This window comes from Erinaceus europaeus, chromosome 4, assembly GCF_950295315.1.
Source record: "Erinaceus europaeus chromosome 4, mEriEur2.1, whole genome shotgun sequence".
Lineage (NCBI taxonomy): Eukaryota > Metazoa > Chordata > Mammalia > Eulipotyphla > Erinaceidae > Erinaceus > Erinaceus europaeus.
The window spans coordinates 124,705,391-124,944,269 of record NC_080165.1 but is presented as its reverse complement, the minus strand read 5'-3'; the positions used below and the strand labels follow the sequence as shown (position 1 = coordinate 124,944,269).

The window sequence follows — 238,879 nt, the reverse complement described above, 5'->3', positions numbered from 1 at the left end:
TTTGCGTGTATGAAAGTTAGTAAAAACAAGCAAATTAAAAAAAAAAACCTAAAAATAAAAATCATACCCAAGACGAGACAAAATCAAGGAGCATGGTTGACAAGTAAACTCCAAGAGTCATAACATTTTTTTAAAAAGTTTATATTTATTTATTTTCCCTTTTGTTTCCCTTGTTTTTTTATTGTTGTTGCAGTTATTGATGTTAGATAGGACAAAGAGAAGTGGAAAGAGATGGGGAAGACAGAGAGGGGAAGAGAAAGATGGACTCCTGCAGACCTGCTTCACAGCCTGTGAAGTGTCTCCCCTGAAGGTGGGGAGTTGGGGGATAGAACTGGGATCCTTACACAGGTCCTTGTGCTTCACGCCATGTGCGCTTAACCCACTGCACTACTGTCCAACTCCCTAGTCATAACTTTTTAAAAATAAGGAGCTGAGCACAGAAGAGGAAGTTAATCCAAAAGAGCTATAAAATGAGAAAGGAATGAGTATGGGACCTTAGAATATGATTTAGGAGGATATTGAAGAATGGATAGCAGCACTGGAGAGAATTTGGACTTGTAAGCATGAAGTCTTGAATTCCACCTCTGGCATTCTATCTACCAGAGTATGGCTTTGAAATTTCTCTATCTGACATGTATCTTGTTAGTCAATCTATCTGTTGCCTAGCTATATCACTAATGAGATAAATAAATCCTTTATTAAAAAATTATGTAGTGCTGAATGCAGAAAAATGCTTAGGTGAAAACAAATGGTATTGGTGCTTATAAATATTTATTAGTTGGGGGGCTGGACAGTGACACACCCAATTAAGCACACACATTACCATGTACAAGGACCCAGGCTGGAGGCCCAAGGGGGGATGCTTCACGAGCAGTGAAACAGGTCTACAGGAATCTATTTCTCTCTCTCTCTCTCTCTCTCTCTCTCTCTCTCTCTCTTTTCTCCTTCCCTCTCAGTTTCTTTCTGTCTATCAAAGCAAAACAGAAAGGTAGAAAAAAAAAGGAGGGGCTGGCCAACCAGGAGTAATGAATTTGTACTGCCAGCACTGAGCCCCAGTGATAACCCTGGTGTCAATAAAATAAATTTTTGAGTGTGAAATTTTTAACAACAGTGGTAAATTGGACATCTCAGTTCAAGTAAAGTGATTTGAACTACCAAATAATAATAGGACATCAAGGAACTAACCGGAAGTAAAGAAGTGGATGTAAAGAAAAAAAAAACACATTTTAAGAGTTTGAAGTATAGTAAAGAGAAAAAATACATTTTAAAGAATTTGAACTATAGTCAATGTGCTGAATATGCACAAGTCTTATGGCATAAGTTTACTATCTTTTTTTTTTTCCTCCAGGATTATATCTGAGGCTCAGTATCAGCACTACAAAGCCACCTCTCCTGGTGACCTTTTTTTTCTTTACATAATTTTATTTGATATAACAGAGAGAAATTGAGAGAGGAGGGTGAGCTAGAGAGAGAGAGAGAGAAAGATAAAGACCTGCAAACCTGCTTCACTGCTCTTGAAGTCCCCCCCCACACACACCCTGTAGGTGGGGAATGGGGGCTCAAATCTGGGTCCTTGAGCATGGTAATATATGCCCTTAACTGAATGTGTCCAGTCCTTTATCTCTTTAAATATCTTCAGTATGGATCATTTTTCCATGTCCCTCAATAAAAATAAAATTTCATGTGTCTTCTTTAAGCTAATAAAAATTCTTATAGACACCCTAAGTCACAATTCCAGTTTTATTTCATCAGTTAAAATTGTTCCCAAACTTAAGTTTTCAATGTTTGTTCATAGATAAACATTTTCCTCCTTTCTCATTAAGGAGACACATTTCAGTTAGGCACTTCATTTTGCCCCACTTTCCTTCCAAATCTCAACCACTTACTCATAATAGTCCCCTAAAACATCAACATTGTTGCATTTCTTCACTGAGTGTACACTTTTAGCCTTACTAGAACTGTCAACATTCAATAGAAACAACTCTGCAATTAAACACATCTAAATGAATTAGAAAACAGCCCAAATGCCGAATGACAGATTAATGGTCAAGAAAGTTATGGTTCATTACTTATCACCATGCATAAAAGTCAACTCCAAGTGGATCAAAGACACGGACGAATGGCCAGTAACTATCAAACACATAGAATAAAACACTGGCAAGACACTTCAAGACTTGTGGTTCAAAAAAAGTGCTCAAGGATTGAAATCCAACAGCAAAGAAAACAAAAGTGAAAATAAACCAAAGGGACTATGTCAAACTGAAGAGCTTCTGCTCTTCAGCAAAGGGTATCATCACCCAAGCAGAAAGACAACCTATGGCATAGGACTTCTTTTTTATTTTTTAAAAGTATTTACTTACTTGATAGAGACAGCCAGATATTGAGAGGAAAAAGAGAGACATAGAGGAGGAGAGGCAGAGAGACACCTGCAGCACTGCTTCACCACTTGCAAACTTTGCCTTTGCAGATGGGAACTGGGACTTCAAATCCAGGTCCTTAGGCATTGTAAAATGCACTCAAGCAGGTGCACAACACCTGGTTGAAGAAGATATTTATACAACACATATCAGACAAAGGACTGATAGCCAAAATACAAAAATATCTCAGTAAAATAAACACTAAAATAACAATCAACCCCATTAGAAAAAGGGGCCTGGACATAGAAATTTCACCAAGGAAGAGATCCAGAGGACCAACAGATAGAACATGCTCAAAGTCACAGATCATCAGAGAAATGCAAATTAAGATAATGAGGGGCGAGGGTGGTAGCACACTTACTTGAATGCACATGTTCCAGTGCACAAGGACTGAGGTTCGAGCCTGGTCCCCACCTACAGGGGGAAAGCTTTGCGCGTGGTGAAGTAGGTCTACAGATGTCTCTCTGCCTCTCCCCCTCGCCTCCCCACCTCCTCTCAATTTCTGGCTGTCTCTATCCAATAAATAAATAAAGACAATAATTTTTTTAAAAGACAACAGTGAGATACCACTTTATACCTGTGAAATATAATTTATCAAAAAGGATAGAAATGACAAATGTTGGAGAGGATGTGAGTAAAAACCGACACTTCTGCACTGCTGATGAGAGTGCAAAATGATTCAAATATTGTGGAAGACAATCTTTAGACTTATCAGGACACCAGAAATGGACCTAATATCCCAGCAATTCCTCTCTTGGAGATTTACCCAAAGGAAAAAGAAACACCTGTCAGAAGAGATCTATGTATACCTATGTCTATAAGAGCACACTTTGTAATCGCCAGAACCTGAAAACAACCCAGGTATCCAATATCAGATGAGTGGCTAAAAAAGCCGGCATATATACACAATGAAATATACAACTTGGATGTTTTAAACTTAAGATGATATTGTCTCCTTTGCATGTTCTTGGATGAAACTTGAGGACATCATACTGAGTGAGATAAACTAGAAAGAGAAGGACAAATACCAAATTATGCCTCTTATTAGTTGAACTTAATAAAGTAGGGGCAAAGAGGACAAGCACAGAGTGAAACATGAACTGGACATGGTATATTGCACCAAAACAAAGGACTCTGGGGAGGGAGGGGGACAGACAAGAGAAAGAGAAAGCTTTGGGGCTTGGAAATTGTATGCATATGCAGTGAATCCACTGTAAAGAATTAACCCCCTCAAAAAAATTCCTGGTGAATATACATAATGGAATAATATTCAGCTGTAAAAAAGAAAAGATGAAATTTCTTTTGCTGCTTTGTAGATGGACCTTGAAGCAATCATGTTAAAAGTGATAAACCAGAAGGAGAAAGAGGAATACTGGATAATTTCACTCACAGATGGAACTTGAAAATGACGAAACTTAGACTCTATTATACCAGAGCCAAGAACTCTAAAGAGAGAAGATGCAGAAGAGTAAAGAGGACATTAGAGACCCAATGCACAATGGAGGAGAAACATATCAGTTTGTGGTAGGTATGCTGTTTGGTCACCTATCATGGAGTGACAAGAAACTATACTCATGTAACAACTATTATCTTGTAGATCATTATCCCCCCTCCCCAATAAATATTAATAAACAACAGTATTGATATAGTGCACAGAAATTTTAAAAATGCTAAGTTTAAAAAAGAAGAAATCAGGCATTTATTTTCCCTTCACGGCCCAAGATATAGACTTAGGTCAACTTCCTGCTGATCTTTATTCTTTCATTATTATTTTTTTTGCAGAACTCAAACCTACTACATTTCACTGCTCTGGACTGTTTTGTTTGTTTGTTTGTTTGTTTGTTTGTTTGTTTTATCAGAGCCTGAACAATTCTGGTTCATGATGGTGCTAGGGACTGAACATGGGACCTTTGGCTCCTCAAGCATGAAGACATTTTTCATGACCACTATGCTATCTCCCCAGTACTGGACTGCTTTTTCGTTCAGATAGAAAAATGCACAGATGTTATAGCACAACAGCTTCCTCTCATGCTATGTAGCACATCTTCATGGTGCCAGGACTTGAACCTGAGTTACACATATGGTAAGGCCTGTTCCAGCCCAAACTAGGGAGTTATATCTTCAGCATGAAATTTTATACTGAACAAAGGCTAGGTAAACAGAAAGCAGTTTGCTGATTATTTTATAAACATCCTCCATCAGTTGAGCAGAAAGAATTCATCTAACCTACCCATTCCCAATGCCTTAATTTATTCACTATGAACTGAAGAGTTGTTGGCAGTGCAATGTGTCAAGGTAGATATTTAAGTTACAAGATTTCTTCTTCTTCTTCTTCTCCTTCTTCTTCTTCTCCTTCTTCTTCTTCTTCTTCTTCTTCTTCTTCTTCTTCTTCTTCTTCTTCTTCTTCTTCTTCTTCTTCTTCTTCTTCTTCTTCTTCTTCTTCTTCTCCTCCTTCTTATCAGCTCTAGGCAGAATGGGACCAAGGACAATCCCTATTTTGAAAGAAAGCATCTTTACCTATTTTTTTAGTTCATTAAGGGGACAGAAACTATACTATTTTCACTATAGTGCTCTTAGAATAGCTATTTTTTGTAGCAGAAGCCCAACGACCATGTTAACTACTTAACTAAACTCTACTGCATTCCTAGTATGTGCCCCTACTACTCTGTACAGGTCCATAACTAAAATTACCAGACACTGTTCATTGTTTTAAAAAGTCTCACAGTTAAATAGAAAGGACAAGGTTTCTTACTTAAGTTTATTAGGGAGTCATTAGAGAATAAACTTAGTGAGATAACAATGCAAGATGATAAGTATGTGGTTAGCTGTGAACAACTGCACTTAATAACAGGAGCAGACAGTGGTGTTACATTTCACAGACAGAAGCACCAAAACAGTTCTATTCCTCCTGTATCCAAAACAGAAGTGTCCATAATACACAGCTATGAGAAGAGTTAGGGCAATTTCAACCTTGAAGAAAAGATGACCTAGTTTCCGCTCAATTCCAGCATATTTCTTTGCTAAAGATGCTCAAAATCTTTCTTGATTGAGACTAACAGGTGCCAGAGTAGTTAGTTAATTACTGTTTACTTCATCTATGAGGTTAAACGCCTTCTATTACCTTTAATACTGACATAATATCTGATAATATTGGCACACTGGAAAATGATTCCATTGCCCTTGCATGATATGGGCAGAAATATACGAGTGACTATCAAGGTCTTTTTCAATAGGAAAAGAAAAAAGTTTCTACAAAGTTGAAAACATAGAAATTATTCCATTTTCATCAGAACTTTTATAAGATTTAAAAACATATGTATTTGAAATATGTCCAAGATACAAGTAATTAAAGTAAAATAAACACAGGCTAGAGCATGGAGAATATCATTTTTATACTCTGTGAAGTTGCTTTTCTCTCTGATATAATTTTCTTTAAAACCAAAGTAACTTCAAGATTTCCTATTGCTTAATCTAAATCAATTTTTTCCATAAAAGTCTACAGAGATATCTCAGGAACCACAAAAGTAATTTAAGAGAAATATAATTCTAAGCTTATCTTGACTATTTCAAAACTGTAAAAAATGAATAATACATTATATCACATATTTTAACAACTGAAGAAACTGTCATCTTTCTTTTAATTCCTAGTTTAACTAAATTTATAGATATTTTGATATAAATTCTTTTTTGTTACTTATATGTATATTTGCAATATTTACAAACTTGGGTGGGGGAGATAGCATAGTGGCTATGCAAATAGATTCTATTTTTTTAATTTTTAAATTATCTTTGGATAAAGACAGCCAGAAATCAAGAGGGAAGGGGGAGAAAGAGAGGGAAGGAGAGAGAGAGACCTGCAGCATTGCTTCACTACTCTCAAAGCTTTCCCCTTGTGGATAGGGACCAGGGCCGTGATCCTGAGTCCTTGCACACTGTAGCCTGCTCTCAACCAGGTGCGCCACCACCTGGCCCCTGCAAATAGATTTTTTTAATTAATTAATTTATTTATTTATTTATTCCCTTTTGTTGTCCTTGTTGTTTTATTGTTGTAGTTATTATTATTATTGGTTATCCATCGTTGGATAGGACAGAGAGAAATGGAGAATGGAGGGGAAGACAGACAGGGGGAGAGAAAGAGAGACACCTGCAGACCTGCTTCACCGCCTGTGAAGCGACTCCCCTGCAGGTGGGGAGCCAGGGCTCGAACCGGGATCTTTACTCGGGTCCTTGCGCTTTGCGCCACCTGCGCTTAACCCGCTGCGCTACAGCCCGACTCCCGCAAATAGATTTTTAATACCCTGAACCAACGTAAGCTAGAAAGCTGACCAGTGGTTTCCTAAAAAAACAAAAACAAAACACAACGAAACAACAAAAAGTGTAACATTCACTTGGAAGTTTACAGCTTTTCACTGGTTTTCATAAGTGTTCAGGCCTATCAATGTCCACTGATAAGTGGATGGAGTACTTAGAACATCCCAATTATTGACTTGATACTAGGAAAGATAAATTTATTTTGACTACAGGAAACATTTTTATTTTCTTTAAAATATTTTACATTTTAAAATGGTTACATTTTTTTCTTTTCTGCTTTCTGAATTTTATAACCTTAAAATTATGAAATAAACTAATATATTCACAGCATACAATGAACTTAAATCTATTAATTATATTGTTTATAAGATAAATTATTACTAGTAAAACACCAGTTCTAGTCTAGAAATTACTTTTGTGTGTGGTGAAATGTAGAGGTTCAATTTCTTTCTGCATGTTTTAACCCAATTTTCCCAACACCATTTGTTGAAAAGACTCTCCTTTTCCCAGTAAATAGTATGGGCACCTTTGTCAAAGATTAGATGTCCATAGGTGTGGGGAACTTATTTCTGGGCTCAATTCTACTCTACTGGTCAGTATGTCTATTTTTGTTCCAGTACCATGCAGTCTTTACTACAATGTCCCTATAATCTACTATGAGGTCTGGGAGTGTGATGCCTCCAGTTCTGTTCTTTTTAGTTAAGATTGCTTTTAGTAATTCTAGATATTTTCTAGTTCCAGATAAATATTTTTAGCTTTTGTCCTACTCTAAAAAAAAATGGGTGGAATCATGATGAGGATTGTATTAAATGTGTACATGACTCTGGATAGAATATTCATTTTGATAAATCCAATACATAAACATGGAATATCTGGGAGTCGGGAGGTGGCACAGTGCAAAGCGCAAGGACTGGCATAAGTATCCTGGTTCAAGCCCCCGGCTTCCCACCTGCAGGGGAGTCACTTCACGAGGGGTGAAGCAGGTCTGCAGGTGTCTATCTTTCTCTCCCTCCTCTGTCTTCCCCTCCTCTCTCCATTTCTCTCTGTCCTATCCAACAATGACTATATCAGTAACAACAATAATAACTACAAGAATAAAAAACAAGGGCAACAAAAGGAAATAAATATTTTAAAATCTTAAAAAACATGGAATATCTTTCCACTTTTTTGTGGCATTTTTTATTTCTTGGAATATTGACAAATAATTTTCAGTATACAACTCTTTCACTTCCTTTGTTAGGTTTAGCCCTAAATATTCTATTGATTTTGTTGCTGTAGTAAAAGTGACTGATCTCTGGATTTCTTCTTCTTCCAATTTACTATTTGCATAAAGGAACACCACCATTGACTTCTGTATGTTAATTTTGTAGCCTAACACCTTACTATATTGCCTGATAATTTCCAGGAGCTTCCTGCTGGATTATTTATGTTTTTCCATATATACTCTCATATCACCTGCAAGTAGTGAAATTTTAACTTATTCTCTTCCAATCTGCATCCCTCTAATTCCTTTTTCTTGACTGATTGCTGTGTCAAGAACTTCTAATAATGTGTTGAACAGTAATAGTGATAGTGGGCAGACCTGTCCAGTGTCTAATTTGAATGGGAATGCTTCTGTTTTTTCACAGCTGAGTATGATGTTGGTTATAGGTTTGCTGTAAATGGACTCCATTAGGTTAAGAAATTTTCTATCTATTCCCATTTTTTGTAGTTTTTTTTATCATGAATAGAGGTTGGATTTTGTCAAAGACTTCCTGTATCTATTTTATAGTCATGTGGTTTTTGAATTTTCTTCATTAAAGTGGTATATCACATTGATTGATTTATGTATACTGAACCAGCCTTGCATTCCTAGGATAAATCATACTTAGTCATAATGGTCGGTCTTTTTGATATACTGCTGTATCTGGTTGGCTAGAATTTTGTTTACTATTTTTGCATCTATTTTCATCAGAGATACTAGTCTGTAGTTTTCATTTTTGCTGTGTCTCTATCTGCTTTTAGTATCAGGGTGATGTTGGCTTCATAGTAGGCCGGAGGGAGTATTCCTTTATCTTCAATATTTTAGAAGACCTTTAAGAGTAGAGGTACTAACTCTACCTTGATTATTTTGTAGATTTATTTGTAAAACCATCTGGTTCAAAAATTTTACTGTTGGGAGTATTCTTGATAGATGCTTCAATTATTTGGTTGTGATTGACCTGTCTTCTAGTTCCCCTTTAGTTAATTTGGAATTTTGTATGTATCTAGGAACTGGTCCATTTCTTCCCATTTCTCTAGTTTGGTAGCGTGTAAATGTTCATAGGATACATGCATGCTTGTATGTATTTGGATACATTGGATTTCTTTTAATTACAACCCCATTAGTTTGAGTCTTCTTCCCCCTCCTCATTTTTATTTATTGAGTCAGAGCAAAGGTTTGTCAATTTTGTTTACCCTACTGAAGAACCAACACTTAGCTTTGTTGATTTTTTATAATGTTCTCTTATTATCAATGTTATTTATTTCTGCCCTAATCTTAGTTATTTCACTCCATCTAGTTGCTTCAGGGATTCTTTGTTCTTTTTCTTCTAAGTCCTTAAAGTGTGTAGTCAGGTTGTTTATTTTAGCTTTTTCTTGTTTCCTAATATGTGCCTGTATGGCTATGACTTTTCCTCTTAATACAGCCTTAGCTGTGTCACAAATATTTTGATAGCTCATGTCTTCATTTTCATTTGGTTCTTAAAATATCTTAATTTTTTCTTTAATTTTCTCTTTGACCCAGCAGCTGTTAAGTAGTGTACTGCTGAGTTTCCATATTTTGGGCACTTTTACTAGTTTTCTATTTGTTGGTATGAGACGATGCTTGGGATAATTTTGATAGTCTTGAATTGGCTCATACTATTCCAGTTTTTTGGAATGAATGACTCTGAAAATGTCCAATAGTTCTAGTTTATTTATCTATTCATTTAATTCCTTCATTTCTTTATTAATTCTTTGCCTAGATGATCTGTCAAGTTGAGAGTATGGGATGTTGAAGTCTCTTACTATTACTGTGTTGCTAGTGATATACTGCTGTAGCTTTTTGAGTAGCTGTTTAATGTGGTTAGATAGCCTCTCCATATATATATAATTGCTAAGTCCTCTTGGTTGACTGATCCTCTGAGAATTAAATAATATCCATACCTATCTTTTATTTCTAAATTTATTTTAAAATCTATTGAGTCAGATATGAGAATAGCTGCTTCTACATTTTTTGGTGGTCCATTAGCTTATATGATAGTTCTTCATCCTTTTACTTTGGATCTGTGTTTGTCCAGTTAAGTTAGGTGGGATTCCTGCAGACAAAATATAGTTGTGTTATGTTTTTCAATCCATCTTCTCTTTAATGGGTGAATTCAGGCCATTGACATTTATTGTTATTATATACTTAAGATATTTTAACACCATTATTCTTAACTTTTCAAGTGTTCTGATATGTGACATGCTTTTGGTGATGTTCTTATTGTCTATGAGACCTTTTAGAATTTCTTGCAGTACAAGCTTGGTGATAGTTTATTCCTTCAACTGTTGCTTGTCTGAGAAGGATTTTATACCTTCATCTAGTTTGACTTACAGGATACAATAGTCTTGGTTGAAAGCCTTTTTTTTCTTTTAATTAATTAATTTTTATTTATAAAAAGGAAACACTGAGAAAAGCCATAGGATAAGAGGGGTACAACTCCACACAATTCCCACCAGCAGAACTCTATATCCCATCCCCTCCCATGATAACTTTCCTATTCTTTAACCCTCTGGGACCCAGGGTCATTATGGGGTGCAGAAGGTGGAAAGTCTGGTTTCTATAATTACTTCCCCACTGAACATGGGCATTGGCAGGTCACTCCACACTCCCAGCCTGTCGGTCTCTTTCCTTAATGGGGTGGGGCTCGGGGAAGCAGGGCTCCAGGACACATTGGTGGTGTCCAAGGAATCTGTTTGGCATCATGGTAGCATCTGGAATCTGGTGGCTGAAAAGAGAGTTAACATATCCAGACAAGTTGTTGACTAATCATGAACCTAAAGGCTGGAATAGTGCAGATGAAGAGTTAGGGGAGTCTTCATTTTGTAAATAGCTAGTAGGCCTATTTTAGTTCTATTCCAAAGGGCCTGTGACTATACTAGTTGTTTTGTTTTTTTTTTTTCCCTGAGCCTTAAATCTGAAATGCAGATAGATTCAAGTTATTGTCTGGGGAGATGATGTCATGACTAGAAAAAGGACCAGAAAGCTGGATCAGGGAAGAGAGTAGCTCCCAAATATGGGAAAGGTGTATAAATTTTGCTGACTATAAATCCCATCAATTTAATCTGATCTGGAGTTCATATTCAGCTTAGGATCCTATGTGACCTCTGGATCCCTGTATATCTGGACTCAAATCCTGTGGTCATGTGTAGGAACATTCCAAGCTGCCCCAATTTCAGGATCTAGCTTCCTCAGGTGTAGTATAGAGTATGTTGTCCATCCTCCCGTCAGAGGATGGAACATTCTTTACCGTTGTTGATCCAAGTTGAGGGCAAGGTCCTATGGGGTCCCACAAAGGGGTCTATTGTGTTATACATGATAGATATGACTGGTAATATTGGGGAGAGAGATTTATTCGAGGTCTAGACCCCATCATGTCTGTTTGGGAATCTCAGGACTCCCCGAGTAGAACCCTGGCTGATGGTGTGGCCTGATAGTGACTAAAGAGTCACCATTAAAGTATGCCAGTCTCTTGCCCTTATTTAGCTTTTGCAGTCCTTGCTTTGATGTGGTTAGCTTTGGAGTGAGTGAGAGAACTGTAATAGGAAGTAGGTGAGGAGGGTATCTAAGTCTAGATAGACACTATTCATTATGAACTTTATACTGACTCACTGCAGACTGTTGTGTACTTTTGCTTTCAAGTATATATTTTGCTCTAGTTTATAGATACATGTGAACATATGCCCTATCTCATGGGATCTGGTCTGTATCTAGGTTTTGGGACTTTGTTAGGAAGTGAACCACCTGGAATGGAATTAGAGAATAGTATGAAAGGAAAGGTCTCACCCTAGGAATGAGGTTGAAGTGTTGACATTCCATCTCTAGACACAGTCTGAAGTGAAGCATGCTGGGATAGTATTCATTGCATTCATTAGGTTGGAATCAGTGGGTGCAATATCATTTGGTGTGAATTGAGAAAAGCATGCAGGAAAGTGAGGCCCTCCCTAGAGGTTCCAGGACTAGGGGAAATATAGGCTCCATAGAGGAAGCGGGAGGTCCCTGCTGTCTTGGGATTTAAGAAGGCAATTGATAGTTAGTGCTATCGTTATATTATTTGGCAATTGGATTAACTTTGAAAAATCCTTTAGGTAGGATTTGCTGTATCATATACAACATCACCATAATTTATGTCCTTTGACATTATTTGTATATAGCTGTGTCACCATTTGCTTCTGTTCTCCCTGGTCTAAGCTTTTAAGAGGGTCAACGTATCAAAGACTCAGGCTATGGTCTGTGCACTAAAAAGTTTGAGACAGTCAATTAATTTTCCCCTCTAATATTAACTAGTGATTTATATAACTACAAATTAATAGGAGTGTACATAAACACCATTCCCACCACCAAAAGCCTGTGTCTCATCCCATCCTACCCCTAGCCCCCACCCGCCCAGTGAAGTCAAATTTCCACCTTGGTTGAAAGACTTTCTTATTGAGCACTAAATATATATCTTGCCATTTCTTTCTGGCTTTTAGTGTTTGTGTAAAGAAATCTGCTGATAATCATGAGTTTTCCTCTGTATGTGACATTTTTTCTTTTAGCCTTCAGGATCCTTTTGTTATCCTTATTCCTTTTCATTCAAATATGACGTGTCTTGATGTGTTTAAGTCTGGGTCAATTCTGGTTGACTTCTTGAATCTCTGTGCCCTTTCAATTGTTTAAGTGGGAAAGTCTTATGCTATTATCTCCTTTAGAATGTTTTATTCCTCTTCCTCTAGCAAGCCAAAAATGCATATATTACTTCTTTTGAATTCACTCCATATGAGATATAGATTACTCTTTGTGGCCTTAGAGAATCTTATAAGCTAAGTTTACCAAGCTAGACTACATATATTCATATCCTGAAAGGAGTGGCCAATGCAGGCACCTCGAGCACACAGGAAAGCAGGGAGCTGGAAGAGTGGCGCACAGGAACAGAGAGTGAGAGAGAGACCCCAACTTCCACTAGAAGCAGACTTAAGTTAGGACACACCCACAATCCTTTGTGGGTTTGTGTAAGTTTGTACTGTGCTTGTAGCCTGTTAGCCATATGCTAATTATTTCCCTAAATCCATGTTGTGTCAAAACACCCTCTCAATTTTTCTCTGTCTCTATCCTAAAAGAAAAAAAATGAGTGGGGGAGGGCACTGGAAACAAAGGATTTGTTGTGCCGGCACTGAACCCCAGAAATAAAATACTGAACCCCCAAAATAAAATAAGAATATATTATCATAAGTAGAAAGAAAGAATAATTTGTTAGCTTATTTTTTTTACACAAGCTCTAGGTCTCAAATAAGTGTTTTCCCCTCAAAATGTCACAATATCTTCACATATTGCTGTGTGTAATAGACATTTCCCATTCTTAATAGTTAATACTTGTTATTGAGTGCCTCCCTTCCTATTAACAGTACAAATTTATTTTATTAATTAAGTAGCCCCTTATTTTGTAGGAATTTTCTAAAGAAAAAAACAGCAAATTAATTAATGGAATGCATGCACATATATATACATATAGACTCATTAATGATATATAGACAGGTAGTTGTAGAGACTGACAGAGAGAAAGACATAAGTAGGGCTATCCCTACTTACGCAGAGAAAGAATGTTTAATCTTAGAGAACTAACTTACTGTGCCAAGTGGGTAAGTTCAAAATCTGATGGAATAGGCCAGCAGACTGGAGACTTGGGGAAAAACTCAAATCCAAAGACATTCTGCTGACATAATTCCTTCTTGCTGGGAGGAGTTCAATTTTAGTCTTCAGTTGATTAAATACAACTCACATTTTGAAAGATAACCTGCTTCACTCAAAATCCATTGTTTATCTCATGAATAACACACACACACACACACATAAAAAGTTCTTCGAATGTCCAGAATGTTGATCAAAGGACCCAGGTGGTGGCAGACCCAGTAGAGCACACATGTTACAGTGCACAAGGACCTGGGTTCAAGCTGGTGGTTTCCAGATGCAAGGAGAAATTTCATGAAAGGTGAAGCAATGCTATAGGTTTCTCTCTCTCTCTCTCTGTCTCTCTCCCTCCTCTCTCTCCCTCCCTCCCTTCTCTATCACTATCTCCACTCCCCTCCCAATATCTCTCTGCATCTATCAATTTTAAAAAAAAAAAAACTGTGTTTTAAAAAGTACATTTGATCTAGGCACTGTGGATTAATCTATTAATAAAATTGGCCATTACAGAAGGCAAAAAGACTTGTTATTTCCAGAATAGACTAAGTTTTATAATCAAAATGCTATTTTCTTGGTTGTTAAATCTTAAATAGTCAAGGAAATGGTATCAGAGAAGTTTGGGTGGTATTCATCACAGAGACATCCTATCTCTATCTCTCTCCTTCTCCTCTCAGTTTCTCTGTCTAAACAAATAAATAAAATAAATTTTAAACAAATGAACATAAACTTTATATTGTCAGTTTTATTTAATATATATAGAGATAGAGAGAAGGAAAGAGAGAGAGAGAGAATGCAGAAGGAGTGAGGACAAGAGCCTTCCTATTTCATGACAACTGCTAATATTTCAACAGCCCATTCTTGTATAATTTCCTTTATTTCTTGTTGACAACCATGGCAATCTGTCTTCCCATAGAGTCTGAAGTATCTGGTCATATTTTCAGTAAAATGACTAGCATTATGGAGATTAACAAACTTTTATTGTGGTTTTTGGAACCAACTCATACCATGATATAGGGCTACTTGTGTACATGAATTGCTCTGATGATAAGTGGATGAAAACATATTGCACAAGTTACTACCGAAGTAAGGTGATCAGTGCACAATAATAATGTGTTTTATTCATATTTATTCATTTCTCATTTATTACCATAATAATTACTATTGAAATTTCTGTTTTCTAAACAAGAAACATGACCATGAAATGTTCTAGAAATGGTAGTATTAAGTTCAATTCAAAAACCTGTTTGACTCATATGTATTAACACTAAATTTTTGAGACTCCAAGTTACCTAAGTAGTTTATATAATAAGCTATCCAGTTCAGTGTTAACTCTCCTACATTTCACTACATACTTGAAATATTTTCATTATCTACAGAAAAGAAAATATTAATAGCCTAGAAATTAGAGTTAAAAAATATCAAAACTGGTTTTTCAAAACTACAAATGAAGCTTTATTCAAATTGGAAGGTAGAGTAAAGTTATTAATTGCCTGGAATTTTCCTCAATACATTTCACAAACGGAATAGTAATAGGTACAGTAATTTGAGGTGAATAAAATCTTCCAGATTTTTACAATCAATGGTTGTGCAATTTTGTGAATACACTAAGTATTATTCAAATTTTACACTTTAAAGGTATAAATTTTAAGGTAAAATAATTACCTATCAATAAAATATTTAAGAAATTGAATCATAAGGAAAGTAGGGAAAACACTAAGCAGAACTTGGACTGGAGTTGGTGTATTGCATGAAAGTAAAAGGTCTGGGGTGGGGGGGAAGGGTTCAGTCCTGGAACATGATGGCAGAGGAGGACCTAGTGGGGGTTGAATTGTTCTATGTAAAACTGAGAAATGTTACACATGTATAAACTATTGTACTTCACTGTTGACTGTAAAACATTAATCCTCCATTAAATAAATTTAATAAAATATTTAAAATTAAATCAGTGGTGTTTTAAAAGCTTAATTTGTTTTTCAAATTATAGATTTCCAATGTTTCAGAAGTATCTTCACTACTTATTGCACAGTCACTATCCTTGTATAACTGGAAGAAATTTCCAAATCACTATTGTGTACTTCTTGGGCAATTTTTACACTTGCCAACTTGTATACTCATTTTAAATGAAAGCTTATTCATTCAATTTTCAAGGGAGGTCTGACTGTGGAATTCAGTCATTGCTAATGGACACATATTTTTGTCATATCTTGATATTTATCTGGTTCCTACTTAGTAAAGTAAGGGGATGGGTTGATTCCAACAATATTTGAATATTGGCCCGGCATTGGGCCATAGCATTAAAAGCACATGAATAAATCAATGAAACCTTTCCATTTCTTTGTCCTAGCTAAAACTCTCAGGACTGTTCAGGAGTGGCAATAGTTAGACATATTTAATATGAAGCATTAATATTTCTTCTGTTTTACTTCTAAGCTCATAACTAAGTGAAAATAAAAGTTATGTGATATTGATACTGGTGACTATAAGTAATAATATTACCTATACTATCAGTATAATTTGCTTACATTACTTTGAGAAACAAAAAGGGGAGGGGAGGGGAGGAGAGGAGAGGAGAGGAGAGGAGAGGAGAGGAGAGGAGAGGAGAGGAGAGGAGAGGAGAGGAGAGGAGAGGAGAGGAGAGGAATAAAAATAGCTGTAAAAACATCAAGATAGGAGTAGTGAAACAGAACATTTGGGTAGGCACTGCATTTGGGTAGGCACTGCCTTCCTATGTGAGATACCCAGCTTCTAGCCTGTTCCCCATCATATTAAAGGAAGCTTCAGTGCTGTGTTGTCTTTCACTCTTTCTTTCTCCATCTCTCTCTCTCTCTCTCTCTCTCTCTCTCTGTGTGTGTGTGTGTGCGTGTGTCTGTCTGTCTGTCTCTCTATATATAATAAAACTGACAAGATAAAATTCATGTTCATTTTTTAAAATTTATTTTATTTATTTGTTTAGACAGAGAAACTGAGGGGAAAGGGAGAGAAATAGAGAGACACCTGCAGATATTATAGATATTATTCACCTCTTGTGCAGGTGGGGAGCAGGGGCTTGAACCCAGATCAGTCCTTGCTCATGGTAACGTGAACTCTACCAGGTACGTCACCACCAGCCCCCACACCATGTTCAATTTTTCATTGCACAAAATGGACTGACCTATTTTATCATGTGATCTTATTTCTATCTTTATCTCTGTTTCCTCTCTTCTCCCCTCTTGAGCAATTTACTTATCATTGTGCCCAGGCTTGATTAGATTTATAGTTTGTTTATCTGAGAGCTCAATGCTTTATTGCATCCAGAAGCCAAAATACGTGCACCTCCACAACCCAGCTGAATAAAACAAACTCATTTTGATCTTTGTGTACAAAGCCATCAGCACTGGTTCAAAGTGTAACACAGCCAGTTCTGGATGGCAGATGCAGAGTTCAGCTCTTCTCCAGGGCCCTTGGTTTCAATTAGGCTGTCTGCCAAGTAGCCCATGTGCCTCTGTGTGCTGAAACATTTCTTTGAGGCAGGTTTTTTAAATTAGGAAATAAAGACTTCCCATGTGATTTGCTATATATACAATTTATGACAATTGATTTTTATAGTTAAAATACGTACATTTTTAACATAGTTCTCTTTCTGTAAAATAGCAGCTTTCTACCAAGAAATGAAAATTAGCACAATGTAAATATTGCATTTCATTTACTTGACCTACTCTGAAATTTACTCAGACATACATTTGAATGATGAGAAAGACCACTGGGCTTCTAAAATAAGTGGATTCTTTGTCCTGATAGAAGGGAAAAAAAGATAGTAAGATATAAGCAAGCATTTTTAAATTTCTAGCAACTGTATCAAAAAAATATATATGAACTGAAAAGAAGACACATGTATTTGAGATTGGCCAGTGCCTCCACCAGGTTGGATGACATTTTATTTCCTTTGCTATCACTTGGGTCTTTTACCTCATGAACTTTCAAACACAACTTTGTGATCTGGCAATAGATACAACAGATTCCAAAAGCCAACCTCCAATGTCTAACTAATTCCTGTTAGAAGCGTGTGCTAAATGCACAGCAAATGTTTGTGCTTCAACAGCTCCAAAAGCACACATATGCATGTAAATATCATTCTCACCAAGGACAGCCTCTCGCGTGGCAAAAATCTAGAACTTATTGAAAGCAGTGATTTAGCTGCCCTAAGCTATTAATAATATCCACTCACTGCTACTTAGACAAAGAGACAACCAAGTCCTAAGAGGTTTGGATGGACAACATCCTATAGGAAAGTCAAATGCTGTGCAAAATTCAGACAAATAAGATAGCTTGCAACCTTTTGCAAATATTCAGGTCAGTTTTAACATACCCCCCACACACACACATTTACATACACATACACACTTATATTACCTAGTATAGTGTATACTGGGGCACTTGAACAAGAAAGATCTAGGCCCACAAATTGAGCCATTATTTAGCAGATGTTAACTGCTGCCAGAGCCAAGTTAAACTGAAAATAACTAGGCACCAACACCAGCAACTGAATGGTAACCAGCTGTTAGTGATGACTTCGAGCAGACTCACTATCATGCCAGACCATTCACATAGCAGGAACACATACGTCAGGCACATGTCTTCTTTTTTTTTTTTAAATTGAGAAGACATAATATTTATATAATCATTTCTTAATATACAGACTTGTCTATGGTCTTATTTTGTTGTGATAAAGAGAAAGATGAAAAAAGTCTATGCATGGTAATCCATTTTAGATAGAATAATTTCAATATAATAAAATGTCTGCTATAGATGAATATTCATAAATGTGGAACAGAGTCAGAAGTATTGTTGCTATGTATTGTGTGAGGAATGGTTTCATATCTTGGGGATAAACTTTGCAAAGCATCATTAAATATGGTAAAAAATGAATTTCCTAAGTGCAGTCATTTTTGAGTTGATAGAAAAAGATTAATACAAATTTCAAGAAGAGCTACAAAAATTTGTAATGCAACATCAGAGGAAAATCTCTGTGTCTGATGCATTGTTGATACCACTGAGAAGTCCTTGTCCAATTTTTTGGAGGGATAGTGAAAGAAGAGAGGAAGAGTAAATAACATAAGTAGAGAAAGGACACTACAGTAATGTTCCACCCTATAAACAGCAAAGCATGGGCCTCACTGGACAAGTTATCAACTAATCTGAAAACTAGACATTTTAATCTTTTATATAAAATATAATTCATATACAGCAGATATGCACACACAAATATCGATGAAATGGGAAAACTGACCTAGAATTTTTTTAAAAAATATAAAGTCCCATTAACCTGTGGTGCTATAAACATAGAAGATTTATTTATCTCTGTACTTTCAGCAAACATTATACCTTGGCTGATAACTATTCTGTCTCAAATAAATGTATTAGCTTTTTTAGAAATCAACTGAATTTTTTCTGAAGCTAGGAATTTGCACATGAATAATTTCGCCACTCCCAGATTATTTTTTAATTCAGATAGAGAGGAGACACCACAATACCAACATTTTCCTAAGTGGCCATAGCACTACTATGTGGTGTTAGAGCTTGGACCTGGGTCTTGATGAAGGATTCATGCTAATCATCTTGGTGTCAACCAATTTTATGTTTTCTTTCATAAGAGAAAAACATATTCAGTGGAATAACTCACTGATCAATATAAAGCAATACAGTGGCACTTAAGTAAATTAAATTATTTGAAATAAAAAACCTATAACATACAGGTCTATGGTTGATTTTTTCCAAATCATCTTATCCATGAAATAATGGTTGACAGGACAATTACTGATAAATGTGATGTTTCTTATCTCTCCCTGATAGGTTATTGTACACTGCTCCTACCATCATCTCAAACCTCTCTTCACTATCATGTCTTCGGTAACTGACAAACTTTCCCCCTCCAACCCACTCCATCAATTTACATATAGTCAAGAGTCTTTTGCTTTGCTACAATAGAACTCAACCAGTTCAAGTTTCACCCTGTATTTCCCTTTCTGAAGTGCTTGTCGTTACTTGACACCAAGAGATTAAACCTCTCAGAGAGGGTGACCATCAGTTGAATTTTAATGTATGTGCTGCTAAAGTAAGCACATCATGAGAAATTTAATCTAAGACAAAGCAAACACAGAATGTTCTATTCCATTCACCTCAGGCCTGCTTAGGATGGAATCACTCTCTAGTAAGAAGTCATGACCGTGTTTCTCCATAGTTATACTGGAAGAAGGTAGACAATTCCAACCAAGGCTCAACAAATTGAAAGTCTCTATCTCATAAAACAGATCCCTGCTCTGGACCCATCCATTTCCTCTTTTTTTGTTGTTGTTTTGTTTTGTTTTTGCTTGTTTTTGTTGTGTTTCATGACACCAGAGTTATCACTGGGGCTTTGTGCCTACATGACTTCACTACTCCTAGAAGTCATTTTAATTTTTTTCTTTGATCAAAGATGAAAGGCAGAGGGAGATGGAGAGAAGAGAGAGAGAAAGAGAAGGAGAAAGACCAGCAGCACTGTCTTACCACTCCTGACATTTTCCTCCTGTAGATGAGAAGCTGGGGCTTGAACTCACATCTTCAAGCATGGTAACATGTGCACACTATCAGGAGCACCACCATCCAGCCCTAGTCCATCCATTCTTTTGGCCTAAATGATTTGCCTGAGGCAGATTAGAAGCAACAGCCTAGTAGTGACCACCAACATTATGGTACTGCTGGCAATGTTAATGATGGAAATACTGAAGGCAAGTTTTTAGTGATTTTTGTAGGTATAAAGTAGAAAACATCATTACTGTGGGATATAATAATATTTACAATGGCAGGATCAGAGTTTCTAATCTCCTCTAGCTGTGTTATCCATAAAGAAATCTTGTAACTGAACAGAAAGAATTTCTTATTCCATAGAAAGTCTCTTCTGGGTGATTCTAAAGGAAAAAAATCAAAAGAAAAATAAAGAACAAAAGAGGTTATATATGACCACAACAAAATGAGTTATTGATGAAGCACATAAATTCACAGAGTAACATCAAGTTTTGACCTTTAAAAATTATCCCATGGAAAGAAACAATTACAGAAGCCAGACCTTCCTTCCACCTTCTGCACCCCATAATGATGCTGGGTCCATATTCCCAAAGAGATAAAGAATAGGAAAGCCTCCAGTGGAGGAGATTCGGGACATGGAACTCTAGTGATGGCAAATGTGTGGAATTTTACCCCTCTTACCCTACAGTTTTGTCGATATTTTCTATTATTTTGTTTTATAACTAAATTAAATAATAAAAACATTATCCCGTGAAAAAGAATTGGTTCAAATCCAGTAAAATTTACTTAGTTATAATTATTAAAAAGAGAATTGTATTAAATAAAATTATTTATGAAATAAATGAATGAAATGAAAAATAAACGTGCAACTTGGCTATGCAGGTCAAATACACATAACATAAATAAAAATAATTTTGGAGAACATCCTGGTGGCAATCTGTAAACTGGACTACATAGTAAAGTCTTTTGAGTACCCAGATGTTCCAGAAAATTATTTACTTTCATTTTCCAGGTAACTAAATTGCATTCTTTTCAGAATTCAAAAGTATTTAACTATTTTAATCATGATCCCTTCCAAATCATGTATGTGATTCTTTGACATGCTATCATCTTTAATTCATTTTTGCCTAGAAAATACTCAAAACTATCCTTCTACCTAACTAAAATGAAGTTACATTTTATAAGTGCATCAGAAGAGTAAAACAAAATTTCAGCTTTTTTCTTAGAGCTAAAAGTATACACTAGATCAGTTTTATCTTAAACAGACACATAGAGAAGATAATCTATCCTTGCCTATCAAATGAATAAACTGAGGCACACTGACCTCTATATTCTGTCACTGTCTTTTCAATTCTGTTGTTTCATCCCAACATTTATAAACATATATGCATTTTTACATAGTGGTGATCTATGTCTATGCATGATCTATGTCTATGTATTTCTGTGATTATGTACTCACTAACACTACTGACAGTCTATATATAAATGTATCTTGACATTGTTTAGATGATCATATAATATTTTATTGAGTTGGTGGACCATTTCCAGTAAACCTTTGTCCACTGTAGAATGCTTGGATTTACTAGTTGCTCTGTTATCACTTACATTTGTTTCAAATGTTTCTGTGTTGATTCTCATAAATTTTTTGACATCAATGATGGCAGTGTCTATTTGGGAAAAAAAAAAAACACCATTGTCCTTATTAGAGAAATATAACTAACTTATTCTTGAAAACTTAAGCCATTATTGTAAATTTTAACTATTTGTCTTCAATCTACAAAAATTCTATGTTAGAAATTAATGAAAGTTAGAGTCCTTTTATGGCTATATAAAGTGAATGCAGATATTGATTTTTAACTATTTCAGTTTTATGTAGACTCATATTTAATATTATTTTATAGAAAACTGAAAAGCCTCACTTCCGATTTAGGATAATGTACACTTACCTTAGTTGGAGTTTGTTGCAGATCTAATCTTACTATGTTATTTGTTAAGAAAAATTAACAGGTAGGATTTGAGAGATATTAATAGTGCCTTTGTAAATGAAAGACACTGATTTTTATCATACCTGTTATACCCACCACTAATTCTTTAATATACGTGCCTATTTATTCAAACAACATAAAAACATTAATTTAAAAGGACATATCACTCCAGTATTCATAGCTGCATTATTCACAGTAGCCAAATAGAGGAGGCAACTTGAATGTCCTTGACTCAAGAAGTTATGGGATATATACTCTATGGGATAATATTCTGCTATCAAAAAGGTAATACGTCTTGGGGTCAAAATGGATGGAACTAGAGGTGACTGTGCTTAGTGAAAGAAAACTATCATCTGGCTTTACTCTTATGTAGAATTCTGAAGACTGAAAGACATGAATTTGTAAAAAAAACTGTCTTGAAAAATTTGTGAAAATTATAATGGTTATATACATTTATTTTGCTTTTAAAAATCCAAATACTTTAGGGAATGCCCATATGATGCCATAATATAGAAAAATAGAACAATTCATAATTCTTGGAATGATTCTCCATTGCAAAAACTTGATATTATAATATATCTATTATGAATCGTATAGTTATATCTAAATTTGATTCAAAACTGTTATTTCAGGGACAGTAGATTCAGAAAGGAAATAAAGTGTGCACTTCCTTGTGCAGAAAGAAGAAAATCTTAGAAAAGTAAAAAAAAAAAAAAAGCAGCTCATAATTCTCAGGGATCCCAGCAGCTTGGTAAAGACTTGGTTTTGATGGATCACATTAGAATGTGGGAAGAGAAATACCATACATTGTTCTGCAGCATTTTTCTTTTAACTGACCCTTTTCCATTTATTTAATGTTTGTCTTATATTGATAGTGACTGATATGAAATAATCAACAGACTTGTACTAGATGTCCAAAGAGAAATTGCAAAGGATTTAAAGATTTGGTCTCATACATAATTCTACCAGATAAATGGAAAAGATCCAGAGAAATGGAATAGAATTAAAGGAACATTGCAGTTAAATTTTATTCATTGTATATTTATGTTTTACTGAATGAAATATGAAAACATACACAGAACTTTATAGCCAGCAGAATGAATTACTGAGAAGCAAAAAGAAACAGCATCAATTATTATAATATCATCATCACCCAGATTCATGTGTTAAGTTCACACATTTTCACTTATTAAATTGAATGTGTTAAAAGCAAATTAAATAGGCATTTCACCTATCCTATAAGAACTTGTTAATTATGACAGACCACATAATACTAGAGTTCTCAGTGTATAGCTTAACTACCATTTAATCCCACCAGAATTACATGGGGGAGGTACTGCTTTAATAGAAGTAGGAATTGATCTGAGAAAATTAAAAGATCAGGAAACTAGAGCATTTAAAATTTTCAATAAAAAATTAGGGCGCATTGCTTTGCCCACAGATTTTTGAATAGGGATTATGATTCCATATTTTAGCATAATGGAAAATCTCTGGACTATTTCAAAGAAAGAAGTAATGTAATGAAGATGATAGAGAGTAAAATATGATTTAATTTATAAAATAAATTTCAAATGGCATTTATTATCCCATTTGGGATTATTCTATTTATACATTATTGTTAATATCACAATTGAATTATGCTTTTTCTTTGAGTTTTATAATGGTTTTTGTCTAAAATCCATACTATTCTCATGTGACCGAAACAAAATTTTGTAAAAGACATTTTTAATAATTAAATCACATTTTAAATTACCCTAAAATTAGTTCCTTGTGTATTTAAAATGTCTTCAGTATTAGAGTACTGAATTTGTAAGGTACTGGTTTTCATGATTCAGTCTATTTGATTCAATTATTTAAAGATGAATAAAATAACAGCTCAGCCAATATGGTTCTTAGATAGTTTAACAATATAAAAGGCAGTTGTAGTAGTTGCACAATTTTATAATTTTAAGCACCCTTTGTGTTACTTAATATTTCTTGGTGAAACTCATTTCTATGTTGTTTATTTTTTAATTTGTTCTTCATTGCTGCTTTGTAATAGAACATGTGTTTGCAATTGTATTTAGCAAAATTCATGATCTGAACATTGTACACCAAAGTCAGTGTGCCTTCTTGGCATAAAACAGCCAGTATTCAAACACTTTTCTAATGTTTGGGGTTTCTGTCTCAATTGACAAAATTGAAAAATATGTATTAGCCAAGCAAAACCACTATCTAAAAGCTATGCTGAAAATCACTCCAACCTGTCAAAGCCAATTGAAATTCCCTTCCCAGACCAATTCCCAACTTTATTCTGTATATGAAATAGGAAAAGTTGAATCTGATTATAACCACATGCAGAATGAATCAAGAAATCACATATATCTTATATATCTAATACTACATTCAATTTCTTTTCAAAGAAACCATCATCTTCTATTTCTATCATTTCTTCTTAACTGTTCTAAATAAGTTGCTTCTTGTATTATTTGTACATGAGTAGTCTAATTATCAGCAAATTGTGCAATACATTTAAAAGTACTTACTGTACCATGTCATACTCACCTTGGAGACAGAAACCCTAAAGGGATAATGACAACTATTATTTGTCTTAATATAAGCCCAGTACTTTAGAGTGTTGCTCAGTGTCAGAATATTTTATGTTATTTAATATATTTATATGTCAGCTAAGCTACAATGATCTTCTAAAATGTGATGCCCATTGTTGTTAGTCCTATTCTAACAAACGAACATAATTCTGTTTTAAGTTCACTATGAAAGTAAGTTTCCTTCCTTAAAATAAAAATCAACTTAATTTCTAGAACAGAATAAATCTTGCTCTGGTAAGCAAAAGGATTAGCACAAGCTTCCACACGAAATGAGGAAGATGACTAAAATATTACCCTGCCCCAATCAAAGTTGAGCAATATAAGCAGCTTAAAATTAGAATCCATAAAATTGCTGGCAAAGTTTTATGAGGACAACAACAACAACAAAATGATGACAATCACTAGGAAAAATAAAGAGGGGTCACTTGGAATAAATAATATTTCCATCTGTAAAAATCACCGTAGGACCCATTGAATTTAACATGCGTGAGCACTACTTGAAGAGAAAGAAGGTTGTCTCCAAAATTTGTGAGGCAAATATAATGTATGTGTGACATTTCAGTTCATTTTCATTTATGGAGAAGATACTCTAGAATGTTCATTAAGGCTTTAATGTGCATATTTCTCATTTTAGTCAGGGAATTTGGTGGAGTAACTGATGCATTCAAGATTAGCCAGCACAATACTGTCAAATCATGAAATCAGAGAGTTAGATTTTGAGCACCAGAATGATTTGAAATTCTCAACTACTTTGAGTGAGTAAAATTTGGATCTCTGGTTTGAGATACTTTGGGTTTTTACCATTTACATATTTGTAAAGTAAAATATAAATTCAAGAATGAAAAAAAATGCCTCTGTGAATATACAAAATTCTTTCTCTCCCATTGCAGTAATCATGGAAGTTCTTGCTGTACAAGTGCCACATGATTGAGTTTTCCTGAAGTTCTGAGCTTCCACATGGAAGACAGCTGCCTTGGAAAGTTGCCTATACCCTCAACGGATCTTGCTAGAGCAAATAAACTGTTGCATATTAAGCCACTGGGATTTGATAACATTTGTTTTCAAATCATATTGTAAGCTGTTTTTGTAATATATAATCACTCTAAAGTGATTAATACATTTGTGTTTAGATTTTCTGTATTATTTTATACATATAGATATGTTTGAATCCTGTTACACCTGGTAGCTAATAAAATTTTCTTTAACAAACAACATATTATGACCATTTCCTAAGTTATTAACTATCTGTCACTGTGTTTAGTATATATGGAATATTTGATTAAAGTTGTACTGTATTTGATCTAACTTCTCACTTTTTATTAAACATTTTTTGCTATAAAATGGTGTACTGGCTCTTTCATATTCTTTGTGTGTATTTTATATCTTTCCTGAGAAAAGAGGCTGCCAAAATGGAAACGGCTCACCAAAAGTTATTCACATGTGAAGGTTTGTGTTACATTGTCAGATTATTCTTCACATATTTTATGCCAGCTTATAATTTCTCTAGAAATGTATAATGCAGTATCATTATACCCTCTATGATCTAGAGAACTGTATTCTTAAAACTGACAACTTGATATATGAAAGCTACTCCACTTATTATAATAAGCAGGTGATGTAACTAAGTCTCACCAGTTTCAAAGAGAAAATTAGAAAAGTCAAGCCTTTCTTTTCTCTTGAGGATATAAACTACGAAAATAAACACAGACATTCAAAAAGACTCAATCCTGAGACATCAAAGGTCCCAGATTCAGTCCTCAGCACTATCATAAGCCACCACCTTACATAAAAATAAACAATAATTATAATCAAATATCACATAATAGTGTATTTTTTAATTTTTTTAAATAGTCAAATGCATATCATTAAGTGTTTTTTCTCTTTAATGACCAGTGCTATTCAGCACCTAATGATATGTATTTGACTCTCTATTTTCTATCCATTTTAAGATATTATTATGTGATATTTGATTATAATTTTTTAAATAGAGACAGAGATACAAAGTAGAGGATGAAAGAGACCATAGTACCAAAGCTCCCTTCTGTCATTCGGCGCCACAGAGAAGAGAGAGAGGAGGTCCAGGCCGAAGATGGAACACAAATCTTTATTTGTGCTGGCACCTCAGAGTTGGGTGCGAGAGAAGCAGGTTGGGCCACATGGAGGTAGCTAAAATGGCTGCCTCACGCAGTAACCTTTCCTGCATCTAAGCACCGAAGTGGAGCACTGGCAAGACAGAAGTGAAGCGCTGGCAAGAGAACGAGGTGCGGAAGAAGAAGGGCTTTTATAGGAGTAGCTTTCGAGAGAATGGGAAGGGGGAGGCGTAACCATAGCACTCCAGGATAGGATAATAACTCCCGTGAGCATGGGAGGGGGGAGGAGTAACCAAAGCACTCTAAATATCGAGGGGATATAAACAATGTCCTGAGGGCACAACATGGGGGAACAGGCACTCCGAGAATGTTCCAACTCTCGCGGGAACTAGCAGTAGCCTGAGGGGACAATATGGCAGATGTGACTGCATCTGCACAATTTCTGAGCATCTCCCCCTTTCCTTTTATCTTATGGCCGGGGCAACAGTCTGTAAAGTCTATAAACTACTCAGGGTCAGTCTATGAAAAACCAGCAACGTGAAGGGAAGGAAGCTGCTGTAAAATTGTCTAAAGTGTCCAAAGGGTATACCAGCAAGTCCGATAGAAGTCTCAGTCCAAAGTAGGCGAGTAGGGGGAGAAATGGCAGGGGATGAAACGCTGCATGAGGAAGGTCAGCCTCTGGAATTCTGCTTTTCCGTAGAGAGTGAGCTGGAACCGCCAAAACGTGACAGGCAAAGCAGAAGCAAAAAAGGCAGACAGGCAGTAAAAAAAGTTCTGTCCTTGGAGTCTGTGAATCAGGTTCTTCAGATCACATCAGGGGACATCAAGGGTTTCCAGGGGGTGTGTCACTGTAGTCATGCCATCTAGTGGGTGATGTCAGGGTATGCAGGGGTCCAGATGTTTTTTTCCGGGATTCCTGTAGAAGAAACACAAACAATCTGCTTCTCGTGGTTAGCAGGGCATCTGATTTGAATTTTTTATAGAAAAAGAGGTTTGGTGCCTTAGCCAACTGAGTATTGGGGGATGTATATTTCCTATTTATTTATTATTATTATTATTTGTCATGGTAATCAGCCGTTATCTGGAAGGTCCTGGGTGATTCATGGGGAAAAAGAACTTATCTTTTAACAAAGACTCTAAGGTATAGGGAAACGGGAACTTATCTTTTTTTTTTTTTTAGTATTTATTTATTTATTGCCTTTTGTTGCCCTTGTTTTATTGTTGTAATTATTATTGTTGTTGTTACTGATGTTGTGGTTGTTGGATAGGACAGAGAGAAATGGAGAGAGGAGGGGAAGACAGAGAGGGGGAGAGAAGGAGACACACCTGCAGACCTGCTTCACCGATTGTGAAGAAACCCCCTTGCAAGTGGGGAGCCGGGGCTCGAACCGGGATCCTCATACCAGTGCTTGTGCTTTGTGCTGCCTGAGCTTAACCCACTGCACTACAGCCTGACTCCCAGGAACTTGTCTTTTAACAAAGACTCTATGGCCATGCCAATAGCAACCTTGAGGGCACATGTGGCTCCCCAATGTCCCCCTTTCTTATATCATGTTTTGATTTTTGAAGGACTTTGTTTTGTGGAAGGGTGGACTGTGCCTGTCTTAGGTTGGGGATCAACCTTCCGTCTTACCCATCATTGGAACACCTGGTCATTTTTTGCCCAGTAGTACCAGGTTCCCTGTCTTAGGTTGACTGGATAGCACTAATTTCCCCTTACCCGTCATTGGCTAGCCAGCCCTCTACATGGTGGATGTTCTGATGGAGGGGGGCAAATCATCCACAGCAACTCCATATTCTGCCATGTCCAGCCTATTATAGTGAGCTTATATAGGTTGCATCTTTATGATATCAATATGTTGCTGCAAAAAAGCATGAGCTTGTTAAGAATTATAGGACCTACTGTGAGCAGAAGAAGTAAAACAAGCAAGGGTCCCACAACTAAGGGTAGACAGGTAAGGAAGGGGGAATGTATCCATTGGTATGAAGAGGTGGGATCATATCTCAAGTCTAAGGGAAGCAGTCAGTGGATGTGATGTCCAGGGAAACAGACATTTGTCTTTGGGGGTAGTAAAGGATGTCTGTGGCATGGGTGATGTTATAAAGGGAAACATCTTTAAATTGTTGGCTGACAAAGGCAGGCTTATGGTGGCAACACAAGATACACCAGTTAAGTGTACAAGAATATGTGAATGTTGTTAATTAACATAGGTTGTATATGGAGGAACTTCTTATAGTTTAATACCTTACCGTATGAACAGATGATTCTTCATATGAAGATTTGATAGCTGTAATCACTTACTTGTGAGAAAAAATAAAACTTGTAACAAGTTAGAGGTTTACTATAATTGATACCTCGATGATTATAATTGGTTTAAATATCTTTATGATTTTTTTTGAAGGTCATCTAATGTTACCTCTCACAGCAGTCTCTACAGCAGGATCTTCAGACCAATTTTAGTTAAAATATATATTTTTGGTTTTTAACTATTTTTACTTTGGACTATAAACAGACTCAGGTTACTTAGAGAGTTAACACATGGTAGTGACAATGGTTTTAACATTTAGAGTATTCTGAGTAGATGGGTCATACAAAAATTTTTGGTCATTCAACACACTCACTCACAAAACACAACTGGCCAGTCATAACATAAGACATCCAGAGAAGGGGTAGGAGAGAGGGCTCTGTGAGCCAGATTTTCCAGATTCTGCCATGTCATATTATGGATCCTGGGATGTATCCTGCATCTAGTCCTCTTGTAGTATTTCTTGTACTTCAGGGATAGCAGTGCCATCATGAGGGTATTGTTGGACATGGCAGGCAGGAACCCAGACAGGTTTAGAGTAATTATGTGGGAAAATGCATGCAAAACCTCTTCCCATGGTCAATAGAGGATCAGGCCCTTTCCAAATTTTATCGAGTGGGTCTTTCCATTTGATCTTAATAGCTGGAAGAGTAGATGGTGTTTGCCAGTGAAGAATCATAGGAGGTAAGTCCGAGTTATTGTAAATATTAAAGAGATTTAATGTAGTTAAGGCTTTTGCTAGCTGGATATTGAGGGGGGTACATTTATCCTTTATCTTTGTTTAATTGAGCCTTAAGGGTTTGATGGGCCCTCTCGACAATGCCTTGTCCCTGTGGATTATAGGGAATGTCTGTGGTATAAGTAATGTTCCAGAGGGAACAAAAATCTTTAAATTGTTTGCTGGTAAACACAGTCATATTGTCAGTTTTCAGTTGAAGAGGTAAGCCCATCACAGCAAAACAGGAGAGCATATGGCTTATAAGCTTTTTAGAGCTTTCTCCCATCTGAGCTGTTGCCCACATAAATTTAGAAATGGTATCAATTGAGGAAAACACATATTTTTGTTTGCCAAAGTTTGGTATGTGGGTGACATCAATTTGCCAAAGAGCATTAGCTTTTAAGCCTCAGGGGTTAATCCCAAGAGTTTGAATAGCAGGTGTTTTTATGAGACTTGCACAGGAAGAGCATGTAGCAAGGATATGTTTCAACTGTGGTAAAGGAACACCAGGAAACTGAGCTCGAAGGCCTTTAAGATTAACATGGATTAGGGAATGAAAGTCAGCAGGATCAGAGACAGAGACTAGGAGAGTTCCTTTGGAGGCAAGGCGGTCAGCTGCAGCATTCCCTTTGGACAGGGAACCAGGAAGAGATCTGTGGGAACGAAGGTGTTGAATATACAGTGGTTGGGTTCGAGAACAGAGTGTAGAGGCAATTTGAATCAAGAGAGGGGAAAGTGGGTTATCATAAATTTTCACATAAGAATGAGCAAGCCATGGAAGTAAGTTAACAGTATACACACTGTCAGAAAAAAAGGTTGAAGGATTCTGGTACAGCTTTTAATGCAAGGAAAACAGCATAAAGTTCTTTGTATTGAGGGGAATTATCAGGAAGCTCAATAAAGAGAGGTTTAGGGGACTGTTTGTCTGGTTAATATATGAGAGCAGCAGCTCCCCTTTTTCCACCATCAGTGAAGACTGTAGGAGCAGAGGGAATGGGATCTCGAGAGAACAGTTTAGGTGCTAGGAGAGGCAAAAGAGGTAAAGAAGCTATCAATTTATTAGAAGGAAAATCGTTATCTATTTGTCCTGGAAACCCCACAAAGCTTGTGGCAAAGCAGGAATGATGGTGTATGAGCCACTCTGTATCTGTGAGAGAAAAGGGAAGAATAATTAAATCCGGTTCTTTCCTTAAGACCTACACAGACCTATTTCTTCCTTGGCAAACCATGAATGCTAATGCGTCTATCTCAGTGAGGAGTCCTGGAGCTCATCCAACTTCGTGTATATGGGGTCCCGGGAGGAGTTCCCAATTCTGGGGAACCTCTGCTTGCCTTAAAATCGTCTTTTCTGCCCCTGTGTCAATCAAACATTTAAAAGGAATATTGCCAATCCTTACTGTCATAGTAGGGTGACCTCATTCTAAAACAGGAGTGGTCCTCAAAATCTCAGGCCCCGACTTTGTACCATTCAGGGGCGTGCCATCCTTATGAAATTTGGACCAACAATCTCTCTTCCAATGAAAACCCTTCCGGCATCTTGGACAAAGTGTTCGTGGCTTCTGGCTCCCTGACTGAAGGCGGGGTTGCCCTGACTGGAGGTGTGGTTGCTCTAACTGGAGGCATGTTCGCACCTTATCTGGACATTGGTTACACCAATGCCCTTGGCAACCGCACAGAAAGCAGGCCCCATTTTGTTTACGTGGGGTAACTGCATAAACTTGTGTCATAGCGGGTGCCCCATAAAAGCCTGATGTAAGTTCCTGTGTCTCTAAAATCCAATTATCTGGGTGTAGGTGTTTAAGACTAAGGCATGCCTGACGGAATTGTGGTATCATGCCATCCCAGACAATAGAATGCAGGAGGAGAGAGCAGACTTCAGGATTATAAATCTTTCTCTCTAAGGTTGCCCTCACCCTTGAGATGAAGTTCACTAATGATTCATCAGTGCCTTGGCGAAGAGAGTTAATGGGAACTGATGACTCTAGTGTGGTTGGGGTTACCCTTTCCTATGCTTGTGTTGTGCAGATACGTACCTGTTCAAAATAATTGGTTGGAAACTTGGCTTCTGCCTGCTGAGTTCCAGTATCAAACTTTCCTACTCCAAACAATGCATCAAAATTCCATGCTATCTGTTTGTTACTATTTTTCTGCAATTGTCTAGAACATTCATCATGGAAGCATGCCTTCCATTGCAGGTAGAGGAGGTCTGGGAGTGCAGCACAAGCCAGGTCTTTCCAGTCCTGGGGAGTGTTAAGGTGCTGGTAAAAAATCCTTAAAATGGACTTGGTCCATGGAGCATGAATTCCGTCCTCCTTCACGGCATGTCTGAGTTCTCTGATCTCTTTAGAGGAGTATGGATGCCACACCTGAGGGTTTTGTCTATTGGGGGCCACATTTACTGGGAAGGTGTGGACTTGGTTTGATGATGCGGGGGAGAGAGCCACAGAAGTGGAAGCTGCCATAGTGGCCACAGGGGTATCTATATGTATCTATGGGGACAGAGCTCTTGGGGAAGACTGCAAATGGTTTAAGGTCTCTAAATGCTGAAAAGATATCCTTTAACTCTCGTATCTCAGCCACAAGGTCTCTTAATGATGAGGTATCAGCAGGGGGAGGAATTGAAGAAGCGGAAGCCACAAGGTCTCTTAATGATGAGGTATCAGCAGGGGGAGAAGTTGAGGAAGTGGAAGCCTCAGGGGAAGCTGAAACCGGGGCAGTGGGAGGAGGAATCAGAGAAGTGGAAGCCTCAGGGGAAGCCGAAACCGGGGCAGCGGGAGGAGGAGTCAGAGAAGCGGCTTCAGGGACAACTGCAGGCAGGGTCAAAGGAGGCACAGCTGAACACGTGTCGGTGGGGACAGAAGTTTTGGGGCTAACTGCAGACCGCTTAGGGCATTTAAGCTTTGAGCACATATGCTTTAACTCTCGTATCTCAGCCTCAAGGTCACTTAACCTTGTGGCAGAACACCTTGTACATATCTTGTAAGTAGCAAATATAGCCATGAGAACCCATGGTGTAGAGAAAATTAAAGCATCTCTGAGAGCGAGAACCTGTCCCAGGAGAGAAGGATATAATGTCTGGGACACCTCCTCATAAAACGGAAAAAATTCCATGGTGGGGGGAAATGCGGGGCCACAGAGTTGGGCGGATGCCACTTACCTGTGTCTGGGCGACTTTTGGGGACCTCAGGCTGGGCCACCCAGCGGGGCATGAGTGTGGGACACGATGGGCGCCAGGTGTCGTTCAGCACCGCAGAGAAGAGAGAGAGGAGGTCCGGGGCAAAGAGGAAACACAAATCTTTATTTGCGCTGGCACCTCAGAGTTAGGTGCGAGAGAAGCAGGTTGGGCCACATGGAGGTAGCGAAAATGGCTGCCTCACGCAGTGACCTTTCCTGCTTCTAAGCACCGAAGTGGAGCGCGGACAAAAGAGAAGTGAAGCGCTGGCAAGAGAGAAGTGAAGCGCTGGCAAGAGAGAAGTGAGGCGCTGGCAAGAGAGTGAGGTGCGGAAGAAGAAGGGCTTTTATAGGAGTAGCTTTCGAGAGAATGGGAAGGGGGAGGAGTAACCATAGCACTCCAGGATAGGATAATAACTCCCATGAGAATGGGAGGGGGGAGGAGTAACCAAAGCACTCCAAATATCGTGGGGATATAGACAATGCCCTGAGGGCACAACATGGAGGAACAGGCACTCCGAGAATGTCCCAACTCTTGCGGGAACTAGCAGTAGCCTGAGGGGACAAGATGGCAGATGTGACTGTATCTGCACAATTTCCCAGCACCCTTCAATTCAAGGTTTCCAAGGTCAACTGACAAGTGAATTAAATGGGAGTTAGATTATACTGAAAATACCTGTACTCCATTCTTTGAGGTTGCGAAGGTGCAAGCGATGGTCTATGTATTGTTTTCGCTCTTGCTGCAAGAAAGAAGACAAAAAAACACCGACATCATTGCAGTGGACAGTCCCTAATTTCAGATACACTTGAAGTAGAATCATCTAGTCTACTGATGCATGAAAGACAGGTACAGTGGTATGTGTTTAAATTAGACAATTCAGGTGGTTTTCACCAGAAGATCCACTTTCCAGAAGTAACAGCAACATGCACAGCTACTTAGCACTGGAATTCATGCAATCACTCCTGGGGAGGATGATCCCCCCTGATTACTCCTTCTCCCTTTCCAACCATTTTTCATGAACTAAGTTATTGGTGTCAAATGTCTTTTGCTTAACAGCTAGAGCAGTCTCTATATCCTATAATTAAACCAGTGACTGACATAACACTTAAGACATATCCCTAGTGGGACAATTTTTTTAAAAAATTATTATTAAATCACTAAGAAAAAGAAAAATATATTCCTTCAAGATGCCTGGCACACACAATTCCATGCACAAAGACCTGGGTTCTAGACTCTGCTCTCTAGAAAAGAAGAAAAGATAAAAAGGTGGGAATGACTGTCAGAAGCAGTGGATTTATCATGTAGGCACCGAGCCCCAGCAACAACCCAGATGGAAAAAAAACACCTTTTATAGATGTTGATTTTATAACTTTCCTTCATAATTCATAGCTTTTTCTCCTTTCATCAATTCCAATGTAGGCTTTATGAAGATTTCACTTAGGTAAAGGACAATTATTGTCTCTTTGATTATTAGAATCATCAAACAAGTAAATGTTGAATAACTGGAGTCTAAGACCTCTTTAAAATCCTAGGTCTATTTCCTCCCTAACTTGAGGCCAGAATCCATAAACCCAATACTGATCTAAATACAAGAAATGACACTCGTTGCTTTAACAACAGGGAGAAAGTCTAAGCTTATCAGATAAAGAAACGACTACAAAAGCTGGATAAGGGCAAGAGATGGGCTCAGTTAATGATGGAATTTTGGGGCACTATCAGGCCACCCCATAACCCAGGGTTCTAGACAGGGAATCCTTGGATTCCCATATAGATACAATGGTCCCAGACCTCTAATAGAGCCCTCTCTTTACAACCACTGATCACATCCATTGGGAAAGTCATAATAAGCCCCTTTTGTGTACTTCTTCAAGACTTGTCACTCTGAACTAGCAGTCATCGGGATTGTTCTGCTCTCTGAAGAGAGGCTGGGTCATCCTACTCTGTTACTCAAGAAAGACTGGTTCTAAAATAAGTGCAGCCTAGAATGTTCCCAGTTGTGACCATGGACTGTGAGCTCAGTTAGACAGGGATTTGGTGTTTGTACATGCTCCTACTCTAAATAATGGTAGATATGGGCCCCAGATTTGATCATTGTGGTAAAGTTTATTACATTTATATATTTTCTTCAAGTTTGCAAGCAACTCTCTGCCCTAATAGTGCTCCCTAGTTCTATTCACAGTTCTGACACCATCATCCCAGACAATATTGCTAGTCCCATGTTAATTATCAAGCTCAAGCAAAGATTACTAAGACATAGGCTCTTAGGAATATACCTAAAATAGACTTTCTAGCCTCCTTCCACCTTAAGGTCCCTAATCTCATCTGCTTTATTCCTATTTTTTTGCTTCCTGGTGATTAAACAGTTTGTCCTGCTTTCAATATTACTGCCTTTTGGCCACCAAGTTGTAGCAGCTATTATGATTCCAACCTGACTTCCCTGGGCACAGGAACTCACCAGTTTGTCCTGGAATTTCACCTCTCCAGAGTACTATCCTACTAGGATAAGATAGACTAGGGGTATGGATTGAACTGCCAATGCCCAGGTCCAGCAGAGAAGCGGTTACAAAGCCAGACCTTCTATTTTCTGCACCCCATAAACTATTTTGATCCATGTTTCCATAGGGATAAAGGTTAGGGGAGTTTCCAATGGAAGGGATGAGACACGGAACTCTGACGATGGGAACTGTATGACATTATACTTCTATTATCTTACAACTTTGCAAATCAATATTAAATCACTAATAAAAATACATTTTACAAATACATCTTACAATTTTGCAAATCAATATTAAATCACACTAATAAAAATACATTTAAAAAAATATTTTGATGTATTAAAATGTCATTGTAAGAGTTGGAAATTCAGTTAATCTGGGAGGGTGACCATGGGCTTGAAGTAGGTTTTAACCCAGTCCCCACTATACTGGGAGAAATGGATTCTAGGATGTTTTCTTTTTTTTTTTTTTAATATTTATTTTATTTATTTATTCCCTTTTGTTGCCCTTGTTGTTTTTTATTGTTGTAGTTATTATTGTTATTGTCGTTGTTGGATAGGACAGAGAGAAATGGAGAGAGGATGGGAAGACAGAGAGGAGGAGAGAAAGATAGACACCTGCAGACCTGCTTCACCGCCTGTGAAGCGACTCCCCTGCAGGTGGGGAGCCGGGGTTCGAACCGGGATCCTTATGCCTGTCCTTGTGCTTTGCACCACCTGCGCTTAACCCGCTGCACTACAGCCCGACTCCCTCTAGGATGTTTTCTCTCTCTCCTTCTGTTTCTCCATCCCTTTCTCTTTCTAATATTTTTACCAAAATATTTCTTTTTGAGAGAGGTACAGAGAGAAAGAGAAAGGAAGAAAGAGAAAAGGAGAGGCTGAATCTAGAGCACTACTCAGCTCTGGTTTAAGGTAGGTGGTGCTGAGACTCAGACTCAGGACCTCAGAGCCTTCAATGTGATCATCTTTTATATAACCATTGTGCCATTTATCCAGTCCTGTCTTTATCCATCTAAAAACAAAGCCAATAAAAAACAATGAATTGTCAGTGACAACCAAAAAATAAGAGGTTAAATTTTCATTATGTTAAGGACCCTTCATCTACAAAATATAACAGCTTTTGCTCTGTTCATTGACTTCTTGTTATTCAAATTTCTTCTAATCTGAAAATAATACTTCACAGGCGGTGAAGCAGGTCTGCAGATGTCTATCTTTCTCCTCCCTCTCTGTCTTTCACTCCTCTCTGCATTTCTCTCTGTCTTACCCAACAATGATGACATCAGTAACAACAGCAATAATAACAACAATAAAACAAGGGCAACCAAAGGAAAAACAAATAACACATACTTTATGAAAACCATTTCAATCAACAAGTTGGATATATATATCATCTATAAAGCAATAGCTTGTACAACTCTAAGGCAAATAATTCAAATGAACTGACAATTTTATAAACATAGAATACCTACATGCTAAACTCACACAAGTGCAGGCAAGGATAGTTGCAAAACATTTCAGCCCTTTGCCTTCAGGGAGAAAATTGCTTTTAGTATCTGTTTCAGTTATTGCATCTCAATTTTATAAAGTAATATGAGAAAACATAATATAAGCAAGAAAATAATACAATTAGCACATGTCATAAAATTAGTTATCTTAAAACACTGCTTTATTTGCATTATTAATTCTTGGAAACAAAGAATTCTTCCAGGAGTTTTTAAAGATATCTATCTGAACTAAAAAAAACAAATCCAGGTATAAATGTGCAAGTGGCAGAGATAAAGCAGCAGCTCCAGAATGTTATGTATCTTACTAAACTTCAAGTCAGTCTCAGTTCATCATGTTTTCATTATAATTATAGTATTGTTACCTTTTTGTGACTAATTATGTGAAGCCTTCTTTTTCTGTTAAATTATCTTCAGCAGAAGAGAAGTCCACAACTTCAGTATCATTTTGAAAATCACTTTGTAAGGGGAATATTAACTTATAAGACTATTGTTGTCATACGTGTAGAGTTTTATATCTTCCCCTGATAGGTATTAGTCCATCATACCTTCCCACAAGTTGCCATCTTCCTCCACCACAGACACTGGGCCCCCAACTCATTTCAGTCACCTTCCAACTCCCTTCTAGAGTCCTTGGATCTGCTGAATTAGACCATAGTTAATTGAAGTTTCACCCTGCAATTTTCCTTTTTTTTCTTCAAGTCCTACCTGTGAGTGAGACTTTCCAGTATCAAATTTAGTGTTTCCAAAAACATCATTTAGGGCCAACTGGTGGTATAACTGGTAAAGAGTGAAAGTTACTATGTGCAATAATCCAGACTGAATCCTCTCATCCCCATCGGCAGGAGGGAAGCTTCAAAAATGGGGGAGCAGCACTGCAGGTGTCTCTCTTTTTCCAACATTCTCTCCCTATTTCTGTCTATTTCTGTCTCTATCATAATAAACACTAAAAAAAAAAAAAGAATCACGTAAATGTCCATGTACCATTTCACAGTATCTATAGGTCAAAAGTCCAGAGATAGTGCAACTGTGTTCTTTATACTGGGTCTTATATGAATGTAACCAAGATGTTTGTTGAGGCTCCATTTTTACCTGAGATAAAGTATCATTTGAGCTCATTGAGGTGGTTGCCAAAATTTAGTTTCTTACTGTGGTCTCATTTTCTTGTTGAATGATGCCTGGAACTCACTCATAACTTCTGAAAGGTGACCATAAAATGTCAAGCCACCACAATGCAGATTATTATTTTTTTTTGAAAGTTCATGTGTTTCAATTCCACACACATGAGCAAAACCATCTGGGCATTGTTTTTCATTTCCTTACTTACTTTATGAAGTATAATCACTTCTAATTCATCCATTTTGTCCCAAAGAAAATAGTATCATCTTTTTTAAAAAAATTAAAAAATAGTATTGCATTGAATATATGTCCCATAATTTCCTCATCCTGTATCATATAGCCCTTATTGCTTTTAAACCTATTTTATTTGATAGTAGAATAACTATTTCTATTTTTTTTAATTTTTATTTCTATTTTTTTCAGCATTATTATCTTAGAACACCTTGCTTCAGTTAGTCACTTTGAGGCTTTGTCTTTCCTTTGGAAGTGGGTCTCCTGGAGACATAGAATAGATGTGTCTTCTTCTATAATTGTTCAGTCTCTCTGCATCTTTCTTTTTTCATTTTTCATTTTTGACTAATAATGGGTTACAATATTATATGATTACAAGATATAGTTTCTCACTGCATCCACCACCAAAGTTCTGTCTCCACCTTCCAAAGATAGCCATGATAGTTCTCAGAAAGTATTAGAAACTGTTTGCTTCGGTTTTGCATGTTGGTGAATATCAGATGTCTAGATTCTGCATATGACTGAAACTATCTGGTAGTTTTCTTTCATCTCTTTATTTATTTTGCTAAGCATAATCATCTCTAGTTGCATCCATTTTGTTCCAAAGGACACAATATAGTCTTTTTTGATTGCAGAGTAGTTTTCCTTAGACTATATACCTCATGATTTCTCTAGCTAGTCTTGCTGAGCATTTAGTTTGTTTTCGTTCTATGGTGTTGTAAATAATGAAAATAGGGTCACATATCATTTTGAATTAATGTTTGTGTGTTATTTGGACAAGTTCCTGAGAGTGGCATTGCTGGACCCTTAGGTATTATGATTCCATTTTTATTTATCTCCATACAGTTTTTCAAAGAAGCTGTACCAGTTTGCATTTCTACCAGAAATGTAGCAGAGCTCCTATTTCTCTAAAATCTCACTAACACCTTATCATTTCCTGTTTTGTCTATTTAAGCCATTCTCACAGGTGTATGATGGAATCTCAGCATAGTTTTAATTTGCATTTCTCTGATAAGTTTACTGGAGCAGTTCTTCTTATGTTGTGGTCCAGGTGCATCTCTTCTTTAGAAAACTGTCTATTTAAGGACCAGATAGTGGTGCACCTGGTTAAGTGCACACACTATAGTGTGTAAGGACCTGGTTCAAGCCCGAGGTCCCTGCAGGGGGAAAGCTTCATGAATGATGAAGCAGAATTGCAGCTCTCTTTCTCTTTCTATCTCCCTCTCCCCTATCAATTTCTCTATCCAATAAGAAATAAATAAAAATATTGAGAGAAAAAAGCAATAAAGAGAGAGAGAGAGAGGAAGAAAGAAAGAAATGAAACTATCTAGTTATTTAGCCCACTTTTTACTGAATTCTTATTTTTTGTTGGTGGTGAACTGTGCCAGTTCTTTATAAATGTTTAATATCAGTCACTTGTGCAGATATCTTCTCCTATTTACTAGGTTGTTAAATTATCCTTGAGTAGTTTGATGTAGTCCTATTTATTTACTATTGTTTTTATTTCCCATGCCAAATGGATTAGGACTCCAAAGATATCTTTGATGTAAAGACTCTGCAATGTTTCACTGATGTGATGCTTTCTTCTATATATTTTCTGGTCTAATGTCCAGGTCTTTGTTCCATTTTGTTTTAATTTTGGTGTATGGTATTAAGTGGTAGCCTACTTTCATTTTTTTTCCTACATGTGACTGTCCTGTTTTCCCAAAGTCATTTGTTGAAGAGACCATCTTCACAGCATTGAGTTCTTTTGGTCAGTTTGTGATATATGTGGCTGTATATGTGTGAGCTCATTTCTGGGTTCTTGATTCTGTTATATTGATCCAAGTGTCCATTTTTAAAACCAAAATAGTTAAAGCACTTCTGAGAAAAAAGAAAACATAAAGAAGTATCATGCTCCCCGACTTTAGTATATACTACACAGCAACAGTAATGTCTGAATCTTTTGATAGATAAATGTAGGCCATTTACATTTAATGTGATTACTGATATATCTAGTTTACTTATAGTCAATCTAATTTTTGATTTGAGATTGTATTATATTTCTGTTATTTATTTTTCTATTTTTTGGTCATTTTATGTGGGTAGTTTTCTATAATGGTTTACTTATTGGCTTCACTTGTATTCTATAGGCTCCTATTCTATATTTTCTATTGTTTCTATGAGTGTCTTGTCTAACTTACTGAAGTTGTTTTTAAAAGAGTCTTTCAAAAATCATTTGAATTATATTAACCTGTCCATTTTCCCTTCCCTTTCCTATTGCATTATTCTTTTCTGTTGTTGTTTATGTTGATAGTTTTATCCCATTGCTATTTACTTTGTTCAAAGTATGTGTTGCTCTTTTCTCTTGTTTTTGGATTTTTTTTTTTAATACCAGAGCACTATTCAGCTCTGGCTTGTAATGATGCAGAAGACTGAATCTAGGACTTTGGAGGTTCAAGTATGAAGGTCTCTGCATAACCATTATGCATAACCACTGTATTCATTTTATCCTGTATTTTTGATGTCCTCTCCTCTGTCTCATTGACTCTACTTTATAAACTTGTCATTTGAATCTAATTTGCATTCAAAGTATTTATTCTTCATACCTTTTAATTCTGTTTGAAATTTTCTTTTATGTTTTCTTTTGATTTCCTGAAAGATTTGCTCAAATCCTGAATATATTTTTAGTCTTACATTGAGATTATTTAGTTTCCCTCACAATTAAATTTTCAGAATTCTTTCTCTGACAAGTTCTTCTGCATCTATTTTTTCTGCATAATTAATCTTAGTAAAATTTTGTTTTGTTTTTTTAATTTTTATTACCTTTATTTATTGGATAGAGACTATCAGAAATCTAGAGGGAAAGGGTTGATAGAAAGGGAGAGAGAGACAGAGAAACACCTGCAACACTGCTTTACCACTTGCAAAGCTTTCCCCCTGCAGGTGGGGACTGGGGGCTTGAACCTGGGTCCTTGAGCTTTCTAACATGTGCACTCAACCAGATGCACCACCACCTGACCCCTTAGTACAATTTTGAAGTTTTGATATTTCCCTGTGTGCATATTTTGCATGTCTGCTATTGTTGAGCCTGAAAGTGGTAATGTAGCTACAGTGCAGTATTTCCCTTCTATTTGTAATTTGAGAAGATGCAGAAGTGGAAATATCACCAGTGAAGTAATTTGACTGTATTGATAGCTGAGAGATGTGGAACCTTTACCCAAATATTGGTGAACAAGCCACATTAGAAGCTGTTTTCCTGTTTTGGTTTAATTTTTTCCCCTATATCCATGAAAGAGCACAATTCACTTTTCCAGACACTGCCAAATAACTTAATTCAGTGTTTAATAAATACCTTTTGACAGAACAAAGACCTCACACATATATGACTCAACTGCTTCTAAAATTGACTTAAAAAATGAATTAAAGAGAGAGAGGGAGAAAGATGCAGAAAGGCAGAGAAAAGGGAGAGACACCGCAGCTCTAGAGCTTCCTTTATTACAAAGGAAACTCCCATATGGTGCCAGCTTTAAACCTTGGCTTTGCTTATGACAGGGCAGGTATCTTACCCAGTGAGATTTCTCTTAGACCCTCTACAAATAGCTTCAGGTAGATAACTTTAAACACTCACCTAAATAAGATGATTATTGCATAAACTTAATTTACCTACTGCATTCTATTTTTTTTTTCTTGTTTTAAAGTATAGTATAGATTTCCTTCATTTCCTGAAAATAAAAATTCTAACTTAGTTAATGGGCCTAGACCTCTAATGGATAACTCTCTCTACCATCACTAGTCACTTCCATGAGGAACATCATCATAATTCTTCTTGCGGGCCTCTCCAGGGCCTTGCCTTCACTATAAAATAGCAATGGTAGGGACTGCCCCACTCAGAGGAAGGGACACTGGGTCATCCTTACCTGCTACTCGAGGAACACTGATCCTGAAATGAGTGCAACCTATTATATTCCTAGCTGTGACCATGGAAAGTGAGTTCAGACTGACAGGTTACACAGACTCTTATGCTAAATGTGAATAGAATATATATTCACACCGATACATATATATTGGTTCAGGAAAATGAGGTAAGCAGTTGATCTTTTCTGCATAATTAATCTCCAGTGGAGAAAAAATTACAGAAGCTAGAACTCCCACCTTTTGCACCCCCAAAATAATTTTAGTCCATACTCCCAGTGGGGCAGAAATGATAGGAGGAAGATGACCAGAGGGATCTTAACTCCAGACAGAAAAGAGAGAAAAAGGAAGGATATTTGGATGTAGTAATAGGTGTATGTGTGACCTGGAAAGGAAGAGAAAATGGAACCATAGGAAAAAAAAAAGGGGGGGCAAATATATACAAATATAGACAGATGGTTGTAGAAATAATAGTTAATTCATATCTGCAACCTTAAAAGAACTACTGTAATGGATGGATTACTACTTATAATGGATGGATTAGGGACCTAGAGCTCTGGTGATAGGAATGGTGTGAAATTATATTGTTACCTTGTAATTTTGTAAATCAACTTTAAATCACTAATAAAATTTAAAAAGAATAAATTCCAATTTAGTATGAGTTAATAATTTATTTTGGGCATCTAAGAACAATATTTTATTAGTTTATTTGGAAAATGTGAGTGTTCACACAACAAAAATAATAAATCAAGTCATAACAAATAGAACCACTACACTTTCAGATAGTGGGAAAAACTTGTGCAAAAAAATTTTTTATTCTGATTCCTAAGTCACTGCAAAGCATTTTTTCAAATATGCAAAAATTAAGAAACATGTTGTCTATTAATCTATTCTGCATCCAACCCCTTCTGAATCACTCAATATCCTTAATAACCCATTTTAGATGAAATTTGAGTAGTCAAAAGAGTCTTTTACTGAACTCAAGATATTCAGAAATGTGTTATGGAATATTTGTCTTTCCATATTCTCTATTTTCAAAGGCCATATTGTTAAAATATTTTTAAAAGTTGTTTGTGACGGCTTAGTGTTAGTATATCAAATAACTTTTGCTTTTATTGAAAAAGAAACTAAGATATTGAAATAGAAATGATATAAAATGGAACATATACATTACAACTCCAATAGAAAATATATAAAACAAAATGTTAAGTCTGAATTATAATACAGTGTGTCACGCTTGAGTTTCTATAGAAACTGTGTGGTAGATGTTACCAAAGATATTACTGCTAAATATAAGGTAGTGTAAAACAAACAGGGGGCCAGGCAGTGACTCACCCTGTTAAACCCACATCACCATGAGCAGGTTTGAACCTACTCTTCACCTGGAAGGGGAAAGCTCTTTGAGCAGTGAAGTAGGTCTTCAGGTACTTACCTATCTACTTCTCTATCTCTCCTCCTCTCTCGATTTCTCTCTGTCCTATTCTATCTAATAAAGTAGAAAGAAAGAAAGAAAGAAAGAAAGAAAGAAAGAAAGAAAGAAAGAAAGAAAGAAAGGAGAAAAAAAAGATAGGAAAAATGGCAGCCAAGAGTGGTGGATTTATAGTGTTAACATTGATCCCCAGTGATAACCCTGGTGGCAATGAAAAAAAAAAACATATAAAGATAAAACAAAGTTGTGCATATTTTCGATTAGTGACTAACCTTCTTCTTCTTCTAGTGTTTGCCAGTGACTAACCTTATACACAGAGAATCATAGAGACTAGTGGGAGAAAGAACATAAATGGTTATACAAAAAGTTTTACTGCCTGAGGCTCTGCAGTCTTAGATTCAATCCCCAATACCACCATAAGCCAAAGCTGAGCAGTACGCTTCCTATAAAGAGAGAGAGAGAGAGAGAGAGAGAGAGAGAGAGATGGGATAATGATTATGATAATGATAATGATGTTAATGATAATGATAAAAATGGGAGTAGGGATGGGGTAGGGGAAGGGATAGGTATAGACAAAAAAAGGAAGTATGAAATTGACATCTTTCTCATTAAACATAAATAAATAGTGGCTGGGTAGTTGAACACACAAGCTACCATGTACAAAGACTTGATCTTGCAGTGGGGAAGCTTCACAAGTAGCGGAGCAGTGCAGCAAATGTGTCTCTTTATCTCTTCCTCTCTTTCTTCCCCTCCCCTTTCAATGTCTCTCTGTCCTATCAAATAAAAAATAATTATTATTACTAATTAAAATAATTTTAAAGGAACTATAAAACTAAGCCACAATACATTACTGAACTTAACACAGAAAAGATTGCAATATATCTAAGTGATTTATAATGTATCTTAACTAAGATACGTATCAGGGATGAATTGTTCAAATATCTAATTGTATAGCTTCTTCTAATGACACTAGTAAGTGGAATAGGAAAGTCTGATGAAATATAATGCTGTCAATGTATTTTGATCAGTGTAGTTTTGTTAAGACTTTTTATGAGTGCAGCATAATATTATGAAGCCTTTCCTTAAAAATTAATCGGACAGGAGTCGGGCTGTAGCGCAGCGGGTTAAGTGCAGGTGGTGCAAAGCACAAGGACCGGCATAAGGATCCTGGTTCGAACCCCGGCTCCCCACCTGCAGGGGAGTCGCTTCACAGGCGGTGAAGCAGGTCTGCAGGTGTCTATCTTTCTCTCCTCCTCTCTGTCTTCCCCTCCTCTCTCCATTTCTCTCTTTCCTATCCAACAACGACAACAACAATAATAACTACAACAATAAAACAACAGGGGCAACAAAAGGGAATAAATAAATAAAATAAATATTAAAAAAAATTAATTGGACTTCATTTGCTATCACAAAACAGAAATCAATTCTGAAATGCATCATGTAAAAAGGAATCTTTCCAGGGGCCAGGTGGTGGCTCACCTGGTCGAGCGCACATGTTACAATACCCAAAAGCCCAGGTTCGAAACCCTGGTCCCCACCTGCAGGGGGAAAGCTTCACGGAGTGGTGAAGCAGGGCTGCAGATTTTCTCTGTCTCTCTTCCTTTCTATCCACTCATCTCCTGTCAATTTCTGACTATCTCTATCCTATAAATAAATAAATTAATTAATTAATTAATTAAAAAATTAAATAAATTTATAAAAAAGGAGTCTTTTCATAACTAGAAAATCCAAAGATGAGCTTATCTTCAGGCTTCTCTTCCATTCACTTTTAAACATTAATTTTCACTAGTCTACATATATAACTCAAGTTCTTGAATGACCCCCCAAATGAAAAAACAACAATGAAATTTTAGGTTGTATATGAATTGTGTTATGAATACCAGTGATATGAATATCAGTGCCACTTATCATGGTTATCATTCATAGTTACTTGAAACTTTTTTCTTTTCAAATAGAGAGATGAAGACAGTCAGAGAGAGAGGGAATAAGACTCCAACCTAGGTTACACACATGGCAGGCTGTCTTGTGCACATTCAAGTGAGTTATTTTGCAAGCTCAAATTGCAAAATTCCTCCGTATGCTTAGGTAACAAGTGACAAATTGTTTTTTCTTTATTGTTCAAAATATTCAGATTATTTGATACCTTTGAAAATATCCTATAAATATTTTCCTTTCTATATCTGTTTATTTAATTCAATTAATGTATTTTTTGAATAGGCAAGATACAGAGAAAGAACAGAGTACTGCTCAGCTGTACTCTGAAACTTTGTTGTTAGTTTACCATTTTTAATATTTATTTATTATTGGATGGAGACAGAAAGAAATGAAGGGCTGACAGAGAAGAGAAGAGACAGAGAGACACCTGTAGCCCATTTCCTGTGCACATGGGGACCAGGAGCTTGAATCTTGGTCCTTGTGCAATGTAATGTGTGCATTTAACCAGGTGCACCACCACATGGCCCAGTTTTTCTTTTAACATTCTATTTATTTTAATAAGAGAGGTGCCAAGTGATGGTGCACCTGCTTAAGAGCACACACTACAGTGAGCAAGGACCTGGGTTCAAACCCCTGGTTCCCCCCCCCCCCCACAGTGGGAAAGCTTTACAAGTGGTGAAGCTGGGCTGCAGGTGTCTCTCTGTCTCTTTTTCTCTCTATCTTCCCCTTCCTCTCAATTTCTGGCTGTCTATCCAAAAAATAAAGATAATAAAAATATTTTAATAAGAGAAGTATACAGAGAGAGAGAGAGGTTAAGTGCCAGAACACAGTTTAGCTCTGGTGTGGGGGATTAAACCTGGAACTTTTGAACCTCAAGCATCAAAGTCCTCTGCCTACCATTATGCTAATTTCCCAGCCTAAGCATTTGGCATAGTCATTGTTAGTTATTTCCAAAGCCCAAGAGAGGAGTTTGCATTGCTAATGTCTACAATTCAGTGGCTCCAGGCTAAATCTGTTTAGTGATCACTTCCTCCAACCATAGTAGTTAGACATTGCAGATAGGCATCACTTATAGCAAGTCTTATACTTCAGATGATTTGGAGAAATCAGGTAGAAATACTTATAGTGTTGCTAAGAAAAAGTTGCCAGTACAATTAACTCCTATATCCTAAAAGCTGGGTACATTTCAAAAGTATCATTTACATGTTGACCAAAGGCCAGGATAGAATAACACTGCTGTAGAACACTGCCCCATTATCCTGAACCATTAACCTCACAGAGAAGGCCAATATCATGAAAATGACATTAAAAATTCCACAGGGGGAGGGGGGTACACCAGGTTAGGAGCACATAATGCAAAGTGCAAAGATCCTGGCTCAGAGCAGCAGGCTCCCCACCTTCATGGAGGTTGCTTCACAAGCAATGAAGCAGGTCTGCAGGTGTCTGTCTCTCCCCCTCTCTGTCTTCCCCTCCTCTCTCAATTTCTCTTTGACCTATCCAACAACAACAACAGTGGGAATCCAGGAGCAGTGGATTCGTAGTACAAGCATCAAGTCCCAGCTATCCTATGAAGAGGAAATAATATGCACAATACCTCATGAAACAGACTTAATAAACCAAATATTAAATAAAAATATAATATATGATAGGTATAAAATAATATAATAATATAATGTACAACTGCGTCAATAAGCTTGAAAATATTCCTCCCTCCCTCCCCTTGTTTTACTGATTGCTTATTTTCTAGCATTTATGAATGTTATAAAGTGATTGCAAAAGGAATGGAAAAAAATATTTCCATTTCCCAAATAGATATACTTAATGATTTGAGCATCTAACAATTCTTCTTAGAGAAAGATCTTGTAGTCACTGTATAATAAAAAAAATCTTCATATAGTTTAGTTATATAATGCTCAATTCCTACAAAAATATTATTACCAAGATTGTACTAGATGATGAAATAGTAAAACAGTGCAGTTTGTGATATGAGCCACAGAAACATGGCTGTCTAAAGTTATTTAGCATAAGGGAATAGGCCAGACAGGATATTTTAAAAATATTTTATTGAATAAATATTTTACAATCCTGTTGTCTCAGGGGATACAGATTCAAGCCTGACCTAAAGATGTGTTAGCTCAACTCATCTTCCGCCAAAAGCTCATCTTTCTCATCCTCTACCCTCCCCTCTCAAGGACCTCAGCTGTGTAGACATAGGTGTCTGAAAAGAGAGTTAATATACAAAGCCAAATAAATTATTGAACAATTATGGACCTAAAGGTTGGAATAGTGCACATGAAGTGTTGGGGGGCACTCACTGCAGACTATTGTCTACTTTTGCCTTCAGGTATATATTTTGCCCTAGTTTATGGATATGTGTGAACATATGCTCTATCTCAGGGGACCAGACTATATCTATGTTTTGGGACTTTGTTAGGAAGTGAACCACCTCGAATGAAATTAGAGAATACTATAAAAGGAAAGGTCTCACTCAGGTAAGGAAGCTGAAGGGTTGTCATTCCACACCTGAAGTCTCTGGACACAGTCTGAAGTGAGCATGCTGGGGTGGCACTCGCATTGACTGAGTTGGGATCAGCGGATGCAATATAATTTGGTACAAATTGAGAGAAGCTTGCAGGCAAGTGTGCCCCACCCTAAGGTTCCAAGACTGGGGGAAATATAGGCTCTATATTGGAAATGTGAGGTTCCTGCTGTCTTAGGGTTCAAGAAGACAATAGACAGTTATTGTTATCACATTCTTTGGTAATTGGGTTAACTTTGAAAAGTCCCTTTGTTAGGATTTGCTGTATAATACCCAACATCTTGTATATAGCTGTTCCACCAGTTCCTTCTGTTCTCCCTGGTCTAGGCTTTTGAGAGAGTCAACATATCAAAGACTCAGCCTATGTATTAAAAAGATTCAGTTTATGCTTTAAAAAGTTTGAGACATACAATTTTTCCCCTCTCATATTACTTAGTGATTTATATGTCTACAATTTAATAGGAGTATACATAAACACCATTCCCACCACCAAAAGACTGTGTTCCATCCTACCCCCCACACCCACCCCCCACCACCCCGGGAAGCTGAATGTCCACCCTCACCCTCACCCGAGTTTTTACTTTGGTGCCCTACTCCAATGATGACTTTTTTTTTGTCTGTTTGTAATATGGTAAATTACCTTGGTCCAAAATCATCAAAACCTCAGGCAATTTTTTATTTTTTGATGGAGATTTCAAATCTCATAATGGTTTAAATTTAGATTACTATCTCCTTTCACTTTACTTGGGGTGTTTAAAGACATTTTTTTACAATTTATTTTGAAACTGTCAAGGTGACAGTGGCAAGGAGTCTATGGAAGACAGTAAATAGCTCAACCAGTAGGAAGCACGTGTTACAATATGTGGGACTTGGATCCCCATATACAGGGTAGAAGCAAGGAACCAATGATGTGGGTGTCTCTTCTGTCTGTCCAATACCCAAAGCCAAGAATACTGTGAGTTGTACTATCAATGTTTTCTTATGTTTACTTCTTGGTTCTGTAGCTTGACATGAATTTATTGTTGTATAATTATTCTGTGTATTTTGGGGTCATATTCTCTCTCTCTCCTCTCTCTCTCTCTCTCTCTCTCTCTCTCTCTACTTTTTAGTGAAAGAAAGTAGATGTGAAAAAAAAAACAAGACTATCACTCTGGTACATGTGATCTGGGCATCAAATTTGGGACCTCATGCTCATAAGTGCAGCAGTTTTCCCACTGTGCTACCTCCCAGACCCATTTTCTCTCCCTCTCTATTGCTCTCTTCATCTCCACCTCTATCAGAAAAATGGCTGCCTTCAACAGAGTCCTGGAAGTGCTAAGCCCTAGTGATAACCTCAGTGGGGAAATAAAAAAGAAATGATAAAGGATGATGGCTCTGTATCAAGTCTTATTTTATGCTTTAACGAACTGGTATATTATGAAACCAACATCCATAAGGATGAGATAGACAATTAAGTTTGTGAATAGACAAAATAATTGAAGTAGCACCATATATGATATGCTTAACCTCGTCAACATGGTATAGAATCATGTGTCAAAGTTTGGGGCAGAGGGTAGGTAACATAATGGTTATGCAAACAAGCTCTTATGCCTGAGACTCCAAAGTTTGGTTTCTCTGAAATGGTTAAATGTCTCTGATGCTGAATATAAAAGGTCTTTTAAAGGGATGATCAGAGAGAACAAACTGTTTTATGAGTAAATTAGTTTTTCTGATGTGGTCTTTAGCAGTAAGTTGACTATATGTTGAAAATATGAAACAAATCATCTTCTAGAATGGAAACTCATGCAACAGATATTTTTGATAGAGTAAATAAAATATAAAATTAATATATACTTTAAATCCACAAAAAGTCAGCTGAACTATCAAGTATAATGTGACAAAAAATTTTTTAGTTAAAGCTGTATAATTTATGCAGCCTAATAATTATGCCTTAAAGCATCCCCTGAAATTAAATTTTGTTTTGCTGTTATATTTTTGTGGGGCTTTTAATGAAGTCTTTGTACAATGTTGATGACCGAACATAACAGCAATAGGCTGAGCTCTTCTTTCTTTCACACACAGAAAAATAGACAATCTCTCAGCCTATGCTACTCAGATTTTGTCAATCATTTTTCATATAAAATTATGCTCTTTATATCCAAACCTCTTCAAAATCTACTATGGAGCTACCTTTTTCATATTGCTATGCTTTTCCAACTAATAACTCAACATTATAGTCAAATTGTAATAGTTACTGCATCTTTTGAAAGTCTCACAGATGAGGATTGGTGAGTTTCTTTAGTAATACATTTGATTTACATTTGTGAGGTTCTGGGTTTAGTCTCTATCCAATGTCATATATATATATAAAATGTTCTCTTGGTATATTTGATCCTGCTTCTCTTTTTCTGGAAAGCATTTACTCTCTCATTTTATCTCCAAGTCTTTCTAGGTTGAAGTTAGCATCTTCCTAATTGCACAAGAAAATTCCAGCTTCCTTTCATTTTGAGGATAGATTTCCAGAAGTGAAATCTATACAATATTCAGTAATTTTATTTTTTCAGTGTGTGTGTGTGTGTGTGTGTGTGATTTGCATACTATTTAATAAAATGGCTACACCAATTTATATTCCTGCCAACACTGTAGGGAGATACCTTTTTCTCCACAACCTTGCCAACAATTGCTGTTTCTAATATGTTTGATGCAAGTCACTTTCAAAAGTGTAAGATTACATCTCACTATGGTTTTGATTTTCACTTCCCTAATAGTAGTGATGAGCATTTCTTCATGTCTGTTGAATTTATTTTTGTTTTCATTTCTCATGTCATAGGGGTTAAGTACCCAAAACCAAGGATGGCATGAACTGTATTGTTTGTTTTCTTATGTGTATTTTATGGGATCCTTAATCTGCCATAAATGTATAGTTGTATATTTATTTTGTGTATCATAAAGGCTTCACTGCTCTAAGACCACATTTTTAGATAAAGACAGAGAAAAAGAAAACACAACACCAAAAATTCCCCCAATGAACTTGAGACCAGTTTCAAAACTGGGCAGCACTTGTGGCAAAGATACCTGATACCCACATAGTGGACTGTCTTGCTCACTTGATGCATAAAGCCTTTTTAATTTAAATTAGTTCCATTTGTTTATATTTTATTTAGCTTTCTTTTCAATGAGGCTGAACATTCATGTACATCCTTAATGTTAAGGTTCTGAAGTATTTCATATATGTTCTTATCTATGTATTTTACAATTTCAGATATAATAACCAAATCTTTCATCAATTTCAAGCTAAACTTATTAGAGAATATTAAGTGATGTTCTAGATTAATTTTTTTACATGTGATTGTCCAGTTTTCCCAAGATCACATATTGAAGAGATTTATCCTCCTGACAGAATGGTTGACCCCTTGTTACATGTTAGATGTTCATATATGTATTTTTTAATTTCTTTATTGAGGGATAAATGGTCTACAGTCAATAGTAAAATATAATAGTTTGTACATGTATAACATTTCCACATAACAATACAAACCCCAATAAGTCCTCCTCTGCCATCATGTTCCAGGACCTGAACCCTCCCCATCCCTAAACCCCAGAGACTTTTACTTTGGTGCAGTACACCAACTCCTGTCCAAGTTCTGCTTAGTGTTTTCCCTTCTGAATTTGTTTTTCAACTTCTGTCTATGAGTGATATCATCCATCTCATATTCATTCTTTTGTTTCTGACTTATCTCACTTAACACAGTATCTTCAAGCTCCATTCAAGATAGGGTAAAAAGGGTGAGTTCACCATATTTAATGGCTGAATAGTATTCCATTGTGTATGTATACTCATATATGTATTCATTTACTTCTAGATTCTATTCCATTCTACTGGTCTGAATGCCTGGTTTTTGTTCCAGTACCACACTGTTTATATTACTATTGCTTGCAGTATATTTTTAAGTCAAGAAGTATGATATCATCATATTTTTTCCTGTCTTTCATTATTGTTTTGACTATGCATGTCTTTTTGTGGTTCCACACAAAGTTTAGGGTTGTTTATTCAACTCCCCTGAAAAAAATGCCATTGAGATTTCAATAGAGTTTGTACTGAATCTATCAATATAAGTTGTCCTAAGACCAATATAACAACACCTAATCTTCTGACCAGAGAAAATAGATATCCTTCTATTTCTTTATGTCTCACTTTATTTTTAAATGATGCCCTATAGTTATAATTGTAAAGGTCTTTATCCTCTTTTTGTTAGATCTACTTCAAGGAATTTTTATCTTTTTGGTCAAGATGTAAGTGGAATCATTTAATTTTCTTCTGACTCACCAGATATATATTTCTATTAAGTTTTTGGTAGTCTTTACGGTTTCTATGTATATTGTTATACATCTACAAAAAGTAATAGCACTATTTCTCCCTTTCCAATTTAGATCCTTTTAATACCTTTTTCTTGTTTGGTTGCTTTGGCAAGAATATCAGAGAATATGCTGAACAACAGTGATGAGACTGGGCATCTTATTCTGTCTTATTCTGGAGTTTGTTAGACATAGGTTTGTGAGATATGGTCTTTATTATGTTGAGATATGTTCTTTTTGTTGCAAATTTATTAAAATTTTTATCATAAATGGGTTTTGAATCCTGTCAAATGCTTTGTCATTATCTAGTGATATAACTATATAATCATGTGGTTTTTATCTTTGTTTGAGTTGCTGTATTGTTTTGTGTTTATTGATTTCAGTATGTTGAATCATCTCTGCTCCCCTGGGACAAATCTCCTGTAGCCTTACTCTTGTTTTTCTTTTAATATAAGTTTTCCAAGATTTTTTTGAGGAATTTTGCAACAGTATTCATATAAAATATCACTTTTTATTTTCTATTTTTGCACTGTCTTTCCCTTCTTGGAGAATCAAAGTGATTGACCAACTGTGTAGAATGTGTGTGGGACTATTCATCCTCTACTTTCAAATTCTGGAAAGAGTTTGAGCAGCATGGGTATTAGGGTTTTTTGTTTGTTTATTTGTTTTTATTATTTTATTTTATTATTATTATTTTATAATCAGAGCACTGCTCAGCTTTGGTTTATGGTGGTGCAGGGGATTGAACCTGGGACTTTGAGGCCTCAGGCATGAGAGTCTCTCTGCAGAACCATTATGCTATTTACCCTCTCCCAGTATTAGGGTTTTTTTTTCTTTTTTATTTAAGAAACGATTAATTAACAAAACCATAGGATAGGAGGGATACAACTACACACAATTCCCACCACCCAATCTCCATATCTCACCCCCTCCCCTGATAGCTTTCCCATTCTCTATCCCTCTGGGAGCATGGACCCAGGGTCATTGTGGGTTGCAGAAGGTAGAAGGTCTGGCTTCTGTAATTGCTTCCCCGCTGAACATGGGCGTTGACTGGTCGGTCCATACTCCCAGTCTGCCTCTCTCTTTCCCTAGTAGGGTGGGTCTCTGGGGAAGCTGAGCTCCAGGACACATTGGTGGGGTCTTCAGTCCAGAGAAGCCTAGCTGGCATCCTGATGACATCTGGAACCTGGTGACTGAAAAGAGAGTTAACATACAAAGCCAAACAAATTGTTGAGCAATCATGGACCCAAAGCTTGGAATAGTGGAGAGGAAGTGTTAGGGGGATACTCACTGCAAACTCTAGTGTACTTCTGCTTTCAGGTATATATTTTGCAGTAGTTTACAGATACGTGTGAACATATGCTCTCTCTCACAGAAACTGGTGTATATCTAGGTTTGGGGACTTTGTTAGAAAGTGAACCACCTGAGATGGAATTAGAGTAAACTATAAAAGGAAAGGTCTCACCCGAGTAATGAAGCTGAAGGGTTGTCATTCCACACCTGAAGTCTCTGGACACAGTCTGAAGTGAAGCATGTTGAGGTGGCAATCATTGTGTTGGTTAGGTTGTGATCGGCAGATGCAATATTATTTGATATGGATTGGGAGAGGCATACGGGAAAGTGGGCCCTATCCAAGGATTCCAGGACTGGGGGAAGTAGAGGCTCTCTAGTGGAGATGTGAGGTTCCTGCTGTCTTAGGGTTCAAAAAGACAATCGATAGTTAATGTTATCATCACATTAATTGGTAGTTGGGTTAACTTTGAAAAGTCCTTTTGTTAGTGTTTTCTGTACAGTACCCAGTATCTTGTATATAGCTGTGCTATTGGTTGCTTCTGATCTACTTGGTCTAGGCTTTTGAGAGAGTCTGCATATCAATTACACAGCCTATATATTAAAAAGATTCAGTTTGTGTTTTGAAAAACTTTGAGACATACAATTAATTTTCCCACTCTCATATTAATTAACTAGTGATTTGTATGACTACATTTTACTAGGAGTGTACATAAACACCATTCCCACCACCAAAAGACAGTATTCGTTTTTTGAGTGTGTTATAGAATATACTAGTAAAGTCATTTGGACCTAGACTTTTGTTCTTAGCAAGACTTTTGATACTTATTTCATTTCTTCACTAATCATGGGCTTTCTAGGTGTTAGTTTCTTCCCCCCAGTTAATTCTTGGGATCCATATGAGTCTCTGTCCATTTTACCTAGATTGTCCAATATATTTGCATGTAAATGACTATAATATTCTCTTCTGATCCTTGATATCTTTTCTGTAGCAGTTATAATTTTGCTTGCCCATGTCCAGTTCTTTTCATCATTATATATTAGCACCATTCCTGCCACCAAAGGTCTGTATCCTTATCCCCAACTCACTACAGTGGAGTTGAAAATCTACCCCGCACCCTCAGAGTTTTAATTGATTAATTAATTAATTAGTTTTTTAATTTATTTTTATTTTGTTTTTTACTTTGGTGCAATACTCCAAACTTAGTCAAATTCTACTTTACATTTCCCTTTCTGCTCTTGTTTCTCAACTTTGTTTGTGAGTGGGGTCATTTCACGCTCTTCTTTCTCTTTCTGGTTTAATCTCACTTAACATAATTCTTTCTAGCTCCATCCAAGATGAATCAAAGAAAGTTGATTCATTATTTTTAATAGCTGAGTAGTATTCCACTATATGTTTATACCTACCTGACCTGCCACATCATCACACTTCTGTACTTTGACACCCTAGGAAGTTCCCTGAGCCCATGACCTAAGAATCCACTGTGTTAACAATCATAACAATTGGAGAATACTTAACCTTTATCCTTAATATGGCCACTCATAGTCCCTTCTACTAACCACTGTCCACATGTTTCCTGACTTCTGAAAATGGAATGTCTTCCATACTAAGTTAATTGTTCACTGATTTGACTTTTGGAGTTTTTGTTCATTATATATTGAGTTGTTAGAAAGGTCATGATGCATTTGTGCATAGAAAAATATGCCAGGAGGGTCCGGGCAACAGCTCAACGGGTTAAGCACACACAGTGCAAAGTGCAAGCATCCTGGCTAGAGAACCCAGCTCTCTACCTGCGTGGGGGTGGGGGGTGTCTCTTCACAAACAGTGAAGCATGTAGGTAGGTGTATATCTTTCTCTCCCCTTCTCTGTCTTCCCTTCCTCTTTTAATTTCTCTCTGTCCTATCCAGCGATAACAACAACAACAAGAAAAAGATGGCTTCCAGGTGCAGTGGATTTGTAGTGCAGGCAGCCAGCCCCAGCGATAAACCTTGAGACAAAAAAAGAAAAGAAAAATATACCATGACTTTTCTCTTTTTTTTAAAGAACTTATTTATTTATTCATGAGAAAGATAGAAAGGTGTCCATTAAAGCATTAGCTAGGCTTAGTCCTGCACTCTTAAGTAATGCAAATTAGCTTCACAAATCCATGCAAGATTTTGTCTTTCACAATTTAAGCTAAAGAAGAGGTCTTTGTCTTCTCCCTAAGCAATCAAACATTTAGGGACCTACATTTTCTTTTTCTTTTTAGAGAGGTAGAGAGATAAAGAGTGAGAGAGACCAAGCACCAAAGCTATTATGGAAGTTGGATTCAAACCTGGGTTTCACAAATGGCAAAAAAGCACATATTATTAGTGATTACTTCTTTTTTTCATAATTAATATAGTTTTTTCTTTATGGGGGATTAATGTTTTATAGTCAACAATAAAATACAGTAGTTTGTACACGTGTAACACTTCTCAGTTTTCCACAGAACAGTTGAATCCCCACTGGGTCCTCCTTTGCCATCATGTTCCAGGACTTGAATCCCCCACCTACCCCAGACTATTACTTACTAATGAGTATATCTACCAGTCCTAGCCTACATTTTCTTTGAGAATTTCTTTTTTTCATTTTTCTCCACTACAGGTGATACAAAGACTTCTTTAAAGCAGTATACAGATAAGAACAGCATTTCCTAATTTTACTGTAAGTTATGAAAAATGAGAATACTATTGATTATTAAACAATTTGTTCTGCTATATATTTTATATTTTTATATTTAATGCCTTTCAGCCACCAAGTTTCAGGTGCTACCATGAGTCCAACCCAACTTCCCTGGGCAGACAACCTCACCAATGTGTCCTAGAACCCAACCTCCCCAGAGCCCTACCCCACTAGGGAAAGACAGAAACAGGCTAGGGGTATGGATCAACCTGTCAATGCCCATGTCTAGCAGAGAAGCAATTACAGAAGCCAAACCTTCCACCTTCTGCACCCCATATGTATCTTTGGTTCATACTCCCAGAAGGATAAAGAAGAGGGAAACTTCCAATGAAGGGGGAGGGATATGGAACTCTAGTAGTGGAAATTGTATGGAATTGAGCACCTTTTATCCCACAATCTTGTCAATCATTGTTAAATCACTAATAAGACAAATAAGTAAAATTGAGTCAAAATTCTGTTAACATGGTTAATCTTTAAAGATCTTGAAAATGTTCATTAATTCATTGTAAAGTTCACCTCAACTTGCTATTTTGTAACTCATTTAACTAAATTATGCTGCTTTTCAGTAAACTATGGAGATGTTGAGAGCTGGTGGTAGCACAGCGGGTTAAGTACAAGTGGCGCAAAGTAGAAGGACCAGCATAAGCATCCTGGTCCAAGCTCCTGGCTAACTACCTGCAGAGGAGACACTTCACAAATGGTGAAGCAAATCTGCAGGTGCCTTTCTCTTCCCCTCTCTGTCTTCCCCTCCTCTTTCCATTTCTCTCTGTCCTATCCAACAACAAAGACATCAATAATAACTACAACAATAAAATAAATAAGGCAACACAAGGGAATAAATAAATATTTAAAGAAAAAATTATCTGAGAGGTATTTTAAAGCATGCTCATACTTAATTTTATTGTGAAAATTGAAAATATATTCTATAAATTTTTATACCCAAAGCATATGTTTTATTATATGAAATGAGCATCTGTGCCAATTCTGTAATAATGTAGGTAAAGATTTTAAGGTAGATGACTCATTTCAAAGTTAGGGATAGACTATAAGAAAAATAAACAAGAAAAATGATTCAAATTATTCAAGCTTCATTCTAACTGGCATCTTTTATTATCTAACCTTATTTAGTAATTTCATCTTTGTTTTACTTTTTTCACCTCTCTGATCAAACTACTATGCTTTGAAATTTAGAATGATAAGTGCAGCACAGTCAGTTACTTTTCACTCAGATTCCATAGAACATTTTTTTAAATATATTAGTGATGATGGTCTTTTCATTTATTTATTCCCTTTTGTTGCCCTTATTGTTTTATTATTGTTGTTATTAATATCGTCGTTGTTGGATAAGACAGAGAGAAATAGAGAGAGAAGGGGAAGACAGAGAGGGGGAGAGAAGGATAGACACCTGCAGACCTGCTTCACCACTTGTGAAGCAACACCTCTGCAGGTGGGGAACCGGGTCGAACTGGATCCTTATGCTGTCCTTAGGCTTTGCGCCACATGTGCTTAACCCGCTGTGCTACCGCCCTACTCCCTGATGATGGTCTTTTCTTTTTCGGTAGGGTGTTCACAATACATTGGGCAGTGAAAACATTATAGGTGGTAACATTAGACGTCTCAGATGTCCCAGTAACTGGTCATATTTCCATAGTTTGCTGTCCTCATTCTCATGTAAATTACAGTTAACTTACATGATTTGCATAACTTATGTTATTTGTTCTTATATATTTGGTTGATTGATAATTGCAGAAGTCCAAACTGGATTTCTCATTCAGTTGGTTTCATTCTCAAACTAAACATTCTTATTGAAATCACAGACCGGAATCTAAAAAGATGTAAGATAGACATGAGTCTGATTTTCTCTAGATTTTATTTTATTGTGGTTTGCTTGTCTTTCTTTGGTTCCCTGACAAGAGGTTACAAAACCAAATACATGGCAATCAAGTCATAGTCCTGCCCAGATTATGATGCAGTCTCCATTGACTCATGGCTCTTATTTTTAATGTACTATGGAGCTGAATAGCACAAATTTGCTTTGTGATTATAAACAGTTTATTAAAGTCATGTAAGAAATTTCCAGTGCTGTGACTAGAGTCCTTCTATTTCATATACACAAAGGCTATCAGAAAATGGTTTCGTTTTTGTTGTGTTTGATCTTTTTCAATTGTCTGAACTTTGTAAACAAGGTAACAATGTAAAGTAAAGAAATAAAATTTAAGAAACTATGGACAGTGAATTCTTTTGAGTTGCTTTGCACTAAGTTCTTCAAAGTTTTACCATGCTCAATTACTTCACTACATGTAAAGTGAAATTTTTAATCATTTTCTTTTCTACAATAACAAAAGGAAATGAGTACACTTATCTGAAAACTTCTCACTATTGAGAAGGATCACTATTAAAATTGTTTTATAGAAATTTAAATTCCTACATATACAATATGAGTTTTTTTTTCTAAAAGTCAAATCATAAAAGACCCCTGCCCCACTAGGAAAAGAGAAACAGGATAGGAGCATAGATCAACCTGCCAATGCCCATATTCAGTGGGGAAGTAATTACAGAGCCAGACCTTTCACCTTCTGCACCCCATAATGATCCTGAGCCCATACTACCAGAGGGATAAAGAAAAGGAAAGCTATCAATGGAAGGGATTGGATACAGAGTTCTGGCTATGGGAATTGTGTGGAATGGTACCCTTCTTATCCTATACTCCTGTCAATATTTCCAATTTTATAAATAATTTAAAAAATAATGTAACTCTTACTTTCTCTCTCTCATCTTTTATCCTCTATCTTGAAGAAAGAAAAACCATGGTTGTTAGCAGTGATGAAATTATTCCTTCACTGAGACCAGCAATAACCTTTTTCAGTAAGAAAAAAAATTATCATAAAAATCTGTGTACCTGGATAAAGTCCATGTCTATGGCTTATTAATACAGGAACTGTCTTTCCATAGTTTAACAAAGGTTAATTGTATAAAAGGGAAATCATATATATTTAGGTCATCATATAAATTATTTCTATAAAATGCTGCCTTTCCATGCTTAAATTCTTGGGGATAAGTATGTTCTTCAGGATTTGTCAAAAAGAAGCACAGTATTTCTTTTTATATTATTATTCAAGATGAGACCCTTCCTTTTGTTGTTGTTGTTGTTGGGTAGGACAGAGAGAAATCGAGAGAGGAGGGGAGACAAAGGGGGAGAGAAAGACACCTGCAGACCTGCTTCACTGCTTGTGAAGCAACTTCCCTGCAGGTGGGGAGAAACTTCCTTCTTTAATATTGTTTAAGTTATTGTAATAGAGAGAGAAAAAAGAGATAGAGAGACAGAGAGAGAAAAACTAGAACTCTTCTCAGCTCTGGCTTATGATGGTTCTGAGCATTTAACCCAGGACCTCAGGCATGAGAGTCTTTTGCAGAACCATTATGCTATCTCCCCAGCCTGGAACATAATATTTATACTTTATCACTTTATTGGAGGATTAAAGGCTTACAGTACAGTTGATGATACGTGAATACAGTTTCTCATCTCTCTGTGATAGGTGTGTGCAAAATACTCTCATCTCCAATTTATGTCCTTTTCCACTTCTTCTTCTTCTTCTTCTAGCGTTTGCCCTTCTTCCGTAGCCAGTCAACAGCGTCAGGTTGAGCCTGATGTAAAGTTTCGAGACCTCCTTTGAATCTGGAGAGGTGGCAGTCATTGACTATGTGGGTCATAGTCTGTCTGGAGCCGCAGTTCGGGTCGTCTCTGGCTCCCCAGCGATGGAACATAGCGGCGCACCCGCCACGGCCTGTTGGATAGCGATTGAGGAGAGCCCAATCATAACGTGCCAGGTCAAAGCCGAGTTGACGCTTGCAGGGGTCTGTGATGAGGTGTTTGTTCTTTACCTCAGCTGACTGCCAACTCTGTTTCCAAGAGCCTGGAACAGAGAAGTTCAGTGTAGGCATAGGATACCAGATTGGGTGACGAGACGTAATCCACTGATGGTGAATCGAGCAGCTTCATCGACTGCTCCAAGACCCAAAGCCCCCTCCACATATTCCTTTCATCTCATTCCCCAGAGTCCTTTGCTTTGGTGCAGTATACAGCTGGTCCAAGTTTTATTTTCTTTTTTTCCCTTATTTCTTAAGTTTCATCTATAAGTGAGCTCATTCAGTATTTGTCCTTCTCTTTTTGGTCTATCTCACTTAGTATGATTTCCACAAGTGGAACATAGCATTTCTAACACATATACCATTAACACTCACACACGGGGAAAAAAATACTGGACATTTGGAAGTTAAAAAAGTGAAAAGCAAACCTATTGCTTTCCCTTATGTTATTTATTTTTCACTGTTTTATCTCGAATTAATGATATATCAGTTATAAACAAGGAAAATGACTCTCAGAGAATCTAAATAGGGAGTCAGGCAGTAACGCAGTGGGTTAAGCGCAGGTGGCGCAAAGCACAAGGACTGGAGTAAGGATCTCAGTTCTAACCCCTGGCTCCCCAACTGCAAGGGGAGTCGCTTCACAAGCGATTAAGCAGGTCTGCAGGTGTCTTTCTTTCCCCTTCTCTGTCTTCCCCTTCTTTCTCCATTTCTCTCTGTCCTATCCAACAATGACTACAACAATAAAACAAAGGCAACAAAAGGGAATAAATAAATAAATAAAATCTAAATAATTTCTTCAGTCACAAATATTACTAGAGGCAAAATGGTACTTGGACATAAGGTTGTCTCTGTCCAAATTCAGCATTTAAACTTCCTGAGGTGTGATAATCTTATAAAAATGTTGAAGAGATTAAAATTAAAAAGGGAAACTATATAACTGATGCACAAAAATCAAGGTTTGATTGTGTTACAGTCTAGTGAAATATAATTTAATTTTGGACTCCATTTTCTCACTGAACCATACCATAACTAATAAGCAATATTCTTCTGTGAATCAGAGCCTCAGCATTTGTGTTTTCTTGTGGTTACATTATAAGAAATAGTGTGCAATGTTTTGATTTCTTTGTACCCACAATCTAAGCTATTCAAAAACAACAAAATTCCACAAAGGAGAAGGAAAAAATAAATCTTAGAGAATTTTGGAAAGAACAGTATCAACTTTTTATAGTAATCATAAGAAAATCATCTACATTTGTATCAAATATCAGATTTCCAGCACAGGAAAAGAAAACTGCAGTACCTGCCATTTTAAATTACTCCCTGTCATGTTTTTATTCCTCTTCTTCCCCTGGGATGCTGATGTCTTGAAGAAATATGTGTGCACTCTTAAAATATTTCCTGAAGTCAGTGGATTCCATATGTTCCTAGGGAAACACATTATTCACTCTGTGGGTCATTCCTGGCGACATTCAGATCTTCTAATCAGTGCATTTAGGCCCTATGTACTTTGTATTTTCAGAGCTTTCATATGTAGACCTATACAGAACTCTAGAAGTAGTTTCATTGACTCAAAGCTTTCCTTGACTTAAAAACAGACACACACACACACACACACACACACACACACACACACACACACACAGAAGCAGATTTATATTTTCTTTACTATACATATATACAGACAAATGTATATTCATTATATTGGGAATTGATTTTAAAAATTAAGATATTTAATCAAATATAATAAGTGGTAGCCTTAAGTTCAAGGAAAAATAGAAATGAGCCAGAAAATGTACTCAATGTCTTTAGTTCATGAAGAGTTGTCCAAAAAGAGTAAGTCAAAAATAATAAATGATTGGGGATAGTTTTGTTTGTCTTCTTTTTGCTTGATGTGTAGATTTTTTGGCCTACATTTTGCAAAAATAAAGATTAAGAAATAGAGTGTGTTTTTTTACATTTCTTTGAACCATAAAAAGTATATCTCCTTAAATACTTTCTGAATATGATTTCAGACACTGCCCAATTCTTTTTCATTACTATTTTTTATTTTTTGATAATGCTCATATTAAAATATTACAAGATTACAGGGTAGGGTACATTTGCACACCACACCCACCACCAAAGTTCTGTATCTCTACTATCCTACCTCCCAAAGATGACACCATAGTTCTCACAAGTCTTAGAAACAGCTTATTTACTTCTGTTGTTCTATCTCACTTTATCTCTCTCTCTTACACTCTTGCTCTCTCTTACCTATTGCAAATTCGTGTGTATCAGTGTTCTAGATTCCAAATATGAGTGAAACCATGTGTAGTTGTCTTTCACCTCATTTTGCTTAGTATAATCACCTCCAATTCTACCCATTTTGTCCAAAAGTAAACAATACCATCTTTTTTGATTGCAGAATAGTATTATCTTAGAATAGAGTATATATGACATAAGTTTATCCAGTCTTCAGTACGTGAGTATTTTGGCTGCTTCTGCTCTTTGACTATTGTGAATAATGCGGCTATGAACACAACAGTGCATTCATCTCTTTGAATGAGTAACTACATGTCCTTTGGATAAAAGCCTGAGTGATAAAAGCTGGACCATAATGTAACACTATCTTTATTTGTTTAAAGACGCTCCATACAATCTTCCAAAGAGGTTGCACCAGTTTTTATTCCCACCAGCAATGTAACACTGTCCCATTTTTCCCACAACCCGGCCAACACCTGTCATTTCCTGTTTTGTTGATGTAGACCATTCTCATAGGTGTGAGGTGTAATCTCCATGTAGTTTTTATTTACATTTATCTAATGATAAGTAGGGGGAACACTTCATCATATGTCTGTGGGTTATGTGTATCTAGTTTTTAAAAAATTGCATATTTACTTCTTTGGCCCATTTTTTTTTAAATTTCCTTTAACTTTTTATTTATATATATAAAAAAAGAGGGAACATTGACAAAACCGTAGGATAAGAGGGGTACAGTTTCACACAATTCCCACCACCTGACCTCAGTATGCCAACCCCTCCCCTGATAGATTTCCTACTTTTTCACCCTCTGGGAGTATGGACCCAAGATCGTTGTGGGATGTCTCGAAGTTTTTCAAAACACAAACTAAATCTTTTTAATATATAGGCTGTGTATTTGATATGCGGACTCTCTCAAAAGCCTAGACCAAGTAGATCAGAAGCATCCAATAGCACAGCTATATACAAGATACTGGGTACTATACAGCAAACCATAACAAAAGGACTTTTCAAAGTTAACCCAATTACCAATTAATGTGATGATAACATTAACTATCGATTGTCTTTTTGAACCCTAAGACAGCAGGAACCTCACATCTCCACTATAGAGCCCCTACTTCCCCCAGTCCTGGAACCCTTGGATAGGGCACACTTTCCTGTATGCCTTTCCCAATCCATATCAAATAATATTGTATCCGCCGATCACAACCTAACCAACGCAATGATTGCCACCTCAACATGCTTCACTTCAGACTGTGTCCAGAGACTTCACGTGTGGAATGACAACCCTTCAGCTTCATTACTCGGTCACCAGGTTCCAGATGCCACCAGGATGCTGGCCAGGCTTCCCTGGATTGAAGACCCTACCAATGTGCCCTGGAGCTCAGCTTCCCCAAAGACACACCTTACTAGTGAAAGAGAGAGGCAGACTGGGAGTATGGACTGACCAGTCAACACCCATGTTCAACGGGGAAGCAATTACAGAAGCCAGACCTTCTACCTTCTGCAACCCACAATGACCCTGGGTCCATGCTCTCAGAGGGACAGAGAATGGGAAAGCTATCAGGGGAGGGGGTAGGATATGGAGATTGGGTGGTGGGAATTGTGTGGAGTTGTACCCCTCCTACCCTATGGTTTTGTTAATTAATCCTTTCTTAAATAAAAAAATAAAATAAAATAAATAAAAATAAAAAAATTAAAAATTAAAAATTGCATATTTACTTCTTTGGCCCATTTTTTAAAATTTTCTTTAACTTTTTACTTATATAAAAAAAGAGGGAACATTGACAAAACCGTAGGATAAGAGGGGTACAGCTTCACACAGTTCCCACCACCTGACCTCTGTATGCCAACCCCTCCCCTGATAGATTTCCTACTTTTTAACCCTCTGGGAGTATGGACCCAAGATCACTGTGGGATGCAGAAAGTTGAAGGTCTGGCTTCTGTAATTGTTTCCCCGCTGAACATGGGAGTTAACAGATCAATCCATACTCCCATCCTCTCTCTCTCTTTCCTTAGTGGGGAAGGGCTCTGGGGAAGCAGAGCTCCAAGGCACATTGGTGGTGTTCTCTGTCCAGGGAAGTCTGGTCAGCATCCTGCTAGCATCTGGAACCTGGTGATGGAAAAGAGAGTTAATATACAAAGCCAAATTGTTGGACAATCATGGACCTAAAGGCTGGAATAGAGCAGGTGAAGCATTGGGGGGGTCCTCCATTTTGTAGATAGCTAGTAGGCATATTTTAGTTATATTTCAAAGGGCCTGTAGCTCTACTAGTGTTTTGTTGTTGTTGTTGTTTGGTTGGTTGTTTTTTTTTTTTTTTTTTTTTGCCTGAGCCTGAAAATCTGGTATTCAGGTGAATCCTAATTATTGTCTGGGGAGATGATGTCATCGCTGGGAAAAGGACCAGAAAGCTGGATCAGAGAAGAGAGTAGCTCCCTAATATGGGAAAGGGGTATAAATATTACTGTAAACCCCATCGATTTGATGTGATCTGGGGCTTAGGAGCCTGTGTGACCTCTACATCTCAGCTCACATTCTGTGGTCATGAGTAGGAATATTCCATGCTGCCCCAGTATAGATCCATCTTCCTCAGGTGGAGCATAGAGTATGTTGTCCAGGCTCCCTTTGGAGGATGGTACATTCTCTACCATTGTTGATCCAGGTTGAGGGCAAGGTCCTATGGGGGCCTACAAAGGGGTCTATTTTGTTGTTCCTGATAGAGATGAGTGGAAACAATAGAGAGGGGATTTATTTGAGGCCTAGGCCCATCATGTCTGTTTGGGAGACTCAGGACTCCCCGATTAGGGCCCCAGCTGGTGGGATGGCCTGATAGTGACTAAAGAGTCATCATTAAAGTATGCCAGTCTCTTGCCCTTATTCAGCTTTTGCAGTCCTTGATTTGATAAGGCTAGCTTTGGAGTGAGTGAGAGAACTGTAACCAGAAGTAGGTGAGGAGGGTATCTAAGTGGACACTATTTCATTATGAACTTGATACTGACTCACTGAAGACTATTGTGTATTTTTGCTTTCAGGTATATATTTTGCCCTAATTTATAGACACTTGTGAACATATGCTCTATCTTATGGGACCTGGCCTATATCTAGGTTTGGGGACTTTGTTAGGAAATGAACCTCCTGGAATGGAATTAGAGCACACCATGAAAGGAAAGTTCTCACCCGAGTGATGAGGATGAAGGGTTGGTAATCCATGCCTGATGTCTCTGTACACAGTCTGAGGTGAAGCATGCTAAGACGGTGCTTGTTGCATTGATTAGGTTGGAATCAGCATATGCAACATCATTTGGCCTGACTTGAGAGAAGCATGCAGGGAATTGAGCCCCACCCCAGAGCTTCCAGGATTGGGAGAAACATAGGCTCTATAAAGTAAGTGGGAGATACCTGTTGTCTTAGGGTTTAAGAAGAAAATAGATAGTTGTTGCAATAATCAGATTGTTTGGCTATTTGGGTTAACTTTGAAGAATCCCTTTGTTAGGATTTGCTGTATAATACAGACACTCACCATATTTTATGTCCTTTGACATTGTTTGCATATAGCTATGCCATCAGTTGCTTTTGTTCTCCTTGGACTAAGCTTTTAAGAGTCAACATAAGAAAGACTCAGCCTATGTATTAAAAAGACTCAGTCTGTGCTTTAAAAAGTTTGAGATATTCAATCAATTTTTCCCCTCTCATATTAATTAAATAGTGATTTATATGACTACAAATTGATAGGAGTGTACATAAACACCATTCCCACCACCAAAAGACTTTGTTCCATCCCTTCCCCCCACCACCTCCCCATGAAGCTGAACATTCACCCTCACCCTCCACCCAGCGTTTTTTCTTTGGTGCCCTACTTTAATTGTTTTATATTTATTTATTTTCCCTTTTGTTGCCCTTATTGTTTTTTATTGTTGTTGTAGTTGTTATTCTTGTTATTGATGTCGTTGTTAGATAGGACAGAAAGAAATGGAAAGAGGAGGGGAAGACACAGAAGGGAAGCAACTGTGAAGCAACTACCCTGCAAGTGGGGAGCCAAGGGCTTGAACCGGGATCCTTGTGCTGGTCCTTATGCTTTGCACCATGTGCGCTTAGCCCACTACCGCCGGATGCCCTGGCACAATTTTATTGAGTTATTTTTTTCTTGTTGAGCTAAACTAGTTGTTCAGAGATATGCCACTTGTCAGATATGTGATACACAAATATCTTCTCTACATTACTGAGTTACCTGGTCATCCTACTGAAGTTTGCTTTTGATGTGTACAATTTTTTTAATTTGGTGTAGTCCCATTTATTTACTCTTGTTTTCATTTCCTATGACCGTGAGGTTGAATGTCCAAACATATCTTTGGCATGAAGATTCTGCACTGCAAAATTTCACTGACATTTTCTTCTGTAAATTTTAGAGTTCTTGGTACAATATCTGGTCCTTTGATTCATTCTGATTTAACCTTGGTGTACAGTGTTAGGTGGTAGTCTCGTTTCACATTTCTACATATCGCTGTTCAATTCTCACACTACAATTTGTTGAAGAGACCTTCTTTAACTCTTTACAGTGAATGGTGTTGGCCCCTTTGTCATATATTAAGTAGCTGTATATATGTGGGTTTATTTCTGATCTCTGAATTTTGTTCCATTGAGCCAAGTGTCCATTTTTATTCCTGTACCATGTTGTTTTGATTACTATTTTTTATAATGTACATTGAAGCTGAGGAGGATGATAGCTCCATTTTTTCCCTTATTCCTCAGGAGCTCTTTGGCTATTTGTAGCTTTCTGTGGTTCCACATAAATTTTTGGGCAAGGTATTCAAATTCCTTGAAAATGTCATTAGAATCTTGATAGGTTTAAACAAACAAAGAGACCCCTCACAGAATGAGAGAAGATCTTCACATGCCATACATCAGACAAGAAATTAATCACTAAAATATATAAAGAGCTCAGCAAACTTAGCACCAAAAAAGCAAATGACCCCATCCAAAAATGGGAAGAGGATATGAAAAAAACATTCACTACAGAGGAGATCCAAAAGGCTAACAAACATATGAAAAACTGCTCTAGGTCACTGATTGTCAGAGAAATGCAAATTAAGACAACACTAAGATACCACCTCACTCCTGTAAGAATGGCATACATCAAAAAGGACAGCAGCAACAAATGCTGGAGAGGATGTGGGGACAGAGGAACCCTTTTACATTGCTGGTGGGAATGTAAATTGGTACAGCCTCTGTGGAGAGCAGTCTGGAAAACTCTCACAAGGCTAGACATGGACCTTCCATATGACCCAGTAATTCCTCTCCTGGGGTTATACCCCAAGGACTCCAAAACACCCAACCAAAAAGAGGTGTGTACTCCTATGTTCATAGCAGCACAAGTCATAATAGCTAAAACCTGGAAGCAACCCAGGTGCCCAACAACAGATGAGTGGCTGAGAAAGATGTGGTATATATACACAATGGAATACTATGCAGCTATCAAGAACAATGAACCCACCTTCTCTGACCTATCTTGGACGGAGCTAAAAGGTATTATGTTAAGTGAGCTAAGTCAGAAAGATAAAGATGAGTATGGGATGATCCCAATCATCAACAGAAGTTGAGGAAGAAGATCTGAATGGGAAACTAAAAGCAGGACCTGACCAAATTGTAAGTAGGGCACCAAAGTAATAACCTTGAGGTGAGGGGTAGACATGCAGCTTCCTGGACCAGTGGGGGTGGGAGTGGGTGGGAGGGATAGGTCACAGTCTTTTGGTGGTGGGAATGGTGTTTATGTACACTCCTAGTAAAATGTACTCATATACATCACTAGTTAATTAATACGAGAGGGGGAAAATTAATTGTATGTCTTGAAGTTTTTCAAAACACAAACTGAATCTTTTCTCAATATATGCAGTGTAATTGATATGCAGACTCTCGCAAAAGCCTAGACCAAGCAACCAATAGCACAGCTATATACAAGATACCAGTTACTGTACAGCAAACCCTAACAAAAGGACCTTTCAAAGTTAACCCAATTACCAATTAATGTGATGATAACATTAACTATCGATTGTCTTTTTGAACCCTAAGACAGCAGGAACCTCACATCTCCACTAGAGAGCCTCTACTTCCCCCAGTCCTGGAATCCTTGGATAGGGCCCACTTTCCCGTATGCCTCTCCCAATCCATATCAAATAATATTGCATCTGCCGATCACAACCTAACCAACACAACGAGTGCCACCTCAACATGCTTCACTTCAGACTGTCCAGAGACTTCACGTGTGGAATGACAACCCTTCAGCTTCATTACTCGGGTGAGACCTTCCCTTTTATAGTATACTCTAATTCCATCTCAGGTGGTTCACTTTCTAACAAAGTCCCAAAACCTAGATATACAGCAGTTTCTGTGAGAGAGAGCATATGTTCACACGTATCCGTAAACTACTGCAATATATACCTGAAAGCAGAAGTACACTAGAGTTTGCAGTGAGTATCCCCCTAACACTTCCTCTCCACTATTCCAAGCTTTGGGTCCATGATTGCTCAACAACTTGTTTGGCTTTGTATGTTAACTCTCTTTTCAGTCACCAGCTTCCAGATGTCATCAGGATGCCGGCCAGGCTTCTCTGGACTGAAGACCCCACCAATGTGTCCTGGAGCTCAGCTTCCCCAGAGACCCACCCTACTAGGGAAAGAGAGAGGCAGACTGGGAGTATGGACCGACCAGTAAACGCCCATGTTCAGCGGGGAAGCAATTACAGAAGCCAGACCTTCTACCTTCTGCAACCCACAATGACCCTGGGTTCATGCCCCAGAGGGATAGAGAATGGGAAAGCTATCAGGGGAGGGGATGGGATATGGAGATTGGGTGGTGGGAATTGTGTGGAATTGTACCCCTCCTACCCTATGATTTTGTTAATTAATACTTTCTTAAATAAAAAAAAGAATCTTGATAGGTATTTCAATGAAACTACATATTGTACTGATAGAATGGCGATTCTAATAGTACTTACTCTTCCAGTTTTGCGTGTCATTCCCCATTTCTTTTAACAATGTCCTATAGTTCTCCCTGAAAAAGTTCTTCATGAGATTCAGCCCAAAGTATTTTAACTTTTTGAGTTCAGTTGTAAATAGTATTGAGTCTTCTAGTTTCATTTCTTCTGATTCCTCATTTGTATACAGAAATTCCACAAACTCCTGTGCATTGATTTAGTATCCTGATACTTTGCTAAATTTAATGATTATTTCCAGAAACTTTTTGGTGGAGTTTTTGGTGTCCTGTAGGTATATTATCATGTCTTTAGCAAATAGTGATATTTTGATTTCTTCCTTATAATATGTGAACATTTGATATCTCTTGTCTGATTTCAGGGGAAGGACTTCAAGGACTATATTGAATAAGATGGTGATAGTGGACATCCTTGTCTGGTTCAGAATACTAAAGGAAAAGCTTTCAGCTTTTTCTCCATTGAGAATGATGTTAGCTGTGGATTTGCCATAAATGGCCATAATTATGTTGAGAAATTGTCTTATTCCCAATATCTGGAGAGTCTTTATCATAAGTGGATGTTGTCAACATCCACTTTTCAACATCAATTGATATGCCTATGTGATTTTTCTCTTTCTTTTTGTTGATATGGTAAATTAGATTGATTTGCAATGTTAAAATATTCCTATTTCCCAGGGATGAATACCATTTAGTCTTGGTGAATTATCCTCTTGATATGTTGTTTGGTTTGATTTGCTAAGATTTTATTCAAGATCTTCGCACAGAAGTTCATCAGGGATATAGGTTTAGAGGTTTTTTGTTGGTTGGTTGGTTGGTTGGTAGAGTCTTTCCCTACTTTAGTGATCACTGTGATGTTAACCTCAAAGAACATGTTTGGCAGTGATTACACCTCTTCAATTTTCTGGAAGAACTTAAGAATCTGTATTAGTTCTTCTTTGAAATTCTGAATAGAATTCATTATTAAGGCTGTCTGGGCATAGGCTTTATTTTTGGGAAAATTTTTATTAGTGATTCAATTTCTTTGCTAGTTATAGATCTGTTCAAGCTATCTACTTTCTTTTTCTTTTTTTTATTTTATTTTTTATTTAAGAAAGGATTAATTAACAAAACCATAGGGTAGGAGGGGTACAACTCCACACAATTCCCACCACCCAATCTCCATTTCCCTCCCCTGATAGCTTTCCCATTCTCTATCCCTCTGGGAGCATGGACCCAGGGTCACTGTGGGTTGTAGAAGGTGGAAGGTCTGGCTTCTGTAATTGCTTCCCCACTGAACATGGGCGTTGACTGGTAGGTCCATACTCCCAGTCTGCCTCTCTCTTTCCCTAGTAGGGTGGGTCTCTGGGGAAACAGAGTTCCAGGACATATTGGTGGAGTCTTCAGTCCAGGGAAGCCTGGCCGGCATCCTGATGACATCTGGAACCTGGTGACTGAAAAGAGAGTTAACATACAAAGCCAAACAAGTTGTTGAGCAATCATGGACCCAAAGCTTGGAATAGTGGAGAGGAAGTGTTAGGGGGATACTCACTGCAAACTCTAGTGTACTTCTGCTTTCAGGTATATATTTTGCAGTAGTTTATGGAAACGTGTGAACACATTCTCTCTCTCACAGAAACCGGTGTATATCTAGGTTTACTTTCTTTTGAGTTGAGTTTGACAGGTAGTATGATTCTAGGGATGCGTCCATTTCCTATAAGTTGTCCAATTTATTTATAGAGATGTTCATATTATTCATGTATTATATTCATGTATGATTCTTCTTATCTTTCTATCTTCTTTTACATTTCTATCTCTTTCCTGATTGTGATTAGCATAGCTTTCTTTATTTTTATTTCAGTGAGTCTAGCTAGTGATTTAACTATTTTATATATTTGAATAACCAGGTCTTTATACTATTAATGTTGTATAAAATATCATATCAATATTTTGAATCATCTTTCTGGTTTCTATTTCATTAATTTCTGCTCTAATTTTATTATTTCCTTCCTCCTGTTGACTTTTTGGTCACTTTGCTACTCTTTTTCTAATTGTTCCTGTTGTGATGTTAAATAACTGACTTGAGACTTTTGCTGATTTTAATGTGGGCTTGAATTGCTATAAATTTCACTTTATGACAGCTTTTAACACATCCCATGGCATCTGGTATTTGGTCTTTTCATTTTCATTATTCTCCAAGTGATTTCTAAGTTGTCTTTGATTTCTTCAGGCTCTCAAATGTCATTCAGAAGCATATTGCTTATTCTCCATATTTTGGGTGTATTTGTTTTTTCTATTTGTGGTTGATCTAACCTCACAGCCTCATGGTCAGAAGAGATAGTATTTATTATTTCAATACTCACATATTTATTGGATTTCCAGAAAAGTCATGACACATTTTTGCATAGAAAAATGTGATGTAATTTTTTCAGCAATCCAATTTTAATACTTTCTTTGTGTCCTAACTCATCCTTGGCAATGTTCCATGTGCACTTGAAAAGACTATATATTCTTTTCTTTGGGGATGAAAGGTCCTGAATATATCTGTTAGGCTAATCTCATCTATTACTTATCTTAATACCTCTGTTTCCTTGTTGATTTGTTCTCCCAAAAACTTAACTCTGGTTGTGAATGGTGTGTTATGGTCTCCTAATACAATTGTGTTGCTGTGGGGGGCTCTAATGAAGTCAGTATGTACTTGTTTTGTATGTTTGGGAGCACATATACTTATTGGGAGCATAAATACTGATGATGGTTAGTCTTCCTGTTGGATTGATCCTCTGACCTATATGTAGTGTCCATAACTGTCTCTTATCATCTTTCTTGCTTTAAAATCTACTTGATCTGATACTAGCTGTTCTTGCTCCTTTGTCTGCATTATTGGCTTGGAATACCTTATTCCAACCTGTCACACAGACATTCTGTTTGTTTTTCTTTTGGATGTTTGTTTCTGGAAACATAGAATTGATGGATACTGTTTTTTATTTCTTTTATTTTTTTAATTTATTTTTTATATTTTTATTGGTGATTTAATAATGATTAACAAGACTGTAAGATAGCAGGGGTACAATTACATACAGTTCCCACCAACAGAGTTATGTGCCCCATCCCCTTCATTAGAAGCTGTCCTAGTCTTCATTCCTTTGAAAGTATGGACCAAAATTCCTTATGGAGTGCAGAAGGTAGAAGATCTGACTTCCATAATAGCTTCTCCACTGGACAGGAATGTTGGTAGGTTGATGCATACCCCCAGCCTTTTTATTATTATGATTATAGTTATTCAATTCAATCATGATAAACAAGATTGTGGGATAAGAGAGGTACAGTTCCACACAATTCCCATCACCAGTGTTCCACATTCCATCCCCTCTATTGGAAGATTCCCCATTCTTTATCCCTCTGGAAGTATGGACCAAATATCTTTATGGGGTGCAGAAGGTGGAAGGTCTAGCTTCTGTAATTGCTTCTCCACTGGACATGGGCATTGACAGGTCAATCCATGCCTCCAGCCTGTTTCTATCTTTCCCTATTGGGGTAGGGCTCTAGTGAGGTGTGGTTCCAGGATACATTAGTGAGGATGTCTGCACAGGTAAGTCAGGAAGGCATTACCACAGAATCTGCAACTTGGTGGCAGAAAAGCAGTATGATATAAAGCAGGACAAATTGTTTAATAATCAAGAACCTGGGAGTCAGGCAGTAGCGAAGCGGGTTAAGCGCAGGTGGTCCAAAGCGTAAGGACCAGCATAAGTAAGGATCCAGGTTGGAGACCCCAGCTCCCCACCTGCAGGGGAGTCACTTCACAAGTGGTGAAGCAGGTCTGCAGGTGTGTATATCTTTCTCTCCCCCTCTCTGTCTCCCCCTTCTCTCTCCATTTTTCTCTGTCCTATCTAAGAACCATGATAATAATAACTACAACAACAAAACAAGGGCAACAAAAGAGAATAAAATAAATAAATATTTTAAGTAATAATCATCAGGAACCTAAAGGTAAGAATAGAGCAGATGGAACTAGTGTTCTTCGTATGGGATGAAGCTAGGACTCAGATTTTAGGTATATTCCAAAGGTCCTGTGACTTTAGTATTTTTTGCCCCAGCCTGCTAGCTAACATGGAGGTGGGCTAAAAGTATTGTCTCAGAAGATGGTGTCAGAGTTGAGAATAGGACTAGAAAGATGGATCAGGGCAGAGAGTGACTCCCAAATATGAGGAAAATATATAAATACCTTTAACTGTAAATACCATTGATCTGATATCTTTTTGTAAACACATCTATTGGCAGACACATCAGTTGTTTTCATGACTGTTGTAAATAATGCTGTAATAGGCATGGAATGCAACAATCAGAGATACTGATTCTTTATTCTTGTTATCTTTGGTTTAGACTTTTGAGTGGGATTTTAAGATCATTTGACAGTTTTACTTTCAATTTTTAAAGACATCCATAATGTTTTGTATAGTACTTAGACCAATAAACTTTCCAGCCCACAGTACACAAGACTTACCCTTTCTCCACATATACACTAACATTTCTCATCTATTGTCTTAAAAAAAAATGTCAACAGCGTTGTCCTTGGGACTCAATGCATGCACAATGAATCCACCACTCCCAGAAACCTTCTCTTTTTCCTTACTTCTTTCTCCTTTCTTTTTCTTTTTTTTTCTTTTTCTTTGTTGATAAAGACAGAAAAAAAGAGAGAGGAAATGGAGAAAGAGAGAGAGAGAGAGGGAGAGAAAGAGACACCTACAATACTGCTTCACTTCTCACGAAGTTCCCTTCTGCAGGTGGGGCCCAGGGACTTGAACCTTAGTCCCTGCACATGCAAATGTATGCACTCTACTGGGTGAGTCACTATCCAGCCCCAATAACCCACCTTTTTTTTTTAATGGCAGCTTTTGTAGTATGTGTGAGGTGACAGTTTAAACTGATTTTTATTCCCATGTTCTTGATGACTAATGATGTTTGGCAGCCTTTCATGTAGGTATTGATATGCTGCCTCTATAGGAAACAAGGTTTTGATTAATTTACAATATGGAGAAGTGACTATATTGAAAATATCCCCTATAGATACCATGGCTAAGAAGTGGCTCCATTTCTTTCCAGTCGCTATTAACCCCTATACACCACAGAAAACACTATTAAATAGTGTACCTATATAAAAAAAAAAAAACTCAGTGAAAATGACTGGGTAGTGACATATCTGGCTGAGCATACATGATATATTGTGCAAGGACATGGATTCAAGTCCCCAATACCCACTTACAGAGTGAAGCTTTACAATTGGAGAGACAATACTAAAGGTATCCGTCTCTTTCCTTTTCTATCTCCCCCTTCCCTCTCAATTTCTCTCGGTATCTATCCAATTAATTAACCAATTAAATGTTTTTTAAAAAAAATTAATGTTTGAAGTCTATGTATAAAACAAACATTTAACAGATAAAATAGAAAAGTTGAACAAATTTCCAGGGTAGTGATCATTATAGGTATTATTTTATTTTTAATGTCTTGTTTGCTTTATTTTTTTTTAGCAAGAAACACATATAGAAAGATAAAAGAAGAGATAGAGAGACAAAGAAAAACCAGAACACTGCTCACCTCTTGTTTTTAAATTGACATTGGAATTGAACCTGGGACCTCAGAGTTTCAGGAATGCAAGTCTGTTGCATATCCATAATGGTGTTTCCCTGGCCTAAATAAATAAATATATATATAGTTTTTTTCTGCCTCCAGGTTTATTGCTGGGGCTTGGTGCCTGCACTACAAATCCACTGCTCCTGGAGGCCATTTTTTCCCATTTTTTTGTCCTTGCTGTTACCTTTGTTGGCATTATTATTATTGTTGTTATAATACTATTTATGTTAAAAGTAGATATTTTAATGTAGATCTACTTCATTTAAAATTTTGGCATGTGAAATAAAGAATTTCCGATTTAGTATTTGTCTGAAGATCTGTGAAACACTAAAGAACTAGGAAAAGTTCGTATGTATAATACTTAATAACTGTCTGTTCTTGGCTTGTCATGTATAATTGTGTCATGTACATAGATAGATTCAAGCCAATGAGAGATAATTTAGCAATGTAAAAGTAGTATGAAAGTTAAGAAAGATTATCCAAGGTCACATAAGATAGCCAATTGGAATGTCTGTCAATTTTGGGGTTAAGCACAGTGGAACAACACAAAATTTTATTTAGCTAATCCACATCTTCTGCATTTTCAGTGAATGATAAGAAACCCCACCTTGTTCTCAGAAAATATTTAATAACTCAGCACTGAAACGATATCAAAATGTCAAGTTATACTCTTCATTTTAAAATTAAATACACTAGATGAGGGCAAAAACATAGGTCATTGCTGAGTCAACTGATCTAAGTTTTGTGCTAATCTACCACTAATTTGTCATAGAGAAAAATGAAAGCTATCCTCTTAAATTTGTCTACTTCAAGCACTAATAATTTTCTCAGTTAAAAAATACTTAATAGTAGCAATTAAAGATAAAGGTGAATACTTGATTCAAATGTTACACAGGTAAGAATCTCTGACCTACAAAAACAGAAATCATTTGTTCAAATAAAAGTACTATAGTAGGCACTCAAACCAAAGGAAAAATTTTACTTTAGTCCTCTGTATTTATCATCTCTAAGATATGCCTAGAATATTAAGATATTTGAATGGGTATATATTTATTTAAAACCTATTTTGTAGTAATCTGATACAAGAAGACTTCGCTGTATCCTCAGCACCACCGTAAGCCAGAGCTAAGCAATGTGGTGGTGTGTCTCTCTTTCTCTCTCTGTATCTGTATATCTCTCTTTCATTACAAATAATAAAGAATTTATAATAATAAATAATAAAATAAATACAATTTTGAAAAAAGACTTCTTTGTGAATTTTGTACCTCTGAGAAACTTTTTCCTTGTTTTTTTCTTTTAAAAAAAAATAACTTTCTTTATTTGATAGTGCAGATAGAAATTGAGGAGGGAGGGGGAGAAAGACACCATCAGTCCTTGTTTCAACTCTTGTGAAGACCCCCAACACCCCCACAGGTAAGGACTGAAGGCACAAACCTGATGTGTATGCTCAGCCAGGTGTGCTACCATCAGGGACTGCTGTGAGAAACTTTAAGAAGAAAGAAAATACAATTGAGCTTGAATAATAAAAGTGTTAAGATAGTAAGATGGTGAGTCATAAGAAGGCATTATAGGAAGTTAGGAAGTGCTTTGAAGTAATAGATGCTATTCTTTTTTTCTTTGCAATCAAGTCTTTGGGTTCATTGAGGACCATATGATGCTAAAATGCCAATTAACCTCTTTTGTTTCATCTGAGAAATATAAAAATGCCTACCTGTACTTTATGTGTGTGTTTTATCTTTACTTTTTGCCACCGGGGTTATCACTAGGGCTTGAATTAGTCCACCATTCCTGGGGACCTTTTTTTTTTTAGTGATTTAATAATTATCAGCAAAATCTGGGATAAAAGGGATACAATTCCCACCAGCAGAGTTCTGTATCCCACCCCACCCCCCATTGGAAGGTTCCCTGTTCTTTATCCCTCTGGGAGTACGCACCAAAATTCTTTATAGAGTGCAGAAGGTGGAATGTCTGGCTTCTGTAATTGCCTTTCTGCTGCTGGACACGGGAGTTGATGGGTCGATCCATATCCCTAGCTTCTTTCTCTTTCCCTAGTAGGATAGGGCTCTGGGGAAGTGAGGTTCCAGGACACCTTAGTGAGGTCGCCTAGTGACCATTTATTATAAATAGTGAGAGACAGAGAGATAAAGGAGATTTGGTGGGCATAGAGAAGGGGGGATATATGCAGTATTGCTCCACCACTAGTTTCCCTCCCTGAAAATGAGAAAAAGATTTTCAAACCCAGGTTCCTCATGCATGGAAATATGTGTGCTCTACAAAATAAGCCACCACATACCTCTGTTATAAATATTATGAGCATCAAATGAAAAAAATACCTTCAAAAATGCCCTATAGCTAACTGCAAAGAGCTATGCCCTCCTTGGAGTATTTTAATTGGGGAAAATAAGATGAGTAAAGAGCTAAAGACTTACTTTAGCTCTCTATACACCATGAGCCTGATCTTAAGAATTACCGGTAGTAAAAAACTTCAATTGGTTGAAGTGCAAATTTTTTGGTAGCAATGTGAAGTCAGATAACAGATAAAAATTAAGGTTAAATGATTTTGTTTCATTTCTCTGATTGGAGTTGCAGGCACTCTATAATATAATACAAGCTTTTTCTATGTGAGGAGAAAAGGAGCAAATCAAAGCTGAATATTTTCTCCCAACACTGCAGGTGAATCAAGAGGAAGAATAGATCAAATAGTAAATAGCTGAAACTTCTCAGAAATAATTTGAAAGCAATCTGTGTTAGAATATTGTCTGATAGTGGAAAGAAGGGCTGCATCTGAAAGGTTTTGTGATGACAGAATACATTGGCAAAGTATGTTGTTGCTAAAGTGAGCTATTCCAAGAGAACACCCAAATTTTCATGTTGTTATTGAACATTGAATATAAATGAAGTGTAACAAAAATATTAACTACTTTAAGTGTTTAAAGACTAGAGAGTGTGCAACGGGAACAAAAGAGAACAGATAAAACGATAATTAGTTTGAATCATTGAAGTACGAGTTTGTATAAAATATAAATATTACATCAGGAGTATTGAATTTACAATGTGAGTGTTCAGAAACATTGATTTCTGGAGCTAGGCAGATATATAATAGTGGTTATGCAATGTACTTACATGTCTGAGGCTCCAAAATTCAATCCCTTGTATCACCAAGGAGCTGAGCAGTGTTGTAGTCATCAGGAAGAGAAAAAGAAGGAAAACAGGGATACATTTCTCATCTCCCTGGCATGGGCATCTGCAGAACACTTTCACTCTCAACTTAGGTCTTTCATTCACCAAGCCTGTAATATCCCTTCTTCATTCTCCTTTAGTAAATATCAGCATATATATTTTCCCATAACTCCACACTTACCACAATCAATTATAAAAGATGACTTGATTAAAAAGATAGTAGTAGCATCACAAATGGAAATGGTAATACTACAAAATTGAAACTATAATATATAATTATTTGAGACAAATTAAAATCGACATTTTTTTCATCAGCATAACTTTCTTTGTGGCCATTTTTCTTCAATCCTCCCATATTGATCAGATTATAATAATGAAAATTCCCTTTAGCACAGAAATATGAAATATATATTATAGAAAAGCAATCAGGAAGATGCCTCATTGACGGACTATAGGAATTTCATGCTCAGACTTCAGGCTTTATCCCCTGTATCAGATACGAGAGTCACACTCTGGTTTCTCCCAGTGTAAAATAATTTTTTTAATATTTTATTTATTTTATTTTTGAGAGAGACGCAGAAAGAGAGAGATAGAGAAACACCAGAGCACTGCTAAACTCTGGCTTATGATGGTATGGGGGACTGAACCTGAGACTTTGCAGCCTCAGGCATGAGAGTCTGTTTGTATAACCATTATCTTATCTCCCTCACCCATAAATTTTTTTAAATGTAAGACTTTACATGCCTTCACATTTAATTTTCATTGTTGTCCTTTTAAGATTTGCTTAGATCAGTGCATTGATAAGCAACCAGATGTAGACATTTTGACTCCAAATTCATGCTACGGAATACATTTTACCTTGAATTTGATTTCTTTCATGTATAGACAATAATTTATAAGACAGTCAAAAACCATTTTCATTTTCAGATCATAATCATCTGTGAAAGAGTTGTTAAGTGAATTGTTTAAATAAGAGAAGCTTATAGCATTCTACAAAATACATTAGTATATCTACAGAAATATCGGGGTCAATAGTTGACCTCCAGTCACATTGAATTAGCTCTCTTGGAAGAGAGAGGTGATAATGTTTCCTTAATGCCTGAAGGCATACATAGTAAACTTTTCTATGAAAAAAGAAACATGACAGAGTGAGAAAGCAAGCAATGGTCATTTTTCAGCGTAGTTATCAAGACTTCTGTAAAACATCTGATTCTGCAACCTGTCTTGCCGAAAGCCAAGAAATGAAGAGCCAGTGGGAGTTAAGTTTTTTGTAGAAAGTAGTGAAATTGTTGGGGGTTTAGTTCCTTTCCTTCTGCCAAGTGGGATGGGACTCTGGCAGAAACACTTTGAGTAAATCACGAAAACAGTACTTCTAAAGGCCAAAAAATTACATCATAAGAGAGAAGGAGGCGTGAAGAGAAAGAGCCAGTGGATCCCTGAAGAAATTTATATACTTTGGCATGAGATTATGTGATTTGTATAAAATGAGATGACATGACATTGGTTATAAAATATTCTCCATTTTTTAGATGTCTTACTCACTTGTTACAATGATAACCTGGTTATGAGGTCAGCTTTCCCCCAGTCAATTCAGTATGCCTTGGCCCTCTAAGGGTATTATCCTGTCTTTTGTAAAGTGGCATTGGCTTTTTTTTTTTTTTAATTCTTCAACTCTAACTCATTTTTTTTAATATCAAACTAACAGCATTGAGTGAGAGAGAAAAAATACCAAATATCATCAAAATTTGAACTGAAGTCTTATATTTGTCATTAACTAACTGTATGACAGTGACAGCTCACAAGGTCAGATTTCTCGTAATTACTAAGACTTTGATACATTATATGTATGCCTATGAATTCCTGACTCGCAAAATATTCACAAGAACTCCAGAGCTGCCAAACATGGAGGTAGAATTTTTCAGCATTATCCTGGCACTCTCAGAGGGAAAGTTCTCTTATATACAGAATATATAGAAAAGGTCCTGGTTTTGTGAAGGAATTGAGTTCAAGCCCCTGGTCCCCACCTACAGAGAAGCTTCAAAAGGGGTATAGCAGGTTGCAGGTGTCTCCTATATTCTCCCTCTTTCTCACTACTTCTCTCTGCCTCTAGTATAATTACAAATGACCTAACCAGCAGGGGGAAAGCTTCGTAAGTGGTGAAGCAGGGCTGCAGGTGTCTCTCTGTCTCTCTTCCTCTCCATCTCTCCTCCCCTCTTGATTCCTGACTGTCTCTATCCAATAAATAAAGATAATACAAAAAAATGAAATAAATATAAAAAAAGAAAAAGTCATGTTTTATTCTGAAGTTTTCCAATCCCAGTGAATTAAATAAAATGAATAGTGAATATTTTATATACTTATTTAGAAAATATACAGTTTTCCTGCTCTATTTGTTCAACTCTTGCTCTTAATTCACAACTTAAGAGACATTAGAAAAATAAAAATTTTAAAATGTCAAAGTTAAAGTAAGGAAAATTTGAGTAGAAAAAATAGTCAAGATTATAAGGAGTTGGGGGGGGGGATATACATTAAGACGTTCCAATATGCCTTCAGGGGGAGAGCTTCCCGAGTGGTAAAGTAGTGCTGTGGATATCTCTCTGTCTCTCTCCCTATCTATCTCTCCCTCTCCTTTCAGTTTCTTTCTGTACCTATCTAGTAATAAATTTTAAAAAGAGAGATGTTCTCATACTGCTCTTGACATTGTCCTGTATGTGAGTCCTCACATTATATTTTATGCATATTTAAAATTATTAATTAGTATAAATATTCCCAAATATTTTAAATTTAATATCAAACATATTAAAATATTTTTTTACAAAACACTTTTCTTGTTCAGGAAAATCCCCATCACATAATTTCATAGTTCTACATCCTAGACCATGTTTGAAACATGCTCAGGATTGAGCAATTCTTTTTTTATATAAGGAAATTTTATTTATTTGTTTACTTATCCCCTTTTGTTGCCCTTGTTTTTATTGTTGTAGTTATTATTGTTGTTGTCATTGTTGGATAGGACAGAGAGAAATGGAGAGAGGAGGGGAAGACAGAGAGGGAGAGAAAGATAGACACCTGTAGACCTGCTTCACCACTTGTGAAGCAACTCCCCGGCAGGTAGGGAGCCAGGGCTCAAACAGGGATCCTTATGCCCCTTGTAATACATGCCAAGTGCACTTAACCCGCTGAGCTACCACCCGACTCCCTAGGATTGAGCAATTCTACATGTTCTCTGTAGAGAATGTATTGGCTATAGCTTTTTTTTTTTCCTCCCACAAGTTTCACTGGTTTTGGCAAACTTCCTCAGTTAGAAAGACAGAGTCAAAGTAGCAGAGGGAGAAAAAATATCACAGCACTGGAGCTTCACCCTACAGAGGGAGTCAGGCTCAAACCTGAGCGATACACATGATAATGTTCTATAGTTTTGATGCATATATCTTATCCAAGCTGAATTTTGTTTTAAATCTAATGTCTGAACCTTTACTGAAATTTTTTTCAAAAATATCCTTCCCAAGTGTGCATTGCTACTTGCTTCATTTGGTTGAACGGTCATCCCAGAAGATAGAACTCAAGTAAAAGCTGGTGAAAAGTTATAGACTTCAACCTTGTGGACCAATTTCTGGGCATGAGTCAGAATCCATAAAGCATGGATGGGTCAAAGTTGTTTTTCAGAGCACTGGGCTGCAGATATAAGCAAAGTCCCAAAAAATTGCACAGGAATTACAAATCATTGTCAGAGAAATATTATTAAATGGAATATCCAAAAACAAATATAAAGACATATACATGAATTAAGGTTAACAAGTCAGGAGCTAAAGAGATAGTGAACACATTGAAACTCAGAGTAGAAGCAATCACGTAATAAAATGTTTATGATATTGGGGGCTGGGCAGCGGCACACCAGGTTAAGTGCACTGAGTACAAGTGCAAGGATCTGCACCCAATCCCCCCGCACCCAATCCCCACCTCACAAGTGGTGAAGCAGCTCTGCAGTTGTCTCTTTTTCTATCTTCCCCATCCCTCTCAGTTTCTCTCTTTCTTATCCAAAATAATAATAGTAGTAGTAGTAATGATAATATGGCTTCAGGAGCAGTGGACTCCTAGTGCAGCCACCAAGCCCCAGCAATAACCCTTGAGGGGAAAAAAAAAAGTTTATGATATTACTATCTTGAGTGAATGAATGAAACAAAACTTCTAGGACTGTTTTTTTAATATTAAATGTTAGGTACATAGTTCACTTTTTTAAAAAAATATATTTATTTTATTTATTTATTTCCTTTTGTTGCCCTTGTTGTTTTATTGTTGTAGTTATTATTGTTGTTGTCGTTGTTGGATAGGACAGAGAGAAATGGAGAGAGGAGGGGAAGACAGAGAGGAGGAGAGAAAGACACCTGCAGACCTGCTTCACCACCTGTGAAGCGACTCCCCTGCAGGTGGGGAGCCGGGGTTCGAACCGGGATCCTTATGCCGGTCCTTGTGCTTTGCGCCACCTGCGCTTAACCCGCAGTGCTATAGCCTGACTCCCTATAGTTCACTTTTTTAAACTGTTAGGCTAGATATATATCACCAGAGGGACCTAGCAGAGAAATCATAAAAGTTAAACCCTCTTAAGATTTTTCTGGGCCCCCTAAGGTCATCTGAGTATTACTGCTCTGAAAGAATAAATAACAGACTGCTTAGACCACTCAATAATTTAAATGAAGTATTTCTATAGAGGCATTAATTTGAAGATTCTTGTTTCAGGGGACATTCTCTCCCCCTCCTCCCCCTCCACTCCCCCATTTATCCACATATTGTGAGAAGAGCCACTATTTATCATTTTGTCTAACTCTGTTCAAGGAACTTTATGAAAGAAAAAATCCTTTGGAAGATAAAATGATTCCCCCTCAAGCAAGGAACAAGTTTGCCTACCATTTTAATATAATTAAAATTGATTTCTATATTCAGAGTAATAAGGCAAGAATAGGTTACTATTCACTATAAAATGAGCAAGTTTTAACTCGTAATATTCCTACTGATGACCACAGAATGCCAGTTTGGACCTACAGGGATGTAGAGGTTACAAAGGCTCCTATACTGAATGTGGGTCCTAGATCAAATAGATGGGGTTTACAGTCAACAATATTTATACCTTTCCCACATTTGGGAGCTACTCTTTTCCCTGATCCAGCTTTCTAGCCCTTTTCCAGCCATGACATCATCTCCTCAGACAATAACTTAAGGTCCACCTGCATATCAGATATCAGGCTCAAGCAAAACCTAAACAAGTAATGGGCCCTTTGGGATATAACTAAAATAGACCTACTAGCTATCTACAAAATGAAGAACCCAAACCTTCATCTGCAATATTTCAGCCTTTTGTTCATGATTAATCAACAATTTGTTTGGCTTTAAATGTTAAGTCTTTTTCAGTCACCAGGTTCTAGATGCTACCATCATGCCAACCTGACTTCCCTGGAAAGATGACCCCATCAATGTGTTCTGTAACTCCACTTACTCAGAGCCCTGCACCACTAGGGAAAGAGAGAGACAGGCTCAGAGTAGAGATCGACCTATCAACACCCATGTTTAGCGGGGAAACAATTACAGAAGCCAGACCTTCCACCTTCTGCATCCCATAATTGCCAGGCTAGCTTTGCCAGAGAGAGAGAGATGAGGAACTCATGGTGGTGTAGTAATATAATTCTTTATTGATGCGGATGCCCCAGAGTCAGGTGTGATTACAGCTGGTTTAGGCCATGTGGAGCTAGCAAAATGGTCACCTCCCGCTATGCATGCCAGCCCTTCTCCAGGTTGGGACTAGGAAGAGAAAGAGCGAAACCAGGAACAGCTTTATAGGGTAAAAAACGGAAGTGGCAAGTTGGGAACGGGATTGGCTTGGAAAAGGGGTGGAGAAAACATGGCACTCTGGGAAGGTAGAAAGCTGGTGGGAATTAATGTACCCTGCAGGCATAGATGGGGATCTTTCAGACAAAACAATGGTTATGTAAATAGGCCATAGTATCAAGCAATGCAGGGTAGCTGGCGTAATGACCAACAATAATTACCCTTGGTCCATATTCCCAGAAAGTTAAAGAATAGGAAAGCTATTAGGAGTGGGAGGGGATGGGATACGGAGCTCTGGTGGTGGGAATTGTACACTTATCCTATGGTTTTGTCAGTGTTTCCATTTTATAAATAAATAAATTTAAAAAATTTAAAATAAACAAGTTTTGCCTAATCTTTGCCCTGTCTTATGGGACTGAGATGTAAGAAACTCACATATAAAAATGCTGATCGTCTAGTCATTACCAAAATGGTCATTTGTTTCTGAAGAAAATGTCTTGTATTTTCTGCCAACATCTATAGAAACATAGCAGCATAATTTGCTAGACAATAGTGAATATAAAATTACCAACATAATAAAAATTAATTTCAAATAACTTATGAATGACTATCTTAAGAAAGATTCACTTCTACTGTCTTGTCATGAGAAGCAATATCTTACTATAGACTTAACTTAAAAAGAATTTACTGGCCACTATATGTGCATTCCTATTATATTTGCCTAGTATATTTAAACACCAAAAATTGCTTTATATAAATTTATTTCATATGTATATGCATATCTGCTGAAAAATAAATCCATTCTAGGCCACAAGGAAAGCTCAATGCATCAGACCCCAGGTCTCACCTGCTTGAGAATCCTAATTTGATCTCTCACACCACCATAAACTAGAGTTAATCTGTGCTACAGATTCCCTCTCATAAAAAAAACATAAGAAGATAACTAAGTCCATTCTTATCTAAAATATGTCATGGAGATCATAAAATAGCTCATGAAGTAGAGTATATTCCTTACAAAGTACGAAGCCCTGGATTTGAGCTTTAGTACTACATGGGAACACCATGCACACAGCACCATGAGTGATGAAGAGGTGCTGGGGTCTCTCTATCTCTCTCTCTCTCTCTCTTTCTCTCTCTATCTCTCTTTCTAAAGTGAAGAATGAAAAGGGGGGTGGATTGTGGTGCACTCATTTAAGTGCACATATTACCAAGTGCAAAGACCCAGATTCAAGCACCAGCTCCCCACCTTCAGAGGATCATTCTCTCCCTCTATCATTTTTTCCCTCTACCTCCCCCATTCTTTCTCAATTTCTCTGTCTTATCTTAAAAAAAAAAAAAAAAAGCACACTACCCCAAAGATGTCTTAGGAGGAAAAATTCAAGAATTTGACTGTGTTCTGTGGAAACACACAGTCACTTGTGTAATTTTGGCAACAGTCCCTAGATCTGTTGTTTGCAGGAGGCAAGATCACTCAGCCAAAGGACCTCTGGGGTCCCAAGGCTGGCAAGACAATAGGTTTTTGCTCCAACACAGCTAGCACTTCTTCAGGGATATGCTTCCTATCTACCATTATTTCATAGGCATATTCAGAGAACTACTCATCTGTCATGCACAGGTAACCTTTATGGCCAGAGTCTTCACCCTATGAGTTCTCCACTCTCTGCTTTTCAAATGCACCTTCCTGATCATCCTTCTCTGAGAAAGGAGTGAAGAGGTCAAGGTGTGGGTCACAAGTGACCCACCAAAAGTCAACCTTTCAGCCTTCTTCAAGGAGACACCAAAATAGTAGTGGATTCATAGTGTCAGCACTGAGCCCAAGCAATAGCCCTGGTGGCAATAATAATAATAACAGAAATGAGAAACCAAGAGACATTAGTCAGTGATAGTATTGCACATTTGTAAGACAGCATTTATTTCCAAGAGTCAAGAGATTTATGCTGAGTCAGAGTGCTAAAAACCAGTTTCCTGGGCACCAAAGTAAAAACCCTGTGGTGAGGGGTAGACATGCAGCTTCCTGGGCCAGTGGGGGGTGGGGTTGGGAGGGTGGAATAGGTCACAGTCTTTTGGTGGTGGGAATGGTGTTTATGTACACTCCTAGTAAAATGCAGACATGTAAATCACTAGTTAGCTAATATGAAAGGGGGAAAATTAATTGTATGTCTCGAAGTTTTTAAAACACAGACTGAGCCTTTTTAATATATAGGCTGTGTATTTGATATGCGGACTCTCTCAAAAGCCTAGACCAAGTAGATCAGAAGCAACCAATGGCATAGCTACATACAAGACACTGGGTATTATACAGCAAACTCTAACAAAAGGACTTTTCAAAGTTAACCCAATTACCAAATAATGTGATGATAACATTAACTATCCATTGACTTTTTGAACCCTAAGACAGCAGGAACCTCACATCTCCACTAGAGAACCTATATTTCCCCCAGTCCTGGAACCTTAGGATAGGGCCCCCTTTCCAGCATGCCTCTCCCAATCCATATCAAATAATATTGCATCTGCCAATCGAAACCTAATCAACGCAAAGATTGCCACCTCAACATGCTTCACCTCAGACTGTGTCCAGAGACTAAAGGTGTGGAATGACAACCCTTCAGCTTCATTACTCGGGTGAGACCTTTCCTTTCATAGTATTCTCTAATTCCATCCCAGGTGGTTCACTTTCTAACAAAGTCCCAAAACCTAGATATAGACTAGGTTCTGTGAGAGAAAGCATATGTTCACACTTATCCATAAACTAGTGCAAAATATATACCTGAAAGCAGAAGTACACTAGTGAGTACCCTCCTAACACTTCCTCTCCACTATTCCAAGCTTTGGGTCCATGATTGCTCAACAATTTGTTTGGCTTTGTATGTTAACTCTCTTTTCAGCCACCAGGTTCCAGATGCCATCAGGGTGCCGGCCAGGCTTCCCTGGACTGAAGACCCCACCAATGTGTCCTGGAGCTCAGCTTCCCCAGAGACACACCTTACTAGGGAAAGAGAGAGGCAGACTGGGAGTATGGACCTACCAGTCAACGTCCATGTTCAGCAGGGAAGCAATTACAGAAGCCAGACCTTCTACCTTCTGCAACCCACCACGACCCTGGGTCCATACTCTCAGAGAGATAGAGAATGGGAAAGCTATCAGGGGAGGGGATGGGATGTGGAGTTGTACCCCTCCTACCCTATGGTTTTGTTAATTTATCCTTTCTTAAATAAAAAATAAATTTTAAAAAAAAACCAGTTCCCCTTTGTCTTTGAGTTTGCCTCAGTTATCCATGATCTCTGTTATTATGTGCATTTTTTAAATCAATTTATTGATTTTGAGAGGAAAAAGAAAGAGATAGACCATATATTTAGTGCAGAGAACCAAACCCAGTGCCTCATGCAGGCAAGCCCTGCACTGTCCTCTCTGAGATGCTTCCTGGCTGCAGGAACTACTTTTTATGTCATCCAGATGCCCAGTACATTTTCTTTTTTTTTTTTAACTTTTTATTTAAGAAAGGATTAACGAACAAAACCATAAGGTAGGAGGGGTACAACTCCACACAATTCCCACCACCCAATCTCCTTAACCCATCCCCTCCCATGATAGCTTTCCTATTCTCTGGCCCTCTGGGAGCATGGACCCAGGGTCATTGAGGGTTGCAGAAGGTAGAAGGTCTGGCTTCTGTAATTGCTTCCCCGCTGAACATGGCGTTGACTGGTAGGTCCATACTCCCAGTCTGCCTCTCTCTTTCCCTAGTAAGGTGTGTCTCTAGGGAAGCTGAGCTCCAGGACACATTGGTGGGGTCTTCAATCCAGGGAAGCTTGGCCAGCATCCTGGTGGCATCTGGAAATCTGGTGATTGAAAAGAGAGTTAACATACGAAGCCAAACAAATTGTTGAGCAATCATGGATCCCAAGCTTGGAATAGTAGAGAGGAAGTGTTAAGGAGGTACTCACTGCAAACTCTAGTGTACTTCTGCTTTCAGGTATATATTTTGCAGTAGTTTATGGATACGTGTGAACATAAGCTCTCTCTCACAGAAACTGGTGTATATCTAGGTTATGGGACTTTGTTAGAAGGTGAACCACCTGAGATGAAATTAGAGTGTACTATAAAAGGAAAGGTCTCACCCGAGTAATGAAGCTGAAGGGTTGTCATTCCACACGTGAAGTCTCTGGACACAGTCTGAGGTGAAGCATGTTGAGGTGGCAATCGTTGCGTTGGTTAGGTTGTGATTGGTGGATGCCCAGTACATTTTCAAGTATCAAATAGTAATAATTTGCAAGCAAATTATAACAAGTAATCATTTTCCAGTTGCCACATTATTGTGTGTATACATGCTATCACCAATCCAATGATTCAAAAAACTGTATTCATTGACATGATTACCACAACTGATGAAAAGGTGATACACCAAGATAAAGGAGCAACCTAGCAGGCAAAAGGTGAGAGCCATTGACATGGAGTGGTATCTCACTGACACAAAGATGAGGGCAACAGGAGGAGTGACTGATTTTGCCATATAAGCAGACATGTGAAAAGGCAAGAACAGGTAAATACCTGGCTGTGTGACAGGCCTCCGCTAAACAAAAAATTGGCAACAGAACTTTATAGTAGACCTGAGAAATATGATAAGAGTTTCAGCATCAAACTAAACCAGGCTTTTGACAACTTTTGAAATCCACCCATGACCTTTTTAAGTGAAAACTTCCAAGGGCCTCTTTCAGGAGAATTTATCCACTCCTCACTGACTGCAGAAATTTGCAAATACCCCTCAGTTACCACCTGCCTCCACTAGCATGCCAGTCCTTCACTGGAAACTCTGTTTTATGCGCTTTTGTGCTCTTCTTTTACTGTTAAGTGACAGATATGCCAATGTGGGTGCCACGGGAACAATGTTAAATTGTGATTATATGAAGTCGCTTTGAGTTGTAAAGTGAAGCCTGTCACATAAAAGTGACAATTATCACAGTTGAAATCAAACATGGTAAAATACACAGTTACAGGGCTAGGAAAATAGTTCCTTTGTATAGTGTACTTGCTTTGCCAAGTGCACTACCTGCATTTGAGCCCCGCCCCCAATGTACTGAAAGAAGCTCCAGTGCTGTAGTCTCTTCCTCTTTCTCTCTTTCTTCCTTGACCTCCCTCTTTGTTCTCTTTGTTGCTCACTTCTCTCTCTCTCTCCTCTCTCTCTCCATATATATATATAATTATATACATATATATAATTCTCAAGCTCTGTATTGTAACACTTTACTAAAAACTCTAGGGAATATGAACTACCTTTACATAATACCTTGGAATAGTTTAATGTGTATTTCTAAACTTCTTAGCATTTTATATAGATTAGAGAAGTCTGTGATATATCCTAGAAAAATGCAGATGGAGTGAGAATTGAAAACAAGAATAAATAAAGAGGTTTACAACTAAAAACTTCTACACATCAAAAGTAAACTACTTAAGAATAACCAGGCAACCCAGTGAATGAGAGAAGATACTTGCACATCACAGATGAGACAAGCAACAGATATCAAACATCTGTATAGAATTGGTACAGATCAACAAATGAAGCAAAAATAACCCAATAAAAAAGTGGGCCAAAGAACTAAACAGACAGTTTTTTTCTTCTTCTTCTTCCTCCTCTTCTTCCTCTTCCATTTCTTCTTCTTCTTCTGCATTTTTTTTGTGTGTGTGATTTGTTATTTTTATTTCAAGCTTTTCCTTTTTCTAATTTGTATTTATAAAAAGGAAACAATGGCAAAAACCACAGGATAAGAGGAGTACAACTCCACACAATTCCCACCACCAGAAATTTGTATCCCATCCCCTCCCCTGATAACTTTCCTATTCTTTATCCCTCTGGGAGTATGGACCCAGGGTAATTATGGGGTGCAGAAGGTGGAAGGTCTGGCTTCTGTAATTGCCTCCCCACTGAACATGGGTTTTGGCAGGTCGATCCATACTCCTAGTCTGCCTCTCTCTTTCCCTAGTGGGGTGGGGCTCTGTGGAAGCGGTACTCCAGGACACATTGGTGGGGTCATCTTTCCAGGGAAGTCCAGTTGGCATCAGGGTAGCATGTGGAATCTGGTGGCTGAAAGAAGAGTTAACATATAAAGCCAAACAAATTGTTGATTAATCATGACCCTAAAGACTGGAATATTGTAGATAAAGGTTTGGGGTTCTCCGTTTTGTAGATAGCTAGTAGGCCTGTTTTAATTATATTCCAAAGAGCTCATGATTGTATTAGTTAGTTTTTCTTTTTTTCTTTGAGCCTGACATCTATTTGCAGGTAGATCCAAGTTATTGTCTGTGGAGATGATGTCATGGCAGGGAAAAGGGCTAGAAAGCTGGATCAGGGAAGAGAGTAGCTCCCAAATATGGGAAAGGTGTATAAATATTGTTGACTATACACCCCATTGATTTGATCTAATCTGGGGCTCATATTCACCTTAGGAGCCTATGTAATCTCTGCATCCCTATAGGTCTGTACAGACAGTTTTCTAAAGAAGAGATACACATGGCCCACAGACACATGAAGAAATGCTCCATTTCACTTATCACTAGAGAAATGCAACTTAAAACTATTCTGAGATACCATCTCATACCTAAGAGAATGACTTACATCAACAAAGCAGGAAATGACAGGTTTTGGAAAGGTTGTGGAGAAATGGGAAGTCTGCTTCAGTGCTGGTTGCAATGCAAACTTGAACAACCCCTTTGGAAGACTGTATAGAGAATCTTTAAACAAATGAAAATGGAAGTACCTTGCGATCCAGCAATACCACCCAGTCTTGGGCATTTATCCAATGGGCATTCAAAGGGATATATATACCTGTATGTTCAAAGCTACATTATTCACAATAGCCAAAGAGTGGAAGCAGCCTAGATGCCCATCATCAGATGACTGGTTAAAGAAGTTATGGGGTATATATTTCATAGAATACTACTCTGCAATAAAAAAGGTAATAGTGTGTCCTTTGGGACAAAATGGAACTGGAGGTGATTATGCTTAGCAAAATAAGGAAAGAAAAGGAAGTCAACAACCAGATGGTTTCACTCATATGTAGAATATAGAAATCTGATGTACATGAACTTGCCAAAACCAGAAAAAAATCCAAACAAAACAGATGCAAGCAAACTGTAAGACTTATAAGAAATATGGCAGTTGTCTCTGGGAATTCAAAACTTTGGTAGTGGTTGTGGTATGGAGCTATTCATTGTAATCTTACAATCTTGTAACAAACTATTAATAACAAATATTAGAAAAAGAAAGAGATGGAGAGAAAGAATGATCATAATGCATAAATATGAAACAAAGAAACAAAATGAAATTTAGATTGAGTGACAGGTAAATAAGTCAGTAAATTTCAGAGAAGTATATGATGACAGCTGATCTAAACAGTAGAGTAAGAGAACAAGCAAGATGGTCCACCAGGGAGAGTATCTGATTTTTCTTTTTCTTTCTTTCTTTCTTTTTTTTTTTTTTTGGGGGGGGGACCCTGATTTTAGCCCAGCGCAGAATAGCCTGGGAGGAATTTTGTTTTGGTGTTATATGTGTTTCTCTCTCTCCCTCTACCTCTTCGTCTATCTTTTTCCACCTGGGAAAAAAAAAAAAAAAAGGAGGAAGAAAGAAATGTCTCAGAGAGATAAGGTCCTAAGGACAACAACAAAAAAGGGGGCCAGAGTCTAAGATAAACATGTGGATGTACCCCAAGCTGAGATTATTTTGCTTTATTGACTTAATATTTCCAAACAAGTAGACCAAATACAAATGTATCACTCTATTCAACAAATTCTTGCCAACACTCAGTCTCATTGCACACATGTTTACACTCAGTAGAGAAATTTGAGAATTTTCATCAGGATACACAAAAATTGAGTCTGGAAGTCTGTGGTCTAACAAATCCTCCTACTCAAAACCTTTTTTTTTTTTTTTCTTTTTTTTTTGCTAAAAAGCTTGCTCAAGCTAGTATGAAAGAACTAGAACTTGGAGGTTTCAGAGACAACGACACATATCTGTGGCGCAAATCAAGCCACCTTTCTAACTACAACAAATTGACAGAGACTAGATTTATATGCTTACTTGATCTAGTATACCCAAAAGGAGGAATCTTTTCAATAAATATACCTTTAAGTTCATACATTTTTGTTTGTTTTCTTGAGGATTGCATGTAGTTGGGTATTTGTTTCTATCAATGGAAATTCTCCCCCTTGAATTTACATTTAAGCTGTAATTGCATTTTAATTTATAATTTTAAGTCTCCTATTTACACAATGAAAGTCATTGATCACTTACTATATTTAAAGTATTTTACTTAGTACAGAGTATAAAATGATGAAAAAAGCAAAGTCCCTGCCCCAAATGAACTTAAAGTGAGCAGTTATCTTTGGAAACAGACCATCACAGAAGCAAACACATACTTCCAATCCAACAAAAATATTTAGGTTGTTACTTGGTTTAATTTGTTACATTTATTAAGTGATCTGACCAAGCAGAATGAATGAGATATACATATACGTTATTACACTTTCCCAAAATTGAAGTGAAGCAAGAATACAAGTAACTAGTCTCATTCTTGTCAATTTAACTGCAAAATGATGGAAGTATAAAAAAATAGAAAAATAAGCTTAGATTAAAAATAATTATAATAACCTATGACTTTTCGATAACTGCTGTCATCCCTATTCATTAGCCATGTATACTGTATCTTGAATTGATCATTCTTTCCTGCCTGAGTAAAGAAGCTGCTAATACACTTTCATTGTACCTTCACCAATGTACCATGATGAAGTCCGCTTTCTTTCTTTGTTTTTCTTTTCTTTTTTCTTCTTTTATTTTTTTTAATCTCTGGAATTTCACCTCTCAGAGATGACAGATGAAGTTTTTAGCTAGAAAGAGAAGCAGTAATACAGGAAAGACTACAGCACCAAGCTTCCCATAGTGAAGTGAAAATTGGTTTAAGTTTCCATTTTTAAAAATGTGAATGAAAAGAAGGAGGGAAGGGAGGGAGAGGGGAAAGGAGGGAGGGAAAGAAAAAATAGAAAAGAAAAGAAAATGAAAGGAAAGAAAAAGGGAAAAAAGAAATTCAGGCTTATGACTAAAACAGAGTGAAACTACATAGGTGTTTATGAATTTTTTTATTGCATCAGTCTGATTTATTTACTATACATTCTTCTGAGTTACTTCCTTATGATTATTGCATATAATTATGTAATTATAATATTAGGTCATAAACAAAACGCAACTAATAAATCTGTAACAGATGTAGGTAACCCTAGGCCATAACAAAAATGGAAAGAGTGTATCCTAAAAGGTTCCATTGTACTTTATAGTTAATTCACTTTCTTGTTTATCTGTCTATCTATCTGTCTGTCTATCTATCTATCTATCTATCTATCTATCTATCTATACCACTTGGATAGGGGTGCTTCATCACTCCAGGCTGACGTTTCTCAGATAGAAAAGAGCATCAGAGGGACAGAGGGAAAGATACCACAGCACTGAAGGTTTTTCTATTGCAGTGGGGATCAGGTCCGAAGCTGAGTGGTACTGCTGACATAGCAGATACCCTACCAGATAAGCTATCTGCTCAGTCCTGGTCCTGGTCACTCTGTCTTCTTGCCTTATGTTAGACATTCTAAACTTTCATGTCTTTTTTAGGTGCCCCACCTATTAGTTACCAGTTATCTTCCTACCCTGCCTGTACATTTATAGACTCAATTTCCAGAAATTTGACCTTTCCTTCCATTTGATCTGCTACTATTTTTTTTTTTTTTGGTAAAAATTAGTGATTGTTTCTTTACAGAAAAACTATAATTTTCTACCTCTTCCCCTGGCTACAGCCGTGCCTTTCCTAATCTCCTGACCCCTAACCTAGAACATATCCATACGCTCTCATTGTGCTTCCTGCACTGGTCAGTGGTAAACCATGCTTGAGTGCACATGTTACCATGCTCAAGGATCCTGGTTCAACACCCTGGTTCCTACATGTACAGGGAAAACGACTGGTAAAGCAGTGCTGCAGGTGACTCTCTTCCTCCTTTCCTTTCTATCTTCTCTTCTCCCCTGATTTCCCTATGTCTCTATAAAATTAACAGATAAATAAAATAAAATATTAAAAAAGGAGAATCACTATAATTATACTTTCATGTGTTGGTAACTCTAGATCCATAGCACCATTCTTGATTTATGTCCAAAATTACACACACACACACACACAAAATTCAACTACTTCCTGGATACCTCCAAATGTACTTTCAACAAAGCAAATAAAATCAATATGTCTAAAATTGTATTTTTAAACTTTTCTCCTTTTCCCCACCTCCTTCACTAAGCTATGGGAGCACAACAAGTAGTGCTGTTCATTGTATATGTATTCGTCAGTCCCTCCACACATGTACAACTGATTGTCAACTTACAGTGTTACTATACCCCCAAAGTCCCAAAGAGCTCCTGAGTTTATCTTCCTGTTTATAATCCTAGTGATAATTTTTAATTTGTTTTTAATAATGATTATAACTACACTATATATTGTCTGCAAGGTTACTGCTGGAATCTATGCAAGCACTATGAATGCACTGTTGTTGGAAGCCACATTTTCCATATATTTTTCTAATTGGATAGGACACAGAGAAACTGAAAGAAGAGAGGAAGATAGAGAGAGGGAGAGAAAGACAGACACCTGCAGACCTGCTTCACCACTTGTAAAGTGACCCCCCTATAGATGGAGAGTCAGGGGCTTGAACCAAAATCCTTACGCCAGTCCTTGCACTTCTTACTATGTACACCACCACCCAGCTCCCAGTTATATTTTTGAAACATACATACATAATTCTGTATGAAAGCATAGGAGTGTTCCAGTAAATATCACTAGTCAACATGTTCATCATCTAAATAAACGACATAACACTTAGAATTAAAATTGATAGTAAACTAACACTAGGATAGTCCAGGTATATGGGAATAAGTGCAAAGTCAGTGGCATTGCACAGAAAAAAATGTTCAATATATCTGTTAAATACCAACCTTGTTTCAACTAATATATTAGGTGCTTCAGATAGAAAACTAATTCATGAGAAGAAATAAAGTTGGGGTCATCTACCCAGGAAGTTCAGGATGAAATAGTAGTAGTATTCACAAGTTGGTGACAGATTACTGGGGTTGGGAGTTGGAATTGGGGGTGGAATGGGCCAATGGCAACCTGAGAAAGCTACATCAGATTTAAAGACCAATGAAATAATAATAATGTCAAAAAAATAAAGTTGAAATGTAAGTATTTGGTATTTTAATTAGAACACAAGTTGAAACATTTTAAGGTAGAAGAAAAAGCAGGAGTGAAAGAAAAACAGTTTCACAAATAATAATAAAGATGATATAGAAAAAGGATCACTTTCTCAAAATACAGTAACAGAATTAAAGTTTATATTGGAAAATGTAAGTAATGGTATTGACATTGTGAAAAGTCAGATGATGCTAGAAATATTCTGCCAAAACACTACAGAAAAATAAAAACGCTACCAGGAGAAGTAACAAAGATGTAAACAAGTAATAATAGTGAATGCAGAACATCTTTTAAAGCACTTTACACTTATTCTATCCACTTATTTCTCTCAACAATCCATCTTCATAATTAAAGATAAGGAAACTGACAAGAAAATGGTTAGTCTAAGTTTGTAAAACTAGTAGTTAGAATTATAACTGAGATCAAGTTTTCTGTTAGTCTCTAAACTATAATGTCTGTCCATCACCAATGAACATCTAGGATGGGGGAGATAGCATCATGCTTATTCAAAAAGACTTCATGCCTGTGGCTTCAGAGTCTCAGGTTCAACCTTCCACCCACCCCCCAACACACACCATACACCACCATAAGTCAAAGTTGAGCAGTATTCTAGTTTCTTTCTTTTTTTTTTTTTGGCATGGCTAGAAAGTAATACAATAGCAAGGAGCCAGATGGTGGTACAGTTAAGCCTACAGGGTACTAAGTTCAAGGACCAGAGCAAGGATTCAATATCTGCTCCCCAGCAGCAGGGGGACACTTCACCAGCAGGGAGGTAGGTCTGCAGGTGTCTTTCTCTCTCTCTCTCTCCCTCTCTATCTATCCCCCTCCTCAATTTCTATGTATTCTATAAAAAAAAAAAAAAAAAAGGAAAAAATGGCCACCAGGAGCCATGGATTTCTAGCACTTGCATGGATCCCCAGTGATAACCTTGCAGGCAAAAAAAGAAAGAAATGCAAAAAAGAAAAAAACAACAGCTATTTTACAATATTTAGCAAAAAAAAAAAGTTGAATGAAAAGTGGGTGTCCCAAAAATTTAATATTCAGCCAAGTTTTATTCATCTGTGAAGATAAATGATATCATTCAAAGATAGTATAAAACAATTAAAAATAATAATAAAAGCATACCAAATAAATGTTTGCCTTGTACCCCCAGAAAGAGTTTTGGTCCATACTCCTAGAAGGGTAAATGATAAGAGAAGATGACTGAGGGCTCTGAACCCCATTTCCACTAGGGTCAGAAGCATCTGTCACCAGCAATCTCATTTTTATACTATCACTGAAAAGAACACAAATCTGGAAAACACCAGAGGAAGCCAGGCACGTTTCTCTTACATGAGAGAAAAGAGGGGGGAGAAGGACACTTAGAAGCAGCAAAAAGTATAGGTGTGACGTAGAAAGGAAGTGAAGAGGGAGTCGGGTGGTAGCTCAGTGGGTTAATTACACAAAGGACTGACTTAAGGATCCCAGTTCAAGCCCCCGGTTCCCCACCAGCAGGGTTGTCGCTTTACAGGTGGTGAAGCAGGTCAGGTATCTTTCTCTCCCCCTCTCTGTCTTCCCCTCCTCTCTCCATTTCTCTCTGTCCTATCTAATAATGACAACACCAATAACAACAACAATAACTATAACAACAACAACAAAAATAACAAGAGCAACAAAAGGGAAAATAAATAAATAAATACTTTTTAAAAATTAAAAGAAAGGAAGTGAAGGCAGGACCTTAGGTAACATGGCTAAATGGGGATGGGGGGAGTAACTCAAGAGAATTACTTCAGTGTTCAGTAGAGGGGATGGGACACAAAATTGTGGTGGTGGGAACAATGTGGAATGATACCACATTATTTTAAAATTTTGTAAATCAATATTAAATCACTAGTAAAAATATATTAAAAATAAATAAATATTTGATTGTAGAGTTAAATGGAAAATGATGTTATAAATCAACAGGAATCTTTTTGTGAAAAGTATACCTTTATAATACATTCACAGAAAAAATATATATATATATATATAATTTTTACTTATAAAAAGAAAACACTGACAAGAAGCATAAGATAAGAGGGGTACAACTCCACACAGTTCCCACCACCAGAACTCCATATCCCATCCCAGGGAAGCCCTGATAGCTTTCCTATTCTTATCCCTCTGGGAGTATGGACCCAGGGTCATTATGGGGTGCAGAAAGTGGAAGGTCTGGCTTCTTACAGGAAATATCTTAAGGGTTATATATTAAAATGCTAGTGTATATGAACTTTTTACTTATGGTTTTTATATAGTTTTATATTTTATAGTTTGCAATTGTCTGTGTCATAAAAGGATGAGAGTTAAGATTTAAGAAAAACTTTCTAGCAACAAAGAGATGAGACAGAAATAGGAACTTAATACTAAAATTAATGATTAGTATTAAACTCTATTAATCACATAATAAAACCGAAATACTCAATAATAGACATAGTAAGAAACTACAAGAAAAAATGCAATCAGTTGATAATAATAATGTATTAAAACTGATATTTTAAAATACGTGTCAGAGACTCAGAAAAATAGCTCATTTGGATAATGTGCTGCTCTGTTCTGTGCTTGGTCCAGGTTGGAGTCTCACACCATTGAAGGAAGCTTCAGTGCTGCAGTCTTTTCATCCTCTCTCTGCTGCTCTGTTGCTAACTAAAGAAAAAAATAACACACTCACTTTGGCAGCACATACAATAAAATTGGAATGATACAGAGACAATTAGCATCACCACTGTGCAAGGTGACATGCAAATTCATGGAGCATTCCATGATTTAAAAAAATGTGTATATATAAATTTAAAAGTAAAGAAAGCAAAAAAGGTTTAAAAAGTTACCTTGGAAAATTAAAGAGAGTAAAATACTCCCATGTGACCCATCAGATGTGTGGGTCTAAAAATATAAAGAATGAATAAAAGTAGGCATTCCTATAAGAAATAGTTATAATGACCAGTAAACATGAAAAACTATCTTCTTTAATTAAGGAATTATAAATTAACACAACAACAGAACACTTTTGCATTATGAACTTAGAACAAATTAAAGACTTAATGTTCCCAAGTCCTGTCTAAATACTACTTGGCATTGAAAATTCTATATTGAAGTTTATTAATCCAGTCTAAGGATAATTTTCCTTGGTCCATAAAAACTTCCTTATTCCACACCTAATCTTACTCTTTTCTCATTCATGCCAAATTATGAATTGGTCACAGGCTGACCCAATAGTCTGCAATCAAGGAAGGGGAAGGGTATTTTCTCTGTAAAATGCTAATTGGTTCACAGACAAATCAATGTCTGCCTTGGCTCTTCATTCATTCCACATTCTAACTATACCCCTAATGAAATAAAAGGAGCAAAACAACACTGTCAACAAATCAAGAACTTTCTAAAAAGAACCAGTAGCAATTGGAATGTACTAAACATAACTTTCTTAGATTTGACTCCCTCTAGAGTATGTTGGAGGAAAGACTTGATCCAGTGAAGTCTGTTTTCAGCATACATCTTAGATTTTGGAAAGTACTAGTCTTCTCTCTCCCTCATAAAATCTACAAATTCTTTTTCATAAAAGCAAATGAAAAGATTGAAATGCTTCTGTTTAGTTTATTACTGATTTATATCTCAAGTTCATTCACTTAACTGCTACCAGGACCAGTGATGCCTGAGCTCATTAAATGCAGGTTTTGTGATTTAAGTACTAAAATTCTGGATTCACAATGATAGAGTTGAAGTTAGGCAGGTAGTATTTCTTTTTAAAGAATTAGCATTTAATAAGAGCTATCAGAGCAAATAAAGCTATCAAAAATTATCAATATAATTTAATGTTCACTAATTAAAAACAGACGTTCAAATACATAACAGACATGCATTCATCTGTAAATGTGCAAATGTTCTTTATTCATTTATAACAGTGTGTGTGTGTGTGTGTGTGTGTGTGTGTGTGTGTATTTGGCACCATGTTTCAACAAGGAATATCAAGGCAGCCAGAGAATAAACTCAAATGATAGATCTTTAGGCATGCACACCTGAGATTCCTTCTTCAAGTCCCAAAATCACATGTACCAGAGGGTACTCTGGTTTGCCTTTTTTTTCTGTCTAGTATGAAACGTTCTCTAACATATGCAATAAATTCTAAAAAAAAATCTTTATTTTTAAAAAAAGGAAAATCAGGTAATCAATTCTTTTAAAAGATGTCTAATGCATGTCTGATATTTTCAATCTCAGGTAGACTTAACCACAATTATTCTCGATGTTGCTGAATCATTACTAGATATCAATAATAACAGAAACAATCATAAAATCCTATGCTAGGATAAGCAAATTTCATTTTTTCCTTTTCTCTTTCAGCACACAACTACATCAGTTGTATGCATTTTGTGTAAATATATATGCATACATAGAGATACAGTAATGAATATAGTTACATATCTTAGTGTAATTTGTTTTATAAACGTATGCTATCTTATACAGACCTTATCATCTTAATTATGTCCATAAGTAAAATTGGAAATAATATATGAGAAGCCATACAACTGTAATTGGAAAATACTTTAACACTCACCAGAATTTATGAAGAAATTCTATTCTGCAGGAACACATTTCATTTCTGGCAACTCTCAAGCCCTTTATGTCATTCTCATGTTCTCTTGGTGATGCTACTCCCTATAATGAAAGCTCCTATTAGACTATGGGTCTAATAAGTTGATTAGTAAAGTACTTTGACAAGTCTACTAATATTAATAATTAACTTGATTGATTAACATACATGAAAGGCACAGAAAGAAAGTCATGCTGGTGGGAACATTTAACAATGGTTATTTGAACATGATGCATTAAGAGCTCCTTTTTAGTTCCTTGAATACTGCAAAGCAGATTATTGCTTTCTTTTTCATAAGAGTGAAAAAAAGAAAACCTCCAGTTTTCCACAAGTTGCAAAATGTAGTGACTAATCCTTATTCTATTGTATTAGACAGCTGTGTGATGCCTTCTGATGTCAATAGACCATTTCCCATTCCACTGACCGGACTCACTTGACTTTCTGTTTATTTAAGTGACACTTTTGTTTGAAATTCTGGATGCTTCTTATCCTTTGAGTCACACACCGAGTCTGAGAGCCTCTGCTCTGGCACTTTTAGCACCTCATTAATTACTAACTGTAGCGAAATCCTGCTGTTTTGCAACTCCTCTGCCTTTGTTGGGAAATCTCAGCCCCTTGCTAAAATGAGGAAGTAGGAAAATACCTATCTGCCAAGGGTCCAGTTTGGGTATATATTGCAAAGGCTAATTATCTTAAGGTCTTGTAATTTCCCTAGATATGCAAACTAGTTAACTCACCTTTGTCTCCAAAGTACCTTGAGGTTTAACACTAGCGGGAATCCTAGAGGCATTTGCATTCAGCTAAGTAATATTCAGAGTTAGCACTTCTTTAACACTTAGCATTTGAATCCTCCATTTGGCTCTCAGTATACTCTGCTTCATTGTTGCTTTTGTGTGGGAAGGCTTGCTTACAAGTGCCCACCACACCCCAATAAATTTTAGGCTCTTAGAGACAAAGGTTGTATCCTCTCTCTTAGTTCCTGCCTGTAACACCTAGAAGATATCCATATGGTTGCTCAAAATACATGGTATTTTTCTACACTGCAAATTTAACAGTAAAATTGACAGTAAAATTACAAGCAATTCTATGAAGCACTGTAAGTTCTTGAAAAAAATTAAGTTTTGAATGAAAACTAACAATTTATGAATAATTATTCTGTCAAACCAACCTAATGTTCTATAGTAGATCACAGATAAATTGAAAAGCAACAAGTATAATCCACATCAATGTTAGAAATGCATTGTTGTCATTTGTGTCACATTTACCAACAATGATACAATATATTTTTTGAAATCACTGTTCCTCAATCTGGGAGTTCTATAAGAATAGAAGAAATGAGTAGGATAGTTTTCTACACTTCAGGGAAAAAATATATATTATTGTCTTCAAAAGCTTGATATCAAATGAATTCCAAGACTCACAATCAACCATTCAAATTTGCTTTCTCTTTTCCTACAAAAGGTGAGCATATGTTCTCTGAAATGTGCCTTCTCAGCACTGATTGTTTCACAAATGGAGTTTTAGAGAACCATCCACCAATCTAGGTGCATCTGTTGTTCTTCATAAAAATAAGGGATGCATGTGGCACTTGTCTGATCATAGCCACTTCTGATTTCACTCTGTCATATATTTTGTGCCCTATATCTCAATCCCTCATTCCTTTCTTTCTATATTTTCTTCTCTACTTTGTGAATCTACTCCATTTAGTCACCTGGAAAGAAGAAATAGGTGCACTGAGAAAGAGACAAGTTTTACAAGGTTACTAGGTGAAAGAAATAGAACATCATAAGGATTATTAATGTTTTGCAAGCTTCTTTGTTAATGGATATTATATCATAAATATGTTGCATAAATACACAGGTAAGCAGAAAATTATACTTCTGATTCTGTAGGTACTAAACCTATTTTCTGAAACTTATTTTACTCACAATGGTTCCAAGTGTCTTTTTTTTTTTTTTTTGGATATTTAAGACAAAATACTCTTAGAAAACTTACTCTCAGAAGAAAAGAAGAGTAGTGTGTTCACTATGTTAGCATATTAGAATCTCCTATTAGGTATTTAAATCATTCATATATGATTGATTTAAACTATATTCAAATTGAGCCCATTCCTCAGTTGAGTATTTTCAATTCTCCCTCAAATAATTACATCATGAAGCAGCTCCTCAAACTGATGCACAGGCATGTCACTTAGGAACAGCAGTAAAGTGATTCAGTGGTTTATGAATCAGCAGGTCAGACAGGATGAGATATGAGCTTCGGTGTCTCTAACAGATAATATTGTTTAATGTATTAAAGGACTATTAAACACATAATGGGAATAGAGCCAGAGCTAAAGTTAACATTCACTCACTTTTCTTCCCTTTCTTTTATCTTCTCCTACATATACATTGTCCATATCTGTCAGATACAAATGGGGAGTATGGGAAGTCTGTACTGTAGCACTCAATAGATAGGTAGTCAGAGCTCAGAGCATCTGAGGACTTGGTAGCATGAGTGGCATTATCATATTACTTATGTGCACTTCACAGTAGGACATATTTCCCAAAAGTGAGAGATTATATTAGTGACCATACCCTACAAGTTTTCTACAATGTGTGTGTGTGTGTATGTATATATATATATATATATACATATATATATATATATATTAATCATTCTGTAACAAAATCTACTTTCTCTGATTTAACAATTGGCATAAATATTGTAAGATTTTAGGAGTGTAATTTCACACACATGTAATTTCTACACCTACCACCAAAGTTCCTCTGTCATTACAATGTCTAGTAAGTGATGTTGCACACGTTTCATATGCCTTGAGACATCTGCATATCTTCCTTGAAGAACTATCTACTCAGATGATTTGACCACATTTTTGTTGGGTTGCTTGTTGTTGTTGCTGAGTTGTACAATTTAATTCAATTCTTGATATATTTTGGATATCAACTCTTGTCAGATGAGTAAAGTTCAAATATATTCTAATTAACACTTGGCTTTGTGTGTGTGTGTGTGTGTGTGTGTGTGTGTGTGTGTGTGTGTGTGTGTGTGTTAGTTTGTTTCAATGTGTAAAAGCATTTTAATTTAATTTAGTTCTATTTGCTTATTCTTAGTTTAGATTCCCTGGTTAATAAAGACAAAAGTTCAATTACATCTCTGATGTCAAGGTCCTAGAGAATATCAGCTCTGTTATCTTTGATGTGCAGTACAGTTTCAGTCTAATATACAAGTTTTTCATTCATTTTCAGTTAAATTTTTTTTGTGTGCAATGTTAAAATGATGGTCTAACTTAACTTTCCAATTTGCGGTTGTCAGTTTTTCTAGCACCATTTGTTGAAGAGGATTTCGTTGCTCCATTGCATAGTCTTGGATCCTTTGTCATAGATTAGGTGTCACTGTAAATGTAGGTTTATACTGTGTTTTCTATTCTGTTCCATTGATCTGAGTGTCTATTTGGTTTCAATGGCATACCGTTTTAATCATCACTGTTTTATAGTGTAGTTTGAAGCCAGGGGATACAGTGTTTCTGATTTTCTTATTTTTGTCTCATAATTTTTTTTACCACTTATGACCATTAGTGGTTCCTTACAAATTTTAGGATTGTTGGGGCCTGGACCGACTGCCTGGGAAGTTCAGGCCATTGTTTCCATTAGAGTCTGAGTGGGTCAACCCCAGACCCCCCCCCCACCCCCCGCAGGTTGAGATATGGCAGGTCCCTCCTGATCTCTGGAATTTATGACTTGGATCCCTGGGCATGGGCGCCTCTCTACACATGCCACCCTTCCTCCCTTTTTAAACAAAGACTGTAAATTACTGTGTATGGCTAACTTGAAAACTGCCAGCAGACATCCTGATTGCTCTGCTGCCTCTCTTCCCCCCTGCCCTAAAGTGCCTGCAATCTACCTCCAGAAAAATATACATTGTGAAGCTTGTGATCAAACCTTGTATGGTAACCTTTTACTTGTGATCAAATAGTCTGTAGGTCAAAATGTGACTATGCATTGTATTTCTCTGTGTTTGGGTTAATAATTACCTCAACCTCCCCCCTCCAAGCAATGGGTATATTTGCCTGCCTTTTCTCCTAATAAATGAGTTGCCTCACTGAGGCTCTTCCAGAGCTGACTGCTTGTCTCTCTGAGCACTTGCCCTAGACACGTGGAGCTATTCCAGGATTTTCAGGAGGCCACTCTGACCTCCATCGCCGCCCAATGGCTGGGGAGACAGGGGATCAGGAATGACCTGCATAGGAATGTTTATTCCATTTCATTAAAAGCTGTCATCAGAATTTTAACAAAAACTGTGTTGAATCTAGAAACTGATATAGGTTAAATGACCATTTTTTTTGCAAAAAAAAAAAGTCTGTTCTCTCTATCCATGAACATGGATATCCATCCATCTCCTTGTGTCTTCTTTGAACAATGTCTCTTAGTTTTCATTTTAAAGACCTTTACCTCCTTCTTAGATTCACTCTAGGTCATTATATCTTTTTCTTTTTGGAACAAATGTAAATGGAATTGATTCCTCTATTTCCCTTTCCTCTGACTCATAGTTTGTATATAAAAGTGCAACAGATTTATGTATGTTGATATTTTCTCCTGACACTTAACTAAGTCTGAGGGTTTCTAGCTGCTTTTTGGTAGAGTCTTCTATTTATATTATCATATCATTTGCAAATAAAGATAGCTTAATTCATTCTCCCGTAATAAGCAGGAATATGTTCTTATGTTTCACTTTTAAATGACTAATTCAGAAACTGAAAAATAGACTTTATTCCAGGGAATTCAATTTTTCTATAGTTCAACTAATCTTACCCATCATCAGTAAGGGCCTATCGAATCTGTAAATTATAAATTACTTCTTTCTTTGCTAATTTCAACTTATTTTTTTTAATTTTTATATAGAGTGAGATTCTAGAACACCACTTCACTCTGGCACATGTAGAGCCAGGGATTAAATCTGGATATCACACATGCAAGTTCTGTGTTCTAACCAGTGAGCACCTAATCCACATGAAACTGCCAAAATTTATTCTTGTTTGTCCCCTTTTAGTGCAATTATCTAAGACCTATGCTGACTGACATAATCAGAATATGAGTTAAGGAAAATCTCAGTAACCCAGTAATTACAAAGTTATGTTCCTCACTTACATAACCTATACAATATAGTCAGTACGGTGTAGAGAACACAAAGACTGCTCAGTAGAGTAACACAGGGACCTAATCTAAGGAAGGTTTCATTCTGTCATGTGCTGCCACGACCACTGAAGGAAAGGCAAATCTGACACTGTTTTTTTTTTTTTAACAGTTTCTTTTGAAGTAAGTAGTGTCACATCTGCTCTCATTTCTCAAGAGCCATCATAGATGTTTCTTGACTTCCAAACAAATCTGACCATGAACTGTTAGGTAGGTGCCAACAACACAGGATAAATTTTAGGTTATCTTCTTAGTTAAACATTCCTTATGGACATTTTCACAAGGCTGTACATATTCATAACAATTATATCACTCCTAGATGAAAAGAAGCATGGGTGATCAATTGTTAATGACTGGATTGATTTCTTTGTCTTGTTCATTCACTCTTTCCTTTATTCCTAGAAGGGGTTTTATTTTTCTCTTCCCTTTGACAAGAACATTCTTTCAAGTACTGGTTCATTACTAAAATATGATTTATGTAAAACTTTATATCTGGGCCTTCAATTTTGCTTATATGCTACTATAACATTTGAAGTCTATAAACTACTTGTTTTCAGCAAATCATGATAGGGAAATTTTTACTAAAGATTCAAAAAAAGGCAACTTTAGGACTCAAAGCAGAATGATGATTATGGTCTAGGTATTACCACTCTCACATATTCAATGGATTAAGTAGCTTTAGGACAACGTAATTTTGAAGGAATAAAATTTTATCTGTTTAATATTTTCAGAAATGTAATCTTTACATTAAGAGATGTAAAACATTAGATTAAGCTTCAGAGCTACAAATCAAGTAAAATAGCTTTCATTAACTAGTACAGTACTTATATTAAATATAAATAGATATAGCATTCAATCAAAAGTGTCTATTTATATTGCCATTAAGAGTTCCCCCCCAGGGAGTCGGGCTGTAGCGCAGCGGGTTAAGCGCAGGTGGCGCAAAGCACAAGGACCGGCATAAGGATCCCGGTTCGAACCCCGGCTCCCCACCTGCAGGGGAGTCGCTTCACAGGCGGTGAAGCAGGTCTGCAGGTGTCTATCTTTCTCTACTCCTCTCTGTCTTCCCCTCCTCTCTCCATTTCTCTCTGTCCTATCCAACAACGACGACAACAACAATAAAACAACAAGGGCAACAAAAGGGAATAAATAAATAAAATATTTTTTAAAAAAAGAGTTCCCCCCCAGTGTAGCATATATAAGTGATTCTTATCAGAGAATATTCTAGAGTCTTCACTAATAACTACCAATAGCAGTAGTAAATTTGATGACATTTAGTATTTAAAAGAAAATGGGGGGGAGTAGTGCAGCAGATTAAGCCACATGGCACAAAGCCCAAGGACCAGCTCAAGGATCCAGGTCCAGCCCCTGGTTCCCCACCTGCAGGGAGGTCACTTCACAAACAGTGAAGCAGGTCTGTAGGTATCTATCCTTCTCTCCCCCTCTCTGTCTTCCATTCTTCTCTTGATTTCTCTCTGTCCTATCTAAGAACAGAGACAGCAATAACAACAACAATGATAAATAACAAGGGCAACATAAAGGGGAAAAATAGCCTCCAGGAGAAATGGATCCTAGTGCAGGCGCCAAGCCCCAACAATAACCCTGGAGGCAAAAAAAAAAGCAAAAGAAAATGAGTAAAATATTTATGACATTGTAGTGTAGCTTCATTTTGTTGTTGTTGTTGTTGTTGGCCGCCAGAATAATTGCCTGCACTGTGAATCCATCGCTGTCAGCAGACATTTTGTTTGTTTATTTGTTTGATAAGATAGAAATTGAAAGGGGAGGGAAAGATAGACACCTGCGGAAGTGTCCCCTCTGCAGGTGGGGAGAAGGGGCTTCAATCAGGGTCTTTATACATGGTAATATGTGTGCTCAGCCAGATGTGCCACTGCCACAGAAACCTGCAACTTCCCTTCTCATGCATATAGAACCCAGAGAAATATTGTTCAGAGGATGGGAACACATGAAGTAAAAGACTTTTATCATAGTTCTGATCTTAATTCGAAGACAGAGATGACCCAACTATCAGTTAAATGTAGCATGTGAGTTAACCCAAGGGAGACCAGTAGAAGAACTGATCAACAGACAAAGTCATTAAAAATATTAAGTGGTTGACATTTTATACCACTAAATTTAAGGGAAGTTATTTATACAGCTATGTAGAAAAGGTTCACATTCCCAGAAAGTCCTTTGTTTCATCCATCTTCTTGAAGAATATTACGCTGAGACTATCTTATAAATAGGTAGTAGACAGATGGTAGATTAGATAGATAGATAGATAGATAGATAGATGAATAATTGATAGATATAAATAGAATGCCAATTGCAAAATTGAAAAAAAAAAGTTTATGGGTGTTACATCAAATATCAAAGCCAAAATTCATCCAGAATCTTATCTAATCCCTATATCTCAGGTATACCCCATAAGTCAATATTAAATCAAATTATATTTCTCGATATAAAGGATTACAGAGAAATAAAGCAAGACAAAAAGATAGAGCTAAGTTATTCTATTGCCATCAATATATGATCTAAGGTTAAGTTTCAGGGTAGGAAAACAATAATATGGGGAGGAATAGAACAGAGAATGAATGAAACACAGCAGGGGATTTTTGGTAAGGCTGAATGCACACACACAAAAAACTGTCTAAAGAGAACATATTCAAAAGGAAACTAGAAGGTATGAATAACGAAAGTGTTTGGGGTTAGGATAATAAAATGAGATCAGCAAGACACCTGAGAAGGTCAATACACATTTATTTGTTAAGCACTTAACTAACATCACTCTAACAAACACTTTTAAGATATAATAGAAATTTTCAGCCACCAAGTTGCAGATGCTACCATGATGCCAACCTGACTTCCTCAGACAGAGGACCTGACCATGTAATCTGAAAACCCACCTCTCCAGGGCCCTGTCCCACTAGATACAGATAGGGACAGGCTGGAGGTATTGATCAACCTGTCAATAACCATGCTCAGCAGAGAAGCAATGACAGAAGCCAGACCTTCCACCTTCTGCACCCCATAATGACCCTGGGTCCATGCTGCCAGAGGGATAAAGAATAGGAAAGCTTTCAAGGGAGGGGAGGGGATACAAAACTCTGATGGTGGGAATGTGTGGAATTGTACCTTTCTTATCCTAGGTCTTGTGGATATATTTTTTTATTTTATAGATGAATTAATAACAATAAAAAATAATAGGAATGATATATCATTTTTCTTACATGGCAGCAGTTATAGTAAACTGGCCAAATAATTAACCTACATAGACCCCCTGGACAGGTATTGGCCATTAACCATACTCCTACATGGTCAATATTCAGACACAAAGAATTACTAGAAAAGAAGAACTTCTAATACCACTGGTGGGGCATGGGTACCTCCCTAGCAAGCAGGTAACCAACCATGACCACTGACCTCCACAGAACAAGATAGAAGAGTTTATCCCTTAGCCTCTGAATCACCATCAATTTAAAAAAAAAGAATCCTTCCATATGCACATGAAGACCCACGAATAGTCCTGAAAACATTATAATTCCCTTTACAGAACATTGTTCTTTTTTGATCTACCTACAGCACCAGTACGCTGTAGAGACCTTATTATATAACATCTACCACATAGACATTTTAATGGTAGGTTCCTGTGTCCTTCACTGAGCAAAGCCCCATCTTCTCAGTTCTACATCAGAGTATGGTGCTTGCTCCATGTTCAGTACATGCCAAAATGATAAAAAATAGTTACCCAATTAAGTAATAAAAATCATAGCGATAAATATATTTCACTATATAGGAGAGAACTGCTTATCTTTAAATATAGATGCTTTGGAGATACCTTTCCTAATAGTCACAGTTATTCATGAGTTTCTGTGCTTCTACAGGTCCTTTTATTTCTTTCGTAAACTATAATATTTGGGGAGGGGCAGGTGATGGCCCACCTGGTTGAGCACACATCTTACAATGGACAAGGACCCAGATTTTGAAAATTAACTGTGTTTTGCTCATTGTCTCAGATTCTGGTTTTCACTTGATTTAGCACATAACATTGCTCTAGTACCTACTGCATGTTTACTGGTTTATTTAATAAATCTTTCTCTCTTCTTAATTCTCCAACTAGCTGTGATCTCCTCTTTATCCAAGCCAACATTAGTCAGAGTACATTCCTCTGAAAAAGACAAATGACATGGTAGAAAAAGGAACTTTATTTTTCCACCAGGATCATCACTAGGGCTCAGTGCCTACACTACAAATTCACTCTCCTTATAGGGGTTTCTTTCTTTCTTTCTTTCTTTCTTTCTTTCTTCCTTTCTTTATTTCCTTTTTTGATAAAAAAGAGAGGAGAGAAATTGAGAGGGAAGTAAAAGATGCCTGCAGAACTTTTCCACCCTTATAGGTGAGAACCAGAGGCTTGAACCCAAAGCCAGGGTGGATAATAGTGTGTGTGCTCTGCTGGGTGGGTCATCATCCAGTCCTTAACTTTAAATCAGGCAACCTGGTTGCAAATCCAGTTCTGATAGCTACATGTCACTTATACAACCAACAATAATTTATGGAACATAACTCTATACAAGGACTATTTATAATAGTGGAGAGAGAGAAAGAGAGAGAGAGTCAAAGTTAGCAAAGGGAAATAATTGAAGCAACCAGGAACTAAAAACAGTGGGAATCTATTTCCTCTTCTAAAGCTAAAGAGACATGGTTAGAGGGGAAGTAGAAGAAAACATAGTAGATCATACACTTTACCTTGAGTGAGGATACCTGGGTTTGAGCCCCAAACACCACATTGAAACACCATGAAAAAAGAAGCTTCTGGAGTCATGGAAAGGTAGTATAGCGTCTTTCCATTTCTCTGTGTCTCTCTCCCTCTCTGTTTCTCACAGTCCAGCAGAAAAAAAGGAAGGAGGGAAAGGAAGAAGGAAGGGAGGGAGAGAGGAAGGAACAGAGGGAGGAAGGGAAGGAGGGAGAGAAGGAAGGAGGAAGTAATGACTGCTGGAAGCAGTGAAATTGCACAGAAGTGAATTCCTAAAGGACCTCTAGTACCAGAAAGAGATGAGGGGGGTGAGTGGTATTAAATAATGTTACTAAAACCCATTTCAGTGTTAGAACCATAAAAGTGGTATGCTTGACAGATCAGCAGTTACAATGAGGATAAAGTCACTTCCAGAATGACGCTGAATTAGGAGGGAGCAAGATTATTTGCCTTTCATGCTCTAATCTCCTATTATTGCCCATTATGATTGATATCAACCAGAAATAAGTAGGAAAAAACTCTGGTGATCATTCCATAAAAGTCAACATCATAGAGGTCAAACAGGAAAGGGAAAAGTAGGTTTGGGACAAGTTAAATAACAGATATGTTAAATGTTTGATGTAGGATTTATCTTTCTGATTTCAGTTGTCTTATCTAGTTAATAATATGGTTTGAGATTATTTATGCAAAAGTCATTACAAATATTATTCAATGACACTCAGGACTGAGAAACAGCTCATACATGCTCTACCATGACTGAGGACCGGGACTTCTGCCATCAAATAGCCATATCTACACAGAGAAAGCTTCATAAGGAACAGAGTAATGCTCTGATATCTTTCCTTCCCTCTCTGCCTCTTTCTCTATCTCTTGTCTCTCATCCACTACCTAGAAGGCAGTGGAATAAAACGTACCAGAAGCAGTGTAATTGTGCAGTTGCAGAATATCATCAAAAAACATTTTGAATAAAAAAAAAATTATACCATCTAGTCTTGAACTCTTTATAAGGCACAGTACACACACATACATACATGTATATATAATATTAAAATGTAGTATCTATTGTATGTCTGATAGTTCTCCCTTAATTTACAGTCACTCAGTTCTTCATTGATATTCAGAAGAATTTTTTACTAGGACAAAGGAGACATGGATAAAAATCCTCATCCAAAGATAAGAATAGGAAAAAAATGAAAAACATAAAATAAATAGAGAAATTCCTTCATGTGACATTCACATAACTTCTTAACTTAAGAATCGTGAAATTAGCAAAGATTCTCTGAAGAATGAAAGTACTTTTCCATGCTCTTTCTCTGAGTTTGTCTAGAATCTGAGATCTAAAATATGTTCTCCCTTGGCTCACAGTTTATAAACATCTAGAAAAATTAAACTAGTCCTGGGTTTATTGTAGATCAGAATCATATATGTGTGTGTGTGTGAGAGAGAGAGAGAGAGAGAGAGAGAGAGAGAGAGAGAGAGAGAGAATTGTGAGGAGAAAGTGGGGAGATAAAGAGGGAGAAAGAAGGAGAGAAACTTGTAGCACTGCCCCCCCACACACACAGGTGAGGAGTAGGGGCTTGAACCCAGGTCTACATGGTAAAATCTGCACTCAACAGGGTGTGCCACCACCAGCCCCAAGGATTCTTGCAATGGGTGAGGCATTTCCAGAAAAACACAAGTTTGAAAGTTGATTTCTAAATCTGGATCTATTCAATTAAGCACAATTCTGTAAATGAAAGCTGTGATGTCACGGAACTAGAAATAGCTTTGACATTTGCAATTACAAGTCTTTCTTTCTCTTTTGGGACTATTGCCTTTTTCATAGTTTAAAGGACTTTGGAGATAATTTAGTTAAATTTCTTCATTTTTTTTCAGATTAAAAACCTGGAGTACAACAGCAAACAATAAATATTCCCCTTGATGTCTAGATTGCTAGTCCAATGCCATTGTGGCTGGCACACACAATCTCTCTATATTAGAAGTTTTATAATTGAATAGAAGTTTCTGGAAAACTAAATTCTTTACATTAGGTGTGGCTGGGCATTCACTTTTTAAGTGATCTCAGTAATTAACTGATTTCTAAAAGAAAAGTTTTTAAAAAATAACCACAAAAGACAGTGCTTACCATAATTTTATAAGCACCCCATAACATCCTCTGGGAGGAAAAGCACTCATTCTGTTGACAGAAAGCAATCCATCATGGGTCTTGATTTTCTCATTATGTAGCATTAGCTACATAAACATTTAATCACATTTTTTTTGTAAATCGGGGTAATAATTCTGTCTTCTTTAGTTCTCTCTAAAAATAGTATTTGTTCTTCATCTATTCATTTCAGCAGCCTTTAAATACTGCAGTGTTCTCTATATTTCAGGAATGACTTCTAGCTGTGTCAGCTACACAGATCCCGCCAGAAGGACCCTGTATGACTTACTCACCCAAATGCCTCTGGATCTGAGTAACTGAAGAGTTGAGCATTTTCAGGAACTGCATGTTAGCTCTATGGTATAATGACTGATGTCAGCCCAATCTTTGCCAAACATCTCTCATCACTACTAGCTATATCCCATTCCAAACTATTGGGTTTGCTCTCTCTGTGTGTAGCACACCCCTTTCACATATTTGCAGTATGGATTCAACAATATGACAATCATTTTCTTTCCTTAAAGTGCCACTGCTACAGTGGACAAAAATAGCTTGCTAGTGTTGTCACAGCATGGTGGGGGAGGTAGTAAAGAAGAGATGAGAAGTTGCAGTAAACAGTCTGGATGTATTTAATCCCCTAGCTTTGCTCCCAAACTGCTCTGCTCTCCTGGTCCGACTCTTTTAAACTCTCTGGGACTTTAATAATATTTTTTGAAGAGAAACAACAAGCAAATGTTGATCTCTATGCTGAGCCTATGGTTTTAAATTTGCTTTAGACTTGGGCCCTAGAATCCATTGGCAGCCACAAGCTTCTGTGATCATTTTCTTGACTTAAAAAATATATATAATTTTTTTTCAAAAAAAAAAAAAAGGTACTATGTTGAACAAAATAAGCCCAGGCATGATTTCCATAAGCTGCTCAGACAGTTGAGGGAATGTAAGACCCAGCCAGGCAAGTAAACATGCATTTAACAGCATGGTAACATGGATCAGGAAAAAGTTATTCTAAAGCATAGAGTCAAGAGAGAAAGAATACACTAGCTTTTATTTAATGCTTTCCTTATGTCTCCTCAGGACAGCACTATTCCTTGACAAGCTTTTCCTGCCCACTGCTTCTTCTACTTCTTTCTTAGGATGGCTCAAGAGCTGCAGCTTCTCACTGTTTGTTTATTTATTTACACTGCCATTCCTGTTCTCATCCAAGTTAACATATGTCTGCCCAACACAGTGAAAAGTAAATGTCTTTCTTGGTGTTTATTTCCCTGAAGTTGTTCACCAAATTGCTTTTTTACATCCCTTTTGCAATCTCATCCCATCCGGCTCAAGTATCCTGGATTAGAAAGGCCAGTCTCTGGAGTCCTTTTCAAAGGGAACCTCCCACAGCCTTTAAATCCCCCACGTTTTATGGTGCAGATATTCAGGATTTGAGGTATTAAGTAAGAACGAAAGCAAAATTGACAGGACAGACAGAAAAAGAATAGCTTCATTTTGGAGAATCATTATTGGAATTATTCTCCTATCCATAACGTTTCTGGTTCACAGTGGTAAACTTTGATAAAATTAGTTATTTGCAAGTAAATGGTATACACCAGATAAATTTAAGGTGTGTGTGTGTGTCAGTGTGTTTTGAAATGAAACAGTTCCACCACAGAAGAGGAATGTTGTACATAGGAATTCTTAAAAGTAGGCCAATGTACTTTTAGCAAGGTAGCAACTGATATTTAATTAAAGAATTAACATAGGAAGACCACTTTCTCAGGTTCCAGTTCTTACCACTTTGACAAAAAATGGCTATGTGGTATTCCTCTCTTTTTGGATCTATTATATTGTATCTCCTCCATGCTTACCTTAGAGATGTGTGACAGCTGCATCACTGGATGTCAAAGAAGGCTTACAAAATGGGATGGATGGGTCAAGCACCTCTTTTTTTTTCCTCTCTCTTCTCTTGTTAGCTATCCTTCAGATTGAAGGGAATCCAGTAATAGGAATCATAAATGGAGATAAGATAAAGAAAAAACACCTTGTTTTCTCCACATGATATCAGCTATTTTCGAAATCGAATTTGCTTGAATGTAAAAATAAGCTAGGTGTATTAAATTACAGATTTTCTTCAAAATGACCCCTCAGAAGTTATGGGTTGTGTGTGTGTAGTCTTTCAGACAGTCCGTTAGATATAACACGGAGAACAGGTTTGTATTAAAAGTCACTTTGGAGATTTGTGACTTTTCAACTAAATCCTTCAGTAACTACTGGGAGCTCACAGACTTGTGCTACTGGAGAAGGGAGCCTCACCATTGTCCAATAACAGCCACAGTCCACACCGCTCGGAAGTGTTGCCTCCCCCTACCTCCTTTTCAAGTTTCCCACCCTGGATGGATAACCTCATTTTTAATTTTTAATGGGGGATTAATGTTTCACAGTCGACAGTAAATACAATAGTTTGTACATGCATAACATTTCTCAGTTTTTCACATACAACCCATCCTCTGTCACCCTTTTCCAGGACCTGTACTCTAACCCTGCACCCACACCGGAAGACAACCTCATTTTCTACTACCATTGCGCCGGGCCCCCTACCACCACTTGTACAGAGAATACATGGAAGCAAGAAGACACCTCTCTCGCCTCCCCCAAGACTGGCAAGATTCTAAGCATCATTCCCAGACCCTCAGATGAAAAATCTAATTGCACAACGGTTCCACTTCAGAAGACTGGGAGACTCTCGGAGGTTGAGAGAGGAGGAAGAGCAAAGGCAAATCCTGAAGGTTACTGCCTTGAAGGGGGAGAAGGAATCTTCCAGGGCCGTAGCAAAGAATCGGTTGGGAAGAAAACCACAGCTCAGCTGAAGTTCCACAGGGGCAATGATGGGCGTTCACACCTCTGGGGTCTCCTCTCTCTCCAATCCGGGCAGGCAACCAAGTCTGAAATGATCTCAAGAACCCGTAAATCTTCCCTAGGACCACCCGCCTGATGCACGCACTGCAGCTACTTTTGTTGAAAGTGACTAGGGAAGAAACAAAAAAAAAAAGTAGGAATGGGGCTCAGAAACTAGAACGGGGGTGGGGGTGGGGGGTATCACAGCCAGAAACCACCCCGCGATCTGCCAAAGTGGAAAGGGGCAAACCGCCCTGAGATCAGTGGTTGCGCGCGAGGACTCTGAAGGTGGGGGCGCCGGGGGCCAAAGCTGGGTTCGCCCAACCTGAGCGGACAGGCAGCAGACTCCCGAGTGGGGGCGACCGTCAATCCCCCACTTTCACAGAGGGAATGCGCCCACCTCTCCCCTCTAGTGGGGGCTCTTCTCCGCATCTAGCGCCTCCCCCACTGCTGCTGGCTCAAGCTCCCCCGCCTTCTTTGCAGGGTCCAAAGATGCTCCACTGCAGACCTGGGACCCCTTAGGCGCCTCTTCCAGTCCCTCTGCCAAATCGCAGCGCCTGTACTTTTCCAGCTCCCTCTTTCCCTCTTGAAATTGAAAGTTATTGAGGTCGCTCAGGGTTGTTGCTCCAGCAGTTTCCTTCCCCGCCCCCGAGCTCCCCCCGCCCCCCGCAGCCAACCACCCTTCTCCCCCTCCCTCGCCCCATCCGTCCCTTCCTCCTCCCCTCTGGGGTGCTCTCCTTCCAGCCCAGCCCAACACTGGAGCGTCTCCTGCTCGCGAACGACAGAAGCAGCTCGGGGTCTCTCCTCTGCCCCTTGGCCATGGCCGCCAAGCCTGCGGTGCCTGCTCCTCCGCGTTGCAGGGGCCCCAGCCACAGCCGCAGCAGCGGCCACAACCTCTGAGCCCCGGGGGCCGCCGCCGCAGCTGTCTGTCCGTCTGCCCTCCAGCCGGGATCCAGTCGCTTGCCGCCTCCACCGCGCACCATGCTACCTGCGGCCGCTTTGGCGAGGCCGCTCGCTGCTCCCTTTGGAACCCTGGTTCACCGCGTTGACAGCCACCTCTTGGGAGCTGGAGTTTTGGGCTCGGACAATTTGAAAGTACAATAGTTGTTTGGCTTCCCCCCCCCCCCCCCAGTTCACCGGACCCGCTTCCTTTGCCATCCCAGCAAGCCTATCGGATTTGAGTGGAGCAGTCCCCTGCTGGAGTTGTCTCTCGCCCTCTATAAAACGCCTAATCCCCCACTCTATTTCTAAAACAGTAGATATAATTAACAATCAAAAGAAAAAGGGAGGAAGAGAAGGGAAATATTACTGGGTTACTATGCACTTGCGACTCATTTCTTGTTTTTTTATCATTTTGAACTTTATGGAATACATCGGCAGCCAAAACGCCTCCCAGGGAAGGCGCCAGCGAAGAAGTAAGTGCAGATTTTTTTTTTTTTTAAATACGCCTTTGCTCCCTCCCTCCGTGTTCACCTGTCGTGGTATGGCTTTCCCTGTCCCAAATCAGATAGCGGTCCTCCAGCCTTGCGCCCCACGCCGTCAAGAGGAGGTAGCGGTTTGGTCTCCAGTTTTGAAGGAGTCACCTATTGCCCCTCATCCACTAAGGTGCCAGCCTCTGATGTGACTCTTACCCCAAGATAACTTAAAGTTCAGGACAAAGTTCAGTCCTTAATTAGACTGTTTCTGTGGATGTGTGCTTTCTTCCCGAGACTATGTGTGTGTGTGTGTGTGGGAGGGGGTGTGAATGGAGGGGACTTGAGCGCTCATCCCTTAAGATGTCCCGGATGGCTGAGACTACTGGAAGTGTGTTTGTGTAGGGCGGGGGGGAGGGTCAGGGAGGGGCTATGGAGAAGGCGACAAGACTGAAAGACTGAGGTGTCGTTCACATCACTTTGAAGCTTCTCTGAGTCCTCCCGCTGCGCTCTGGTCCTAGGAATGAGCCAACTGGCCAGAGAACCCCGGAGTGAGAGCCTGCGCCCCACTGCCCCCGGCCACGCACCAGTGGGGCAGACAGGCGATCTCATCCTTTGGTTCCCGTCTCTGCGAGTTTGCAGACCCGCTGACCGTCTCATTGCCAAGGTTCAATGAGCTGTGAGCCTGAGGTGCCGGATTACTCGTTTCAGTCCTGCCTGTCACGCGTGAAAGTTTTTTTTTTTTTAACCAACATAGATACTTTCAGATGGGTCCCAGAGGGCAGACGCAGACTGTACGTGGGTCCACCCCTACCCTCAGCTGAAAACTTTCTGTTGCATCTTTGCCACTGTTCATCCTGACTTATTGGTTATTGGTAGTATGGGTTTGTGAAGGTTTTTGAAACAGCACTCTAGCTAGGATGAAAACCTTAAGGCACACCCAGGGTTCCTCAAGCCAGGTTGCTAGCAACCCATGAAATGTAGTATCTCCCAGAGCTGAAGGGACACACTTGAGAGTGGCACCACTCTCCAATCACCTCTTTGACATCTGCGCCTTCTTAGGGCATCCCGTGGTAAATCAAAACGGGGACAACCCTGGGACTAGCTCCTGGGACACTAGTGTGAACTAGAGAGAGAAATCTTCCTGTTCGAGGGGTTGTGGGGAGTAGTTCTATCGTCTTGACCTTTGGGGCCTACAAGGCGCAGCGCCTAGTCCTGCTCCCTGGCCCTGAGTCCACTTGGAGCGTCTGTTCTTAGAGACTCACTTGGGAGACGCTAGTGAAGCTCCCAGGACACAGCACAAGCTTCTTGTGGCTTAGAAACCACTTCTCCGCTGCTGTTTGTCTCTGCCCTGCCACTGGAAGCTCCTGTTCCCTGAAAGATCCCTTTGTGCCGCTCTCCTCAGGCAGACAAGGTCTGATTCACCTGGAAATTGCCTTTAAAAAACGTGGCTGGACCCAAGCTCCAGGAACTCTGTCTGGCCTTTCTGCCTCTAGAATCCCATAGCGCAGGGCAGGAGGGCCCAAGTTAAATATGGCAGGCCGAGTGGTTTATTATTTTTGGCTTCCGAAAGTTGTATATTCTCTGTAGTCCCTTCACCTACTCTTTAGATTAAGTCGACTGGAGCTCGGACTTAACCTTGCCTACTGCGATCCCCACCTTCTCACTGATAGGAGTGTGACAGGAAAATTTAATCACGATCTATGGAGAAAGGGTCACCATACACAAGTTCATCCTCTTCTTTTCCATTGCACTCTCATCCCGTGCCACCTGCCACCCACAGACCTACCCTCTTTCACCGCAATGAGAAACAGTTGAGTCAGAAGCCACAAGGCTGGGGAGGGACAGGGTCCTGAAAGTGTTAGAGGTATCTTCTTTAAATTACAGTATCGGGATTCCTAAAGAAAGACACAGGGAAGAAAACTCCATTCCTACATCCATTACTAAGAACGATGGTGTGGGGGGAAAACAGCAGGTGACACTTGCCAGAGGTGGTGGGGAACCCCAAGATGACTTGAACTAATGAGAACTTCAGAGTCAAAAAGGGATTTTGGACTTGCCTTACTAGTCTCAAGGCCAAGCCAAAGGCGCCCTCTGGTTGTGAAGCAAGGAACGAGAAAGGGAATGGGTGGGATTAGGTTGAAATTCCAATTATTCTGTAGGAATGGGGTTGGGGGAGAACTTTTGTACCAGGAAACTTTCCTTATTACTTTGCACTTGAGTCTGTATTCGCTGCCGGGTTTACTAGTGCAATCCTGGGAGAGGGGCGACCTCTTGCGTCCTCCGAAGAGACAGACTAGACTCTTGGCAGGTGCAGTGCATTTTATTTATTTATTATTATTATTTTAAGGATGGGCAAGAAGCACAGAGTAAGAAAAGATCCTTGTTGTAGTCACAAAACTCAAGGTCAAATTGTCTGTGTTCATACTGACGTCTTTAGAAAGATTCCAAATAAATTTATAGAAAATCTTTTCTCAAATAGAAATTAGGATAAGGCTTTTACAATGAAAAATTTGAAAGTTGTCTAACATACGTTAGAAAGAAGCATTCATTTAGTTTTCAGGAGACAGTTATGTGAGTATTTGAAAGTATTCTTTCTGGACTACTTAAGTAACTATTTTATTAAATTTCTCAAATCATTACATTTCTTAAAATGTAAAAGACAAAATTAAGGTGTAATAACTATTTGATATCTTGAATGTTTCCATAAGTAAGTATTTGTGCAAAGATATAAATTCATTTTCACTGTTAAATATTTCATGTTTAAGAAACCATGGTTAGTTCTCAGAGATAGCAGATAAAACCACACCTGCTATGCCATTGTAAAGTGGTAATCTTGTTTCCTTTTTACCAAAGTAGAATTATTTTAAAACAAGTGTTCTCTACTTTAAAAAATCTGTTATGGGTGAATAAAAACAGAGTAACTTTTTACTAATGTGGATTCATATATGGCTTCTAGAGATCACTGTTTGATTTACTAAAAATAAAAATGAGATACAAATACTATTTAAAAATTCCCTTACCTGGCAGGGGAGATACCATGATCACGAAGGTGGTTTTCCCAGGGCGAGGCTTATCCATTGCACTCTGGATGTGCTGACCCCTGCGATTTCCCTAAATGTGGGAAACTCGACTGCATAATTTGTGGTAGTGGGGGACTGCGTTTGCGCTCTCCCCTGTTTAAAAAAAATAAAATAAAATAAAAAAATTCCCTGACCAGTAATATTCTCTGCTGTAAATTTTAAGTACAAGATGCTAAGTTAAGAATTTCTAACCTGGGAGTCGGGCGGTAGCAGTGGGTTAAGCCATATGGCACAAAGGTCAAGAATCCCGGTTTGAGCCCCTGGCTCCCCACCTGCAGGGAAGTTGCTCCACAAGCGGTGAAGCAGGTCTGCAGGTGTCTATCTTTCTCTCCTCCTCTCTGTCTCCCCTCCTCTCTCCATTTCTCTCTGTCCTATCCAACAACAACAATAATAGCTACAACAGTAAAACAACAAGGGCAACAAAAGGGAATAAATATTTACAAAAAAAAAAAAACAAAACAATTTCCAACCCAACTTTATTTTTGTTTGTTTTTGTTGCGGCCAGGTTTTCTGCAATCAGAGTTGATATTTTCAGATAGAGAAAGACAGAGAGATAGAGGTGTGTATGTGCATGGGGTGGGAGTGGGGAATATCACAGAACCAAATCTTGCTCCAGTGCTGTGGGTGCCAGACTCAAATCTGGGTCTCATGCATGACAAAGACAAAGCAAGTGCACTATCCTAGTGAGCTACCTTGCTTTTCCCAAACCCAGTTTTAATCTTAGTCACAGCTCAGTTCTACTGCTAAAAGTTAGGTTTTTCTGCTAATAAAATCAAATGTCATATTTGCTATACCTATAATAATCACATTACCTGTAAGTAATGTGACTCCTGACCAAGAGATAAAAAAGGGTGGGGGAGAGATAACACAATGGTTATGCAAAGAGACTTTCATCCCCTGAGGGTCCAAAGACCTGGGCCTAATTTTCTGCCAGCATATTACCTTACTATCTGCACTTATTCTATTAAATTATTCAGGTATGTCCTTAAAAAGCTACTTAACATCCAGAGACAGTGTTAATTTTCTTATTTTACAGCAAATGAAAGTGAGAACCAGAGACCAAATAACGTGTACAAAAGCCAGGCAGGTAGTATGGAAATAAACATGGACTCTTGCTGGTTATACTATATGCCAATCCATGTCATAAAGAAAATATCAAGTGGGCATATGTAATACATCCTAAGATCCTCAAATCAATATTTATTTAGTATGTTTACAGAATACGCTATTATGATTGATTAGAAAAACCTTAACCTATATATATGTATACAATTCACTACTAACCAATGCAAAAAAAAAAAAAAACAGTAATAGTGAACCATGTTAAGCATAACATAATATTATTTAGATATTCATAAATACTGTCGTATCAGATTGTGCCTGAAAACTACTGTTAGCAACATCAGTTGTCATTGCAGTATCTCTTTTGATGTCATTTGTAAATTGGATTTTTAAATTTTGTTTTGTTTTATTAGATAAATAATTATTTATAAGACAGTTGCTGTCACTTGGGTACAATTTCCTTTTTTTTTTTTAATTTCTTTAAAAAAAAATAAATTGTACCCAAGTGTAAATTGGATTTTAATTGCTTAGACTTCAAATACATGAAAGTATTTTGAAAAGCCACTGTATTCATGGTAATTACAGCACACTCATTGCACAATCTATAAGACGTTTAAGTCCTTTGTAAAGATTTTTTTTTAAAATAAGCAGGAATACAGAGACATAATTGAATGGTAACAAAATAAAAGTTAATTTACTGAGATATACTGGTCATTTCTCAAAATATTTTTTCAGATGTTAGTTATTCTTTGAAATTCTGCTATGCTATTGTGAAAAAGAAAAAAAAACCCAACAAGTTAACTATAAGTGAAAAATAGCTCATTATATGTCTTTCATTCTTAATATTAACTCACAATAAAAGTATGATTTGGATTAACATTTTTCTCAGCATTTTACTTTTCTCTCCAGTCTACCGTGTATTCCAAAAAAAAAAGGTGGAGGCATGAGTACACTTTACTGGCTAAGTTTATATTACATTTTATCATGTGATGTGTACATGAATCAAAGCTATACATTTATATGCCAAAACTGTAATAACAAGGTATAAATGCAAGCAAAAGCTATTTATATTGTGAGTTTAATATAATCAACTCATACTATCAAAGCTGTTTCATTTTTATGATTGGTTTTGATTATTTTATGAGATAGAAAGAGAGAAAAAGGAAGAAGGAAGAGTACAAAAGTCACCATAGCATCAATCACCCACATTTAGTGCCTGGGATCAAACCCGGAATCTCACAAAAATACTTTACCCACTGAGCATATGGAAGGCTGATTTTTATTAAACATCTCCTTAGTATCTTATTTTACTTATTTGCTAATTAGTTCAATAGAATGATTTTTACTAATGATCTAAAAATGTGTCTTTTGGAAGACAACTTCTCATTTTAGTACAAAGTTATTCTGTATAAAGTAACTGAGAATATAGAAGTGAGCATAAAATGGATTTGATGTCATCCTGTGAGAAATGTTTTTTACTTGTAATTAAATCATTTAATTCATCATTTATCCATCAAATATTTCCTTGGCATTTGATATTCTACAAATTAGGCCCCAAGGAAGCAGTGAGTAGAAATTACAGCATGTGGTGAAATTTAATTTTCAAGTTATGGTGGGGATAACCCTTACGACACTACTACAAGATGAATCTGTTAATCACCTGATCATTTTAGACTGTTTAAATCAGACAAAGATTTTCAGATTGTTGTAGAGGTCAAAAATATTTTCTGGTTAATGGTTAATCTTTTAAAATAAAGCATTTTTAATACTATATAATGTTGGTGAATACTATGCAGAATTTTCATGATCTTATATAGATTAAGGCCTAAAGATTTCCTCTGTACTCATATAACTTATGAAAAAAATAATAAAAGTATCCTGTATACAGCGATTTACTAAATAATCCTCCTTGTTTTATCTCAGTCCAAATGCTTTATTTTGGACATTAACTAAGTTTCCTCCCTACTACTCATTTACCCTATTCCCTAAAAAAAAAAAAAAAAAAGCTTCATTTTCCAAGTGGTGGATTCTTGAAATGCCATCAGAATGGGTATTATGTTTCATGAAATGTAAGAATCAGCTTTGGTTGCCATTAGGAAAACATCATTCAGTTTGAGAGCATGGCAAGAATCATACAGACAGTGTGTTGAAATTATACGTGTTGCAAAGTACTCTGGAGGAGGAAGGATGGTAAAGGGTGAAGAAGGTATGGGAGTCCCAGTGCATGGTGATAGTAAAAGTTGAGAACAAGAGTGTTTTGCAAATAACTATCGTGGGGAGATAAGAAATTGTATCCATGTGTCAACAACTGTACTATAAACTATTTTCAGCCCAATAAAATGATTTGAGGGAAGAAAAAGAAAGAAAATAGAATCATGTATAAAATTGTGTGGGGGGAAAATAAATTATATGTTTTACTTGGTTTGGATTATTCCTTCTAATGGTGCATTGTACACTGGCATTCTTTCATTTAGAAAAAAAGTAGCATTATAAACTACAGATATTTTTGCCTTGTTTTTCATTTAGAGGAAAAATCTAGTTTTGTATTTTTTTTACTTGGCCATATCTTGGACATCCAATAAGTTTGCAGTGCTTTTCAACTTATATGTTAACAAAATTATATATAAAGTATAAAATATACATCTATGAAATGTTTATTTGACATGTTTAATTCACCTATCAGGTCTTTCCTTACATGAATACTACTAGCATTCTGACTGCAATCCTAATTCAATAATACAGCATAAAGGAATGTTCTTTGTATATGAGATAGGTTCAGTCTTCATCCCCACTACACTTGTGGGAAGCTTCTGTGTTGTGATATTTTCTCTCTCTCCCTCTGTCTCAGTCTATATCTAGGAAAGTGTGCTCGATGCAGTGAACATCGTTAGCAACAACAAGAATGCTCTATTTCCTATGATTAGGGGTGCTGAGAATGTTTCCATTCCAACTATTATTGGGAGCTAAGAAACCCCACTTTGTGTTTCAGTAACATTAAGCTTATAAGCAAAGCATCTTCGTTTCTTTCAAGTGTGATATGTCTGATAATAAAAGTTTTTATTCTAAATAAGTAATTGCAGGAGTCTGTTACTAGAGCATTTCTTTTTATTTGCAGTCCTGGTAAGGGACCCAGTTATGACCTGCTGTCACTAAAATTCTGGAGAATTTTATAGAAAATGCATTGGTAATAAGTAATACAGTTTCTCAATTAAATATGCATAGCATAGATTTTTAACTGGCTTTTAATTCAAGAATATAGTGTAACCTTCAATATACCAACTTCTTAGAGTTCTGACCTTTTCTGATCTTGTAATATCTGATGAATAGCAAATATCATAAGTTCATGAGGGAGGCAGAGTGCTAGAGCCACTGAGAGAAAATTCCCAGTTAGGGTGAGTAGACTGAGAAGCTGAAGACATGGGACCCAGCTTCAGTGCTGCTACCAATATCTAGATAACCTGGAAATAATCACTTTATCAAAGTAGACTGCAGTCTGCATCTGTAAAATGAGGTGATTGGTCAGAATTTTAGAATTTTGTAGTCTCTTCATCTTTTAAGCTTCAAGTATGATAAGTCATGACTAGTAATTTTTTTTTTCATGACTAGTAAATCAAACAGTTCTTCTATACTTAGTTGTCATATTCAGCTGACTTTGTTGAAAGAAGATTAGTAGTGCAAAGGTTCATCTCATCCTTGGATCTCAGGGAACTGCCTTCCTATACAACTAGAACAATGTTTCAGAGCTCCCCTACAGTTACAGGCTGTTAGAGGTGGTTGGTGCTGTAAGAAAGGAAACACTGAGAATAATCCAGGTTTAAAGTAAGAAGGCTCTGTACCTCTCTAATATTCTTAGAGAAAGCAAATCATTTATATTGATAAAATCTGCAGGCATTATCTAGTCAGAAATGAAGAGAAATTAGGAGGGGAGGCATGTCTAGCACTAGATTTTGGAGAATGGAACATATAATGGAGATTTAAAAAAAGATGGGAAAGAAGTGGATTTACTAGGAAATCTATTTTTACTGTTTTTATTTATTTATTATTGGACAGAGACAGTCAGAAATTGAGAGAGGAGGAGGAGATAGAGCAGGAAAGAGACAGAGAGACACCTGCAGCCCTGCTTCATCACCAGTAAAGCTTTCTCCCTGCAGATGGGGATCAGGAGCTGAAACCTGGGTCCTTGAGCACTGTAATGTGAGTGTTTAACCAGATGCACCACTGCCTGGCCCCAGGAAACATTTTTTTAAACTGTATTTATTTTAATGCAGAGTGGGATATTTAATATCTCAGAATGCAAACTTTAGAGAATGGCAGGCATAAGTATTTTAGAGTCACATAAAGGGAATTTTCTCATAAGATGAAATTTAGCAGAATCTTGTTTATTTTATTTAAAGTATCTGCAGTGCTGACATTGAAATTTATTCATGGGGCCAGATAGTAGCACACCTGGTTAAGTACACACTACAGTGCACAAGGACCTGGGTTGAAGCCCCTGGTCCCCACATGCAGAAGGAAAGCTTCACAAGTGGTGGAGTAGGGCTGCAGGTGTTTCTCTGTCTCTTTTCCTCTCTACTTCCCCATCCCCTTTCAATTTCTCTCTGTCTCTATCTAATAAATAAATAAATAAAATTTTAAAAAAGGAGTTTACTCATATTAGTACTATAAAAATAAGATTAATGACTTTAAGGTACTTGATTTATTTTAAAGAGTCTAATATGTCATTGTCAACTGCAATTATAATTTTTTAATATTATTTTACTAGAGCACTGCTCAGCTCTTGCTTATGGTTTGTGTGCAGGGAATTGAACCTGAGACCTTTAGAGCCTTAGTCATGGGAGTCTGTTTGCATAACCATTATGCTATCTCCCCTACCCTACAATTTATTATTTTTATAATACTAGCTATGTTGTACAAGAGGATACTCACTGGGATAGTAAACAACAATATTGAATTACCATATCTTTCAACTGAAAGTCATACTTGGAATTCTCGTCACTTACAGAAATACTTTATTTTTCCCCTTAGGTCGTAAGAAATTTGAACAACCTAATGGTAATTAAAGACAGGTTTCCATATCATATAAAAATTATTTTTTAAAATATCACTCTGCTGTACTGCACTAAAGTAAAGGACTGTAGGGTGGGGGAACATGATGGTGGAAGAGAACCTTGGCGGGGGGTTAATGTTATGTGGAAATCTGAGAAATGTTACACATGTACCAACTACTGTATTTTACTGTTAACTGTAAACCATTAATCCTCCCAATAAAGAAAAAATATATCACTCTGGGGATGGGATGGTAGTATTATAGTAGATGCACAAGATCTATATGCCTTGAACCTCAAAGGTTCCAGGTCCAATCTCAAGCAGTAGGTGGCATGAAACTTGAAGAAATTCAGTCTATCTACATACTGTGTGGTTACTTCTGCAAAGCTTCCACTGAGTAATTGTTTAACCTCAGTAGCAAAGAGGCCATCCACCCATCGTCTTTCTCTTTCTATTCAGTTTCGACCTCTGGTATCAGAAGCAGGTTATATTTTCTATCTTACCTATTCCTTTCAGAGTATTTGGTATGGGCATGGTATTAGGATAATCTACCTTAAAATGTTTCTCCCCCCACCCTCCTAAAACAAATGCATTATAATTTAATTCACTATTTTCACTCCCAAAAATTTTCTTCAGGAAACTAGCTGGTAAGCACATTTATAATTATACCTCAATACAAAGCACATTCCTGAGAGTACTTGGTAAAGCAGACCCCATTTTATAACCACATAATACAAACCGCCACCACACAATATAAAATAGCAGAATTTGTGAACTGCTGATTATAGAGCACTGTTTTCTTAACATATGCTAGATAAGTTGGTAAGAAAAAAAAAAGCTACTTTCTCATTGATATCTTCTCCTCTCATCTAACAGACCTCACAAACTTGAATGTAGTTATCGCAACAGAGGTTGTACTACAAGTAGGGAAAATGCCAGTCACATCTTGCTAGTAAGGAAGGTAAAATGTTTTGCCAGACTCTGACAGTTCTTTGTGGCAAACTATAGCTCCATATTCTCAGATCATTATGAAATTCATATTGATTTTCTGATATGCATCTATACATATTTGTCAAAGTTATTTTTATAATAATAATTATTTCTGTAATAATTATTATTATTTACATAGCTCTCATGTTTTAATCTCCTGTAAGGACTAGACCTTATACTTTATGTTTTTGCAAATATTTTTTCCTTCAGTCCTTACAGCCACCCTAAAGGAAAGTGCCAACAGTCCCAAGTGGGTTACATGATCTCACTCAAGGAACATGTGATGACTCCTGAGATTCCAACCCAGTTCCGACTCCAAAGCCCATGTCCTTCTTTGATCTCCTCATATCACCTCAACTATTAAGAGTGGTAATTGAGGCAGTCTGGAAGGCATTTTCTCTTTACTTTTACTCTCCCTTGCTTCTTCTTCTTTTTTTTTTTTTTAACCAGAGCACCAATCAGCTTATGGTGGTACAGAGATTAAACGAGGGGTTTTTGTTGTTACTGTTGTTGCTGTTTGGTTTTTTATATTAAATTGATTTATAAAATAAAAAATAGAAGATATTGACAAAACCATAGGATAAGAGGGATACAGTTCCACACCTTTACCGCCAGAGTTACACATCCCATCCACTCCACTGGAAGCTTTCCTATTCTTTATCTCTCAGAGAGTATGGACCCAGGATCATTATGGGGTGCAGAAGGTGGAAAGTCTGACTTCTGTAATTGCTTCTCTATACTGGACATGGGCATTGGCAGGTCAATTCATACTCCCAGATAGTTTATATCTTTCCTTATCTTTTCCCTGTTTCTCTCTTCCCCAGGGCTCCGGAGAGGTAGGGTTCCAGGCTACATTGGTGAGGTCCTCTGTCTGGGGAAGTCAGGTTGGCATCATGGTAGCATCTAATTTGTAACTTAGTATCTGAAAAAGCATTAAGATATAATGAAGAACAAATTGTTTAATAATCAGGAACCTAAAGGCATGAATATAGCAGATGAGATTTGTCTCCATTTTGGAAAAAGTTAGTAAGTCTATTTTAAGTATATTCCAAGGGTCCCATGACTTTACTACTCTTCGCCTGAGCCCAATAGCTAACATGCAGGTAGACCAAAGGTATTATCTGGGGATATGGTGTCAGGGTTGGAAATAGGACTAGAAAGCTGGATCAGGGAAGAACCTGGAGTTTTAAAGTCTCAAACTTGAGAATCTCTGCACAATCATTATGCTATCTCCGCCACTCCCCTACCCTGTTACTGTGTCTTTACTCACCTCTTCCTTCTTATGAACAAATTATAAGTTCTTTTAAAAGATTTATGACATTTATTTATTTTATTAGTATTTAACTGATTAATAAAAGTATAAGATTTTACAACAATATAATTTTAGTTATTTTTCCTACCTCTTTAGTCTTGTTCCTTGTTTTCTTAGACCTGCTCTCTCTATAGTTCTTAAACATAAAATTGGCTTTATTTTTTTTCTATAAGCAAGAGAACAACACAGTTTATATTTAGTATTCTAAAATTATTCTTCCCATGCATGGTGTGCATATCCTAGAAAAGATTAACTTAGGTAAGAGGATGAAAGCAAAGTCTATAATTTTACCATTAAATAACAAAATCTTTCCATGCAATTTATAACCACGATAGCTATTTCACTGGCAAGTTTTTGTTACCCAGAAAAGTTATCTTTATGGTGCTTCATATAGTGTTTTTTATATTTTTTTGCCATGACCACTAGCAGTAAACTTCATCTGAATTCTTCTAGTATGGGCCTTGATGAAGTGATTTTTTTTTAAAAAATTATTTATTTATTCACAAGAAAGATAGGAGAGAAAGAACCAGATACCACTCTGGTACATGTGCTGCCAGGGATTGAACTTGGGACCTCAGGGTCAAGAAACCAGTGCTTTATCCACTGCTTTACCACCCAGACCACGATGAAAAGATTTTTAAAATTTAAGTTCAAACTAGAACTACCTGAGTAAATTTAAAAAACAACAACCATGCCAGATTTGTTCTGGGCAAGATGAAACAATCTCTAAGGGTAAGGACCTGGACACCTGAATTTTCAAAGGTGATTTAGGTTATTTCATGGTGTGACTGAGAATTACTATTAGATGTTTAATTCAGAGCTATTAGAATATAGTCTACTGGACAGGGGAAACAACATAATGGTTAGGCCAGAGGCTCCAAGGCCCTAGGTTCAATCTCCATCACCACCATAAACCAGAGTTGAGCTCGCTAATCTCCCTCTCTCTAATTCCCATCCCAACTCTCTCTCATTAAAATAGGATAAAATGTCTTTATCTTTATTTATCTATTGGATAAAGACAACCAGAAATCAAGAGGGAAGAGGATGGTAGAGAGGGAGAGAGACAGAGACACCTACAGCACTGCTTCACCACTATTGAAGCTTTTGTCTTGCAGGTGGAGACCGGGAACTCAAACCCAGGTCCTTGCACACTGTAAGGACTCAACCATGTGCACCACCATCCGGCACCCAGATAAAATACTTTCAAAAATGAATTTGATGTACTATAGAATATAACATAGAGAAATTATTACAGTTGAGCATCTGATTCATAAGGGATAAGTGACAAAATATATTTGTATGGAGTATGATAAGAGATAGATGTTATTTGTTCAGATAGCTTTAAATATAAACAATTTAGTAGTTCCATGTCGTTTATCAATAGAGAATTGTTAAACTTACGGCTTTTTCTGTTGAACACAAGACTATCTCATAGACAATTTTCTTCACCAAATAGTCCAAAGAAAACAGTGCATATTGTAGAATAAGACAGTGAGTTTAATAAATACTGAGTCCCTAAAAATTGTGAACAAGGAGAAATGTGGAGAAGAGTGAGTGCACTTCCTGCTTTACTATACATGGAAAAGTAAGTTGGATAACTTTTTTCAAGACTACTCACTAATAACCATCTCTTTTTATATTTTAAAAGATAATTAGTAATATGCCCTAGTGACCTCTTTGTTTTTAGGAAAAGCATAATGGTTAGGAAGCTGCCCAACAAGAAATAAACATCCCTTTCTTTTATAGCTTTGAGAACTTTTTAACTAACTCTAGATTGACTACTGATGATTAGCAAAACCACTACAAACAGTGTAGTATTAGCTCTATCTCAGTGGGTTAAGTTTGCGCAAGACTGTTTATTCATGAATTTAACTGTTTTCCTTCACTTCTAATGAGCTCTTCTTTGAGTGGTTATCTTCATTAAATCTTGTTTATTCTTCTTCTTCTAGTCCACAAAGTATTTTTCAAACCTTGTCATAAACTAGTGAAAGTACATGTAAAAGTGAGATGGAAGTCTGGGCTTCCTGTCAGGTCTAATTCAGCTTGTTAAAGGGGCTCCTTGGGAGAATTTGGGTTCTAGTGAGTCACTAGACCAAATCCCAATAACCACAATTGCCAAAAGTAATTAGAATGAGAAAAGCCAGGCTCCTTGGGAGGAGGGTCATCACAGCATGCTTGAGCCATTGCTCCATGGTCAGACCTATTTACTTGTCCCTAGGGATTGGAAGCAATCTTGACTTATTGAGAGCAAAACAGCCACTAGAAAATAATGTGTTACCAATGGCTCTTTATTTACCATAAGGCTATGAGAGATAGAAACAAGCTACCAGTACACATGTTCAATTCATGTCACAATCATCTCATAAATCATCTTGTCTGCCTTTACAAGTACAAATGCACATAACACAAAAATGCTGTCCTCACTGCAAATTCTCCTCTTATTTTCCTGAGTAGATTAAAAAAATGAGGGGTTTACTCTGAGTCTTTGTATAAGTGGTGTCTAATTAAGATGGGAATGGAAAAGGAGGAAATCCTCGTGAACATTCCAAGGTCAGTTTTGGTATAATATTTTTAATGTGGTATTAGAAAGTAAGAAAATTGTGATGTATTACACCAACACAGGAGTGTTTTTTTTTTAAGATTTATTTATTAATGAAAAAAGAACGAATGGGAGAAAAAAATCAGAGCATCAGTCTGACACATGCAGTGTTAGCTATCAAACTCAGAACCCTCTGCCTACTATTCCAAAGCTTTATCTACAGACTACATGCAGGGCCATAAAACAGGAGCTCTTATACCATTAGATCTAGGTAAAGTCCAAGCTTAAACATGATTTATTGCCTTGTAAAAGTTAAAGCATGTGTGAACTGACAGATTTAAAAAGGTAGCCTGTCTCTTAAGACTTTGTGACATTATGGTGGTTATCCTTGGGGTGGGCGAGCAGGCACGGATGGTGGGTTCTGTGTGGAACTACACTGCTGTAATCTTATAAGCTACCATTAAATCACTAATTAAACGTTAAAAAAAAAAAAGGAGACGAAAAATCCTATTTGGAGGCGTGATGTCATAAGTAGGTGAGTAGAAATTAACAATAACTGGGTGTTGGACGGTGACGCAACAGGTTAAGCACACATGGTGCCAAGCACAAGAACCAAGGACAGGAGTAAGGATTTTCCGGTTGGAGCCCCTGGCTCTGCACTTGTAGGGGGGGGGGGGGGTCAGTTCACAGGCGGTAAAGCAGGTCTGCAGGTGTCTATCTTCTCTCCCCCCTGTCAACAATGACATCAATAACAACAACAATAATAACCACAACAATGATAAAAAAACAAGGGCAACAAAAGGGGGGAAAAATAGCCTCCAGGAGCAGTGGATTCATGGTGCAGGCACCAAGGCCCAGTGATAATCCTGGAAGCAAAAAGAAAGAAAGAAAGAAAGAAATTAACAATAATTAAATGGTGCTCTAGTTTTTAAATGTTCAATGTGTTTATACATTTTCAGTAACTTTAAGATTTCTATACTTTTCTACTGGAAAAAAATTGTGCGTTGCTTTCCTTATGTCTACATGAAACTTTGCCTTTGAAACAAAATTAACCATATGAAATTGGCATTGCTTCAAATACCCAGTAAGTCTACTCTGTCACCTCATGTGATGGATCCTTAACTGTACAAATAGAGTTTCTACTGGTCATTTTTTGTAATGTGGAAAATTTCACATTCCTTTATGATTCAAAATGACTTTGGTATATTTCAAAATTCTTATGACAGACTATGAACTGTCTTTGTTTAAAGATTTGAATAGATGCTATTATTTTATTTTAAATCTAACGAGAAGCAAACAGTTTGATTCTTTCTCTGTTCAGTCTCCTATGGCAACTGGAAATTTTCAGGTAACATTCTGCTAATAAACTCTGGCATTGTGCACTGTGCACCCCAACCATTATAACCATATAGTATACTATGGTTAATTTTGTTGAACTATATACTTCGTTCTCTTTGGTCCTTTGTTTGTCTGTGAGACCATCTAAAAGCAGAAGAATCATAACTTTTGAAAACTTATCAAAACTGTGATTTATGTTTACTTGTGTAGCTATCTTTACATGACATGTTATGTCTGCCATAACACAAAAAATGTAAATAAAGCTTGCTTGTCCACAAACTAAACTAGCACGTATCAAGTGTCTGAATATTTGTTTTATAAAGTTCAGCCTTATTTTCCAGTTTATGAGCAATTTGTTCGCCTGGAATATAAAAGTGTCCTCATTACTTGCCTGATAACAACAAGCAAAACCTAAAGTTGATATCCTTAACCCCTGGCCTCAATTCACTCACTCATTTCATTTCATCCTCAGGATAACTCTTAGGTACCTTCAGGAACTCTAATATTATTTAAAAGGGACTCTCATATATCTAAAACATCCTATTGAAGTTTCTGCTCTTGTCCAGAGTTTGATGGAGAGCCAAAATTTCAGCAGATTAGTGGGCGTCCTGGGAGGTCACTTAAGGTTCCAAAATTATGTTGAAGCCTAATCAGCTTAACACAGAGAAGTATGTGCTATTCTAACTCACCTCAAGGACCTAGCCCTAATTCATGTATGTTCTCAGACCTATCATCGTATGTTAATACCTCAAAGTTTGATAAAACCTGAGAGAATTTTAACAAGAGGGGCTCTAAACCACTCCATTCTGGGGTTTCTCCCTTCAACACAAGTGTATACATGCTACTGGTCTTCCAGGAATTCATTATAAATTACCTCTCTGAACTTCACATATTGTCCATGGTATAAATTGAGAGTTTACAATCTCAGAAAACTTCCTTGTAATCAATTTTAACCAGTGGGTAGAATTGCTATAGTTTGTCAGATAAGAAGTTTTAAATTCAAATTGCTAAGATTTTCCAATTTAAGGTATTTTCTCTCCCCTGTCAAACTCAAACTCATCTCCTCACCCACTCCTCAGATTTTATACCGAGATAAATAACAATAAATTGAACAATAAATTGAACTACTGAGATAAACTGCACAATCTTAATTTTAGTATTTTACAAAGAAAAGATAAACACAGAGGCAGCTTCCCTGTATGCCAGAATGGTATTCTGTTTTCATGCACGATCTCCATCTCCTCTCTCTCTCTCTCTCTCTCTCTCTTTCCTTCTCTCTCTTACATAAATATAAATCAATATTTTCAAAAAATAGGGCTTATAGTATTTCATTCATCTGAAATGGGAGACTAATCTGAAGTTCCTTTTACAATAAGATCAGTGAGTTTTCTTCTTTCCTTCTGGAAACATGCGTGCTCTGACCTTAGATAACTGTCAAAATTTCAAATGTGTGGAGTTAGAATTTTAATTTCAAAGAACAAGTTTCTCTGCAGTTTCTCGTGTGGTTTTTAGAAAGTATTTTAACATGCTAGCAGGTGAAAAAAGTTCTGTTGAAAGAGAAATATGGAAAAAGTTGAAATAAAACTTAACTCTAATTAAAATAGCATAGCTTCATTACTTCATTCAACAACTATTTATTGGACATTTATAATGTACTAGCAGGACAAAAGTAAACAAAATACATGGAAACCTCCTTATAGAGCATGTCATAGTGATTTAAGGAAGAATATGTAAAGTAAGAATTAAACAGTTCTTAGCTCAAAATAAATTGAATTGTTTAATACCCTTTCTGTGCTGTGTAACATTTCTTTCTTTTTTTTTTTTTGCCTCCAGGGTTATTGCGGGGGCTCAGTGCCTGCACCATGAATCCACTGCTCCTGGAGGCCATTTTTTTCTCCTTTTGTTGCCCTTGTTGTAGCCTTGTTGTGGTTGTTATTGTTGATGTCATTAGTTGTTGGATAGGATCTAGAGAAATGGAGAGAGGAGGGGAAGACAGAGGGGGGAGAGAAAGACAGACACCTGCAGACCTGCTTCACTGCAGGAGCTGGGGGATGGAACCAGAATCTTTATGCCGGTCCTTGCATTTTGAGGCACATGCGCTTAACCCACTGCGCTACCGCCCGACCCCCAACATTTCTTTTTTAAAGACTGTTTCAGTAGAATTTGAATTTCATTAATTAACAAATGAGACACATGCACACCCCAATTTTTCTTTGAAAAACAAGATGTTGAATAGTGTATGGGGGATGAAGCACGAAGATGGAAGGAAGTTCAACTGAAAACATAGAATGTATTAGGTCTCCCAGTATTTCTTTATCTAAAAATTTATGGCCAATAAATGGAAGCCATCATTTAGTGTGACATTTGTGACAATCATAAGAATTATGCTGTATGCAGTATAAACATAGTTGGCATTGTTAGGTAAAGTTTGTAACTGAGTGGCATAGTTTTAGCTGAGCGAATTTCCATTTTCAGCACATAGACTAATTTCTGTACTTGAACTGTTACACTAGGTCATTAACTAGAATTAGTTTTACCAAACAAACATTAAAATATTGTATGTTTAAAAATAGTACATTTTGTTCCTTTTCTTGGAGGCATTATTTTAGACCTTTTTTTTTTTTCCTCCAGGGTTATTGCTGGGCTCAGTGCCTGCACCAAGAATTCACGGCTCCTGGAGGCCATTTTCCCCCTTTTGATGCCCTTTTTGTTGTAGCCTCTTGTGGTTATTATTATTGCCATTGTTGATGTTGTTTGTTGTTGGATAGGACAGAGAGAAATGGAGAAAGTAAGGGAAGACAGAGAGGAGGAGAGAAAGACACCTGCAGGCCTGCTTCACCGCCTGTGAAGCAACTCCCCTGCAGGTGGAGAGCCAGGGGCTCAAACCTGGATCCTTACGCAGGTCCCTGTGCTTTGTGCCACATGCGCCCAACCCACTGCGCCACCACCCGACCCCCTATTTTAGGTCTTCTATGGTGGCCTCTTGACCACTACATTGAACATGGAACTTAGAATCCAACCTACTTAAAAAGCCAGCTTGGCACACACATGCCAACAAGTTATTTGAATCTCTTATATATGATAAAGATCTTTTTTAACATCAACTGATAGCCTTAAAAGATGTAATTTGCCAGAATTCAGTCTTGAAAATAACTAAAGCTAGTTCTTTTCTTCATGTTATTATTATCATATAAAGGGGTTTTGCATAAAAAATAACATTCACCAGATGTTTTTACATGTGACTACCCCCATATGAAACTCACAATTTATAAAAAGAAAAAACTTCATAAAACAACTAAGGAGTGGACAAACAACATAGGCAGAAATGATAAACCTAAATGTGTACCAGTCTTCTGAACTAAAATATGGCTTATCCCTCTATACCCTGCTTTTTCTTAAGCCTACTAAGAGAGAATGCCAGAGGAAGTTTAAATGGGAAGAATTTTTGCAGTTGAGATGGCACTGTTAATACCTACTAGACAAAGACTGAGCATGAGAGAGGAAACTGGACTAATTGACTCAAGTGGTTACTTAGTGCATTGAAAAGCCTTTACACCATTTTTAAATCAGAAGCCTGGTTAAATTGTAACTGTTTTTCTTTCTTTCTTTCTTTCTTTCTTTCTTTCTTTCTTTCTTTCTTTCTTCCTTTCTTTCTCTTTCTTTCTTCCTTTCTTTCTTTTTTTCTTTCTTTCTTTAAAAAAGGAGACATTAATAAAACCATAGGATAGGTGGAGTACAACTCCACATAGTTCCCAACACCAGATCTCTATATCCCACCCCCTCCCCTGATAGCTTTCCCATTCTCTATCGCTCTGGGAGTATGATCCTAAGGTCATTGTGGGTTGCAGAAGGTGGAAGGTCTGGCTTCTGTAATTGCTTCCCCGCTGAACATGGGCTTTGACTGGTCAGTCCATACTCCCAGTCTGCCTCTCTCTTTCTCTAGTAGGGTGGATCTCTGGGAAAGCGGAGCTCCAGGACATATTGGTGGGGTTGTCTGTCCAAGGAAGTCTGGTCGGCATCATGCTGGCATCTGGAACCTGGTGGCTGAAAAGAGAGTTAACATACAAAGCTAAACAAATTGTTGAACAATTATGGACCTAAAGGCTGGAATGGTGCAGATGAAGTGTTGTGGGGCACTCACTGCAGACTATTATGTACTTTTGCTTTCAGGTATATATTTTGCACTAGTTTATGGATAGGTGTGAACATATGCTTCTATCGCAGGGGACCAGACTATATATAGGTTTTGGGACTTTGTTAGGAAGTGAACTACCTGGAATGGAATTAGAGAATACTATGAAAGGAAAGGTCTCATCCGAGTGATGAAGCTTAAGGGTTGTCATTCCACACCTGAAGTCTCTGGACACAGTCTGAAGTGAAGCATGCTGAGGTGGCACTCGTTGCATTGATTAGGTTGTGATCGGCGGATGCAATATTTTTTGGTATGAATTGAGAGAAGCATGCACGAAAGTGCGCCCCACCCTACGGTTCCAAGACTGGGGGAAATATAGGTTCTGTAGTGTAAATGTGAGGTTCCTGCTGTCTTAGGGTTCAAGAAGACAATAACTGGGTAGTTATTGTTATCATCACACTATTTGGTAATTGGGTTAACTTTGAAAAGTCCCTTTGTAAGGATTTGTTGTATAATACCCAGCATCTTGTATATATCTGTGCCATTGGTTGCTTCTGTTCTCTCTGGTCTAGGCTTTTGAGAGAGTCAACATATCAAAGACTCAACCTATGTATTAAAAAGACTCAGTCTGTGTTTTAAAAAGTTCAAGACATACAATTTTCCCTCATATTAATTAGTGATTTATATGACTACAATTTAATAGGAGTGTGCATAAACACCATTCCCACCACCAAAAGACTGTGTCCCATTCCACCCCCCCCCCCATATCCCTGGGAAGCAGAATGTCCACCCTCCCCCTCACCACAGGGTTTTTGCTTTGGTGCCCTACTCTAGATTTAATCATATCCTGCTTTTAGTTTCCCTTCTGTTTTTCTTTCTCAACTTCTATTGATGAGTGGGATCATGCCATACTCATCTTTATCTTTCTGGCTTAGCTCACTTAACATAATTCCTTCTAGCTCCATCCAAGATGGGTCAGAAAAAGTGGATTCATTGTTCTTCATAGCTGTATAATATATATATTATATATATACTATACCATAGCTTTCTCAGCCACTCATCTTTTGTTGGGAACCTGGGTTGCTTCCAGGTTTTAGCTATTATGAATTGTGCTGCTATGAACATAAGTATACACATATCTTTTTGGTTGGGCATTATGGAATCCTTGGGGTATATCCCTAGGAGAGTAATTACTGGTTCATATGGAAGTTCCATGTCTAGCCTTGTGAGAGTTCTTCAGACTGCTCTCCACAGAGGCTGGACCAATCTACATTCCCACCAGCAGTGCAGAAGGGTTCCTCTGTCCCCACAGCCTCTCCAACATTTGTTGCTGCTGTCCTTTTTGATGTATGCCATTCTCACAGGGGTGAAGAGGTATCTTAATGTTGTCTTTATTTGAATTTCTCTGACAATCAGCGACCTGGAGCAGTTTTTCATATGTTTGTTAGCCTTTTGGATCTCCTCTGAAGTGAATGTTTTGTTCATATCCTCTGCCCATTTTTGGATGGGGTCATTTGCTTTTTTGGTGCTGAGGTAACTGTTGTTCTTAAAAGATAACTCTTACTGTAAAAACTATTGTCTTGGTAGAAAATGGAAAACTTGTGGAATTTTTAATCAAAGATGCAGATTCAAAGGGGGAAAATGTGGAGGTGAGAGTGTAGATGTTTCTAGCTTTAACATCTGGTACCATTTTCTGAAAATAAAGTTCTAGATGAAGAATATATGGAAATGGGACATAGCATAGCAGATATAACACAGGACTCGCCATTTTTGAGTCTTGAGTTCTATTACTAAAAAGTAACAGGGAGGTTCCATTATGATGGAGCAGTGCCTTTCCTTCTGTCTCCTTTCTCTTTCTGATTCTCTATGTACCCCCCCCCACACACACACACACACAAATCTAGACTTAGAGATGTTAAGAAGAGAATAAAAACATTTGGGCCAGGAAGACTGGTCAGTGCGTTCACAAATGTGAGATATTCTCAGTTCTGAGATGCCTTATAAAAGATTTAAAAAAAATAAATCTAAAGAAAGAGCACATATTGATTAGGTGTACAAGCTTTAATTGCTAGGAAAATTTTTTGAAATGATGCTTGCAGCATTATCTCCTCATGTTACTGACCAGGAAAAGCAAGCCCAGAAACGTGACTTGATCAAAGTCTCTTTGCAGTTATGCCCAGAGAAGAAACAGCTCCTGTGGTCATTCTGTAACACCAAACCAAAAGCCACACACAGATGGTTCCAACGTCCAGCATTCCAGAAAACTATTCTCTGATTCTTCTGACAATTTGACTTCTTTCTTGTTTAGCTAATGGTCTTTTCAAAGCGAATTATCTGTTCACTGGCTGAAGATTTATTTAATAATCTTTTTAGTTCTCTATCCCATGAGATTCTAATCTAAAAAGGTTGCTATCACCTGTTATTCTAAACTAGCATGACAATAAGGCAAGGTTTTATTTTTTTTGTATAGATGGAACTTTTCTTTTATTAATGATTTAATAATGACTGACAAGATTGTGGTATGAGAGGTATACAATTTCACACAATTCCCAACATCAGAATTCCACATCCCATCCCCTCTACTGGGAGCCGTACTATTCTTTATCCCTCTGGGAGTATGGTCCAAAGATATTTATTGGGTGCAGAAGATGGAAGGTCTGGCTTATGTAATTGCTTCTCAGGTGGGCCTGGGTGTTGACAGGTTGACCCATACATCTAGTCTGTTTCTGTCTTTCCCTACTGTGGTAGGGCTCTGGAGAGGTGGAGTTCTAGGACATATTGGTGAGGTCTTCTGCCCAGGGAAGTCAGGTTGGCATTATGGTAGCATTTGCAATTTGGTCGCTGAAAATAATTAAGATATAAAGCAGAACAATTTGTTTAATAATCATTAACCTAAACGTAAAAGTACAGCAAATGAAATTTGGGGTCTTCATGTTGGAAGGAACTGGAAAGTCTATTTTGGGTATATTCCAAGAGGCCCATGACTTCACTAATTTTTGACTGAACCCAACAGCTAAAACACAGGTAGACCAGGAGTTTTGCCTGGGAAAATGGTGTCAGAGTTGAGGAGAGGGCTAGAAAACTGGATAAGGGCAGAGAGAAGCTCCCAAATATGGGAAAACTACATAAACACCAGTAACTATAAAACCCCATTGATCTGACATAGGACCCATAATTAGCACAGGAACCTATGTAACCTCTGCATCCTTGTCAGTCTGAGCTCTTATTCCATGGTTGTAGCTAGGAACATTTTAGGCTACACTCATTTTAGGACCAGTCTTTGTTGAGTGGCTGAGTATGCTGACCCAGCTTCCCTTCAGAAAGTGGGACCAATTTCTACCACTGTTGTTCTACGTTGAGGGCAATGTCCTGTAGAAGCCCTGAAGAGGGTTTATGATGTTTTTCCTGATGGAGATAACCAGTGATGGTGGCAAGAAGGATCTGTTAGAGGTCTAGGCCCATCATATCTATATGTGAATCCAAGGATTCCCTAACTAGGGCCCTGGATGATAGGGTGGCCAGGTAGTGACCAAAAAGATCATCACTATGTGTGCCAGTCTCTAGGGCAAGATTTTTAAGAGCAAACCAGTTAGATGTGCTTTTGCTATATTCACAAGTCTATTTTTTGTCAAATCTTATCTTATTTTACTTTTGGAAATAGGTTATTATTAACATGAACATCATTATGATTGTGTACAGCTCCTAAAAACATTTTCATCACTGTCTTATCAATTTTTAAAATTTCTTTATGAGATGGATAGAGAAGATTTTATTTATTCATGAGAAAGATAGGAGAAGAGAAAGAACCAGCCATCACTCTAGTACATGGGCTGCTGGAGATTGAACTCTAGACCTCATGGTTGAGAATCCACTGCACCACCTCCCAGACCACAGTCTCTGGTTTCTTATAGAGAGGTATTTGTTTTGTTTAAACACAACTCTGTGACCTTTTATACATTGTCAGTATCTCACTATATCTCCTCAGAAGTTCCTACTGCTACTATGCTGTCTTTATGTGTGACAGTACTGCTATGTGAGCTAGGAGGAAACTTTGTTATAGGTGGGGATAGTCTTACTGACTAAAATGTGATTTGATGCACCTCTAAAGTCCTTTCCCATTTAATTTTCCATGTGGAAACTCATCCTGGAAGAAAAGAGACACAGAATTAAGAGGATAGCAAATTAATATTTAGCAAAAGTGCTTTTAAATCTAATGGTAAGACTCAAAATCCATAACTACTTTGATACTATTTGTACACTAGAAGGAACTAAAACAGACATACAGTGAGACAATTTCTAAAATGATTAATAAAACAGTTTCCAACCTTGCTGTTTCATTGTCTGTAATCATTATTATTTTTTTATTTATTTTTTTTCTTTTCCCCTCCAGGGTTATTGCTGGGCTCGTGCCTGCACCATGAATCCACCGCCCCTGGAGGCCTTTTTTTTTTACCCCCCTTTGTTGCCCTGGTTGTAGCTCCGTTGTGGTTATTATTATTGCCCTTGTTGATGCAATTCGTTGTTGGATAGGACAGAGAGAAATGGAGAGAGGAGGGGAAGACAGAGAGGAGGAGAGAAAGATAGACACCTACAGACCTGCTTCACCGCCTGTGAAGCGACTCCCCTGCAGGTAGGGAGCCGTGTGCTCGAACCGGGATCCTTACACCGGTCCCTGCGCTTTGCGCCACATGCGCTTAACCCACTGCGCCACCGCCCGACTCCCATCATTATATTTTTTAAAGGATAATGCATTAGGATTCTGAATCTAGATTTCAAATGAAAATTGATCAGAGAATTTTCTGATTACATGGAGAATAAAGAGCAACATGCTTTTTGGGGTAAGAGAAAAAGGAAAAAATTGCGTCTATTCTTGTAACAGAAGTTTTTGGCTTTCAGTATAGTATGAATATTTATAATGAACTCAAGGAAAAATTGTATTAGTCAATAGGTAAGATGGAAAATTAGAAATGTAACTGTCAGGTGTTTCTGCTCCTGCTCTAGATTTTTTATGACTAATTTTTCAATAACTTCTCCACTATGATTGCTGGCTTAAAACTGAACATCATGTAATGATATTAAGCAATTAAAACTGTTAGAAATTAAGTTTACCACCAATATTTTACTATCTATGACTTTGGAAATTTCTTAGATTCCATATGTAACACACACGTGCAAGTGTAAATGGTACAGCTATTTGACTGGAAGTACCTCACCATCACAACCACACATACACACACACTCTGAATTTCTTTTTTTTTTTTTTAATTTTTTTATTTAATTAAAAAAGGAGACATTAACAAAACCATAGCATAAGAGGGGTACAACTTCACACAATTCCCACCACCAGATCTCTGTATCCCCTTCTCTCCCCTGATAGCTTTCCTATTCTTTATCCCTCTGGGAGTATGGACCCAAGGTCATTGTGGGATGCAAAAGGTGGAAGGTCTGGCTTCTGTAATTGCTTCTCTGCTGAACATGGGCATTGACTGGTTGATCCATACTCCCAGTCTGCCTCTCTCTTTTCCTAGTAGGGTAGGTCTCTGGGGAAGCGGAGCTCCAGGACACACTGGTGGGGTTGTCTGTCCAGGGAAGTATGGTCAGCATCATGCTAGCATCTGGGACCTCTTGGCTGAAAAGAGAGTTAACATACAAAGCCAAACAAATTGTTGAACAATCATGGACTCAAAGTCTGTAATAGTGCTGATGAAGTGTTGGGGGGTCCCCCATTTTGTAGACAGCTAGTAGGCATATTTTCATTATATTTCAAAGGGCCTGTAGCTATACTAGTTTTTTGTTTGTTTGTTTTTTCTCTGAGCCTGAAATCTGATATGCAAATGGATCCAAGTTATTGTCTGGAGAGGTGATGTCATGGCTAGAAAAGGGTCAGAAAACTGAATCTGGGAAGAGAGTAGCTCCCTAATATGAGGAAGGGGTAAAAATATTGTTGACTGTAAAACCCATCGATTTGATTTGGTCTGGGGCCCATATTCAGCTTAGGAGCCTATGTGACCTCTGCATCCCTGTAGATCTAAGCTCACATTCTGTGGTCATGAGTAGAGCATTCCAAGTTGCTCCAATATCGACCCATCTTCCTCAGGTATAGCATAGAGTATGTTGTCCACCTTCCCTTCAGAGGATGGAACATTCTCTGCCTTTGTTAATCCAAGTTGAGGGCAAGGTCCTATGTGGGACCCTCAAAGGGGTCTATTTTGTTGTTCCTAATAGAGATGATCTGTAACAATGGAGAGAGATTTATTTGAGGTCTAGGCCCATCGTGTCTGTTTGGGAATCTCAGGACTCCCTGAACAGGGCCCCAGATGATGGATGGGGTGGCCTGATAATGACTTAAGAGTCATCATTAAAGTATGCCAGTCTCTTGCTCTTATTCAGCTTTTGCAATCCTTGCTTTGATGAGGTTAGCTTTGTAGTAAGTGAGAGAACTGTAATGGAAGTAGGTGAGGAAAGTATCTAAGTCTAATTAGATACTATTTCATTAGGAACTTAATACTGACTCACTGCCGACTTTTGCTGAATTTCTATAATGCCTGGACATTATAGTTTTTCCTAAAAACTCTATCACCTTTCAAAACACTGATTCTTCTTTATTATCACAGTGAACTTCTCTTTTTTCTTTTTTTCTTTCTTTCTTTATTTTCTTTTGTTGCCATTGTTGCAGTAATTACTGTTGTAATTGATATCATTGTTGGATAGGACAGAGAGAAATGGAGAGAGGAGAGGAAGACAGATAGGGAGAGAGAAAGATAGACACCTGCAGACCTGCTTCACTGCCTGTGAAGCGAGAACTCCCCTACAGGTGGGGAGCCGGGGACTTGAACTGGGATCCTTATGCTGGTCCTTGTGCTTTGCACCAGGTGTGCTTAACCTGCTGTGCTACCGCCGACTCCCCCACAGTGAACTTCTAAGCCTACTATTCATGTTCATTATTTTTGATGCTCATGTTTAATCAAAATTCTTTCCTAATTCTTTCCATACATTTTACATTTCAGTCAGATAGACTCTTGAAGAGTGCCATTAGTCATAGGTGATCAAGACACCAGAATCCCATAATTCCAGGATTTGGGGGGGGGGAGAGCATTGCTTTTTATCTTTACAATTTGTTAAGAGTTATTAATATGGCTACTCCTAGCTGTCCCATTGAGATACAGGGGGGTATTTAGACAAGTACAAATGCTAAGGACCTCAAAATAATCATTTTAACTATCTCCTGTTTTTAGTTTATTTGTTTTATATTTTATTTTTATTAGTGATTTAGTATTGATTTACAAAATTGAAATGAATATAATTGTAGTAGGGGTATAATTCTATATAGTTTCCACCACCAGAGTTCTGTGTCCCATCCCCCTCCGTTTCAAACTTCCCTTCTTCTTCTAGCGTTTGCCCTTCTTCTGTAGCCAGTCAACAGTGTCAGGTTGAAAGCTGTCAGGAGCTGCTTGTTGCTGGCTTTGAAAGTGACTGGGATCCATGTGGATTCAGTCGGCTAGGAAGGATCGTCAGTTTCCCCAATGAATGGGTACTCACGGGATGCACCACGAGAAGGTCGATCCAATGCATCCCTCAAACTTCCCTATTGTTTATCCTTCTCAGAGTAAGGACCAAAAATTTTCTTGGAGTGCAGAAGGTAGGAGTTCTGACTTCTGTAATTGCTTCTCCATTGGACATGGGCACTGGCAGGTTGATCCATACCTCCAGCCTGTTTCTCTCTTTCCCTAATGGTTAGGGCTCTGGAGAAGTGAGGTTCCAGGAAACACTGAAGAGATTATCTACCCAGGGAACTGATTATCTCCTTACCTGTCCTTTTAGTCAATATACAAATACACTTATTTCAGTTAAGTTTTGATCTCATCTTCCAAAATAGAAAAACCTCAAGTCATTATCAGTCAGACTGGGGACCAAGATGGTGAATTAATTGTAGGACCTATGTAAGCCTCCTATTGCAGCAACAATGAACCCATAGCAATACTGTGAGAACACATGTAGAAACTAACTCTACGCTGCAAGAAACAGAAAAGTCAACAGTCAGAACAGAGAGAGATGGAAAAATAGTTTTTCCCAAGAAGGTAACATTTAAGAAGGACATAAGCAGTAACAAACCACCAAAAACTGATAGGGTACTGAAATTCTAGTCTGGCAAATGGAGGTAGACTGTGCTGAAATCCTGGCACCAAGTCACATTCCTACAACTCTGCAACAACTCTAAATGGGAATTTAATAACTACTGGGGCATCAGTGAGGAATCTGGGGGATGGGAGCAGCAATGTTCTGAACACGGAGCTGAGTTCTGAAGGACACAGCTACATTGAAAATTCTGGCTCTGAGGGAATATTCAGAGAAGACCACTTCCCTAGCTGCATGGGTTTACAAAGTTTCCAAAAATGTTCACAAGTGTGGTCTGGGAGGTGGCGCAGTGGATAAAGCACTGGGTCCTCAACCATAAGGTCCCGAGTTCAGTCCCTGGTAGCACATGTACCAGAGTGATGGCTGGTTCTTTCTCTTCTATCTCTCACAAAATAAATAAATAAATAAATAAATAAATAAATAAATAAATAAATAAATTCTTCTTTAAAAATGTACATAAAACTGAAGAGCAGTAAAAAAAAAAAAGACAAAGCAAATCACGATTGCAGCCCTCCTGGCAGGGCAGTTTACAGGAGCTGTGGATGACACCAAACTGGAATTCAGTTCCTTTAGCAACAGCTTCTGGGAAAGGTTTCAGAAGTCTGGGATTCTCTTCTCAGTCAGCCTGAGAGGTCCTGGCAGAACTGTCACTGCCTAGCTTCAGGCCCCACCCACAGCAATCTGGCCACCATTGAACATTGACATTCAGAGCTTCAGATCATGATCCAGGTTCAAACAGATCTCAGGGAAAATGAGAAAAGTTAATGGGTGTACACTGCAGTAGTAGAACTTCATAAAACACAGATTTAGGTTCAATATGGGGAGATGTTTTAAGATGCTCAGTATGAGGCATTGCTATTAAGTAGTTGTATTAGTTACCCCAAATATCGTAAGATTGTTTTGCTACAAATGGTTGAATATGTTGTTCTGGGAAAGCTGTTTGAACTAAGCCCCTCTAGTTCCAAAGGCTTAGGAGGATTCTGTCAGCTAAAAGCTAATTAACTGTGGGGACCATAGTGTTCTCATCTGCAGTTTAAGAGAGAAGGAAGAGAGCTATGATACTCTTAAACTCCATGGTTTCACTGTTCTCACAAATACTCATTATGTATTCTGAAACAAACACTTATTTATCATATTCTCTTTCCCTTCTTAATTTGTCTACATTTTTGTCTTTCAAGACCCATATTTACTCCTAATGGCTTTCTTTAATCTTCAGGTATCTCCACTGTTATGAGACACTGGCAATTGGTCTCACGTCTTAGTTTCTGGTGCATTAAATTTCTAGTCTATATATTCATAGTTCTTAGAATATTAGAAGACTAATATACTAACTCTATTCTAAGTTTCTTGAGTCAGAGACCATGATTTATTTCTTAATCCTTAGAAGGGTGCCTACAGTAGTCCTTGAATAAATACTTATTTGTGAGGATGGCAATGATGGGATGTTTGAAATACTATAACACTTGAGGGTTGGGCCGTAGTGCAGCGGGTTAAACACACGTGGCACAAAGCACAAGGACTAAGGATCCCGGTTCAAGCCCCCCAGCTCCCCACCTGCAGGGAGTCACTTTACAGGCAATGAAGCAGGTCTGCAGGTGTCTGTCTCCCCTTCTCTGTCTTCCCCTCCTCTCTCTCTATTTCTCTCTGTCCTATCCAACAACGAGCGACATCAACAACAACAATAATAACCAAAACAAGGGTAAAACAACAAGGGCAACAAAAGGGGAACAGAAAAAAAAAAGGCCTCCAGGAGCAGTGGATTCATGGTGCAGGCACCTAGCCCCAGCAATAACCTTGGGCAAAAAAAGAAAAGAAAAGAAAAGAAAAGAAAAGAAAAGAAAAGAAAAGAAAAGAAATACCATAACACTCTACTATTATACTTGCTTACTGTTCATTGTAGTATCTGTGTTACCTGCTTCACATTCACTTGGTATGCTTCTTAGCTAGGTCCATTTCTTCATTCCTGAGTAAAAAAACCACAAGAGTATACCTTATATGTCTAAATTACTTAAAAGGAATTCTAATCATTTTTATAAAGTAAAATTTTAGAACCACTAGTATAGCCCTTTGTTCCTGTTACATTGATATAATATATAGATAGATAGATAGATAGATAGATAGATAGATATAGATATATAGATATTCCCTTTTTTGGCCCTTTTTATTGTTGTTGTCATTATTGTCATTATTGATGCCATCATTGTTAGATAGGATTTAGAGAAATGGAGAAAGGAGGGGAAGATAGAGAAGGAGAAAGAAAGACAGACACCTGAAGACCTGCTTCACCACCTGTAAAGCAACTCCCCTGCAGGTAGGGAGCCGGGGACTCAAACCGGGGTCCTTATGCCTTGTACCACGTGAGCTTAAGCCGCTGCACTACTGCCTGACTCCCTGAGTTTACCTTTCTGTTCTTCTTTCTCAACTTCTGTTGATGAGTGGGATCATCCCATACTCATCTTTATCTTTCTGGCTTAGCTCTCTTGACATAATTCCTTCTAGATCCACCCAAGATGGGTCAGAGAAGGTGGGTTCATTGTTCTTCATAGCTGTGTAGTATTCCATTGTGTATATATACCACAGCTTTCTCAGCCATTTATCTGTTGTTGGGCACCTGGGTTGCTTCCAGGTTTTAGCTATTATGAATTGTGCTGCTATGAATATAGGTGTACACATATCTTTTTGGTTGGGTGTTAGGGAGTCCTTGGGTATATCCCTAGGAGAGGAATTACTGGGTCATATGGAAAGTCCATGTCTAGCCTTTTGATAGTTCTTCAGACTGCTCTCCACAGAGGTTGGACCAATTTACATTCCCACCAGCAGTGCAGAAGGATTTCTTTTTCTGCACAGCCCCAAAGGACTTTTTTACCCATGATATCTAAGATACAACCAGTGCTACCTAGTAAACGCCATGTATTCTATCTTTACTTTATTTTTTATTATCTCTTTTTTTTATTGGCTAGTGACAGCCAGAAATCAAGAAGGAAGGAGAAAATAGAGACGGAGAGAGACAGAGAGATGCCTGCAGCCCTGTTTCACCACTGGTAAAGCTTTCCCCCTAGAGGTGAGGACCAAGGGGCTCGAACCCTGGTCCTTGGGCATTGTAACATATGTGCTTAACCAGGTGTACCACCACCTGGCCCCTGTCCTATATCTTTATAATGCAGTCCCTCCTGTGAACAGGCATTGAGCTCCAGTAATAACTCTGGTGGCAATATGAAAAATAAAATAAGAATTGAAAATTAAAAAAAAAATGTAGTTCCTTCTTCTGTGTCACCAAGAGATTCCCCAAATCTGTTTTGTACTGGAAAGAACCATCAGCATTTGCTCCCTATTCCGTGTCCTTGCTTGGAGATTTTTAGGGAAAGTTATTAATTAAAAGTTCCAGATGCTTCAAATAAGGGTAGAAATAACAGAAGGGTACAGGTAGCATTTCTTGAAGGAAACAAAATATCTTATGCCTATTAATTTTAATGACTGTCTAGGAGAATGTTAAAGAGTTTGCATACCACCTTTCTTAACTCCTTTTCCTGCTTCAGTAGCTAACAAATAATCCTACGCCACAGAGCATGAGACCTATGCTTCAAGAAGTCAGGCAGATTCTTATTTAAATAACCAGACTGTGAACTCCTTAACACAGATTATTAGTTGTATTCATCTTTGAACACTATCACTGTCTCTGGATGCTGCATAATTTAATTCTTTAAATGAATACCTGGATAAAGAGATACAGGACTAGTTCTCCACATCCTCCAGTTCTTGGGTTCCTTGAGACTCATTTTGGAAAGAGGCAGCAATTCCAGGGTCATGCTATAGGTGTAAAAACAAAACCTACTCAGAGGTGCACCAATTGATACCCTTTGTTCTTCACATTTATTTTCTCATCTCAGGATTTGAGATGTGATACACAAAGTTGGATTCATTTGATGGTATACCCACTATTTGCACCTTCTCCTGTGCATGTTAAAATACCACAAGTCCCTTGCCAGCTGTTTGCTTATGCTAAGGCTCCAGCCAACAGATATGCTCTGTGACAGGAAGATTCAAGTTTGCTCATAATGTAACAAAGTTGAATTTGTTTTTAGCACAAACTGAAGTTTGTTTCACTCAAGAATGCAGTGAGTAGTTGTGGAATCACACCCATGCAGATTCATTACCATTCAACTATTACATTTGCTGTGGATGTTGATTTCTAATTAATTCTCTCCTGAAAAGGGAAATAATGACTTTTTCAGCCAAACCAGAACGTACAATGATTCCCACTGTTGGATGAACACTGTTGAAACTGTCTTGTGAAAAAAAAAATGCTGTTATTACCACCCACTAACTCATCAACAGGCCCTGGCTCTCTGTGGAATCTAGGTCTCTGTTACCCCCATAGACACACTCTTGTCCTCTCTTCACCTCCACTTGGGAACACATCCACTTGAAGAGGGGGAGGTTTTTTTTGTCCCTTAGTAAAAGCTGGAGATGCTGATTCAGTACTTTACATTTTACACACTTAGGAGAGTGCATTAACTTTATAATAGATTTCCTTTTTGTAGTCAGGGAAAAATATTTTTGGTTCTATAATTTTTTTTTGCAGCTTCAGTAACAGCATCAATTACAGCTATTTAATAATACACAAGAAAGTCTTTTTTTTCCCCCCCTATTAACCCATGGCTGGCTAAATTCCTTAACAGGGGAAAAGCAAAATCTTGAGATTTAAAAAAAAAGATTATATTAAAATGAGCCAAAGAGATATCTTAGTGGTACAACTCAGGACTTGTATGCATGAGGTTCTAGCAAGGTTCCAGTGGCTTGGTCTCCTCCCCCCATTCTCCTACCTATATACACAAGGAAGGGGATTGGGGGGGTGTTGGAGACCCAGTGCTGATAGTGGAGAAGACTTAAATTGGTAGTGGGACTGGACTGCAGACAGCTAACAAGGAAAAGTAAATTATTCCCGGGAGTCGGGCAGTAGTGCAGTGGGTTAAGCACACGTGGCGTGAAGCACAAGGATCAGGGTAAGGATCCCGGTTCGAGCCCCCGGCTCCCCACCTGCAGGGGTGTCACTTCACAAGCAGTGAAGCGGGTCTGCAGGTGTCTATCTTTCTCTCCCCGTCTCTGTCTTCCCCTCCACTCTCGATTTCTCTCTGTCCTATCCAACAATGATGACATTGATAACTACAACAATAAAAAAAACAAGGGCAACAAAAGGGAAAATAAAGAAATATTTAAAAAAAGAAATTATTCCCATGTGACAACTGTCTTATTTTCTAGTTCTCTAATGAAACAATAAAATAATCTTTTTAGAAAGTGGATGTGATAGTGGCATTGCTCTAAATCATTTAGATTATGTCAGCATGCTTCGCTAATGGGAAGAATTCAAGCAAAAAGATATGCAAGACTGAAAGCAAGACTGAAATAGGTTTTACATTCTATTCTTCTTATTTTGCATATAACCTCTCCATATATCTCATAACTGCGAACTTCACCTCACCGTCGCCCCACTCCTATATGTGAGTATGTGTGAATACACACACACACACCACCAAAAAGAATGAAAATTTAAACCCTAAAACTACTGCTAAAATGAGATGAAAGGGACAAGGAAGAAGTAATATGTTTCCAAATTCCATTCACCTTAAAAGAATGAAATCTTTAAATTCCCAAATTGTAGCTATTTAGAACATTCTCCAATATAAAAATTAATAAGAGAGAATAATCTTTCATGTAATACAAGATGCTAGTTCCGTTCCATGACCCCCCTCCAAAGCAATTTCAAAAATTAAAATGAATAACTCAGAAAAAAATCTGTTTGTCCCTTCCTTCTTAAAGTTTACTTAGTAACACAGAATTTAAATTCACTTGGTATATAATCTTGACAATTTATTTGGGTCCATGCAGGTTTGTAATATTTAGATCTAACATTTAATTTCTCATGTTTTTCCTTCTTTGTTGGCTTTCAACTTTTTAAAATTATTTTTATACCACATTACTGGGGGGCATAATGATTTATCAGGCAGTTGCTGTTACATGTGTATAGTTTCTGTGATAGATGTCTGCATACCACAACCACCATCAACTGTTATCTTCATCCACAATACTGCACTAGGACTGCTAGTTAACTAGAACTCCAGCACCCTTTCATGTCCAGTTCTTCCTCATAACCTTAAAATGTTTGCTCTTGGAGGCTGATGTTATACTCAGTAGAATGCATACATTATGATGCATAAGGAACCATATTCAAGTCCCAGTCGCCACCTACTGGGATGGAAGCTTCACTAGTGATGAAGCAATGTTACAGGTGTGTATCTTCCACTGCCCTCTTGGTTTTAAGTTTTTCTTTGTCTCTCTATAAAAAAAATAATAAAAATTTTTAAAGCTACTAAGAGTGGTGGATCCATACTGTGCAGGCAATAAGCCCAGTTGATAACTCTCTTGTGAAAATGAGTAAATAGATGAATACAAACAGACATACATACTTTGGTCTGGCACATCTGGAAATCCTCTCTTCCACTTTTAATGTCTGACGCTTTCTCTTTGTCCAGATCTCAGCTAGAGGGTCTTCCACCTAAAGAATCCTATTTGAGCCACTGTATTTAAAGCAGCTCCCCAGAGTGATTGTCTGTTTAACCCCCTATTTCCTTCACAGTACTTATCACAGCCATTTTTTTTTTGCCTCCAGGGTTATTGCTGGGGCTCAGTGCCTGCACCATGAATCCACTGCTCCTGGAGGCCATTTTTTCCCCTTTTGTTGCCCTTGTTGTTGTAGCCTTTTTGTGGTTGTTATTGTTGATGTCGTTAGTTATTGGATAGGAGTTATTGGATAGGACCAAGAGCAATGGAGAGAGGAAGGGAAGACAGAGGGGGGAGAGAAAGACAGACACCTGCTGACCTGCTTCACTGCCTGTGAAGAAACTCCCCTGCAGGTGGAGAGCCAAGGGCTGGAACCGGGATCCTTTCGCTGGTCCTTGCACTTTGCACCCCATAAGCTTAACCCGCTGCGCTACTGCCCGACCTACCTCACAACCTTTAACAACGTAATTATATCTTATTTGCCAATTAATTGAATAATGAAACCAGAAATTAAATGCCTTAATCCTGGCTGTATTTTCTATATCATGTGTAGTTGTGGACACAGAATGAGTTCTCTGAAATTTCAGTTGAGGACTTTTATTGTATTCTCCATAATGCATATGCAATGCAACCCACTTCTATCTTTCATGTCTATCCCCCGAGATTACAGCCAATGGACTGACAAAGCATAATCCACAGGCAGCCATTTGGCCTCTAGCTACTAAAATTCATCTGATCTTAGATTTCAGGAATTCTACATCTGCCATCATTTGCTAGCCATTTTCTCAATATTTTGAACTGCCTTTATTTTAGTGGAAAAACAAGCTAATTGCTACTTAATGTTAGGTCTGTTTTGTTGCTGTGGTTTTATTTTAAAGTATTTATAAAATATAAATTTTACAATCCCTTCAGGAAATTATTACTCAGTAAGAGAAAGAGAGTTTCCAAATTCTCAGAGACTTAGTTTCCATTTAAAATAGTATCATTCCCCACATAATAATGGTGGAGCCTCAACTGGGCTGGGTTTAGTAATTGATAAATGTGTTCTTTGAAGATATGAGGGATGTTGTGAGCCCATTGGTATTGGTACACATTTTTAGATTATTCAATACTGACATATTGTGATGAAAGATACAACAGATTCTAGTAACTTAATTGCTACAGGCCAGTCATTGACTCTGCTACTAAAGCTAATAAAAGTTCAAATACATATTATGTACCTATGGACTTTTATGTGCATATGAATGTACATATGTATGCATAAGTATAGTTAAATAGCATGGGCAATTTTAAAGTCAGCTACTTAACAGTAGTTTATTAAAACTGTCAGTTAAATCATATTCTAAAAGTAGCAAGTCTGTATATACAAAATCTGTCTCAACAAAAGTATTAGTTTAAATGAGGACGATGAGTAACCTACTATCTAACCAGATATCATCATTTAAATAGGTAAAGGAGAACTACATAACAGTGAGTAACTGGGAACTGGGCAGTGGTCCACCAAGTTGAACATACAGGTGATCAGACGTGAAGACCTGGGTTCAAACTGGGAAGTCTCCACCTGCAAGGGGTGAAGCATCACAAGTGGTGACACAGTGCTCTAGGTATCTCTCTCCTTCTCTTTCTCTCCTTCATTCAATTTCTGTCTGTCTATTCAATAAAATATAACAAAATAAAACAATAAGTAACTACACTGATTAAAAATAGCTTACAATGCATTTCCCTATCTAAACACCCATAGAGGGCTGAAATAGTTGTGGAGGTCTATCGTTGATTTCACTTTTAGGAGCTTTTAACTTATAAACAAATAAGAGTCATTGAGTCTTGATATTTTCCTGGTTGTGTCAAGCAAATTTGAAAGAGGTTGTGAAATAGTTTAGATATTCAACAACAGGCTTTGGGGGCTGGTTAGTGGTGCACCTGGTTGAGTACACGTTACCATGCGCAAAGACCCAGGTTCAAGTCCCCACTACTCACCTGCAAGGAAGAAGCTTCACGAGCAGTGGAGCAGGGCTACAGGTATATCTCAGTCTCCCTCTCTGTCTCCCCCTTCATTTTCAATTTCTCTTTGTCTCTATCCAATCAATAATAAATAAAATTTAAATTTTAGTTAAATAGTTATGTTATATGACTATGAAACCCATCTTTCTGTGAAATATATCTCATATTAGTCTAAACTTAAAAATGTTTCATACTCATCAGCTCCCAAGATACAATAGAAAGTTGGTTTTCTAATTTAAGTAGATAAAAAGATTTTATTTTCTCTAGGTAAATGGATTATTGAAATGGATGGCAGCAAGATATGGCACTGTTATACTTGGAATGATTTATTTTTACACTAAATACATTTTATTCTCAAAGTGTATACAGTGAGAAACTTAATTTCTTTGTTCAGATGTTCATAAGCACAGTCCACTTTAAAGCAATTATTCTCCACTATTGATAGTTGAACATCTTTACTATTTTAATAAAAAGTTAAATATCATTTTTACACTTATCGCCTTAAAGAAATTAGTCATCCAAAACTGTTCATTGAGAAGGTATTCAATAATAAGCTGCTCTATAGAAATCTGGTAAATACAAAGGAAATTACGAAGAAATTAACTAGTGTCACCAGACTTCAGCCATCTAGAAGTTTCCAGTAGAGGCTGAGTGCTGGTGTGCCTGGGTGAGCACACGTTACAGTGCACAAAGATGCAGGTTCAACCCCCCCAGTCGTCACCTGCATGGGGAAAGCTTTGTGAGTGCTGAAAGTGTTGCAGGTGTCTCTCTGTCTCTCTCTCTCTCTCCCTCTCCCTTCCATTTTGATTTCTGGCTATCTATCTAATAAAGATAACAATAAAATTTTTTTAAAAGTTTCCAGTCAAGTGAATGTAGAAAGAAATGATACAGAGGAACAGATATATGCATAATTAACTTTGATTATAAAATTCCAGTTTTTTTCACCCCACCCTGTCTCTAAAAGTCTCTCCATATAAAAAGCAGACAATGGGGAGTCGGGCGGTAATGCAGCTGGTTAAGCGCACGTGGCGCGAAGCACAAGGACCAGCATCAGGATCTTGGTTCCAGCCCCTGGCTCCCCACCTGGAACGGAGTCGCTTCACAAGCGGTGAAGCAGGTCTGCAGGTGTCTATCTTTCTCTCCTCCTCTCTGTCTTCCCCTCCTCTCTCCATTTCTTTCTGTTCTATCCCACAATGAGGACATCAATAACAACAACAATAATGACAGCAACAATAAAAAACAACAAGGGCAACAAAAGGTAAAATAAATAAATAAAAATATATATTTTAAAAAACAATTAATTCCAACTTGCTTTAAGGACAATCTGTACTACATTTCTATTGGTGAAAATAATTTTTAGTGTGTGTTTGTTCTATTCTTTAAGAGAAAAATTGACAAACCCCTAGCCAGACTCACCAAACAAAAAAGAGAGAGGACTCAAATTAATAGAATTGTAAACGATGCAGGAGATATCACAACTGACACCACAGAAATCCAGAGAATCCTGCGAAACTTCTATAAAGAACTATATGCCACCAAGCTAGAGAATCTGGAAGAAATGGAACAATTCCTAGAAGCATATGCCCTTCCAAAACTGAACCAAGAAGAACTACAAAATCTAAATGCACCAATCACAGACAAAGAAATTGAAACCATTATTAAGAACCTCCCCAACAACAAAAGTCCTGGACCAGATGGCTTCACAAACGAATTCTACAAAACTTTCAGGAAACAGTTAGTACCCATACTTCTTAAGCTTTTCCATAAGATTGAAGAAACAGGAATACTCCCTTCCACCTTCTATGAAGCCAGCATCACCCTGATACCAAAAATAATAATAATAATAATAATAATAATAATGTTTATTGAATTTTGTTAATTTTTTCTTAATATATTTATTTATTATTGGATAGAGACAGGGAAATTGAGAGGGGAAGGGGAGATAGAAAGAGAGAAAGAGAGACAGAGAGATACCTGCAGTTCTGCTTCATCACTTGTGAAGCTTTCTCCCTGCAGGTGGGGACCAGGGGCTTGAACCTGGGTTGAGCACTGTAATGTGTGCGCTTAACCAGGTGCACTGTCACCTGAACGCTCAACTTTGCTAAAGTTTTTATTATCTGAATTATACATTAAATAAATTCTTTAATGTCTCTAGCATTTCCTTTGAATATATTCCAATCTGCTTTATGTCCCTAAAGTCTATTAAACTTTATACTACTGGAACTTCTTCAGCCACAAACCACCCTCAGAGGTAACTGACAGTGTACAATCACGAATTTTTTCCACACATAACAATTATAGATGCTAGTACATTTGCAGCTGAACTTCAGATGGAACTGACGTCTTACCTCCATGGATAATGAAATGATGGTTCAGTAAGTTTCCTTCTCTTTCTCCCCTCCCCTCTCTCTAACAATTTAGAATAAATTTGAGTTGGAGAGATTGTTTAATGTTATCATTCATTCAAAAGACCTTGGGTTCATTCTCTGATACTGTATAAAAATAATAAAAATAAAGTTGGGCCTTGATTCTTGCACTTGGTTTTTATTGTAATATTTTGTTATTGATTTGAGTACATCATAAACTTAGAAAATAACTAGTTAAAAGCTGTAACTTCATCAAAAAATGTCTCAGTACTATTTAGAACTCTATTCTTGCCAAGTTTCAACCCAGATGCCCAATGAAGGATGATTGGCTTAGAAGTAGTCATGTATCTGTACACAATACAATACTATTCAGCTGTTAAAAAATGGTGAAGTCATCTCTTCTTCCTCATTCTGGATGGAGCTTGAAGGAATCATGTTAAGTGAAATCAAACAAACAAACAGAAAAAGAGACAAATACTAGGTGATCTCATTTGTAGGTAGAACTTAATACACAAGGACAGAAAGGAAAAACACAAAGAGAACTGTCAACTGAGTATGGTTTATTTATTAAACCAAAAGAAAGACTGTGGGTAAGAAGAGGAAGGGATAATAACGTGGAGAGGGTATTGGTATTTTTGGTGTATAGTAGTAGAAAAGGACCAAGGTTGGGAGTGAAAGTGTTTTGCAGACATCTATCATGGGGAGATGAAAAATTGTACCTGGGGTCCAGCAGTAGCCCAGTGGGTTAAGCTCACATGGCATGAAGTGCAAAGACCCGCCTAAGGATCCCTATTTGAGACCCTGGCTCCCCACCTTCAGGGAAGGGGTCGCTTCACAAGTGGTGAAGCAGGTCTGCAGGTGTCTATCTTTCTTTCTCTCCCCTCTATCTTCCCTTCCTCTCTCCATTTCTTTCTGTCCTATCCAACAACAACAACATCAATAACAACAACAATAGCCACAACAACGATAAAGCAACAAGGGCAACAAAAGGAAAAAAGTAGCCTCCAGGAGCAGTAGATTTGTCGTGTAGGTACCGAGCTCCAGCAGTAACCCTGGAGGCAAAAAAAAATTTTTTGAAATGTACTTGTATGTCAAGAAATGTACTATAAACCATTAAACCCCCAATAAAATATTAAAATAATAATACAATAAAGAAAACATAAAAGAACTGCCACATGACAGGGCAGGGAAATAACTCATTGGGGTAATGTGCTGCTTTGCCACATGTGCCACCCAAGTTCTAGTCTGGGTCCCCATCATATTGAAAGAGCTTTGGTACTGTGGTCTGTTTCAATCTCTGTCTCTCTGTTTCTGTCTCTCTCTCTCTGCCTCTATCAAAGAAAGAAAGGAAGAGAGAAGGAGGGAAAGAAAAAGAAGGAAGGAAGCAAGAAAGGGAGAAAGAAGTGATTTTATCACAAGATAATCAAAAAGATATTATGATGACAACTAGAATAACTGATAAATTAGGTGGTGTTAACAATCCAGACACTGAAAAACTGATTTAAATTATGCAGTAATATATAGTCCTTTCCTACTTAACCTTCATATATAGTAATATATAGTCCTTTCCTACTTAACCTTCAACCTTAGGGAAATTTACTTTCCTTTTTTAATTTTAAAATTGATATTTATTAGGATTTTTGTAATGTAAGATAATTAGTTTTGCTTGTTTGTTTTTTCTTTATTGAGGGATTAATGGTTTACAGCTGACAGTAAAATGCATTAGTTTGTACATTTATAACATTTCTCAATTTTACATATAACAATCTAAATCACCACCTAGGTCATCTTCTGCCATCCTGTTGCAGGACCTGAACCCCCCCACCCACCCACACACACACACTAGAGTCTTTTACTTTGGTAAAATACACCATTCTCTTTTACTAAAAAGAAATTTAATATGTTACTAGAGGGTTTAATGGTTTACATTAAATACAGTTGTTAATACATGTGTAAAATTTGTCAATTTGCTGTAAAACACTCTCTAGCCCCAGCATAGGTCCTCCTCCACCATCATGTACCAGAACCTTAAATCCCTCCTTCCTTCTCCCCTAGAATTCTTTACTTTAGTACAATACACCAAACCCAGTGTAAACTCTTTTGTGTTTTCTGTTGTGTTCTTACATTTCAACTTCTGTCTGAGTGAGACCATTCCATATTAATCCTTCTCTTTCTGACCGTACTCACTTAATATGATTCCATCAGCCTCCATCCAAGATGAGGTGAAGGTGAATTCATTCTTCTTAATAGCTGAATAGTATTCTATTGTGTATATATACACCACACCTTTCTTAGCCATTCATCTGTTGTTGGGCATCTAGGTTGCTTTCAAGTTTTGGATATTAAAAATTGTGCTGCTATGAACATATGTATACACAGATGTGTTTGATGGGTGTGTTTGTCCCTTAATGTATAACTCCAGGAGATGAATTGCTGGTTCATAGGGTAGGTCCATTTCTAGCCTTCTGAGAGTTCTCCAGATTGTTGTCTACAGGGGTTAGACCAAATTACATTCCCACCAGCAGTGGGATCTTTTTGGATCTCTTTTTTGATGAATATTCTGTTCATACCCTCTCTCCATTTTTGGAGGGGTCATTTTTTGTTGTTGTTGTTTTGTTGTTGTTGTTACTAAGTTTGGAGATTCAGTTCCTATCAAGGTTCTACTAACTTTTTTTAAGCAATTAAGACAAAAGCTATGCAAGTTTACCTGGAACAAGAAAGCAACTAGAATTACCAAAACAATTTTGAGAAAAAACAACAGAGTGTGAAGGCATCACATTCCCAGATTTAAAACTATAAAACAGGGCTACTGTAATAAAACTGCCTAATACTGGAACAGAAATAGGTACATGGACCAGTGGAATAGAATTGAGAACCCAGAAATAAGGCCCACAACTACAGACATCTAATTTTTGACAAATGGGCCCAAACTACTAAATAAAGTCTTTTCAGCAAATGATGTTGGGGAATTTGGGTTGAAATGTGCACAGTTATGAAACTGAACCATTACATTTCACCAGACACAAAAATAAACTCCATATGGATGAAGAATTTAGATGTTAACCAGAAACTATAAAATACTTAGAAGAAAATGTTGGAAACACTCTTTTCCGTCAAATTTCATGGGCATTTTCAACAATACAAATACAATTGCAAGGAAGACTAAAACAAACAAACAAACAAACAAAAACCAAACAAGCCATGGGACTACATCAAATTAAAAAGCTTCTGCAAAAGAAACTACCATCCAAGCAAAGAGACCCCTTATAGAATGGGCAAAGATCTTTATATGCCATACATCAGACAAAAGGCTAAGAAACAAATTGTATAAAGAGCTCACCATTGGTTTATTTTTCCTTTTGTCTTCTTTGCATTTGGACTTTGTCATTGGTGCCTATAAAACTCAGATGGAAAAAAGTTCTGCCAATATTTTCCTCTAAGTATTTGATAGTTTCTTTTCCAAGTCCTTGATCAATTTGGAGTTTACCTTGATGTGTGGTGAAATGTAGTGATTCAATTTCATTCTTCTGCAAGTCTCAACTCAATTTTCCTAACACCATATATTAAAGATACTCTCCTTTATCTATTAAATAGTATGGGACCCCCTTGTCAAAAATTAGATGTCAGTAGGTGTGGGGACCTCTTTATTTTAGAGAAAGGCATATAAATTTTGTCATATATTTGACACATTTGTAATCTCAGGGTCCCTGCTTAAAGTTCCTGTGAAATCTACCCATTTTTCCTATTCATATCCACTCACAATATATACCTAGTGTTTACTCATGTATAAATAAGTTGGTAATAGGTGTCAAATATCTATGTTCTAATTAATTTTAGAGTTTATTTATTCATTTATGTTGAGGCCAGAACTTTATGGTTGTGAGGTTCTACCACTCAGAGAGGACTCCTTTCCTCTCCTCTTTTTTTTTTTTTAATTTTAGAAAGGGAAGTGGGGGGGGGGGAAGAGAGTCACAACAGTACCACTCCACTATTCATAAAGATTCCTCTGATGCTGTTTATATGTTCCAAGGGCTCGAACCCAGGCAGGTCCTCACAAAGGATTTGTACTCTACCAAATGCGATATTTCTGTGTCCTTGATCGAAAAATCACAATTAATAGTTTACAGCAGTTCTTTTAATCCTATTTTGGAGTTTTTAAATAAATAATGATAAATTAGCATAGTTAATTTAGCTTTTACAGGCATGCTTTGAAAGCAAATTTGGTTTAGTAATACAAAATATTAAAGTCAACTGACAATTCATTTTGTCAATTACCAAACTTTTTTTTTTTTTTTTAATTTCAGAGTGTGTTTACTTCTGGTATCCTTCAGTGCACTATTCTTTCTAAATGTCTTCTCTAATTAAATAGCTACCACAAAAAACTCCCATTTACATATCCAATAACTGTAGGGAAATTATGGGGATGTGGTGGAGCCTGCCAGGATTTGACCTGAGAGGTGCATCCACCCTGTTAGTCTCTCTCTCTACAGAGAGGTTGAGCAAGAGGGGACACAGGATCCTCAAAAGGTTGCCCACCATATCAGACTTCCCTGCCTCACAAAACACCCTGCATTTTTCTGCCTCCAGGAGCCCGGCATTCCTTAAAACACTAAGCCTGCTCCACCCTGCATTCGTTGATACTATGGCCCGCCATTTTATTATCTTCATATCAATCTTCTGCTTTGTCTTACAAATGACTAAAGGTCTCCTTCCTAATTCCCCATAGGGTATTGCTAATCCAACCAGTTGAATCCCTAGCAACAGTTGCTGGGGAGGTCCATACCATTCCCAGCCCCTTTTGCCTTTCTCCACCCCCTTGCTAACCATGTATGGTATTGTCAAGCCACTTTCGTTTCTGTCTTGTCTTTTCTGTATTCCAACCTGGAGGAGGGTGCACCTGCAGACCAGGAGGCTGACACTGGCCATTGTGGTTTGCGCCACGTGGCTTAACTAGGTGTGTTACTGCCCGACTCTGGGGCGTTAGAATGAATAAAGATTTGAATTGACTTGCCACCACAAGCTTGCTTCTTGGGTCATCTCTCTCCCTCACTTCACTAACCTGACATCTGGTGCCCAACATGGGGCTGAGAGCTGTCCCACTTCCGGTAAAAGTGGCAGACTGGTACTGTTTCTATGAAACATAGCCTGACAATCTTTTTTCTAGTCTGGGCTGTAGTCTACATAAACTTAGAGAAGGTATCAATTGAGACAAAAACATATTTTTGTTTGCCAAAGTTGGATAAGTAGGTGGCATCAGTTTGCCAAAGAGCATTGGCTTTTAAGCCGAGGGTTAACCCCAAGAATTTGAACAGCAAGTGTCTTGATTAGGCCAGCACAGGTGGAGCAGATGGCAAGAATGCTCTTTAGCTGTGATGGGGGGGCATCAGGGAATTGGACTCTGAGACCCTTAAGGTTGACATGGGTCAGAGAATGGAAGTCGGCAGGATCAGAGGTGGAGGTTAACAATGTAGGTACTGTCAGAAAAATAGATTAAAGGATCCAGGTACAGCCTTTAAAGCTAGAAGGACATCATAAAGTTCTTTTTACTGTGGGGAGTGGGTGGGGAGTTCAGCGAAAAGAGGTGTGGGGGTGTTAACCACTCCCACACTTGTAATGCATAGAGGCATACTTGATGAAAATAGCAGGGGGGAATATCTCATCTCAGCCCGCTGGAGACCTGTCTCCTAGTGTGCCACTCCAAGAAGGGCCTCAAAATCCCAGTTAGGCTGGTTCTGACTTTCCTGTGGGATTGCTGCAGGCACCCATCCCCGAAAATGGCCTCCCATTGAAGGGAACTTTTTAAAAAATGGAACTTTTAAAAAAGCATGACAGTAGAAATACATTTCTATCTTTGAATCATGTGATTTTTTAAGACTGAAAGGGTTGCTACAGACAATCCGGACCAAAGTGTTCTGTGGTTTCCATCTAAAAAGTAAAATCTCTTGCCTTAAGATGAAGTTTGGGAAATTTGTTACTAGTTGTGTAATACTGGCTGTATAATTTGAGTGATCCTTATAAAGCACTTCAGAAAGCAGTTGATTTCACTGTTTAACTGTAAAAGACCTAGCATCAGAATATGGACTTTAGATTCTGTTTTTCTAATTTCATATAGCAGAGTACTTGAAATAAAGTTTGTCATTATTTTATATGCTTCTATTCAAAATTACCTGATGGATAACAAATGAGAATTTTCTTTGCCAGTTAGAACAATTAAGTCTTCTTTGCTTTTTTCCAAAATCTGTTTTGGAGATGTGACAATAAGTGTGATGAGCAGTACAATAGACTTTCATGCCTGAGGCACCAGAGATCCCAGGTTCAATCCTAGACATCATCGTATGCCAAAGAGTTGAGCAGTGCTTTGGTGAGTAGGACAGAAGGGAAAGGAGGAACACAAATTTCTGTTTTGGCAAAAGCTTTCCTCTAGGGTTAATGTCTGCAGAAGACTTTTAGACATGAGGCTCTGAGATCTCATGTTCAATTCTTGGCACGCCCATTAATCAGAACTAAGCAGTATTCTAAAAACAAACCAAAACCAAAGTCAACTTCTTTTAAAAGGCAAACTATAAAAAAAGAAAACAATGATATAAAGGGGCTGAGTAGTGGCACATATCAATCACTATGCGCGAGGACCCAGGTTTGAGCGGTGGAGCAAGTCTGCAGGTATCTACCTCCCTTTCTCTTCTATATCTCTCTTCCACTTGAACTTGCACTCTATTCTGTCAAAAAGGAAGAAAGAGAGAGAGAGAAGAAAAAGAGAAAATAATGGCTACTGGGAACATTGGATTCATTGTGCTGGCACCAAGCCCCGGAGATAACCCAGGTGACAATAGAGAAAAACAGAACAATACAAAACAAACACAAACACCCATAAAGAAGGATCGTAGTAGAATTTATCAGCAAAAGTATTATGGAGGTTATTGAGCAGGAAATTCTAGTATAGCTAATACTTTTATTGGACCTATTACCAGCTATGCATGACATACATTTGGTGTATGTCACTAGAGAATTTTCTGCATAGCCCAAATCCAATTATTCAATAAATTTTATTGTAAAGTATATCAGTTTTTGAAGTTCTAATTAAGAGTCAAGCATACATGCATAATTGATCTACTTAAAGTTTTACCGTAATGCTCAAAAGCTTTAACCATGCACTTGTGTGTTTCCTTTGAGCAACTACTTATCAGAGGATGGAGACAGATCAGCAGGGACTAATCCCTATAATCCCTATCCATCTTCATTTAACTCAGTTACTAACTACCCTGAACTTTAAATGACATTCTTTCACATTAAGGTTCATTTTTCCATAGATAGCTCCTATGAAAAAGTTTTACAGGTTTTTACCAATACGTTTCACTTCTTCAAATAGGTAAGGTAGATTCAGAACATGTAGTACTCTTTCCAGTTTAGGATCTTTGCCCACTTAAAATATGTAGCATACATATCTGTAATCCTCCAATACTGAGTTACTTACTCACTTGGAAAATGACCCTATAAAGCAGTTTTCATTTACAAGTCCCTCAGGTCCTATAATGTCTAAACCTTCTGTGTCACTTTATATGTCACCCCACTGCACAGAAGAACATGTACAGGAAAAGCAGACTTTCCTTCCCCCACTTATTTCCTCAGTTTATTTACAAAATGTCTTGGAATGAGAATGAGCTGCTTGTGGTTCCTGTGGCTGATTCAGGGATAGTTTCTTCTAGGCAGAGGATGCCAGTCAACCGAATGACCTCTCCATAGCTAACCCTTGCACCCCTGTGGTAAGACTCTTTGGACTCATGTATACCCCTTTAACTGAGCTTGATGTAAAAAAAAAAAAAAAAAAAAGTCAATTTCAGCAGTGTGTTGGGGTGGGGGGTTGTTTACCAACTTTAGCGGCACTAATGTTAATTGTGCCACTAAGATCAGCCAGTGGGATTTGTGTTTGCAGTAAAGAACTTAGTAGTAACCAAAAGTCATATTGAAGATAGATTTAATAATAGTGAGATCCATCAGAATCTAGCTACCAAACAAACCACTCAAAAAAAAAAAAAAACTTTGCATTCTTGTGCATCCACATTTGCTCATTGTAAGGATCAGGATTTTTCCTTGCTGGTTTCCTAAAAGAAAACCAAATATAAAACCAAATATTTGAAACAGAAAGCACACTGAGATAATAAATCACCCCAAATACCATCAATATGAAAGATATACCTTAATATTTTTCCATCAGCTCAAACATAGGTACCAAAGAGTAGTAAATAGTCATAAGAAATTTGAAAGTTGTGAAGATTTCAAGTAGACGTAAGCTTCCCAAATATTTCTCTCTATTTGTGCAGATTGGCAAATAAACAGTTTCACTACACTGGTGACTTTTGGAAACCTGGAAATTCTCAAGAATATGTGTAGCAGTAGTCTTTAGTGTGGACTGGTCACATTCTCACTAAATTATGTATTTCACTTAAGTAAGTGGAAAATGAGTGTACATAGGCTATCTCTCAAAAGACAAAATGTTGAACATAAATTTTAAGTTTTTACAACTGTGTGTTCCATGTGAAAACACTAAAATGGTAAGTATCACCTTTTTATCATTATATTTTGAACTGATAAAGATTTGAATTCATATGAGAAGAAATATCAGGAAAACACAGAAGGGCATGAACCCTAAAATCAATTTGCATGAACTTAAAGGGTTAAAACCTGTTCTCTAATGGACAAAGATATCCTAGAACATAGTGTCCTTGCCTATGTTAATCCTCAGTCTGTGTTGTCAGCCTTGCTAAGGAAATTAGAGACATATGCTTATCATCCACCACATAAATGAAAAGCAAATCCCCTGTGTATTAATTCCAATGAATGACAGAATAATGACCAGATCTCCAGTCTGCTTAGATGCTAGTTCAATGAAGATATTTTCACTACGTGCATATATGTCTGTGATGTGTGAAGTATAGAGATTATTTAACAATTTATAAATAAATGACTTTTGAAATGTTTTGTTATTTATTCATTTTTAACAGAGTATAAATTGTGAGGGGAGAGAGAGAGAGACAGAGCAAGAAAGAGGGGGGAGAGAAAGAGATCTGCAGCACTACTTTACCTCTTGTGAAGGTTCCCCTCTGTAGGTAGGAACTGGAGTTCTGAACTCAGTTCTTTGCCTATGGTAATATGTGCTTAACTGAGGTGCCACTGATCAGCCCTTGAAACATTTTATTTTTAAATTACTTGAATATTAAGAACTTTGAAATTAAAAACGTGTGTGTGTGTGTGTGTAATGTATCATAAAAAAAAAAGCAAGAAATCTCAACTTCATTCACTGATTACCACCAACTGAAATTCAATAAAAGGAACTGTATCTTTTGCCCAGAGAATGACATTGGACTTCTATATTTATGATTTAACCTTGTTTTTTGTCTTTCTACATTTGTCCTTCTAGTGCATCCTAACGTCAGTCAAGGCTGCCAAGGAGGCTGTGCAACGTGTTCAGATTACAACGGATGTTTGTCATGTAAGCCCAGACTATTTTTTGTTCTGGAAAGAATTGGCATGAAGCAGATCGGAGTGTGTCTCTCTTCATGTCCAAGTGGATATTATGGAACACGATATCCAGATATAAATAAGTGTACAAGTAAGTGCCTATATAAAGTTATGTTTTTACCTCATCCTTGGAGACTTTTCAGATTTAAAATGGCCTCTAAAATTTTTGTGATAATCAACGTTAATAGTAATATTCTCCTAATAAATTATGCTAATCCATATTAAGACATGGCATTCAGGACAGATTTTTTTTATTTCACTCTGTTTACAAAAATAACTCAAGTTTATGGTATTTCTTTTTCATTGTCAATGTAAAAACTGAAAACATAGTCAGTACTCATCAAAAACCATAGAAAAGTATTGTAGACATCAGTGTTCTCTTAAGTTCCTGTCATCATTCTTAAACTGTAGTACTTAATGACTTAAAGGATTAATTCACCTATTTTGACTTCAAGAATGATTCCACTCTAATGATAAAAAGGTATATTTGTCAAATAGAAATGAATATTTGGAAGCACTCTCACATCACTTCTCATCTGGGTATAGAACGTCTACTCACTCTCTAGACTGAATGGCATTTGAAAACTGTCAATTAAGAAACATCATTCCTTTATCATACAACACATGTATAATCTCTCTCCTACTTCACCTCCTGTGAATGCCTATCTACTGTTTTGCATTAATCTCAGTATCTTTCAATATCTTTCCAAGTCTAGGCCTTTGTAGTTGTTCTACACTTCCTGTCCTGAGAATCTGGACAGCCCTTTGTTTATATCTTTACTTGGCTAGCCCTCTCCCCACTCCCCTTAGGTTCTCCTCATCTTTCATTCTCTAAAATACATTCATAGCCCTCTTACCTAAATACTTTCACAGCCATTCTCCATATCTCATTCTTGCCATATTTTTTTCTTTGGTGAACTTTTTATTCCCCCTCTAGCGTTATTGCCGGGGTTCAGTGCCAGCATTATGAATCCACTGCTCCTGTTGGTCTTTTTTTTCAATTTTATTGCATAGGACAAAGAGAAATTGAGAGGGGAGGGGAGGAGAGAGAGAGACTTACTGAGCTGCTTCACCACTTTTGAAGTCATCCCCCTGCAGGTAGGAAACCAGGGGCTCGAACTGGAATCATTGCATGGGTCCTTGAGATTCATTCTATGTGCTTTTAACTTGGTGCACCACAGCCTAGCCCAAATTGTTTTTTTCCCCCACAGCACTTATTTCTCTGCAGTCAGATTATTCAGTGGTCCTAGGCAAGTAGTATAATCTCTCATGACCTCAGTTTCCTTATCTATAAAAATGAGAGTCATAAAAGGGGCTACTTCATTGTGTTAATTTAATGATAAAAATGACTTAATATTGTAAAACACTTGTAGTCATGCTTGCCCGTAATAACTTTGTAAGCATCAATGATTGTCATTAATTGTTATGTCTTTCTACCTAGAATGTAAACTTTGTGATATTTCAACTTCATTTTTTTGTACATTGTTATTAATCAATAATTAGAATAGTGTTTGAATTTAGTAGGCAATCATATGCTGAATGAATGACCAGAAATCAAGAATAATACAAAGATAATACAATTTATTAAAATTCAGATTATATATATTTTACTATCATTCATTATAAATACATATTTGGTTCTATGAATGTTCTTGGCAGCAGATATATCACCAAAATATTTTTTTTCTCTCCCAGAATGCAAAGCTGATTGTGATACTTGTTTCAACAAAAATTTCTGCACAAAATGTAAAAATGGATTTTACTTACACCTTGGAAAGTGCCTTGATAATTGCCCAGAAGGTCTGGAAGCCAACAACCATACCATGGAGTGCATCAGTATTGGTGAGTAGGAACTCTTAAGACTTAGAATAGCTGAGAAGTATCTCAGAGTATTGGGTTCAGTCAAAGTGCCTTCAAAGGTTCTGTATAACAGCAAATTTAGAGACAATTTCTAAGACAATTTAGACAATTTCTAAATTTTAAGACAAGTTCCATTTTTCTTTACTGAGAGATTATCTTAGTGGAGTTCCATGGCCTTACCCAGGATGTGTTACTATATAACTTAATAACATGTGGGCATTTCCTTATTTCTTAGGGACTGTCAATCATAGCTTCAACTATTTTGGCCAGATTTATTTTTTTGGTAAATTTATTTTTGGTCTACATTTCCATTTCAGGCAGTAGTTTCACAAATATTAATGTTGAATGTCAATTAGTGACCTTACTTATGTTTTAAAAAATGAAAAACATACCTCCTTGATGCAGTCCACTGATATGCAAAAGAAGAAATGAAGACCTAGAAAACTGAAACTAATACAGTTAAATAATATGACCCTTGGGGGTCAGGCAGTAGGCAGCCAAGTGCAAGGACCTGCGTAAGAATCCCGGTTCTAGCCCCTGGTTCCCCACCGCAGGAGAGTCCCTTCATAGGCAGTGAAGTAGGTCTGTAGGTGTCTTTCTCTCCCCCTCAACAAGGGCAACAAAAGGGAAAACAAACAAACAAATAAATAAATAAATAAATATTAAAAATTTTTATTTAAAAAATGACCCTTTCTTCTCATAGTATTTTGCTAAAATGGCTTGCTTGCACAGGTATTCAGGACATAGTACCAGGTTCTGATTAATTGCAAGCAGAGTTTCCTGGAGGGGGAGTTCATTCAGACAAGTTGTCTAAATAACACATCACTGTCAGGCTATATTTTCCCTCTTTTAAATGTTGTACGGCTATTACAGCTACAAGTTTGATGAACACTTGGGGAACAGATGCTAACCCAAAAAGGAAAACAATATACTAAATCTCAAAATCCCCTGGGCAAAAGCTACAAGAACCTTTGATGCCGCATCAGCATTGGCAAATAGATAGAAATGTTCTCCTGATTCAGTACAAGATAGTCTCCAGGACTTCTCTGGGGTACCTACAGACAGATCCAGTAGAATCTATAGTGCTGGAGTAATAACACTAAAGTGGTGATTTAACCATTTCAGATGGACCACAGGACATGTATTCCTAAATGAAATTTTTGAGAAAATGAAATAAAGAAATGGTATTTTAAAAGATAAATCCAGGGAGTCGGGCTGTAGCGCAGTGGGTTAAGCGCGGGTGGCGCAAAGCACAAGGACCGGCATAAGGATCCTGGTTCGAACCCCGGCTCCCCACCTGCAGGGGAGTCGCTTCACAGGCGGTGAAGCAGGTCTGCAGGTGTCTATCTTTCTCTCCTCCTCTCTGTCTTCCTCTCCTCTCTCCATTTCTTTCTGTCCTATCCAACAACGACAACAACAATAATAACTACAACAATAAAACAACAAGGGCAACAAAAGGGAATAAATAAATAAAATAAATATTTTTTTAAAAAAAGATAAATCCAGAAGCATCTGGAAAACAACTATCCTAAAACAGTCCACGGTTAATTTTATCCAGTTTTTTATTTTTTTTCCTCTAGTCAATAAAAACAGAAAAACAGATTTAAAACTGAGTGAAAGTTACATGTAAAGCTACTCAAGTTTATTTTATGTTGTAGGTCTTGAGAGATGATGATCACAACTAGTGAATTCAAACTGTGGAAAAATAGGAAATAATACTGTGATATATTCAATATCAGTAATTTGGATGATCTTCAGGAATTTTAGGGATCTTTTTTCACCTAGGAAAGGGAGACATCTTGGATTTTCTTAGTTATTAAAGTTTAGCAATTGAATCTTGAAGGACTGTTTACTGATATCGGTGCTGTCTTATCAGCGTGCATTCAATACCTAACACTATTGGGTTAGTTGCTGAAGCTCACTGGTGATTTATACTACTATTAAGATAAAAACAAATTTTTAATTAAGTGTAGGAGACTTATATGTTTTAAGAGAGAGGTTAGCAATTTAAAGACCATTTGATGAATCTGGTTCATTAAGCATATAGGTATAAATGGTCTAAAATGCAATTACTGTTCAACAAATCTTTTGTTCAGGGTTCATACTTGTTTACTTCATAAGGGTTCTCTCCTTTCGTGTGGTATCCTGCTCTCAAACACTATGGGTGCCTTGCCCATGAGCTTGCTGAAGAGTTTAAAAAAAAAAAGAAAAGACAAGAACTGCCTGATTATCACAAAGGAACAATAAATCCAATTCCTTTCACAAATATGAAGCCAGGACCCAGAGAGCTGAAATGATGATCCCAGGGACACAACATGAGTTGTCAGTGCTATAATTAGTACCTTGACTTTAACACTAATGCTCACCAGAGATTTTGAAGATTATATCACTCCCTTTGCTAAAACCTAGATTGTGTGACTTTTTTTTTACCCAGATTTTGAATTGAGAAGAAAGATTAAAAAAGAAAATCTGCCCTATTGTTAAATGACAGTGATAAATATATATGAATATATAAGTACCCCTGTTTTTTAGGTCAACTTAAATGTGTCTAGTGAACTCAACTTATAGGACATATTTCTTCCATGGTACATGGCTTTCCTTTTCTGCACGGCCATTTTGTCATACCCATTGCACCTCTCTGAGATTTGATCTTATTCAAACAGTCTCAAAGGAATTTTATGATTCAAACTCACTTTGCAAGGAACATTATTACCTTGCCATGTTCTTGATAGAATAGTGGAAGTAGTTAACAAGAATGGGAGAAAATAAGAAATAAGTAGTAATGATGTGATCAGTTTGGGACAACCAGCTTAACATTTCTCACAATTAAAGATTCCCTTTTACATAGCATTCAAATTGACCACAGCATGTTCACTTCCAGCAGTTTTTTTTTTTTTTGAGACATTTGTCTTATTAGTTTACTTTATATAATGAAGTCTTCTTGATTCTGACATTGACTTAATATAGGGAAAAATGACGACTCATCAATTTGACTTTGCTTGTTCCTTTTGACCATGTTTTTATTTGTGAATGCTAGAGATAAATGACTTTCTAATGGTTAGTGTCAAGTTGGGACATAGATGTTTAAGTGGCAAGAGGTTATTTAGTGGTTTGATCATTCTATTCTTTAACCAAAACTTGAATGATATAACTGAGTATGAAGACTATTTTGAAAGCTGCACAATAAAGTATTCTAGTTCAGAGAAATTTAGATTCGTTTTCATCATTCCCATGTAGCTTTGTTACATTTACAAACATGAAAGTAAAAAGAATTGTGAATTGTATATGTGGCAAATGAAGTCGAATTTCTAAAACACTTAGGCTATTTTTCTTGAGAAGAAATGAGAGAAAGCAATCTGCTTTTTGCAAAATAACAGTTCTTTAAATCATATTGCCACTGGAGAGATAATTGGAAGTCCCCCCCCCCTCAACAGACTGTTTTAGTTGGCTGCTGGCAAGTATTGTAAGTGTAAATAAAATAATAACACCGTGCTAGCAGTTAGTTTCACTTGAAGAGCCAAAGCCTCTTTTCCAACCTTTTTTTTGGGGGGGTGGGGAAAGCAAATTCATGTAGAAAAGGGAAAATATGCTCTAGAGAAACTCTAAGAAAATATAGCAGCTCATCATAGAAATGTCTATTTCATTTTAATTCTAGAGGGAACCTTTTGGTAAAATTGACCCAAATTTTTCTTAAAATACAGACCATTTTGCCTGTACCATATCCATCAGTAAATGACAATATTTTAAGTACCCAACAGCATGTGAAATAAAAAGATCAAGACCTGGATTTAATTTTATCTTAACCATTCTCTAACATAGAAGTTTTCAAACAAGACTGTCTTGGCAGTACCTTTACACTGGCATTATAGGTATTGCTAAAAGTGCATTTAGATTGAACCCCAGACAACTCAATTAGAAAATCTGGGGCCAGAGTTTAATGTTCAGTGTCCTAGTGTTCCACTTAAATATTTAGAATTAATACTCTAGCACATGTTATTGATAGCATATCATGTTATATTCAAGATCAATAGAATTTCAGCACTGCTTTAAAAATTCTAATTCATTGGACAAGAGAAAATCAAATTTAGAGTCAAAAGTAAAACCAACGCAAGAAAGTATAGCTGATAATATAAGTATTGAAAATCGTCTACTCTTGCCTTTATTTCTTTGTTTTGTTTTTGAAGTATTCCTGCCCAACTTTTTCCAGCCAGATTTCAGCTCAGAATTTGGGCAGGTATTGAATGGAAGCAAAAAATTTACATTTATTTAACACTCATGTCAATGTCTATGAGCCTATCTAAGGCTATTTCTACTGTTCTATTCCAGTACACTGTGAGGCCAGTGAATGGAGTCCTTGGAGTCCTTGCTTGAAGAAAGGGAAAACATGTGGTTTCAAAAGGGGGACTGAAACACGAGTCCGAGAAATAATACAACATCCATCAGCAAAGGGTAATCTGTGTCCCCCCATCAATGAAACAAGGAAGTGTACAGTGCAAAGAAAGAAGTGTCAGAAGGGAGAACGAGGTAAAATCATACTAACACTATATGCTCATTTGAACACCATAATTCAGCTTGAATTTCACCTTATCTTTAGTAAGTATTTAGTGTTATTGCTCATGTGTGTCTTAAAAAAAAATGATAGTCCATCATGTAGGGCACATACCTTGAGCAAGTGTTTGTCTGAGGTTCAAGTTCTGACATCTCATGGGGGATAACATGGGACCAGGGGAAATTCTAGTGCTATCTTCAGTTGCATTTCTTTCTCCTCCTCCCCCATCTCTGTCTAGATGAAAAAGTGGCCAAGAATAGATGAAATCATGAAGGTGTCTGCAAAAATAAATAAATTCCTAAAAAGTTATAACAAAGAATATATTGACTGTCAATTATAGAATACATATTTTTGTTGCTGTTGTTTGTTTTCTTTGAATAACCTCTGCTGTGAGCCCTAAGACAACCTGGAAGCTGACTGCCCACTAATCTGGCCCTCAGGGGTTGCTGAGTCATGTTGCACAGCTGAGCCCCACCCACCCCAGATACCCATCAGCAGATTTGTCACAACAGATGAGTTTTTTAATGAAACTCTATATCATATTAAGTTATTATAGAAGTGTGCTAATTGAGTCTTGATAAATGAGGTTGCATAATAAGCATTTAGGCTTATAACTTTCTCTTTTTTTTCTCCTTCATTTATTAGTGGTTTAACAGTTTTAGAAAATTGTAATATTTCAAGGGTTTAATTTCAAACCCATACATGTTCACCATACTTAAAACTCTCTCTACCCATGTTCTATAACCCACCCCAAGGCATCACAGTTCTCACAAATTTCAAGACAACTGGTTACCATTTCTTTAAAAAGTTAATTTGAAATTTTAGTCATCTGTATTCCACATGTGAATAAAATCATCTGACTGTCATCCTTCATCTCATTTCTTATTTCACTTAGCATAATCACCTCCAGTTTCATTCCTTTTGATACAGTGTCATTTTTTTTTTTTTTGATTGGATGGTAGTGTTCCATTGAATATATACCCCATAACTTCTTTATCCAGTCATCTGTTTCTGGACATTTAAGTTGCTTCCATATTTTGGCTGTTGTGAATATTGCAACTATGAACATAGAGTTGTTTAAATTCCTTAGAGTTAGTGCTTCCATGTCTTTGGATATATTTTAGGCCTATTCATTTCTTCTAGACCATATTTCTCATATTACTGATCCTCCTAGTGTCTATAAAGCTTTTTGAGAACTTCATAAAGTACAGTAACTGGCACAGAGCTATCTAACCATCAACTTATTTCTTCATGCCACACAAACTAAAATAATTGAATTGTAACCTCTTGTAGCTGAATCTATTTTAAAGATTACTTAGGACTTTAAAATATATAAATTGACACATGTTCTTAACATTTACCTTACTCTTGAAATAAATTGCCAAGACCAGAGCTTATAAACACAGCATTACCAACATCCTATTTTCACAGATTTCTTTTTATATTTTATTAATTTTATATACAATTTTGTAAAACGTATTCAATTCATATCACATAATGGTGAAAGATTGCTAAGAAGTCTTAGGAATGCCAGATATATGCTATTTAATATAATACCTTTGGGTGATTAAATTTCTACTGAGTAGATCTGACATTGCTGAACCTTCAAATGTTTTATTCAATATTTTTTCCTGTTTTCAGCCCCTCAGCCAACAAATACATAATATAACTTATATAATAAGTTGTGGTTATCTGGTGAGTCAGTAAATGATCCTTTGCTGCTTGAAACTACCCATGCAGTTGAGCTTCTTTTGTCTATAGCATTCATTTCTTCATTTCTTCATTCAACCTCATTTTATTAAATCCTAACTTAATAGCTACATGCATTGCTAAAACCTAGGGATTAGCCATTCAGTAGGATATCATCTCTGTGGTAGGTATGCAATGGAAGTTTACAAAATTTAAGCGGATAACAACACTGTTGTATAGTGAGGGAGAGTGTGGACAAGGATCACTGGAAATATAGAGTAGGTAGAGAATGGTGCTATGAAAACATGAGAATTTCTCATATTAAGAAAGAACTGAGTGGGGGGTGGCACACATGTTGCAATGTGGAAGGACCCAGGTTTGAGTCCCTGGTCCCCACCTACAGGTGGAAAGATTCATGAGTGTTGAAGCAGTCTCTCTGTCTCTCTTCCTCTCTATTCCCCCCACACACACCTTCCCTCTTGATTTCTAGCTGTCTCTATCCAATAAATAAATAGATAATAAATAATTTAAAAAGGAACTGGGGCAGGAAAATAGTTCCTTAGAGAGAATACATGTGTGCAAACAGACTTCAAGTCATTTCAAGCAATGATACTACAGAAGCAGGAGGTATGCTGTCTCTACCTTCTCTCTCTCTTTTCCCCCCTCTCTCCCCGCTTCCCTATCTATATCTGGAATTAAAGTAATGAAACTCAGCCTTGGAGTGGTGAAATTGTACATAGGAAAAGCCCTTATGCCAATCAAAAAAAAAAAAAAAAAAGAAAGAAAGACAAAAGCAAGTACTTGGGATTCCTGTCCTTTGTAAAGTGTGTTCTGCTAGACTAAAAGAATAAGCCATAATCAGAATATCCAAAGCCTATTGTTACCATTAGTAATTAAGTAGTTAATGTGATTTAAACAAAACTTGAAGACATAGATTATTTTAAAGGGGATTTCAAACTTCTTTTATATTTGTGAAAGTGTTTTAGTTAAAATTAGGTTTAAGCAATGAATGTTGGCTAGTGAAAAGGTCATTCTGGCATTTGTTACCAATTAATTTAAAACATGTTAGATTTTAAAAGTTGGATTTGGAAATCAAATATTTCATCACTCTTCTTGTTGGGAAGCTCCCATAGCCGTACATTTCCTTATGTTTACTAAATTTTCTTGAAATTTAATGACTTACAGGTGGTCTTTGCTCATATTTTTCCACAAAGGTTCTTCATTATAAATCAGTATTCAGTATAGTTTATTTTATTTTAAATATATAAGGGAAGAAAATGTTATCAAATAAAACATTTACTTTATGAGACTAATTACTTTCTTAAATTTGAGAATGTGACCTTCTAATATTTTCTGCTAGGACACTAAAATTGAAAATGGCCATTTGCAATAGCAACAGATAAGGTGGACAATGCCACAAGAAGTTTAAAATAGTATCCTGTGTAATATGTTTTACTTAAAAGTTCCTTTCTGGCCTTTTTTTTTCTCCCCCTAAGTATGATATAATGACATTTTACTTTTACAAAAAGAAATGTATACAACTAGAAAATTCTAGGATATTTTTTTTCCAAATTTGGTGAATAGACATTATAGCTGTGGATTCCTTTCTTTTATAGAAAAAGCAAGAAAAAGCAAGAGAGAGTGATCTGGGAGGTGTCACAATGGATAAAACACTGAAATCTCAAGCATGAGGTCCCGAGTTCAACCCCCAGCAGCACATGTACCAATGTGATGTCTCTCCTCCCATTATTCTCATTAATAAATAAGTAAAATATTAAAATAAAGAAAGAAAGAGCAAGCAAGAGAAGTAGCCGAAACTTCATTCAGTGTGGTGAGGATAGGCTCAAACCTGAGTTGCATACATGGTAAAGTAGAATACTACCTAGGTGAGCTACTTTGCTGGTCCAATGTGGGACATATTTGTAATTATATTTCAGATTAGGTCCACTTTTCTTTAATCTTCTTTTATCATTTTCTATTTAAGATGAAAAAAAATTCCTCAATAGCCTAGAAATGAATGATAGGAAAGAAATCACTTATTTCCTAGTTTTCTAATCTAGTAGTTTTCTTAAAGTCTTTTAATGGTAGTTTGCCAAATATCCTATTTAAACATGAAGAAACAAATAGAAAAGTAATGGTGACCTTTGGATGAAGACATATCAAATGTTTGATAGAATAACAGCATTCTGAGTTCTCACTTGAGCTCTGAGGTACAGGTATAAAGATAAACATAATAAACAGATGAATTAATACTATCTTTAACTCTCCTATCCTTCAAATAATGCCTTTTTATGTTGTTAAATGTTTATAGCTTCATAAAATACTATTTTTCTAGATTGATGGCTTTAGCATATCTAGACAAATGAGTTAAAAGAACAGACTTATTTAAATTTAGCTTCAAATCTTGAATTTAACCTTGCATCCATCATCCTTGACTGAAAGATTAACAATAGACAGAGATAGAGAACTCATTTTTGGACAAGGTATGGAGCATATGTTCAAAATTTTTTCTGCTGTGTTGTAATTGCCAAGAGGGAAATGCTCCAGGGAAGAACGATAAGATCCAGAAATGACTTCCCATAATGTACACAAAGAAGAAATTGAACAATGAAAAGTGTTTCTAGTAACATAAATTAATCTCCAATTGTGAGATACTTTTTATTTTAATTTTAAAACATTATAAAAATTAGTTTCAAAATTTCACACACATTCCTCTTAATTAATATTCTTCTCTTTCTTATAATAGTTATAATAAATGATTGAATATATAAGTATAATTTCTGTATCCCAAACATTTAAATGCTTACCTGATGTCCTATTTGCAGCATTGAGAAGCATTTACCTTTAGTTGTCATACAAGTTTTTATTAAAAAGTTATTATTAATGTTGTAGTTGCTAGCTTGATCCTAATTTAACTTATACATATATGTATATATATCTTAAATATCAAATATATAAAGGTGACTAAGTCCAGAATATAGACTAGCCTCACATATGCATTAAGACAGTATATGGAGATAAAAGTGAACAAGGGAAAATGAACTTTCACTGGTTGTCAGCTTATATTTTTTACTCTTATTTTAATTTTTTAAAATTTATTTTCCCTTTTGTTGCCCTTGTTGTTTAACATTGTTGTGGTTATTGATGTCATTCTTGATGGATAAGACAGAGAGAAATGGAGAGAGGAGGGGAATACAGAGAGGGGGAGAGAAAGATAAACACCTGCAGATCTGCTTCACCGCCTGTGAAGCAACTCCCCTGCAAGTGGGGAGCCGGGGGCTAGAACAAGGATCCTTACACTGATCCTTGCGCTTTGTGCCACGTGTGCTTAGCCCACTGCCTGACTCCCATATTTTTAACTCTTGACACTGTATGAAATCATCTCACTGGGGATGAGTGGTATGCATTGGATCACCCTTCCCGTGGTGCATCCCGTGAGTACCCATTCATTGGGGAAACTGACGATCCTTCCTAGCTGACTGAATCCACATGGATCCCAGTCACTTCAAAGCCAGCAACAAGCAGCTCCTGACAGCTTTCAAGCTGTTGGTCCTGCTCTTCAAGTCCTCCAACTTAATGTTGAGGGGCTGTCCTTTGCCAAATGCGTTCTTATTGGTCAGTTGGCGATACAGCATCAGGCAGATGTTATCTGCCTACAAGAAACACATATAGCAGTCGATGAAGCTGCTCCATTCACCATCAGTGGATACGATTTAATATGCTATAATCTCCATCCTAAACACGGCCGAGCCATCTACACCAAATCGTGTCTTGTGGACGTTTACCATACGGCCTCTTCGACCTTCTACGACTCCATTAGCTCGTCAACGTATATAAGCCTCCCAGTGCCTCATAGGATAATGAGGTCCTGCCTAGCCCGAATCACCCAGCCGTTTACGTTGGAGACTTTAATAGTCATCACCAAGACTGGGGATATTCCTCCACTCGTGCTGATGGCTCTATCTTAGCCGACTGGGCTTCAGCGAATGACCTCTCCCTATTATACGATCCCAAACAGCCAGGCTCTTTTCACAGTGCTAGATGGAATAAAGACTCATTGCCCGACCTGTGCTGGATTAGCACAGTCAAAGGCCAAGCCTTTCCCGCTACGAGACAAGTTCTCAAGATCTTCCCGCACAGTCATCACCGCCCAGCTATCATCCACATTGGTCTCCAGCTCCCACTGATTCTGTGCTTGGAGAAACTAAGATGGAACTTTCGGAAAGCAAACTGGCGTCTGTTCAGTGATCTTACCAACAAATCTATTCCTGCAATTCCAATTAACTCTATCCCCTCTGAAGATTCCTACAGGCGCTTCCGCCAAGCCATCTTCAAAGCAGCTTTCCAAGCTATTCCTCATGGGAGACGTGCTAACTATACGCCTTGTCTTGATGCTGAATGCGAGCAACTACTAAAGCAGTATGATGAGTCGGGCGACCCAGATGTGGCTGACCATCTCATTGCCTCCCTGGATGCAGCACGCCAAGCCCGCTGGCAACAACTCACGGAAAGTCTGAACTTCACCCACTCAAGTAGGAAGGCCTGGAAGCTTCTTCACAGTCTGGGTGCTGGTAGCCAACCCCCTCCCGTCTCCCATCCTCCTGTATCTCCAAACTCAGTGGCCAGTCACCTAACTCAAGTTGGACGTGCTAAGATCAACCCAGTCTGGAAAAGAGAAATTTCCCATGAGTGGTCATCCCACTTCCGGTTATCTTGTCCATCTCCAAAACTCTCTCCCTTTACACTGTCTGAACTGGAAGACACTTTGAAGAGGGTTAAACCGGGAACAGCTGCTGGCTATGATAACATCACCCCAGAACTCATTCTTAACCTGGTCCCCACGGCAAAGAAGTGGCTTGCTTCATTCCTGTCCTACATCTTGGAATCTGAGTCTATGCCCAAAGTTTGGCGTCGTGCGAAGATAATAGCGGTTTTGAAACCAAAGAAAGATCCAACACTGGCCGCCAGCTATAGACCAATTTCTCTCCTCTCCGTGTGTTACAAACTCTTTGAGAGGCTGCTTCTGTCATGTATTTCTCCTCTTACAGAGAAATTCCTATCACCCGCCCAAGCTGGTTTCCGCCCAGGAAGATCTACCTGCGAACAAGCCCTGGCCCTCTCAACTTACATTGAAAATGGATTCCAAAAGAATTTATAGACGGGTGCTGTCTTTGTTGATCTCACAGCAGCCTGACACGGTCTGGCACCGTGGTCTCCTAGTCAAGATCTCAAAATGCCTGCCTCCATGGGTGGCCAACACTATATCGTTTCTTCTCCAAAACAGAAGATTCCCGGTGCATCTGGGTGACAAGTCTAGCAGATGGAGACTTGTCTCAAGTGGCTTCCTCCAGGGCTCTGTTCTGGCTCCTACGCTATTTAATATTTACATCAATGACCTCCCAGAAACTTCTTCAAGGAAATTCATCTACGCAGATGACATCAGCTGTGCAACTCAGACATTCTCGAGGAAACACTCACGAAAGACATGTCTCTGATATCTGATTACTGTAAAAAATGGTGACTAATCCCTAGCACTGCAAAAACGGTATCATCTGTTTTCCATCTACACCATGCCTCAGCCTCACCTGAGCTTAATGTGCAGCTTGGCGATACGAGAATCCGGCATGAAGCCCAACCAGTCTATCTTGGCGTTACTCTCGATCGCACACTGTCATTTCACGAACATCTCATAAAAACTGCAGCAAAGGTGGGCGCGAGGAATAACATCATTGCAAGACTGGCTAGCTCCTCATGGGGCACGAGCGCTTCCACACTACGATCATCCTCTCTGGCATTATGCTATTCCATTGCAGAATACTGTGCCCCAGTATGGTTCCGTAGCCCCCATGTCCACTTGGTCGATTCCAAATTATATTCCTCCATGAGGATCATTTCTGGAACCATCCGTTCCACCCCGCTTCCATGGCTGCCAGTTCTTAGCAACATCGCCCTGCCAGATATTCGTCGGGATGCGGCATCATCTAAGTTCATTTCCCACGTCTACGCTCGACCGGACCTGCCAATATACGTGGATATCTTCGCCCACCCTGTCCAACGCTTGACATCTCGTCACCCAATCTGGTCCCCTACGCCTACACTGAACTTCTCTGTTCCAGACTCTTGGAAACAGAGCTGGCAGTCAGCTGAGGTCAAGAACAAACACCTCATCACAGACCCCTGCAAGTTTCAACCCGGCTTTGACCTAGCACGTTATGATTGGGCCCTCCTCAATCGCTATCGAACAGGCCATGGCCAGTGCACCGCTATTTTCCATCGCTGGGGAGCCAGAGATGACCCGAACTGCCCCTGTGGCTACAGACAGACTATGACCCACATAGTCAACGACTGCCACCTCTCCAGATTCAAAGGAGGTCTCGAAACTTTACATCAGGCTCAACCTGACGCTGTTGACTGGCTACGGAAGAAGGGCAAATGCTAGAAGAATAACTGGGGATGAGGAGCTGGGAGGTGACTCAGTGAGCAGTACTTTGTACGCTTGAGACTTTGACACAAAAGCTTAGATCAGCATGGCTTCACTAATAAATTGTTTAAGACCTTCAGAAAAAAAGAACAAACACTCTTTTTGTTCAGAACAATGGAGGAGATAGAATATACACCAAATACTTTTTTACGAAGCCAATATCACTGATTCCTAAAGTAGAAAAGAAAGCACTAAAAAAAAAGAGAGAGAAAAAGAAAAAAAAACTATAGATCAATATCCCTGATGAACATTGACACAATAACTCAACAAATTCTTGGCAAATCAAATAAACAACATGTCAGAAAATTAATTAATCAGGAACTAATAGGATTCTTCACGAGAACACAGGGAATGCACATGTATAACATACTTAAATCAATGAACACAACATACCACATCACCAAAAAGAAAAAAAAAAAAACCCAGATCATATCAATAAGTGCTGAAAAACATTTACAATAAAAAACATTAATAACTTGAGAATAGAAGGAATATTCCTCAACATAAAGGAGCCAACATATGACAAACCCATTATCAACATCATATCCAGTGGGGAACATCTAAAAGCTTGCCTCCTGAAATCTAGCATTAGATAGGGATGTCCACTCTCACCTCTATTGTCCAACATAATCCTAGATTCAGAGATAGTCCTAGAACAATTGAAAGAGAAGAAATTAAACTATCATTATTTACAGATGCCATGATAATGTTTGTTTAGAGAAAACCCTAAAGATCCCTCAAAAAACCTATTATAAATTTCTGAAAATTCAATAGTATATCAGGATATAAGTCAATATACATAATCCCTTGGCATTTCTGTACACAAACAGTGAGGAAAAGGAAAGAAAGATAGTAGTCTCAGGTGGGGGTAGATAGTATCGTGGTTATGCAAAGAGACTCAAGCCTGAGGCTCCAAAGTCCCAGGTTCAATCTCCTGCACCACCATAAACCAGAGGTGAGTAGTGCTCTGGGAGTATGGATCCACCAGTCAACGCCCATGTTCAGCAGGGAAGCAATTACAGAAGCCAGACCTTCCACCTTCTGAATCCCACAATGACCTCAGGTCCATATTCTCGGAGGGTTAAAGAATAGGAAAGCTATCAGGGGAGGGGATGGGATACGGAATTCTGGTGGTGGGAATTGTGTGGAGTTGTACCCCTTTTATCTTATGGTTTTGTCAATGTTTCCTTTATATAAATAAAATTTTAAAAAAAAGAAAAGAAAATAGCAGTTTCATTTGCAATTGAACTGAAAAGATAAAGTACCTTAGAGTACATCTAACAAAAGAGGTGAAAGATATTTACAGTGAAAATTATAGGACACAAAGAAATGGAAGCCTGTTTTTATTTATTTATTTATTTAAGAAAGGAGACATTAACAAAATCATAGTGTGGGGGCGGGGTACAACTCTACACAATTCCCGCCACCCAATCTCCATATCCCATCTCCTCCCCAAAAGCTTTCGCATTCTCTATCGCCCTGGGACCATGGACCCAGGGTCGTTGTGGGTTGCCGAAGGTGGAAGGTCTGGCTTCTGTAATTGCTCCCCCGCTGAACATGGGCGTTGACTGGTGGATCCATACTCCCAGTCTGCCTCTCTCTTTCCCTAGTAGGGTGAGTCTCTGGGGAAGCGGAGCTCCAGGACGCATTGGTGGGGTTTTCAGTCCAGGGAAGCCTAGCTGGCATCCCTACCTTAGGGTCCCAGGACTGGGGGAAGTTTAGGCTCTATAGTGGAAATGTGAGGTTCCTGCTATCTTAGGGTTCAAGAAGACAATGGATAGTTATTGTTATCATCATATTATTTGGTAATTGGGTTAACTCTGAAAAGTCCCTTTGTTAGACATACAATCAATTTTTCCCCTCTCATATTAATTAAATAGTGATTTATATGACTACAATTTAATAGATGTGTACATAAACACCATTCCCAACACCAAAAGATTGTGTCCCATCCCACCCACTCACCCCCACACCCACCCCCGCACCAGCCCAGGAAGCTGCATGTCCACCCCTTTTCTGTCAATGTTTTGTCAATGTTTCCTTTATATAAATAAAATTTTTTTAAAAAGAAAAGAAATAGCAGTTTCATTTGCAATTGAGCTGAAAAGATAAAGTACCTTAGAGTACATCTAACAAAAGAGATGAAAGATATTTACAGTGAAAATTATAGGACACAAAGAAATGGAAGCCTGTTTTACAAAACTCTCTATGGCATTCATCAAGGAAATCACACAAACAATCCCAAATTTGTATAAAACCACAAAAGACTGCAATAGTCAAGGGAATTTTCAAGTACAGAAAAAAAAAAAGAAAATATTCAATTCTTGACTTTGAAGTATACTGCAATGCAATTGTAACCAAACAAATGCAACAGAACATATATCCCAGAAATAGAACCACAAACATTCAGATATCTAATAAAGGACAAAAGAACCAAACCTAGACAGTGTGGAAAAGAAAGAAATGGTGTTGGAAAAACTGGACAGTCAGCGTATAGAAAAATGAAGCCAGACCTTCCACCTTCTGCAACCCACGACCCTGGGTCCATGATCCCAGAGGGATGGAGAATGGGAAAGCTATTAGGGGAGGGGATAGGATATGGAGATTGGGTGGTGGGAATTGTGTGGAGTTGTACCCCTCCTACCCTATGGTTTTGTTAATTTATCCTTTCTTAAATAAAAAATAAATTAAAAAAAATGAAGCTAGACCATCTCTAAAAGAAATTCTCAGAAAGATAAAGACAATTTTGTATATTATACATGTCACAACAGATTCATATGGAGAATATATAATAAACAACAACAAAAGCAAACCAATTAAAAGTGAGAAAAAGGGGGTCGGGCAGTAGCGCAGAGAATTAAGTGCACATGGTATGAAGCATAAGGATGGGTATGTAAAGATTCCAGCTAGAGCACTTGGCTCCAGTTCGCTTCACAAGTGGTGAAGCAGGTCTTCAGGTGTCTTTCTCTTCCCTCTCTGTCTACCCCTAGTCCCTTGATTTCTCCCAGCCCTATCCAACAACAACAGCAATAACAACAGTCATAGTAACAACATGGGCAACAGAATGGAAAATAGTGCCTCCAGGAGCTGTGGATTTGTAGTGCAAGTAAAAAAAAAAAGTGAGAAAAAGATTTGAATAGACAGTTCTCTTGAGAAGACATGCAAATGACCTGCAGACATATGAGACATACTCTGCATCACTTATTACCAGAGAAATGCAATGAGATGCTACTGACAACTGTGAATATGATGTTCGTAAGCAAAACAGGCAGAGTTAAGTGTTTGCAAGGAGGAAAAGGAAAAGGAACTCTGGTGCGTTATCATTATTAAACAAATAAAAATGTAAATACATAATGATCCAACAATATCTCTCCTAAGCACATATCTAAGCATATGAAAACACTAATGCAAGCTGATAAACACAGCACCATATTCCTTGCCGCCTTATTCACAACAGCAAAATATATAATCAACCTAAAAGCCCACCAACAGATGACTGGGTGAAGAAGCTGTGGGATATTCATCCAATGGAATAATGCTATGTAACTTAAAAAGATGATGTTGTGTCACTTCAGGACAAAATAAATGGAACTGGAAGTGAGTATAATAATTAAAATAAATGAAGAGGTAAAAATCATGCAAACAAAACAAACTAACAAAACTACTGGATAGTTTTACTCATGTGTGAAATGTAGACAACAGTAACAGACAAACTGGTAAAACAAATAGTATCCAAACTGTAGTTTAGACTTCACAACAATTATGGTCATTATTTGTAGGAGTTGGGGGGGGAGGTCACAGGACTTTTGTGGTCAGTGTGGTAAATTACACACACACACACACACACACACACACACACACACACGGTTTAAAATACACCCTTGCAGACTTATAATTTTGTAAACCACTTTTAAATCACTAGTAATGAAAGTATTTAAAATAAAAGCAAAATATTAAGGCTCTTATAAGTTTTTTTATAGAGAAAATGTTGAATGTTAATTTATAATTAATTCTACCCCAAAAGACCAGTATTGTTAATATGCACTGTGTTTATTATAAATACTATGTTCATATAAGTAGCAAGCTCTCTTTTTTTCTTACTGGTTCTGAGGCCGTGAACCAACATAATCCCAATGCCCCTAGCAGATATTTTTTCCTTTTGATGTCAGATAGAAACAGAGTAAGAGAGTGACATCATAGCACTCCTCTACCTTTCAGGGAGTCTCCTTTTAGGACCATTAATAGTGCTCCTGTAGGGTGCTAAAGGTTCAGCCCTGGTTCTTCCTGCATGGTAAAGTGTGTGCTCTACTTGTTGATTCATTGTCTGGCTCCAGTAAACTCAAATTTTAATAATCAAGAAAATAAAAAATGATAGATCTACACTTTGCTTCTGGCTTACTCCTGTCTTAGTTTCTTCTTAAAATCTGTATGGCAAGTATTCTAGTGAGAAACAGTATTTTCTACAGGAAGTACTGAGATAGTCACTCAAATTCCAAAGAAAAATTTAGTCAAGATTCCCACATAAGAATTTATTAGGTCAAAAATTTAAGATGCCAACTGAATTAGAGTAGGTAGGTAGTATCCTTTCCCCACCTTTACCCTCAGAGAGGAAGACCACTGAATTACAACCACTCATTTAGTTCAAGCACTGGAGAATGAACTTTCACCTCTTCCCCTCTACCCAATCAGTAGTCTAGCTCATTGACACAGGTAAAGAAAATTCAACAAATTATAGAACTGATAAAATAAAAATCATCTCAGTTCCATAATTTGTTGAATTTTCTTCAACCATATGTGATTTTTGCTTCACTAGATACACTTCAACTTGACAGAAGTAGGGGAATGTTGCCAACATCTAGCAGACAGAGGTCAGAAATACTACTAAATATCTTACAATGCACAGAAAGCATCCACCACGAAACAAAGCTTATCATGCTAACAGTACCAAGAATTAAGAACCCTGGTATAACTCAACAATCTCTGTTATCACTTCTTGGGTCATAGTCTGACTCAATGCCTAAATGAATTATATGTTCAGATTCTGGGAGGATCAGGTACCATCAATGAAAATCTGTCATGGTACAAATCTTTGGTAAGAAGGATAAGGTGGTAGGTCCAGTGGGGAAATTTTGCATCACAACAAGATGTAATAATAAATTATGTGCAAAGTGTATTACTTCAATTTAAAATATGTCAGTACCAGACATAACTATTCAACAGTGTCTAATATCTTCAATAAAAGTGTTTCATTGTAGTCAATAACATGCTTCACTCTCAGTGAGATATTCCTTAATATATAAATGTTATGTATTTCCTCTTATAGACTAAACATAGTGTTTTTTTAAATTTCATATCCTGCCAATTTTTTAATTACTGTTTTCTTTTAAATCAGTAAGACTGGTTATGTAACTCTAGTCATATCCTGATTTGAATATCTTGTATTAGATTGAACCCTATAAAACTGGCATTTTCAGAGAATAGAACCAAATATTAGCATTTCTGTATGGTTCCCATTAAGACTTCAAACTTTTGCTCTTGAAAATTTATAAATACTGAAACAAAAAGTGGTCCATAATAGCACAACTTAATTCAAATATTAAGTTTTTGGTATTAATACAGGTGTAATAACTGGTTTTAAAAGATATAGGTACTACTAAATTCTAGATTCTTTGTAAAAATGTAGTTCATATTTAGATTCCATTGTGTTCACTCATGGGCTACTTCCTATTTAATTTATATGTATTATTTTTGCTTTACACTCAGCTTCCATTGCTATATATTGTATTCCCATCAACTCCAATTTAATCCTTGAAGCACTAAACTGGCCTACAAGTTCCATGAATATGTGTTAAATTTACTATTCATCTAGATTAAAGAATACTACAACTACTGTGATAGCCTCCAGTCTCACTCAATTCTTCCCCTCTAGCATTGTCATTACAAAGGCAAGATCTTTGTAAAAATTATCTCTGTCCTAAATGTTGGGTTTGAAAATCACAATAAGGTCCTTTATATGCAAAATGTGATGAATCTGAAATATATAAGGGGCTAGATGATATCTTACTCAGTAAAAAGCTTAGATTGTCATGTAGTTGACCCTTTTTTGAGTCCCAGTACTATGTAGGTGTGCCGTTATTTTGGTGCTTTAGTGATTCTTTCCTCTCTCTGCCTCTCTATCTGAATGAAAATGTGACTCAGAAGCAGTGAAATCAGACATGATAGCGACCACGACTTGTTGAGAGAAAGCAAGCAAGCGAGCAAGAAAGAAAGAAGGAAGGAAGGAAGGAAGGAAGGAAAGAAAGAAAGAAAGAAAGAAAGAAAGAAAGAAACAGAGAAAGAAACAAAGAAACAAACAAACAGAGAAAGAAACAAAGAAAGAAAGAAAGAAAGAAAGAAAGAAAGAAAGAAAGAAAGAAAGAAAGAAAGAAAGGGGTCAGAGAGAGAGAGGAGCAAAGAAAGGAAGAAGGGAGGGAGAGAGATTACAGTCAACAAACACATAGACATTGAAAAAAAGTAAAATGACATTTGTGAGGTATCTTTATCTAACACAATTTTTATTCCTAACCACTAGACCACCAGAGAAGATGCACAATTTTTATTCCTATTGTATCTTCCTAAGCTTCTCAGTGTTAAGAAAAAGTTCTTCATAGAAATAAGAAACCTTTTATTTCATGCCATAAAATCCTGATATGGCCATTTTTGAAAGAATTTAACCTACAATCATTGTCTCTTTATAGCTGATATCAAGGTCTTTACCAATTCCATTTATGTAGGCTTCTTATGGCCTGGTGAAATATTGTTCTTGATGGTCAAAATTCATAGCAGTTATTATTCGAGGTGGGAAATACTTGTGACACCCGTGTCTGCAAAGCTTCTTCTTTATATGGCATCAGAAATTTTTTTAAAATTTTTGACTGTTGATGTGTACCTCAGTATCCCTATTATAAAGCAACCTTTATAATTGTTTGTTCTTGCAAATGTCTATGTCTTCAAGAGATTTTATTTTTACATTTGTGAATTTAGTACTTTCAGCTCAGTGTGTGTGTGTGTGTGTGTGTGTGTGTGTATCATAGCACATTCTGGTCATTTATTGTATAAGATATTCTTCAGCCCCTATGAAAGCAGTAATATGGGGCCAGGCTGTGGTGCGCCTGGTTAAGATTCAAGCCCCTGATCCCCACCTGCAGATAGAAAGCTTCACGAGTGGTCAAGTAGTGCTGCAGGTGTCCCTCTGTCTCTTCCAATCTCTATCTCCCCCTCCCTGTTCAATCTCTCTCTACCTCTAATAAGTAAATAAATAAATATTTAAATTGAAAGCAGTGATATTAATATTGTTTAGATCCTGTAAAAGCATGCAAAGTCATTTTGGTTAGCATTTTCTACATAATAAATAATCCCAAAACAGACTAAAAACAACAACTATCTATTTTTTTTAAAAAAGATTTTATTTCTTCTTTCATGAGAAAGACAGGAGGAGAGAGAGAAAGAACCAGATATCATTCTGGTACATGTGCTGCCAGGGATTGAACTCAGGACGTCAAGCATGAGAGTCCAATGCTTTATCCGCTGCACCACCTCCCAGACCACAAAAACAACAATTATTTGTTTAGTAATAAATGTAGATGATCATTTTGAGCCAAAATTCTCTGTACAATTCTGATTGGGTTATCTTTTGTCGTCGGTCAACTAAGGACAAAGGAAATTGTACAGTTCTTTTCAGCAAGATTCCTTTAGTTTTTATAAGGCTTCCAAGGGGGAAGAGAATCCATTCCTTTTGAAGCTATGCTCAAAACTCCCAAATTTGCTTTCACCACACTTTGTAAGGCTTTTCAAGCCATTTGGTCAGTCCTGATTCCAGAGTTGAATATATTCCACCTACTGATGGGAAAAGATGCAAAAATATTTTGCACAGTGGTATGTGCATACAGAGATAAGTAGAGGATTACTAATATTCTTGCAGTCTATCACAGAGATCTTTTCCTTCTTTAACACTGGATGAGTATGACTATTCATTCAACAACTTCTTAACAGAATATATTTATCTTAAGATACTATCCTTTCTTATGTAGAAATACACTTACTGGTTGACTTAAGGGTTGTTGTATATTAGCTTATTTCTATTGTACTTGCGTGTCCATGAAGAACAGAATAAGAAAAACAGATAAAAATACAGGTCAAATCTGTCAATACCCATGTCCAACAGAGAAGCAATTACAGAAGTCAGACCTCCTACCTTCTGCACTCCATAAAAATCTTTGGTCCATACTCCCAGAGGGATAAAGAATCCAGAACCTTCCAATGGAGGGTATGGGATACAGAACTCTAGTGGTGGGAATTGTATGGAAATGTACTCCTCTTATCACACAGTCTTATTGATCATTATTTAATTATCACTAATAAATTAAACAGATTTAAAAATAAAAATATGCAGGTCAAGATACCACTTAATGAATATATATATATACTATTATGTGCTAGTCACTCAGGCCCTAAGAATGTAGCAGTGCACAAGAATAACGTTCTTCCTATTGGAAATCCTAGATTCTAGATGCTGCTGTCATGGTCTGTGTTGTTCCACAAGGTAATGGCGATGTATGATCACCTCCATGGAAGCTGCTGAGCTCCTGTCTTTGTGCTTTGCTCCATCAGTAGCCACAGTCTTTGCTAGTGTTTGCTAACACATTCACAAAGACATCTGTTTATGTCGGCAAAAATAAAGTATCTCTGCTACTTTAAGTTTCAATCTCAAATATATATATATATATTTCTGTTACTTTCATGTTGATATGCTGATGTGTGTTGGTAAGATGGCTATGTAGGGTTAAAGGTACAACTTAAGGCTATGGAACAGAGCTGAGTTAACGGGATCTTGGAAGAAATGACCCTTAGACCTTGGCTTCATTTGCAGCCTATTCTAGCCAACTGAGATCCCTGCCAATTAAGAGGGTTCTCTAGAGAGAGACTAGGAAAGAATCAGCATAAATTTAAATTTTGAACCCCCAGTATAGTTTCCAAAAGGGCCTTCTTGTCCTTTGCTAATTACAAAATAAACATTTCTCAGGCAAAAAGACACTTCCTCCTTTCAGAGCTCCTTGTCCTCCTTCCCATCTTCCTGATACAGTCACTCCCTGAAAATGCTTGTTTTTGCTGAAACCTCTTTGGCAGAAAAGGCACCCAACATTTGAAGGCACAAAAGAATTATTCTTTTCATAGATCATTATCTTGTTCTCTTTTTATCTACTCCAGCAACTTCTTCATAGAAGCATTACAGACTCACTTTGTAGATTGTTTTAGCCTGTAGGCCTCCCAAGAGGTGTGACTAACCTACTGCAACCAGGTTACAATTAAATTATGTGACATCATTAAATCATAAACATTCTCAATCATTTCAACATTAAAACCATATTTTTAGCATCATTGATGGGAATATACTACTCAAAGAATGTAATCCTTGTACAATGTTGTGAAACCAAACCTCAAGTAGAATGAGATACATTTTTTTTAAGTGTTTATTCTAATTCCAACATTTTATAGTTCACCAATTACCTCCAAGTGTGTATTGAAGGCAGTGTTGCATATTTAATATAGCATTTATTTTCTGCTATTAAATGAAAGGACACAGCAAGTGCATTTTAAATAGTGAAAAGCCTAATAAAATATCTTATTTTAATTTTCTTTTTTAAATTTTACTTTATTATTTTTTTAAATTTCTTTAGTGGGGGATTAATGTTTACATTCGACAGTAAATACAGTAGTTTGTACATGCATAACATTTCTCAGTTTTACACATAACAATGCAACCCCCACTAGGTCCTCTGTCATCATTTTTGGACCTGTACTCTCTCCCCTCCCCCCACCCCATGGACCTCAGAGTCTTTTACTTTGGTGCAGTATACAAGTGCCAGTTCAGGTTCTACTTGTGTTTTCTCTCCTGATCTTTTTTTCAACCTCTACCTGAGAGTGAGATCAGCCCATAATCATCTTTCTGTTTCTGACTTATTTCACTTAACATGATTTCTTCAAGGTCTATCCATGATCAGATGAAATTGGTGAAGTCACCGTTTCTGATAGCTGAGTAGTATTCCATTGTGTATGTATACCACAGCCACTCATCTGTTGTTGGACACCTGGGTTGCTTCCAGGTTTTGGCTGTTACAAATTGTGCTGCTATGAACATAGGTATACACATATCATTTTGGATGGGTGTGCTTGGTTCCTTAGGATATATCCCCAGGAGAGGAATTGCAGGATCATAGGGTAGGTCCATTTCTAGACTTCTGAGATTTCTCCAGACTACTCTCCACAGAGGTTGGACCAATTGACATCCCCACCAGCAGTGCAGGAGGATTCCTTTGACCCCACAACCTCCCAGCATTTGTTGCTGCTGCCTTTTCTGATTTATGACATTCTCACAGGAGTGAAGTGATATCTCATTGCTGTCTTTATTTGCATTTCTCTGGCAATCAAAGACTTGGAGCATTTTTTCATGTGTTTCTCAGCCTTTTGGATCTCTTCTGTGGTGAATATTCTGTCCATGACCTCTCTCCATTTTGGGGTGGGATTATTTGTTTTCTTGTTGAGTTTGGCAAGTTCTTTATATATTTTGGTTATTAACCTCTTGTCTGATGTATGGCATGTGAAAATCTTCTCTCATTCTGTGAGGGGTCTCTTTGTTTGGGCAGTGGTTTCTTTTGCTGTGAAGAAGCTTTTTAATTTGATGTAGTCCCATAGGTTTATATTTGCCTTAGTCTTCTTTGTAATTGGATTCATTTCATTGAAAATGCCTTTAAAATTTATGCAGAAAAGAGTTCTGGCAATATTTTACTCTAAGTATCTGATAGTTTCTGGTCTAACATTCAAGTCATTGGTCCACTTGGAATTTACTTTTGTATTTGGTGAAATATAGTGGTTCAGATTCATTCTTCTGCATGTTTCCACCCATTTTTTTTCAAACACCATTTGTTGAAGAGACTCATCTTTCCCCATTTAATAGTCTGAGCACCTTTGTCAAAGATCAGCTGTCCATAGGTGTGGGGACTTACTTCTGGGCTCTCAATTCTATTCCACTGGTCAGTGTGTCTATTCATGTTCCAGTACCAAGCAATGACAACGGCCCTGTGATAAAATCTGAGATCTGGGAGTGTAATGCCTCCAGTTCTGTTCTTTCTCCTCAAGATTGTCTTGGAAACTCTAGGTCTTTTGTGGTTCCAGATAAACATTTGTAGCATTTGTTCGATTCACCTAAAAAAATATGGTTGGGATCTTGATGGGGATAGCATTAAATTTGTATATGGCTCTGGGTAGTATATTCATTTTGATGATGTTAATTCTTTCAACCCATGAACATGGAATATCTTTCCACTTCTTTGTGGCTTTTTCAGTTTCCTTAATAGTGACACATAGTTTTCAGTATACAAGTCTTTCACTTCTTTGGTTAGATTTATTCCTATATATTTTATTGTTTTTGTTGCTATAGTAAAGGAATTGATTTCTGGATTTCATTTTCTTCTAACTTAGTGTTTGCATAGAGGAATGCCACTGACTTCTGTATATTAATTTTGTAGCCAGACATCTTTCTGTATTGCCTGATGATTTCCAAAAGCTTCTTGCTAGATTCCTTAGGTTTTCCTATGTATACTCTCATGTCATCTGCAAATAGGGAGAGTTTGACTTCTTCTCTTCCAATCTGTATCCTTTAATTCCTTGCTCTTGCCTGATTGCTATGGCAAGAACTTCCAACACTATGTTGAATAGTAATGGTGATAGTGGGCAGCCCTGTCTAGCACCTGATGTGAGGAGAAATGCTTCCAGTTTTTCACCATTGAGTATGATGTCTGTAGGTTTCCTATATATAGACTCCACTATCTTCGGGAATTTTCCTTCTATTCCCATTTTTTTGTAGTGTTTTGATCATAAAAGGATGTTGTATTTTGACAAAGGCTTTCTCTGCATCTATTGATATGACCATGTGGTTTTTGGTCTTGCTTTTATTGATATGGTGAATCACTTTAATTGATTTACATATATTAATCCAACCTTGCATGCGTGGGATAAACCCCACTGGTCATGATGAACAATCTGCTTAATATACTGCTGTATCCAGTTGGATAGAATTTTGTTCAATATTTTAGCATCTATGTTGATCAGATAATGGCTGTAGTTTCCTTTTTTGGTTGTGTCCCAATCTGCTTTTGGTACCAATCTGCTTTTGGTATCAATTGTTGGCTTCCTAGAATCTGGAAGGGAGTATTCCAGTGTCTTCTCTCTTCTGGAAGACTTTTAAAAGTAGAGTGATTAGTTCTTTGAAGGTTATGTAGAATTCATTTGTAAAACCATCTGGTCCAGGACTTTATTCTTGGGAAGGTTTTTGTTAACCGTTTCAACCTCATTAGCTGCTATGGGCCTGTTCATATTATCTAGTTCCTCTTTATTTAATTTTGGAAGTTTGTAGCTATCTAGGAAATCATCCACTTCTTCCAGGTTCTCTAGCTTAGTGGCATACAGTTGTTCACAGAAGCCTCTCATGATATGTTGAATTTTTGCGGTGCTTGTTGTGATAAAGAAGAAGACTTACATGTCTAAGGGCACAAGATCAAACCACATCACTACCATATGCTTGAGCTTAACAGTGATCTTCTCTTTCAAAAATTCACAAATTTTAAGTAAATAAATTATAGCAATAATATAGTAAAATGACAAAATACATTTCTGTATTTGTATTCCTTTATTTCCTCTAAAATAGTTATTTGCAAATGTGTAATTATTTAACAGGAAACCAGTGTAAAAATTTTTACCTCCACTAATAACTCTCATTCAAGAAGCTCACAACAAGCCTCTATAAACATACGAATACTTAGTTTATAATGACTGCTCAAATTATCGTGAGTAAAAAAGTAAACTATTGGTCTAAGGCACAGATTGCTCTAAGTGTTCATATGTTTTCATTTGGTTCATCTCTTTCTTGTCATTTTTATTCATCCTGCCTATTTCTCTTCTGTTTTATTTTATTTGGCCATTTTACCCTACCTTCAAAGAATCTTTCTCTGCAGAAAAGGAAAGCTGATTTTGGTATCCCTAAGTTTATACTCACATTGCTTTCAATCTAAAAGGATATTTCTCTATCTCTTTTATTTGTGAGTTTCATAAAATGACTAGAATAAACTTTGCTTAGGTTATATGTTGACCCATTGACCCAGTCACTGTGACAGGGGACCTGGAGTACTATTATTGTTCTGCTTAAGGTAAATGCTCATTGTTGAAGCAAAGGGACATGATGACTATTTTGGGTGGTACCCAAAACTAAGTGTGCTGGACTGAGAAAACAGTAGATGTAAATAACCCTTCTCCCAAAATTTGTTTAAAATTTGTGGAATCTAAATGTTTATCCTCTTTTAGGCAGACTGGGAGTATGGACCGACCAGTCAACTTGGTGATTCCTATTCAATATTATTTATGAAGGATAATTTTTATTATAATTTTTCTCATGATTTAATATTATTTTACAAAATTATAAGGCCACACTGTTCCCACCACCAGACTTCTGTATCCCCATTCCCTCCACTGGAAACTGTAGTGGTTCTCCCAAGGTTACAGATATGGGTTGACTATTATTTCTAAAATTACCTTTCTGTATACCTATATTATTGACTATTTTTTCTATGATACTGCTTTCTTTTCTAAGTCACACCTATGCCTATTATTAGTTCTGATTGTCTTTCCTCTCTCAGGGTCCTGATGAATTGGGTTTTAGAACCCTCTAGTCATCTTCCCCTAACATTTCTATCCCTCTAGGGTGCAAAAAGTGGGACTTCTACCTCCTATAATTGCTTCTCCGCTGGACATGGGCATACCCCCAGCCTGTTTCTATTTTTCCTTAATGAGATGGGATTCTGGAGAGGTGAGGTCTGGGGCACATTGCTGAGGTCATCTGCCCAGGGAGTCAAGGGTGGAATCATAGTAGCATCTGTGAATTGGCGTCAGAAAGGCAGTTAAGACATAAAGCAGTACAAAATGTTTAATAAACAGGTGCCAGAAAGTAGGAATAGAGCAGGTGAGAATCAGGATTTCAGTGTGGTAAACTAGGAAGTCTGTGTTGAGTATATTCCTAGGAGTCCATGACTTTAGTAATTTTGCTTGAGTTTGACAGTTAACATGGAGGTGGACTAAAAATATTGCCTGGGAAAATATAGTCAGAGTTGAGAATAAAAATAGAAAGCTGGATTAGGACAGAGAGTAGCTCCCAAACTTGAAGAGAATATATAAATACAATTAAATGCTTACTACATCAGTCTAACCTAGGGCCCATGCCTATTCATATTTAGCCTGTACTGACGGGCAGTTTTTAGGTGACAAAGAGTCATAAAAGTTTTTCATTTTCATTTAAAGGAGTTATATTCAACATAATGCTAGTAATATTTTAATTTAACTTATTTTCTGATTTATTTGCAACATTTAATGTGCTCAGATTTGCTCTGAAATGAACATAAAAAGAGTCTACTACTCATATAAATGGCTTCTGGGATTGATTTGTGTAAACTTAAGTAAAGACACGTTCCTTTCCATTTCTAGCTGCTGAGTGTTCTGTGTGAAATGCACCAGTGTGGGTAATGACCTTTTGCTTGATTATGCATCAGGCCACTGAAATTTAAAATTAACTCAAATTTAATTAACTGAACTCTTGTGTTTATATTGTGTGTGTGCCCCACCAGGTCATAACTCTAGCATCTGTGAGTCCAGGCTGCCATAATTGAGAAATATGTCTGTTAATGTTTTTTTGTTGTTGTTGTTTGTTTATTTGTTGCTCCTCCTGGAAGAGATTGTGTTTCTTATTTTTTTCAAAGGGTTGGCTTTAGAAAAATTTGCAGAGTTCAATGGCATTTTTATATGTCAGTGTGAAAAAAATACATTTTACATGAACTATTGCTTTTAGTTTTGCATCACATGAAGTTTTATATCTAAAAGAACAAATATTTTTCACTGGCATTTTGAGCAATATTACATTTTATTCATTTATTTATTGCCTCCCAGGATTATCACTGGAGCAATAATTGCCAGCACTATGAATCCACTGCTCCTGCTGGCCATTTTTTAATTTTAATGGATAGGACAGAGAAAAAAATTGAGAGGAGAGGTGGAGAGAGAAAGGGAGAGAGACAGAGACACCTGCAGACCTGCTTCACTGCTTGTGAAGCGATGCCCCTGCAGGTGGGGAGCTGGGGGATCGAACCAAGATCCTTGTTTCTGTTCTTGCACTTTGTACTATGTGTGCTATCCCACCAACCCTTAAGTCACAAAGACATTTATTTATTTGGATAGTTAAAACTATTTTTGTTGTTGTTGTAGTTTCTTTTCAGGTGTTTCACTGGCAAACCTGTTCTGAATTTACATTTTTAGTTTTACCAAATTTACTTTGATATGTGTAAGAGAAGGGAGTTTTTATATTAAATTCTCTCCCCCTGTGTTTTGCCTCCTACATAAGTCTATGCCCTTAGTGCCCCCTCCTCCTAATTTATATCTTGCCCTATTATCCTTTCCTCCCACCTCTGCAGGTTTCCTCTATTTTCAAAATATGACTTGCCCTCAGAATCACTTGTTCTTTACATATTCATCATCTTTGTAATGCATTTAACAACTGTCAGCTCAGTAAAAAAAAAAGTTATTGAAATAGGAAGAAATAACTCAGCTCTACACTTATTTCACATTTGTTCTCTGTCAGAAATACATGCTTCCTCATATTCTTTTCATAATTGAATATTACCAGTCCTTCAAGCTCTGACCAGTCTGATAGGTTAGCTATTATATTCTGTTCTTTATTTGCATTTTTCTAACTACTGAAAGTCTAGTCATTTCTGAATACTATTTGGACTTCTAGATTATACCTGCCTATTTGTAGATTTTTATCATTTTTCTATTGGGTTTTTTTTCTGAGTCACTCACAGATACTCTTACAGTTTGGATATTAATATTCTATCATGTGCATAACAGATATTTTTCTTACTATATTGAAAGATATATTATATAATATTTTCTTACCATATTGAATTCATTTTAGTATCTTTATTATGCTTTAACATTATTTAAGGAATCATAAATTCTTCATGCTGATCAAGGAACTTGTATACAGTAATCTGAAATGTGTAAGCATTCACTAGCATCTGTACTGATGTTATGAATTCAATTTGTGGAGCTATACAGATATTTAGTACTATGTCACTGCACTACTATGGGATATGGAGTTCTGGTGGTGGGAATTGTGTGGAGTTGTACCCTTTTTGTCAGTGATTCCTTTTTGTAAATAAATACTAATTTATTTAAGGAGGGGGTCTATATAATAATAAGTGAAATAATCATAGAAAAAAAAAGATCTACTGTATAACTCCACTTATTTGAGATACATAGAGCATGGTCACATTTACAAAGAGAAAACAGAGTGGTTTTACCAGATGTTAGAGCTGGATGGCCATGGGAATAAGAATGGAGAATAATTTGATGGATACAGAGTTTTCATTTTGCAAGACAAAAAGATTTGTGGAGATGGATGGATGATGGTGGTGACTGCACAACAATGTGAATATACTTTGTGTCATCAATCTTTATACTTAAATATGATCAAGATGATAAATTTTATGTTCTACCATTGCCCGCAGTTTAAAATAAGACACTACATGTGCAAATTGCTTTTTTTATACTAAGGGCTAACCATTCAATATCCCTGTGCTAAAGTACTACTTAGGAAAACTTTTAAACAAGATGATTTCTAATTTTTTAATGTTTTTTGGTTATATTCGTAGAGTGAACTTTCCTTTTTTATTATCTTTATCTATTCGATAGAGACAGCTGGAAATCAAAAGGGAAGAGGCTAATAGAGAGGGAGAGAGACAGAGAGACACCTGCAACACTACTTTACCACTTGCAAAGCTTTCCCCCTGCAGGTAGGGACTGGGGGCTCGAACCCAGGTCCTCCACATTGTAACATGTGCACTCAACCAGGTATACCACCACCTGGCCCCTGAAATTAACTTTCCTATGGGCAGTTTACTACAGAAAAGCATAATATTTTTCTTGGGAAAATTACTACAGTCTTAGAAGAGAAAAAGTTTTCTAAGTGTCCCCATAGACATCACACAGAAGTTATGTTACATATTTTAGTAGTGTTATATTATGCTGTAGCTGTAAGACAAGAAGTCTGAACATTAATTTTCTCAGAAATTAATATGTTAAGCATTGTACTGTTTTCCCCTTGATATTCTTTTTTATATTTATTTATTCTTACTATTGTTATTGATTTTATCTGGGAAATACAGGGAAAGAGGAAGACCAGAGCAGAGCACTTTTGCAGAACCATTATGCTGTCTCCCCAACCCTCTCTTGATATTCACAATTCTGTATTTACTTATAATCTTAAGGAAATGTTCCTTCAACATTTGTCATCTGAAATAGCAAAGCTATAGAAAAGAGACATAAGGATTTTCTTTAGCATTCCTAGTTTATACACTGTATATATAATCTTTAACTTTTAGTAATCTTTAATGTGTGGGTCCATAATGTCTCAGACAACATATCTTGTTGGTATTTGTCCCACCTAATACACTGACACAATGCTTTACTCTAGATTTCTGTTATTTATCTCTTCTTTTTTTACTGCTAAAGGCATAATCTAAAACATTGGGTTGCAAACTAGTCTTAAATTGGCTAGGAGTTTAGGAGAACTACTCTGTGAACACTTTTTATATAAACTCTAAGGAGGTCAAATTTAGAAAAACCTCAGCTGCTGTACTTGGATCCCATGAGCCACTAACCATTTATAATTAATATTAATAAATGGCAGATGACAGATGTTTATTGCTTAACTAAAAATGTGTGTGCAATACTAAACCTGTTTAAAGTCAAAGACCCAAGGGACTTGGATATATGTATTTGGAGTAGTGAAAGAATAAAACTACCAACATGAGATTCAGAGTTCCCTAAATGCAAACAACCAAGATTCCAAGGAAAACATAAATGTTTTTAATTCAACATATTAGACATTTGATTGCTTCTTTAAATTAAAATGTCTTTTCCACATGTCTACATTTCTCTGGAAAGAAGGCTTAATGAATCATTACTATGGCTTTATCTATTGTTTGCACTGTTTAAATTGTCTACAATGCACAGTTTTAAAGTCAGCTATTTCTAAAAGTAATATCCAAGTTCTGTCTTGTTTTTTCAATCCTAGTGGCCCATGGAATTGCTAGATAATGTAGTGACTGGCATGAACTTTTCTTCTTTCTAAACTCAAGAGAGTTAAGAAACAGTATTTTATCTACTTATATTACTCTGGAAACCTGATAAGATGACTACATTAGAAATGAGACTTTGAGATATTGAAGAGAAAGTATAAATGGTTTTCTAGGAGAAAAACAATTGACCCAAAATCACCTCTGAAAAAAACAAAAACTAAAAAGGAGAAAAATAATTTGCTTAGGTTACGTACCTTTAGTCAAACCCAGTCACTATATAGATCAATAGAATTTTTTTTCCCACTTAGCAGTGATCTTAGTCTAAATCTTGACTGCTTTGCATATATTTCTGCTTTGATATTACCAACTCCATTGTAAGGATGAAGAAACTGAAATTTTAAAATTACATATAGCCAGTGGCAGTTACAGGACACAAATCCACATTTGATTCCATAGCCAGTAAAACTTCAAGTCAATTAGACTAAAGAACTTAAAACTCTTTTCAAAGTGTTAGTAATTAAGTGGATCTGGAATTGAACCTATATCTTTTGTTTTCTAACCCACACTGCTTCCCATGTTTTCTGTTTTAACAATTTGGCCACATGTTTAGGATGACTATTTCTGTTTGACCTTTTTCTAATTATACACATCACACATGTGGTTGGCATTAGTCACTATTTCTTTTTATTATTATTATTAGTCATTTAATAATGATTAACAAGGTTGTAGGATAAGTGGGGTACAATTACACATAACACCAACCACCAGAGTTTCATATCCCATCCCCTCCATTGGAAGGTTCCCTGTTCTTTATCCCTCTGAGAGTATGGACCAAAGATATTTATAGGGTGTAGAAGGTGTAAGGTTTGGCTTCTGTAATTGCATCTTTGCTGGACATGGGTATTAATAGGTCTATCCATACCCCCAGCCTATTTCTATCTTTCCCTACTGAAGTAGGGATCTGGGGAGATGGGGTTCTAAGACACATTGGTGAGGTCATCTGCACAGAGAAGTCAGGTTGGCATCATGGTAGTATCTGCAACTTGGTGGCAGAGTACTGGAAATGGAAGGCTGACATCCAGGGCTAAAGTCTCTGGACACAGTCTGAAATGAAACATGTTGAGGTGGCATTGGTTGAATTGATTTGGTTGAGGTCTGCAGGTGCAGTATCAAATGGTATGGATCGACAAAAGCATGCAGGGAAGCGAGCCATACCCCAGAGGTTCCATGGCTGGGAGAAATGTGGTTTTTACAGAGAATGGGGACGGTTCCTGTTGTCTTAGAGTCTAAGAAGACAATAGCTGGTTATTGTTATAGCCAAGTTATTTGGGAATTTGGTTTACTTTGAAAATCCCATGGTTAGGATTTAGTGGACCATACAACACCTTACCATTATTTTATCTAATTTTTTTCAGTTTTTTTTTATTATCATTATTTTTATTTATTGGATAGAGACAGCCAGAAATCAAGTTGGAGGGGGATGGTAGAGAGGGAGAGATACAGAGAGATACCTGCAGCTCTGCTTCACCACTCCTAAAGCTTTCCCCCTGCAGGTGGGGACCAGGGGTTTGAACCCGGGTCCTTATGCATTGTAATACATGAGGTGCGCCACCACCCAGCCCCAGATCTATGTAATTTAATGCTATTTACAAATAACATATCACACTATTTTAAAGTAAACTATGGCTGCAGATTGCCAATACCATATTCAGATGAATAAATAGTTGGATTAGTGACACATTGATATGTAAATAAAGATACTGTCAATCAATAGGAACAGTGATCTTTAGGCTCTCAGTAACAATTTTCATTATGTTAATTTTAAATATTAGTCCTAATATCCTTGTTTAAAAATTTATGGAAATGAATACCTTATCCAACAACTATAAAAATAACACTGAAGAAATAAAGTAAAATTCACTTGAAAATGTATTTCAAAAGTTGGGATTTTTCAACTCAACGTTCAAAGTATATATGGTTTCTTTTTTTTTTTTTAATTTTTTATTTAAGAAAGGATTAGTGAACAAAAACATAAGGTAGAAGGGGTACAACTCCACACAATTCCCACCACCCAATCCCCATAATCCCCCCCCCTCTCATGGTAGCTTTCCCATTCTCTAGCCCTCTGGGAGCATGGACCCAGGGTCGTTGAGGGTTGCAGAAGGTAGAAGGTCTGGCTTCTGTAATTGCTTCCCCGCTGAACATGGGCGTTATGGTTTCTTAAGTGTTATGTGAATCTGTGAATATGCCAGACATAGAGAAAGGCTCTCACCCCCCACCCCCCACTCCAGAGGCTTCCAAGCCTGAATTAAGCTGTAAGGGAATAGAGCTCCAAGAGAGAACACAATGTGCGTGTAGGAACAAAGCAGATGCAGCATGACTTTGGGTTTGTTATTTGGGAACTCACAACTATATGGAAAAATCGCATGCTGCTCTCAATTGCTGTAGACATCTGCTGAAGGCACGGAGATCGGTATTAGGGCAGTGATGCAAAATTCTTCTAGGATATAGTGGATTAATTTTAGGAACAAAGAAATGTCAGTTAACATAAGAGTCTCATACTAATATAAATATATATAGCAAGCTCACCCAAGCAGCCAAGTAAGCGATATATTTGCTAAAAGATGGGAACATTTATTTCTACCAGTGTTATTATTAAATATCTATCTGCAGCCTTTAATGTGGGTTGTCAAAGCCTGGCCTATTTCTTGTGGCATGTGTGTTTGTGATACCTTGCTATTGGCAAAGGCTTAAATTTTAAATAGGCTTTTAAATATCTTTTAGACATTTAATTGAACTCATAAAATAAGTGTAATGGCACGTTAGTCAGAAACACATGGATATGTTCCCTTTAAATTATGTACAGATTTTTAGAATTAAGAAGTGGTTAAAAAAAAGGCTAGTAGTGATCTATTAAACCTTCTAAAGTACTTGAAACATAGAGATTGTCAAATTTAGAGATGGTCTAGTAGAAATTAAAAAGAAAATGGTCATTGCCATCTTGGCATTGCCAATGTATTTTCACAAACACTTAATTTAGTCAAGCTTTGAAACAGCAGATATGTTCCCATCAGGAAAAAATGAAAAACACAAAAGAAACATGGGATGTTAAAAATCAGGGCCCAGTGCCATGGGACAGTCAGTAGAGTATTTGACATTCTTCCATGAGGCCCTGGTTCTGTCCCCATACCCCACAAGAGCACCAGAAAGAGAAAGTGGGTTAGAATATATATATATATGTCAGGTGTAAGGATCCCGGTTCGAGCCCCCGGCTCCCCACCTGCAGGGGAGTCACTTCACGGGCGGTGAAGCAGGTCTGCAGGTGTCTATCTTTCTCTCCCCGTCTCTGTCTTCCCCTCCTCTCTCCATTTCTCTCTGACCTATTCACCAACAACGACATCAATAACAACAATAAAAAAGAATATATATATATGTCATAAAAATACATAAATCCTGAAACTATTTGTATGCCAGATTTAAAACAAATTTTTTATTATCTTTATTTATTGAATGGAGACAGCCAGAAATTGAGAGAGTAGGGGAAATAGAGAGGGAGAGAGAAAGAGAGACACCTGCAGTCCTGCTTCACCACTTTCAAAGCTTTCCCTCTGCAGGTGGAGACCGGAGGCTCGAACCCGGGTCCTTGAGCACTGAAACGTGTGCTCTACCTGGTGCACCATCACCCGGTCCCTGTATGCCAGATTTTATTGTATTTGTTATCCTATGGGAAGGGGACTGTGTTTTATTAAATTGAACTCCTTGTCAATATATCCTCTAAGAATCAGTGGAATTGGCCTAGTCTTACTTCATTTCCCTCAAAAGTTTAAGTGTGTGTGTTACAAAGTAATTAAAAATAATACATATGAAGTTAGAGATCTGGAATACAGTCTACAACACATTTTTAACAAGCTATTTTATAATTGTTGTATGTATCCTATGCCATAGAATAGATTTCTTCTTTAAGTACTCAGTAAAAATTCCCTAAGGCACTTTGCAGGCTTGTATGACAAAAATAGTATTCAAATTTATGGAAAAGCTTTTTACCCTTCAACAGCCTTATGTTAACTCTTTAGCCATGAAATCATGTGAGTAGGCAACTCTAAAATTTCCTTTCTTTTCTTTTCTTTCCTTTTCTTTTCGCCAGGGTTATCACTGGAGCTTGGTGCCTACACTACAAATGCACTGCTCCTGTGCCATTTTTTCAATTTTGGGGGGCTAGGACAAAGAGAAACTGATAAGGGAGCGGGAAGACAGAGCAGGAGAGAGAAAGACAGATACTTGCAGACTTGCTTCACCACTTGTGAAGCGATTCCTCTGTAAAGGAGTCCAGAGGCTCGAACCAGGATCCTTGAGTGTGTCCTTGCTTTGTACTCTGTGCACTTAACCCAGTGTGCCACCATCCACCCTGCTCCCTAAAATGTCTTTCATTTCTATCTATGACTTTAAACACAGATGCATGAAAATTTATTCAATTTTCAAAACATTTTAGTGAATATATTCTATGGCATATTTCAATGTTGAAAGAATTTATCACCCAAATTCACTGAAAGTACTCAGTGCTCATTTCATGATTCAATTTATAATTCACTTGTCCTTTATTTAGCGTTTTCCCAGGATAAAATTATTTATTGATTTGATGTTTTATCCCCATATTGGTCCCATTGTGTCTTATATCATCAGTTATGCTATTTGCTGTATTTTGTTAATTTGTCAACTTAGTAAATAGTTTCCTTATTGAAGATAAAGCCATAAAACACGATGTTTAATTTTTTTAATATTTATTTATTCCCCTTTGTTGCCCTTGTTTTATTGTTGTTGTTGATGTCATTGTTGTTAGGACAGAGAGAAATGGAAAGAGAAAGGGAAGACAGCGATGTGGAGAGAAAGATAAACACACCTTCAGACCTGCTTCACCGCCTGTGAAGCTACTCCCCTGCAGGTGGGGACCCAGGAGCTCAAACTGGGATCTCTAGTCCTGGTTCTTGAGCTTTGCCGCCACATGCGCTCAACCTGCTGAATTACCCGATGTTTAACTTTTGATACTAGGAGGAGGGAATCTTACTGAATATTAAAAATGTATAAAATCCAAAGAAGCAAGAGTATAACTAGTGTGAATTACAGAGCATGTTTGAAAGACATATGACAGTATTACTTTATTCAGTTGACATACATGATACCAAGTGGATATGGACTAAGTGGCTGGTTACGTCGTCAACTTCTGCTTTCTGATGGCATTGATGGTTCTTGTAAATGAGTACAAAGTACTGGAAATCTTTGTACTTTTTGATAATCTAAATGCTTCTATATACAACTCTGCCTATACTAACTTGTTTAGCAAGCCCCTTTTCTCCTTAAAAGTCTTTATATGTCAACTTTTGCATACTTCTTATCTATTCTAAACTACAAAATCCAAATTCGTGGACTTAAGCTTATACTTCTGTTACTCAGTCTGATTTCTACATTTCTATATTGGTCTCAGTCTGAAATATACTAAAGAGTACATCTAGTACCAAACCTGGATATTCTTAAAGACTGTATTCTTTAAGACTGTCTCACCAAATTATCTAATGTTAATAAATGAAAACATGTTATATTGTGTGGGGTAGTTTTAAGTCATATTCTCTCTAAGATTCATTTTAAGTTGTTTTCTTAGAAGACTAATGCATTTATCAGAAAAAAATCACTATTATTTTTAAACACGTACAAAGTGCCAGCTGAAAATGATATGCCATTGGATGCTTTGTAATGTTAAGCAGATGCAGACATAAAGACAAAAGCAAATTCCAGACTGTTTTTGCAATCATGAGACCACCATAAAAAGAGCTTTGTGACCGTAATGTTACCTTAACATCATCTTCAGCATTTCATATTTTAATTATAGTAGATTACTCACCAATATAATAAATATAGATTTATGAGATACTTTAATGTTCTTAAAACAAATGAAAACCACCCAAGAGGAGCCTCACCAACCCTGAGGTTGTCCAGATTGCATTGGCTAAGATTAAGTAGAAGATCATTCATTTCCAGGGGTCATGCAATTAATCTCAGAGTGGGAGTTAAAGCAATGACTAAGCAGAAAAGGAAATTGAAGTACAGGCCTGTAACAAGAGGGATTGGATCTCTAACTTCAGGGAACTTGTTATTTCCTTTTTTGTGAATAAACTTAAAATACTTTACCATTAGCTTTTTAAGAGTCTTAAAATAGCACTATTTAGGTTAACTATTGTTCAGGACTATTATTAATATGACCAGGTAGAAAGAAAATTTTCATTTTTCAAATATTTTTATTGGGGTCAGGCAATGGCACACCCAGTAGAGTGTATACATTACCATGTGTGACGACCCAAGTTCAAGTCCTCAAGTACTCATCTACAGATGGGAAAACTTCATGAGGTGTGGAGCAGTGCTGTAGGTGTCTTTCTTCCTCTTCCTCCCACCTTCTCTCTTTCCTCCTTTTTTCTCTGCCTCTATTATAAGAAATAATGAAAAAAGATTACAGGAAATGGTAGAAATGTGCAGGCCCAGACCCCAGTGATAACCCTGGTATCATAAAAAAAACAGAATATTTAGATTTTCATTTGCATTAGAGGCAGAGGGAAGACTTCTCAGCTCTGGCATGTGATGTTTCCAGGGGCTGAATATGAGGCCCCAGATTTGCAAATTTGGTGTGCTGCTATTACACTAACTCCCTAGTTCTGAAAGAATAAACTCATAAAAGGCCATAATATGTTTAGTGTCTAAAGAAGGAGTCACCAGAAAATAATGTAGGACCAGTTTGTAATAACTTAATTATTAGACAATGGAGAAGCTAAAAACACATTCTAAGAGAGAAATATTCTATTCCTAGACTTTCATACATAATGCAATTTCAAGTAAAAAAATCAAAGTCTATCTTCATTTAACTAAGGTACAACCTGTTGCAAATATGGATTCCTTATAGATGAATGCATATACTGTGATTACTGAGAACAGAAAAGACTTCTGGCGGTCGGGAGGTGGAGCACCTGGTTGAGCCACATTACAGTGCTCAAGGACTTGGGTTTCAGCCTCCAGTCCCCACCTGCAGGGGGAAAGCTTTGCAAGTGGTGAAGTAGTACTGAAGATGTCTCTCTGTCTCTCTCCCTCTCTCTCTCCCTCTTGATTTCTCTCTCCCTCTATCTCTTGATTTCTGGCTGTCTCTATCCAATAAATAAATAAGATTTTAAAAATTGAGCGACTATCCTTTAAAAAAGAAAATATTTCTTTTTAATATTTCTATTTATTTATTAGATAAGACAAAGAAATTGAGAGGGAAGGGATAGAAAGAGAAGGAGAAAGAGATACACCTGCAGCACTGCTTCATTGCGTATGAAGCTTCCTCCCTGTAGGAGGGGACCAGGGATTTGAATTCAGATCCTTCCAGATTATAAATATACATGCTCAACCTGATGGATCACCTCCCACTCCTCAGCAAATCTTTATTGGTAATAAATACTATCAATTTTTCCCCACTTTACTAAGGTTCTGAAACCTAATATTTTAAACTAACAATTCTTTTGAACTTGGTTCTTCCTAATAAGAGAAACTCTCTCTAACTGGTGAGAATACTCCTCCAAGATTGGCCTACCTTTAAGATTTTTCGTGTTATATGCCACTGTTCATGATGCATGAAAGTAACTAATAAATATTTTGCTCATGTCACTCTTCCCACAGAATATTTTGCTCATTCCTTGGGAATTTAAAAGAATAACAATTAACCAACAAATCATTAAAGACTAAAACATATTACCCAATTCCTGGGAAGAAGCCATCAAGACTAACATCTGCTTAAATATTATCGGTGTGAATTCTCAGCATTTCATGGTACCAAATTGTACCAAATCACCTTCTCCTTCAGCCTATATGGCCGTGTAACTGGTAGGAACTATGTGTTAACACAGGTGCAATACCATGTCAAAAGGATGATTTGAATACAAATGTAATCTGATATCAATGTGAGGCTAACATTAAATATTTTCATATCAACAAAACTAACTACTGGTCACAGCAGCTTGACTCTATATTTTTAGTCTATTTTTTTAGTGGATAGAGACAAATAAAAATTGAAAGGGAAGGGGAGATCGAGAAAGAGACAGAGAGACACCTATAGCCATGCTCCACCACTCACAGAGCTTTCCCCTGCAGGTGGGAACCAGGGACTTGAACCCCAGGTCCTTGCATGTGGTAATATGCACACTTAACAAGGTGAGCCACTGCCTGGCTTCTAGATTGACTCTATATTTAGTTAGAATTTTTGGCATGATGTGAGCACAGTATATAACCAAGAATAGGGATGAATAACAGAAGAGAAAACAAAAATAAAACAAAAACTAACAAGCATTTAAACAAAAAGATTTGCATCTACTTTCTTTTTTTTTTCTAATTTGAGTAAAAATGATGAAAGGCAAAGAAGATAGAACTCACTTAAAACAAATTATTTTGCAAATGTGTTTGTTTTTCCTCAAAAGTAAGTGCCATCCAGACAAAAGGGTCAGAGAGAGCCAAAAGGGTCTTAAAAGCTGTGGTTTCTTGTCTTTTCTTTTTTGTTACTTAATTTTTTTTGAAAAGCAGAATAGTAAAATAAAATTCATTTATTAGTATTAGTTTCAAATCTGTGAGATACAATTTTCTTTGAGTTATGAAATAAAAATGAAGTGTGAAATAGATCTGATTTCTTGAATATTAGTCAACATTTATTTGACTACCCCGCTAAGGCTATGTATCCTTTCAAAGTGTCTTTACAGTTATTTTGAATATAAATATCAAAATGCTAACTAAATAGATTTTACTTTTTCGATTTTTAGACAGTAAACTGTGTACTGTAGTTGACAAGTAGATAAAAATTTTTAGACTGGTTTGGATAACTATAAATACTATAAATAGTTTGAGATTCCTTATGATACACATACAAGCTTCTAATTACAAATCTTAAAGAAGAATGTATGGCATAAAGTTCAGACAATTTGAGCTTTTTTTTTTTTCGCCTACCATAATAATAAATAGAATTAAACTGAAGACACTTAAGGTAACTTAGTTTTGGGTATTTCTTTGAGATTTTAGTAAAATTATTGGAAGTCTGGTAGATAAAAATATTGTTCATTGAATAAATTTGTTCACTCATAAGTCAGGATAAAAGTAGAAATATCAGTTTCTGATGACTTTTCAAAGAAAAACATCCTGGGTGAAAAATCAACATTGATACGACATAATACTCATTGTCTTGTATTTACATATTTACATGTAATATAATAACATTGTTATATTTTATAGGTATATGATCACAGGCATTTCCAAAACATGTTTCGTATTTAGCGAATTTTTGTAAATGAGATATATGGATAAGGAAAATACATATTCTTCTAGATTTCAGCTAAAGTTTTTTTCATGTACTTCAAATGTATGACAGTATTACTGAGGAAGGAACATCTGTGTCTTTTCACATATAACTTTTCTTGATTATTTCTAGAAAGGCAGACTAAACATGCAGTTCTGACATAATGCAGCATTCCATTTTAATTTCTGGCTAGTTCAGAAGCCTTTACCATCTTGGGGCAGGGGGGATGAAAAGGGCAAAGCTTTCTGACCTCAGGAGGTTCTGATATGGACGAACTGAAGCAGTGAACATTAAAAGTAGAGAAAACATTAGAACAAAGTCCCCAATGCCCTGTAACTATATTGGTGTGGACAAGTAGAAGAAGACATAATTTCAGCCTTAAAGAATCTCTCTGTTTTCACATTATTTTCCCTTAAAGCTGACTTGCAGATGATATAGTCCAGATGAATTTCTGCTTAATAGGAATCCTTGTTCACAAATTGACAGTAAAAATGTATCCACCATTTTTGTAAAAGTAAAGTGAGAATGGAGGACCCATGCCCAATGCAATTCTATGTTTCACAATCTGGCTAATAATCAGATAATTTTTAGAAAAAGTAGAATTTTGATTCTTGTAGAGTTTTAATGAATAATAAAACATAAACTTTAAACATCAATATTTGGTTTATCTTTGACACCTGCCTTGGAATTTCTAGAAAGATTCTGAGATGTTTGTATCTTAACAGTCTGTACAGGCAAGTTAGATGTTATAACTGACTCACTTATGTCAGTTAAAGCATTTTAATATGAAGGTATCCTTCACAACTTTTTTAGTATTTGGTTATAAAATGAAATATAAGGCATTCTAAAGTTTGAGCTTCTACTAGCTCGTTTTGTTTTTGCCTCCAGGGTTATCACTGGAGCTCAGTGACAGAACTACAAATCCACTGCTCTCGTTGGCCATTTTTTCCATTTTATTGGACAGAGAGAAGCTGAAAGAGGAGGGGGAGTTAGGGAGGAGAGAGAAAGATAGACATCTGCAGACCTGTTTCACCACTTGTGAAGCATCCCGCCTACAGGTGTGAAGCCAGGGAATCAAACCCAGATCCTTGCTCAGATCCTTGTGCTTAGTGCTATGTACACTTAACTGGGTGTGCCACTGCTGAGACCCCTTTTACTATTTTTTTATTACTGCCATAAATTGTATTTTAAAAAATGTCTTAAACTGCACACACTTATCACCTTATAGTTTTGTAGGTCAAAAGCCCAAGGCTAACCTTAGCGAACAAAATCAAGGAGCCAATAGAACCGTGTGATTCTAGAGGAAAAATTCCTTTTCCTTGCATTTTACAATGAATAGTCTCCAATATGCCTTAGCTCATGATCCCTCTCCCCATCTTCTGAGCCACACATATCAGAGTATTTCTTTGACTTACTACTGCCTCTTCTTTCCCTTGTAGAAGTTCATATAATTAATAAGGCTACCTAAATAATCTCATATAATTTCCCTATAGCAAAATCAGCAGGTTTAAAACCTTCATTCCATCTGCCAGCTTAATGTTCTTTTGCCATGTAAAGTAACATATTCACAGTTTCCAAGATTAAGACTTGAACATTTTGAGAAGTCTATTATTTTGCCTGCCATAAGACAATTCCAGAAAAATGGGTCAGATTTCTTAAAACATAGAAGGGTCCCCAAGTTATAGCCTACTCATCTAAAAGGCCCTGAGTTATCACAATGATTAACATTACTCATCTTTTATAAAGTAGATCCTCTGAAATTATTCCTTCCATGAGAAATCATTGACAGATTTAGCTAAGTCTGCCCAGTTTTTACTTTTTCTCTATACTTCCCATTTATATTTCACTGATTTTAGAAGGGAAGTTAACCCTTCTCATAATCAGACTTTAGAAAATATGACTAAGTCTATCATCCCTGCCTCATGCATGCATGTGTTATGCATGTTAATCAAAGTACAAACTGAAGCCTAGAAATTGGAGACTGGATATGATGGTGCCGTGAATTATAAGTCTGTATCTTTACTGCTCCCAGCTGGGATGAAGTAATGATGCCATGCCTCATATAGAACGTTTTATTTATGTCTCATCATCACCAAGATAAAAAAATTCCCTTAGCCTGGGAAATGTTATGCATGTACAAACTATTGTATTTACTGTCAAATGTAAAACATTAATTTCCCAATAAAGAGGTTTTTTTAAATTCCTTTATCAAGAAGAATATAAATTGGAAAAGCAATATAATTATGGCAAAGGAAAAGAAAGTCTAATGAAACAGCTTGATGTACAACTAGAAAGTTTGTTTTATGAATGTAATTGACATTAAACAATTTGGCGTAAACTGTGATATTACTAATCATCTTGCTTTGCATGATTCTGACATTGAACCTTCTGTTAATTCATCCTTTCATCTAACTTTATGGATTGGATAAATTCTGAACATCAGAAACTAGGCTAGATCTTAGAATAAAGACAAGGAAGATATACAAGTTTTCATGACACTGTTTCAAGAATTATGATTTTATGGAGAAGCTGCTTATAAACAAACCATAACAAAATATAACAAATAGGGCGTCTGAAAAGAGAGAAGGTAAACTGTAACTCTTGTAGAGGAAATGGAGTATTTCTAGCTAAAGTAGCTTCATTTAAAAGTAACATCTGGGAGTCAGGCGGTAGCGCAACGGGTTAAACCAGGTGGCGCAAAGGGCAAGGACCACATAAGAATCCCGGTTCAAGCCCCCGGCTCCCCACCTGCAGGGGCATCGCTTCACAGGCGGTGAAGCAGGTCTGCAGGTGTCTTTCTCTCTCCCTCTCTGTCTTCCCCTCCTCTCTCCATTTCTCTCTGTCCTACCCAACAACAGTGACATCAGCGACAGCAACAATAATAACTACAACAATAAAATAGGGCAACAAAAGGGGAGTAAATATTTAAAAAAAGAAGTAACATCTAAGACACAGAAATAAGAAAGAAGGTAATGGAGTCAAATAATAATGGCATGTAGTGTAGCAATGACAAAAAAAGAAATAACACTTTATAAAATAAATTGCAATCTGGATTCTCATTGTGAAGAAATATTTGGAACCATCTACTTCCAACATTGGGAGTGAAAGTACTCAGAAGATTTACCAAGAGGCCAGAATAAAAACAGGTCAACCCTCTGTGCATTTAGAAGGTAACCTTAGGGGAGCCAGGCGGTGGCGCTTCGGATTAAGCGCACATGGCAGAAAGCGCAAGGACCTGCATCAAAATCCGGGTGGGAGCCCCCAACTCCCCACCTGCAGTGGGTTCCCTTCACAGGCGGTGAGGCAGGCTTGCACGTGTCTTTCTCTCTCCCTCTCTGTCTTCCCCGCCTCTCTGGATTTCTCTCTGTTCTATCCAACAACAACAATAATAACAATGACGACGATAAACAACAAGGGCAGCAAAAGGGGGGGAAAAAAAAGAAAAATGTTGTTTTTTTTGTTTGTTTTTTTTTAAAGAAGGTAACAGGGGGTCTGGCTAGGTAGCGCAGCGGGTTAAGCACACTTGGCGCTAAGCACGCAAGGACCGACAAAAGGATCCTGGTTAGAGCCCCAGGCTCCCCACCTGCAGGGGAGTCGCTTCATAGGCAGTGAAGCAGGTCTGCAGGTGTCTTTCTCTACCCCTCTCTGTCTCCCCTCCTCTCTCGATTTCTGTCTGTCCTATCCAACAACAGCAGCAACAACAACAATAATAATAACCACAATAATGATAAAACAATAGGACAACAAAAGGGGAAAAAAATGGTCTCCAGGAGCAGTGGATTCGTGCCGCAGGCACCAAGCCCCGGCAATAACCCTGGAGGCAAAAAAAATAAGAAGGTAACCTTGGTACTAGGTAGTGGTTCATCCAATAGATACACACATTACAATGCAAAGTAACCCAGACTCAAATCCCTAGTTCCCACCTGTGGGGCACTTCAGGGGAGCTTCACAAGCAGTGGGGCAGAGCTTCAAGTGTTTCTTCTACTCTCTATGTCTCCTTCCTCTCCCCCATACCCTACCTCTCAATGTCTGTCAAAAAGAGAAAGAAAGAAAGAAAGAAAGAAAGAAAGAAAGAAAGAAAGAAAGAAAGAAAGAAAGAAAGAAACCAGAAATAGTGGAGTCATGTAAACATCAAGCCCCAGCAACAGCCTTGGTGTCAGAAATAGGGGGAGCCAAGAAGTGGTACACCCTGTTGAGTACACACATTACCCTTTGCAAGGACTTGGGTTCAAGCCTCCCAGACTCCTCCTACAAGGAGGAAGCTTCACTAACAGTGAAATAGTTCTACAGGTTTCTCTCTCTCCTTCAATACCTCTCCCTCTTCTTTCTATTTTTCTGGGGATTTTTTTTTTGTTCTGACTTTTAATTTTTTATTATTATTTAAAACTTTGTATTTATAAAATGGAAACACTAACAAGACCATAGGGAGTACAATTCCACACAATTCCCACCACCAGAACTCCATATTTCATCCCCTCCCCTGATAGTTTCCCTATTATTTAACCCTCTGGAAATATGGACCAAGGGTCATTATGGGGTACAGAAGGTGGAAGATCTGGCTTCTGTAATTGCTTCCCAGCTGAACATGGGAATTGGCAGCTAGATAATACTCCCAGCATCTCTCTTGTTCCTTAGTGGAGTGGGACTCTGGAGAAGTGGGGCTCCAGGACACTTTGGTGGGGTCGTCTTCCCAGGGAAGTCCAGTTGGCATCATCGTAGCCTCTGGAACCTGGTGACTGAAAAAAGAATTAGCATATAAAGCCAAGCAAATTGTTGACTAATCATGAACCTAAAAGCTGAAATATTGCAGATGAAGATTTGGGGGGTCTCCATTTTAGAAATAGCTAGTAGGTCTATTTTATGTATATTCCAAAGGGCCCATGACTTTACTAATTTTTAGCCGAGTCTAACATCTGATATGCAGGTGGACCCATGTTATTGTCTGGGGAGATGATGCCATGGCTGAAAAAAGGGCTAGAAAGCTGGATCAGGGAAGAGAGTAGTTTTCAAATATGGGAAAAGTATATAAATATTGTTGACTGTAAACCCCATCGATTTGTTGTGCATTATACAGTAAATCCTAACAATGAGATTTTTCAAAGTTAACCCAATTGCCAAATAATTTGATTATAGCAATAACTATTGCTTTCTTAAACCCTAAGACAGCAGGAACCTCCCATTTCCTCTATAAAGCCCATATTTTGCCCAATCCTAGAACCCTTAGGGTGAGGCTTACTTTCCTGCATGCTTCTCTCAATTCATACCAACTGATACTGCATCTGCTGATCCCAGCCTAATCAATGCAGTGATTACCACCCTGGCATACTTCACTTCAGACTGTGTTCAGAGATGTCAGGGGTGGGTTGTCAACCCTTCAGCCTCATTACTAGGGTAAGACCTTTCCTTTCTCATAGGACACCTTAATTCCATTTCAGGTGGTTCACTTCCTAACAAAACCCCAAAACCTAGACCAGGTCTCATGAGATCGGGCATATGTACACATGTATCCATAAATTAGGGTAAAATATATATCTGAAAGCAAAAGTGCACAATAGTTTACAGTGAGTCAACAAATGAAGCAAATAGAAAGACCTAAAAAAGAGACCTTAAAGTACCTAATGAAATAGTTTCTACTTAGGCTTAGATACCCTCCTCACCTACTTCCTATGACACTTCTCTCAGTCACTCCAAACTAACCTTATCAAAGTAAGGACTACAAAAAGCTAAGTAAGGTCAAGAGACTGGTATACTTTAATGATTACTTTTTAGTCACTATGAGGCAACCCCATCATCTGGAGCCCTAGTTGGGGAGTCCTGGGATTCCCACACAGACATGATGGGCCTAGACCTCGAATAGATCCCTCTTTCCATTGTCACAGGTCATCTCCATCAGGAACAACATAATGGACCCCTTTGTGGGCCCTCATAGGACCTTGCCCTCAATGTGGATCAATAATGGTGAGGACCATTCCTTCCTCCTAAAGGAGGTTGGATAATCAATCTACCACCTGAGGAAGATGGGTCCTGAATTTGGTGCAACTTGGAATGTTCCTACTCATGACCACAGAATCTGAGGTCGGACCTACAGGGATGCAGAGGTTACATAGGCCCCTACAATGAATATGGGTCCCAGATTAAATTTTTCTGTTTTATCAAATAAAGGAACAAATTCTTAAAAAATTATTTATTTAAAAAATAATTTTTAAAAAGTGGCCTTAAATCAGGGTGGAAAAAACTGAAGTCAAATGAAGTCATGCTCCTGATTTTGCAGATATACAAGATTATAAATGCTTGAAATAAGTGAGAATGAAGGGAGTCCGGCGGTAGCACAGTGGGTTAAGTACAGGTGGCGCAAAGAGCAAGGATTGGCATAAGGATGCCAGTTTGATCCCCCATCTCCCCACCTTCAGGGGTGTCACTTCACAGGCACTGAAGCAGGTCTGCAGGTGTCTATCTTTCCCTCCCCCCTCTGTCTTTCCCTCCTCTCTCCATTTCTCTCTGTCCTATCCAACAACAACAACATCAATAACAACAATAATAACTACAACAATAAAAAGGGCAGCAAAAGGGAATAAATAAATATTTTAAAAAGAAGAAATAGCACATGTGAGAGATATGTAAAAGGTAAAATTGACAAAATTTTACTAAAGCAAATGCACATGTATTATGGATTAGGCCCTTTTACCAGAAGGATCTTAAAAGATGTAACTACCCCTGAGGTTTATCCTCTGCATCTTGAAACTGTTCTATTATCAACTGTTTTACGTTTTCATAGAAGCCATTATCACCACTATTTCAGGAACTAAAAATTCATTTTTGTTTCAATTTTCTAATTACTCATATTGATTTATTCTTCACATTAACTCCCCAACACTGAGTAATAGAAATTACCACTTCTAGTTTTGAAAATGAGGCAACTGAAGTACAGAAAGCTCATAAGGTCACCTTGTTGAAAAATTATAGAGCCAAGTTTAGATGCGCATGTTCTTATGGTCATTTCAGATTTTAACTGGACTTAATTAAGGTAATAAGCTTAATGTAGCAGATATTGATGCTAATTTACAGTGATGTACAACTGAAACTTATGTTATGGGGGTCGGGCAGTAGCCCAGCGGGTTAAGTGCACGTGGCGCAAAGCACAAGGACCGCAGTAGAGTAGAGCCCTGGGCTCCCCACCTGCAGGGGAGTGGCTTCACAGGCGGTGAAGCAGGTTTGCAGGTGTCTTTCTCTCCCCCTCTCTATCTTCCCCTCCTCTCTCCATTTCTCTCTGTCCTATCCAACAATGAAGACATGAACAGCAATAATAACTACAACAACAATAAAAACAACAAGGTCAACAAAAAGGAAATAAATAAATAAATATTTTAAAAAATCATAAAAAAGAAACATGTTATATTGCCACGGTACCTCAACAAAGATTTTTTAACTTACATTAATATCACATATTTTCTTTTTTTATTTTTATTTTTTTTATATAAGAAAGGATTAATGAACAAAACCATAGGGTAGGAGGGGTACAACTCCACACAATTCCCACCACCCAATCTCCATATCCCATCCCCTCCCCTGATAGCTCTCCCATTCTCTATCCCTCGGGGAGCATGGACCCAGGGTCGTTGTGGGTTGCAGAAGATAGAAGGTCTGGCTTCTGTAATTGCTTCCCCGCTGAACATGGGCGTTGACTGGTCGGTCCATACTCCCAGTCTACCTCTCTCTTTCCGTAGTAGGGTGTGTCTCTGGGGAAGCGGAGCTCCAGGACACACTGGTGGGGTCTTCAATCCAGGGAAGCCTGGCCAGCATCCTGATGGCATCTGGAACCTGGTAACTGAAAAGAGAGTTAACATACAAAGCCAAACAAATTGTTGAGCAATCATGGACCCAAAGCTTGGAATAGTGGAGAGGAAGTGTTAGGGAGGTACTCACTGCAAACTCTAGTGTACTTCTGCTTTCAGGTATATATTTTGCAGTAGTTTATGGATACGTGTGAACATATGCTCTCTCTCACAGAAACTGGTGTATATCTAGGTTTTGGGACTTTGTTAGAAAGTGAACCACCTGAGATGAAATTAGAGTATACTATGAAAGGAAAGGTCTCACCTGAGTAATGAAGCTGAAGGGTGTCATTCCACACGTGAAGTCTCTGGACACAGTCTGAAGTGAAGCATGTTGAAGTGGCAATCGTTGCGTTGGTTAGGTTGTGAATATCACATATTTTCTAAGCATAGTTGTAAAAAGTGAAGGTCTGGGCCACCAGGTAGTGGAGCACTTGGTTGAGCGCACATGTTACAATGAGCAAGAACCCAGGTTTGAGCCCCTAGTCCCCACCTGCAGGGGGAAAGCTTTGCAAGAGGTGAAGCAGTGCTGCAGGTGTCCTTCTGTCTCTCTCCCTCTCTATCACCCCCTTCCCTCTCAATTTCTGGTTGTCTCTATCAAATAAAGATAATTTAAAAAAATATTTTTAAAGAACCCCTCTTGTTTTATTTTTAAAAAGTGGCGGTCTAGAAAGTTTTAAGTAGTATAAGCAGTTGAGTGCACACATTACCCCTTGCAAGGACTTGGGTTCAAGCCTCCCAGACCCTTCCTGCAAGGAGGAAACTTCACATATAGTAAAGTAATAGCTCCCAAGGATAAACAATAAGTGAATGGATTTGGAAGAAAATCAGATACAGATCTCACAAACCTCAAAGTCCAAGATTACAAGAGTTGTATTTATTGCGTTCATCTTCACCTCCTAGAGAATAACTAGGAAATATTTCATAAAGTAGGCTTTGCAATGTAATTTCCTTAAGATAATGTTATCTATATATTTAGTTATCAGATAGAGGCTGAAAGAAACCTAGAGGGAAGGGGGAGGTAGAGAGGGAAAGAGAAGAGACACCTATAGCATTTCTACACTGCTCAGGGAGTTTTTCTCTGCAGGTTGGAGACCCAGAGCTTGAGCCTGGGCCCTTGTACATGATAACCTATGCTCTCAACTGAGTGTGCCACCACCCAGCCCCTTTAAAAAATACTTTTAAGGATATGGAAAGGGCTGGGGAGTATCGCACCTGGTTGAGTGTTCACATTACAGTGCATAAAGATCCAGATTCAATCCTCCAGTCTCTGCCTACATGGGGAAAGCTTCATAAGTGGTGAAGCAGTACTGCAAGTGTCTCTTTCTCCCTCTCTATCCCCCATTCCCTGTCAATTTCTGTCTCTGTCCAAAGTAAACTAATATATATTGTATTATATGTATATATGCTAATATTATATTAAAAGTGTATGTATAGTGAACCAAAATAAAAGACTCTGGGGTGGGTGGGGGGGAGGGTTCAGTCCTAGAACATGATGGCAGAGGACCTAGTGGAAGTTGTATTGTTATGTGGAAAACTGGGAAATGTTGTGCAGGTACAAACTATTGTATTTACTGTCGACTGTAAAACTTAATCCCCTAATAAAGATATTTAACAAAGGATATGTAAAGCTAGGAAAGCTTTCAAGATATTTGACAACTAGAATGCCTCTTTATCAATTCATATGTAAATAAAAATAGTGAGCACTCCTGTGTCATACATCAGAAAAGATAACAATAACAAATGCTGGAGAAGTTTTGGAGACAAAGGAACCCTCCTGCACTGCTGGTGGGGATATAAAGTGATCTAACCCCTGTGAAGAGCAGTCTAGAGAAGGGAATATATGCTAAGGAACCAAACACACCCATTCAAAAAGATTTGTGTATACCTATGTTCATAGCAGCATAATTTGTGATAGCCAAAACCTGGAAGCAACCCAAGTATCCAACAACCGATGAACGGCTGAGTAATTTTTGTTATATATACATAATGGAACATTACTCAGATATTAAAAATGGTGAACTCACCTTCTTCACCCCATCTTGGATGGAACTTGAACAAATTCTGTTAAGTGAGATAAGTCAGAAAAAGAAGGATGAATATAAGATGACCTCACTCATAGACAGAAGTTGAAAAATAAGAACAGAAGGAAAAATACAAAGCAGAACTTGGACTGGAGTTGGTGTATTGCACCAAAGTAAAACACTCTGGTGTTGGGGGGAAGGGTTCAGGTCCTGGAACATGATGGCAGAGTAGGACATAATAGGAATTGTTCTGTGTAAAACTGAGAAATGTTACACATGTACAAACTACTGTATTTTATTGTTGACTGTAAACCATTAATCCCTCAATAAAGAAAAGAGCAAGCACATTAACATACATAGAGAATACAACTGTTTATTGTGTATTATAAGTGGTAGTGAAAAGCATCTATTAGATAATTCAGTCACTTTAGAAATAGGTACTGGCATTTAAAAATAACTTGAATCATTCACTATTGGTGATAGCAGATTTATACACTAACATTGAGAACTATTCATATTCAAGAGAGTCTGCCCAGAATGGCTATATTTTGCTTAGCTGCTTAAGACCTATGGAAACTAAAATTCTCCAATAGAATTTGAAAGCCCCCCAAAATGGTTGACTAAAGGTAGCCAAGGTGTAATAGAGTGGAGAGGAAGAATATTCTACTTACTATCCACCCAACAAGAGAAAAGATGAGGGGAGTCGGTGGTAGCACAGGGGTTAAGCGCAGGTGGCGCAAAGTGCAAGGACCGGGGTAAGGACCAGGGTTGGAGGCCCTAGCTCCCCACCTGCAGGAGAGTCGCTTCACAGGCGATGAAGCAGGTCTGCAGGTGTCTATCTTTCCCTTCTCTGCCTTCTCCTCCTCCTCCTCTCTCCATTTCTCTGTCCTATCTAACATGGATGACATCAATAACAACAACAATAATAACTACAACAATAAGAAACAAGAGCAACAAAAGGGAAGATAAATAAATAAATACAAAAAAAATCAATGAAATTTTTAAAAAAGAGAGAAAAGATGAGAAGAGTCAGGGGGGTGGTACACCTGGATGAACATACACATTACAGTGTGCAAGGATATAGGCTTAAATCCCCTTTCTCCACCTGCAGGGGGAAACTTCATGAGTGATAAAACAGTGCTGCAGGTGTCTCTTTTCTTCCGTGTCTAGTTCCCCCCTTCCCTCTCAATTTCTCTATCTCTATCCTAAATAAATAAATATACATATTTTCTAAGAAAGAGAAAAAAGATAACAACATATATTTTACTTCTGCCTTCCTTGGATAGTTTTAGTTCCTAGAAGATTTAATCACCTCTATCTCCTGCCCATCCTGCTAAAAATTCACTAGAAATTAGTAAAAGCTTCTATATGATCACTGGTCAAATGCTCTCCTTGTTACTTTAATATGGTGTCCAGGCACACTGGAAGAGTATTCACGTTTCTCAGAAAGTGAAGATCAGGGTCTGGGGAAATCGTGTTGGTGGGAAAATGCAGAACTTTCATTCCTGAGGTGCCGATTAAATCACATGTGTAGGAGTGGTATTCTAGTTTCCCTGTCACCCTCATAAAAATAATCAAATCTTCAATTAAAAAAAGAAAAGAAAGCACCTATATATGAGTTATGGTACCTACTTTGCCATGCCCTCAACCTAGGTTTGAGAGCAGAACCCACTACACTGAGAGAACTTTCAGTGCTGTAGTGTCTTTCTCTTTATCTTCTGTTTCTGTTTCTCTCTCTCCTTCCCTCTCTCTCTCTCTTTGCCTCTCTGTCTCTCTCTCTCTGTGTATGTCTGTGTGTGTGTGTGTGTGTGTGTGTGTGTGTGTGTGTGTGTGTGTGTGTGTGTGTGTAGATGCAAGCCCAGAGCAAGGAAGCCCCCAGTGATAGATTTTTTTTACCTGTTTTATTTGACCTTGTTATTTTTGTCTTAGTTGAATTTTAAACTCTGAGACAATAAATATCATATTCCTGGAGCTAGAATTAGACAATTCACTTCTTCAGAAATTCTCACAATTTAATTTTCTGTTCATTTGCTTGAGTTTTTCCTAAGACTTTCCTCCCTATTAAATGAATTGTACATGTCATCTGGTACTCTTGTTCATGCTCTTAAATAGGAAGTTTCATCATACTACCCAAAGGCCCTTCATTTTATGGAACGCCACTGAGAGCAAAATCCAACAAAAGCCAGTCATTCAAAGTGCAAAGGGAAATCAAGTTTCTGAGACTAGAGGGCCACTCACATGCTCCAAGATGAGCCAGGGTCATATTTCATTGTTTAAAATGAAGACTGCATTTCCCACTCTAACAAATAAAATATCATATACTCCTACTACAGAAGCTAATTTAAAGAACAAAATGTTATTTTGACACTTTTCACATCATCCATAGTTTCTTTCTTTCCTCTTATTCCCCTTTTGAGTTTTTCTCCCTCACTGCCTTCTATTCTCCTATGTCAGAAATATTTTCCTAGACTTTTTTTTTTCCATCTTCAGGTTCCCAAGAATCACTTCAAACACTCCAGCCTTTAAATCCCTGGAACTCCTCTAGAAATTAGATTATTTCTCATGCAAAAAGAATCCTCTGTAATCTCTCTGGGTTGCAAACTGGACATTCTAATCCCTCTTCTTGTAGGACCTAAAAGGATACTCTATTAATAATCATTGGGTTGATCCTATATATTATCTAAAAGAGTAAGGTTAAGTCAAAACTATTTTCCTGAGGCCGTGGTGTAGCTTTCTGGAATGGCCTATAGCTGCTTGAAATTGCTATTGGAACAGAAGAGGCAACTGACTAGGGATTCCATGATAACAAATGGAATTTATTAAAATAAGTTGTTTCAAACTGTTCACATGTGACAACTTCCTTGTAAATCATCATTTTCCCTACAATAAAGTGACTTTATAAAGACTAAAATAAGTTTTTCATAATACTGGGTCATTACAACATAACTATATGTGTGAGGTTTGCAGCAAGAGCATTTCTCTACCTATACTTCCCCAGCTCTCTCTCATGGGCATGGTACCAATAGTACCAAAGTAATACAACATTATTCTACTAATTAATTTTAAACAAATTTTTACTATACTTTATACAATCTCTTTCCAAAAGAAAAAAAAACCTACCATGCTTTTAAAAATAGTTACAGTAATGTTTACCAGTTCTAGATATCTAGACTTTCTTCACCTCTGGGGGTTTCTATGTATGAAATTTGCAAATGAATGAAAATCATTACTAGAAAACACAATTATTATCCACTCTGATCCCAAACAACCTGTCCTGTGAATTTCATTTCATTGTTTTCCTTTTTTTCTTTTAATTACAACATTGGAGCCTTACACATAATAGTTTCCATTCCTCTTAGACCCAGAAATAGAAACAAAGAAGAGAGATACCAAAATCTTACAATTTTATTTAATTATTGACTTGGTATTTCTAGAGTTGTGAATACTTTAATGACAAAAGAAATTAAAGCAGTTGTATCACACTCAAATATATGCAACCACTACAGATGAAGTAATTAAAGGAAGCTAACTTGCTAGTGATGGATATGCATGTGGAAATTATTTTTTTATTTTTTGTTTATAAAAAGGAAACATTGATAAAACCATAGGATAAGAGGGGTACAACTCCACATAATTTACACCACCAGATCTCCATATCCCATCCCCTCCCCTGATAGCTTTCCTATTCTTTATCCCTCTGGGAGCATGGACCCAAGGTCATTGTGGGATGCAGAAGGTGGAAGGTCTGGCTTCTATAATTGCTTCCCTGTTGAACATGAGCATTGACAGGTTGATCCATACTCTTAACCTACCTCTCTCTTTCCCTAGTGGGGAGGAGTTCTGGGTAATCAGAGCTCCAGGACACATTGGTGGCCACTGTCATCTGTCCAGGGAAGTCTGGTTGGCATCATGCTAGCATCTGGAACCTGGTGGCTGAAAAGAGAGTTAACATACAAAGCCAAACAAATTGTTGGACAATCATGGACCTAAAGGCTGGAATAGTGCAGATGAAGAGTTGGGGGGGGGGTCCTCCATTTTTTAGATTTCTAATTAAGAGCAGATATTTGCTCTGATAGTTAAAGTAAGAAAAAGAACATAGGATAACTTTCATTAACTGCCATTGGTGAAATATACCTCCTTACGCTTGTTCACTCTACAAATGACATTACTATAAATTTTAATATAGCAGAAGCTAAAGGAAATTCTCTGTTTCCTAAATTGGCTAAAAAACAAAGTCAGGGCTGGGGCAAGATAGATAGCATAATGGTTATGCAAAGAGACTTTCATGCCTGAGGCTCCAAAGTCCCAGGTTCAATCCCCCACACCAATATAAGCCAAAGCTGAGCAGTGGTCTGGTAAAAAAAAAAAAAATCAAGACTGGAGAGATAGCACAGTCTGCTAGAGAACTAATAAGCATGCCTCAGGTTCCAGAGGTGACAGGCTTAACCTCTGGCATCACTACATGCCATATCTGAGCAGTACTCTGGTTTTCTCTTTCTCTTTCCTACTCTTCCTCTCTATCCTCTCTTATAATAACAAACTAAATCTTTTTAAAAAATAAATTGTTAGGTCTGCAGTTGTCTATCTTTCTCTTCCCCTTTCTGTCTTCCTCTCCTCTCTCAATTTCTCTCTGTCTTATCCAGTAACAATGACAGCAACAACAACAATAATAATTACAACAACGATAGACAAAAAGGGCAACAAAAGGGAAAAATTAGCCTCCAGGAGCAGAGGATTGGTAGTACAGGCACTGAATCCCAGTGATAGCCCTGGAGGCAAAAGAAAAAAGAAAAAAAAAAAGAAATTGATAAAATTTATAACTGTAAAATACTGATGTATGGAATGGGCATACAAATTAAATTTATACAGTCATCAATACATGCTGAAAATATTAAATTATAACTATAAAAATGTCATCTTTAGTCACATACTAAGCAGCAGTTCACATTAACTAGGAGACTTGTAGTTGTTTTTCATTGCTGTGATGTAATTCCAGATTAAAGTTACACAGCATTTTTCCCCCTGGAATGGTAAAAGGCTTCAAAGAAAAGAAAGTGGGTTGTGGTAAAATGAGAATTAGCAGAGGCAAGTTGTGCATAAAATGATGAAAGAGAATAGAATAATATCAACATTTCTTGTATAATCAATCACTGCACATGTGTCAGCAAGTCTGAGGCCATCCCCTCCTGTCAATGCACTCGAGTAGATAATTTGGGTAAGGAAAGAAGTACTGCATAGTCTAGCATGGCTATCAACACTTCTTTTTCTGTCTCAGAAGAACTGATTTCTGAGACAAGTTCTTGGAGTAAATCAAAATTTATTCAAATGAAAATCAAATAGTAAAAGCCAAGAGAAGGTTTTTTTGGAATTCTTTCAGTTCTTCAATGTAACCAGCTGGAATGAATTTTCAAGTAGCATTCTGTTCAGCCTTTTGAAATGAAGGACTTTGCTGTTAATTGGAAAGCTATATTTCATCAAAGATGTAGACAGTGCTCTTGGCTTGGTGATTTCTTAAAAAAAAAAAAAGGAAGAAAAAGAAAGAAAGAAAGAAAGAAAGGAAAAAGGGAAGGGAAACATTTTGTGAACATTTATCATGAACAAACTCCAGAATTTGTCTTCCAAGCATAATCTTACACACCTATAGAAATGGAAATTTAAATGCCAGCTTCAGTTTAAACTGCCCACACCCGCCTGTTATTCTGTGTTTCTTGAGAAAATTAATATGGAGGGATGCAAAAAATGAAGAATTTAGTAATGTTTAGAGTCAAATGTTGATGCAGTTGAAGTTCATGATTCCTGAATGGAAATGTACTATGTAAGCTAGGAAATTTATGTATCTTTCTAGCGTTACATTAATATTTGTTGTTGACCCTGTGGTAGTATCATGACCAATTTAGAAAAATTTATAGCAAGAAAGCAAGCATTTGACCAGGAAAAGAATGTTATCAAGAATCAGATTCTCAAAGTATCCTGAGCTTTAGACTTTTAACTTAATTATTAACCATTCATATAGTAAAGTTGCATTTAAATAATAATTGGTACAAAATTAGACAAACTAATTTATCAGAGACAGTGTAAAAGAAACCTTCAAAATGAATTGAAATCATTTTTTCAGACTTGGTAGAAACCATTTGAAAAATGGCATGAATGGCAAGCATATATTCTGAAATAATATGGAATAAATATGCAATAAACTGTGGTACTATTAACATGAAATAAACTGTGATACTATTAAAATAATATAGAATGAACTGTGATACTATTAACATTTAAGTATGGCTATGTATATGTGACAAAAACTTTTAAAGATTATTATTTTTCTTTTGTACTGTTATTAATTTACTTATAAAATAAAAATATATCTGCAAGACATAGGATAAGACACAATTTCCACCACCAAAGTTCCATATTCCATCCCCTCCATTGAAAGCTTTTCTGTTCTTTATCCCTCTGGGAGTATGGACCCCGGGTCTTTATGGGGTGCAGAAGGTGGAAGGTCTGGCTTCTATAATTGCTTCTCTGCTGAACATGGGCGTTGGCAGGTCAATCCATACTCCCAGCCTGTCTCTCTCTTTCCCTAGTGAGGCAGGGCTCCGGAGAGGTGAGGGTCCAAGGTACATTGGTGAGATCCTCTGTCCAGGAAAGTCTGGTTGACTTCATGGTACTATCTGCAACTTGGTGGCTGAAAAAGCATTAAGATATAAAGCAAAACAAATTGCTTAATAGTCAGGATATTTAAATTGCTGAGCCAGGAGATAACTCACCCAGCAGAGCACACACACCTAATGTTTAAATTGCTAAAATACATTTTTAAAGGATAATAGAATAGATAATAGTAGAACAAATATTTGACATAATTCCAAAGATCACTGGTTTTGTTTTTTGTTTTTTACCAGTGCACTGCTCAGCTCTGGCTTATGGTGGTGCTAGGGATTGAACTTGGATCTTTGGCGCGTCAAGAGTGAAAGTCTTTGGCATAACTATTATGCCATCTCCCAAGCTCCCAAAGATTACCTGTTGTAAAAAGTGGTGGTCTATAGCAGCAGCCAGCAGGATCAGGAATGGCTGATAATAAAAATGGACACATAGAAGAAAGAGTCTGAGTGTTATCTCCCTCACCCCCATAAAAGTTAAGTAGATCACTTTAGAATGCTTACTTGTTTGCAAAACTTGAACCTTGTCCATGTGCCATGTCACTGTTCTCGGCCACTTTCCCATTAAGATAGAGAGGAGAGACACCACAGCATCAGAAAATCTGTTGCAATAGCACCATGCATGTGAAGCCAGGGCTAGCAAGACAAAGCACTCTCTCACCCTATCAAGTGAGTTGTCCCTCTATCCTTCAGTTTATATTTTTGACTGTTATGAGTAGCTTGAGAAGATAGATTCAAACTGAGAAATAAGGAGTCAAAACCTCATGGTATATAGGAATACTGACAGTGCTACCAGGAAGACGTCAGTGGTTTTGAAATGTTCAGTCTAACCTCTACATTTCTGAAGGTGAACAATATGTACACTACAGGTTCATAAATAGTATATGGAACAGTAACATTATTGAATGTACATATGTGCACACAGCACTTTTTTCTTAAGGGAACAGTGGTATTCATTTCACAAACTATTCATGGCAAAAATAATGAACAAACTTTCACTACATTTAATAAATAAAATTCATCAGCTTTATTTTTTTAGCAAGTGAGAATCAGAATTAACTTGTGTCTACAGTGGGCAAATTTGTTTTGAACTTAAGATCAAGTGCAAAACAGTACACAAACAGGTTTAGTTCAAGAAATTTTCAACATGTAATTGAATGTGTATGCTTCAGCCTCTGTGACCTAACCTAATGTGATAGGTAGAATTTCAAAGTCAAGCTAAGACTTTTGCACTGCAAAAGGAAGCACTGAACCTATTAGTTTAAAATAAATGTTTAACCAAAAGGTAGCTGGGTTAAAAGAAATAAGCCCACATTAAAAAAACGAAGAAAAAAAGTTTAAAGTAGTTATATAAGTTGTAATAGCTTTCTGTATTTTAAAAACTGTCATAAAACAAACTGTAAGCTGCCCTTAATTTATAAGTGAATTATAAATATTAAAAATAGTAAAAATATACATATATTCTGTGAGTACTCTTCACTTTTAACTATTCTTTTACTATTGATGATTTATAATGGGAAGATAATACCCAATGTCTTTAGCAGTTTATTTTGGACCTTAGTTAATGTCCCATTTAAATTCAAGGAGTCCAAGTTCTGGGCAGCAAAATCAGTGAGGTAGAATCAATAGAAGAAGGTAGAGAATGAAGTAACTGAATGGTGCCGACATAAATTATGCCAAAACGCTATTGATATCTCAGGTTCTGACAACTTGCTGCTCAGAAAACTGAAGTGTAAAGAGATTAAAATCACTATGTATAAATCTTAATTTTTATAAAAATGTCTTTGTTTTTATAAGTTAGTCCATACCAGGAGTTTTCTTTCTTTCTTTCTTTCTTTCTTTCTTTTTTTTTATTGCTCAGCTCTGGCTTATGGTGGTGTGGGGGATTGAACCCGGGACTGAGAGCCTCAGCCATGAAAGTCTCTTTGCATAACCATTATGCTACACCCCCACCCCTTTCTTTCTTTTTTAACCCAGCAGTTTAAGTGTGAAATAAAACCAGGATATCATGCCATATTGTACTCTATTAAAATATGATCTGGAGGCAGAAGAGTACAATTGTTAAAATCTCTCATTATTAAATGACATTTACTGTTATGGTGAATTATGCCTGGTACCAAAAAAGCAAGTCTTTGGTGAATTGCAGCAATCATTATTCTATTAAGGAAAAAAGGGGGGGGGGTGGTCAGGTGGTAGCACAGTGGATTAAGCGCACATGGCGCAAAGCACAAGAACAGGTATAAGGGTCCCTATTTGAGCCCCCCACTTGCAGGGGGAATGCTTCACAAGTGGTGAAGCAGGTCTGCAGGTGTTTATCTTTCTCTCCCCCTCTCTGTCTTCCTGTACTCTTTCAATTTCTCTATCATATCCAACAACAACAACATCAATGACAACAATAATAATAATCACAACAATGATAAAATAACAAGGGCAACAAAAGGGAAGGAAGTGGCCTCTAGGAACAGTGGATTCATGGTGCAAGCACCAAGCCCCAGCTATAACCCTGGAGGCAAAAAAAAAAAAAAAAAAAAAGCAGGCCTTCCAAGCTATACTCACTTTAATTCATGCGACAAGATACTGTTTAGCATTTAAGAGGTTAAAAAAAGGATGAATACAGGGAGTCAGGCTGTAGCGCAGTGGGTTAAGCGCAGGTGGCGCAAAGCACAAGGACCGGCATAAGGATCCAGGTTTGAACCTTGGCTCCCCACCTGCAGAGGAGTCCCTTCACAGGCGGTGAAGCAGGTCTGCAGGTGTCTATCTTTCTCTCCCCCTCTCTGTCTTCCTCTCCTCTCTCCATTTTTCTCTGTCCTATTCAACAACGACGACAATAATAACTACAACAATAAAGCAACAAGAGCAACAAAAGGGAATAAATAAATAAAATAAAATATTTTTTAAAAATTTAAAAAAAAAAAAAGGATAAATGCAAAAAAGCAGCCTTGGAAAACTTAGAGATGAGGAAGGTTTCTATGAAAGTGTAGCACGTGATCAGAGAATTAAAACACTGAACCTAAGTTAGAAGGGACACTAGAGGTTGCGTCCTAGGCAAATGTATAAACTTTACAGGATCAGTAAACATCGTGGGTTGTGTTAAGTGTTGTACAGAACTGACTAGAAACAGAGGTATGTAACTGTCCTGCAAATAAGTAAGTAAACAGGAGTCAGGTGACAAAGGACAAGGACTAAGTACCTTGGATTAAGGAGTCCAGTTTTATCTGTTTTCACCTTTTAAACTGACACTGCAAGTCCTTCAGTAAGGACATTTGTGTTTTGGAATTACCAACAGAAAGTGACACAAATAGATCATATCTCTTGTTGGCCCTGTTCAGTTAGTAGCTAAATGCCATTTCAGTCGTAATATATTTTAATAATCAGTGGTATATTAGCAAAAATAGGTTCAAGGTAATTTTTTCAAACTGACAGTACTTAGCAATCTATCTATTGATGTGTCAAATTATTTTTCACATGAATAATTAGTCTGAAGCAAGTTGGAAGTCAAATAGAATGTATTTCATGAATAAACTACAAATAATTTAGGTAGCCTTCAATTTTAATTTGAAGGAATGAGGTATCTACTTATCTATAAAAAAGACAATGCATTCTTGCATATTTTAATATATGTTGTTAAGTCCCTACAGTAAAATAAGATGAAGGAAAAATGTATTGTCTTAAAACAAGCAAAAGATGAATAGTTTAAATACATTTCTCATGAAAATTCTATATGCTGATAATATAGCAGAGAAGGAATTTGTCCTTTCTGACTTCATGCTATGTTCTTTATCAAAGAGTCAGATTGTTCTATGTTTATATAGCCCACAACTAAAGGCTTTTAAATATGTATCAACACAATAAACCATAATTGTTGAAGTTTTGCTATAGAAATTTCCCCTCCTTTCCAAATTTTCCTCACTGGTATCTCAACAAGAGGAACAAAAGTTGGCATTTTCATTCACTATACAAAAAAGTGAGGTCCAACAATGGCTCCAAAAAATCCTCAGATTAACCATATGTTTACACCATTTATGCTTTTTTGAATTTCATTTCACATCCAATAAAGAGGAGAGACCTGGAAATAAATCCTGTATTCTAATGAGATATTAATTAGTTTGGGACATAGCTTCAGTAGTATTTAGTTTTCTGTCTACAATATGGAATATATTTTTTGGTATAAAAAAAAAAAAAGATTGTTTTAGGAAGTGAAGACAGAAAAAGCTCAATGGTTCCCCTTAGTGGTATCTTTTAAGAATTACACCAAGAAGCAGCTTTTATAAAGATCTAGGCACATTAATTTCTAATATATTCAGGAAATCATGAACTGACACTCAGATTTTGAGTAATTGCCAATAAATAAGTACTGTTGGATATTCCAGGAAAGTAACTTTTTATTCATAGTAGAACATTCCACATAGTTTATATTTTCACATAGAACTTAAATATGTAAATATGTAGCATATAGGAAAATTAACTCAGGGTCATTTCCATTTCTCTTTGTCTTTTTTAAAACATGTTTATCCTTTTTAATTATTATTCCTGGTTGAATAATCTTTAAAAGATAATCTTCAAATTATTTTTATTTTGTATTTGGATGTCTATTTTAAATATACTAATTAAAAAGTTGTAGTCATTTACAATTATTTAAAAAAATAGCTAGATAGATATAAAATAGATATAGATATCCCTTGGGAAGGAAATAAGAAATTAAATGAGAGTCCATGTGATATAAAATAAATGTTGGGGATATGCATTTAATAAAGTATGCCTTCTATTCACCTATTAGTGTGATTCTTTTTTTTTTTATTCTCTTTTGTTGCCCTTGTTGTTTTATTGTTGTTGTAATTGATGTCATCGTTGTTGGATAGGACAGAGAGAAATGGAGAGAGGAGGGGAAGACAGAGAGGGAGAGAGAAAGATAGATACCTGCAGACCTGCCTCACTGCCTGTGAAGCGACTCCCCTGCACGTGGGGAGCTGGAGGCTCGAACCAAGATCCTTTGGCTGGTCCTTGCACTTTGCGCCACATGCGCTTAACCCGCTGCACTACCGCCTGAATACCTACTATTATGATTCTTAAATATGACTGCACTTAAGAATAAACTGGAGATGAATCTGTTATTAACCTTGATTCCTGAGTCCTTCACCTGTATGACTGGGTCAGAAACTTCAGGAGTGAGTTTTAAGTCATTTATGCTTGAGAACCTGGTCTGGAAAAAAGCCTTAGGGAGTCCTTGTCGAATTATTACACATTTTTGTATAAATAAGGAGTAATTTTTAAATCTCAGCAGTGTTACTCACCTAATCACTGTGTGGTACTCATCTGCAACATAATTTTAACATGTCACTGTGCATACTGCACAGAAGCTTTTGCTTTTCTTTTAAGATTCAAAAATAAATACCAAGCACTACATATGTTGTTTCAATGAATTTCACTACTCACAGAACTGTTTCTGAAATCAGAAATGAGTTCACATGTCAGAATATTCTATTAAATTTGCCTAAACTGTCATAAAAACATTCAAATTCTTCCCTCCTCCCAGCTTTTTATATTTGCCTTTATCTTATTCAGAATCACTAGTCTTCAGGACAAACACCTAAGGTGGCAATTGAGTCCTATCATTCCAGCTTCTCTGGGTCTACGTATAGACACTGATCAAACCAAAGAAGCCGATTCAGTGCCCCAGATTCACCACGTCCTTGTGTGCCTCTGTGCTGTTGACATATCTTTCAATGCCCAACATGCTTTTCCCTCATCAGTTAAGCAAGCACCTCTTGTGCTCTAAGGCTCAGCTCTAAAATCACTCCATCTGGGGACTCTTTCAATACCCATTGGCAGACTTCAGTGTTTTCCTTGTGTTCCCAACAGGGTCTTTGCATGCCTTTATTTCAGCATTAGCTTGAATCCCCAGCATTCAGCACTTTATAGGGCATGGAGTAGAGGCTTAACTCATGTTTGTGTAATAAGTTAATAACATTAGCTTTCATTTTTCCCATGATGAGTGTGTACTAGGCACTAAATGTTTTGCAAACGTCTCATACAACCCTTAGAGTTTATCAAGTCATAATAATGGCTGTCCACTTCCTATATATTCTAGACAACAAAACTTGAGATATGCTGATAACTCTTGAGAGTCACACAAGTTGGTGGTAGAAGTAAAATTTGATCACTGTATTTTTCTGAACATAGAGACAGCATTTCTTAACTCTTAGAGTATATTGCTTCCCTGAAAGGTCTCAGATTATATTTGATTGTTAGTAGTAATGTTTCCTTGGTGATTTCGTCCAACACTACCTTCATAACTGAGAAAATGAACATTCCTTTAATCATTACAGTGCTCCACAATCCAAGGCCTGCGTATCTATGCACACACACATATACTCAGTCAATGACAAAAGAAAAACATATATTTTAAGGTTGTGATAACTTAAATGCTTAATTTGCAAAATTACAAAGAAATCCCATAAAAATAACTGTTTACCACATCAATGAAAATATGTTTAATAAAAAATAAATCTCTTTTAATGAAAACCTTATGAAATTTCCCAAATTACACGTGATTTTTTTTAATGGACTACAGCCACTCTTCTGCATATTTTATTTTATTTCTTGGACAAGGGGAAAATACATTTATGCAAAAGGGTAGTTAGGATTTCCAACCACTAACACATGGCCTGTTAAAAATAATAATCTCACTTTTCTATTGTGCAACAAACTCTCTGTTGGGCAACAATGTACAATGTGCTAGTTTCCTCTTACTTTACTAGGGCCTCCTCTTTCACTCACCGCCCAGACTAAATAGTTATTCCTTGGATAATAAAACTATAATTCTGAATTTCAATTCATTTCCAAAAATGTTTCTGCCTGTCTTTAGAAATAATCATATCAATTTGCTAATAAGCAGAAATGCACTGCAAATTGAATGTGTTGTCACATGTGGCTAAAAACATGTAAATCTTTCTGTGACCAAGAAAGAAACAATATATCTCTTATGTGTCCAAAACATTATGGTTGGGATCACAGCTGTAAGATGTTGGACCATCATTAGGAGAACAATGTCAAACACTGAACTTTTGGATGATTTCAATAGAAATAACATTTTGTATGGGGTCAGTAGTTTTAATGGAACTTTGGAATGATTTTCACTAACCATATTTTTAGAGTTGAATTTGAACACCTCCAAAATGCTCCTTAAATGGAAATATTATGTAATCTAACCTTTGCAACCATATTCTTTTAAAAATTGAGTCCATATCATGAAAACCACCTCTTGTCTTTTTTCAGTCTGCAGCTTTTTTTTATTATTATTTTATTTATAAAAAGGAAATGCTACAAAACCATAGAATAAGAGGGGTACAACTCCACACAATTCCCACCACCAGAACTCCATATCCCATCCCCTCCCTTGATAGCTTTCCTATTCTTTAACCCCCAGGGAGTATGGACCCAAGGTCATTGTGGGATGCAGAAGGTGGAAGGTCTGGCTTCTATAATTGCTGCTTCTATAATTGCTTCCCTGCTGAACATGAGCATTGACAGGTTGATCCATACTCTTAACCTACCTCTCTCTTTCCCTAGTGGGGCGGAGTTCTGGGTAATCAGAGCTCCAGGACACTTTGGTGGGGTTGTCTGTCCAGGGAAGTCTGGTTGGCATCATGCTAGCATCTGGAACCTGGTGGCTGAAAAGGGAGTTAACATACAAAACCAAATAAATCGTTGACTAATCGTGAACCTAAAGATTGGAATAGTGCAGTGCAGATGAAGAGTTGGGGGGGGGGTCTCCGTTTTGTAGACAACTAGTAGGCCTATTTTAGTTATATTCTAAAGGGCCTGTGGCTATACTAGTTTTTTTGTTTTTTTTTTTCCCTGAGCCTGAAATCTGATATGCAGGTGGGTCCAAGTTATTGTCTGGGGAGATTGATGTCATGTTTGGAAAAAGGACCAGAAAGCTGGATCAGGGAAAAGAGTAGCTCCCAAATATGGGAAAGGTGTATAAATATTGTTCACTGTAAACCCAATCAATTTGATGCAATCTGGGGCCCATATTCAGCTTAGGAGCCTATGTGACCTCTGCATCCCTATAGATATGAGCTCACATTCTGTGGTCATGAGTAGGAACATTCCAAGCTGCCCCAATATCAGGACCCATCTTCCTCAGGTGTAGCATAGAGTATATTGTCCATCCTCCCTTCAGAGGATGGAACATTCTCTACTGTTGTTGATCCAAGTAGAGGGCAAGGTCTTATGGGAGCCCACAAAGGGGTGTGTTTTGTTGTTCCTGATAGAGATGACTGGTAACAATGGAAAGAGGGATTTATTCAAGGTCTAGGCCCATCATGTCTGTTTAGGAATCTCAGGACTCCCCAAATAGAGCCCCAGCTAATGGGGTAGCCTGATAGTGACTAAAGAGTCTGCATCTTTTAACCACTAAGTTAAACTACACATTCAGAAAATAAATTTACTCTCTTAAAGTGTTTCTGTTTACTTCCAAAGTTTTTCTGTTTAGTTATCAAGTTCAACTCAGAACTTCAACTCTGTAGTAATTAAATCAGTATGGAAAAAAGAAAAGTAAACTCAGATTCTTTCTATGAAAATTTTGTCAATCCAACAATGTTCCTTTAAATGTAAACAGGCCTGATTTCAAGACCAGGTTCTCCATGGAACTGTGAATAAGAGAACAAATACTTCAGTTTTAGGCAATGTTATTATTTACTATTTTTTTTTAATTTTATTAACTGTTTTAATGTGAATTATTTGGATGCATGTTACTTTGAACCCAGTAAGACAGGTTTTCTATAAAGTAGCTGAGTAGTTTTGTAAATATAGTCAGACAAAGCTGTTACATAAAATCACTAACCCAGAAATATTGTAATGACCAAATTTACATATGTATTATCTATTAGTGATACTGCTCACTGTCACTGGGATTTCATAACCAGAACTCAAGAAAAGAGAGTCAAACTACTGAATTCAATATTTTCAACCTATTTCAGGACATAAAGACATTTTGGTTTTCTCATGCAACTAGTCTTCCCAAAATACTTTTGTCCAAAGTGATTTTATAGATAGAAACTAATAACTTTTACATTTCTCGATATGTAGAGGTACAAATTATCAGAATTTTCATACATGAAAAACTGTTTTGTTTCTCTTCTTTTATGTGCTATAGATTTAAATCAGTAATTCTCCTTTGGAATTACATACTAATGGATATTACTAAAATCATCCACTTAGAAACCATTTTACATGACAGCACACATTAAAAATATGTACATGGTAATAAAGTATCTAATTAATTTTCTATTTAGAAATAAAAACAACGCATCCAATTTGATGTCATCTCAGACACTTCAAATTATTTTTTCCCTCTAAAACTTTTAGTGATTCTCTGTTGCCAACCGAGCAAAAATCAGTTCTTCAGCTCACCAGTCTACTTTGCAAAATACCTTTTTTGCATTGAAATATTTAATGTCTTGTTGATTCTGTTTCTTAAATATCTCAGTGTGAATCTGAATAAAACTGTATACTTCAGACCCAGTTCAAGATCATTGTTCTACATGGAACCCAGTATATCCAATAACTATCTATGCATGTGATTGACAGAGATAAAATTCCCTTTACATGAGGATTATTGATAATTTATAGTCATTGTCACTATTGCATGTAGAAAAGTTGCAGCAACTTAATTTGAATATCTGTATTAAAATACAGTTACACAGGGGTCAGGTGGTGGCGCACCTGGTTAAGCTCAACCATTACAATACACAAGAATGAAGGTTCAAATCCCTGCTCCCCACCTGCAAGGGAGAAGCTTCATGTGTGGTGAAGCTGCAGATGTCTCTCTGTCTCTCTCCCTCTATATCTCCCCTTCCACTCTCAATTTCTCTATAGCTATATCCAATAATAAAAATAAATAAAAAATATTTTTAAAAAAACCTTTAATAAAAAAACACAGTTACCCCATTCCACTTAGTATTTCACCTGGACTTATTTGCATATATATCATACAAATCAATTCTCTTCTACTAAATGGTATTCAGACTTATATATGCTGGAAAAATTCAAATACAAATAGAAGGTTGTACTTTCATGGTTGGTGAGATAGCTCACCTGGAATGGTGCCTACTTTGTCACATGGGTCACCCAGGTTCAAGTCCCTAGTATACAACAAGGAATAGTACGTCACTGCACCCAGTGAGTGCATCAGTGTTGCTCACTCGCCTTCCTTCCTTTGTTCTCTCCTTTCTTTCTTCCTTCCTTCCTTTCCTTCTTTCTTCCTCCCTTTCTTTCTTTCTTTCTTTCTTTCTTTCTTTCTTTCTTTCTACTTTTGCTTTTCTTTCTTTCTGTAAATGCCAGTCTTGGAGGTTAAGTGTTGGTTCACCTAGTAGAGCACACATGTTACCATGTGCAAAGACCCCTGGTTAAAGGCTCTGCTCCCCTTGCAGGGGGAAGCTTCAAGACCAGTAGACTAGTGCTACATGTAGTTGTTTCTCCTGTCTTTCACTACCTCTTTCTGTTTCTAACTCTAAATTAAAAAAATAAAAAGGGAGGGGGGCTATTGAGAATGGTTGATTCATGCAGGCACTGTGCCTCAGAAATAAATCCTGATATATATATATATATATATATATATATATATATATATATATATACTTTTAAAGTCAGTTAAGAGCAGTAAATCCCCTGTGATGACAAAAATAAATAAATAAAAATAAAATCCTACCTTAAAGGGGAGCATAAAACATATATGGTATTAAAAGTCTTACATTGCAAAGAATTTACTCAAAACTTTTTAGTATATAAGTAGCAATTATATAAACTGTTACTCAAACTTACTACCACAGAAACCTCTAGAGTCCAGAATGATATACACTAATTGCCTTATTATATTTTTATGTGTTCTGCATCTACTTTGCTTGAAATACAGTGTAGTGTTAATAAAGAGCAGCTAAGTGAATGATGTGAGTAGAAGATATTTGTCATCTATGCCATGGCATGCAACTTAAGAGAAATTTAACTCGCTTTTTAAAACTTAAAATAAGCAAAGGGACATGATTTAATGTGTTACTTAAAGGCATGTATTTTCATTTCAGGAAAAAAAGGAAGGGAGAGGAAAAGAAAAAAACTTACTAAAGAAGAAAGTAAGGATGCAATACCTGAAAACAAAGATCTGGAACCCAGCAGAGAAACTCCAGAGCAAAGAGATAACAAAGACAAACAGCAGCAGAAGAAGCGAAAGGCCCACGATAAGCAACAGAAATCGGTATCAGTCAGCACTGTACACTAGAGGGTCAGATGAGATTGTTGTAGACTCATGATGCTGCTATCTCAACCAGATGCCCAGGACAGGTGCTCTAGCTATAGGACCACAAATGGACAACGTGTCAGTTACTGCTCAGTCTAAACAACATTCCAGATAGTTGCTATATCCTTCATACAAGCATAGTTAACAACAAAGAGCCCAGAGTTGAAAGAAGGGATGCTTTCAAATGATTATCATGCTTCTGCGCATTTTTATGAGACAAGAAATTTTGTACATAATTATCAGTAGGCTATAAGACTTAACAGCATAAGGATGACATCTGGAGGAGCAACATCTTTTCCCTACAAAAATGTTTTCCCAAGATATTGTATTAAGAAGCAAAAGATAATTATGCAATTCAAAGGCTCAGTATCCCTTCAAAACAAATAAGATATCCGGGGAGAGAAAGAAACATCTTTCAAAGGACAGTGTTATTATGTCCAGGAGATAGATGTAGAGAGTGCTCATATATTAGGGCCTGGCATTTGGAATCATAGGAATTATCATCACAGAAACAACTGCTGTGTGACTAGTTCTGTTGCCCACATCCTGTCCCTCTGCAAGAAGCATAAGAGTGCACACCAGAGTTATAATATACTGTATGGGATTGGGAAAAGGCAAAATGTGGAAGAAACCATAGAGCTGGAGATGAAGTTTGTAATTTACAAAACTGTGAAGGGTTGTGATTACCTGAAACAGATCTCCAATCTATGTCAGCACTGTGTGGCTCAGCCTCCGCTACCCCTTGAATTATATAAGTCTGTAAACATGTACCTGTAACTTACTTCCAAAAGCAAAATCCTACTTATTAGAAGAAAATTCTGATTTCATAGAATACAAGAACTAGAGCAAGGAGAACAAATATAACATGTTTTCAAAGGCATGTGTTTACTTTCTTTTTCAAGGGAGGAAAAACAATATTAGTACCTGCTTAATGGTCCACCTGGAATTAAAAGGGATAATACTCTCTAACAAGGTGTATCTAGTGGGGGGGAAAGCCACCACAATAAATATATTTGTTGATAGTTTTTAAAGTTTTGTTTATTTCATTTCATTGTTTTATTGGAAAGCTGCTACTCCTTATGTAATTGAAAACATATTACATTTCTCTGCTTTTACTTTTTTCATTAACTGTATCTGAACTGCTGGAAATTTACTTTTGGATATTAGGAGATATTTTTCAACTTTTTTTTTCAGTTAGGTATGCATGAGCCTCCTTAATCATATCATTTGCTCTCCCCTCCTTCCACTGCTTAAAAATTATCTTTTCTTGTATGTTGGTTCCTACTGCATCCTGAACACCTGTCCTTTTCTTCTTCAATTTCCTCAGTCTATGGATCTCTCTTGGAGACTGAAGTCACCCTAGCTGAAGGACTCACCAGTGTTTCACAGAGGACACAGTCAGCCCTGGCTCTGAGCATGCAGCACAGACTCTCATGACCCACCTTAACCTTCCTGTTGTAATGGAAGGACGCATGGCTTCTCTATCCACACTTGCTAATTCTCCACAGATGACTGCTTTCTCAAGAATTTTTAGTGAATCTGGCTGTTGGCTGCCTATCTCTGGGCACCCTCTTCCCACCAAATGTACTGCTTGACTGTATTGGCTTTCCACATCTCTTTTCCTCTTCCAAGATAAAAATTTTAGTAATACATTTGTTTCTTACTTTGGTGTTTCTTTCCTTGTCTATGTGAGTTTGGCATTTAAAATAATTAAATCTATTCCTAATAAAAGTATTTCTAGTTTCAATTACAACTTACAAGACCTAGGCTGGTAAAGTAACTCACTTGGATAGTATTCAATCAAAGTTTCATTGAAGGAAGTTTTGGTGCTGTGATATCTCTCTCTCTCTCTCTCTCTCTCTCTCTCTCTATATATATATATATATATATATATATAATTTTTTAACATCATCAAGAGAAACCAAATATTTTCCCTACAAAAATGCTAGGTGGATATATATTCCCATGTTCCAGAATTTTAAAATACATATTTATATTGGAGCTGGGCTATGACACAATCAGTAGAGCACACATGTTACTGTGTCAAGCACCAAAGTTCAAGTCCCAAACCCCCACCTGCAGTGAAGAAACTGGAAGAGCAGTACTATAGGTGTCTCTTTCTCTCCCTCAGCTTCCCTCTCTCTAGCTCTATGAAAAAAGAAAGGAAGGACGGAATGGCCACTGGGGTAGTGGAGTTGTCCTGCTGGCACTGAGTCCCAGTAATAATCCTAGTGTGTCTGGCTGAGCTTCATGGACGGGAGACAGAGACAACCAGGGACTCATGGCTGAGTGGTATGCAGTTCAGTCTTTATTCATGTGGAAAGCAGTGCAATCTAAGTTATCTCTAATCACAATCTTGTCCTTATCTATCCTGCGGCAGAGTCAGGTCCAAAGAGAATGTACATAGGATAGGGGGTGGGGAGAAAGAAAAAGCGCAGACCAGTGAGGATTAAACCAATGTCCTAGAGGCAGGGGGGTGCTCAGTCAACAGTGGCCATGCAAATAGAATACAGTGTTAAGCAGGGTGGATCAAACCAATGAATATAAATGTAGACAGATAGTTGCAGAGATGATGGCTGGCCCATGTGGTGGCTTGCAGCGGAGCGACTAAAGATCCAGAACCCTGGTGGTGGGAATGAAAGGGATTTATACCTCTGTTTACATGTAAATTTGTAAATCAATATTAAATCACTAATAAAATTTAAAAAGAAAAGAAAAGAAAATGGCCACCAGGAGCAGTGGATTCACTGTACCTCACCAAGCCCCAGCCATAACCCTGGAGGGGGAAAAAAAAAAAGGAAGTTCAAGAATGTACAGTATCAAATGTATCTAAGTCTAGATCCAGGAAGACACCTATCTGTAAATCGACTTTCATGCCTGAGCCCCTGAAAGTCCCAGGTTTAATCCACAGCACAACCAATGCCAGAGCTGAGTAGTGCTCTAGACTCATTTTCTTTCTTGAAAAATAAAGAAATAAATCTAGAACAAAATAGTTTTTAAAAACGCATCTATCTCAGATCCATATTTTTCTTGCGCTCCTCAAACTGTTTCATATCTAAATGTAGGTCTGTATCATAATGGTAAAGTTAGGTTTCAAATCCGGGTGGTAGTCACTGACAAATCACCTGTCTACTCTCAATTCCCACTCCTATGCAACAGAAAAGAGGTGGCAAAAGATGATCATGGTGTCCCCAGGCAGAGAAGCTTGTACCGCCCCTGTGGGTTCAGGCTGATACCCCTAATAAGTCTTAGATTTTCCCAACCCTGCTTTCTCCATTGTGGAGATGATTTGAATACAGGTTAAATGCTGGTGCTCTGATATTATTGAATTAAACACTGTTGAAGTAAAAGTTGTTGAACTTAGGGTTTATTAAAGCATTGAAATGAATAACCTTGAGAAGGAAAGGGGGGATATTGCTATTGCTAGGAATGCATGTTGATTACTATGAAGAATGAAAAGAAAGTGAAAATACACCATAGTTAAAATTGGACAGGAGTAAAGAAACAACTCACTTGGATAATGTGCTACTTAGTCAGATATGCAACCCAGGTTCGAGCATGGCACCAACCCCTAAACCCCTGGACATTGAAGAAAGCTTTAATACTGTCTCTCTCTTTTTCTCTTTCTCCCCCTCCCTCTCCCTCTTCCTTTCTCCCTCTCTCTCTCTCTCTCTCTCTCTCTCTCTCTCTCTCCTGTCTCTTCTTCTCTGTCTGCCGCACTATCTGATTTAACCATCTGGTTCTGTGACTTAATGGACCACCACTTGAGTGACCTTGGTGTTAGTCAGTCATATGGTCTCAGAGCCTCCAGTAATCATCTGAAATTAGAAGTCATAAAACCTGTCTTCTAAGGTGATAAGGATTAAAAGGCTCACCTCTCAACATAATAATGTCTATTCTGTGTATAAATAGCTGTGACTAATTCCATAAGTCATACATTTAAGTAATTTTTTTCCTTATTGATATGCCAAAATGTTTATATAAGTATACATATATAGTGACATTAGCAGTAAGTATATATGTGAGAATCATGGAAGTAGACTAGCCATAACTAAAATATAAGTAGCAGTTTTGTTTTGGAACCTCTTAAAATTGAGAAATGATTTGATCTTAAATGTCTGTATTTTTATAAATGAGCATAAAGACACACCATCTTTACCATGGCTTCTACTATTTTTAATAGTAGAAGAACTTATTAGATTCTTTCTCAATACATATGAAATTGTCTGGAAAAATTAAGGATGAAAAAGGCCTCCTTAAAATTTTGTTCCAAAAAGTGCTTGTTACTGATTATGAGAGTTTGCCTGCAAGCCTGCAGGAATAAGAGTAAATAAAAACTAGTGACTAGATTTTTCCCATTGTAAGCAACACCATTTTATCTCACTGACTT

At 37.3% G+C, this 238,879-nt stretch overlaps 1 protein-coding gene and 2 non-coding genes across 4 annotated transcripts; all 3 read left to right on the top strand.

The window, feature by feature from the left end:
* The first annotated feature begins 98,170 nt into the window (after positions 1–98,170).
* LOC132538456 (U6 spliceosomal RNA) lies at positions 98,171–98,272 on the top strand. The gene has a single exon (XR_009549821.1). It is a non-coding gene; the product is annotated as a U6 spliceosomal RNA (small nuclear RNA).
* Positions 98,273–115,756: 17,484 nt separating this feature from the next.
* RSPO3 (R-spondin 3) lies at positions 115,757–236,309 on the top strand. 2 transcript variants are annotated; one of them, XM_060190502.1, is made up of 6 exons: positions 115,757–116,456; positions 164,432–164,623; positions 166,228–166,374; positions 170,719–170,916; positions 234,278–234,447; positions 235,817–236,309. In XM_060190502.1, exons 1-6 carry the CDS (start codon positions 116,360–116,362, stop codon positions 235,850–235,852), a joined length of 840 nt encoding a protein of 279 aa, XP_060046485.1. In that variant the 5' UTR covers positions 115,757–116,359; the 3' UTR covers positions 235,853–236,309. The 2 variants fall into 2 exon arrangements, with proteins under 2 accessions (XP_060046485.1, XP_007528407.1); XM_007528345.3 differs by lacking the exon at positions 235,817–236,309 and having other exon boundaries at positions 115,761–116,456; positions 234,278–235,514.
* On the top strand, positions 119,469–119,632 carry LOC132538338 (U1 spliceosomal RNA). The gene has a single exon (XR_009549735.1). It is a non-coding gene; the product is annotated as a U1 spliceosomal RNA (small nuclear RNA).
* Positions 236,310–238,879: the final 2,570 nt, after the last annotated feature.

Bases quoted from the DNA above. Each gene is read 5' to 3' on its own strand.
- RSPO3 (XM_060190502.1), top strand. From the start codon at position 116,360: ATGCACTTGCGACTCATTTCTTGTTTTTTTATCATTTTGAACTTTATG. The intron at 116,457-164,431 runs GTAAGTGCAGAT...TTGTCCTTCTAG, and splicing joins GGGAAGGCGCCAGCGAAGAA to TGCATCCTAACGTCAGTCAA. The intron at 170,917-234,277 runs GTAAAATCATAC...TTTTCATTTCAG, and splicing joins GTGTCAGAAGGGAGAACGAG to GAAAAAAAGGAAGGGAGAGG.